The 259737-nt window shown below is 40.2% G+C and overlaps 3 protein-coding genes and 2 non-coding genes across 21 annotated transcripts in view; 2 read left to right on the top strand and 3 right to left on the bottom strand.

Annotated features, from left to right (window-relative positions):
- The first annotated feature begins 43750 nt into the window (after positions 1 to 43750).
- On the top strand, positions 43751 to 161937 carry HERC3 (HECT and RLD domain containing E3 ubiquitin protein ligase 3). 8 transcript variants are annotated; one of them, XM_034671522.1, is made up of 26 exons: positions 43751 to 43886; positions 46292 to 46353; positions 56090 to 56357; positions 98477 to 98636; positions 102346 to 102422; positions 103262 to 103483; positions 104471 to 104562; positions 105312 to 105442; positions 106174 to 106334; positions 108328 to 108404; positions 112440 to 112564; positions 114362 to 114421; positions 116741 to 116852; positions 117245 to 117434; positions 119456 to 119619; positions 119751 to 119864; positions 126215 to 126238; positions 126334 to 126423; positions 127496 to 127666; positions 129589 to 129732; positions 130648 to 130814; positions 133269 to 133335; positions 133830 to 133912; positions 157798 to 157981; positions 158197 to 158299; positions 160269 to 161937. In XM_034671522.1, the coding sequence occupies exons 3-26, from the start codon at positions 56132 to 56134 to the stop codon at positions 160475 to 160477; spliced, it is 3153 nt and encodes a 1050-aa protein (XP_034527413.1). In that variant the 5' UTR covers positions 43751 to 43886; positions 46292 to 46353; positions 56090 to 56131; the 3' UTR covers positions 160478 to 161937. The 8 variants fall into 8 exon arrangements, with proteins under 8 accessions (XP_034527413.1, XP_034527417.1, XP_034527418.1 ...); XM_034671523.1 differs by lacking the exon at positions 43751 to 43886 and adding an exon at positions 44222 to 44363; XM_019806061.2 differs by lacking the exon at positions 43751 to 43886 and adding an exon at positions 44625 to 44814.
- NAP1L5 (nucleosome assembly protein 1 like 5) lies at positions 140916 to 142718 on the bottom strand. The gene has a single exon (XM_011232117.3). It carries the CDS (start codon positions 142623 to 142625, stop codon positions 142038 to 142040), a length of 588 nt encoding a protein of 195 aa, XP_011230419.1. The 5' UTR covers positions 142626 to 142718; the 3' UTR covers positions 140916 to 142037.
- Positions 150683 to 150790, bottom strand: LOC117804542. Its single transcript, XR_004629018.1, has one exon. It is a non-coding gene; the product is annotated as a U6 spliceosomal RNA (small nuclear RNA).
- On the top strand, positions 156640 to 156735 carry LOC117804504. Its single transcript, XR_004628988.1, has one exon. It is a non-coding gene; the product is annotated as a small nucleolar RNA SNORD21 (small nucleolar RNA).
- Positions 161938 to 186152: 24215 nt separating the features above from the next.
- Positions 186153 to 259737, bottom strand: part of FAM13A (family with sequence similarity 13 member A) — a 339281-nt gene continuing 265696 nt past the window's right edge. For 5 of the 10 annotated variants that reach the window (XM_034671515.1, XM_034671516.1, XM_034671511.1 and 2 more), the window contains 15 exons: positions 253103 to 253282; positions 246326 to 246512; positions 232039 to 232115; positions 231604 to 231646; positions 221426 to 221573; positions 212950 to 213160; positions 212332 to 212470; positions 211350 to 211431; positions 210313 to 210533; positions 209575 to 209658; positions 201545 to 201640; positions 199581 to 199664; positions 193776 to 193972; positions 193091 to 193192; positions 186153 to 190776 (listed from right to left, as the gene is read on the bottom strand). In XM_034671515.1, coding sequence (XP_034527406.1) covers positions 190650 to 190776; positions 193091 to 193192; positions 193776 to 193972; positions 199581 to 199664; positions 201545 to 201640; positions 209575 to 209658; positions 210313 to 210533; positions 211350 to 211431; positions 212332 to 212470; positions 212950 to 213160; positions 221426 to 221573; positions 231604 to 231646; positions 232039 to 232115; positions 246326 to 246512; positions 253103 to 253282 — 1978 coding nt within the window. In that variant the 3' untranslated portion in view covers positions 186153 to 190649. Of the gene's footprint in view, positions 190777 to 193090; positions 193193 to 193775; positions 193973 to 199580; positions 199665 to 201544; positions 201641 to 209574; positions 209659 to 210312; positions 210534 to 211349; positions 211432 to 212331; positions 212471 to 212949; positions 213161 to 221425; positions 221574 to 231603; positions 231647 to 232038; positions 232116 to 246325; positions 246513 to 253102; positions 253283 to 254801; positions 255259 to 259737 lie in introns of those variants that run through there. The other 5 variants (XM_034671519.1, XM_034671520.1, XM_034671514.1 and 2 more) reach the window with 5 other exon arrangements.

Below are 259737 nucleotides of genomic sequence, written 5' to 3'. Positions count from 1 at the left end.
TTTTTTTTTAAAGATTTTATTTATTTATTCAACAGAGATAGAGACAGCCAGCAAGAGAGGGAACACAAGCAGGGGGGAGTGGGAGAGGAAGAAGCAGGCTCATAGCGGAGGAGCCTGATGTGGGGCTCGATCCCATAACGCCGGGATCAGGCCCTGGGCCGAAGGCAGACGCTTAACCGCTGTGCCACCCAGGCGCCCCTCATTGATCTTTTTTTAAAAAGATTTTTATTATTTATTTATTTGAGAGAGCGCTCAAGTGAGCGAGCATGAGGAGGAACAGAGAGAAAGGGAGAGGCAGACTCTGGGCTGAGCACGGAGCCCGATGCGGGGCTCAATCTCCACTACCCTGAGGTCACGACCTGAGTCAAAACCAAGAGCCAGTGGCCAACTGACTGAGCCACCCAGGTGCCCCTCACTGATCTTTTCTATTGTGTCCCTATTTCATTATTTCTGCTTTGATCTTTATTACTTTCTTCCTTCTCTTAACTTTGGGCTTAGTTTGTACTTTTTCTAGTTCCTTGAGATATAAAGTTAGGTTGTTTATTTGATTTTTTTTTTAATTTATTTTATTTTTTATTATTTTTATTTTTTTTAAAGTAGGCTCCATGCTTGGCATGGAGCCCAGTGTGGGGCTTGAACTCAAGACCCTGAGATTGAGACCTGAGCTGAGATCAAGAGTCAGACAATTAACTGACTGAGCCACCCAGAGCCCTTCTTTTTTTTAGATGTAGGCATTTAGCACTATAAATGTCCCCTTTAGGCATAACTTTTGTGGCAGACTGTAAGTTTTGGTATGTTTTGTGCTTGTTTTTGTTTGTCTCAAGATACTTTTGATCACCCTTTTGATGTCTTCTTTGACCCGTTGGTTATTCAGGAGTGTGTTGTTTAATTTCTACATATTTATGAATTTACAATTTTCCTTTTGTTACAGACTTCTAGTTTAATACCGTTGTGTTCAAAAAAGATACCTCATATGGTATTTTTTGATACTTAAATTTGTTAAGATTTGTATCATAACCTAATATGTGGTCAGTTTTGGATAGTGATCTATGTACGTTTGAAAAGAATGTGCATTCTGCTACTGTTAGATGGAATGTTCCGCATATGGCTGTTAGGTCCTTTTGTTCTATAGTGTTGTTCAAGTTTGCTGTTTCCTTATTAATCAGCTGTCTTGATGATCTATCCACTGATGAAAATGGGATACTGAAGTCCCCTCCTATTACTATTTCTTCCTTCAATTCCGGTTATATTTGCTTTATATATATTGGTGCTCCAATGTTAGATGCATCCCCTTGATGAATTGACCCCTTTATTATTATATGATGACCTTTGTCTCTTGTGACAGTTTTTGACAATTTTGTTTGATAGCCATCTTCCTCCATCTCTTCACATGGTCTTTCCTGTGTATCTATTTCCTAATTTCTGCTTCTTATAATAACATCAGTCATATTGGATCAGGGCCCACCTATATGACCTCATGTTACTTTGGTTACCTCTTTAAAGGCTCCATCTCCAAATATATAGTCACTTTCCAAGGTCCTAGGGGCTAGGATCTCAACATATTAATTTGGAGAGACACAATTCAAGCCCTAACACTGCTCTTCCTTTCTTCCAGTTCCACTGGCTTGGTACAAAAACTTCAACTCTATAGGATTTAAAAGAAGGTGATCAAACATCTTAAAGTCCCTTAATAGACTTTATAATACATATTTAAATATGTTTAATTTTTAAAAGGAAGCCATTTGCAGAATTCTCAATTATGAGGGAATAATGTATGAGAAACATTCATTTTTAAAGTAATGATGGCTCCAAGGAAAATATCGTTTTCTCTTTTATATACTTGAAGATAACTTGACCATAAAGAATTTTTATAGTCTGAACTAAAAAAAAAATTTTTTTTCAGGAAAAATTCTAAACTAAAGCCTAATGAAGAGTTCTCCTCATGTAAAGATGTAGTATTTCAAGTACTTTCCATACCTCATTTTTCCCTAACAGTGGTATAAATCTGAATAATGACCAAATATTTTAGAAGGGACTTTCTTGCCCTTTGGGAAACAATCAGTTAGGATATGCTTAATTATAGTAGAGTGAAAACAACTCTCAAATATCAGTGGCTTGAAATAATGAGTTTATTTTGTGTTCATGCTGTTAGGTTAAATCACATGCGAGTAGCAGTATTTTAGTCACTTTTAAACGAGGGATACTGCAAGTTTGTGTAGATAAACCTAATCCGTATCAGTCACAGATTGATTGGAGTCTCTACTCCTTGTTGTCCTTACTGCTCTCTTTTCTCCAGCTAAGATGTTGCTGGTTACTCTGAGACAAGGAAAGGAACCTAAGAAAGTACACATTCCACTTATATTAAAATATTATTGGCCAAAAAAAGTCACAAGGCTATGTCTAACTTCAGTGGGGTTGGGGAGTGCTATGTAAATGTTAGGAAGAAAGAGAACTGGAAATATTGTGACTACCAGATCTGGTAATATTTATGTCAATGTCAGTCAGTAATAAGGATTCTTTTATAAGTTTTCTAGTCCTCCCATGTGTCATAGAACCTCGTTTTGAAAAATCACAAGATTTGATTATTCAGATAATTGTTGGCTTTGTGTGTTGTAAAAATGGAAACACCCTGACATTGTTAATCCCAGATGAGTTTGATGTTATTTACATAGACTTTGTCACAGGGTTTCACAAATAGTTTTTGGGCCTTGCTGTTGTTGAAATAGTAATTCTTCAATAATATGTCATGTTCCTTCATAATATGTAATGTAATTCCTATGCTAGGGATAGTTTTTCAAGCTTTTTGTGGATCTAGAATTGGAATTCCACAACAGACATTGAAGAAACCATGTTTCAATAGTTTCTTTACTTTTTTGTCTTTCTTATTCTAAACTTGTCATATAATATGATGTAATATAAATAATATAAAATATAATATTTCAGATGATGTCTATATTTAATAATGAAATAGATGACATATTTATTAAACTGGCTGGTCTTATTAATCAGAAAGAAGTTGCTGGTCTAGTGAAAATTCTAGTTCTAATTTTGCATTCTTGGTTAGAATAGTGGTATAAGAATTGCATTATAATTTTTTGGTTGAAAAGTACAACAAGTATCTAGTTATTGTATTGTATGAACCAATATCAAAGGAATGTATACTTGTAACTTTCGGTAATGGCTTTCTTTATTTTTATTAAATTTTAGTTAGTTAACATACAGTGCAATATTGGTTTCTGGGGTACAATTCAGTGATTCGTCACTTACATACAACACCCAGTGCTCATCACAAAAGTGCCGTCTTTAATACCCATCACACATCTAGCCCATCCCCCACCACTTCCCTACATCAACCCTCTGTTTGTTTTCTATCCTTAAGAGTGTCGTATGGTTTGTTTCCCTCTCTCCTTTTTTCCTCTCTTCCCATATGTTCGTCTGTGTTCTTTCTTAAATGATTTTTTTTTAAAGATTTTATTTATTTATTTGACAGAGATAGAGACAGCCAGCAAGAGAGGGAACACAAGCAGGGAGTGGGAGAGGAAGAAGCAGGCTCCCAGCAGAAGAGCCTGATGTGGGGCTCGATCCCATAACGCCAGGATCACGCTCTGAGCCGAAGGCAGACGCTTAACCGCTGTGTCACCCAGGTGCCCCGTCTTTCTTAAATTCCACATGTGAGTAAGATCGTTTGGTATTTGTCTTTCTCTGACTGACTTATTTCACTTAGCATAATACACTCTAGCTCTGTCCATATCATTGCACATGGCAAGATTTCATTCTTCTTTTTTTTAAAGACTTTATTTATTTATCTGAGAGAGAGACAGAGCATGAGTGGGGTGAGGGACAGAGAGAGAGGGAAAGGGACAAGCAGACTCCCCACTGAGCACAGAGCCGCACATGGGACTTGATCCCAGGGCCCTGAGATCATGACCTGAGCTGAAGTTAGATGCTTAACTGACTGAGCCAGCCAGGTGCCCCAAGATTTCATTCTTTTTGATGGCCGTGTAATATTTGTGTGTGTGTGTGTGTGTGTGTGTGTGTGTGTGTGTGTGTATACACCACTTCTTCTTTATTTTACTTATTTATTTTTAAGATTTTTATTTATTTATTTGAGAGAGAGAGACAGAGATAGCGAGAGAGAGCACAAATTGGGAGGAGAGGGAGAAGCAAGCTCTCCGCTGAGCAGGGAACCTGACGTGGGGCTTGATCCCAGGATCCTGGGATCGTGACCTGAGCCAAAGGCAGCCACTTAACCGACTGAGCCACCCAGGCGCCCCACCACTTCTTCTTTATCCATTTATCAATCGATGGACATTTGGGCTCTCTCCATAGTTTGACTACTGTTGATAATGCTGCTATAAAAATCAGGGTGCATGTACCCCTTCAAATCTGTATTTTTGTATCCTTTGGGTAAATACCCAGTAGTGCAATTGCTGGATCAGGGTAGTTCCTTTTCTTAACTTTCTGAGGAGCCTCTGTGCTGTTCTCCAGAGTGGTTGCACCAATTTGCATTCCCACCAACTGTACAAGAGGGTTCCCCTTTCTCCACATCCTTGTCAACACTTGTTTCTTGTGTTGTTAATTTTAGCCATTTTGACAGGTGTGAGACTAGCAGCTTTATTGAGATACAATCATGTATATACAATTTACACATTTAAAGTGTACAATTCAGTGTTTTTTAGTATATTCACAGAGTTGTACAGCCATCACCAAGATCAATTTTAGAACATTTTCATCATTCTGAGAAGAAACCCTGTATCTATTAGCAGTTATTCTCCGTTTCCCCAATCACATCCTACCCCTGGCCCTAGGCAACCACTAACATACTTTCTGTCTCTACAGATTTGCCTATTCTGGATATTTCCTATAAATGGATTCATACAATAGATAGTTTTTGTGCCTGGTTTCTTTAATTTAGCATAATGTTTTCTAGGTCCATCCATGTGGTAGCATATATCAGTACTTCAGTCCTTTTTATTGCCAAATATTCAATTGTATGGATATACCACTTTTATTTATCCATTCACTGGTTGATAGACATTTGGGGTTTTTCCCAGTTTGTGCTATGAATAATGCTGTTACAAACATTTGTGTTAAAATTTTCGTATACTTGTACATATGTTCTTATTTTGCATATGTATAGATCTAGGAGTAGAATTGTTAGGTCATATGATAACTCTATGTTTGACTTTTAGAGGAACTTTCAGATTGTTTCAAAACAGCTGTACCATTTTATGTTCCTTTTTAAAAAGTTTAAAAAAAATTTTTACATAATCTCTAAACACAGACAGATTAAGAGTTGCACACTCTACAGACTGAGCCATCTGGATGCCCTGCCCTATTTTAGATCCCTACCAGTAATGTGTGAGAGTTTCAATTTTCTACATCCTTGCTAGGACTTGTTATCATATGTCTTTCTGATTATAGTCATTTTAGTGGGTGTGGTGTAGTATTTCCATGTGGTTTTGATTTGCATTTCTCTAATAGCTAATGATATTGAGCATCTTTTTTTGTTTATGGCCATTTATGTGTATGTTTATTGGCCATTTGTGCATCTTCTTTGGAGAAATGCCTATTCAGATCCTTTAGACTTTTTTCAATTGTGTTCTTTGTCTTTTTATTGTTGAGTTGTAAGAGTTAGATAATCTGGGTACATATAGGTATATACAATCTATGAGATATATGGTTTGCAAATATTTTCTCTCAATCTTTTGGTTGTCTTTTCAATTTTTGGTGGTGTCCTTTGAAGCACAAAATTTTTCTATTTTTCTTTGTTTGCTTGTGCTTTTCTGTTTTGCTCTAAGAAACTATCCTAATCCAAATTCACAGAGATTTATACCTATGTTTTCTTCTATGACTTTCATAGTTTCAGGTCTTACCTTTAAGCCTTAGAACAATTTTGTTAAATTTTTTATATGGTGTGAGGTAGAGTCTACTTTTATTCTTTTATTCTTTATTCTTTTTATCCCAGCACCATTTTTTGAAAAGACTATTCTTTACCCTTATTGAATTGTCTTTAGACCCTAGTTGAAAATCAACTGACTGTAAATGTGAGGGTTTACTTCTGGACTCTCAATTCTATTCCATTGATTGATATGTATGTACATATGCCAGTACCCCACTGTCTTGATTACTGTAGCTTTGTAGTAACTTTTAAAATTGGGGAGTATGAGTCCTCCAGTTGTGTTCTTCATTTTCAAGACATTATTTTGGCTACTCTGAATCCCTTGAAATTCCATATCAATTTTAGTATTAACTTGTCAATTTCTACAAAGAAGCCAGTTGGATTTTTGCTAAGGAGTATTGCTGTCTTTATAACATAAAGTCTTTTGATCCATGAACATGGGATGTCATTCCATTTATTTAGTTTTTTAAAAAAACTTTTTAAATGACTTGTGGATCTCAGAGTATGAGTTTCACATTTTTGTTAAATTTACTCCTAAGTATTTTATTTCTTTTGATGCTATTACAGGTGAACTTTTTCCTTAATTTTCAGTTTGTTATGGAACCATAATACTACTATATGGAAATATAATTGATTTTATTTATTTTATGTTATTTTTAAAAAGATTTTATTTATTCATTTGACAGAGAGAGAGAGAGCACAAGCAGTGGGAGCAGCAGGCAGAGGAAGAGGGAGAAGCAGGCTCCCTGTGGAGCAGAGAGATGGTTGTGGGGATGGATCCCAGGACCCTGAGATCATGACTTGAGCCAAAGGCAGATGCTTAACTGACTGAGCTACCCAGGTACCCTTATAATTGATTTTTATATGACTCTTGTATCCTGCAACCTTGCAGAACTTACTTATAATTTTGGTAGTTTGTTTTTCACTTGATTCCTTGGGATTTTCTATATATAAGATTATAATATCTGCAAATAGAGATACTTATACTACTTCATTTCTAATCTGAATCCCTTTTACTTTATTTTATTGCCTAATTGCCCTTTCCAGGACCTCTAGCACAATGTTGAATACAAGTGGCAGGAGCAGATATACTTGTCTTGTTCCTGATCTTAGGAGGGAAAATTCAGTCTTTTGCCGTTAAGTATTATGTTTGCTATGGGTTTTTTGTAGGTGCTGTAAACAGTCTTTCATTTTTTAAAGATGTTATTTATTTATTTGAGAGAGAGAGAGAGAGAGAGCAAGAGAGAGCACAAGTAGGGAGGAGAGGGAGAAGCAGGTTCTCTATGAGCAGGGAGCCTGATGTGGGGCTGATCCCAGGGCCCTGGGATCACGACCCAAGCCGAAGCAGATGCTTAATCGACTGAGCCACCCAGGCACCCTATAAACATCTTTTAAAGAATTTATAATAATTGCATTCTTCTCTTACACAGTTGCATTACCTAAATACAAGAGTAGAATAGAACTTGGTAAAATTGAGAGAAACATTAAGCAAAGAATAGGGTTACTTCTTGTCGTCTACTATGTATCTATTGAGCATATTCATCTTTGTTCCTGCCCTGTCTATAATCTCTACCAAGGAAAGTGACCCACCACTGGACCCCACTGTCTCAGCAGCCATATTTGATATTGTGCTATCTTCCTTCTTTTCCCACCTTCCAATCCCCTTTTTTGGACTGGAATAACCAATTAATCTAAAAACAGCTAATCCTTAGGTAAGCTCTGAGGCCAGATTCAAAAACATTATTTTCATCAAGTGAATACTCTTTCTCATGACTGGACTTAAGGAACAAAGGAAAGAATTTTGTCAGTTACTGGTGCAAGTTCTAACTGAAAATTTATGTGAGAGCAGAATCAGGTTGGTGGGCCATAATGGATCATGTATAAGCTAAAATTATTTTTTAAAAAGTAGAAATTATAAATAAGCAGAAATAGATATTAAAGCAGGATAGAAAGAAATAGATACGTAGACTAGAACTAAGTAACACAAGTAGCTGAATAGTAGAGAAAAAAATCTTGAACTCTTCCATCTCAGGTTTCTAGAATGAACTTAAATTCAAAACCAGTCTTCTCTGGCCCTAGTTCTTGGAATTCCATGAAGTCCTAGTCTTCTTATTCCTCCACATGAGCTAAATTGAAAGAGTCCTGTTTGCTAGTAAATAAATGAAATAACTAAAAGACTCAGGATAAACTCTTTACCTTTGACAATTTTTTTTTTCTCAAGTGAACTGAACTCTAAAGAGAAATACCTGGGAAAAGAGAATGGAATTATTTTCCCGGCATAGTATAGTATGAAATGCATGAAAATAATGAAGAAGGAAAATAGAAGAACCTTAGGGTCCTTGCCCATAAGCAACCCATGTTGCCTAATGTTGTTGCCGTTAGTTGTTAGAAATGTGATTAGTATTGACTAAATAATTCGTATTTAGTAGAAATATTTGGTAAGGTGGTAATGATGAAATTGTTGGAATGACAATATTGTGCTTGATAAATTCTTCAAGGATGAGGCATTTGGGAAGAAACCTTGTTAATGGCAAACATCCCTTAAGGGTTTAAAATGCTATGGTGGCAATATGGATTATAGATGATATAAATAGCAAGAGGCTTTGTCTTGGCAGTTGGCACATGGTTTTAGATGAAGAATAAAGTAAATGTGAAGATGAGGTAAATAAAATAATTGAGTTTAATTACAATTGGGCTTCAAACACTAATGACTGCTATTTAGTTTTTGTGAATAATTGAGGTGTAGGCTATAATTTTTCCCAGCTGAATTTGATTATTTCTTCTCAGTTGCCAAATAAAGTTAAAGGAGTTTGCTAATTAAAGATAGGAAGAGCTAATGATGGGAAGAATTTGTATGTAATTGAGATTGGGGCAACTTTTGACATGTTAGAGGAGTGTATGAGAAGTTAATAAGATATCCTGGCATGTAGTTGGGAAAAAGATAAGGCCTAGCTTCAAGGGTAGCATCAGAATTATGGTGATTGAGGTATGGGGCTTACATTCCATTTATTGGCCCAGTAATCATGCCTTGTTAATTATAGCAAATATACTAAAATGTACTGCTTTTGGGTGGTGATTTTTGTCTAGAATGTTAGTTTCCAGGCTTCTTCAAGCTAATATTCACAGAAAGCTGAACATAGGATCTAGAATTGAACTAAATAAAACAATTACCACACAGGTGAATTTTAGTATGGAAATAGTATGCTATAAACCAACATTTTCAGAGTATGGATTCAGCCATTTAATTAATTGAGTTCATTAAATTGTAGTGGAGTATCAGAACATGGAAGTTTTGCATTCTCCTGCAGGTGTGAGTCCTAAAGTTTCTTTCTTCAAAATAACTCTTGTCATTCATATTTATGATTGCATATTATATTAATGAGTGTTCTCCACAGAAACAGAACCAATAAGATACAGATATAGATATAAAAGAGATTTATTATATGAATTGGTTCATGCAAATATGGAGGCAAGAAGTCCCACAATCTTCCATCTACAAGCTGAGAACCAGGAAGCTGGTGGGATAATTCAATCCAAGTCTAAAGGCTAAGAACCAGGAGCATTGATGTCCTAGTTTAAGCAAAGAGAAAATTCTCCCTTCCTCTGCGTTTGTGTTCTATTCAGGTCCTCAAAGGGAATGGGGTAATTTTTACTCGTGTTGGTGACTCTTTACTCAGTCTACCAATTCAAATGCAAGTATCTTCCAGAAACATCCTTACAGGCACACCAGAAATAACATTTAGCTATCTGGGCATCAATTAGCCCTATCAAGTTCACATGTAAAACTGACCACACATATGCAAGTTATTATGAGGCAGTTTGAGACATGTTAAAACACATGATTTTTTAAGATGGAGGAAGTTTGTTTTCAAGTGGCCATTGGGTGTGTCAAGTAGGGATTTGATTAAATTCATGGAATTACGGTGTTATGTTTTTATATGCTAATTTATTGATAATTGTAATAGAGTGTGACATAAAATGCTCTTGAAAAAAAGAGTGATATTTAGTATATTTATTGGGAATGATATTGTCATATTCTACTAGCAAAACATTTCAAGTGGACAGGAAGAATTTTTCATATAGCCCAAAATAAATTTAAATTTACTTATAGTGCTGGTGTGATTGTGGTTGCTTAAGTAAGGATGCAGATAAATCCTATCATTATCAGAGATTGAAGAGGAATATTATATTCCTTAGTTAAGTTTGATGTGATGAGAAAAAGAAGAAAGAAAGAGTATAGTAAGTATTACTCTACAAGAAATTAGTGGCTTGTTAAGGTCCAATGAGAAGCTTCTTAGTTTGGTAAGCTTATCTAGGTAGGAAAATAGAGTAGCCTGACAAATTAGATGTAGTGCATATGAATAGAAGCTTCCAATTTATATTTATAATTGGATCGAATTTGGGGAGTTGGGTCAGAACAAGAATTCAGAGTCAGACTCAAGTAGGGGTTAGGAGCTTTGAAACTGATGCTATTGGAAGTTGTAAAAGTATGGAAAAGAATCATTGTTATTCTTTTGCTGATGCTAACTTTCCACACAAGTCCTTGGCATGATGTATAATATCCTTCTTTTTTAAAAAAAATATTTTATTTATTTATTTATTTATTTGAGAAGGTGAGGTGTGGGAGGAGAAGAAGCAGGAGAGGGACAAGCAGACTCTGTGCTGAGCTCAGAGCCTGGCACAGAGCTCCACGTGGAGCTCCATCTCACGACCCTGAGTTCATGACCAAGCTAAAATCAAGAGTCAGATGCTCAACTGACTGAGCCACCGAGGTGCCCTGATACATAATATCTTTCTAGACTTACCAAACATCTTACCATTCTCTGATATTCTTTTTTTTTTTCAAAGATTTTGTTTATTTTAGAGAGAGCGAGCATGAGCAAGGGGAGGGGTAGAGGGAGAAACAGACTCCCCGATGGGCACAGAGCCCCAAGTGGGGCTTGATCCCAAGACCCTGAGATCATGACCTAAGCGAAAATCAAGAGTTGGACGCTTAACCGACTGAGTCACCCAGGCGCCCCTCCGATATTATTTATTGGAAAATGAAGCAATCCAGGTAGCAGTAATTGTATTACATAGGAGGTGCTCTAGAATTTCTAAACCACAAGCATCATTGTGAAAAGCAGTAATTTTGAATTTAACACCCTAAGCTGTCCAAAAGTTTGTGTAAACATTTGCAAGTATGGATTAAAACATGAGTAAAATGATAGTAAACCCTGATAGCTCTAAATCACACTTGTTTTTGCAGCTTTGATTGCAAATACACTAGTTTTGGAAGAACTGGTTGGTTGAGACAAACACTTTCAAAGGAGATAAGCAATTTGGTTACATGAGATCAACATTTCTGAGTGCCTGTTCTGTGAGAATAATCACTGCGGTAAGAGCTGTAGAACAGGCATTCTTCAGCCACTTCCTTTTTTGCAAATCTTTGGCTCAGATCAGTCACAAATCCTGTAAATTCCACTTCTTTATCCTGGCCTTGATTTAGACCCTCACTTGCACTCAGTTCCAACCTCATTACTGATCTTACTTGCTCATCCTTCTGTAATCCATCGTCCATCCTGCTACCACAACTATCTTTGTAAAACACCAATTAGGTCATGTTGAATGCCTGCCTAAATGTCTTCAGTGGTGCCCTGCAGCCTTCAGAGTTAATTTCCCACTCCTCTGTATGGCACAAGCCCTTTTTATTCTCCTTTTGGTTTCTCTAGCCTTATTTCTCACCACATGTTCTTGTGTACCTTCTGTTGACACACAAGCTATTTGCAGTTTTGCAGAATGACCTTACATCACTCTTTTCCCTCTATGTATCTTTTCCAGGTTCCTTTCTTTCCCCTCCCCTCCTTACCCTTCTGCTTCCTTCTCTTTCTTTCCCCAGTCTGAGTTAATCATATCTTCGCTGGGCAACCAGAGAACGCACTCATACTGATACCATAACACTTTCCGTACTGACCTGTAATTTCTTAAACTGTTTGCATCTGTCACTGGACAAGCAGTTACTTAAATAAAAGGGTTACTTATTTCTTTTCTATTTACTTAGTGTTGGCGCAGTGCCTGGCTCATAGCGTGGACTCATTAAGCGCTCAAATGTGCAGTCAAACCTGCCTCCTCAATATCTTTCATCCAAGTCCTCTCTTCAGTCTCCACTGCCATTGTCTTAACTTAGGTCCTCATTGCTCACTTGGAATCCTAAAACAACCTCTGTCACCACTGTTTCTAGTCTTTCCCAGTGACGATTCACTCTTCATACTGTCACTACTTAATATATTTTTAAAATCCATAGACTGATCATTTCACTGAACGACTTAAAATCGTCTCTGCCTCTTCATTATATTAAGAACAAAGCCTTAAAAAGCCAAATGGATAGAAACAGAGAGTAGAATGGTGGTTACCAGGGCCTGGGGATGGGGGTGGGGGCGGCGGTGTACGATAACGAGATGTTGGTCAAAGAGTACAAACTCCCAGTTTGGTGATGAACAAGTTCTGAGGACCTAACATGCAGCAATGCGATTATCGATAACAATGCTGTATTATACACTTGAAAGCTTACTAAGAGTAAGTCTTAAATGTCCTCACCACAAAAATAGAAATGATAATTACGATGGAGGTATTAGGTAATGCTATGGTGGTAGCCATTTTGTAATATATAAATGTATCAAGTCAATACATTGTACACCTTAAAGTTACACAGTGTTATATGTCAATTATATCTCAATAAAGTTGGGAAAAAAAGAATAAAATCCAACTCTTTAGCAAATACCTAAAGGCTTTCAGAATAGAGATCTTGTCACTCTTTCTAGTCTCATCATCCACCATGACTCATACTCAGTGCAGCCCACGTGTGGCACTCCGAAAGTGCTTGATCTCCAGCTTCCATGCCTTTGCATGTTTGGCTATCTCTGCTAGTGCTCTTGTCCCCACACCCACTGTATTGTGATGGTTTCCTTTCTATTCTTTCTCCTGGATAACTGTCTATGGACAGGGATTTTGTCCTGTTCATTTATCCAGTTGCTGATCAGTCAACATTTGAACATGCAAATGAAAGACATATTTAATACAACTAGATATATTAAACTGGAATTTTATTTACTCAATGATAATTGCTTTGTCAATATAAGAACTCCTAATGGCTTTCAGTTAAACAGCCGGCTCAGAACAGAAGTGTCATATTCATATTCATTCCAAGAGACATTTTTGCGTCCTGGCTATGTTTCAGCTAATATGCTATATTGCTACTTGATTTTTGTTTTCCTTAGCTGTATAGTCTTGAAATAAATCCTGTTAGACTTCTTCTGGCTATCTATTTATCAAAGTCAGTTTGAATTTTCTTTATTCAAAACATTAGGAACCCTTTTCAACTGAGTGTTCAACTACAAACCAAATAAGCATGCTTGCTATTCCACTATTTTAGATCAAGCATAAAAATATTAAGTGACATTAGCAAAACAATGACTTTCAGTTACTGCCTTTTGATCCCTCTGCCAGGGTGATAGGATGTCAGTGACAATTACGGCGCTTTAATTTCTAATCTGCTGTGTTTCTACTTGGTAATATTGCTAAAGTGGTTTTGTTTTAATTTCTCAATAATGATCACGGAAATTCCTCACCAACTTCAAACAGAAAGTTTTCTTTGCTGGGATTTGCCAGTCTCTATCAGAAGACAAAACTTGGGGGTCCTCAGGTGGCTCAGTGGGTTGAGCAACTGACCCCAGATTGCAGCTGGGTCATGATTAGGGTTGTGGGATTGAGCCCTGCATCAGGCTCATGCTCAGTGGGGAGTCTGCCTGAGATTCTCTCTCCCTCTCTCCCTCCACCTGCTCATACGCTTTCTTCATCTCTCTCTAAGATAAATAGATAAATCTTAAAAAAAAAGATGATGCTTGTTCAGAAGTTTAATAGCAATATTTCAAAGTAAATATTTTTCTTTTGAAATGTAAACTGCTATTTACTTTGGCTGACTTTTTGGTAATAATAGGATAAAAAGATATGAATTCTTGTTCAACTAAAACAAAGTGGTATTGATTTTCATCTTATTAAATATAATGGCCTAGTGTCTATATTTTTATGTTCCTGGTTATTTTTTATTCATTAATATGAGACCTATATTGGGGCGCCTGGGTGGCACGATTAAGCAACCAACTCTTTTTTTTTTTTTAAAGATTTTATTTATTTATTTGACAGAGATAGAGACAGCCAGCGAGAGAGGGAACACAAGCAGGGGGAGTGGGAGAGGAAGAAGCAGGCTCACAGCAGAAGAGCCTGATGTGGGGCTCGATCCCAAAACGCCGGGATCACGCCCTGAGCCGAAGGCAGACGCTTAACCGCTGTGCCACCCAGGCGCCCCAAGCAACCAACTCTTGGTTTCAGCTCTGCTTGGGATTCTCTCTCCCTCTGCCCCTCCCCCCTGCACATTCACATTTTCTATCTCCCTCTCTCTGTCTCTCAAATAAATAAATAAATAAATAAATAAATAAATCTTTTTAAAAATATATGAAACCTGTATTTTGGACAGGGGTCTACAAGCAATTTATTAAATTGTCCAATTGCTTCATGGTTCTATAAAATATTTATATCGTAAATATAGTATTTATATAGTAATAAATATAGTATTTATTTATTACTGACTCAGTAGCATCATAGAATAAATGGCTTTTTGACTAGAGTGCTTGTTTTCATTTCCTAGGGCTGCCATAATAAGGTACCACATAGTGGTACCTTAAACAATAGAAATTTATCGTCTCATAGTTCCAGAGACTGGAAGTCTGAGATCGAGGTGTTTGCAGGCTTTGTTCCTTCTGAAGGTTGTAGAGTAGAACCTGTTCTATGCCTCTCACCTAATTTCTAGTAGTCTTATGCATTCCTTGGCTCGTGGATGGCATTCTCCCTGAGTCCTCATATCGTCTTCCCTTTGGACGTGTCTCTGTATCCAAATTGTCTCTTTTTTAAGTACACGGTCATATTGGATTAGGACCCCCACTAATGACTTCATCTTAACTTGATCATCTACAAGGACCCTATTTCTGAATGAGGTCACATTCGCAGGTACTGAGGGGTTAGGAGTTCAACATATATTTTAAAATACATTTTAAAGATGATTATTATTTTAAAAATCAAAATTACATAGAAGATAGCTCTTCCCTTACATTTCCTAGGTTTTACGAATGGTAACTTCTGAATCCCAGTCACTTTAGCTCTTTGACTGTTTCCACAGTTCTAAACATTGAGGTCTGAGAATGGATGAAGACTACCTTCCTGAAAATATAATGTCCACTCCTAGATTGCAAGTGATATGGTTTGGAAAACTCCAGTAATTCTTTCAGGATACCAACATATTCCTGTTTTTTTTTTTTAAGTACCATATCTCTCTTTAATAATAACATTGAGGAGCACCCAGGTGGCTCAGTCAGTTAAGCTTCCAACTCTTAATCTCACCCGAGGTCTTGATCTCAGGGTCGTGAGCTCAAGCCCCACGCTGGGGTCCACACTGGGTATGGAGGCTACTTAAAAGATAAAAATAAAAATAAATAAATAACATTGACATTTAAGGAGGTGCAATTCATGTTTAAGGTACAACTCACAACCTTGCTATGGTAGTCTAGCATCATGTCATGTGGTTTGTTGAGTGAGTTTATTGGTAGCTAGTACAGTTTCAAGAGTAAGGTAGCAAGTTATGCTCCATGGAGCCCAGCTGGTTTTGCTTTTCTCATGGTTACAGTCTGCTTATGCCAACTCGCCATCTTGAAATGTAGGCCATGGGAAGGGACAAGGAAAATGGCAAAAAGGAGTCCAGCTGGTTTAGCACCAGCCTGTTACCACTGGAAGGAACAAACTTCTGTCTTTGCTCTACTTCTCCAATGCCATTTACCTTTAAAGAACTATTGTAATGTTCTCATAATAATATTCTGAAATAATATAGCTTCAGTGCCCCTAATTTACTATCTTGGAGTGATTTAAGTATTGGAAGACTGGTTCTTATCACCTAATCAAACAATCATAGAATCCAAGAACTTTGACCTAGAAGTAACTTTACCCATCAGTGGGTTCAAAGTTCCAGCCTAGTGCACAGAACCTGCCACAGCATCCTGCAAATGTTATTTTGTGCTATTTTAAAATATGAAGAAATAAACTATAACTAACATTTTATGATAAAATATTAAATAGTAAATACTAAGTATAACGACAATAATGTAATGACTTTCACTCTAGAATTTATGTTTATGCATGCCACTGTTAAAAAAAGTATTGAAGGCTTAGATGTATCCAGGTACTTGGATACAACATTAAGCAAGACAGACACCAACTTGGGTCTCTAGGCATTTATAGCCCCTCAGAGAATGAACATTTTATTTCAGTAAAGTGTGGAAAGTTACAAATGAGGAAGTTAAGAGTGTAGCAAGACCTTTAAATTATTCTGGGGTAAGGCAAGGAAAGCTTCCATGATGAAGGAACAGTGTAAGGATGAAGAGTTAAGCATTGAGAGGAAGAGGAGAAAAGTGTCGCAAACAAAATGTACAGTGTGCACAAAGGCCTGGAGGTCAGAAAGAGCAGGTTATTGATTATTCTTGCAAAGAATATAGCAAGTTATTCCATATTATATTTATCTTACTTATTCAATTACAGTGTGGCTAATAGTCATGAACAGAGATATGTAGATACAGAATACTTTCTTTCCTTTTCTTTTTTTTTGAAGATTTTATTTATTTTTATTTGAGAGAGAGCGAGAGAGCCAGCAGGGGGAGGTGCAGAGGGAGAGAATCTCAAGCCGACCTCATGCCTAGCACGGATCCCGGTGAGGGGCTGGATCTCACGACCCTGAAATCGTGACGTGAGCCGAAATCAAGAGTTGGGCGCTTAACTGACTGAGCCACCCAGGTGCCCCTAGAAAACTTTCTTTTCAATGAACTTAATTGGAAGTCATCCTCTACTCTTTTCACTTTTTATAGCTTTCTCCCTCCATCATCTCAGTGAAATTTCTCAGTGATAGTCAGTGGTTCAAGGTCCCTCAGTTCAGATTTTATTGAAATTTTTATGTATTTCTTGAATATAATAAGCTATGTCTATTATCATGAGTTATCTCATAATTCTAATAACAACCTTGCCAGAAAGTATTGTTATCTCCAACTTATAAATGGGGATACTGAATCTCAAAGAAGTTAAATAACACATCCAAGGTCACACATGGTCAGATGCCAACTCCTGCCTGTCTGCTTCCCTAGTCCATTCTCTTTATGTTCTACTTTACTACCTATAAATTACACAGTGGATTGTGAGAGGCCAGGTTTCCAAGCACATGAGTTAAGCTTTTTGGAATTGAAAGTCTCAGTCACAAGACTCCTCTTTTCTATTCTCCTCTCATTCCAGTGAGTCTTCACTCCATTCTCCCATGTGTGTCACTGCCTCTGAAAAACTCACCTCCATTGAAGAAAACTAGTGATTCTTTAAGCCCCAAGTGCTTGATTTACCTGTTTTAATATTAAAAATGTACAGCATCTGGACATTTGTTCCTTTAGATAAATCCATTCTTTCATGCATCAATTTATTTATTTTTATTTTTATTTTTTTAAATATTTTATTTATTTATTTGACAGAGATAGAGACAGCCAGCGAGAGAGGGAACACAAGCAGGGGGAGTGGGAGAGGAAGAAGCAGGCTCATAGCAGAGGAGCCTGATGTGGGGCTCGAACCCATAACGCCGGGATCATGCCCTGAGCCGAAGGCAGATGCCCAACCGCTGTGCCACCCAGGCACCCCTCATGCATCAATTTAAATCAAATGTCTCATTGAGGGAGTCAATGGCAGGAAAAGAAAAGAGAGGAAAGGGAACTAATAATTCAGAGCCCCTATGCTAGGCCCTTTATGTTAGACCCTTTAAAAGACAGTAGCTCATTTCATCCTTAGCATTAATGTAGGGTCAATATTATAATTCCCATGTAATCAGTAAGGAAATGTCAGCACAGCTGCCTTAGTTGCAGAGCTGGGATTTGACCTCTTATCTGTAAGTATCCAGTGTCCATGATTTTTCTACTGTGCTGTGCTGATCATTCATTTATTTCTTTCAACATTTTAATTGAGAGATTCTATGTGATAAAGACTATTGAGATGAGAACTGAACTCAGTATTTTACCTTTATGTTCTAACTGGCCCTGTATTGGTGATTGGTAATTTGTGGCATTAGTGCCCTGCACATATTTGATGTGTGGAATACTTATTTAATTTTCACCCTAGAATTTGGCCACTTGTTACCATGTGTACATGCAGTTTATATCAATTAACTTTTCTCCTTAAGGATACTGTTTGGACTTATTGTTAATTTGCCCCCATTGGATGCAGTCATATATACAATGGACCCATGAAAGTCATTGTATGTGTGCCCTGAACATGGATCCTTTGCTCTCCAGACCATACACATCTGTTCTTCCAGGCCTTTGCATTTGGCCAGGAGAAGGATCTTGAAGTGTATGGACCTGGTGGCATTCCCCAGCACCCCAGTTGCTTGTGTTTGGGAATTGGACAGCTTCTGCTCACGTAGGACCGCGCATGTATCTGTCGAGGACCTCTACTTCAGTTCCCCTTTGGTTTGTCTGTTGGTTATCATGCTGCCCCCCTAATTTAATTCTGAGTGGGTGGGAACATGTCTATGTACAGTATACTGTCCGCTTCTCTCTACTTCATTATTTTTTTTTAACACTCCCATTTCTACACCACACCTTTCCAAAGTGGTGTGCAAACTGGAGGTTTTATGTACAGAGTCTCCAGTATATCTAGCCAAAGCCTCTACACATGTAAGAATTTAATTTCCATTATCCCTGGGACTCCATTATTCCTAATAGGGCTTTGATATCCTCAAGCTTGTGAGATTTGTTGGTCCACAATTCTGCCATCTTTAACGATAAGCATTTCGGAGTCTCCAAGCACACTATGCTTGTGCTGTAACCTGACTCCAGTTTGAATATCATTTAGATGTAATTTTTCTGATAGGAACAGTTATCTGAAACTACTTTATTCCACCTCAAACAAATGAAAAATATAAGAAGTCTGAATTGGTGAGTTAAAATTAAATATGAAATGGAGACTGGACTTTCAAATTCTCTGGGTGATAAAACCATGTAAGCTATGTAAGGAAAAGAAAATCTAACTTATAGAGAGATTATTAACAAGTAATAACTAACTTAGGTAATTTCTTGCAAAGGCCTCTGATATCATAAATAAGAAACTTGTCATCTTCCTAAAAATGGTGTAAGGTAATCACTTTTAACCAATCCCCTACCATGTGGAAACCCCCACTGTAATACAAGCCAATCATTGTAAAGGTTAAACCACTTCCTTATTTTCACTTTATAAGCCATCCTGTAACAACCTGTAACCTGCACTTGAAAGCTCCCAGTACTAGAACTGTTCTTATATGCACAATAAACTCTTACTAAATACTATTTGTTGATCTGGTGGTTTTAATTTTGCTATTTCTCAATTTTTTGACCGTGTTATGTACTCAGCATTGTCCCTCCAAAATTCTTATGTTGAGGCCCTAATCCCTAGTGCCTCAGAATGTGACTATGTTGGAAGATAGGATCTTTACTGAGGTAATTAGTTAAAGTGAGGTTGAGTGGGCCTGAATCCATTATTATTAGTGTTTTCATAAGAAGAGGAATTTAGGACAGGGACATACAGAGGGAAGACCATGTGAAGACACGGAGAAGGTAGTCATCTACAAGACAAGGAGAGAGACCTCAGAAGAAACCAACCTAGCTGATGCCTTATCTTGGACTTCTGAGCTCCAGATTTGTGAGAAAACAAAGTTCTATTGTTTAATTCACCCAACCTGTAGTACTTTGTTATGGAAGCCCTAGCAAACTAATAAAACTGGCTTTCAAACGCGGGCCGAAAGTGGTGTGAATTTTCAATTAGATACACTCAATTTAGGTAATATAGTACAGTAGCAAAAAAATAAATCCTCCAAAATAATCAGCTCTGACAATGTAGTTTTCCTGATAATGTTAATTATACTATACTAAGGAATAAGCACTCAGAAATTCAGGATGATGGCCCTCGTTCATTTGGTGGCAATGAAGTGTATGTGGCCTTAAGCCATTATCTAACTAAAATTTTTTTTCAAGATTTTATTTTTAAGTAATCTCTACACCCAAAGTGGGGTTCCAACTCACAACCCTGAGATCAAGAGTCTCATGCCCCACTGACTGAGCCAGCCAGGCGCCCCTAAAAACTTATTTATCAGTATGTAAAATTGATATAAGTGCAGTTTTTTTTTTCCCTTCATGAAGCCTATAAAGTTACATAAATGGGGAAATTTGAATCATAGATTCTAGATTCAAAATAACGTTAGTAATTTGACTCTGTTATCTAAAAATTATTCTCTGGAGATACTTTCTCTTGATACTTTCTCAGTTGCAAAAAGTATGGGGCAAGACTGTACAGGGAGGAAAAGAACAGGAAAAGCATTCACTGGATTTTAATCAAAACATTATTTGTTGAGTATTTACTAGAATGAAAGATATGTATATGTTCTAAAAACTAAGACTGCTTTTTGGTCACAAAGAGAAGCAGCTGGGTTTTCGCATTTGTGTGTATTCAAGATCAGTGTTCACTAGAAAAAGAAAATCCATGGCCATTTTAGAAGGAAAATAAAAATGTAGCTTACTCATCAGTCATTAAAAACATTCTTTATGTGCACATGCAGCATAAAGCTCATTAGGTTTATAATCCAGCTACTTCCAGTTTTTATAAAGCTTGATCTCTTGATTAGATGCCATTTTTAGTTGAATGGTTTAAACCTGAAATTAGAAATTTGTACAATATAACCATCTATTCTCACTGCCACCAGGCAGTATCACCAGCAACCCTTGAACCATGGAATCCTGACTTCTGGAATTCTGGGATAGGATGACAGGATGGTGACCCAAAGAATTCAGGGCTTCCTTTTACCCCCACATCTTTGCTTGATTTGAAATCTAATTCTCACAACTCTGAGCATGTTGGGAAAGGGAAAATCCTCACGACAGATTCACAGATAGCCCTAAAGGAGATTCTTGTGCCGTAATCTGCCCTTTCCAAAATAAATCAGCAGGAATAAAGAGAAAGTAATGATTTTAAAGGCCACCTGACCTACAGCTGTTACAGCCTTCTCTAGCTGTCAATAACAAACCTGTGATGTTCCAGAAAAGATGAAAACTTCAAGCTACCCCTCCAAAAATGGTAGGATTTCAGAGTCCAATGCCAGGGTCTAAAAAGAATTTCCACTATCCTTGAAGCAACACAACAAAATTGGAAAATGAAAAGAGTTGATGGACCATATGCCTTATACTGCCAGAAACGGAATGATCCTTCCTATTTGAAAGCAGATATAGAGACCCCTCCCTCGTCTTCTCTTCCTATCACGCTGAATGTGCAAGCACTACCTTCTGAGGCAGTCAGATTTCAGGTTTCCCTATCCCCACCTACCTCCACCCCCTGAATCAGTCAGTATTCATCTGAGAATTGTAGCTCCCCGAAAACAGGGGCTAGGAAGGAACCAGAGTGGCCTATTGCATTCTGGAATGTATAAATCCCACCACACCCCCAACTCCAGAGCACTGGAGGGACAAGGATGAGAAGAGCCCTTGTGACAGTGCCCACTGAGGGTTGCAGCTTCATGTACATTCCATCTTTTCAGAGTATTTAGGGCTCTGGAAAGTGAAGGGAAGTGAATATGCTGTCTTACTCCTTCAGAGTCGCGGTAGATGAAATTCCGCTGGTTACGAGGAATGAATCTCGGTCAGGATTTCTCAACAATTTCTTTGTTGTGGGGTGCTGGCATGTGTATGCTTAGCACCATCTCTGGATCCCTGAGATCTTTCTCTTCTACTTTATTAGATGCCAGTGGGCCTCCTTCCCCCAAGTTATGACAACCAACAATGTCTCCAGACAGTGGTGAATATCCTTTAGGGCAAAATCCCTCCTGAATGGAACCTTCAGAAAAAGACAATCAAAGACATAATTAATTGAAGAATAAAATGTTGGGCAGAAAAAAATGACCCAGGTATAGAGATCAAAATGGATCAAGGAGCTCTAGGCAAAATCTATAATTGCTGATATTTATTGAGAGCTCATTATATGCCTGATACTGTCTTTTTAAAAAGATTTTATTTATTTATTTATTTGAGAGAGAGCGAGCATGAGTGGGGGGAGGGGTGGAAAGAGAAGGAGAAGCAGACTCCCCACTGAGCAGGGAGCCCAACGTGGGGCTCGATCCCAGGACCCTGAGACCATGACCTGGGCTGAAGGCAGACACTTATACTATTCTAAGTGGTTCACCACATTATCTCATTTAACCTGGGACCACCCTATGAGGTAGGTACTATTACCATCTCCATTTTACAATTGTAGAAATGGAGACACCTAAAGGTAACGTAGGGGTCCATTTTAAGTTGAATTGAATCAACTCTGATTCAGTCCCCCACAATTGGCCCCCAGAGTCAGTTTCTAATCACTAAGCTGTAAACATGTACACCTGTATAGCCCTTTGTACCCCAGGGCAGTTTTCCAGTTTAGTCCTGTCTCTCCCCCGATACATCTGTCTGCCATGATGGTTTCTTCCTGCAGGTTGAACCTCAGGCAGGTGAAGAGTCTATTTTGATCATGGCAGGCAGTAGAGTTGCAGCACCAGACCCAACAGCTGGGGCCTGGTATTCATCTTAATGCTTTAAGGCTCGAGTTTTAAATGTAGTTGAACCTTGAGCGACTCGGGTTTGAACTATGCTGGTCCAGTTATACATGGAATTTTTTTTTGGTAAATACAGTACAGTAACTGTAAATATATTTTCTCTTCCTTAAGATTATTTTTAAGATTTATTTATTTATTTGAGAAAGAGAGTGCGCACAGAGGGAGGGTAAAAAGGAGAAGCAGACTCCCTGCTGAGCAGGGAGCCCAACTTGGGGCTCCATCCCAGGACCCTGAGATCATGACCTGAGTCAAAGACAGACACCCAAATGACTGAACACCCAGGTGCCCTGCTTCTTTATGATTTTCTTAATAACATTTTTATTTAGCTAATGTTAATATAAGTATGTAATAAATATATGTCATACAAAATATATGTTAATCTACTGTATATGTTATCGATAAGTCTTCCAGTCAACAATAGGCTATTAGTGTTTAAGTTTTGGGGGACTCAGAAGTTTTATGTGGATTTTTGGCTCTGTGGGGGATCGGTGCCCCCAACCTGCTCATTGTTCAAAGGTCAGTTGTACCTAGGTTGAGCCAGACTTAACTCTACTTCCCTCCACGATGGCCTGTACCCCTGGATTTCGCTGCTGCTGCTAAAGTATTTTGAATAACCTGAATCCCATTCGCTTGGCTGAGACCTTGGTCAAAAACAACCCGTGGTTGTTTTCTATTCCCCACGCCCCCATGGCAATATATGAAAATGTAGTCTTGATTTTGTTTTTAAGTAATCTCTAAAGCCAATGTGGTGGTGAACTCATGACCCTGAGATCAAGAGCTGCGTGCTCTTCCGACTGAGCTAGCCAGGCGCCCCTATGAGAATTACTCTTAAGGCATCGCTTCCTTTGTGGGATTGACTTGCAATAGGCAGAACTGTGACCCTCATCAAGCCTGAAATTATTATGTCCCTTGGTACACAGTGTTTGGGGTTAAACCTGTATTATCCTCAGGGGCAAACCCTGTAATACAGCCAGTTCCTCTGGTCCTCATCCCTCATAGCTCAGACTTCCACTCACCTCCCTGAGGGCTTTCTCTTCAAGTTCATGCACGACTTCTTGCTAGTTAAGGTAGGGACACAGTTAGACTTCTTGTTTTGTTTCTGGTGCTTTGTTTTAATATGTTATTTTGATCCTCCACAGAATTTATGCTACAAGTAAAGTATTTGCTATAGTGCCATTTGAGCAAAGCAGCTAAGTGATTTTACCTTTGCTAAGTGGAAAAGCCAGGACTTAAACCTAGATCATGAAACCATAGATCTTCAGGGTTTGAAAGGCTTTTAAAAGTCATCTAATCCAATGAAGTAAACGAAACTCAGATATATTCTGTAACATCTCTGCCAGATAGTTAGTGAGTCTGCGTTTGAATCTCTCCTTTCCAGGGCAGCTCAGTTCCATCTTTGGCTACTCTGGCAGTCATTTGCTTAATCATTCTCACACTCTTTAGTTCATTCAACAAGTATTTCAGGGTCTAATATGTGTACCAGCAGGTGCTATGTGGATATTGAGGTAATTTCTGGAAGTAACTTTAATTAAAGATAGAAGATGGAAAGTTCTATAAGAGGGGTACCAATAAAGTGCTATGGAAACTGTCAGGCAGTTCTTCCTTCTACTGATCCAAAACTACCTGTCTCACTGTGTGGCTTCCAAAATTTGGACTTAATGCTCTTCTTCCTAGGCATAAAAAAACCACATTATTCCTTTTCATTACAGCTAGTGTGACATCCTTAATTTATTTATCATAAACTGTTTTTCAGATCCCCCTTTTCTCCTGATTACTCCTCCCTGAACCCATTTCAGTTTCTCCTATGTTTTTCTGAAAGGAGGTCCCAGTAGCTGAACGGAACTCCATACGGACTTGTCAGAAGAGAAGAGAGGCAGACTACCTTTTTTTCATTCTAGAGAATTCTTATAGGGCACATTAAAACTATATTTGCTTCTAGGTAACCATACTCATCACACTATTGTCTCAAAGTGATCCTACTATTAACTAAAACCCACTGTGCCAGACATTTGGGAGATAGCGTGAGTAGGATCCCACCCTTAAATGTCTTATCCTGTCAGACAAGATAAAATTGCTCATATGACAGAGCATTTACTACTTAAGGTAGTCATCTCAATTGTTATATTCATTGTGATAACATACACATACAATAAAATTTATCATTTTAGCCATTTAAAAATGTACAGTGCAGTAGCAGGAAATATATTCACGTTGGTGTGCAACTGTCACCACTACTCATCTTTAGAACGTTTTTGTCTTCCCAAATTGAAACTCTATTTCCATTAAATAGTAACTGACTCCCCATTTCTCCCTGGCAACGACCATTCCACTTTCTGCCTCCATGAATTTGACCACTGTAGGTTCCTCATAAAATGGAATCATCAAATATTCGCCTTTTTTTGTGGCTGGCTTATTTCACTTAACATAATGTGTTCAAAGTTCATCCATGTTATAGCATGTGTCAGAATTTCCTTCAGTTTTAAGGCTGAATCATATTCCATTGTACATATATAACACATTTTGTTTATCCAGTCATCCCTTGATGGACACTTGGTTTACTCTTACCTTTTAATTGTAAGTAGTGCTGCTATGAACATGGTGTACAAATATATTTTGAGACCTTGATTTCAACTCTTTTGGGTGTATACCCACAAGTGGAATTGCTGGATCATATGGAATTAATAATTGTTTTTAATACTTCCAGAATTTTTTAAAAGTTATTTATTTATTTGAGAGAGAGAGAGAGAGAGAGAGAAAGCAGGTGAGCACAGGGAGGGGTTGAGAGAGAAAAGGAGAGGGAGAGAATCCCAAGCAGACTCCCCACTGAGAACTACTCTAAGTGCTTCACCACATTATCTCATTTAACCTGGGACCACCCTATGAGGTAGGTACTATTACCATCTCCATTTTATAACTGAAGAGATGGAGACACCAACAGGTAAGGCAAGGGTCCACTTTTAAGCCAAATTGAATCAAATCTCACAACCCTGAGATCATGACCTGAGCTGAAATCAAGAGTTGGATGCAAAAACAACTGAGCCACGTTTAGGTGCCCCAGCTTCCATAATGTTTTAAAAAATGTTTTGCTTGGCTGTCCTAGAGAATTTTTGTTTGTTTTTTTTTTTCCTCATCTTCCTTAGACAAGATACAAAACTTCAGATCTGGATAAATTTAACTCAGTTTGGAGTCTCTCTGATCAAATTTGATTTTCAACAACAGCTGGTGCCAATTTTTGAAAAGCCTTTATTGGAATAGTAAGGGCACTAGATGCCAATTACCTGTTGAAAGTATTGAAGTCTAGATACCTTTTGGCAGAACACCAATGAAGATCCTTCTGTATAGGATTTCTCCTTTTCACACAATGCATAATCTGTATTCTAGAGAGTTGGGACATGCAAATAGCATGTCAATGTGATTATGCTAAACGCCATGTTGCCCTCAGAGTTTAAAAGCTGAATACTTATTTGGTCTCAATGTCATCGGAGGGCCCCTCTTTAGCCTGTCTAATCTGACAAGCACCAACAGATGACACAAAGGTGATGTCACTTGCTCTCCTGTTTGCTCCCCTGTCTACTAAAAGCTGGCAGTGGGAGACTGCAGTGCCTTAAGAGTCAAGTCTCTAAAATAGTAGAATTTAAGAACTTCAAATAATAAACAGCCCTCATCTACATTGAAATTCTTGTGACTTTTTCTTCCCAAAGTACCAATTCACAGCATCAGACATTCTTTACATAAAATATTCTGTGAAAAAGTCCCTTGCTTTACATAAGGCTCATTTATGTGGAAAGCATTAACTTATCACTGTCACTTTATTCATTAATTTGAAATGTGAACCTTCTAATTTTTTTAAAGATTTATTTATTTATTTTAGAGAGACAGAGAGTTCGAGTGGGGGGAGGGGCAGAGGGAGAGGGAGAGAATCCCAAGGAGACTTGTTGCTGACCGTGGAGCCCAACTTGGGGCTCCATCTCAGGACTCGGAGATCATGACCTGAACCAAAACCAAGAGGAGGTCGCTCAACTGACTGAGCCACCCAGGCGCCCCAAAATGTGAATCTTTTGACTATGTATATCCCATATCCATTTAACATTTCAGTTACATTTACCGAATCCCCTCTTATAATAAGTGGTGAATTGTCAGGATGTCACAGGATCGCCATCAAACCCAATTCGAGTGGTATTCATTGTGTCAGCCAGTGTGCTGGGTGTACACTGGTAAGCAAAGCTGAAACACAGATGCCCCCTCAAGGATCTTATCCTCCTGATTTACATTCTAAAACCCGTACCTCTTTCAGTCTGCCTCACCTTAGTAAAGGGCATTGATGTTCAATCAGCTGCTCTAGCCAGAATCTAGGACTTTTCTTTGTTTTCCTCTCTCTCAAACCCCCAATCCCACTCCCTTCTCTTCTTCCTCCAAGGTAGATTTCGGCAACATTTACTTCTTTCATCTCTACTGCCATCATCTGAACACATGCCACCATGATTTATAGCCTGGATTACTCTAATAGCCGTGATAACTTCCTAACTGGTCTTTCTAGGTCTGCTATTGTTCCCCTTCCATCCCTTTCCATCTCTCCAGGAACCAGTGATCTGTTTAGCACCTGCCCCTCCCCCTCCCAGGGGCTTCTCACTGCACTTCCAATAGAACCAAAACCCCTATAACACTCTGCATGGTATGTCCCTGACTTTCTCTCCAAGCTTCTCTCCTGCCACTCTCCGCTCTGCCCACTCTCCTCTTGCCACACTGGCGAGCTGGCAGTCCTTTCAGTGCTTTAACAATGACAAGCTCTTCTCAGCCTCAGAACTTTGACACATGCTGTTCCTTCTGCTGGGGATGCTCTTTCCCTGCCTGGCAACTCCTCACATCCTTAAGATTTAAGCTTAAATGTTTTCTCTTCAGGGAAGGATTCCCTGAAAATGCTGGATAGGTCTCCCCATTAATGTGTGTGTGCGTTTTACTTCATCAAGACTTCTGCTATTTCTTAAGAGTATTTTTTTCTTATTTATTGTAAAAGCCTTTGTTATATGTAGTACAGATATTTTCCCAGTAAACTGTTGCCTTTTAACTTTTTTTCAGGTTTAATTTTCTGCTTAAGTTTCAAGTAATAAAGCCCATTAATCTTTTCTATTTTGTTTCATGATACCATGCTTAGGGTCTTTCTTCTCCACAAAATTTTGTAAAGCAATCCCTTATTATTTTTTTCTGAAGTTTTTGTTATTTCTTAAACTTTTCTGAAATTTATTTTGCTATATGGTGTAAAGGAGGAATTGATGTTTTATTCCTTGAGTTGTGGCCATGGCATTTTCTTCTCTCCTAGGAGGAGGAATTGCTAGAGATTGGTAAAGTTTTTGTTTGTTTTGGATTGGTAAAGTTAAAGGACATTAATTGGGTCATGCCTTCTCAGAGTAGAGTCTTATGGTAGATATATAAATAAGATTGTAGTGGGTATTAGAATAGGAAGATCTAAGATTTGGATTTGAGTGGTGGGGCAGAAATGGAGGAAATAGGAAATAATGAGCTTAGGCAAAGGCACTTGTTCTTCAAGTTTCAGACTATTCCCTAAAGTTCTGCCTTGAAGTCTGGCATTAAACCTTATCTAATAGCAAATGTGTTTGTTGTTGCTCTTTTTTTTTTTTTAATTTTAACAAAGTGCTTATTTTTATTTACATCTTTTTTTTTTTTTTTAAAAATTTTATTTATTTATTTGACAGAGATAGAGACAGCCAGCGAGAGAGGGAACACAAGCAGGGGGAGTGGGAGAGGAAGAAGCAGGCTCACAGCAGAGGAGCCTGATGTGGGGCTCGATCCCATAACGCCGGGATCACGCCCTGAGCCGAAGGCAGACGCTTAACCGCTGTGCCACCCAGGCGCCCCTATTTACATCTTTCTTTGTGCATGTATTTCCCTTGTGGACCGTAAGGGAAGAGGTTGTTGACCTAGAGTAGGGTTCAGATGTTTCTGGCCAAAGATCATATTAATTACATCTTCCCGTTTTCAACTCTAATCACACATTTGTTTCTAAAAGTATATTTTATTATATTACCTTCAATCAAATGAACATTTATGTGAGTGCTACAGATATATGTTGATTTAAAAATTTTTGCCTTGTAACAAAAGATACTTTATGTCTATGCATATATAAAATAGAGTTATAATACTGAAGATAGTTTCAAGTAATAGCTATTTAAGTAATAGCTGTTGACTTAATCATCTAGCAGTAAGTGGAAAAGACTTTTCTGTCTCCATAAACAGACATGTTATCATAAATTGGCACCATAGAATGGTGATACCAAATGAAAGCAGTGTTTGAGGAAATGATTTAAAGATAAGAAAGGCCCTAGCCTCAGCAATCAGACAACAAAAAGAAATAAAAGGCATCCAAATCATCAAGGAAGAAGACAAATTTTCACACTTTGCAGACAACATGATACTCTATGTAGAAAACCCAAAAAAGCCCACCAAAAAACTTCCAGAACCAATACATGAATTTGGCAAAGTCACAGGGTATAAAATCAATGTACAGAAACATGTTACATTTCTGTATACCAATAATGAAGCAGCAGAAAGAGAAATCAAAGAATCGATCCCATTTACAGTTGCTCCAAAACCAATAAGATGCCTAGGAATAAACCTACCCAAAGAGGTAAAAGATCTGTACTCTGAAAACTATAGAACACTTATGAAATTGAAGATGACACAAAAAAATGGAAAAAATTCCATGCTCATGGCTTGGAAGAACAAATATTGTAAAAACGTCTATACTACCTGAAACAAACTACACGTTCAATGCAATCCCTATCAAAATAACATCCACTTTCTATAGAGCTAGAACAATCAATTCTAAAATTTGTATGGAATCGGAAAGTACCCTGAATAGCCAAAGAAATGTTGAAAAAGAAAACCAATTAGCATCACAATTCCATACTTCAAACTGTATTACAAAGCTGTAATCATCCGACACTATGATACTGACACAAAAACAAACACACAGATCAGTGAAACAGAATAGAAAACCCAATGATGGATCCACAACAATGATGGACCCACAACAATCAATGGAACAGAATACAGAACCTAATGATGGTCAACTAATCTTCAACAAAGCAGGAAAGAATATCCAGTGGAAAAAAGACAGTCTCTTCAACAAATGGTGTTGGAAAAATTGGACAGCCACACGCAGAAGAATGAAACTGGACCACTTTCTCATGTCATACACTCACAAAAAACTTCAAAATGGATGAAAGACCTGAATGTGAGATAGGAATCCACCAAAATCTTGGAGGAGAACACAGGCAGCAACCCCTTTGACCTTGGCCGTAGCAACTTCTTACTAGACACATCTCCAGAAGCAAGGGAAACAAAAGGAAAAGTGAAGTATTGGGACTTCCTCAAGATAAAAATTTCTGCACAGTGAAGGAAACAATCAACAAAACTAAAAGGCGACCTACAGAATAGGAGAAGATATTTGCAAATGACATATCTGATAAAGAATTAATATCCAAAATCTATAAAGAACTTATGAACTTCAACACCCCAAAACCAAATAATCTGGTTAAGAAATGGGCAGAAGAAAGGAATAGACATTTTCCCAAAGAAGACATCCAGATGGCTAACAGGCACATGAAAAGATGCTCAGCATCCCTCAGCATCAGGGAAATGCAAATCAAAACCATGATGAGATACCACCTCACACCTGTCAGAATGGCTAAAATTAACAAGTCAGGAAACAACTGATGTTGGTGAGGATGCAGAGAAAGGGGAACCCTCTCACACAGTTGGTGGGAAGGCAAACTGTGCAGCCACTCTGGAGAACAGTATGAAGATTCCTCAAAAAGTTAAAAAGAAAACTACCTTATGATCCAGCAATTGCACTACGAGGTATTTATCCAAAGGATACAAATATACTGATTCGAAGGGGCACATGCACCCCCATGTTTATAGCAGCATTACCAACAATAGCTGAACCATGGAGAGACCCTGAATGTCCATCAACTGATGAATGGATAAAGATGTGGTTAATAGGGACGCCTAGGTGGCTCAGTCGTTAAGCGTCTGCCTTCGGCTCAGGGCGTGATCCCAGGGTCCTGGGACCGAGCCCCAGATCAGGCTCCCTGCTCTGGTGGGGGCCTGCTTCTTCCTCTCCCATTCCCCCTGCTTGTGTTCTCTCTCTTGCTGGCTGTTTCTCTCTCTGTCAAATAAATAAATAAAATCTTTAAAAAAAAAAGATGTGGTTTATATATATACAATGCAATATTACTCAGCCATCAAAAAGAATGAAATCTTGGCATTTGCAATGACTTGGATGGAACTACAGTGTATTATGCCAAGCGAAATAAGTCAGTCAGAGAAAGACAAATACCGTATGATTTCAGTCATACGCAGAATTTAAGAAACAAAACAGATAAACATAGGGTAAGGGAAGGAAAAATAAAATAAGATAAAAACAGAGAGGGAGGCAAACCATAAGAGACTCTTAATGATAGAGAACGAACTGAGGGTTGCCAGAGGGGAAGTGGGTGGGAATGGGCTAAATGGGTGGTGGTTATATGTAAGTGATGAATCACTAAATTCTACTCCTGAAACTAATACTATGCTATATGTTGATTAACTTGAATTTAAATAAAATCCTGGGGAGAAAAAATAAACATAAGAAGAAAGGGTCATTTCTTGGTCAAAGTAGTTTCTTACTCTATTCACAGAATTAAAGGAATAGTGACTTTTAGAGATTCAAAGGGCTTTGCAGTTAATCAACTACAACCTTTTCCTTTTTCAAATGATAACTTAGAAGTAAAGAAAGCAATGCAACAGGCAGATTCTTGAACAAAGGTTAATTCTCTGTCCAATACTTGATAAAGACCATCTATTTGCCAACCATTGCCCTTAGGTGTTTCCACAGTGAATCAAGCACAAGTATTCTCTAAATATTTTAATAGAAATGTAAATAGTTGGATGGAAGAGTAGGTGTTCACTTGTATAGCCAGAATGAGAAATAGAAAGTGGGAAGGACCAGATTGGAGTTCTGAAATATTATTAGAATGATCTCTTATATGATAATTATTGTCATCAACAATAGTAGTGATAAAAGATGTACCTATTATCTTACAATTTATATGGTATATAATGCATAAAAAATAGTCCCTTCCCTGAAGGAATTTTTAATATGGCTCATATGCTAAAGAAGGTAAATAGAAGAAAAAGGAAGAGGAGTTCACATTTATTAAGTGTTGTATGCTGAGCATTTTAAGTGCATTGTTAATGCATTGAATAATCAGAACATTCCTATGATGAGAGTATAAATATTATCAGTTTTATAGACGGGGAAACAGAGGCACAGGAAGGGAAAATGACTTCTCTAAGATCATATAGTGGGAAAGTGGTGGAGACACACACACAAATAGCATGTAATAAGTGCTAGGGGCATCGTCTTCACAAAAAGTGCTATAGGAAGTTGAATTGTGAGTTGGACCTGTTGAGATGGTTTCATGGAAGAGGTGGGACTTATGTCAGACTCCAGTACAATGGGAGAACTTTAGAGGTGAGAGGAGGAGTGATATGAACAAATACAGGAATATTCTTGGTTTGTGTAGATAGGAGGACGTTATGATCAGTTTGACAGGAGTGAACAATGCTGGGCCAAGGTATGCTAGGGTCAGGTTTTGGCCGTTTGAGACATGACAAATACTCATTAAAACTTAGTTCATATCTAGAATGGCCAAGGAATTGGGAGAGAGGCTGAGGTCAAGAAAGCCAGTTAGGGGAATGTTGAAGTAGTCCAGGGGTACAGATAAGGACCAAAACTAGGGTTGAGGAAGAGGTGATGTAGAATGTGCTAAGCTGAATAATGGTCCCCCAAAGATGTCTGCATCCTAATCTCTGGAACCTGTAAATATGTTCTCTTATATGATAAAAGGGACTTTGCAGATGTGATCAAGGATCTTGAGATGGGGGAGATTATCCTGGATTATCCAGGCATGCCCAGTGTAATCATAAGGATTTTGTAAGAGGGAGGCAGGAGGGTCAAAGTTAGGAGAAGGTAATGCTAGTTTGGAAGTAGAGATAGGAGTGATGTAGCCATAAGCTAAGTAATGTGAGCAGCTTCTAGAAGCTGGGAGAGGTAAGGAACTCATTTTCCTCTGGAGCTTCCAGAAGTAATCAGCCTTGCCAACAACTTGATTTTATCTCCATAAGACTCACTTGGGACTTCTGGCCTCCAAAAGTGTAAAAGAATAAATTTGCTTTGTTTTAAGCCACTAAATTTTTGTTAATTTGTTACAGCAGAAATAGGAAACTAAAATGATAGCATTTGATGATTGATTGAATAAGGGGAGAAGAATTGAGGATCAAAGTAATTCTAAGATTCTGAAGATTATGAAGGCAATGGAAGGAGAATGTATTTCTGGGGGAAAGATGAGTTCAATTTTATATATTTTATTTGGGTTCTAGGGAAGGCATCCCTAGAATCGAGTTTACCTTATATGAGGTTTTGATGTAGGGGTTTCAGGAAGGGGCCCTTTAAGGGAGGCAAAATGCAGCTTTCCCATTGCACAACAATACTTCTATCATTTTGATCAGTTATATCAGTTAGAGATGAAGCCACCTCATTTAAAATTCCCTTCTATGAGAGAATAGCCAAATATTAAGCCTTATTGCATTTTAAGACAGACCAATTTATTTGATTCTTAGATTTGGTAAGCAGTTAAGGCAAAGGTTCATAATGAAAAGGAAGAGGAGTACATATGTCCATCCCTAGATGCAAAGAGTCCATAAAGACTCTTAGGATGGTATTCATAATTACGTGAGCAAATGCACCACTTTTTGAAGACAATGTGTAATGCCATCAGATTCTCAAAAGGGTAGAAGATCGAAAACAGAAGTTTAGAATCATGTGCTAATGGTGTGGGGTACCAGAGGGTGCAGGAAGAAAGGTGAAGGGGAAGAGGACTCAGAAAGGGCAACACACGGAAACTCTACAGCTATTCATTTGCTGTAGCTTGGTACCACTAATTCCTGTTCCTCTTGCCCCATACTAGACCCATATATTAGGACTTTTTGTGTCTCTAGACCCAGTTTGCAAAGAGGCTTCAGAGTTCATTCTGTTAAGAGTCCTTTTATTTGCTGACAATGTGTTCTTTAAAAAATTCTGTTTTACCAAATATTTCATCTACATTCCTCAATATTTTTCTCAATATTACAAATACTATTATCTCCACAAAGTGGATATTAAAATAACTTAATGTAGCATTATCATTGGCAATCTCTTCAAAAAGAGATGGGGTATAGAAAGCTTAGGGAGCTTCTAATTAACAGCAACTCTTTTTTTTTTCCAGTGATATAAATCATTGAGTTGCTTAGTTGATCTCCTAAGTAAAATGTTTCTGTGGTTAAATTTGATGTCTGTCCCAGATACTAAGAGATCCTTCTCAATGTAGCTTAGATTCAGCATAGCCAAGTCCACTGAATGCTTTAGAGGCTGACTGGCAGTCAGATTCTCTTCCCTAAACAATTTATTTAGGTAACTGGTTTTCCACCTCTGGATGGACCAAAACAGTTTCCATTTTGTTTTACAATGTAATGTTGACTTGGGGCCTGGGTGGCTCAGTTGGTTAAGTGTCTGCCTTTGGCTCAGGTCATGATCCCAAGGTGCTGGGATGGAGCCCCGCATTAGGCTCCCTGCTCAGCAGGGAGCCCACTTCTTCCTCTCCCTCTGCTGCTACCCCGCTTGTGCGCGCTCCCTCTCTCTGTGTCAGATGAATAAATAAAATCTTTAAAAAATCCCAAACAATATAATGTTGACTTTTTAAAAGTAAAAATGATTAATGTCAAGATTTCCTTTAAAAATACTATGAAAAATCATAAAAAAGTACTGTAAAGGAATGGACAAGGTTTGTACCTGATGGAGTTTCCTATGGATATGACTGATTTTCTTGGGTCCTCTCCACAGACATTAAGTTTCACTTTAACACCCAAAGTCTGACTTTGTGGGATAAATACAATAAATTTAAATATTTTCCAGCTTCTACATTATACTCATTCATAAACGGTACCTGTTCTGTTGTAAGATCAAGGAAAATATGATTTGTCTTTGAAATGACTAGAATTTCAAGGTCAAGTCTTGTATACATGCAATCTTACATAATTTATATGTTTTCTGAATGAAATTAATATGGAACTCTCGTTTTACTGATACTATAATAAAATATCATGTGGAGAGAGATACTTTGTAAAACAGATTTGGCTAACCTACATTTACTTGCAAAATGATGTCAATGCTTGTTGGAAAGATCTAGCCAGGGAGTATAACTCCCCGTATATCTTGACTAAGAATAGACTTTGTCAGTTTGTAAATGTCATTCTTTTTGATTAAGTTGACACTTTTGGAAGAACACACATGGAGCTCTCAGAGAAAGAGAACTCTGGGCTAAGATGCCAGATCAATAAGTCAGTCCTGGCATCAACCTGGTAACAGATGCCATAGCTAGACTGCATTAAAATCCTATTGTAGATGCTTTTTGTAGCAATGTACTTACCTCTGTACCACAAACCAGTTGGCTTAAAACAACAGAAATGTATTATCTCACAATTCTGGAGACTGAAGTCCAAAATCAATGTGTTGGCAGTTTGATGCCTTCAGGAGGCTGTCAGGGAGAATCTACTCTCTATGCCTCTCTCCTTCTTTCAGTGGTTATTTGGCATTCCTCGGTTGGTAGACTCCTGTCACACCTATCTCTATTTTCACATGGCATTTTCCCTGTGTGTCTCTGTGTGTTCACATGGCCATCTTACAAACACATCAGTTATTGGATTTAGGACCTCTTCATCCTCACTTTATGGCCTATGACCTCATTTTAATGAAACTAATTACATCTGTAAAGATCCTATTCCAAATAATTCACATTCTGAAGTTCCAGGTAGTCATGGATTTTGGGGGAAGCTATTTAATTCACTACACCTTCCAAACCATTAACCCTCAGTACAGGGTACATCAGTACAATCCATCAGAACATAATATTAATAAGGCCCAGGGTACATGTTTCATTCCAGGTACTGGGCAGGTTGTTCTAACTGGTTCTAGGCTGATAGTTATATATCTACATTGAAATTTTATCCAGTTAATCAAAAAGGAAACCAGGCAAGAACTTGAATGGAATAGTATAAATCCACTCCTGAAGGCTACAAAAGAACTCAAAGTACATGCTTATTTGATGGTTGGTCAGTAAGGTCATTTTCTTCTATAAAGCCTGGGACACACTGGTACACATAATAAGGTGATTGATGCCAAAGATGATTGGACCACAATGGATTATTACAAGTCATGACACTACATTTTCTTTCTCTTTCTTTCTTTTCTTCTTTCTTCTTTCTTTCTTTCTTTCTTTCTTTCTTTCTTTCTTTCTTTCTTTCTTTTTCTTTCTTTCAAGATTTTATTTATTTATTTGACAGAGAGAGACAGCGAGAGAGGGAACACAAGCAAGGGGAGTGTGAGAGGGAGAAGCAGGCTTCCCGCTGAGCAGGGACCCTGATGCGATGCGGGCCTCGTTCCTAGGACCCTGGGATCATGACCTGAGCTGAAGGCAGACGGTTAACTAACGGCTGAGTCACCCAGGCGCCCCTACATTTTCTTTTTGAGAAGTGCGCAATAAAATGCATTCTATGGCTGCCATTCTATTGATGGATGAAATAAATTCTGACACTTCGTCTGTTGTTTTTTTTTAAGATTTATTTATTTATTAGTGGGAAGGGGCAGATGGAGAGGGAGAGAGAGAATCTCAAGCAGGCTCCATGCTCCAGCATGGCTCCAGCATGAGGCTGACAGAGAGTTCAATCTCAATCTCAGGACCCTAAGATCATGACCCGATCTGAAATAAAGAGTCCGCTGCTTAACTGACTGAGCCACCCACGTGCCTCACTTTGTCTGCTTTTTATTTTGCCATGGAACCTGGTGAACCATCGATTGTTATTGGTACGTGCATGTGTGTGGATAAGAATATGATTAATAACAGTCTGAGTTTGTACAGAACTTTCTTCTTGGAACCTTTTATTTTTGGCAGGTGTGTGGGAAGATTGAGAAGTCACATGACACCAAACAATTTCAGCAAGAACCAACAAACCTACCATACATTTTTATGCATTTAGGTAATTTTTGATATGAATGTTTCGAAACATCTTACCTAAGCTGATTTTCAGATGTGTGCCGCATGGCTTTTTATTTTACTAGAGTATTTTTTGTTTTATTTTTAATTGTTTATATCCCACATATTCTAGTCAAGACATAAGGTGACTTATAAAATTTGTACGGTAAAAACAATAACATGAAAACCAAACCGAAACAACCCCAATATTGGTAAGGGGGTTAGACAAGGGCTACTTAGACATCGTGTGTGTATTTAGCTGGTGCGATCTTTTGTTAGGGAATATTGGCAACACACTACAAAGCCTTAAGACTCTGCATTCTGCCTGACCTAGCAACTATTCTCTTAGGAATTTATCTTAAGGAAATAAGGAAATAATCAAAGGTGAGGGCAAATAATTAGTTATATTCACTACGTGTAGCTATGTTGCACTATTGTTTATAATGGCAAAGAATGGAAAATGAATACATGATAAGAAATTGGTTAAAATACAGTATATCCATTTTGTAGGTAAATATAATTTACATGCAATTTAAAATGATGTTGTAGAATAGTATTTAATTCTATTGAAGATGTTAAATGTATTGTTAAATTCAGAAAGCATTGTGTGAAATGTATAAAATGAGCCACTTTTAGAAACGCATATACATGCATGGGAAAGGTACAAAATATTAGGAACTAAAAATGGGTGGTGAATGGACTGATCATTTTTATTTTCTTCTTTTTTCGTATATATATTTTACGTATCTTATGTAGCAAATATTTATTACCTTTGTGAAGAGAAAAGCAAGTTTGTTTTTCTTTAAGTAGGTGAGAAAATGAATACAATGGGAAAATGTCATAGGAAAGTTAAAATGAACCTTGAAATGAGGTTACTTCTCAAAATGTATGCAGTAAGATTCTGTACAGATGGGACATACATTTTGTTCCAGGCTTTCAAAAGCCAATGGAAAGAGGGAAACAGAAATAGCCATAGTATCTTTAAGATGATACTACAGTATCTAAAATAGCTATAAGGTAAGAACAATTTATTAGTCAACAATTTAAAAGTGAATATAATGACTGATTTCACTGGGCTGTTACCTACATGTAGGATGAAGACAAATGCTGGAGACCAATGGAAAGTTAAGTACCAGTTATCAGTTCCGTTTTATATAAACGGTAGCCATAAAGTTTGGAAACATGATACCATTTTATTTTATTTTTTTACAGATTCATATTAAGTTATTTTGTGTTATATTTTATATCAATTTTACAGACAGAACCCCTCTGATTACTTGCTTCTTTTGGAGTATGTTGAAGATAAAGCTTTAATGCGTGTGTGTGTGTGTGTTTTAAGATTTTTATTTATTTGAGAGAGAGAGAGAGCGCAAGCACAAGCAGGGGGGAGGCAGAGGGAGAACCAGACTCCCTGCTGAGCAGGGAGCCCGATGCGGGGCTTGACCTCAAGACCCTGGGATCATGACCTGAGCTGAAGGCAGACTCTTAACCAACTGAGCCACCCAGGCATCCCTTAAAGATATGTTTATTTATTTTTATTGACTTATTTTTTTCTATTACTCAGAATTATTGCATTTATGAAATATTTCACAATCCAATTCCCAGTGTAGTAAGAAACCTTATGAAGCCAGTAAAGCCAAGGTCTACACCAGCAGTCATTAGTACAACTGTCAGACCAAAAAAAAAAAAAAAAAGGAAAAGTTTTTCAATAATTTAGCATTTTTCACTTTAACAACTTTTTTTGTTTATTCATTTTTTTATAATGATTTTTTTATTATGTTATCTTAGTCACCATACAGTATATCCTTAGTTTTTGATGTAATGTTCCATGATTCATTATTTGCGCATAACACCCAGTGCACCATGCAATATGTGCCCTCCTTAATACCCATTACTGGCCTATCCCAGTCCCCCACCCCCTTCCCCTCTGAAACCCTCAGTTTGTTTCCCAGAGTCCATACTCTCTCATGGTTCATTCCCCCTTCTATTTACCCCCCTTCATTCTTCCCTTCCTTCTCCTACCGATCTTCCTGCTATTTCTTATGTTCCATAAATGAGTGAAACCATATGATAATTGTCTTTCTCTGCTTGACTTATTTCACTTAGCATAATCTCCTCCAGTCCCGTCCATGTTGCTGCAAATTTTGGGTAATCGTTCTTTCTGATGGCTGAGTAATATTCCATTGTATATACGGACCACATCTTCTTAATCCAGTCATCTGTTGAAGGGCATCTCGGCTCCTTCCACAATTTAGCTATTGTGGACAATGCTGCTATGAACATTGGGGTGCATATGGCCCTTCTCTTCACTACGTCTGTATCTTTGGAGTAAACACCCAGTAGTGCAATGGCTGGATCATAGGGTAGCTCTATTTTTAACTTTTTAAGGGACCTCCACACTGTTTTCCAAAGTGGCTGTACCAACTTGCATTCCCACCAACAGTGTAAGAGGGATCCCCTTTCTCCACATCCTCTCCAACATTTATTGTTTCTTGCCTTGTCAATTTTTGCCATTCTAACTGGCGTAAGGTGGTATCCCAATGTGGTTTTGATTTGAATTTCCCTGATGGCTAATGATTTTGAACATATTTATTTATTTTTAAAGATCTTATTTACTTGAGAGAGAACTAGTACTAGTGGGGGTAGTGGCAGGCAGAAGGAGAGGGGAAGCAGACTCCCCGCTGAGCAGGGAGCCCAACATGGGGCTCAATCCGAGGACCCTGGGATCACCCCCTGAGCTGAAGGCAGACACTTAACTGACTAAGCCACCCAGGCACCCCAAGGTTTATTTGGTAAAAATGAGAGAAGTCAACTGAGACAGGACATCAAATATGCTTCTGCTATGATCGAGGAAAATGTGTTACTGCACCACATTCATTGCAACAGGAACTATGCCTCGCCACAAGGAATAACACACTTAGCGTATCAGGTAATGCTATGGAACATAACGTATGACGGTAAAGCAAGAAACCATTCATCATGCATATTCACCTGCATTTCCTGAATTTATGGCCAAGTTTTAAAGCTGCCTAATACTGTTTTATGCATGCCCCTTTGTAATTCCATAGGGTCACTTTAGTTTTTCTAGGATATAATAAAATTCCTGAAATTTCATTTGACCCAGATTTAATCTTTAACTGGAAAGAAAAGGGGTTTTTCATTTTGATGATTTTATTTTGATTTGACACAAGTCAACTTCTGGAGAATTAGTTTTTGTTTGTTTGTTTTTTTTGTTATTGTTTTCCATCCAGAAAGGTAAAACAGTTGCCTGATTTTTGGTTAAAATCTGTGCACACTGTGCAGCTACACAGCAATAGACACGCTTTTTGCTGTATTCCCCCAAGGACTTGTTTTGTCAGCGCGGTCCTAGTCGTAGGTTGGATGCCACTTCCAAGGGTACAAGTTTTGGGACCTGTAAGAGGAGAATTTTCATGAAAGATGTCACTTCCTAAAGACTTTATTGCATGCATCTTCAGGGAAAAACCAAAGCCCACCCTAAAGGCTTTCTTAGGAAATGCTCAACCATCCAGTCTTTTTAAAATATTAATTCATATTAACCTATATGATATTACTGAGTTTCTTACACTTAAGGTAAGGTGGTTGTGCTTCACCCAAATGGATTGATTTTTAAAAAATGCAAAATAAAACTATGAATAGTTTCAAGAAACACAGAGGAATAGTCATAAAGGCTATAAGCTCTTCGTAGTCAGGAATAATGCTTCTTATCCAAGAATACATATAGAAGACATTGACTAAATATTTAACAATTATTCGACCGATGGCAGTATTGATTAACCATGATATTTTTTTTTCCAAGTTATTTTTCACATTAATAAATCAATGCTGGGTATTATAGGACAGTTTTCAATAAGCTTAGATAATTTAGCCTGGGCATATATAGGCTTCTTGGGTAAACTGTATTAAACAACAAAAAACAGTGAAAACATGTAAAAAATATTTTACAACCAATTTTTCCTTCGAATACTGACTACATGGACAAAATGAGTATCTTGGCGGGGGAGACCAAGCAACACCTTTGTCATTATGTAGCTTTACAGGGTGTGCACATATTCCCTATCAAATAATCAGTGTTTCCCTTTCCCAGAGGTGAAGACACTTATTCTTCAAAAGTATACCTGAAAGACAGAATGTTGTGGCCAACCTGTTTTTTCCCCACAAGTTTGATCTGTCTCTAAGTTTACCAAGTTCATGTATGTCCGCCAGGTAAGGAAGTTAAACACAGAAAACAATAATCATTAAACAGTATTCCTACTGTGCTGGGAATTTCTTTCAATTCAAAATAGGCACATGCATTTCAAAAAGTGAGCTGTAAAAAATGGGGCAAATGTGTATCTGTTCAGGTAGAAGTGTAGCAGCACTGGGTATCATCCCCTTGTCACTGGGGATTCCTCATCTGTCCAATGCTAGAGCTGGACCACATGATCTCTTCTGCCTGTCAAAGGTTATAGTTACAATTTATCACACCTCTTATTATTTATTTTTTGCTTTCCAATATTTTTTAATGTAAAATTTTAAAACATACAGAGAAGTTGGAAGTAATATACAATGAACACCCATCTACCTACCATGTAGAGTCTATAATTAACATCTTGGGATACTGGGTTTGTTACATGTATATCCAGCGATCCATCTCTCTATCCATCCTTCAATCCATCTTTTAAAATTTTTCAAAATAAGTTGCAGATATCAGAATACTTCCTCCTAAATATGTCAGTGTGCATAGCATTAGCTGGAAGTCAGTTTTGTTTACAGTTGTTTTTTAGGTTAAATCATTATTTTTAACATGAATGTTTTTCTTTCATAACATTTATCATGGTTAGCAACTATGTACTCCTTGGTATATTTATTTGTTAATGTTTGCCTCCCCCTTGAAGGCAACAGGGACTGTGCCATTTTGCTCAACAAGATATTCACAGGGGCTTGTATTACAATAGATGCTCAATATACAGTATATTTGTTAGGGAACATAGGGGAAGACAGAAAGAAATGGATGGAAGACAGAGCTATAGAAAAGCAAAGGAACCAGTTTAAATATCTGTTGTTAAGGTTATTGTTGGTGCTGAGGCCATTTAAAGCCATTTTGGTAAATGGAGCAGGACATGCTCGCTAAGGAAATTGGCATTTTATGTTGGTTCAATTAAGAAAATAAAATGAAGTACTCTGAGTATCTTCACTGATTGTTCTGCATTTAAGTAAGTTCCTAGGGTTCAGCCCACCTCCAGGCTTGAGTCTTTCATAACCTTTTTTCCTCAAGATGAAATTTCATATGAAAACACTTAAGCCATGGGGCAAATATATTGACCTAAATGCTGATTGATTACAAACCTCATATTTGGCACATGAAAATAGAATCTTGTGCTCTCCTTCTCAACCATGGGGAACCTCCCTCCCTACCATGACTCCTCTCTGGTTGTTTCCCCAGCTCCTTTTCTGATACCATTTCTAAACTGGGATTATTTCTTTGTGAGATATCTAGACTTCTGTGATACTGCATAAGGGAATCTTGTTACTCTTGTCCCCAGTGTTTGCTTGTTTCTTTTTTTTAAAGATTTTTATTTATTTACTTGTCAGAGAGAGAGAGAGTACAAGCAGGGGGAGTGGCAGGCAGAGGGAGAAGCAGGCTCCCGACCGAGGAAGGAGCCAGATGCTCATGACCTGAGCTGAAGGCAGACACTTAACTGACTGAGCCACCCAGGCGTCCCATTCCCAGTGTTTCTAAAGGTGTCCAGTGTGATTCAAACTTCAAAGGCTGCAATTTTCTTAGATGACCTTAGCTACCTGATAATTTGAGATTTTGCTTTTCTTATCTTTCTTGTCCCAGGAGCATTTGACAACTTGCTTTATTTCATTGAGAGTTTGTAAGTTAGCCAACAATGACCCCTCTCCAGAACATACCACTCCTCAAAACTTTATTTTATTTTTTTTTTTGGCTTGGTCAATCTATTAGATTTTCAGAACAGCTAACTGCAGGCTTGACCTGATTTGAACGTCCTTGGGAAGAATCTGGTCTCGAAGGACCTTTCCAGTTCAAATGACAGGTTACAGAAATTCATCCACTAGGAAAGCCAATCTTTTGGGTTAGAGTGGTACTTTCCCAGTGTGTTCTGCTTCTGTGCTTCAAATTTAAGGGGGGAGTGGGGGGGGGACAACAGACACATGAACTCATCTCTGTGAGAATGTTTTCTTCAAAAGGACAAGGACCAAGGGAACTCTGAAAGCGCTGTGACCTTGGGGAGAAGAAAGCTCTGAAATTCAGTGCCAGGGAAAGTAGGGGAGGACCAACTTCTATCCATTAAAGAAGCCACATGGTGTCTTTCAGATGGTAAGATTTAAGATCTACTCAGTGACTTCTTTTCATGCTCCCGCAGCCCCCACTTCCAGTCTCCCAAGCTCTCCTTGCTTCTGCAGCACCGCATCTCCTCTTCGACCCCCAACTCTCCAGGAGGGCCCAGGCAGTGCGGGCCTCTGCATTCCGACTTCCTTCCCGCCTCTCCCACCGCGCAGCCCCGCGTTTCGGCTCCCCTCTTCCTCCAGTCCTCCCAAGAGGCAGGAGACAGAAGACTGTCCACTGCGAAATAAAACGCTTGATAACTCACCCTCAGTTGCCACCCTCTAGATTTTCCTCCCATGCTCAAGGCTTTTGGTCACCTCTGCATAAATATTAAGACCCAGAACCCAGAACCTGAAAAACCCACCGCTGATAGTCCCGCTCGCTTCCCCTCAGTGAAAAGCAATCCAACTCCGGCGCGAACGCTCTGTGCCGAGCAGCCGGTTCCCGGCCGACACACGTCCGCGCCGCTGTCCCCTCGCGGGGCCCGCGGGTCCTGTCACCTCGGGCTGCCCCCGCCTCCCTCCCGGGCCTGGGCCTCTCCCCGCCTCCAGCCCGCGGACCTCGCCGCCCCGCCTCCGGCTCCGCCGCGGCCGCCATTGGTGCCAGTCCGCCCCAGAAGGGCGCCCATTGGCCGGGTGGGAAGTCATTCGCCCAGCGCATTCCGCCGCCCGCAGGCTTGCGGGGAAACTTCCTTATTATTGTGACGCCGAAAACGGAGAAACCCCGAGCCTGGCCCGCGGGGCTGTCACAGTCGGAATCCCGAGCGGCGGCTCGGCGGCCGCCAAGGTACGCGGGTCGGGGGCCGGGGTTCCGGGGAAGAAGGCACCGCGGCGCTGCAGCCGCGCGACCGCCGCGTTCCGCGGGGCACGGCTGACAGCGCGCGGCTCCCGGAGGGGCTGCTGCGGCTGCAGGGCGCTCCCCGCGACGACCTGGAGCCGGACGCACGGGGAGGTCGGGGCGCGGCGGCTGCAGCGCTTGCGGGGCGCTGGAGGCAGGCGGCGGGGCTGCGCCGGGGCCGGGCGCGCTAGGTGCCCTTCGGCTTCGCGCGCGCCTCCCTGGCGTTCTCCGGGCTTGCCCTCTGACCGAAAGAGCCCCCGCGCCCGGAAAGGCCGGAAGCAGCCTTAAAAATGGGAGCGCCCCCCACCCCAACTCGGCTGCGTGCAGACCAGGAGGAATTGCGACGCAGAAAGTCAAAAAGAGGATCCTCCCCTTCCTCCTCGCCTGGCCCTGTTTGAATTCCGGGGCTCCGATGACACCGTCGCGGTGAGCAACGCGGACGCTTCCCCGCGTAATGGGAGCCGGCGAGGCCTCCGCGTTTTGGGGGAACCCCGGCGACCGCGAGGAGTTTGCACTAAGGACGCGAGGCTCGGCGTCTGGGCTGACAGCGCCGGCGGGGCCGCGGCGCCCGGCACCACCCACCCCGCGGAGGCTGTACCCGGCTCGCCGAGCCCGAGTCCGCCTGCGGGGCGGAGCCGGGGCGAGGGTGTGTGTGGACACGTGTGTGTGCGTGTGTGTGTGCGGACACGTAAGTGCGTGGACGGGCGCGGGGGTGTCAGGAGCTGGGACGTTGGGGGCAGGTGGCACTTTGAGTCATTTGTAAACGCGTGGAGTGGGCAAACAGGACAAGTGACAGAGAAGAGCCTGTGTAACCTAAAACAGATGAGCCAGGGAGCGCGGTAGAACAGCACCTGAAGCAGCTGTGCAGAGATTCTGGGTATGCACCGCGGACCCCGGGGAATGTGTATTTGAACTTTGCTTTTGGTCTGTCATGGATTTGGGCTGTGTTCCGGTTACATTGTTCTTTAGCTTTTAAATCAGCCCCACTAGGAAGTACCTTGAATTCATAGCTAAGCAAGCCTTTCAGGATTTTGCTTGCATTCGTTACACACGGAATGCTTTAGCAAAGACGATTCGAGAGCTCTCTTCCATTTTTGTATGTCTTCTGGCTCCTTCCACAAATAGGAAGCTATTTCTAGAACCTTTCATTTGATGATTTGATAACATCAAGTGAGCTGATTTTTAACTCCAGACTGAGAAGAAAGAAAAGTGAAATAAAATGAGGATTGGCAGCCTTTTTAAATGCAGTGACTCTGGAGAGAGATGTCTTGTTTTAGTAGGCAGATTATTCTGAAGCTCTTTCGTCTTATACTTTATTTTACCCTGGGAGAAAGGGGAATGGCATTATACATCAGAAAAGGGAAGTAATATATTTGACCTCCTTTAAAACAAAATAGATGAATTACACATTATTGTTTGACCACACTAAGGCTAGGAACCTTCTGGAGAAAGTATGCAGGAATCAAGGAGGAAGGCTCTCAGCCTCTTTGGCAGAACTCCTCCTTTGGCGTATAAAAAAGAAACGGTTGATTAGCATACAGTTTTACTTGTTCTGTAAGTTGGGTTTTTATTTTTGAAAAAAGAAACAGCGATTCTAAAATGTTCCAAATGGTGTGGGGAGTCATTGGTGATAGCATTTCATTCTGAGTAACAAATTTAAATTTCTTAAGATGTGCATAAGGATTAAAACGATTTTTAAAAACATGAGAGTTGCTCTTGTCCTGGAGATACAAGATAGTTTTGCTGCAGTTTCAGAAGTAAGAGTAATATTCTCCAAATTGAATGAGATTTTCTACATAAAAAGATAGAAATAAAGTTATAACGATAATACATTAAAATTATGGAGGACTTTTTCTTTTGAGAGACTTAAGGTGCCTCTCAGTCTCATCTTGTTTTGCATGAAAGAGGATGTGGTGATGACAGGAATGAAAGAGAAAGTGTTCAAAACAGTTCTGGCAAAATAAGCTGTAATGTATGTGGCACATGGAAAAAATGGAGGAAAATAGACAAAATTGAATTATTTTTCAAAATTTTCTTTTTTTTAACCTAAATGGGAGATTTAAAAATAGTTTTATTTTTCCTTTGTATTTACTACAGATGCCAATAGTTTTTTAAGGTGCTATCTGTGTCTCAAGTTCCCTTTTAGAGGCGACATCTTTGTAGTTGGTTAGAGGTTATCTTATTGGTATTTAACCAAACTCCAGTCTTCAGGTGCAGTTACTGGGGATCATTTAAGCTTGCATAATATAAAGATGTATTTATTTTTAGAAGTTTACTTCTCATTTTCTTTTCAGTAATGTGAAAGTACTTTGTAGCACTGGGCTAATGTTAATTATGATTTCTTTAACCTGCAGGTCTTCAAGGTGAGGGAAAACAATTCTGGCTTCTAGTCCAAATGCCAAGGGTGTGACCTGTGGTGAGTTACCTAATTTCTCTGAATCCAGTGTCCTCATCTTCTACATGAAGATAATATCTAACTCATAGAATTGACAATTAAATAAGATAAACTATGTAAAGGACTCATGTTAGTATAGCTGCATAGAAAGGGACCTTAACAAATCCTTAATGACTTCCCTCTGCTGTGATGTAGTGAAGAGAACAAGGTGAGCCCAGGAAGTAGGAGACCTAGTTTCTGGTCTCTGCTTCAACCACTTCTCAGAGGACCAAAGTTACTTGGCCTCGGAAGGCTTCAGCTGCCATTAAAATGAGGTTAGGAATGTAAGTCTCTTGCCTAGAGGTTGGATCAAATGGACTTTTACGGTCTTTTTAATAAGATGATCCCTTTGATGCTATAACTCTGTTCTCTTTAGACATTTACTGCATTTGGAAATAGTACTTATTGGTGTCGGGGGTATGTGTTTCTGTGTGTGAACCAGTAACTGGATTAATATTATTATAAGTCAGGGTGAATATGGAGGAAAGTCTGGCTATCTGTGAGATTGTTTCATTTACCTCTCCCCCGTCTCTGGCTAACATAGGTTCTGTTTGCCTATAAACATGGCCGGTGATTCAGCTAATATAAGCTCAGCAACTGTAGGCAGTTTCTTTAAACATTTATTTGCAAGATTGGTGAAGGAGTGGAACTTGGCTTCATTTTGTTTGCGAGATGGTATCACATCATGTTTAAGAACATGGACTTTGGAGTCTCGACGAGATTTGAATCCTGCCTTTGCCACTTACTAAGTTTCTATTTTAACTGCTTATTTACATGTAGCGTCTTGGGCACTTAACCTTGCTAAGCCTTGAAGTTATTGTAAAGGGCAAACTAAATAATCCATGTAAAGTTTTTAATAAGACTCAGACACATAGGAGGCTTGCAGTGATAGTGACTATTTTTCTTTATTTAGCAAGTATTTATTGAGCCCCTACTGTGTGGCAGACTCTTTTCTAAGGATTGGGAAATGAACAAAAGAGGCTCAGTCCCTCCTTCACAGAGCTTACTTTCCTGAACTCTAGCATGCCAGTGATACTGAGAAACACCACCCTTTAATGACTGCTTCAATTGTAGAAGGCATTCTACTTCCAGATCTGCTAAAACGTGGTGAGAGGAGGGCACATTTTAGAATGGAGGAAATACGATATTATTTTTTGTCACTGCATAGGGAATGTTTCTGTAGTAGTACCTGGAAAACAAAACTGTTAACAAACTTAAGTTGTGGGAGTGCTGGATTTCCCTGATTTGGGTTCAGGTCACTAGGGCACTTACCAAGCAGCTGCTGGGCTCCCGCACTTTGCTGAGAACTGGAGACACAGAGATGAAACCTATCCCCGCCATGGAGAAGCTCCCAGTCTGTGCAGGGGTGGAGAATTGGTGGACGAGATGCAAGAAGCAGCAACACCACCTCAGTAGTACTTTTCAGTTTCTTTTATTGTGAAGTACTTGTAGGCATGAGACGATATACATAATATGTAGGCTGAGAAGCAACAGTAAAAGGACAGAAGCAGAACATGAGCCATGCTGTCGAAGCCCCCATTGTGCTCCTTACACATCGTACCCTCCAATTCTCTTGGCTCCATAATCATTACCTTGTATTTTGTATTTATCTTTTTTTTTTTTTTTTTTTTTTTTTTTTTTTTTTTTTTGCTTTTCTTCATAGCTTTGCCACCACTAATGTTTTTATCTACAAATACTTGTTATACTTGTGTTTGGACTTGGTAAGAATTCATCGTTCTCTAAATTCTTCTGTAACATTTTTCCCCCTCAACATTGCTTTCAAGGTTTACTTTCACTGGTGCTTGTAGAGTGCATTTATTTTTGACTGCTGTGCCAGAGTTTATCTATTTTCTTATTGATGGACATTTGGGTTATCTTTGTTTTACCGATTTCAAACAGTGCTGACGTGGACATCCTTGTGCATATATCTTAAGGTACATGTCCATGGGGTTCTTGCTTCATTGTACAATAAGGTAGCCACTAGTCATATATGACTTGCATTAAAATTAAAAATAATTTCAATCCCTAAGTTGCATTAGCCACATTTCAAGTGTTCAATAACTACGTGTGGCTAGTGGCTACCATACTGGACAGTGTAGATATGTAACATTTCCATCTTTGCAGAAAGTTCAGTTTCCAGGTTTCATTCCTCTTTGTATCTCCAGTTCTCAGCATGGTGGAGGAGCCCCGTAGGTGCTTGGTACCTTGGATTGCATTGGTCGGTCGTCTGTGTAGGAGTGAAATTGCCGTGCTGTGGGCTAGTCACATCTTCACCTTCACTGGGTAATGCCAGCTTGTTTCCCAAAGTGGTTATGTCCGTTTACACTCCCACCAGCTGTGTGTAAGAGTCCTGGTTGCTCCATATTTTTGACTTGGCGCCGTCGGGCTTTTCAGTTCTTGCCAGGCTGGTCAAGTGTCTTTTGAAGGCAGCCCACGGTTTACACACACAGCCGAGAGATCATTCTAGCTTCACAGGGCCCAGCACCAGGTAGTGAAGAACGTACCACCCGTAATGGGACCATCTGGGGAGGAATAGAAATGGTTCCTGCGCTGGCTAACAGAGAGAACCAAAATCCCGCGGAAGTGAAGGAGAGAGAGAAAGCCGCAAGGAGCGGATTCTTATGATTGAAAACTTTGCTTTCTGTGCCATTTCTGTCTGGTAGTAACATTTTTAACAATAGAGCATGTCATCCGAATGAATCTTCTTTGTTACTGGAGTTAATTCTGCATTCGAATTTTGGCTCCAGATTTATTTCAAGCTTGGATTTGGGGAGGGCCTGCAGAGCCCTGAAGTCTTGCACATTGTCTTTTCCCGGTGTTGAACAAGATCCTCCTTCCCCCCATACACCGTGCAGGTAATGGCTTCTAAGCTTATTTGAAAGGACGCTTATCCCTAGTATAAGTGAGATTAGAAGTCCTGCCCAAGTGTTATTTAGGTTTCAGTGACTTTCAGACAAGGAGTAAGAATCATTCGTTAGGCTGCTGTGTGCATAGTCTGATTAATAAGACAAAGTTTAGGAATTACAGCTTATCGTTTAGCATTCAACTTACTAGGACTGATCAAGAGAGCTTTGTCTGCCCCCCACACAGAATTTAAAAGAAAAGACATGCAGGAAAACTTTCTCCTCGGAACCTCGAATCCCCTTCATGAAAGTTACGACAGATGGTGGTAGTGCTGCTTTGCTGTGGCACCGAATGGGCGGAACATAGCTAATGCTAACCGCGGGGAGGAAGAAAGGAGTCAGACCCCCAGCCTCCTTTGGAGGCTGTCCTGTTTGCTGAGGGTCTCGGGGAAGAGCGCTGGGACTAGGGAGTATCAGTGATACAGCAGTTGACATTTATTGGTCACTTAGTACTGTATGTTGGCCATCGTGCTAAGCACTCTTCTCCCCATTTTAGAGAAGCAGGAAACAGTGGCTAAATATCTTCCCCACGGGTTCGCAGCTAGCATGTGGTTAATTCAGGCTTGAACTTTAGTTCTTTTGACCCTTAAACCCTGCTGAGATTGTCCTGAATCTCTGACCAAAAACAGATGAGGAGAAGGGCTGGGAAAAGTACCAGGTGTGACATGGAGGGAACAGAATGTCTTCCTTCCTTTTGCTTTGTGATGGGGAAATAAGGCAGGAAAAGGAGGGGCTGGGACTGCAGTGGCTGGCATAGGTGCAGAGCCAGGGTGCGGTCCCGTGTTCTTCTGCAGCACTGTTCATGACTGTGCTGTGCAAGGGAGGGAAAGATTCCACTCCTCTAGGAGCAAGGGAGAGACGGCGAGTGAGGAAGAATGGGGGGGAGGACCTGGGAGAGCAAAATGCCAGGTGATGAAGAACATTGCTGAAGCTAGACCTTAAGTTCATGGATGCCAGTCGCTTCCAGATTTGGGGGTTCTTCTAGAGTGTACTTTTAAGTGAAAGCTGCCTTAACGGCTGCTTCTCTGTGCTGCACTGGACTTCTCTCCTGAAAGCTGGAGGGTTTCAGTGCCTCCTGCTATGGTTTTGGCAGAGCATCGTGATGACCTAGATCACATTTCTAATTAGGGTTTTTAATCCGTTCATGGGAATACATTTTATTTGTGGTTCCTCTTTCGTTACTTCTCCCAGTAAGTAGTTGTTATTTGACTACTTGAAAATTCCATGACTATAACTCAGGTGGGAAGGATTTTTGAAATTTTCTTGAACAATAGTTCTATTTGTCTTTTTTGAAGTAAATGGTAGTTAAATCAGGATGAGGCCATACATCAGGCTGCTTACTCAGGCTTGCAGTTGGCCACAGCACCCAGAGTTCGGCTGACTCTCAAGGACTGACTCATGCTAGACAGACTTACAAGAAGCTAATACATCCAGGATGCCAAATTAATAACGAGAAGTAGAAATGCCAAGAAGGCTGGGACATTTGGGTCAGCTGGTCACGGTGTTCTTTCCCTATAGTAGAAGCTGCCTTGGAAACCAAGTTATTTAAGGTTGCTTGTTAATCATGGAATCTAAGTGAGGAAAGTGGCTGGTTGAATTTAATGACTAATGTGATGGAGTCTGATCTACCCACCTCCACTATTGGGCAGTGATTACCTAGCATTTCTCATAGGTTGACTGGTAACGGTACCCTTTCTCTCTGGACAGTGCTGGAGACATTGGGAAGTTCTGACCCTTTGGCTGTCCATTTTCTACGTTCCTTATTAGATGGCGTAATGGTCATGAGCACAGACCCTGAGCTTAAATCCTAACTCTGCCATTGCCTAATTGTGTGATTTAGTCAAGTCCCTTCATTCTCTGTTGTATTCTCTTTTTCTTTATCCTTTTTTTTTTGGTTCCACTTTTTTTCATTTATGAGTTAGACATGATAATAGCAGCACCTACCTCATAGAAGATGAAATGAGTTACTGTCTGTGAAGCACACAGAAAAAGTGCCAGACTCAGAATAAGCTCAAATTAAGTCTTACCTGCTGTGATTATTAATAATGTAATTATTAACATTATCAGTCAGGAATTTTTTTTAATTTCAAGTGACAAATCCAATTTGAACAATCTTAAACAAAAAAGGGAGATTCAGCCTATATGCAGTTGATTTTTGTTATTTGTGATTGTAATGTCCTCCAAAGCCGCTGCAAACACTGAATTAGTGAATACTGAGCTACGGCCCCTTTAGAAATACAGGGTTAGTTAGGTTCCCGCTGAGAGTCTCTGCTCTGCCAATCCGTATAGAACCTTGTTTTGTGTGTGTTTTGTGTGTATTTCTGTTTAGACACCTAGTTATAATATATATATATTTTTTACAAATGATTAGTTGCATACAGTATTTCTTTATGACAAAACACTAGCCAAGAGGGATTTTAACATTTTTCCGATCCTCGGTCATGCGACAGTACGTGTCTTTGGCTTTCAGGCTGCCAGCAGTGCTGTCCGCCACACACCATAATCATCTTGTGAATGCACAGATCCAGCTACTTTTCCGTCTTTTCTGTGGCTGCATCATGCACTGTTGATGTTACTTCAGCACTTGCACAGCCACCACATGTACAGATCAGTGAATTTCTTCTTCCTTTTCTTCGCTCTATCCCACGATTGATTCATTAACGTTGAACTCACAGCCAGCAGCACTATACCTCATGTGTGAGTGAAGCTCACCTAAGTGAACGTATTTTCTCTGTGAGGCACAGCACGCCTTGTACTTAGGAACATGAGGCAGCACCAGCGCTGTGCTTGGGGGCACTTTAAATAGCAAAGTCACCAACAAAAACTATCAGGATCTGAAAAGTGTGGCACTAAGTAGATGGCAGAAAGACCACTTATTTACAGTGTGAGCGTTGAAACGAGAAGGCAGAGCTTCCTCTTGTTCGACTTTGGCTGGGAACGTGCATGTAGGGTGACTCAGATTTTTCACCTCTCTGCCCCTATCTGAGAATGACTGCAGAGACGCTCCAAGTATTGCTCTTGGGGTACGAATAAATTTGAGTGAGGAGGTAAATTCACATGCATGGAGTCCACAAATAATGAGGAACAGCTGCAGTTAGAAGAGTGAAGGTGGTGGTGCTGGCCCCAGGCAAGAGGGGGTCCCCTGCTAAGCAACGTTACCGGGACTCGTTCTGTCTCTTGTCTTTGAAACTTTATGGCTGGGAAAGTCATAATGTCTTACAGGTATCCCCGTGTGGCAGGGAACAGAGCTTCCAGCAGCCTCAGTTATCCTTCAGGTGCAAGAGGCAGTCTTCCTTTAGAGCTCCAGTGAGCTTCACGGGGAGGGGCTCTGGCTCCCTTGGGAGTGTGAACCTAACCCTGAACTAATCACAATGGCTTAGGGGGCATTCTCTGATGGGTTTGCTGTCTCATGTCTTGTGGCTTAGGGCTCTGGCATGGTGGGTGTCATGTGTATGGCTTGTGGGTTGTTTTTATTTTTTTTTAAAGATTTTATTTATTAATTTATTTTACAGAGAGAGAGAGAATATGAACAAACAGGGGGAGCAGCAGAGGTGGTGGGAGAAGCAGACTCCCCGCTGAGGAGGGAGCCTGATGCTGGGCTCTATCCCAGGACCCTGAGATCATGACCTGAGCTGAAGGCAGACACTTAACTGACTGAGCCACCCAGGCACCCACGGAGGGGTGTTCTTTGATTGGCTTGGCCAGGGTCATGCTTACCCTTGTGCAAGAGAGTGGCATGTTTGTTACTAGATGAAGAGGGACTTCGGGACATCAATTAAAAAAAGCAGTTGATAACACCCTTGAGGAATTTTTTTAAACTAACCTTTATTATTCAGAAAGATTGTGTCACACTGAGTTGCAGCTTTCTTTTATGTTAAGTGGGTTTCAGCCATGCCCCCTCCCCCTGTCTTATTGATGAGTAGTGTTCCTTGTATGAATATACTGCAGTCTGTTTCTCCAGCTTCCTGTTGATGGACATTTGGGTTGTTGCTGTTTTTGTTTAGCATGAATAAAGCTGCTGTGAGCATTGTTTCTAGATCCTTTTTGCAGACACACAATCATAGCTTCGTGATGTCATATTTTTAGATGCACTGTTTGTACTTGACTGGTTAAGGGGATGGCTTAATGCTACAGCTGCCTAATCTCAGCCATTATCTCTTAATTCTGACTAGTTTCACTCTCAGAGGGCAACTTTATTTTCAACTTCGCAGGGCATTCTGTATTGTGTCCCGACTACAGTTAGTCATTCTGCAAGTAATTTTTGGTTCTTGCTCCTGTAGGTGACCTGCTTGGGTGATAGTGTAGCCCAGTGGATAAGACTGTGGACATTGGCATCAGGCCTAGATTCGTAGCCTGGTTCTGATGCTTCTAGCTTTGTGACCTTGGGCATGCTTCTCAGTATCTCTGAGGCTTGCTTTATCTGAAAATGAAGCTAAAAATAGTACTTACGGCACAAGGTTGTTGTGAAGATGAAATAACGATGTAAAATGCTTATTAGCACAGCAACGTTGTATAGTAAGCTCTATGATGCTGCTTACATGATTATTGGTAGGCGGGATAAGACAAATTCATGGAACATTAAAAATGACAAAGGAAGTTGCTTGGGGAAATTAAATTACGAAAAGATTATGTGATTTTGCTGGTCTTTGAAATATATATATCCTACCCCCCTGCATCCGTTTGTGTTTTATCTCACCTCCCTTTGTAATTAACTTAAAGAATAACAGTTAAGCTTAATGTCCTTTTAGTTCGAGAGTCTAGACAAGGAATAAAAATCTTTGGAAGAAACAACTTTTTGGTTAAGAAAGCATCTTGAGATTCAGTTTTTTTTTTTTTTAAAGATTTTATTTATTTATTTGACAGAGAGAGAGAGAGCCAGAGAAAGAGGGAGCACAAGCAGGGGGAGTGGGAGAGGAAGAAGCAGGCTCCCAGCGGAGGAGCCTGATGTGGGGCTCCATCCTGTAATGCCAGGATCACGCCCTGAGCCGAAGGCAGACGCCCAATGACTGAGCCACCCAGGTGCCCCGAGATTCAGTTTTATATTTTATTTTGGGTTTTCCATGCCTTTCCTAAAAGCCTTAAGAGCTCAAAGAATAAGTCAGATAACATTACCATAGGTAGTGAAATAATATTCTGTGGTATGGAAGTACCCCATTTCGTTTATCCATTCATCAATTGATAGGTATTTGGGTTTATTTCTGCCTTTTGATACTACGAGTAGTGCTGCTATGAACATTCATGTACAAGTTTGTTTTGTTTTGTTTTGTTTTTAAGATTTATTTGAGAGAGAGAGACAGCATACTTGCACACAAGCACCAGGCGTGAGGAGGGGCAGAGGGACAAGCAGACTCCCTGCTCAGCAGGGAGCCTGACAGGGGGCTTCATCTCAAGAACTTGAGGTCATGACCTGAGCCAAAGTCAGACGCTTTACCGACTGAGCCACCCAGGCACCCCTTGAAATATATGTCCCTTTTGTGTGGACATGTATTTGCAAATCTCTTGGATATCTACCTCAAAGTGAAATTGCCAGATCACATGATAGCTATATATTTAGGCTTTTGACAAAGTGCCAGAATGTTTCCCAAAGGACCTGCACATTTTTACGTTCCCCCCAGCAGCATAGAAGGCTCCAGTTTCTCCACATCCTCACCAACATTTGTCATTATCTGTCCTTTCTCCTTATAGCCATCCTAGTGAGTGTGAATTGGTGGAACGTGATGAGATTTTGTTTTTGTTTGTATGAGAGGGAAGCATAAATTTCTAAAAAGTAGTGAAACTTTGGGTTGGAGTCAGCAGTGATCAGCCAAAAGTTGATTGAGTAGGTGCTAAATCAAAGAGGTATGTTATACTGTGGTCTCTATTTAAGGGTGTTAAGATCTGGCTGAGGAGTTAAGTTATAAGATACAGAGAAAGTCTCCAATCAAGGCAATATAGATGTGTCAGAGGGATGCAGGCTAACTGTGGCTGGAATGATCCCTAGAGGCTTTTAGGTAGGAAGTGAAGCTTGACTCTGAGATGTAAGGATATGTAAGAAGAAATGGCAGAGAAGATAACATTTTCCCCCAATTTTCATTTTTTTAATTTAATTTTTATTTTTATTGTTATGTTTTGTTTCAAGAGGTGAATTATTACTATCCAAGCTAATAGTGGGTTACCTAAAGGAGTTAATTAGTTCAAAAAATTTTAAAACATGAAATAAGCAGAAAACTCAAAAGGATCAAGAAGAAGGGACAAGATGAAGTTAGGAGGGTAATTTCCAGACTGTTATTGCCGTAATGGTTTGCAAAGATTGTTTCAGCGAATCTCCTGTACTCGGAGTTCCTTATTGGTGATCTAAAAGTCACATTCTGTCTATGTTCACTATTCGTTTATACAAACAAAATTTGTTTAGAAATGTTTTTTTTTAAACTCCTACTGAAACAAAAATAGCGTCATTACTATAAATATTTTCAATGATATTAATACGTATTATTTTGAGATGCAAGGTACCTGAAGAATATTAGGGGGAGTGTTCTTTTTAAAATTGATTATATTTAGGGGCGCCTGGGTGGCACAGCGGTTAAGCGTCTGCCTTCGGCTCAGGGCGTGATCCCGGCGTTATGGGATCGAGCCCCACATCAGGCTCCTCCACTATGAGCCTGCTTCTTCCTCTCCCACTCCCCCTGCTTGTGTTCCCTCTCTCGCTGGCTGTCTCTATCTCTGTCAAATAAATAAATAAAATTTAAAAAAAAATAAAATAAAATAAAATAAAATTGATTATATTTATTACTTAAAAGTGATTTTCTCTGACCTCTTTTTTCTAATCTTTTTTACAGAACTCTCTTCTAGGCTACATGACTCCCTGAAGGATCAGAACAATGTTATGTTGGGGATATTGGTCTCTGGGCCAACCTGGGATCAGCACCAACCTGCAGGGGATTGTGGCCGAGCCACAGGTGTGTGGATTCATATCTGACAGAAGCGTCAAGGAAGTGGCCTGTGGAGGAAACCACTCCGTGTTCCTGCTGGAGGATGGGGAAGTTTACACCTGCGGTTTGAACACCAAGGGGCAGCTGGGCCACGAGAGGGAAGGAAATAAGCCAGGTGAGCACACCTAGTCCTCCTCCGTGATTGGTGAGAAAGGCTGAGGAAAGGGGAGAGCGAGTTGAAGATTACCTCACTGAGTGTTTATCTTTCAAGAGGCTCTGACCTGGTGCAGGGACCCCTTATTGTTTGGAACTTTTGTGTTCAAGTCTTTTTGTCAGAAAACCAGACTTTTCCTTTTTTGTCTTACTAGATAATATATCTAATATCATTGGCCAGGGGAGGGAGGTTGATGATTTAGTTCAGAGTTAGAGAGATTTTCTCCGGTAATCGAATGCTAAGACAATGTGATTGTTTTGTGGATTTGTAAACCACACAGTCAGTATCAGAGGCATTTTCACCTAATTTTTCCTCCTAATTGCGTGTTCATTCACCAATTTTGGCAACATGCTTTCGTTTGGTGTTTTGGGCTAAGCACTGTGCTGGGTGTGAAGAGATAAGTGAATGGGAGGTAGTGATGATGTGGCACCAGGGACCCCCTGCGGAAGGATGTGTGAAGTAAGTTGAAAAATATGCTGGAGGGAGCTGGGGAGCAGGATCCATTCTGCCTTTGGGGGTCAAGGAAGAAGCATAGTAGGACTTCAGCAAGTGTGTGTGTATGCATGGGGCAGGAACACTCAGCTTATTGCACACACCTGAGTGTCCCCTATGATTTTTTTTTTTTTTTTTTAAGGCATGGCTGTCAAGGTGCTATCCTCGTACAGGGCATGTTGAATAGTGGGGCAAGACTGGTGATGGGGGGTGAAAGGTTCTGTATATATATTTAAAGTCCATTGATTTCAATTTATTTTCTTCCCACTTTTTCTGTGTGAATTTGACCTTGGGTATATATGTAGTATGAATCTATGAGGCACTTTCTCAGTCTTGGATTTTGGAGTAGTAGTGATGATGTTTAAATGGGTCTCCTTTTGGTGAGACGTGATAAGGTAGGGTCTTCAGTTGTGACCATGTTGTGTTTTTCACACTAACATGGATGTGTGTCATTTTGTTTGTTACTTGTTATCGTTTTTATTCAATCCAAATCAAGCGAAGACATGGAAGCTTCATTAAAGGACAGCCTTGCTGTTTTTTTTCTAGATAATTTTACTCTTTTGTGTTTATCTAGGAAGGTCAGTTTGGCACCAGGATGAGCTAAAATTTTCCCATGACACACTGTCTCCCTCCTTTCTCATATCTGTTCCCTCCCATAGCAGGTGGTTGTGTTTCATAGTTCCCCTGCCCAAATGTCACTATGAATTTATAACTGATTTGACCATTGGATAAAGGGCCATAGGGTTGGTCTTAAGCAAAATTATGAAGTATGTGAAGTATAATTTGTGGGCTCCTTCCCCATTCTTCTCCTTCAGGTTCCCTCGTTGGAACCCTCTCTAAGACACCCCATCAGGCCTGCTCACCCAAAGCAAATCCCAATGTTCTGCCAGGGCTTTCCTAACATGTGGGCCCTGGACTCTTGGGATTTCAAGGAAGGCATTTGTAGCATGGCCGTATGTATGCACACTTTTATATGTACAATGCATCTGATACTACAGGTTTTCAACTGTTACTAGACTCTGTTATTCATTAAAATAAAAATTCAGGAGTGGTGCTACCAATTCATAATTGATTTAGTAAATCCTATCCATTATGTGTTTTACCAATTAATATAGAAGTATAATATGTAGGAAGGTTTTTGATTTCTAAAAATGGTTTGGGGTTTTTTTGGAGAAGAGTAAAAACCAAGGTCTTCTTTCCCTTCCTTCTATTAAAACTCACTTGTATCTTACATGAAACTCTTGTTCTGTTTCCACAAGTGAAAGCCAGTATCTAACAATTAATGCCTAGAGAGGGATTCATGGCAAGTCACAGTCCAACAGCTCGCTCCTTCCTGTGGGAATGCATATGTTCAGCCAGGACTTAGAGACATTTAAGGCCCACTTCGTACCAATGATCCTTGAAGTATTTGTCCTCCCCCTAGCCAGCCTTTGAAGGGAGGATTTTGGGGACCAGGAGGAGATCTTCCCAGAACTGCAGAGAACACAGGGTGAGCTCTGGAGTCAGACAGGCCTGGTGTAGGTGTTACCTGTCTCTGACCCTGTTTCTGAGCTCAGTTCCCTTTCCTGTGAAAGGGGACTTCCTCTTGTAGTGTATGTAGCTCAGCGTGCGGTAGATTCAGATGGTAAGGACGACTGGGCAAAGCTACCTGTGGCCTGTGAAGGCTGCCCTGCCCTTCCCCTCCTGTCTGTCTGCTCTGTGACACTGCCCTTTGTCTTAGAACCTGGGCTGAGAGCATTCAACCTGGGGTGGCAGGTGAGAAAGGAAACAAAAAGCTTGCAGTCCAATGGATAGCAAAGACCTGTGGGAGGCACCGTGGTGAGCGCATCTCAGTGCAATGTGACATCGTTCCAGCAGAGCCTCCCAACAGCTGCAACAGCTGCGTGGCGCTAGTGGTGGGTGGTTTGTGGGCTCTGGGAGTGAGTGAGCAGGAGCAGTCAGTGCTTCCGTGTGCACAACGGGTCAGGCCAACACCTCAGCCTGCAGCCGCTCCCCATAGGCAAGGCTAAGGGATTGCAAGAGACTTGAGCGAGAGGCGCGTCAAGAAGGCTCTTGGATTCAACCACAGACTCCATGCTTATAATCTAAATTTGTAATAAGCAAGGCTCTCGTGTAAATTACCATAGATTCCAGAAACTTCTGTTGTTGGTTAAGCTTGTCTGTTAGTTATAAACTCCATAGCAGCTGTGAAATAGTGCCTCTTTGAATGGAAAGATTATGTGGGTGGGCTCCTCCCTTTCTTTTAACTTTTTTTCATTGGTAGGTGTGTTCTAAATTGGGGACCATTTGAGTTTATTTTTAATGACTGGGAAAAAGAGAATGAGCTTGTTTTCTCCATGTGTTTATTGAGAACTGTGACCTGGAGCGCTGCTAGGTGGGGAGGGAGGGGGGATGTCAGTGACAGACAGACCCTGTTTCAGGTAACCTGTGCTGGCCCTGGCCTGCAGGCATGCTACTCCCAAGTAACCCCCGTGCTGTCTAGGGAGGGAACTTGATAAAAGACCACTTTCTCAGGGTGCTTCTGGGGGCAGTGGGCAGGTTTGTGATTTCAGTTTGACATCATTGTCCAGACCAAAGGACTTTGTAGTGTGAAGGATTAAAAAGAGTAGTGAGGTGAAGGAAAGGTGGAAGAAGATGGGGTAGGGATGCATGGGGATGAGACTCTGCTGTCAGGACACGTGCCTTGAGTCTGTCTGCCAGCTGATCAGTTTATACACATTGTCTCTCATTGGCAAGGTGCACAAACTCATTTTTTTTTTTTTTTTGGAGGAATCCTATACCTGTGACATAGCAGTGGTATAAAGCATTCCACGATGATTTTAAAGGGCGGCTTTTTTTCCCCCTTGAGAACATCTAATAGTTACTTATTGCTTTTGCTGTTCCTGAGGCTACTGTGCTTTTCTTGTACTCTCATTTCTCTTCTTAGTACTGATCTTATGTGACCAACTTCGTGCGTGTCTCTGTGTGTGATGGGGCGAGGGCATTTCAAGGACACATCAAATACTGAAACTGCTAGTTATAAAGGTCTGATATTTTCCCAGTGTATTGGGCAGCCTGGGGTTCTAGGTTAGGTGTCTCTGTGACTCATTTATTTGTGCTTTGGCCAAAGGCAAAGAGCACTGTGATTCCCAGAAGCATTTTTTATGGGCAGAATATCAAAGTCCCATCTAAACTCAACGTCCGGCTTATAAAAAAACAAAAAAAAAAAACCAGTTGGATTATAACTGTTTTGTATATTCCTTTCCCATATGACTTTTCTCTTCTTCATTCTCCCCATCACATTGTGATTATCAGCCTTACCTCTCCTCCAAAATCAGGGATAGTTTCAGAGAGGAGAGCATTGTAGGATTATTACTAACGAATTCTCTCATGTTTTTGCCCATGAATTCATCTCATAATTTCTGAAGACATAGAGTTACAGAAGTACATTATAGGAAGACTTGTGTGCCTCCCCTCCTTTTTTAACTTTTTAATTTTTAGTTTTTTTCCTTTTTTAATAAAGTAAGCAAAACATGAGTTTTTTCCCCCAAATTGTGATTTTTTTGTAAGTGACTAAACTATTACTGAATATTAAGCACGTCTTGAAATGTTTTGTTCACCTAAAATAGAAACTGGTTGGCCATAGAAAAAAATTCCAGAATTTTACCTTAGTTTATTCTGCTTCCCTTATTCCCACTCCACCCAGCCACGTTGTTAGCACTGTATTCTTCAGCCAAAACCACCGGTCTCCTCTCCCCATGCATACTCTGATTTTTCATATTGGGATTTTAGCATTAGCTAATCCTTCTGTTATTAGGCACGTCTGAATTTATGTAAACCTCTTCTAACCTTTCTATTTTGAGTAGGCAAGAACTGTGGTAGGTGCAATTATTTAACTTCACTATGTTAAATTTTTAAAATTCTGCGTTGACATTCCGGGAAACCTTTTCACAGGAAACCTCAAGGGTAACCATTTATAAGCAGACTCTAACATTTCTGTGCAATCCTGTTTGATTCATATCTATGATTGGTTCCTTTTTCTTCCTCCTGAGTTAGTTTCTCACTTTCTTGCAGGTGATTTAATCCAATTCACATTCACATTTTGTATTCAACCTAAGCATTTCCATAATGCCCATCACCATATGTAACAGCTCTCCCGCTGTTTGATAAATGAGGTTTATAAAGCAGAATATCTCAAAAGCATCAATTCCCAGAGCTGTGGTTGCTGCTAACCCTGGTAGAAGTAACACTTTCAACTAGCTTATCAAGTTCCTCTCCGGCATCTGATGGACGAGGTAACTCTGTCATGTTAATCAGCTTTTGCCGAAAAGCAAAAAAAGACATTCTATAATGACTTCCTATTACTGAAGTGCATGTTTCTATGGCTTTACTCTGATATAAAAAGCAGAAGGTACCATGGGAAATGTTCAGATCTCAACATTGCACTGTTAGGAGCTCCATCCCTTCCTCATTAGGGGTGGCAGGTGGTCCAGGAGGCCGCACAACCCTTTCTGATGATGATGACCATCAAACCCTATGGGATGTGGTGACTCTTCTTAGCCGAGTGGACAGCTTTCTAGTTCAGAGGCCTGGAGCTCCGGAGCCAATGTCATTTAATAATTTTATTTTCTGGGGTGGGTCATCAAAAGTTATTTTTCCTGTCTGTACTCAGCCTCCTTTCTTTAAAGATACTTGAAAGTTTTAGAAAATATGTACTTATTAATGAGCCTATTCTTTATTTTTAAAATTTTTTTAAGATTTTAAAAATTTTATTATTTATCTGACAGAGAGAACGCACAAGCAGGGGGAGCTGCAGGCAGAGGGAGAAGCAGGCTCCCCGCTGGGCAGGGAGTCCCATGAGGGGCTTGATCCCAGGTCCCTGGGATCCTGACCTGAGCCGAATGCAGATGCTTAACCGACTGAGCCACCCAGGCACCTGTGCATATTCTTTAACATGAAGTGTTATTTGTGACTTTTAAAAATTTGCAGTGTTAAAAAAATTTGCAGTGTTCCTTCTAAGTAACTAACAGTGGTTTGCATTGTGATACAAGAGACTCAGTTCATTTGTTAATTGTAGAAGTGGTTAACTGTAGGTATTATAATCTCTCTTACTCTGGATGTGCTTGACATTTTTAAGCTGATTAATCCTCATGATAGTTCTATAAAGTAGGTCAGTATTATCATCCCAGGTATATGTAAAGGAGAACAGGAAAGGGAGTTGAGTGTCAATTTTCCTTGAGTGCTGACAGTTTGGTTTTAGTAATCCTAGAATTTTGTCGATGGACATCTTTTTAACCTCAGGCTGCTTGGAAAAGCACAACAGAATTTTATTCTTAAACTGTTTTTTTTCTTTATTCCTTACAAAAGAAACAAAAGGATATAAACTTGGCCACCAAGAAGCTTGTATTCTTTTATTTAGTGGTTAAATGCCAGATATACTCAAGGTGTTTTGATTAAAGGTATGAAGAAACAATTCCCTTTTCATCTTTAAAACATCAGGTGACTGCCAACCTGGTCTCTTATGCTCTTTTGACTGCCAGATAATCTGGGGGGAAAAACACACATGGTAATTCATATCTCAGGCTGATATATTTTGTTTTGCCTTGCAATTTGCCTCTTGTTCTTTGTTCCTTTATTTCCTTGAATTATTTACTTCTTATTCAGTCATTGATTCAGCAGATGTTTACTGAGTGACTAGACTACTAGGTTCCTCATTTGTTGCAGTTACCATCAGAACGCAATGCAGTTAGTGCAGATCCTACCCTTTGGGAGCTTACAGGCTAGGTGGGCATGTAAGATGTGTTCCTGTGGTTCCTGTAAAGATTACATAATCCAGTTCACTGTGTGTTCGGCAAGTGACCAGGGTCCTAAGTGTGTCAAAATAAGAGTTGTAGTGAAGAGTCAGGTCTAAGTCAGGTTACCCACAGTGCTACATTCACACTTCTCACAGATGTCATCTTTTACAACCACACACATACAAAGTTCAAGTTTATCTTAGGTTTGTGAGCTTGTGGGAGGAGTGAAATCTAGCAGTTCGGAGAAGGGGCAGCTTTGGAAATGGTGTAATTCTCCAGGGATTTTCCATGATGTTAGTGGGTAAGTCCACTCTCCTGAATTTTTGTGTTGCAGTAATAGTTTTGTCATTTTGATGATCTCTGGTATACCTTGGTGATCTGTGATCTTGATGGATCTAGAATAGGTAGAATGTTTTTAGGAAATGTATCAGTTTGGATGGTATAGTCTATTCAGCTGGTATTTTACAGTTCTTCAAGCTGCCGGAACCTGAGTGAATACCCCTTCATAGCGTGTAATGTTGAAATCTTTGGTAACTCTCCAGCAGATACACTGTCTCCTATCCTTGTGGATTTTGGATTAGTTTTTGACTCATTTTAAGACATAGATTGCAATTTCTATTACAAGTATTAAATGACTCATAACAGTTGAAATTGTTATTGTGAGTGATTTTAATTTGGAGTGTTAGCTAATTATGGAGGCAGTATAATGAATAAGAGCGTGGACTCTGGAGCCAGACTTCCTGTATTGTAATCCTGGCTTTGCCACTCACTGGTTGTGTGATTCTGGGCAAGTTGCTTAACATCTCTGTATCCTGGTTTTCTTAGTTGTAAAACGTGGATAATAATATCTACATATTAGGTTTTTGTGAGGATTTAATAAGTTTATCTCAGGTGTTTGGAATAACGCCTGGCCCAAAGTAAGGACTCAATTAGGTGCTCTCAGTAGTAGTAGTAATATGTGGTAACATCTTCCATTATAATTTTTTTGATCTTACTATTCTAGCATATTAAATTAATAAATTCATTACACGTATATACATAAAAATAAGTACTTTGATCATTTTTATAGGTTCCCTTAACACTATAGGATTTGATGAATGGTCTGTGCATACAGGGGAGGAAGATGCTATTAAGAGAAGCTACACACATTAGGCTAATTTTTATATTTTGAGTTTTAAAGGATAGTCTTTATTTTCAACTTTTTGGGGTCTTTTACCGTATTAGTCCCAAGAAAAACACCTTGCATATGTATTGGGCACTCTCTAAAAATGGGTTATCTATTTACAGACACACATACGTATGTGTTCTCTTTATGCCATGGTTAACATTGCCTCCAGTATTCTGGTCCAAATTGCAGAGGGAAGTGAAATGAATTAGGCCACTGTGGAGATTATAGTACACGAAGGGCTGCTGGGTGATGCTCCTAGAGGACTAGAAGTGGTTTGGCAACAGTTAGCCAGGTGATTTGATCTTGCCATAGGTCTAGAAAATAGGGTACAATCAATTTATGCTGAGCCCACCTGAATTCCATGTGTGATTACTTTAGGCTTCTTGTCAGCTTTGATGGGGGGGTGAATCTCTGAGCAGGGATCTAAATGACCTGAAAGAAAGTAAGTGGTTTTCCTTTCTGCATTCTGGAATTGCCTAAGAAGAAATCACTTTGGAGTCTGAACCTGTCTGATCCCTGTTTTGTTTTTTTGTTTTTTTAAATGGGCCTGCGCGAGTCAGGATGCTTTCAGCGGCAGGTAGCAGAATACTAAGCCAAAGTTCTGCAGGAACAATGAGTAAAACTTAAAATCTCTTTATAGTGAGTTCTAGGATTGGTTAAATCAGCACAAGGACACCATCGGGCACACAGGTCTTGCCATCTTTCTGTTCTGCCATCTTCAGTCTGTTGTCCTTCTTCCTTGGGCTTGTCCCTTCATGGTCACCAGGTGACTGCCACGGTTCTAGGCATCACATTCTTACACAGCTGCATTCAAAGGCAGACAGGAAGGGGAGTTTTCTTTTGTGTCACCTTTCAAAAATGGGGAAAACCTTGCCTAGGAACCCCCTCGCATACATCCTCCTTTGTCTCATTGGCCAGGCCGAGGGTACTTGCCTACCATAGACCAGTCCTTGGTGTGCCTGAGTAAGTGAAATAGGACATACCAGTTTGGCATAGTCAAGGCACATCTCCTAGAACTGGGGAGGGCCCAGCAACCCTAAAGGTTCTAGTGCAAGGAGAAAGTGGGTGATGCCTAATGGGTAAGCAACACACAGCATCTTCCACGAGGCCGATTTCATGCTGTGTGCGGTCTAGGGTCTTTGACATCTTAAAGTAGAATCATGGCATCTTATTTTTGCTCATATTATAATCTGTAGTTCCTTTTATGAAATCAACAACACCTTAACACTGGCCTCGAAAAAAACTGATGGCTATCATTATGAGGCAATGACTTCGTAGTGTTTATTATATATGATATGGAATTGTATATTTCATGAGTTAGTATCTTACCTTTGTATTTAAGTGCTAAGCACAGCGTGGTAGGCACATAGGGTAGGAAATGTGTTAAATAAATACACGTCTCATAGGTTTTACTATTTTGTTACTTTGCCGTGTTCTGTATGGGTTCTGGGAGATTTCTGGGGTTAGGTCAATAAAGATCAGAATGATCTTTGTTTAAAGAAGATCACAGAATTTTAAGGATGGAGGATAAAAGAGTGACTTGAATTGTCAATATTTCCATTTATGAGGCTTCACAGAACTAACATTGGATTTAGTATCACACAGTGGAACTTCTCTAAAGGGAGCTGCAGTAGGCTCGGCCACTTCAGCTCACTAAGCTTTATTAGTTTAACCCATTTTTTTTTTTTTTTTAAAGATTGTATTTATTTGAGAGAGAAAGCGTAAGCAGGGGAAAGGGCAGAGGGAGAAGCAGGCTTCCTGTAGGGAGCCTGATGTCATGATGCCGGCCTCAATCCCAGGACCCTGGGGTCGTGACCTGAGCCAAAGGCAGAAGCTTAACCATCTGAGCCACCCAGGCGCCCCCACTTTAACTCATTTTTAGAAAGACTGCAAAGATCATGAGCGTCCTGAGAACAGTGCGTTTAGCAAGTATTATCACCTGGGCCATGAATCAGGCATTCGTTTATTATTGATCCTTCCACATTTAACTGTCAAACTAATTTAAAATCATGAAATGAAGCAAACACTAAAGTATACCCTTTCCAATACTACTTTCAGCAATAAGTAAATTTCCAGGTGACTATGAATATCCATTTGTTGATATGATTGTTACAAATACCTTCCAGTGATAGGAGGCTTTTTTTAAATTTTTTTTAAACAGAATGTGTGGGTTTGAGTTTATGTATAAGGCGGTGGTGGATGGATGGGAGTGGAATTTTGTAGTGATGCAGAGTTATGCTCCTTGCCAATTCTCTAACTCACTGATGTGGTTGTAAGATTTTTTGGGCCTGATTTAGACCCTGCATTTATCCCCAAGTGCTTTACCAGCAAGGGTCTGCTTTGCCAGTATGCTGGTTTTTTTTGATGCCATAATTAGCCTGTTACATTGAAAGTTTAATTTTCTTTCTTGTGATATTTTTCTCCTTTGATACTGTATCAGCTACTGAAATGAAAACATTTGCAATGGACTCAGACTTTCAAAGGAATATGATTTACTTCATTAAAATTTGAGAGTGAGAACTTTCTAGGAGGTCTAGTCACAATAGCATCTCAGCTGTCAACTATATGGGGAGTTATTCATGTTGCTAGGAAGAGAGTTTTAAGGCTCTCCCCCCCCCCCCTTAATACGACTACACTAACAGTGACTATATTTCCTGTGCTGTATTTTCCATCCCTGTGACTTACTCATTCTGTAACTGGAAGCCTATACCTCCTGCTCCCCTTCATCCAGTTTGCCCACCACATCCATCCCCCTTCCCTCTGGCAACCATCAGTTCTCTGTATTTATGGGTCTGTTTCTGCTTTTTTTGCTTGTTTATTCATTTGTTTCTTAGATTCCTCATATAAATGAAATCATATGGTATTTGTCTTTCTCTGATTTATTTCACTTAGTGTAGTACCCTCTAGGTCCATCCATGTTGTCATAAATGGCAAGATCTCATTCTTATGGCTGAGTAATATTTTGCTATATGCATATAACCCACATCTTCTTTATCCACTTGTCTATCAGTGGACACTTGGGTTGCTTCCATATCTCGGCTATTGTAAATAATGCTACAGTACACATAGGGGTGCATATAGCTTTTCTAATTAGTGTTCTTGCTTTCTTTGGGTTAATACCCACCAGTGAAATGTATGAAATTTCTGTTTTTAAGTTTTTGAGGTGCCTCCATACTATTTTCCATAGTGGCTGCACCAATTTAGGGCTTTTTTTAAACCTCTTTTCAAAGTCATAATAATGAGAGCTTGCAGAGTCCTTAACAATTTAAAGAACCTGTTTCCCACTTTCCATAGATTTGTGGTCAATGTACTTTATCGCATGAAAAGAATTTTTCATTGATTGGTTTGGAATCAGCCCAGTGCTGTATGAATAGTGCTGATCATGGTGAAATAGATTGTGCTGAAGGAGACAGCAAGTTCTCCATCCTGCCTGTACTCAGAGGCTGTGGGGCACAAAATCCAAGTAGCGCAGGAACGTGGGGCTCATTATGCCCTTAGACGCAACTTCCGTGGTTTCCTTTAAGGAGCTGAAGGCTGCTGATAGGCCACGGTGGGTCTCCGCCCAGCCCACCTGGAAATAAGAGTAGTGGCAACCAGGAGAAGAGAAAGGAAAAATAGGAAAAGTGGAGATAGCAGTCATGCTGGGCTTACCAGGAGGCACAAGCTAAATGCCCCTTTTTCCTTCATATGGAGGAAAGAAGGCTGAGGTAATTATGGAATGTTTTTTATTTACTCTAAGGTGGCACATGATAGAGATACCCCAAACCAGCTAGTCACGCATGAGAAATTGGAAGTTTTTCGTGATGTCTTTATGAGTGTTAGCCCATGCTTTACCCAGTTTCTGTTTTCTGTTCTTCACTGAAGGTAGTTTCTGAGGCACAGAAGTTTTGGGGAATGCATTTAGTATTTGCACTGTGGAGACGTTAGTGGCGAACGGTGTATGAGTATACATCTTCTGGCTCTTTTATGCTCTCCTTTTGGTCACTGCATGTAATTCAGATCATCTGGATGCCTGTCTCCTTTCTTTACCATTCTAGCTTGTCATTGAGTATTGGCTATCCTCTTCTATGGAAGAGGGCTCATCTACAGGCTTTGTACAGCTTTTGTAAAGAGCTACTTTTTATATTTCTAAACTGATACAATGTGGTTAGGAATGGGAAGGGGTGGGCCAGGCCCCAGAGAGTAATGAGGGATATTTCTCTCTCTGCTCACTTTTCTGTCTCTGTCTCTCTCTTTCTCTCTCTCTGTCTCTCTCTCTCTGTCTGTCTCTCTCTCTCTCTCTCTCTCACACACACACATACACACACACACACACACGTGTATCAGCAGCCTAGGTTGAATGGGGGGGAGGGTGCCAGTACACTTCACCCAGGATTGGGCAGGACCGCTGGACCCATGGAATTTCTTTCCCTTGTCATTTTAGGAGCTCAAGAAAAAACCAGACTCTTAATCCATATCCTCATTGCCCATCCCTTTGTTAAATCACTTTATGAATTACCACTTAACTGCCTTGATTTAAATATTTTGGGTCAGAAAAACACTATTTTAAGTTTGTCCACAGTTTAAATGCACCATTGACATTGGCAGTGTTCCAGACGAACAGAGCTGTCTAGAGACCTTCTTAGGACTGACCCTCAAGTGTCTGGGGTGGGGTGGGGGTGGGGGGGCTTCAGTGCATGTGGATGAAACCAACCAGTGAATGCTCTGTGGCAGGAAAGACTGGAGGGGGCCTAAGACATAAGCGAATTCTTCTCTGTTGTAGTTTAAGTGCCTCCTATCTGTCCCTTGCACTGGACTGGTTGTCGTCATGACCAGGCCAGAGCCACAAATCAAGAAGAAGTCATCGTTTGTCCTTTACTTCTGTCGTTCCTCTTCCCTTATGGAGTTCTTGACTCTGAATTTTGTATGTCTCAGTTTTGTGTAGTTTGCATGTTTATATTAAGGGCTAGGGCACTTTGACTTTCTTTACACTTTTATGCAGAATTTATTTCTGGTTGAGACTGCATGGCTGTCCCGGTGAGTCGGACGTATGATACCTGAACATTTCAGTGGGAAAGGATGGTTTACTTAATAAGCGGAATTGATATAGTTGGCTGTTTATATGCAAATGGACGCAGACTCCCTAGCTGCCTGCATATTCAAAAGTAACTTCTGGATGTGTGAACGACATAAATGTAAAAAGTAAAACAAAAAAAATAAGAGGAAAAAAATTAGGGGAATGTGTTTAGAATCTTGGGGGGTTCTAAAGTAAGCCCGGTGGTCCAGGAGCCATAAAGGAAATGATTAATTGGCAGATTTGCATGAAATTAAATTTTTTTCTGTGATATAAGGCATTCATGTGAGCAAAACCAAAAGATGAGTCTAGGCTGGAAGAAATAGTGCCATGAATTACCAGATAAAGGTTTCATATCTCACATGTAGCAGAGCATCTTCAACTTGAGAAGAAAAAGATTAGCAACCCTGTAATAAAATGGACATTTTACAGAGGAGCACTTACAAATAGCCGATGGATATATGCAAATATGTTTAGGGAAATGAAGATTAAAATGAGATGCCATTTGTTTCATCCATTTGATTGGCAAAAAATTTTGGAGAGTAATATCCAGTGCTGACTGATAGTGGAAAATGGGCGCTGTCATGTGGTAATTGAGGAAGTGTGTGCTGCTGCAGTCCTTTTGTAAGTCAACTGGCTGTATTGGATAAAATTGAAAATGGTTATACCTTTTGAATAAGCAGTTCTATTTTTAAGCTTCCTTACACAAATAAAAATGTTAATCTATAGCAGAAGGAACTATTTCTAAGGATGCTTACTGCAGCAGTGTTTTCAATGGCAAAGTAATGGAAGCAGCTTGCTCCTACTCTAGGGAAGAGGTTGAATAAATACAACGGACAGTCAGAAGTTCAAGCTGTAGCTACCATCTTTATACTGTTGACTCAGAGATTATTTCCAGCCTACTTTCACCGAATTCCAGACTTGGTGTCCATTTACAGTCTCCACATGGATGCGTAATTGGCATCTTAAATTTAACAGATCCCAAGCCAAACCCGATTTTTCCCTCAAACCCGTTCCCCACCTTGTTTTCTCAATTTGTGTAAATGGCAGTTTCAATTGTCGGGTCAAAAACCTTGAAGCCATCCCTGAACCCACCTCCCTCACTTCAGTACCCTGTGAATTTCTCCCCCTACCCGGCCCCAGCACCTACTGTTTCCCTTCCCCACTTTGTTTTTCTTCATAGTTTAGGCCTATCTCATGTGCTGCTTTCTCTCTGTCTAGTCTTGCTCTTTTATTTGTTTAAGCTCCATGAGGATTGGGACTGTTTTGTGTCTCCCAACACCTAGAATAGTGTCTGGCATGTGTTAAGTGCTGCCTTCAGTAATTATTTTTTGAATAAATGAGTGATTATATTGTAGAAAGAAACAAACTTACTAATTAAGGAGCATAGAATCCCTTTTTGTACAAATAAAATCAAGCCAAATAAGTCAGAGAAAGATAAATGCCATATTGGCTCTCATATGTGGAGCCAAAAAAAGAAAAAGAAGCACAGACTCATAAGTACAGAGAACAGATTAGTGGTTGCCAGAGGCAGGGGTGGGGAGGGGTGAGTGAAATGAGAGAAGGTGGTCAAAAGGTGCAAACTTCCACTTATAAAATAAGTCTTGAGGATATGATATATACTGTAGTGACTTTAGCAGACGATATTGCATATATGAAAGTTGCTAAGAGAGTAAATCTTAAAAGCTCTCATAACAAGAAAAAAATTATAATTAGGTATGGTGGTGGATATTACCTGAATTTATTGTGGTGAGCATCTCACAGTATAAACAAATATCAAATCATTATGTTGTACATAATATATTGTTGTATGTCAGTTATTCCTCAAATCAAAAAAGTTCATTGCAGCTCCCTGAAAAAAAAAAAAAAGTCAAGCCCAAACTTTATTGGAAAAAAAAAAAAAGATGTCCTTTTGATCTTTCCTTCCTGTGACTCTAGTGTGGAATTTATTTCTGGACAGGCTTACACAGCTTCAGCCATCGGCATTTGCTTGTTGGCCTGTAGTGATCTCCATGTGTACAGGTGTGACGCTCTGAGAAAGAGGGGTACTCTTAGAAAGACTGCGTGCACTCCTGCAGCAGATGGGCCTGATTTGCTTTTGGGGAAGTACTTATGAAATCAGTTGGAAGTACATTAGACTCTTGAACAACACAGGGGTCGGGGGTACTGATCCCTATGCTGTCGAAAATCCGCGTATAACTTTTGCCTTCCCCAAAACTTAACTACTAATAGCCTACTATTGACTGGAAGCCTGGCTGATAACATAAACAGTCGATCAACATGTGTTTTGTATGTTACATGTATTATGTACTGTATTCTTAGAATAAAGTAAACTAGAGAAAGGAAAATGTCATTAAGAAAATCATAAGGGAGAGAAAAGATATTTATAGTACCATACTGTATTTGTCAAAAAAATCCACGCGGACAAATGCAGTTCAAACCTATGGTATTCAGGGGTCAATTGTATATTGTTGGTGTGGGGGACCCAAATATATTGAGTATTGACATCCTACAGTGCCTTAGTTCCCTTACCCAAATATATATTGAGTTTTTTTCGTATCTTAAAACTGTAAGTATTCCAGAATGAGAAATCATATGGTTACCTCTGTGGTAGATAATTACACTTGCATTGCAATGAGAGACTGCTGACTTAGGCTTGTACCCATCCTCCACCTTGGAGACATCTTTGTTTTTAATAATAGCTTTATTGGAATATAATTCACATACCATACAATTTACCCAGTTAAGGTATACAATTCAGTGGTTTTAGTATATTCACAGAGTTGTGCAACCATTACCACGATCAATTTTAGAATATTTTCATCACCCCAAAAGAGACCTCATACCATTAGCAGTCGTCCAGCTTTTCTCCATTCCTCAGCCACTGGCATTGGGCAACCGCTAATCTACTTTGGGCCTTCACAGATTTGCCTATTCTGGACATTTTGTATAAATGAGATCATGCAATATGTGGTTGGTCTTCTGTGACTGGCTGATTTTAATTTGGCATGTTTTTAAGATTTATAGCATATATTTAATTTCTTTTTGTTGACAAATAATATTTCATTGTATAGATATACCCCATTTTTTTGTACATGGTCCATTGATGGCTTTTAGGATGTTATTAATAATGCTTAATAATTATTAATATAATATTACTATATTATATTGCTATATAATATTATTAATTAAAATGCTATGGACATTTGTGTACAAGTTTTTGTGTGGATATATGTTTTCATTTCTCTTAGGTATATACCTAGGAATGGAATTGTTGGGTCATAGGGTAACTAGCTTTAACTTTTTTGAGGAACTACCAACTACTTTCCAAAGTGGTTGTACCATTTTACATTCTTCTTAGCAGAGTATGAGGGTCTGAGAGATTTTTAAAAAATCAGATCTGTCCATAAGAGCGCCTACCTCAAGAGTCTCTGGTACATAGAAAGCAGGGAATAAGTGCTAGAAATTTTAGTGTTATTGATACAGTGGGTGCTCATGTGTATAACAAGTTCAGAATCAATGCAGTGTTTTGTGTGGCAAAATGCATATAACGTAAAATTCACTTTCCTAACCATTTTTAAATGTACAGTTCAGTGGTATTAAATACATTTATAACGTTGTGCTACCATTACCACCATCTGTTTCTAAAACTCTTTGCATCTTGTAAAACTGAAACAGTCACGCTCCACGTCCCTCTTCCCTCAGGCCTCTGGCAGCCACCATTCTGTGTTCTGATTTTGACTAAACTACTTCATATAAGTGGAACCACACAGGGTTTGTCTTTTTGTGATAGTCTTATTTCATTTAGCATACTTGCCTCAAGTTTTATCCATATTGTAGTATGCGTCAGAAGTCCCTTCCTTTTTAAGGCTGAATAATATTCCATACATGATATATTGCATTTTGTCATCCATTCATCTGTCAGTGGACATTTTGGTTGCTTCCATGTTTAAGCTATTGTGAATAATACTTCTGAGAACAGGGGTCTACAAATATCTTTTTGAGACCTTGCTTTCAGTTCTTTTGGGCACATACCCAGGAGTGGAATTGCTGTATCATCTGGTAATTCTATTTTTAATCTTTCAAGGAACCCCTGTCCTCCTGTTTTCTGCAGGAGCTGCACCATTTTACATTCCCACCCGCAGCACACAGGGCTTCCAATTTCTCCCCATCCTCATCAACACTTTTTTTTTTTCCTGATAGTAGCCATCCTAATGGGTGTGAGGTGGTATCTCATTATAGTTTTGATGTGCATTTCCCTTGATTAGTGATGTTGAGCATCTTTTCATGTGCTTATGGGCCATTCAGGTATCTTCTTTGGAGAAATGTGTGTTCAAGTCCTTTCTGCTTTTTGAATTGGGCTGTTTGTCTTTTTGTTGGTAAGTCTTAGGGGTTTTCTATATATTCTGGCTATTATTCTCTTATCAGATATGCAAGTTGCAAAGATTTTCTGCCATTCTGTGGGTTGCCTTTTTATTCTGTTGAAAATGTCTTTTGATGCATAAATTTTTTTTTAATTCTCATGAAGTTCAGTTCATCTTTTTGTTTTCTTTTTTTGCCTGTGTCTTTGGTGTCATAGCCAAGAAATCCAAATGCCAAATCCAGTGTCATGAAGCTTTTCAATGCAATATTTCTTAATTCTAGAATCGTTAGGACAATAAAAAAAAACCACACAAAACATACGGTCTTCCTAAATTTGCTGATTCAACTGACTAGGATGGACCCAGGTGTATGTATTCAGAAAAAAGTCTCCCTTCTGAGTATTGACTTGGAGAAAGCTGTTCTGGGCCCTCTCAGGCTGGTATGATTACTCATCGTTTGCCCTCATAATATGCTGTACACAATTTTGTCATTGGATTTACCTCACTATAATATAATCTTTAAGTCTGTCTTCTGTTGGAGATTTTGGGTCATGATGGATGAATGCATGGATGGGCAGGTGAATTACTAACCAGCTATTTATCACTCAGAGCACATCTTCTATGTTCCCTCTTCCAAGAAGCCTCTCTGGGGCACGTGGGTGGCTCAGTTGGTTAAACATCTGCCTGACTCAGGTTATGATCTCAGGACCTTGGGATCGAGCCCTGCGTCAGGCTCCCTGCTCAGCGGGGAGCCTGCTTATCCCTCTCCCTCTGCCTCTCCGCCTGCTTGTGCTCTCTTGCTCTCTCTCTCTCTCTGTCAAATAAATAAAATCTTTAAAAGAAAACAAAAAAAGTCTCTCCTCTCTCTCCTTCATGCACAGTCTGGATTAGATGCCTGTCATATGGGCTGCCTTTAGCAGCCTGCACAAGGTGCTTTCATTATGGTGTGCTGTGACATTGTAACAGGAGTTCGGATGCCTTGCTTGCCTCTTCAGTTAGAGGGAATTTGAGTGCAGAGCTGTATCTTACTTGACGATCTCTTCAAATGGTGCTGGAAAACTGGACAGCAACATGCAGAAGAACGAAACTGGACCACTTTCTTACATCATACACAAAAATAAATTGAAAATGGATGAAAGACCTAAATGTGAGACAGGAATCCATCGAAATCCCAGAGGAGAACACAGCAGCCTCTCTGACCTCGACTATAGCAACTTTTTTTTTTTTTTTTTAAGATTTTGTTTATTTGACACAGAGAGAGCAAGCGAGCATAAACAGGGAGAGGGAGAAGCAGACTGAGCAGGGAGCCTGACATGGGGCTTGATCCTAGGACCCTGGGATGATGACCTGAGCCGAAGGCAGACGCCAGACCGACTGAGCCACCCAGGTGCGCCAGCTGTAGCAACTTCTTACTAAACATGTCACTGGAGGCAAGGGAAAACAAAGCAAAAATATGTTATTGAGAGTTCATCAAGTTAAAAAGTTTCTGCACAGGAGCGCCTGGGTGGTTCATATGGTTAAGCATCTGCCTTTGGTTCAGGTCATGATCTCAGGGTCCTGGGATTAAGCCCCACATCAGGTTCCCTGCTCAGCCGGGGAGTCTGCTTCTCTCTCTGCTTCTCCCTCTGCCTCCCTCCCCACCTCAAGCCCCTCGTGCTGTCTCTCTCTCTCAAATAAATAAAATCTTAAAAAAAAAAAAACAAAAAAGCTTCTGCACAGCGAAGGAAACAATCAACAAAACTAAAAGGCAACCTTTGGAATGAGTGAAGATATTTGCAAATGGCATATCTAATAAGGGGTTAGTTTCTAAAATCTATAAAGAACTTATCGCACTCAACAGCCAAGAACCAAATGACCCAGTTAAGAAATGGGCAGAAGACATGAATAGACATTTTTCCAAAGAAGACATCTGGATGGCCAATAGACATATGAAAAGATGCTCAGCATCCCTCAGCATCAGGGAAATACAAATCAAAGCCATGATGAGATACCACTCACACCTGTCAGAATGGCTAAAATTAACAACACAGGCAACAACTGATGTTGGTGAGGATGTGGAGAAAGGGGAACCCTCTCACACTATTGGTGGGAAGGCAGCTGGTGCAGCCACTCCGTAAAACAGTATGGAGGTTCCTCAAAAAGTTAAAAAGAGAACTACCAGCAATTGCACTGCTAGGTATTTACCCAAAGGATACAAAAATACAGATTTGAGGGGATACCTGTACCCCCATGTTTATAGCAGCATTATCAACAATAGCCAAACTATGGAGAGAGCCCAAATGTCCATCAACTGATGAATGGATAAAGAAGAAGTGGTATATATACACAAGGGGGTATTACTCAGCCATCAAAAAGAATGGAATCTTGTCATTTGCCCTCATAATATGCTGTACACAATTTTGTGTACTATACTATAGCTCCTGGGTAGAGCTAGTGTATAATGCTAAGTGAAATAGTTAGAGAAAGACAAATACCGTATGATTTCACTCATGTGGATTTAAGAAACAGTTCAACATATGGGAGGGGGGAGAAAAGAGGGAAACAAACCATAAAGACTTTTTTTTTTTTTGGCTTGATCAAAACCAAATACATATGTATTTACAAATTTTTAGGTTTAAACAGATCATTAAGTAACTGAATAATTTTCTTTTTTTTCCCCTTCTTAAAAAATTTAACATAACGTATTATTTGTTTCAGGGGTACAGGTCTGTGATTCATCAGTCTTACACAACAACCTACCACAACACATACCCTCCCTAATGTCCAGCCACCCCATCGGCTCCCCTCCAGCAAGCATCAGTTTGTTTCCTAAGATTAAGAGTCTCTTAACCATAAAAGACTCTTTTTTTTTTTTTTAAAGATTTTATTTATTTATTCGACAGAGATAGAGACAGCCAGCAAGAGAGGGAACACAAGCAGGGGGAGTGGGAGAGGAAGAAGCAGGCTCACAGCAGAGGAGCCTGATGTGGGGCTCGATCCCACAACACTGGGATCACGCCCTGAGCCGAAGGCAGACGCTTAACCGCTGTGCCACCCAGGCGCCCCAAAAGACTCTTTTTTTTTTAAATGTGATTTTAAAAAAAAAGATTTTTATTTATTTATTTGACAGAGAGACACAGCCAGCGAGAGAGGGAACACAAGCAGGGGGAGTGGGAGAGGAAGAAGCAGGCTCGCTGATGCAGGGCTTGATGTGGGGCTCGATGTGGGGCTCAACGTGGGGCTTCCGGGACCCTGGGATCACGCCCTGAGCTGAAGGCAGACGCTTAAGGACTGAGCCACCCAAACGCCCCAACCATAAAAGACTCTTAGAGAGAACAAACAGAGGGATGATGGAGGGAGGAGGGTGGGGGATGGGCTAGATGGTTGATGGGTATTAAAGAGGGCACTTGTTATTATGAGCACCGGGTGTTGTACGTAAGTGATGAATCACTGAATTCTACTCCTGAAACCAATATTGCACTGTATGTTAACTAGAATTTAAATAAAAATTTAGGAAAAACACCCCCATATCTTGTCTTTTGATCTCTAATGTATATAGAATCTTGTATATAATAAACTCATGCTTTATTTTGCGTTTTAAATGCATTTTAAAATCTGCTTTATTGAGATGTAATTTACATGCAGTAGGATTCACCAAGTCTAAGTGTGTAATTTAATGGATTTTAACAGTCATAGAGAAAAAGGTGGACATCACAATCATGATAGAGAACATTTCTTTTATCCTCAAATATTCCTTTGCTTCCGTTTTTTCCCAACATCTGCTTTTTGTTGTTATAGTTTTGACTTTTCTAGGATTGCATATAAATGGAATCATGTATAATCTTTTGTGTCTGGCTTTTTATTTTTTTTTTTTATTTTTAAAGATTTTATTTATTTATTCGACAGAGATAGAGACAGCCAGCGAGAGAGGGAACACAAGCAGGGGGAGTGGGAGAGGAAGAAGCAGGCTCATAGAGGAAGAGCCCAGTGTGGGGCTTGATCCCATAACGCCGGGATCATGCCCTGAGCTGAAGGCAGATACTTAACCACTGTGCCACCCAGGCGCCCCATGTGTCTGGCTTTTTAGAATAATGCTTTTGAGATTCATATATTGTTGCATATGTTAGTAGTTTGTAGTGTTTTGCTGAACAGTATTCCATTTTATTTTATTTTATTTATTTTTTTTTTTTTAAAGATTTTATTTATTTATTTGACAGAGACAGCCAGAGAGAGAGGGAACACAAGCAGGGGGAGTGGGAGAGGAAGAAGCAGGCCCATAGCAGAGGAGCCTGATGTGGGGCTCGATCCCATAACGCTGGGATCACGCCCTGAGCCGAAGGCAGACGCTTAACCGCTGTGCCACCCAGGCGCCCCTTGTATTCCATTTTATTGATATATCACATTGTTTACCCATTTATCAGTTAATGGACATTTCTTCCCCCTGAATTTGGTCTGGTTTGAGTAAAGCTGCTAAAAGTACAATTTTTTGGGTAGACATTTTAATTTTTCTTGGGTAAATTCCTAGGAGCTGGGTTATATGGTAACTTTATAAGACACTGCAGATTTCCGCAGTGACAGCACTATTTTAAATTTCTAACAGCAGTTCATCAGAGTTCTAGTTGCTCCCCATCCTCAGCATCACTTGGTATTGTCCATCTTTTTAATTTTAGCCATTCAGATTGGTGTGCAGTAGAATCTCATTGTGGTTTTAATATGCATTTCACTAATGACTAATGATCGTGAGCAACTTTTCATACACTTATTTTAGCACATGAAATAATATATCTTATTTTGGCAAAATGTATGTTCAAGTATGTTGCCCATTTAAAAAAAATAAAAATGCTTGCCTTAATCTTTTTTTTTTTTTTAAGATTTCATTTTTAAGAATCTCTACACCCAATGTGGGGCTCAAACTCACAATCCTGAGATCGAGTCATTTGCTCTTCTGACTGAGCCAGCCAGACATTCTATTGCTTTTTTTAAAAATTCTTGAGATATAATAGTTATCTGTATATTCAGGGAGTAAGACTTTTATCAAATATTTTGCAAATATCCCAATCTGTGGTTTTCCTTTTCATTTTTTTTGATAGTGCCTTTGATGAGCCAAAAAAAAAAATTTTCGAAGAACAAAAATTTTTATTTTGAAGAAATTCAAAGATCAGTTTTTATTTTTAGGATTCATGTTTTTTGTGTTTTAAGAATTTTATGTAACCCAAGATTACAGTGATTTTTCTCCTAAATTTTCATCAAATTTTATAGCTTGACACTTATATTTATGTCTATGATCTGTTTCAATTTAACATTTTGTATGTTTGTGAGATAATGGTCAAAGTTCATTTTTTTTTTTTTGCATGTGGATATCCAGTTTTTAGCACCATTGTTGAAAAAAAGACTTTAGCTCCCACTGAATTACCCTGGCACCTTTGAAAATTAGTTGGTCATGTGTGTACTGGTCTATCTCTACACATTCTATTCTGTTAATCTACAGATCCTTAATCAATACTACACTGTGTTGATTCCTGTAGCTTTATAGTAAATCTTGAAAGTATGTAGTGGAGATAGTCTAAATCTTCTGACTTTGTTTTTCTTTTTCAGAATAGTTGGGCTATTCTAGAAAGAAGTCAGTCAGAGAAAGACTAATATCCTATGATTTCACTCATCTGTGGAATTTTTTTTTTTAAAGATTTTATTTGTCAGAGAGAGAGAGAGAGAGAGAGAGAAAGCACAAACAAGGGGTGTGGCAGGCAGAGGGAGAAGCAGGCTCCCTGTTGAGCCAGGAGCCCTATGTAGGACTTGATTCCAGGACCGTGGGATCATGATCTGAGCCAAAGGCAGATGCTCAACCGACTGAGCCACCCTGGCATCCCTTGAATGTGGAATTTAAGAAACAAAACAGATGAACAGAGAGGGAGGAAAGGAATAATAAGACAAAAATAGGGAGGCAAACTGTAAGGGACTCTTAACTATAGGGAACAAACTGAGGGTTGCTGGAGGGGAGGTGGGTGGGGGGATGGTGTAACTAGTGATGGGCATTAAGGAGGGCACGTGATGTAATGAGCACTGGTGTTATATGCAACTGATGAATCATTGAATTCTACCTCTGAAACTAATAATACACTATATGTTACTTAAATTGAATTCAAATAAAAATTTAAAAAAATATTTTGGCTATTCTAGGTCCTTGGCTTTGCATATAAGGGAAGCAGCATTTCAGTTTTTATCAAAAAGCCTGCTGGGATTTTCATTGGGATTAATTTTGAATCTCTAGACCAGTTTGGAGAGATTGCCATTTTAACAATATTGAATCTGTGATTCATGAACATAGTATATCCATTTTCTGGGTCGTCTTTCATTTCCTTAGCAATATTTTGTACTTCCCAGTGAACAGGCCTTGCACATATTTTGTTCCTAAGTACTAAATATATTTGATTTGGTTATACATGGTGTTTTAAAAACAATTTAATTTTTAATTTCTTTGGTATGATATAGAAATATGGTTAATTTTTTGTATATTGATCTTGAATCACCTTGTTAAACTCTCTTAATAGTTCTAGTAGCATTTTGTGTGTGTGTGTGTGTGTGTGTGTGTACTCCTTACAAATTTCTACATAAATGATAGTGTTGTCTACAAGTCAGTTTTTTTTTTTTTTAAGATTTTATTTATTTATTTGACAGAGAGAGACAGCGAGAGAGGAAACACAAGCAGGGGGAGTGGGAGAGGAAGAAGCAGTTTCCTGATGAGCAGGGAGCCTGATGTGGGGCTCCATCCCAGGACTCGGGGATCATGACCTGAGCCACCCAGGTGCCCCTACAAGTCAGTTTTATTCCTTCCTTCCATCCTTCCTTCCTTTTATTTCTTCCTTCCTATGTGTTTTATTTCATCTTTTTTCCTTATTTTACTTAGTTAACTCTAGTACAGTGATGATAGAAGTGATCAAAGTTGGTATGCTTGCCTTGTTCCTGATCTTAGAGGGAAAGCATTCATTTTCACCATTAAGTGTTTTGTTAGCAGTGGGTTTTTCTTGGATTCCTTTTATCAAGTTGTGAAAGATCCCTGGTACTTATTGATTTTTTTAAAACTATGAGTGTTGAATTTTGTGAAATGCTTTTCTCAGCCTATTGAAGTGATTGTATGGGTTTTCATTTTTAGTCTGCTGAGTGGTAAATTATATGAATTGTTTTTGTATGTTAAATTGAACTTGCATTCCTGGGATAAATATCACTTGGTGATTTTTACATATTCTTTGATTTCTAAAAATTTGGCAAGGTTTGTGTATCAGCATTCATGAGGATTGTTGATTTTCTTTTCTTTTAATGTCTTTGGTTTTGTTCTATGGTTAATGCCAGCCTGATTCAATGAGTTGGGAAGTGTTCCCTTTAATTTTCTGGAAGAATTTGTCTACATTTTATATAGGCTTATTACAGGTTATTATTTCTTCTTTAAATGCTTGGTAGAATCACCACTGAAGCCATCTGAGCCTAGAGAGTTCTTTGGGGGCATTTTCAGGTACAATTTAAATTTTTAAAAAAGATACGGGGTGATTAGATTACCTATTTTGTCTTAGGTGACTTTTCATAGCTTGTGTCTTTCAAGGAATTTGTCTACTTAAGTTGTCACATTTTGGGGCATAAAATTTTTCATAATGTCCCCTTGTTATACTTTTCATGTCTGTAAGGTCTGTTTTTCTGATAGAGATAATTTGTGTATTCTCTCTTTGTTTCCTGATTAGACTGGGTAGAGGTTAATCAATTTTACTGATAATTTCAAAGAAAAAGTTTTTGGATTCATCGGTTTTTCTTTTTTTGTTGTTTTCTATTTTATTGGTTTGTGCTGTTACTATTTTCTTTCTTCTACTTACTTTGTGCTTAATGTACTGTTTTTTCCAGTTTCTTAATGTGGGAATTTAAATCACTGATTTGTCGCTTTTATTCTTTTCTAATAAGCATTTCACGCTAAAAATTTCCTTTTAAGCTTCACTTTATTTAGCAATGTTCTCCAAATTCTCACTGGATCTGTTCTTACTTAGTACTTCTCACTGGATCTGTTCTTAGTACTCAAAATACTTTGTAATAATTTCCCTTATGATTTCTTTTTTGCCTATGGATTATTTAGAGTATGTAGTTTAATATCCAAATACATGGAGATTTTACTGACATTTTCATTTAATGGTATCTAGTTTAATACTCTGTGGTCAGAGTACATATTTTGTATGATTTCAGGCCTTTTAAAATTATTTAGTTTTGTATTATAGCCCAAAATATTGTCTATTTTGGTGAATGTTCTGTGTGCAGTTGGAAAGAATGTATATTTTGCTGTTGATGTGTAGAGTGTTTTATAAATATCATTAGGTCAAGTTGGCTGACAGTGTTACTCAGTGTTCTGTATACTTACTGATTTTGTGTCTGCTTGGTCTATGCATTTGTGAGAGTGTAGTGTTTAAATCTTTGTCCTTGTTGATTTGCTTATTTCTTCTTTTGGCTAAGTTTTGTTACAGATATTCTGAAACTGTATTATTAGGTATATACATATTTAAGATTATTAGGTCTTCTTGATGAATTCTTCTTTTCAATGTCATGAAATGTCATTCTTTATCCCTGATAATATTCACTGCTTTGAAGTCCGCCTTACCTGCTATGAATATAGTTGCTTCAGTTTTCTTTTGATTAGTGTTAGTATGATATATTTTTTCCCATCCATTTACTTTTCATTTTTCTGTGTCTTTATATTTGAAGTGGGTGTTTTGAAGGCAGCATGTAGTTGGGTCTTGCACATCAATACCGTCTACCTTTGATTGGAGTTTTTACAACACATATGTTTTTAAGAAAAAAATGGACAGAAGACTGCCAATCTAAAAATAAAGCAGACAGATCTCAATACAGAGATGTTTTGCCTGCTGTGATAAAATTTTATCCACGTCTGTAAAAATCAGTGGGATTAAGTATCTTTAGGAAGCCCCTCCAGAAGCATTTGATCTTGCATTATGATTGTACATTTTTACATTTATTGTTTATAATGTAGCACACAGTGTAAAATTGGAAAAATAACCCGCAAGCTTGGAAATGGTCTCTTGTTAAATCCCATTAAATGAAAAGGATTTGAATTGTTGAAAAAAAAATATGAATAGGACAGGGAAGTGGTAAGGAGTCTTTGAAAAACTTTAAATCTTAAAAAAACTTTAAACTTTTTTCATGTTACATAAGTAGTGCATGTATATTGCTCACAATTTAAATGTCTATAAAAAATCAAATAAAAAATACTCTTTAATTCTACCACCCTGAACAAAAAACAGTTATTGCTCTGAAATATATCCTTCCAGTATTTAAAACATCAATGTAATTAAAAAAAATGTAGTCATATCATATTACTTCTTTGTAACCTTCTTTTCCACTGAATGCCTCACGAATATTTTTATGATGATTGTTTATACTGATCTATATCAGCCTTTTTAATGACTGCATATTTCTGTTCATAACATATAATCCCAATTTATTTCTAAGTTTTTTCTGTTAATGCAGTGTACGCTATTCCTTCAGGATTTGTAGAAACACAAAACCTTTTATCCCCATGACTTATTCATTCTATAACTGGAAGCCTGTTATCTCCCACTCCCCTTCACCCATTTTCCATCCTTCTACCCCTCCCCTCTGGCAACCACCAGTTTGTTCTCTGTATTTATTGATTGGTTTCTGTTTTTAGTTTAGTTTTGTTTTTTAGATTCCACATATAAAGGAAATCATACAGTATTTATGTTTGACTTATTTCACTTAGCATTGTGCCCTCTAGGTCCATCAGTGTTGTCACAAGTGGCAGGATCTCACCCTTTTTGATGGCTGAGTAATATTCCCTAGTACCTATATACCACATCTTCTTTATCCATTCATCTGTTGATGGATACTTGGATTGCTTCCATATCTTGGATATTGTAAATAATGCTGTAAGGAACATAGGATGCATATATCTTATCAGTGTTTTTATTTTCTTTGGGTAGATACCCAGTAGCAGAATGATAAGATCATATAGAATTTCTGTTTTTAATTTTTTGAGGAACCCATATACTGTTTACCACAACAGCTGCACCAGTTTACATTCCCACCAATAGTGCACAAGGGTTCTTTTTTTACCACATCCTCACCAATGTTTGTTCTTCTTTTCTTTTTGATTCTGGCCATTCTGAGGTGTAGTGATATCTTATTGTGGTTTTGGTTTGCATTTTCCTGATATTTAGTGGTGTTGAGCAGGGGGAGCAGGAGAGGAAGAAGCAGGCTCCTAGCGGAGGAGCCTGATGTGGGGCTCGATCCCATAACGCCGGGATCACGCCCTGAGCCGAAGGCAGACGCCTAACCGCTGTGCCACCCAGCCACCCCCCTCTGACCATTTTTAATCAGATTATTTATGGGGTTTTTTTTGGTGTCGAGTTGTATAAGTTCTCTCTCTCTCTCTCTCTCTCTCTCTCTATATTATATATATATATATATAATTTTACCATACAGTACATCATTAGTTTTTGATATAGTGTTCCATCTTTATATATTTTGGATATTAACACCTTACTGGATATATCACTTGCAAATATCTTCTTTCAGTCAGTGGATTGCTTGTTGTCGTTTCATTGATGGTTTCCTTTGCTGTGCAAAAGCTTTTTATTTTGGTGTAGTCCCAATAGTTTATTTTTGCTTTTGTTTCCCTTATCTTTAGGAGACATATGTAGAAAAGTGCTACTAAAGCCAATGTCAAAGAAATTATGTTTTCTATTAGGAGTTTTATGGTTTCAGGTCTCATGTTCAGGTTCTTAATCCATTTTGAGTTTCTTTTTGTGTATGGTGTAAGAAAGTGGTCTGTTTTCATTCTTTGAATGTTGTTGTCCAGTTTTCCCAGCACCATTTATTGAAGAGACTGTGTTTTCCCCATCGTATATCCTTGCCTCCTTTGATTAAATTGATTGCATATAAGCATGGGTTTATTTCTGGGTTCTCTATTCTGTTCTTTTGACCCATGTGTCTGTTTTTTGGGCCAGTACCATGTTGTTTTGATTATTACTACAGCTTTATAGTTTTTCTTGAAATTTGGGATTGTGATACCTTTAACTTTGTTCTTCTTTCTCAAGATTGCTTTGGCTATGTGGGGTCTTTTGTGGTTCCATTAAAATTCTTGTTCTGTGAAAAATGCTGTTGGTATTTTGATAGGAATTGCATCGAATCTGTAGATTGCTTTGTGTAGTTATGGACATTTTAACAATATTGTTCCAATTCATGAACCTGGAGTATCTTCCCAGTTGTTTGTGTCATTTTCAGTTTCTTTCATCAGTGTTTTATAGTTTTCAGAATACAGGTCTTTCCCCTCCTTGTTTAAATTTATTCTTAGATGTTTTATTCTTTTTGGTGCAATTTTAAATGGAATTGTTCTAATTTCTCTTTCTGTTACCTTTGTTATTATTGTATAGAAATGCAACCAGTTTCTGTATATTAATTTTGTATCCCACAGCTTTACTGAATTTATTTATTATTTTGAAGGGAGTCTTTATGGTTGTCTATGTATTAGTATCATGTCATCTACAAGTAGTGACAGTTTAACTTCTTCTTACCAATTTGGATGTCTTTAATTTCTTTTTCTTGTCTGATTACTGTGGCTAGGACTGCCAGTATTATGTTGAATAAAAGTGGCAAGGGTTGGCATCCTTGTCTTGTTCCTGATCTTACAGGAAAAGCTCTCAGTTTTTCACCATTGAGTATGTTAGTTGTGGTTTTGTCATATATGGCCTTTATTATGTTGAGGTATGTGCTGTGGAAACCCATTTTGTTGAGAGTTTTTATCATGAGCAGATGTTGAATTTTATCAAATGCATTTTCTCCATCTATTGAGATGATCATTATGATTTTTTTTGAAGATTTTATTCATTTATTTGACAGAGAATGCAGGCAGGGGGAGCAGCAGGCAGAGGGAGAGGGAGAAGCAGATTCCCCACTGAGCAAGGAGCCCAGTGAGGGGCTCGATCCTAGGACCTTGGGATCATGATCTGAGCCAAAGGCAGATGCTTAACCGACAGAGCCACTCAGGTGCCCCGATGATCATAGGATTTTTATCCCTCACTTTTTTTTTTTAAAGATTTTATTTATTTAATTGACAGAGAGACAGCCAGCGAGAGAGGGAACGCAAGCAGGGGGAGTGGGAGAGGAAGAAGCAGGCTCCCAGCGGAGGAGCCTGATGCAGGGCTCAATCCCAGAATGCTGGGATCACGCCCTGAGCTGAAGGCAAACGCTTAACGACTGAGCCACCCAGGCACCCCATCCCTCACTTTGTTGATGTGGTGTATCACATTGATTGATTTGTGCATATTGAACTCTCCTTGCATCCCTAGAATAAATTCCACTTGATCGAGATGAATGATCCTTTTAATATGTTGTTGAATGCACTTTGCTTATGTTTTGTTGAGGATTTTTGCATCTGTTTTTTATCAGGGATATTGTCCTGTAGTTTTCTTCTTTTCTGTAGTATCCATATGGTTTTGGTATCAAGGTGATGCTGGCCCCTTAGAATGAGTTTGGGAGCTTTCCTTCCCCTTCTGTTTTTTTGGAATATATTGAGGAGAAGAGGTATTAACTCTTCAAATGTTTTGTGGAATTCACCTGTGAATCTAGCTAGTCTTGGCCTTGCCCTGGCAGATTTTGGGGAGTTTTTTTTTTTTTTAAGATTTTATTTATTTATTCGACAGAGATAGAGACAGCCAGAGAGAGAGAGGGAACACAAGCAGGGGGAGTGGGAGAGGAAGAAGCAGGCTTATAGCTGAAGAGCCTGATGTGGGGCTCGATCCCATAACGCCGGGATCACGCCCTGAGCCGAAGGCAGACGCTTAACCGCTGTGCCACCCAGGCACCCCTGGGGAGTTTTTTTTTTTTTTTTTAATTACCAAACAGATTTTGTTGCCTATAACTAGTGTATTCAGATTTTCTATTTCTTCCTGATTTGTCTTTGGAAGATTGTGTATTTCTAGGAATTCATCTCTTCTAGGTTGTCCAATTTCTTGATATATAATGTTTCATAGTAGTCTCATATAATGTTTTGTGTATCTGTAGTGTCTCTTTTTACTTGTTTTTCATTTCTGATTTTATTTAGTTGAGTCCTCTCTCTTTTTTTTCTTGATGAGTGGCTAAAGATATATCTTTATTTTTTTAAAGAACCAGCTCTTGATTTCATTGATCTTTTCTATTTTTTTTATTAGTCTCTATTTCATTTCTTTCTTTTTTTTTTTAAAAGATTTTATTTATTTTATTTGTTTGTTTGACAGAGAGAGAGACAGAGAGAGCACAATCAGGGGAAACAGCAGAGGGAGAGGGAGAAGCAGTCTCCCCGCCGAGCAGGGAGCCCGATGTGGGGATCGATCCCAGGACCCTGGGATCATGACCTCGGCTGAAGGCAGAAGCTTAACTGTCTGAGCCACCCAGGCGCCCCTATTTCATTTATTTCTGCTCTTTATTATTTTCTTCTTTCTCCTCCCCTTGGGTTTTGTTTATTTTTTTTTCTAGTTGCTTTGGGTGTAGTGTTACATTGTTTATTTGAGATTTTTTTGTTTCTTGAAGTAATCCTTCACTGCTGTAAATTTCCCTCTTAGAGTTGTTTTCAGGGTATCCCAAAGATTTTGGACCATTGTGTTTTCATTTTCATTTGTTTCCATGTATTTTTTAAATTCTTCTTTAACCTATCCTCATTTATTATTTTTTTGAAGTACAGTTTTATTGTATATGAATACAGAGAGACCAAACTTGGTTAATGGTGATGGTGTTCATTACTTTTTTTCCCCTGCAGCTAATGATAGGCTCAGAGGAGTTGTTATAATGAGCAAATAGTGTGTTAGTAGAACATCAGCTGCATTAAGTAGCCACTTTTTTAAAAGTAAATTCTACACCCAGTGTGGGGCTCAAACTCACAACCCCACTATCAAGATTCATATACTCTACCAACTAAGCAAGCTAGGCACATCCCCCCACTCTGCGTTTTTTAAAAATTCTTTTTGTTGTTGTTGTTCCACTTGGGTGCTTTCCATTTCTTTGTCTTCCGGGTCATTGCTCTGTTCTTCTCCATCTGCTAATCTGTTGATTCCCTTTAGTGTACTTTCTATTTCAGTTATTGTATTCTTCAGCTCTCATTGTTTCTTTTTTATATTTTTTATCTCTTGGTTGAAGTTCTCAGTGAGTTCATACATTCTCCTCTCCAGTCCAGTGAGCATCTTTATGACCATTACTTTAAACTCTTTATCAGGCATATTGCTTATCTCCATTTTGTTCTTTCTCTAAAGTTTTGTCTTGTTCTTTCATTTGGAGCATATTCCTCTATCTCCTCATTTTGCTTGACTTTTGTGTTTGTTTCTATGGATTAGGCAGAACAGCTACTTCTCCTGAACTTGAAGGAATGACCTTGTGTATGGTCATCCCCTGTGTAGACTGTGTATGCCTGGTGACTTTGCCTGTCCGGCTGAAACTGTGGCTGGCATGGGCTTGCAGTCCAAGGGCGCTCTGTGCTGGGGCTGCCCTGGTGGGATGGTCAGAGCTGAATTGGGTGTGGTTATGTTGTCCTGGGTTTCTCTGTATAGAGGTTGCCCTGGCAGGACTTGCTAGAGCTGAAGTGGGTGTAAGCTGGGGGATTCTGGGGTGCTCAGCATAAGGGGGTGCCCTGGTGGAGCCAAGGTTAATGTGGGCCAGGATGTCGCAGGGCACTCTACACAGGGGACATCTTGGTGGGGTGGGTGGAGACAAGGTGGGGTATGGGCTGTGGGTTCCTGGGTCATTCCATGTAGAGGGTGCCCCGGTAGGGCAGCTGGAACTGAGGCAGGCATGGACTGGGGTTCTGGGGTGTTCAATGTGGTGGGTGTGCTGTTGGGGTGGCCAGAGCCAAAGCTAGCATGTGTCGGAGCACTCTGTATCAGGGGAACCTTAGCCACACCATCTGAAGCCAAAGTGGTGCAGGCCTGGAGTGTTCTAGGGTGCTTTGTGCCTGTGTCACCTTGGTGCGATGGCTGGAGGTGTAGTGAGCACTGACCAGGGGTGTGATGGTGTTGTATGCTGGGGCCACCTAAGTGGGATGGCTGGGGCTGGTGTGGGCTAGAGGCCTGGGGCTCACGAGGCATTAGGCCACTTAAGGTGCCTGGACCGTATTCTCATCCATGCTTTCAAGGTGGAAAGGGAATGTAAACCATGGTGTTCTCCAGTCCCTCAGACCTGGAGAGAGTTCCAGCAGTTCCTCCACCATTTGGTGGAGTTCTAGAGCTGGATCTTTTATGTACTAGTTGCTCTAGCAAACTGCGGTTTTCTTCCTGTGCCCCATGATAGACAGATCTGCCCATGGTCCCTCAGTACTATCCCCTCCACTGTAGTTTGCAGTGTTGGGATGGGGGTTCCCTTTGTTACCATCTGTCCTCTCTTCTTGCTGTTCTCTTTGTGGTCTGTCTTTTGATGTGCTGAAGCTGTCGGGTCAGCCCTCAGTTCTTCCTCAGGAGGAATTGCTCTATAAATAGGTGTGGATTTGGTGTGTTCTATGGAGGAAGTGAGTTCAGGGTCTTCCTACCTTGCTATCTTGGACCAGAACTATGCCTCTCTATTCAAGTCCTTTTAAAGCATCAGATTATGCCATGATTGACAAATCTGAGTTCCTGAAAGTAACTGAGTCACTGCAGCTGGTCTTATTCTGACTGGTGTATTGCCAGTGACTCACAAACACCATCTTCTCCGCTTCCATTGCCTGTGACAGGCCTCCATATGTTCCAACTGCCTTAGTGTATCCGGTTTATTGCATCTGAAAACATACATGGTAATTTGAAATTTATGGCTTTGAGAAGAAAATATTCTCAGAAACATTCTTTATAGACTGTAAGTGGTTTTGTTGTCATCATTGTTGTTGTTATTGTTATTGTTTTGGTGGATAGGGTTGTATACGAACTCTAAAGCCCAAGATAAAGTTACCCGTCTCTGAACTGAGAAATACTACTTTGAACTCTATTATAACTGATGTTTTTTTCTCATTCTTTAGTTGAAAAGATTTGGTTTAATGATTGTTTAAACTAGGGGGTCATACATAGAATTAAACGAGTAAGTGTTTGATGTTCCTGGATAATTTAAATGAAGTATCAGCTGCTCAAAGATGCTGCCTGTCTCCAGGAATCCAGCCATTCACTGGAGGAAGGTTAAATATAATTTTAGTTGGAGCATTTGTGGGAGAGCTGAGCTTTTTTTTTTTTTTTTTTTAATTTAGCCAGGTTGAACAAAGACAGTTTGTGGACTTTCTCTGATTAGCCAAAACATAAAACAAACAGAAACAAAATGAAAAGCCCATATATACAGAAAAAAACATTATTTTAAAATTCTGGCTCTGGGTTTCCAGTTTCAGGCAGGATGGGGTAAGTACATTCTTTTCTATCTCTCCTGCTGAATGCAACTCTAAAACCTGGACAGAATGCATGGAGTAGCTATTTGAGGGCTCTGAAAAGCAAATGATGGCAAGTGGATTGGGAAAGAAGACCAGAATTCAAAGTACCACTGGATTGCCATTGAGTTCACCATTTACCTCCTCTGGTCCTCCTGCCATTTGGCCCCAGAGGCAGGTACAGCTGTGGAAGTACAGTGTGTAGGCTAGAGATTAGGAAAGGAGCCCCAGGAAACCTGAAAGTGTCATGCATATTTCACAGATTTCAGGGAAAGGTGGAGCTTGAGAAAGCAACTGCATGTAGTCATCTATGAACTCCTGGGCTCATCTCTGAGCTGTTTGTGTGTGGATCTTACCCTACTTAGCATATAAATGACGCTAAGAACCAAACTAACACATAGACCACCACCTATGTTCCAGACTGGCCACTATGTGGTGCATGCAGGGCACAAATTTGAATGGCATTGCAGAAGCTTTGAAAACTACAATGCAATTGTCAACATGCTCCAGAAGATTTAAATAAGACCCAGAGTTTTATAATACTCAAAATGTTTATGGTACTATCCAGAATCACTCAGCATATGAAAACCGAGGAAAGGGGTGCCTGGGTGGCTCAGTCGGTTAAGCATCTGCCTTCAGCTCAGTTCATGATCCCATGGTTTGGGATTGAGCCCCGCATCAGGCTCCCTGCTCAGCAGAGAGCCTGCTCTTCCTCCTCCCTCTGCCGCTTCTCCCATTCCTGTGTGTGCACAGGCGCACACACTCTCTCTCTTTCTCTCTTGCTCTCCCTCTCAAATAAGTAAAAATAAAATCTTAAAAAAACCCAGGAAAACTCAACTAGTATAATAAGGAAAAATCAGAAGATGCAATGCTGGAATGACATCAGTACTGGGATTATCTGATGAAACTTTAAAGCAGCTATTATACAAATGTTACACCCAGCTGGCTCAAACTCTTGTGAACTAAATGGAAAAATGAAATTCTCTGCAAAGGAATAGATGATATAAAGAAGAACCAATAAGATAGCCAAAATAAAAAAGTCATTGGATGGCCTCAGTAGCAGAATGGAGAGGACAGAGGAAAGAATCGGTGAAGTTGAAGATAGGCCAGTAGAAATTCCCCGGTCTGAATAACAGCAGATTGAGGGGAAAAATTAAACAGGATTCTGAGGACCTGTGGGACAAGGGCAAAAGGTCTGATGTTCATGTCATGGGAATCCAAGCAGGAGAGGAGAAAGATGTGGTGCTAAAAATGATAATGGCTGACAAATTTATAAATTTGGCAAAAGACATAAACAGATTTAATAAGTGCAGTAAACCCAAGATTGACCGAAAGAAATCCATACCCAGAAGATCATAATCAAACTTCTGAAAATTAAAGGCGATGAAAATACTTAAAGCAGCCAGGGGAAAAGCACATATTACCTGTAGGGGAATCTTCACTGAAATCATTATGGATTTTACCCCAGAAACTATGGAGGCCTTAAGTGGCACAGCACTTTTAAAGTGCTGCAAGAAAAGAAGTCAACACAGAATTCTGTATCCAGCAAAAAATACTCTCCACAAATGAATGTGAAACAAAGGCATTTTTATTTATTTTTTATTTTTTTTAAAAGATTTTGTTTATTTATTTGACAGAGATAGAGACAGCCAGCGAGAGAGGGAACACAAGCAGGGGGAGTGGGAGAGGAAGAAGCAGGCTCATAGCAGAGGAGCCTGATGTGGGGCTCGATCCCATAACGCCGGGATCACGCCCTGAGCCGAAGGCGGACGCTTAACCGCTGTGCCACCCAGGCGCCCCAACAAAGGCATTTTTAGATGAAGGAAAAGTCAGAAAAATTCATAGCCAGCAAACCTGTACTGAACAATTGCTAAAGGAAGTTATTTTGACAGAAGGGAAATGATACCAGAAGGAATGTTGGAACATCAGGAATGAATAAAGAGCAACAGAAATAGTAGATATATGGGTAAATATAATAAACTATTCTCTTCTTGAGTTCCTTAAAATATTCTGATTGACAGCAAAAATTATAACCTTGTGATAGAGTTTTCAAAGTGTTGCAGATGTGCTATTGAAGACTGCTGTAGCTTGGGTGGGGAGAATAAAGGAACCTGTATAGTGGTAAAGTTTCTGCATTTTACTTGAAATGATATTGATTCTAAGTAGACTCTGAAAAGATAATTATTTATATTGTAATCCCTAGAGCAATCACTTAGGTAATTATACAAAGAGATATGGTGAAAAGACCACAATGAATTAAAATAGAATACTAGAAAGTATTTCAATAATGCAAATGAAGGCAGGAATGAAGAAAAAGAGCAATGAAAAACAGAGGGAACGAACAGAAAACAAATAATAAAAAGGTAGATCAAAAATCCAAATATATCAATGATTTTATTAAATGTAGTCTAAATAAAACAATCAAAATATAGATCTTATATTAGGTTTAAAAAATAACCCACCATGTGCTGTATATAAGAGATTGACTTCAAAAATAATAATCTAAGAAGTTTAAAATACCTACTCTGGGCATGTATTTCAGAGAAAGGAAAACTTATTCTCACCATGTAACCTGTACAGAAATGTTTATTGCATTTCTGTAATTTCTAAAAGCTGGGAACAGTGCTTTGTGGTACATCCATAATACAGTGGAGTAGTACCCACTAGTAAAAAGGAACACACTATGAAATACGTGCAACAACCTGGATGAGTCTTCCAGGCATTATATTGAGTGAAAGAATCCAGTCTTGAAAGGTTAGAAATTATAGGATTCCATTATGTGATAGTATTGAAAATACAAAACTATAGTGCTAGAAAACAGATTAGTGGTTGCCAGGAGTTAGGGATGAGGAGAGGGTGTGACCAAGGGACTTTTTTTTGGAGTGATAGAACTGTTCCATATCTTCTTTGTGACATGTGCTTAAATTCATAGACTTGTATATAAGAAAAGATCAGTTTTACTGTACAATAAATAAAAATTTTGTTTTTGAAAAACTGACTCTGGTTTGAGTGTCTTGGCTCAGAAACAAGATATAATTCCTTTTGTGAGAGATCTTTTTTATGGGGGGATCACTTTAAACTGTGAATTGTATTATGGAGTTGAGACTGTCCTGAGCATAGCCCAGACTCCCCCTCCCCCAAATGTTTAGATGAGAATAATTAAGAAAATAGTTGGAATATGGCTTAGGACAAGGCAGATACAGAAGCAAACAATGGAGAGAGAGCCTAGTTATGTTGGGAAGACAGGGGACTCCAGGAGGGGAGTCAGGCACTAGGAAATCCTTTTTTGGGATCTGCAGGAGAATTTGGATTATATTTTGTTTCGAGTAACGGTTTGCTGAGATAACGTTTATTTCCTTCATCCCAAATCTTCAGTAGACGTCAGCTGCACCCTTCAAAATGGGTTGATAGTACCGGGGGAACACTGTCGGGGGGGCAGAATGTAGCAGAAAGAGGCAGCATGTGCACTAGGGTGAGTTCAGTGGGAAACAGGAATGAGGGTTGGGTGAATGTGAGGACTTAGAACCCACAGGATGACAGGGCAAAGCACAAAGTTTCTCACAGGATGGCCCCGTCTTTTGTTTTCTACTATTAAAGACAAGTGCAATCTTAGAGCAGACAATTTGGGGACACTCAGAAAGGAGACACTTAAGTAATGAGAGTTTAATCCCTTTTGTCATACCAACTGCTGACATTGAATTTTTTATGATTTTATTAGTTAAAAATTTAGTAGCAAATATTGAGCACTAATTTTGTATATTCTCTGTGCTTTCCATCTAACTGCAAACAATTGAATATATTTCTTATCTGAACAATGAGGAAAAAGAGTCCATTTCCCATTTTTCATATCGAGGCTAATCACCTCGTTGCTTTTACCAGTTTCATATCTGTCTAATCTTTTTCCATGACAGAATAATACAGCTTAGTGGGTATAATGGGCTCTGAAGTCAGAAGGACCTGGGATCCAATTCTAGTTCCTCCACTCATTAGTTGTGAATCTTGGCCAAATTACGTATGTTTTCTGAGCTGGGGCTTATTATAACCCTGCTTCACAGTGTTGTCGCAGGATTAAGTAAGTGTTGGCATCATGCATCTACTCTTTAGGCTCGTTTCAGCCTTCTCTATTGTCACCCTTTGATGATTTAATGCCCAATTTTCTATTAACCTGAAAATACATGAAAAATTACAGTGGGCTCAAAAACCAAGTAGAAATAATCGTAATGACGTAAGTCCAGTTGAATTGCTGACTTGCTGTAAGCAGCACTCCACATTTGCCACTGTTCTGCCCTATTACCTTGGCTCATTCAGAGTTGAGAACATTGCTAAAGACTTTAAAGGGTTGCTATGAGAGGATCAGAGAGAAAATACACTTTTATCCTCAGAAAAATGCCAAATATTTCTTCAGTGTGTTTAATTATTTTAATGTGTGGGTTGAGGTTCTGTCATGATCTGCAAAATATAGCATGGAGTCTTGACAGAATGAACCGGAGAGACTGCATGTGAAAATGTGCACTGCAAGCCTGAACGTTCCCAACTGGAGCAGGGGAGTGTTCAGGGAGAGGTGTGAATGAAGCATTCATTCCCACGTTGGCCTGACCTAGGGAGTAGATTCTAGAAGAGGGATTATAATTTCACTGTAACAGATCCCCAGTCTGAATCAGATGAGCTTAGTTTTCTGGCTGGAAGAGATAAAATAAGTTGGACTTAGTACAGTCACTGGTTTGATTCTTCACAAATTTTTGCATTACCGAACATTGCCTTTTGGGCTACACGTTTTGTAGTAGTGGCAGTGGTGTTTTGATGTCTGTTTTGATGGCTAATACATGATGGGACAGGAATTGGTTTGTCTTAGGTTTGACCAGATCAGGAGTAAATGGTACTTGGAATCTGGACATACCCTTTTGAGGCTGTTCAGCTGTGGTAAACAAGATCAAGAGGGATGCTATTGACAGGTTCTGAGGCAAGAAGATAGTGGCAGATCAGGTAGAGAGTGTCCTGTCAGACAGTGGAGAAACTTATTAGTGTCACGTTAGGCTGAATGCTAACGTCCAGGAAAGAAAGGCTAATGGTTGGCATAGGAAGTCAGGTAGTAGGGGCCAGGCCTAAGTCATGGCTGAGGTGTCAGGTCAGGTACCCAGGCCCAGGAGGACATAAAAGCTGCCCAAATCCTGGAACTCTGGTACAAGGTAGATATTTGGTCAGAGGAGTAGAGTTTGAATCCCCCGAGGTACTTCAGTAGAAGTTTCTTACCTTATTCCAAAACAAAGACAGGACTGTTCCTAGTGTGTGAGGCAGAGCTGAGTTGGGATATAGGGTCTAATAGTGAATAGAGGTCAAAGAAGTTGGGCAATGGGAACTACAGGAGTTAAAGCATCTTTTAGGAGATTTCTCTGACATGAGCATATTTTCAGTTGCTTAGTTTTAAAAAAAGCTTTTGTTTCCAAGTAATATATTTATATAAACTATCTTTAGGTCAAACAGAAGCTTCCTGCCTCCCCTCTCTCCACGCTGCAGTCTCACTAGCAGAGACCATTTCTATCAATAGTTTTAGCTCTTTCTTTTAATATTTTCCTTTTCTAAATGACATGCTTATAATGCTATTTTTTATTTTATTTTATTTTTTTTTTAGCATTGGACATAGTAGAGACCCTGGGGAAGACTAGTATTCCTTTATATTCTCCATCTACTCTTTCTTCTTCCTCACCCCTAGATACTCATCCTTTCCCAAATAGTTGATTCCTTAAATCAATTGACAATTAAATCTTTGATTATGTAAATTATATTTGTTTGGTTATTATGGTTCTGTGTTCAATGATTGCTTTTATTTCCTATAAAACATTTTATGTGTTTTCTGGAGTTAATTATATCTTTTTGTTTGTTTTTTTCTCTTGCATTGTAACCTCTGTATTCTCTGACAGAACTGTAAAACTCATAACAATATAAAACTCATCAGATTGTATTTTACTTTTCGCCTTGGAGACATTCCTTCAACTTTGTTTCATGGGCCTGCTACATAATAGCTGTTTTGGAAATGTTCATCACCACTTGTTACGTAAGATTTCTGTTTCCTGGATCATGAATCTTCCTGTGTTTATGAAGCTTTATCTTATGGTAACTTTCTGAGGAGAGGCAGCATTGGAGATAAAATATTTTGAGAGCCTTACATGTCGGAAAATTAATCCTTTTTCCCTCTCTTCTCACATTTGATTCATAGTTAGTTAGGTATAGAATTCTCAGTTGGAAAACCGTTCTCCATCAGAATTGTGAAGGCATTTCTCCATTGTCTTCTAGTTTTCAGTATTGCTTCTTAGAAATCTGATGCCATTCTGGTTCCTGTTCTATTATATATAAAGTGTTTCCCTTTCTAGAAACTTCTAGAGTCTCTTTTGGTGTTCTAATATTTCAAGATGAAGTGTTCTGAAGCGGGTCTTTCATCAGTCATTATTCTGAGTCCTTCATAGGTCCTGTCAATGTGAAATTTAAGTCCTTAGGAGAACTTTTCTTGTGTCTTCTTTGAAATGTTTTACCTTGTATTTTCCCCATTTTCTTTTTGGAGTTCTTATTTTTCCATTATTGGACCTCTTGAAATAATCCCATTTCTTTCTTTTTTACCCCCTCTGTTTTGCTCTTTGACTTTTTGTTCTATTTCTAGAAAATTTTCTTCAATTCTTTTTTTTTTAATTTATATTTTAGTTAACATACAGTGCAATATTCGTTCCTGGAGTAGAATTCAGTGATTTATCATTTATATACAACATCCAGTGCTCATAACAACAAGTGCCCTCTTTAATATCCATTCCCCACCCACCTCCCTCCATCAACCCTTTTGTTCTTTATCGTTAAGAGTCTCTTAGGGTTTGTTTCCCTTTCTCCTTTTTCCCCCCTTCCCATATCTTTCTTAAACTCCACAAATGGTGAGATCATATGGTATTTGTCTGACTGACTTCACTTAGCATATACAATTTAGTTCTAGCCACATCATTGCAAATGGCAAGATTTTCATTATACAAACTCCATTATGTATATATACCACTTCTTCTTTATCCATTCATCAGTTGTTGGACATTTGGGCTCTCTCCATAGTTTGGCTATTGTGGACATTGCTGCTGTAAACATCAGGGAGTATGTAAACCCTTCAAATCTGTATTTTTGTATCCTTTGAGTAAATACCTAGTAGTACAACTGCTGGATCATAGGGTGGCCTTATATTTAACTTTTTGAGGAACCTCCGTACTGTTTTCCAGAGTAGCTGCACCAGTTTGCATTCCCACCAACAGTGGAAGAGGGTTCCCCTTTCTCTGCCTCCTTGCCAACATCAGTTGTTTCCTGTGTTGTTAATTTTAGCCATTCTGACAGGTGTGAGGTGGTATCTCTATCATGGTTTGGATTTGCATGTCCCTGATGCTGAGGGATGCTGAGCATCTTTTCATGTGTGTCTTAGCCATGTGGATGTCTTCTTTGGAAAAATGTCTATTCATTTCTTCTGCCCATTTCTTAACTGGATTGTTTGGTTTTGGGTGTTGAGTTTGATAAGTTCTTTATAGATTTTGGATACTGACCCTTTATGTCATTTGCAAATATCTTCTCCCATTCTGTAGGTTGCCTTTTAGTTTTGTTGACTGTTTCCTTTGTTGTGCAGAAGCTTTTTATTTTGATGAAGTCCGAATAGTTCATTTTTGCTTTTGTTTCCCTTGCCTCTGGAGACGGGTCTAGTAAGAAGTTGCTCTGGCCAAGGTCAAAGAGGTTGCTGCCTGTGTTCTCCTCTAAGATTTTGATGGTTTCCTGTCTCACATTTAGGTCTTTCATCCATTTTGAATTTATTTTTGTGTATGGTGTAGGAAAATGGTCCGGTTTCATCCTTCTGCATGTTGCTGTTCCGTTTTCCCAACACTGTTTGTTGAAGAGACTGTCTTTTTTCCATTGGATATTCTTTCCTGTTTTATTGAAGATTAGTTGACCATATAGTTGTGGGAATTTCTTCAGTTCTAATTTCCCATTCTGCTTTTGAAAGGTTTTTTTCTTTAAATTTATGCAGCCATATTTTCATTTTCTAAGATGATTTTGTTCCTCAAACATTTGAATGGTTCTTATCTTCTTCTATTTCTCTAACAACTTAATTTTTTTTTTCTGCTCCCAGCATGATCCTTATCTTCTGAGTTCATTTTCTGTTTGTTTTGCTCTTTTTCTTTCATGTTAGCATTTTCCTCATATGTGATAATCCTTGGCCAGCCTTTTACATTTCAGAGTGTGGCTCTAAAATGTGAGTGGGGCTGTGTGAGGGCAAGGCGTGTTAACTCACACGAAGCTGGACATTTCATCGGGGGACCCACAGATGTCCGTATCTGTGGATCTTCTCTTTTGGGCCTTTTTTCTCAGAGAAATCCTCCTTTTTCTTGGCTAGATATGTGTGAGGCTGTGTTTTGGAACCTCGGGGAGAAAGGTATTTTCTGGATTAGGGAGGGAGGGCTCTGGGAAAGGAGTCTTATTGTTGCCAGGCAGAATTTTACTCAGTCCCGCTGCTTTAAGTAATATGCCTCATTCTCACTCACATTTGGGCATCTCTGGTTCAATATTTCCAAATAGTAAACCTTCAGGCTTCTCCCTGGAGAGAAGCACCAGTACCATGGGGGAACATCTGGGATGTATGTGCTGCTACAGGCATATATGCTCCCCAGGGTAGCTGGGATCTAAACTGATAACTTGTAAAAATGTGCAAAATATATATTCTCTGTAAATATACAGATTTAGTGGTTCTTTTTGAAAACCAAAACTGCCTAGGAAGCAGCTGTGTGATTCCTGTTTCCGGGCTGTACATTTTCCTCCTCGGTTTGGTCTCTTTCAGAGCAAATTGGAGCTTTGGCAGATCAGCACATTGTCCATGTGGCATGTGGCGAGTCACACAGTCTGGCCCTCAGTGACCGGGGCCAGCTGTTTTCTTGGGGTGCAGGGAGTGACGGTCAACTAGGACTCATGACTACTGAGGACTCAGTGGCAGTGCCCAGGTAAGAATGTCACAGACAGGAGTCTGAGTTTTTAGATGTCAGTTTTATAAATACTTTTTCCTGCTGTTGCTTCGTTAGACTCTTTGTTTTGGCTCTGCGTTCTTTATTTAATTGCTGTTCTTTTTGGTGCCACTGCTGTGCCTTATACTGTATAGCACTTGTCACAAAAGTTGTAATTATTTATAGAAGCGTCTGTCTCCAGTTAAAAAATGTGAGTTGTTCAGTAATTGTACTTTATTTATTCTAGTAACCTAGTTGTTAGCATAGTGGTTGGAATTCAATAAATGTTTGAATTAAAAAAACCCCATCTTTTCCCTTGCTGGACTTATTAACTTTTAACTTAAAATTGTAAGCCTCAATCAATTACTCAATTAAGGACTCTAAACTAGAATCAAAACGTTGGCCTGTTTTCTAATAATAGCCATTATAAGCATTATGAACAGCTAAAATGCCAAATATACAAATGTGTTTTTTAACACAAAAATTCTAATAAAGTGGTTTTGAGACTCTTAAATATTTACTTAATTTCTGAATCTTAGATGATTTAATAAAGTACCTAACAGATGCTTCACCACTATGTAAACATCCAAAACACTGAAGTTACTTCCAGGTGCCCTTTTTGGGGGGTGGAGTCTCCGTTTGTGGAGGGTTCTTGGTGATCAAAGAGGCCACTAGTTTATCGCCATCACTTAATTCTTGTTCTTTTATATTACAAACATAGAGCACACCCCTACTGTTGTCCTTGTCACATTCTCTGTAACTGTTTATTTAATGACTGTTTGTCATACTAAGCTGGGAACTTTGGATGACCTGAGACCTGGATTATTCATTTTTGCATCACTGTTGTTGAGGGTGTCCAGCACGTTTATTGCTGTTACAAGGCTGTTTAAGAAATGGCCTCTCCTCCCCTGCCCAATTATTGTCCCCTTTAAAGGACAAAATACTCTTCTTCCTCTTCCTTTTTTGCCCTTCGTAGATTTTTGTCACTTTAATCAAAAGCTGTTTTAAGAAAAAGTGGAACATGGAGGTAAGAGTGATTTGATTCATTTCCTGATTTAGAACAGGTAATATTTTGGATTCATTTTTCCAAAAATTAGTTGAATTTTGGGTAAGAGAGGGAGTGGCAATAAAAAAAGGGTACTATATATATATATTAATGAAATTATGTGAATATTAAGGAGAAGATTTTTAACATAACTGACAAAAATATTTTACTTGTTGATCAGAGACTCAAAAATTTTTAGTGGCATTTCATTTCTAAAAATGAAGTAACCTGTGTTGTAGCAACAATTTAATTTTCATTAGTCATGTCTAAATTAGGGATGACTTCCGAGGCTTTGGTTTGTGTATAATTTTATGTTACAGCTTACTTGAAATAAATTTCTTAATTCATACCCTAGTATTGTGGAAAGTAACATAGCTTTGAAGTCAAACAGCCCTCACATTCTAATACTGGTACTATTATTAGTGAGTGACCTTGGGCAAATTGTTTAACTTATCTAAGCCTTGATTTCTTAACTTAAAAGTGGAGTTATGTATTGTGTATCTTTACGAAATTCCTGGGAGGAGAGAATGAGATGCATAAGTAAAACACATTATATGCTTGCACTCTTTGTATATCCCTCCTCTCCACCTCGAGGCTATAATTTTCCTATTGTTTCTTTGTTCTTTTGACCTGCTTCCTTTCTGTAACTGTGGTTATGAAGGTTGTGACAAGGGTAACAGTTGACCCATAAAGGGAGAATCGTGGGGAATTTGAGTGGAAACTGGCCAGGAAAAAAAGGACTCTTACTGCATAAAATTTCTGAAACATTGGTTCCCCCTAGGCAGTAATGCATTATCCAATTTTAAAAAATAGTGGGGTTCTACAAACTAGTGATACCTGTACAACTTGGATGAATATCCAGGGAATTATTCTGAGAGGCAAAAAAGCCAGTCCCAAAAGGTCACCTACTATATGATTTTATTTCTATAACATTCTTGACATGACAGAATTTTAGAAATGGAGGGCAGGTTAGTGGTTGTCAGGGACTAGAGATGGGGGAGGGGAGCAGCTGATACAAAATACGGCGTGAGGAATCCTTATGGTGCTCGAACTGCTCTGTATCTTGGCTATGGTGGTGGGTACATGAACCTGCACAGGTGGTAAAATAAATACACAGAATTGAGTACAAATAACACTGGGGAAGTATGAATAAGGTTTTGTAGATTGTATTGTTAGTATCCTGGTTATGACTTTATACTATAGTTTCACAAAATATCACCACGGCGGGGGGAGCTGGACAAAGTATACGAGGGCTCTCTGTAATTATTTCTTACAACTGCATGTGAATCTGCAGCTATCTCAATAAAAAATAGTTGGGTTCTATTTGGTACTAAATGCACATGTGAACTCTGTTTTGTAAGCTTTCCGTATCTGAGAAAATAAAACCTTAACGAAAGTAGTATCTACTTGTCACTCGAAATAATCTCCTGCTCCCCCACGGGGCATCTGTCTTCTAAGGTGCCCCTCTCCTGAGAGTGTGTCCATCTGACTCCTCTGTTCCCACGGCATAGACTGAATGAAGAGGATCGTGGCAGCTTGCAAGCTGTTCCAGGAGAGAGCAGGAGATATTCCCAGGTGCCCAATTCTGTTGGGCAGCACCAAGCACATTACATGGATTTTTTCTCGTTTATTTATTTATTTTTTTACCACAGCCTGTGAAATAAGTACTCTTCCTGTTCCTGTCTTTCACATGAGCAAGCAGAGGAGCAGGATTTGAAAAGTACTCCTACGATCTTCCTCTGTACCGTCCTAGGGAATCTGGGTTTTGTCCTTGTTTTTAAAAATTGTGATTAAAAAAAATTGTAAAATATACCTCACATAAAATTTTGCATCTTAACCATTTTTAAGTGTATAGTTCAGTAGAATATATTTACATAGTTGTGTAAACAATCTCCAGAAATTACCAAAAATTTATCTTGCAAAAATTAGTTTGTACCCACTAAATAACAGTTCCCATTTCTTCTCTCCCAGCCACTGGCGAGCAGCATCAGACTTGATTTGTATTAATTTTACTACTCTGGGTATCTCTCATAATGCATTCATAAAGTTTTATTTCACTTAGCATAATATCCTCAAGTTTCACCCATATCGTGGCATATGTCAGAATTTCCATTCTTTCAAAGGCTGATTTAATATTGCCTTGTATGAATACACCACATTTTGTTTTTCCATTCATCTGTTGATGGACACTTGAGTTGCTTCTGCCTTTTGGGCATTGTGAATAATGCTGTTCTGAACATGTACAGCTATCTCTTTGGGACCCTGCTTTCAGTTCTTTTAGATATATCCCCAGAAGTGGGATTGGTGGATCATTGCATTGCCCTCATTTTGAAAACCATATAGACAGCAACCACATTCCTAGGGATCTCTCTTCTGTAGCTTATTCCATTTGTCCCTCGACTGGAGATGACAAGGTGGGGATTAACAGAGTGTGGTAATGGGTTTAGGCGCAGACATGGTTTTTGTTTTATTTTGCTTTGTTTTTTAACAGTAACTGCCTAAGAGGTAGGAAGTTAGTGAAAGGCCTAATAGAATTAGATCATGTAGGATTATGTATTTGATTTGAAAAAGTCTTTTAGGAAAGATGTTATTTATTACAACTGTTGGGAATTTTTCTGCTCACTGTTTGTGAATGCCTTCTTAAGAAAGCCTTTTCTGTTTCAGGTTAATACAAAAGCTGAACCAGCAGACGATATTGCAAGTTTCCTGTGGCAACTGGCATTGCTTGGCTCTTGCCGCTGGTAATGTAACATTGAAATGTATGCTAATATTATGTTAATTTGGTAACCCTTTCTCTTCGCATTTCGTCATCTACCCGGGCACCTTTTAACTCACTGGTTAGGGTCTGTGCAGTCCTGTTGGACAGTGGCATTTCTCAGCCTTTGTGCAGCTCATACGTTTTTCAGGGTGTGGACAGTGAAGAAGGTGGTCATCATTGCTCTCTTGGGGAGGATGAGAACGAGGCTGGACTGAACCTCAGTGCTCTTGAACATATGGAAGATTGGTTTTTCTTAGGTATAGTCGCTCTCAAGTGACATTCCACTATCAAGCTCCCAAATAAGTGAAAAGAAGGGAGTTAGGGAAACCTAAGCTGGCAAATAATACCTTATTCCATGTTGGAATAAATTTGAGGGGAAATCTGGACCAGCACGTCGTGCTTGACGCTCCTTGAGATCATCCAAGTCGAAGCCGGACCTCCTGAGCCCTGGGTTTCATGATCTTGGTGTGGTTAGAACTAGTTCAGCTCCCTTACTGGATATAAGCCTGGTAATTGGCCTATTCACCACTGAATTGACTTAAACATTTAATTTTTTCTTTTCTTTGTATAAATGTTAGTAACCTTTGAAGGGCAGTAAGACTCAGTTTACCTCTCTGTTGTAATGGCAAATGGAGTTTTGGTTTTGGCAGTCTTCATAGCATGAAGTGTCTCTGTCCCTTGCCCTCAGGAGGGTTTGATAGGTTGAGGGGGAGTAACTAACAAATTTTTCTACTGGGTAACTAGATTGTTCTAATGAGGTTATTTTTGTGAATGGAATTTGTATCATGTCTGGTAATACCAGTTATCCTGTTTTTATTTTAGACGGTCAGTTCTTCACATGGGGAAAGAACAGCCATGGGCAGCTGGGCCTGGGGAAGGAGTTCCCCTCCCAAGCCAGCCCACAGAGGGTGAGGTCCCTGGAGGGCATCCCCCTGGCTCAGGTGGCTGCAGGAGGAGCTCACAGCTTTGCCCTGTCTCTCTCAGGAGCAGTTTTTGGCTGGGGGATGAATAATGCAGGGCAGCTAGGGCTCAGTGATGAGGAAGGTAAGTAAACTCTTCATATGTACCTCTTTAGTTCAAAAGCACATTCATTTGTTTACCACATGCTTCTTGAACATCTGCTGTGTGCTGGCCCCGTGTTAGGTTCTAAGGGTGCAGCAGTGAACAAAACAGGTAATACTGTTGACTTAATGGAGATTGCATGCTAGTGGGTAGAAGTGGAGTATATCAGTTGGGTGTATGTCAGTATAGTATGTCAGTATGTTGGAGAGGACAGTTTCCTGTTTTATATAAGGTTTCCAGACAGGGCCTTTTTGATAAGATGTTTGAGCAGAGCCCCGTAGGAGGTCAGGTCGGAAAAAAGGGACATGTAGCTATCTGGGCAAAGAATGTTTCTGTCAAAGGGAACAGGGTGTGTAGAGCATCTAACATGGGAAGATAGGTGGTGTATTCAAGAGTGGAATGAGCGAGGGGAAGAGCAGCAGAGCTGGAGGTCAGAGAGGTAGTATAGGTCCAATGATGTGAGGCCATGGAAGGCAAAGGAAAGAGTTTGGCTTCCTTCAGTGAAAGGGGAAGACACTGAATGTTTTGAGGAGAAGCGCGATCCAATTGAACTTTGGCTAGCGCAGGCCCCGGGGAGGCTGAAAGACCAGTTTGGAGGCAGTGGGAATAAAGTTGGGTTTGAATATGCTGTGACGGTGGGGCCACTTGGTTTTGCTCTTTGTTGGGTGTGTGGTTGAAGTAAAGACAGGAAAAGTGGAAGGATGAAGTTGCCATTTATGGAATGAGGGAAACTGTGTGTGTGTTGGGGGTGGTGAGTGGACAGTGTTGGGGAGTGTGGGGAAACCATGAGTTAAGTTTTAGATGTATTAACAATGAGATGTCTGTTAGATATTCAAGTGGATGTGCAGGCAGGAAGCTGAATGTGTGGGTCAGGAATCCAAGGGGACCCAAAATTCCTGCTAAGATAATTGTGTATATTTCATCTCAAAGACAAATAGTAGTGGCATTCTGATTTTTCTCTTATTTTAGATCGAGAGTCTCCTTGCCATGTGAAACTCTTACGAACGCAAAAAGTCGTCTATATTAGTTGTGGAGAAGAACACACGGCAGTCCTCACAAAGGTAGGGGACTCAGAGTGTTTTGGTTTGTTCTGTGATGCCTTGGTGTTAGGTATGGCACAGATGATGGTCATTACTTGATTAGTTTTGATAGTGTCTTTTAGAGTAGTGATGGTGTTTAAAAATAGTTCACTATAACCTTAAAATATAGTATATAGCAACATTCTGTGTTCCTTTAAAACAATTTCAATTTGTGAAAAATACAGAGCAATGACTTAATGTCTTAAAATTATCAACCTCTTTTTTCTAAACTGTCATGTGCAGAGAGAATGGAAATTTATTTTTATGTTGAACAAATAGTTATAGATTCACTTCAATGAAATGCCTTAGCATTCGTTCAAGTACAGCTGTTAAAAGCATAGCTAACTTACCAAGGAGTTTGTGGAGCATAGAATTTCTCATGTATGAGCGATTGTGCAAAATCATCTCCTTTCGCCTAGCTCTGTTTCTCCTCATTTTGTTCTGCTTCTCAGCACATCACTGTGCTTCTAAACAACCTTCAGAATTTACAGATGGTACGTGGTCCCTTGAGCAGTGCTGTCTTTGTTCCATACACTTGTAGTCTTAATTTATTTTTTTATTATTTTTCTACTTACTGAACATTCCAGAGAGGGCATTTTGGTGAAGGATCAAGTGAAGGTCGTGTTCTTGTACAGACTGTGTGATACAGATCTTGCATACAGGGGCTTTTGGAGAAGTGTACTCAAACTCAGAGATACAATGCGGTCATTGCCATGTTTTCTCCTTGTTAGAGTGGAGGTGTGTTTACCTTTGGTGCCGGTTCCTGTGGGCAACTCGGACATGATTCCATGAACGATGAGGTTAATCCAAGAAGAGTTCTGGAGCTGATGGGCAGTGAAGTAACGCAGATTGCTTGTGGCCGGTGAGTGCCCTGGAGAGCCTCCTAGTGTCTGTAAGACCTAGAAATGAAGCTTGTCTTTGTAGTGACAGAGCGTGTGGTTAGACCCAATCACTAGCATTTTTAAAAAAGATTTTATTTAGGAGGGAGGGAGAGAGAGAATGAGCAGGGGAGGGGCAGAGGGAGAAGCAGGCTCCCTGCTGAGCAGGGAGCCCGAGGTGGGGCTCCATTCCAGGACCCCGGGATCACGACCTAAGCTGAAGGCACTAAGTCACCCAGGTGCCCCTCTATCCACCAGCATTTTAAGAGATCTTAACTGCATACACAGGAACGTTTAGAGAAAGTCTGATCTGAGCAGAGTGTGGCAAGGACAGGTTTTTAGATGAGTGGAGCAAGATGGGGACGTGAGACTAGCAGGATGGGAGGAAGACCACGAAGAAAGGAAAGTGAGAGAGCCTCAAAGAACTTTGTGGAAATTTTGCCTGGTCTACCCTGCTTCTTCCCTGTCATCTCAAAGGCCTAATGCAGCAGGCCCTTCAGCCTTTTCCAAGTCTTGCCACCCTCCTTATTGCCTAGAGTCTCAGAGATTATGGAGAGCCAGGTGCTACAAAAACAGTCACAAGTCAGTGTGGGGTGGGACTTCTAGGGGGCACCCGTAGGCATTGCTGTGCTCACATGTGAGGGTTAAAAGTCAGTCTGAATGTATATCCCTAGCAGTAGAAACTATGCTGATAAGGGAATTTATTTTTCCCCAGACAACACACCCTAGCCTTCGTGCCTTCTTCTGGACTCATCTATGCATTTGGTTGTGGAGCAAGAGGTCAATTAGGAACGGGACACACTTGTAATGTTAAGTGCCCATCCCCTGTGAAAGGTTACTGGGCTGCTCATAGTGGCCAGCTTTCAGCCAGAGCCGGTAAGAGTGATTTTCATTGGTATTCACTGTAATGGTATTTTAAATGATAACAAAAAATTGTTTATAGAACACATATCTATATTTTACCTTGGGGTTTTCTGGAGGAAATGAGTATGAGATCTTTTAACATTGATCAACAATTATTTGAGTAGTCACTACGCATGAGGTTCCATAATTGACATCCTAGAGATCTCAATTGAGATTAAGCAAAAAAAAAAAAAAAAAAAAAAGTTATTTTGGCCTTAAGGACCTTGGGAGTGGTGTATAAATTTTATTTGTTATTATTGCTGATAATGGAAGTTAATGTTTATTGAATGCTTAACCAAGCTCCATTACTTGTGCTAAGCACTGAAAACAACCTTAAGAATTAGTGGTTATTATTTCTATGTTGGAAATGAGGAAACTGAGTCTTAAGGAGGTTAAGTAATTTGCCCAACATCGCATAGATTCTGGGGGCAGGAATTAAACCCAAGTCTGCCTCATTCTAGAGCCTGTGCTCTTAATGCTTGTGCTGTGTTACTTTCCCTTTACTTTTGCTATTCTGGTCATAACATGACATGATTTCTTTTTATGCCATTGTTTTCTTCTCTTAAAAAATAGTTAAATAACGTGTCCATTTCGTTGGAAATCAGAATAAGGAAGTCAGTCACTCAGTATAAATGACTTGAAATAATAAATCCAGCTGCTGACAAGAAGCTGGAGAGTCATTAAAAAGAAGTAATTTAATAATAATCTTGATTTTGAAGACTATAAAGTGACTTATGGCTTGAGTAGGATTTTTTTTTAAACAATAACTACCATAAATTTCCTGCTGGATTGTAAGAAACTTAAATGCAGGGACTGAGTCTTCTTTGTAAATCTGGCATACAGCACAAGGCCTGGCACAGACTTCTCAGTCAAGAAAGATTTTTGGAATGAATATATGCGCATCTAAAAATGTAGTGGAACTTAAAATATAAAATAAATAAGGTTTGGTTTTGATGATGTGCAAGAATGGCTAGGTGTCCTCTTCTCTGTAATTTGTGAATTTCTTCTACGCCAAGGCATTACAGACATGCCAGGAATGCACGTATGTGAGAAGTACAGCAATTTCATAAACTCAGGTGTTGTACAGGTTAATTTGAAATCACAAATTTTTGAAGTTTAATTAGAACCTAACTTATGTGATCATAAATTTGTGTTTGGATGTTTGCCAACATGATTCTATAACATAAGTAGGTAAATTTCAATTCATTATGTACATGCTGTGGTTTTAGGACCCTTCCTGGTAATGTGGGAGCACAGAGGAAGACATCAAGGAGTATTACGGTTAGAGGAAGTTTGAGCTGTGTCTGATTTGGAGTTAGCCAGGTAGAGGACTGTGAGGGAGTGGGCAGTGGTGAGTACCACAGAATCACACGATTGCAGGAGCACTGTCGCATCTGTGCTCTAGGAGGCGCCCTTGTGGAAAGTCCAGTGTGCACTGGGGGTGGTGGAAGGAAAAGATGCACAGACAGGGAGTAGTGTGGTATATTCGGAATGAAAGCAATGTGGTGGGATTGGAGGGTCACCGTGGATACAACATGATGGGAGATAATGCAGGGAGTAGGAAACGAGGTCCTTATATGACAAGCTGCATCCTAAGGGGCTACAGCACACTACACTTGGATGTTGAATTATTTCTTAGGCACGTTACCGTTGATATTAGTGACTGTTTTAAATTTCATATCAGTGGCTGGAAAGGTTAAAAAGAAAAATGGAAACTACCTCAGGATTAGCTGGCAGTTGGGGAGGGGGTGGGGGTAGAGTTGGAGGGGAGGATACCATTTTGTACATTTATTTTTAATTGAAGTAGAAACAGTTTTGGGCACAGAGCCAGGAGAGAAGGTTTCTTCTCTGACATAAATAAAATGGATGGGAAACCAGTCTGAAGCATATTTTGGAATATTAGAAAAGGGGATCAAGGAAAAAGCTTAATTATTAAAAAATATGCTGTTGAAATTTTTTTTGACAGATCGCTTTAAATATCATATTGTTAAGCAGATCTTCTCTGGAGGAGACCAAACTTTTGTACTTTGCTCCAAATATGAGGTAAAAAATTCTTTCGACTATTATTTTGGGGGTGGAATAATGATGAATCAGTATTTATTTTAATAAATAATTACATGAGAGCAATATGACTCTTTGTTTCTACCAACTTTATCTTATTAAGGTAAGCCTACTGGGCCTTGAAGATGTTCTCTCCGTTTTGCTTCCTTGAAGTGCCAATAATTTTCCTGGTATATTAATCATAGAGTTCTGATTCATAATTTAAAATTATTTGTTTATGTCTACATTTGTTCCAAAAGATATTTAAGGAGGCCTAGAGAATTTGTACTTACTTTGGCATTATTTGACATTCCCTTTCTTCCTCATTAGGTAGCAACAAATGCTAGGTACTTGAGTACTTACTGCGTTTGTTTGATGTTACAGAGTATATACTAAATATAAAAGAGATGACATAATATTCAAATATCCTTTATTATTTATCATCTGCTCATAGCACCACACTAAAATTTCACATCGTCTCCTGCGTCACTGTAGTGGCTAAGTCAGGAAGAATGATGTTCTGGTATCTTTCAGGGTTGAAAGTAGAGGAGAATATGGTCCAGGTGTTTGTGACAGAGCTGTAATCCCTTCCCTCCTCCTGGACAAGGGAAATCATTCTGAAACCTGGGACACAGAATTGTTTTCTTTTTTTTTTAATAGTAATTTTTTATTATGTTATGTTATTCACCATACAGTATATCCTTAGTTTTTGATGTAATGTTCCATGATTCATTATTTGCGCATAACACCCAGTGCACCATGCAATATGTGCCCTCCTTAATACCCATCACCGGCTTATCCCAGTCCCCCTCCCCCTCCCCTCTGAAACCCTCAGTTTGTTTCCCAGAGTCCATAGTCTCTCATGGTTCGTTCCCTCTTCTGTTTACCCCCCCTTCATTCTTCCCTTCCTTCTCCTACCGATCTTCCTGCTATTTCTTATGTTCCATAAATGAGTGAAACCATATGATAATTGTCTTTCTCTGCTTGACTTATGTCACTTAGCATAATCTCCTCCAGTCCCGCCCTCCACTCCCTTCCTTGCTTTTGTGCTTCCCCTACACCACCCCTCCCCTCCCTGTTCTTCCCCTCCCTTCCCTTTCTCTCCCCATCGCCTTGCCCACTCACTTTTACTCAACCAGCAGGTAGGGAGGACCAACCATATATTGCACATGGGTCCTTACCCTCTTGCGGAAGGGCAGGGAAGGGCTGTTTGTGATGATAGAGGAATCAGAATTGGTTGGGAAGAAAATAGGAGCTATGGGGACAAGGGCCCCCCTGGGTCCTGGAAATTCTCCCCATTCGTCTGATACTCTGCCATCTTTAAATACACAATGTACTTGCCTTCTAGGCAGTGTGATTCTGTGATTTGGTACAAGAGGTTGTGCTGGAGCTGGAGGCTGCAGGCTGGACAGTGGAAACTGACAACTAGATATTTTCCAGGTCAGGAGCCTGGAAAAGGTTCTGTTTAGTGCTGCCATCTGGGGAGATTTGGAACTGCTGCTTGAGACCTATTTTAGGCCCATCTTCAGTGCTTCACAGAGAAATCTTGAGGAAAACCAAGATTATTTTTCATTTCTTCAAAACGCCAGTGAAGTGAGATATAAAAAGCGCTGAATCTCTGCAGGATAGTAACTTTTTGTCCATAAGTAGAGTTTGACGTTTTCATTTCCCTAAGAAGTTGACTTGAATAATATTATCCAATTTTAATTTTTCTGTGAAAGCCAACGTAAAACTCTGTTTTGCTACTTTTATAAATACGGTATCTGATCTAAGCGGTTGGATTCACAATTTATTGTAATCAGCACTGTTGGGACTGGAAAACAAAACATTGATGAAAGGGATATAAAATAACGTCAGATAAATAGGGCAGTTAAACACCTGGTGAGAGTGGCATGCATTAAAAATATAACAAAAAGGAAACTAAAAACAGACCCTCACTTAGGAAGGTATTGCTCTTTCCCTTTAAAACTAAAGCCAGTATGTGTTTATTTACGCCGTTAAGCAGAGATATTTGTTTAGATACAGAGACTGATCAAATCATGTGCTTACCCCGTTACCATAACACTTGAAGAATCACTTAACGACCTAAGAGAAAGCATCTGTATTGTGACAGGCTCCATTTTTATAAATGCGACTCATTCAACTAATGCCAGGTCTGAGGTAGAAGAAAGGAGGAGAGGAGCTGTGTACAGATACGGCGTTGCTACCCTGGATTCCACGTGTTGGCAATTTAGTCAGTGCAAAGCATAGCCCCCCCTTTTCCTTTCATGTTGTTTGCTGGATAGGACTGAAGAGGGAATGTGGTTGTGATGTTAGGTGTGTGTGTGTGTGTGTGTGTGTGTGTGTTTGCATGCACATGCCTGCGAGCCTACTAGGTGACATAATTCTCTTTTTCCCCAACAGTTACTCTCAACCTTGGTTGCCCATTGAAATCACCTAGGGGCTTTAAAAAAAAAAAAACAAAACAAAACCACTGATGTCTCTAGAGATTCCGATTTCATTGGTGAAGATTTTGAAAGCTCTGGTGATCCAAAGTTGGGAAACACTGACCCTAGTTCCAAAAAAAAAAATTGTTTTTGGCCTGTATATAATTAGAAGACATGGAAAATTGGTAGCCTTTTCTTGGATCTTTAAGTGATTCTGAGGTTATACTTCATTCAAGTCACCTGTAGTTTATTGGACATACGATGAAGAATGAGAAAGCAGTTCCATGTTTATATTTTGTTGTAAGTATGTGTTAGAGTCTGTTCAGCTGCCCCGGTGAGTGGAGAGAGTAATGAAAATGTAAAGTAGTTTTAAGACCAGGGTGAAGAGGCAGGCTTGCTTGTATGTGCTCAGGTGTCCGCTTTGTCCTGTGATTTTCCTGTGTCACTCAAGATGACTTTTGTTCTCTCATAAATGTCTGTGGCCATTTTAGTAATGATCAAGGCCCAGAGGATCAAAAACATTGGCAAACATCTCCAATTTGTTATTTGTTACATGCCCCCTTCCTTTCCGCTTATTATGATATCTTAACTCACAACTATGGGGAAGTAACCAAGGAAATTTACTTTGGAAGTTGTGTTTTTGTGTGTCAGTACAAAGGAGGAAAAAACAATCATCTTATGAATTGACGGATGAATGGTTTAATATAATTTTTTCTCTCTTTTCTAGTGACAGTTATAGGGGGTATAAAGCACTTTCAACTTTTTCTTAGTTCTAGATCAAAACAGGATTTGGGAAATATCAGTTGAATAAGATACATTTTAGAAGATAAAAGTGCTTATATTTTTTTAGCTCTCTGAATAAAGAAAGGATGTATAACGCGCAGCTTTGGGAATTTTCAAGGCCATTATTGGTATGTCCTTTCTGCCACCTTTCTTAAAAATGTGTAATTATATACGTGGAACGAGAAATTAAGAGGCATTAAGTTTTCATAGATTGTTTGCAATATACACTATAACTGAACTTTTTTATAATCTGTTTTGTCAGATTTGGGTGAATAGTTAATGGCAAACGATTAATACCTTAAAAGCCTTGATGTTACAGTGATGCAAAGCAGAGGGGGAAGAAGTGTGGAAAAGCCATATTGGGGTTGTTTCTCTGGTGAACAGTCTGCGACTGAGATTTATGTTGAGAAAGTTTTTTGGGGTAGCGTGCTCTAGAAGGACGTCTATTTAGGGATGAAGGAGGCAGGGTTGGGCAGGGGGAAAAACTGTGGGTCAGTGTAACAGAGACCTCAGCCAATGTCCTTGGGAGCTCTGAAGTTGGGACAGCTCTTCACCAGTCCTGCTGGTGAAAAGGGGGCTAGGCCTTTGTACTATACTTCTCCCTGCTACCGGATGTTGAAGGGGTGAACCCATAGTCCCGGAAATTCCAGAGAGCAGCCCAGCTGGGAGCTGTCAGGAGCTGACACTCAGCAGCTGAGGGAGTGAAGAGGGGGATGTGGGCAGTGCACCCCAGCTCCTGTAAAACCCAAAATGGAGAATATGTTAGAAGAAAGAGAAAAGTTCTATCGTACGTAATTTCTCTTTTTTACTGTTCTGTTTAATCCTTCAGAATTCTTCCCCTGCTGTTGACTTCAGGACGATGAACCAAGCACATTACACCAGTTTAATAAATGATGAAACCATAGCAGTTTGGAGACAAAAACTCTCAGAACACAACAATGCAAATACAATCAAGTATGTGGCTGCTTGTTTTCATCTTATTTTTTCCAGAGTGTGTTGGAATATTCTAGCTTAGTGATTTTCCTTACTTCCATATTGAGGTTGTAAATATACACGGAGTGTTTTATTTTAGGGAATCATTTTTTTTTTTTGGTACATATTTCTTGAGGATTTGGTGTCCTTAGCCACAGATAACATAATAGGTTATTCCCCCCATTCTCTCAGAGTGTGTCCCTTAAACTTCCTTGTTCAGATTTAAAAAATCCTACTGATGAAGGTATGAGTTGGCCTTTTTGCTAAAAAAAAAAAAAAAAAAGCTCAGTATTACGGTTGTTTACCCCCAAGAGTTTCTTCATACACATATCCCAAAGTATCCCAAAAGTAAGATGGCTGTTATCTTACCTAATCTTGAAAAATTTCTAGCAGTTTCACATTCAAAATGATAAGCTGAGATGGTAATTTAATGTCAGGTTGAGAAAATAAAGTAAAAAGGATTGAGGCCTTTTATCAAGTTTATTTTAAAGGAGAATTTTGTCCTGCACATTTTTATGCATTTTCATTGACTTCCCTTAGCATTTCCATTTTTCTGCAGAATCTAATATTTGGGAATGAGTGAATCACACTCTGTGTCCTCACTGTTATATACTGAAATGCCTATAACACATCTTGCTTTATGACATAGATTATAGTATGGCAAATGGCCAGGGCCCTAAACTTTGGGGTGCAACAGGGGATCATTGGGAATGCCTTCCAGCAGCTCATGTCCTCAGAATTTCTCTAACCATAGGTGGCTCTAATGGAGAATGCGGGCTGGGAGGATGTAGGGGTGAGAGAAGGGGACTAAGACTCATCGTGGGAGGGATGGGTGGCTTTCCCTTTGCTGGGGCCTTGACAGTTTAATCATTCTCTGTTTTCTTATTTATAAAATGAGGGGATGGAAGAAATGATCTCTAGAGAACTTTTTTTTTTTTTTTAAAGATTTTATTTATTTGACATAGACAGACCCAGTGAGAGAGGGAACACAAGCAGGGGGAGTGGGAGAGGAAGAAGCAGGCTTCCCGCTGAGCAGGGAGCCCGATGTGGCGCTTGATACCAGGATCCTGGGATCATGACCTGAGCCGAAGGCAGACGCTTAACGACTGAGCCACCCAGGCGCCCTTCTAGAGAACTTTCTTGACCCAGATTCTAGCATTACCAGAAGTTACTGCAACCCCCTCCTTAACCACATTTTTGTTGTATTCCTTCCCTTTTCCATATACTAACTGAGAGGGTCCAGGACTGTTCACACACACTTTCTTTCTGGGTCCTCAGAAACTAGCTGTTTTCCCAGAACCTCTGTTATCCAGGTAATAGGAGTAAACACTCATTTCACTTATTTTCAGTTTCTTTCTCAGACAGGAAACACAATAGAAGGAAATGGTTGTTCATTTATTATTTTGCAAAGACAATTTCTGTGTTTGGGACATAATAGCTCAGCTTTTCTTTTGTGATTATATGTTTGGAGATGAGCTGGGGAGTATTTTAGATGGTTGATGGTAGAGGAATGTTCAAGATCATCCTCAGGTGCAAGAGTTGTTCTTTCAGTAGCTTTGGTACTTTTGATTTTAACATGACTTATGGAAAATTTAAGTACTTATCCATTTTGAGACACAGTGTTTCTCCACAGCAAATATATATTTTCTAAGAATTCATCTGGGTAAGAAAGCTGCTATTAATGAAATCCTGGAATAGATGACTAACCTGTTGTTGAGGCTTGAATAGCCATTTCTTTATAATTATTAAAGGCTTGCCTACCTTTTTCTTTCTGAGCAGTGGTGTTGTTCAGATCTTATCTTCTGCAGCCTGTTGGAATGGAAGTTTTCTTGAAAAAAAGTAAGTGATTTAGAATCTTAAAAAAGTACCTACATGTGATGCAAGTACTTAGTCAGCAAAAGCTGTGAAAGACTTCTGTTCTCTTTGATGGTGGTTGGCCTTAATTCAGTGGATAAGCTGATGATTTGTGCAAAAATTGGAATGCCTAATAATGATGAATGGGAGGATGTCAGGAAGGGCAATGCTGATTCATTCCTGGTTGGCAAAGAAGCAGATTAGGTAAGAGAGAGGCCATCCCAGAAAGAGTTTGATGTAATCAATAGTAAGATTTCTTAGGGTATTCTAAAATGTTACCACAACATGTATACTGTATTTGTTTTTAAATTCTTAATTCTTTAAGTAGTCTCCTCAGTTTCATTGGTTTGTTTTCCCATAGGCTTTTCTTTTCTCAAAAAGAGTGAGCTTAGGGGGACATTCCAAGGAAGCTTCAGGAGATCCTTGGACTTAGGTCTAACTCAGCTCACCAGGAAATTACATTTGGGCTGAATTTCCAGGTAGTAAATAGTGTTTCTTTGCTTGGCCTTACCCCTTCTGCAAATATCCCCCCCAGGAACCTCATGCAGCAGAAGGCTCTTGTCGTGGGTTTTGATCTGTGGTGATCCCAAGTCCTGACCATCTCTCATTCCCTTTTTTGCCAGTGATCGGGTGAATGAAATCCCAAGAAGATTTAAATTCAGTTGTGTGTGTGAATCCCACTCCCTCCCCCACCAAAAATTTATGTCCCTAACTGGATTGCAAGAGGTCACTTCGGAAACTCTTCAGTTACAGCTAGAGATTGCCACGTCATTTACTTGTATCATTAGGGTAGCTGAAATGAGCTTATCCAGTTTATTCCAGATTTAATATTTAGCCTTTTTCTCCAGGGAAAAGTATTCTGGATTGTGCTGATGTTGGTCTTTTAGGACAGTGGTTTTCAGCCAAGCTGATTTATCTTCCGAGAGGACATTTAGCAATGACATTTTTTGGTTGTTCCAATGGGGGGCAGGTACCACTGGCATCTAGTGGGTAAAGACCAAGGATGCTGTGAAGCACCTCACAATCCTGACTACCCAACAAAGAATTATTTGGCCCCAAAGTCAATAGCACCAAGGCTGAGAAGCCTTGTTTTAGAAGGATAGGTTTTTATGAAGGTTTGGAATGGCCAGATTTGTTGGGTTATTCATCTTTAGTTTCATAAATTCCGTAGAGATGTGGGTAAAGCTTTTTTTTTTTTTTAAACTGACAACTGTGCTGTTTCAGGACTCCTGCTTATATGTAGCTAATGCAGAATGCCTCACAGGAAACCAGTTAAAGTGAAGACCACTTTTACAAAGCATAAATACATTTAGATAAAATATTTTGTTTTTTCTTAACAGCATGGCAGAAAATACCTCTAAGCATATGGAAGGTTACATAAAGGACACCAGGATTAATTTCTGTGTTTGGGGTAGATTTATTTTTAGAGTAATAACAACAAAAGACCCAACAAACAAAGCCCAGGCATCTCTTTATTTGACCATTTAGGTTTCAATACATATAATTATGATTTTTTTTAATGTTAGAAACTCTACTTATGTTTTTATAAATTACAACATTGCTGTCAGATGGTGTTAAAACTATCTGAGTGTGTCCATTACTCATAAACGGTAGCTTGTTTTGCAAATAGAGAGTTCTTTTGTGATTAATAGATGTGGTAACATTCAAGAGTAGGAATTTAAAAGAGATATTCTCTAAGTCTCTAAAAGGCTAATATTTTATTTAAGGGTAGGAAAAATGATTAGTTGCTAGGAAGTTAAAAACAGTAGCAGTGACATTAGTCCTTGGGTGTATGTAATTGTATCCCTTGTGTAAACTTAGACATTAACTTTGTTGTAGATCTGATTTTTAAAAAAAAGTTATTAAGAAAAGCTTGAAACGAGGTTTGTGCTCCCTGCCATTTGTTGATGAGCGGGCCAGTTTGCACAGAGCACGTGTTCTGCCCCTTGGCACGGCATCTGCTTCTAGGTCAGCGTACTGCAAAAGTACGAGAGTAAATGAGGGAAAGGACGCTCTGCTTATAAGTTTCAGGATAGCCTCAAACTGAAAATGATGATCCTTGTTTGTACTTTGAATTGAAGGAAAAAAACTCTTGAAAAGTTTAAGATCATCTTGAAGAAGGGGTTCTAGAGCTGGATTCTGTTGGGCTTTCTTGAAGTGTCGTGTTTTTATGCAGCTTGTCTGCTAGGTCAACTTTAAACCCGATCAGTAAGACAGACTATTTCGTTTCCCTTTTCTAATTCCTATCAGAGTAGTGTTTGCTTTGCTTTTCTTTTATTATACATTTTTGACATTTTTGTTTAGAATTGATGAACATTTTAAAACAAGTCCCAAAATCCCTGGGATTGACCTGAACTCAACGAGAGTGTTATTTGAGAAGTTGATGAGCTCTCAGCACTCGATGATTCTAGAACAGGTAAGTTCTTTACATTTACAGAGTATATTTTTAAAAATGCATTTTTGCACTGGACTAATTCATCTTTCAAGAGAAACGAGAGTAAGATAAGAAGGCAAAAAATCTTGTATAAATCTTAACTCTAAAATATTCACTTTGGGAATTTGACCTACCTTTAACTTTCTTCTTAGGTTAAGTCTTTCTAAGGAAATGCCCTTCCAGGGTAAGGTCTGCATGCGTGGGGATCTTTGGCTTTTCATTCCACTGATGTATTTCCTGAGCGCCCCCTGGGCCTGGCTCACGGTTGGCTCTCAGTGCATACTGTGTGAATGGGAGTTGAGAGTCTCTCGAATAGCTTATGAATTAGATCTCACACATGTTAGAATTTCACAGTATTGTTTTCTCTCATACAGATCTTGAACAGCTTTGAAAGTTGCCTGATTCCTCAGTTGTCGAGTTCACCACCAGATGTTGAAGCCATGAGAATCTATTTAATACTACCCGAGTTCCCCCTGCTCCAGGATTCCAAGTATTACATAACGTTGACTATTCCCCTGGCCATGGCCATTCTGCGGCTGGATACAAACCCCAGCAAAGTATTAGGTGAATTTGCGAAACTCAGTACCAGTGGTTTTGTACTTTTTATTGGTGTGACCACTGGCTCTCAGTGGGCTGAGAATCTGTTTGATGCCATTTAATCTGTTTGATGCCATTTAATATGCTTAACATTCAAATCTTACCTTTCTTTGCTGCTGTCTTCTAACTGGCCATATTTGCATGATGAGCAAATCAAACCATTATTTAGGTTATTTGAAATGATTCATGCCAGACTAATCTTGATTTTTAAATATTCACAAGGTTAGATTATCCAACTTTACTTTTTTCACCTCCTACATTTGCTAGTAGTTAATAGCGCCTCAAAAATTAGTGTCCATCTGTTGCTCTTTCTCCTATACCTAATTTTAGGGGGTGGGAGTGAAATGAACAGTTTGGTGTGATGCACAGGTCTCCAAAAGAGGAGAGGAAGAAAATGACCTAGTGGAGACTTACCAAATGTTTGTTCTGTTTTTCTTTTTTAGGACAGTTGAGTCCACACTGATTTTTGCAGGCCACGGACACTTTGCTGAGATAAGAACCTTCCGTTCCTCAGTGAATTGGAGAGTGTCTCTCATGGGAGTAGCGCCTGAGATGTTTTTATTAATCAAGTGCAGAAAGTCTGTCACCTGGCTTTTCCCTTTTTTTTTTTCCTGGTAAATTTTTTTTTAGGTGTTCATTGCAACTCAGTAACTTCTGCGTTCCATTTGGACTAGGATGTTACTTGAGTGTGTCTCCCCATGAGTAAAGAGACCTGTGTTCCTGAGGATGGAATCCCGGCTTTTCCATATTGCTTCCACCTTTGCAGAAGATATGAAAACAGAAATAATAATGAACGTACTAGAAATGTGTTAGTCCTTCATTTTGCTTTTTTAAGATCAAAGCCCTTTGGGGCATATTTTTTCAGGTGTTCTAGTAGACTACGAGGTAGAGAGATGGCAGTCTCCGAAGGAGTATTACCTGACATTAAAGTTTTGCATTTTTACTTTAATTTTTTCCAGGTAGGACTTCACAATGAGATCAGAGTTGTTCAGTTTTACACTTTGTTTTTAACTTCTAATTAAAGAAATTTAAATTTAAAAGAATATCCCAAAGTACAGAAAACACTACAGGTACCCATTCACACACAGATTCATGATTATCGATATTTTGCCCTTTCAGTTTTCTATGTTCCCCCTACCACCACCTCTTTATTTTCGCTGAAATATTTTTTAAAAATCATAGACATCGTATCATTTCATCCTTTAAGTATTTCAGTATGGCTGAATTTACTTCTGACAGTGTAGAAACCAATGCTATAGCCTTCTTGTCTGGTTATGAGAAAGCATAGTTTGGGGAGAAACAGAAATAGTAGTTTTCAACTAATGCTGCCTCTTGAAGGGAAGGCCTGGTTGCCCTACTGGTGCTGTTTTCAGGGGCATGTGGTCCTTTGCATCCCTGGTACAGGAAGTAGGTGGGGGCTGAGGCGGGGGCAGCGAGGATGAGGATGTCTGAACGTTCCTGCCCACAGCTGGTGCCTTGGCGTCTTGTCCTTACGGACCTTTGGAATTGAACTTTTAGCTTAGCTTTCTGAATGAGTCCTGGAGAAAAAAAAAATCAGATCAAGCATTACAAAAAAAGCTCTAGGGATCTTGTGCAGCTCCCACTCTCTCCAGAAATGCTTTAATGGATTCTTTTTCAAGTCAGTTTTGGGAAACTGTATTTTAGACTAATGTTCATTTTCTTTTTTTTTTTTTTTTTAAAGATTTTATTTATTTATTTGACAGAGATAGAGACACAGCGAGAGAGGGAACACAAGCAGGGGAATGGGAGAGGAAGAAGCAGGCTCATAGCAGAAGAGCCTGATGTGGGGCTCGATCCCATAACGCCGGGATCACGCCCTGAGCCGAAGGCAGACGCTTAACCGCTGTGCCACCCAGGAGCCCCTAATGTTCATTTTCTAGCCGGAGCAGTTTTTAGCTGGTAGGCAGAAGACATAAATACTTGATCAGGGATACATGTTGAAATAAGTCTTTTCTTTCTTTCTAAAGATAACTGGTGGTCTCAGGTATGCCCAAAATATTTCATGAAGCTCGTAAACCTCTATAAAGGTGCAGTCGTTTATCTACTGAGAGGAAGAAAGACATTCTTAATTCCTGTACTGTTTAACAATTATGTGACAGCAGCTCTCAAGCTCCTGGAGAAGTTATATAAGGTGAGCATAGAGAGGAGCCAGTGGGGAGGGGGTGAATAGATGGTAGGCTCAAATGTCCTACTGAGGTTGTCCATGGGAAGCCCTTTTTCACTTGTCTTGGTTTTAATTTTCCTTATTTTGTTCTTTATCAGGTAAATCTCAAAGTGAAGCATGTGGAATATGATACATTTTACATTCCTGAGATTTCCAATCTTGTGGACATTCAGGAAGACTACCTCATGTGGTTCTTGCATCAAGCAGGCATGGTAAGAATTCACATAAAGCAGACCTTAAAGATTTATTCTTTTCTCAGTGTACAAATAAGGACAAGAAGAGCACATCTGAGCCCCACATTTATCCTTGACTTCGGTGTTAATGTCACAGTGTTTTGGCTGGCTTTGCATTCTTGGACTTTGAAGTGCTCTGAGAAATCATAATGGTCAGTAAGGAGTCATAAACGGGTAGTCAGCCAGAATGGTGCAAATCTTAATTAGTTGCCAACATTTTAAAAATCAAGGTATCTAAAGTCGTCACAGTTGCAGAAGCAGAAAGTAGAGTAGTGGTTGCTGGGGCCTGAGGGAAGGGAAAGGGGGAGTTGTTTAGTAGTTACAGAACTTCAGTTTTGCAAGATGAAAAAGTTCTGGAGATCTGCCATATAAAAATGTAAATACAGTTAACACTACTGAATTGTACACCTAAAAATGGTAAAGATGGCAAACTTTATGTTACATGTCTTTTACCACAAAAAAGGGCAAGATACATAAAATGAATTTTTAGCTTTTCTTGAAACTTGGAATATCTGGCAACATAACCTGTCCTCCCAGATGGTGCCGATTGGCTGGAGTTCAATAGTGTCTCTTTAGATGAGGCTTCTGTGTGCCACAGTCCCCACTGCCACTTGATTTTGACATCAAGGAAAGGATCATTTGCTAATTACCATCTTCTAATAGCTAGCTTACTTCAGTTTCTTATGTTGGCACCTGAACCCTATAGGCCACCTCTGATTTGGGATTATGGGTGTGAAGATGTCACCTCTCCCTGACCTAGCTGTCACCGTATGTTAGATAGGCCATCCAAGGGGATTCGGACTCCTGCCTGCCACCATGACTTGGCAAGAAGTGCTCAGTTTGATTGCAGCCTGGCTTGGGATCTATGCAGGAGTTTTTAGGACCTCCCCTCTGTGGAGTATGTGTCAATTTGAGTTATGTCAGAAAACAGAATGATGATGTGGTTCGTGTATTTAGTGAAGTCATGTGCAGCAGACGCATCTGATGTGAGTCCTTGCCAGTGTAACAGACTTATCACCAACATTGAGGCAGTATTTTCCCTGTAACGTTTTTGGAGGTCAGTAGCAGTCTCTAATAGCAAGGTGTTCAGATAGGTTTATTTAACTTAGAAGGTTATTTGCTTTGTCAAATAGTAGATGATCAGTGCTAGATGTAATAATGTTTTTTTTTTAATTTAAATTCAATTAATTAACAGATAATGTGTGATTTGTCTCAGAGTTAGAGGTCTGTGATTCATCAGTCTTATATAGTACCCAGTGCTCATTACAACACATACCTTCCCCGGTGTCTATCACCCAGTTATGTGTTTTTAATAAGCTTTATGGTAATCTTGAAAAAAACAAAATACTCTTCAATAAAAATGGGTTTGAGTCTTCTAACTGGGTTTACATGGAAAATTTAACATGCAAGCTAGCAATGAACTCTGCTTTCACCTGCTAATTTAGAAATTGGAAAAAGAAGCTTTTCTGTTTTACCAGCTCATGAGTAACTAGTCCTGGGATAATAAAATGTTAAGAGCTGAAGTTAGCTTTATGAATTGTTTAGGCTGTTTTGTTTCTAGGTGAGGAATTGGAGGCCCACAGAAGTTAAATAATTTTTCCAATTATTTAAGCAATTTAGTTAGCTTCATAAAAGCAATTCTTCTGACTTTGAATCTACCCTTTCTGTGACTAGATGCTGAATAAAACACTTCTTTAATGAATCCTAGTTCTTTTTGCCACTGAAAAAGAAGTTGCTGGTTTTAGAAATGTAGTTTATCATGATTGCAGTCTGTGAATGGCGGTACTTAAGTGAGCAACTTTGGCTTTCTTTTAGATTTCACATAGAAGTGATACCATAGAGTATTTGTCTTTCTCTTTTTGGCTCATTTCACTTGGCATAGTGCCCTTCAGGTTCGTGTTGTTGCAAATGGCAGGTTTGCCTTCTTTTTTTTTTTATGGCTGAATAATATTCCTGTGTGCGTGCATGCGTGTGTGTGTGTGTGTGTGTGTTTGTGTGTGGCTTTGCATGTCAAATGTTTTAGCGTCATAGTAGCCAAGGCAGTCTAGCATATAGTTCAGAGCACACACTCTAGTCAAAAAGAAGTGGGTTCAAATCTCAGTGGTGGCCTACTACCTATGTGGCCTTAGGCAAGTTACTTAATATCTATAGTCCTGGTGTCCTTATTTGTAAATGAGTATTATGACAGTATTATGAGAAGTAGATGGGAGAAAGCATGGGAAGTCTTTACTTGGCAGACTACTCAGTGTGTGGCATATAATAAGCCTTCACTAACTAGTTTTCAGTAGGCAGCTCTGGGGCACCTAATGTGTGTCATGAGCCTGCTGGTCACTGGGGATGGAGACCTGTAGCACATGGTGGCTGCCTCTGTGGGGTATTCAGTGCAGAGGCAGCAGTGAAAAAGCATGACAAAGCTTGTGTAACCCTTGTGTGTAAAGGGCTATGGAGCACAGAAGGAACATTTCTAGAGTGGCTGATTTCTGCTCATTTTAAAGATTTGTTTTAATTTATTAATTCCAGGGAGAGAGAGAGCAGAGGGAGGAGCAGAGGGAGAGGGACAAGCAGACTCCGCGCTGAGTGCGGAACCTGATGTGGGGCTCCATTTCAGGCCACTGAGACTTAACCGACCGAGCTGTCCAGGCTCCCTGATTTTCGCTCATTTTAAAGAAGAGGTGGTAGTGCTTTGTTTCTTTCAGTGAATAAACTGCCATCTTCTACACTTGAAAACCAAAGAGCACATAGAATGAGTGGCTCTGTGGGTTCCCATAGAGGGCAGCGTAAGGGAGAAAGTCAGTGACAAAGTAAATGCATCTGAAGTAAACACTCGAATTGACTTGACATCTTGCTGTATGTGTCACATGGGGACAGTGGTTTGGCTCCAGGTGCTGTGTTGTGCACGGGTGAGACAAGGCCACTGTTTTGCCTCAGCACGCAGTGATGCTGGGAAGCCAGACTTATCTGTGGTGGGTAGTCTGTGGTGGGTGCAGGAACACCGGGTGGCAGCCCCTAAGGCAGAGTTAGCTGTGTTTTCTCCTCATGCTGCAGGTTTTGTACAGTACCTCCTGTCCCCAGACACAGCTATGCTTAGGAAATGCGGACTTGGAATTTAAAAAAGAAGAAAAGGATGTTCCCAATTCCCCACTACAGTACCATGTACTTATTCTGTGTTTCTGTTTAATACACTTTCAGAAATGAAATAAGGTCACAGTCTAACCCCATTTCAAGCAAGAACACTTGCAATATGATCCATCACCAGTACTTTGATAGTTTTGTGTTCGTTAGACTGATTTTGGGGGAGTGGACGGCCCAGGACAAGCAGCCTCCTCCCTGAGAGGATTGCATATCTTACCCGTTCACGCTCATCCTCCTACATTAGGGAGAGCAGCCAGAGAGCAAAATCATAACGCTGCTGTTTGAACATTTATTTCATGTAATACAGAAATGCCAGTGCTAATAACATTTGTAAAATATTTAGCATTTGCAGAATAAAAATCAGTGAAATTAGATGATTATATTTCAAATACAAAACCCCATTGACTTATAAAAAATTATAGACTTTCTATGTATGAATAAACCTTCATAGGGATGCCTGGGTGGCTCAGTCAGTTGGGTGGCTGGCTCTTGATTTTGGCTCAGGTCATGATCTTGGGGTCATGAGTTCAAGCCCTGTGGCTGGCTCTGCGCTCAGCAGGGAGTCTGCTTGGGATTCTCTCTCCCTTTTCCCCTTGCTCACACTCTCTCTCTGTCTCTCTAGAATAAATGGGTAAATCTTAAAAAAAAATTTAAAAATTAGACCTTCATATGGGTCTGTTCCTTCTTTTGACTGAATAACCTTCCTTCCTTTGCCGTCTTTAGAGCTGGCTCCTGGAGGGAGGAGGGTCTTATGGACCATCAACTCTCTGGCCTTGGCTCTGGTTCCTAACTGAGGCAGTTCTAGATTTCTTGGCAACCAACCCCCCCCCGACCTGAGAGCATGGTGACCTTGCCCTCCCTTTAACTCCTCTCCTTCTGCAGGAGAGACATCAGCCTGCTTCCAAAACTGGGCTCTTGCAGGGGTGAAGGGGTCAGGTGAGGGGCAATGGGAGGGACTAGGACTGAGGAGGTAGACGTTGGAGGAGGCCTGGGCCGGCTTGCGGTAGGGGTGGTGGCAAGAGGGCAGCAGGATGGTCCCAGAACTGCAGTGAGCCTGGAGAAAGCCAGGACCTCCAGGCAGACCTGCTGACTGATGTCTGAAATAACTATACTGTCCTAACAGAAATGCCAGTATTTAAGAATACTCGGTACGCCGTGATGCTATAATGCCCGCAACTGTTCTTGTGGTCACTCGGTCACTTCTCTCCCAGTCACTTTTACGTTTGAAGTGTTCGAAACTTTATCTTGCTTTATAGACCCACACACATTAAAGATCTTCCTTGTTCCTTGAGAATAAGCAAATAATGCTTAGTTCTGAATATTGCCATCACTTGTAAGCACTTGTAAACCCACTTCCCTAGGACGCTCCTAACCTTTTCAGGTCCTAGAAGATCACTTTGTGAAGTGCTGTTTTATGGTAAGGTGGGCTTTTTTTTTTTCTTAGTGATTTCAATTCCTAAATTCCAAATAATTAGATATGTAGGTATGAGAATGAGCCAAATGAGCCTGGATTATATATGCATGATTCCATACCTTGTCTCACTGGACTGGAATCATCTCTCCAGTTAGGGTTTCTTAGTCTAGGGAAATGTTCCAGAATCTCTAAAGGAACCTAATTCCAAAGGATTAACAGGATGGATTTTAGTGAAAATTGCTATTAAATGATTTCATCGAAATATACACAAACACCAAAGGAGGTAGTGATACACTTCTTATTCAGTAGCCTTAAACAATTATAGAACCAAACCAAACCTACAAATTAAATGCAGACAAAACTCTAAAATCAATAAAATACAGATTAGCCTTATGATTAAATGTGACAGCAAAAACATCTTTCTGAAACCCACTGACAGAGGAACTGCCTGCTGTCGGGCGTTGGGTGCCTGAGTTCCCCCGGCCTGTTGGCCCTGGGATGACTCAGCTCTCTTCTCTTTTCAGAAGCTATTAAAACTTCCTTCATGCAGCGGGCCGGCCGAGACTATTCTGGCCTTTTCCTGGGCGTAAATGCAGAGGAAGACTGTTTTTCTTCTTTTTCATTACCCTTGGACAATTAAGCACATATAACATGACCAATGCAATCATTAAAATAAATGAAAATCATCATAAGGAGGTTGTTCAGATTGCATTTGCATTAATTTTGTTTAGGATATCATTTTAAAGAACCCACAGAATGTTTAAAAATTCATAGAGCACTCTTAGATCTCTGAGAATAAGTTCTGCAGTCTTCTGTTGGAGAAATACTGCTGCAGATCAACAGAATGTGTATTGTTGATGCTTTTGTTTCTGTTAAATCAGTAAATAATGTTTGTTACATAACCGAACAACTTTCAGAAAAAAAAATTTTTTTCTTGGTAAATGAAATGGTAACAAACCTTGTAGATATGTTTCATTTGTGATTGTTGTTATTTATTGTTATTCCCATCCTCAAGATTTTATTTAGATTTATTCACATATTGATGGGATATCTTCTATAGGCCAAACACTAGTCTAAGTGCTGAGTCAGGGACAGCTTTCTAAATATTTGTTTTCTCCTAATCATAACAATTTGTGTGTGTGTGTGTGTGTGTGTGTGTGGTGTGTAAGAAGGAGATGTAACATGATGACAAATAATATGCAGTCTGCATCATCCATTTTACCCAACAAAATTAATATCTGAAGTCAAGGTTGTAAAGCTCCTGTTTTGCAATTAGATTTCTTATAAAAGAGCATTGTATTAATGCTGTAAATTATGGAGCCAGTGAGATGGTCTTTAAAGGTCCTTTAAATTTTTTTATAATTGTTTTTATATTTTTTTCTCAGTCTGTACCCATCAGAGCATCTGGTCTCTTCCATCAAAAATCCAATCAGCCATTCAGATGGTGTTTGCTCTCTGCATGGGCCAATAGATCGGTTATATGTTTTGTTTTTTTTTTAAGATTTTATTTATTTATTTGACAGAGATAGAGACAGGCAACGAGAGAGGGAACACAAGCAGGGGGACTGGGAGAGGAAGAAACAGGCTCATAGCGGAGGAGCCTGATGTGGGGCTCGATCCCATAACGCCGGGATCACGCCCCGAGCCGAAGGCAGACACTCAACCGCTGTGCCACCCAGGCGCCCCCGGTTATATGTTTCGTTATTTATATTTTATATTTGCAGGGGTAGAAAGTTCAGGTTTTGCAATCCAAGTAAGAGACTTTTTATTTTTCTTTATACAGAAGGCTAGACCATCTATAATACAGGTAAATGATGATCCATTTTTCATTTACTTATATATTTTTCCAGCAGTATTCTCCGTGGAACACTGTAATATTGCCAATAATATGTTTTATTCTAGGATACCGTCACACTTTGTTCCTACCCTTTCATCTTTGATGCCCAAGCCAAGACCAAAATGTTACAGACCGATGCTGAACTACAGATGCAGGTGAGGCCATCATAACTTTTTAGAACTATTATAAGTTTTTTCCAGCAATTTTATGTTGACTATAACACATAAACACGAATGTATGTTTACCTGAATCTGGGGTTGGCAAGCATTTTCATAAAGGGCCATATAGTAAATATTTTAGTCTTTGTGGGCCATGCTCTGTCTTCACTATTCAACTATTTTGTGTTGTAACGTGGAAAGCAGTGATAGACAATAAGTAGATGAATGAGCATGGCATTTTTCCAGTACAATTTTCTGTACACTGAAATTTGAATTTTATATAATTTTCACATGTGAAATATTCTTTTTTTTTTTCATTTTTTCCCCCAGTCATTTAAAAATGAAATAAACATTATTTCAAGAGCTGTACCAAAATAGGCAACAGGCTGGATTTGGTCTGTGGGCCATTGTTTGCTGCCCTGGTAGAGATAGGGCAATAATTAAATGGAGCTTGTAATTCTTTATTGAATAAAAACTGAAGTTACAGAGATTTGTTTAATTTATTTTAAATACACACTTTTATTATAAAATATAATTGGTTTTGATAAGCTTACAAAGACATTTGTGAATTAATAATACAAATCTGCCGGTTCTTATTGTTGGTAGGTCTGTTCCTTCGTTCATCTCTCTCTCTGTCTGTCCGTCTCTTGCTCTCTGTATGTATCTGTACACATGTGTCTGCTTTCATAGTGACCTATCTGTGATATTGTCAGTTTAAAGGCATTCCAGAGAAAGAATGAAAGCTGTTTAACTCTCCATCATGTTTCTTCTACTCTGATGATTACTTCAGTCTTCATTAGCTGGTCTCAGTCATTTTCATGGAACTGGTTTGGGTCCTGTGGTTCATAAACTGTTTAATTTCTTTTTGGTTCAGATGAGAAAGATTTGTGTGTTTTATGAGTAACTTAGAAAATCTGGAAAAGTTAAAGGGAAAAATCGGAAAGAACAAAACGGAGATGCAGTCAGCCTGCTCCCACTCATCCGAGGTCCACAGGCACAGCTGGCCGCTGTCCCATCCCCACTCCCAGGTGCACTGTGTGTAATTGTGTTCTTGGGTGTGCTGTTCCAGGTGGCGGTCAATGGAGCTAACCTGCAGAATGTCTTCATGCTTCTCACCTTGGAGCCTCTGCTGGCCAGAAGCCCCTTCCTGGTCCTTCACGTTCGCAGGAACAATCTCGTTGGAGATGCCCTAAGAGAGCTGAGCATTCATTCTGATATTGATTTGAAAAAGCCTCTCAAAGTGAGCCCTTCATTTTATTCCTCTAAATATCTTCCAGGGTTTCCTTTAAACGGTGTTGATGAAACAGCAAAAGTCTTATTATTAAAATCGTGGAGTGCAGCCATTCATGATTTCTTTCATTCATTTTACAAGAATTTAATCACCTCCATCTGTCAAATCATCAAACAGAACATCTCAGCATTACAACAGATAAGAATGCCAGTGGATTACTTGAGGGGTTATAGGGCTTTCTTTGTCCACTCTCTTGGGCCCATCTGCTCCAGCTCTACCAGAAACAAGCAAGCAAGAGCAAGACTGAAGCTTCAGCTAGATGAAACTACCCAGTCAGCATCTAGGAAGTCTTTGGTTGTCCAACATTGAAGAGAAAGAAGGAAAAAAGTAGAGTGGAAAGCTAGTGAAATTGTGTGGGAAGCTGTTGACCTGTCATGATTGGCACTCTTGGTACCCTGAAATTACTGAATTAAAATTTTTTCTGTCCTCATAGACTATGCATGTTTGTGTTACTACTTATTGTATTCCCAGGGTTTAGCACAATGGTTGGTACCTAGTAGGTATTCAATTAATGTTTAATGAATTATCTGAAGTTGTTTTTTTAAACCCTTTATCATTCCCTTCAGATGATTTCCAGATCTCTGTTGCCATTCCTGTTGTAAACTCTAATTTCCAAAAGGTAGTGTAGGCAAGGACCTGATGGTCTCCATGCTATTGTCACCCTTTCCAGAACATCCCATGAGTGGCATCAGTCTCCTCAGTCGGCCTGGGAGTTCTCCCTGGAACTTCTGGGTTAGATTTTTGAAATTGCAGAGAGAGGGGGGCCTCCCTTTGCCTCCTGTTTTCAATCAGTAATTCAGATGAGACACTTGTTGCCTCATAGCACATCTGAGTTAAGTCTTCTGTGGCATCTGTACAATCGAAGTCCTAGTGTCTGTCCCCACCTTTGCCTCTGTCCTGCTGTCAGCAACCTGGAACTCACTCACAAGGACACACTTTTTCAAATGCTACTTTTAGCTCTGTGTCTGAGCGCTGGCCTGTAAAATGGGGATGATAATAGCAATCCCTACGCATGAGGCTGTTCTGATTAGGTTAATAGAGTTTAGATGCTGGCATGTAACAAACTCGCAATGAATCTCATTTGTTGGTTTGCTGTAGCTATTATTGTGATGATCCTTATGGATCCAGGATGCCCTATATAGATCTGGTTATAGCCCCTCACAGAACCCAAGTCTGTGCCTCCTTAGAACGCCCTCCTTCCTTCGATATGCATCATCTCCTTCAAGATGATCCCCGCTGAGAGAGATTTCTTCCACAAAGCGTTCCTTTACTCAGTTTAATCATTGCTTTTCTCTATGTGCCAGAACATTTACCTCTCAATATATTTGACTCTTTGAAAATAAAATACAGGGGCGCCTGGGTGGCTCAGTTAGTTAAGCATCTGCCTTTGGCTCAGGTCATGATCCTGGGGTCCTGGGATCGAGCCCCTCATCAGGTTCCCTGCTCAGTGGGGAGTCTGCATCTCCCTCTCCCTCTGCCTTTCCCCTGCTCATGCCCTTCCCCTTGCTCATGCCCTCTCTTTCTCTCTCTCAAATAAATAAATAAAATCTTAAAAAAAAAAAAAGAAAAAATATATTCTCCAGTTGATTATTTTATGTTTGCCTTACTGCCCCAGATAAATGGTAAACTTTTCATGGACATATGGTAAACTTCTGACTTCTTTGTATCCCTTGGAGTACCTAGTAGAAATCTTGTGTGTCTGTAAGTGCCTTTTAATAATCAGCACATACACCTTGCAGTTTTCATTGCATCAGTGTATTTTCTCTGTTATATATTTCTTCCCTTGTCCTGACTTTGGAAAGAGTTTGCTAAAAAAAGATGAAACATCAAAGATTTCCCTGAAGTATTAATTTTACTTTCATGATTTTAAGGTAATCTTTGATGGTGAAGAAGCAGTGGATGCTGGTGGTGTCACAAAGGAGTTCTTTCTTTTACTGTTAAAAGAACTTTTGAATCCTATCTACGGAATGTTTACCTACTATCAGGATTCAAATCTCTTGTGGTTTTCAGATACGGTAAGTTAGTGATATTGCAGTTAAACAGATGGATTGCATTAGACTTTCTTTTTGTGGTCAGACCAATCCCCTGACTTCTGACTTTACAAAGGGAAGCATGAAAAAGATAATTTAAACAGTCTAAATAATGTATCTAGTCTTCATTTTTCACTTGTTGCCCAGATCTCATGTATTTTGTCACCCATCAGGCCCATTTCCTTTTCTAGTAGGTAAGATCCAGATTTTGTTATTCTTTGAAGAGTAAAAAGAACACAGTGTGATAAATGAGCTTTATGACACGTGGAAAGCAATAGTCAAGTACGTCTTACTTTAATACTAAGGGTGGTATGTGTGTGAATACTTACACAAATACAGGCACACACGTTATTTTTGAAAATTCAGTAGGAGAGCTAAGCTTTAAATGGCATCTAATTTTAACCAGACTATAATTTAGTTCTTTTTTCTATTGGAGTTTTCTCCCTAGATCTGCACTGTTCTAAAAAGTAGCCATTAGCCACATGACTAAATTTAAATTTTAGTCAGTTAAAATTAAATAATATTCAAGATTTATTTTCTGAAGTTGTGCTAGCCACATTTCAGGTGCTCAGCGGGTGTAGCTCGTGGCTGGGGGATGGCACAGCACAGAATAGACGGTTCCCATCGTTGCAGAAAGTCCTGTGGGGCAGCGTTGCTCTAGGAGATGATATGCTCTTCTCTGTGTTGCTAGATGAGATGTAAATGCTTAACTTTGTCTAGGTTGCAGGTTTTGGTGATGTTGCAGGGTATTTCTCTGCTTCAGAAGGTAACTCAGTATTAATGAGGTCTTTATTCTTTTATACTGAACATATTCTGAGGTAAATGGCAGTGTTTTGAGGGCTGCAAGCAGTGCCTTCCTTTTTTTTTTTTTTTTAACACATTTGCATACATACTGAAAAGTGTTTTGTAGAGCACAACTGGTTTCACTTGATTGGCATAACCTGTGGACTAGCCATCTACAACTCCACTGTGGTTGATCTGCACTTCCCGCTGGCTCTCTACAAGAAGTTACTGAATGTGAAGCCTGGCTTGGAGGACCTGAAGGAGCTGTCACCCACTGAAGGAAGGTACAAAGCTGAAAGACAGGCAGCCCGGGGTGGGGAGCTGCTCTGGCTGCCCGTGGCATGGGGATTAAAGGTTGAAAGTACCGCATGGACAAGCTTGAGTGTGTCAGACCATATGGCTAGACTCTCAAGATGCAGGTGCACCGCCCATATGGCTAGACTCAAGATGCAGGTGCACCACCCGTATGGCTAGACTCTCAAGATGCAGGTGCACCGCCCATATGGCTGGACTCTCAAGATGCAGGTGCACCACCCATATGGCTGGACTCTCAAGATGCAGGTGCACCGCCCATATGGCTGGACTCTCAAGATGCAGGTGTACCGCCCATATGGCTGGACTCTCAAGATGCAGGTGCACAGCTCCTCTCTTGAGGCATTGCCTAGGGCAGGGGGGGCGATGGAGAATGGAGGTCATGGTTGCCCAGGGGTGCCAAATAACCTCACCCTTCCTTATCCTGAACAAAAATAAAGAGTGGAGACTTGTCGTGGTCCAGAAATCTAGAGGGAGAAAGTACTAAAAAGGGAGTGTTTAAAAAATCTTTGATTGAGATATGATTCACAAACAGTCCACCTACTTGAGGTACACAATTCGGTGACTTCAGTATATTCAGAGTTGTGCAGCTGTCACGACAATTTTACAATATTTTTATTGCCCGATTAAGAAACCTGGTACTCTTTAGTTGTCATCCTGTCTCCTCATCCCCCAAGCCCTAGACAGTAACGAAGCTACTTTCTGTCTGTGTAGACTTGCCTAGTCTGAATAGTTCATATAAATGGAATCATACAATACGCGGTCCTTTGTGACCGGCTTCTTTGACGCAGCATGTTTTCAGGGTTCATCGTGTTGAAACACGTGTCAGTATTGAATTTCTTTTTGTCGCCGAATAATAGTCCATTGAATGGATATGTATGACATCCTGTTCATCCATTCATTAGTTGAGAGTTGATGGAAACTGGTGTTGTGCCCACTTTTTGGCTGTCATGGATAATGCTACCCTGGACGTTCTTGTACAAGTTTTTGTGGTGATGTAAGTTTTCATTCCTCTTGGGTGTATACCTAGGAGTGGGATTGCTGGGGCCATATGGTAGCTATGTGTTTAGTCTTTTGAGGAACTGCCAGACTGTTTTCCAGAGTAGTGGAGCCATATTTTTATGTTATTCTGTTTCTGGCTCTTAAAACCCCTTTAATTCTGAGTTTTTTTGCCATAAGAACAGATATATAAAAACACCATATCCTTGGATTTCTGTAAACAGTATAATCCTTTTGGCTTCAACAGGAAGGAACAGCCCTTTTTATGGAGAAAAAGTACCAATTTCAAGGTGGAGATAGAGAAAGGTTCATTTCTAATGTCCCCTCTGGAAGTGAGACTGCCATACCACCTGTGTAGGACACCAATACTGAGAAAACCATAAAGGATGGGAGGGGTGGGGACACAGAGGAGAGAACATTTAGTAGGAGTATTGAAAAATAGAGGAGACCGTAGCAGGGTAATTTTCAGGTAACTGAAGAAGGCTAGAGAGTGGTTGAAGTGTGTGCAATTTACTTTGCCAGCCTGGCTGAGGATATATTTGAAGTAATGATTTTGGGTGGTTAACTGGTAGTGGATTTAAATTCCACACTAAGAATTTTCTTTCTGGGCAACTCTTGATGGAACTAGACTCGGAATTCACTAAAGAAGAAAGTGTGAATGAGGTCTGGTTCTCAGAATGTATTGTCTTGAAAGCTAGGATATGACCATTGTTGGTGTAAACATATTCTTGTTTTAAGAGTATGTGTTTGTATTCTTAGTATGGCAGTTAATAGAGTGTCTTTACCATACAGAACCCCTCGCATTAGCAAGTAAGCCAATTAAGATTACTAAGTGGATGAGGTGACTTTGTGGCTTTCTTATGATGGAAGGATTAAGCATGTGGGTGAAGACATTCTTTCGGGCCACTGTAGTACCGTGTCCTTATATTTTGAATTCCAAGCAATACCACAGTTAAAGGAACACAAGTGTGTCAGATATAAATCTATCTGAATTTCTTAATAAATCTAGTAAGACTTGTTAATGGGAAAAGAGAATAATTAATGAATGTCCTACAGGTCTACTGCCATATTTCTTTTCTTTTTTTTGAAGATTTTATGTATTTATTTTAGAGTGGGGGTGGAGAGAGTAGGGGGAGGAGCAGAAGGAGAGGGACAAGCAGACTGTGCTGAGCGTGGAGCCTGGTATGGGCTGAGATCAGGACCTGAGCCGAAACCAAGAGTTGGATGCTTAACTGACTGAGCCACCCAGGTGCCCCTACCATATTTCTTTTTAAGGTATAAACACAATTTTCTGTCAGTCTGGATTTATGTTTATCCTAGAATCTTCTTTTAGTTTTTCCTTGCAAGGATTCTGGCTACATGACTGAGGTAGAAACACTGTTACAATGTCTAACTTGCCTCTTTTCCTTTCTCTGTTCTATGATTAGGAGTCTTCAAGAGCTGTTAGATTACCCTGGGGAAGATATCGAGGAGACTTTCTGCCTCAATTTCACGGTAAGGATTTCCACAGTTTGCTTCTGATTGTGGCATTCCCTTTTATCATGCTCACAAGTCGTAATGAGCGTATAGTTGTTTTCCAAATCAAAGAATAAATTTAGGGTCTTCTCTGAACAAATTTTAGTTATAGTGTCTTGGTTGTTAAAGGAGTTAAGTAAATATGTTGAATAAATGAGTGAATGATTTATCTGATTTATCTGAACTTAAAATTGCCGAAACATTAGGCCTCTTTACCCTTGATACGTAGATTTCTAGAGTTCATATTGTTTTCTCTTTGATTGCATTTATTGACAATTGCATGTCTTAAAACACAGGATATCTTTTAAGGTGCTGATGTTTTCTGAATCAGGTTCTCTTTTCTCAAGAATTTTCTGTGTAATAAGTAGTGATTAAGCTACATTTGTTCCTGAAGCTTCTCTCAGTCATTTGGATTCTAGAAAGAGAAGTGGTAAACAGAATTGAAGCATCTCTTTTTTCCTCCTTAAATGTAGATTTGTCGAGAAAGCTACGGAGTGATTGAACAGAAGAAGCTGATACCCGGGGGAGACAAAGTAACTGTGCGCAAGGATAACAGGTTAGTCCGGACCTCAGACCCTTGCGGATGTTGCTACTTTATTTCTCTGCACTTTTACTTTTAAGACCAAGATTGAAGTTAAATCTTAATCCCTTCTGCAGAGGAGGCAAGGGTGACAGAGCAAGAATTTGCAGTTTTTAATTAATTTTTAGTATTAGAGGAAGCACCAGGCCTAGATTCAGGAGGTAACTGTTGTAGATTAGAAAAACGGACAGACCTCTTCTTGCATCCTTGCACATTTTTAAAGACAACTAGAAGACTGTGAGGTCTAATGTAACATTCAGTAACCTTCTTTGTTCTGTAAACCTTCCAGACCATCCGGGGAGCCTCAGCTTTGGGGAAAGTTAGTGCCCAACAAAAATGGCCTCAGATGATGAAATTACCTTGATTCTAGGAACCTAATATAGAGGCTAGTCTTGTGTCAAGTAGGTGTTTCAATCAAGACTCAACAAGAAAATCTTGGAGAGGAAAAAAAAAAAAAGAATCCTTGGAGCTAAATGTACTGTCCTTTCTTTATCTGCATAACATTGGTACTTTGTTCACAGCAAATGATCTTTTATTTTTTCAAATAAGGACAGGCTTATAAATTCCCTGTAGCCTGATAATGTTTTTAGAATTGGGAAGTTTATGGCAGATCATAGAGTGGATCTTTTGGCCCAGAAGATTTCTTTTTTGGTTTTGAAGATGGCTTTATCATGTAGACGTATCTGCCTTTAGTTTTCAAAGGATGTCTGGGTTTTTGCCTCAAGTTTCAGACAGGATAACGTGTGGATTGTTTTGTAGGAGCTAACAAGGGGCTAGGCCTGTGGCCCAAGGAAGGGAACATTGAGAATGTCTTTATACTATGGTGAGCTCTGTGTGTTTGGTGCACTGGGTTGGACAGTGATCCGGTGTAGGCCTCGGCCATTTGTGGTGTCGTCTGCACTTGAGGCAGTTGTGGGGACTTACAACTCTTTCAGATCTTTATAAAAGTATTTCTCTTAGAGCACTTTTGGTCTCTGTTTTTTTCCTCTCTCTTTCTGGATCTGAGTTTTTCTCTCTTCCTGTCTCTGCGTCTCCTTCCCTATCACGCTCACGGTCTCTCCTTATTCAGTAGATATTTCTTTGGCTCAACAATTGAATTGACGGAATAGTTGAGAAAGTGTTCAGGAATACTGAAATATAACAGTCTCTTGAGGATGTAAGCTATTCTCAGGTACAACCGTATTTCAGAGGTGAAATAGACGAAATCGGGTGGTTTGAATCTGAAGAGTTCAGAGATACCAGCTTGGGTACAGACACCTGGGAGGTCCGATACGGCATAGAGCTAGGTTGCAAAACCTACCTACCTATTGGGTAACAGAAAGTAGAGACAAAGACCACAGTAAAAAGTGATGGGTAGATCTTAGTTGTTACTTCAGGGAGAGAACAGTGAGTGGGTATGTGTGGGGTATGGGTACTGGTTGGCGGGCCTTGCTGGGGGGAAGCTTCATTTGGAGGACCCGCACTAGTTTAGCCTTGGGGGTTAGGCTGTAGAAGTCTTTGGAAATTAGAGAATTTTAGACTCCATTCAGCAGGTAATAAGAAGACACTGTTGGTTTGTGAGCAAAGGAGTTACATGACAGAAGTAGGTTCCTGGCAGACTTTTTCCTTCTCCACTGTTTATATCTGCTGCTGACACGTTCACACTCATGGACAGTGCTTAACCCCAAGAGTGGTGCTCACAATCAGTGTGGGAGAGCGTGCCGATGTTTAAAGGGCATGGGGGGTGGTGCGGCAGTGCTTGGGTGGCAGTCAGTTGAGTGTCTGACTGACTCTTGGTTTTGGCTGGGGTTGTGATCTCAGAGTCACAAGATCGAGCCCTGCATTGGGCTCTGCGTTCAACATGGAGTCTGCTCAAGTTTCTCTCTCCCTCTCCTCCTCTCCCCTGTTCATGTGTGTGCTTTCTCTCTCTCTTTCTCCAATAAATAAATAAATCTTTAAAAAACCCGTGGGTTCCTTTTCTCTTACTTTGCAGTTGTTTGACAGTAGTTGACTTCAGGGCTGCTTCTACAGGACATTTCCAAGAAGGATGTTTTGATGACACCTAGTTTCCTTAAAAGAAAGACAATGTTTAAATTCAAGAGAGTAAAGAGAAGGGAGCCCGCGTCATTCTTTTACTTGTATTACGAAGCTCCATTATTCTATTACCATGACTTCTAAAAAGTAGCTTCAAAGTTTTCAGGTCTTTGTACACGAGAGAGTGCTGTAGTTTAAAGATTGCCAGGCAGAGCATGGTGGACTCCTGTTTTAATTGCCAGCACACTGTGTTTGAGACTAGTGTGTGGAGCAGCTTCTGTTTTCGGGGAGGTTTATGTTTTGACTTTTCTGGGTCACTAGCGCTCGTTGAGCACACAGTAAACTCATCCATGCTGTCTTAGGCACTGTTGTACGTGCCTTTGTGCTTGTGACAGGAGGCAGACCTTATTTCTGTCACGCAGTTACCTATTGGAGAAGCTTCTGAGAACATAGTTTGGCTACTGCACATTGCTTAGGATCACTGTCACGGTGAAGGACAGTTAGAAAGACATGTGTGATGTCTCTTTTTATTTTATGCTGCAAAAGCAGAAATCTTATCAGCAAGCATACTGAGATCCTGGTAAGAAATGTTGGATACCACTGTGAAAGATTAATCATTGCAGCTCCTTTCCCCTTTTGTCTAGTATATGTCATAATCTCATCACTGGGGGTTGGGGTCCTTTTTGGGTATTTCTTAGATGGGTCTAAGAAAACTAGATGAAAGGATGATAAGAATAATGCTTGCTGGTTTTTAACTTGTAGGCAGTCGAATACACAGAGACTGATTCATAGTAAGCAGTATCTTAACAGTAAGGTATTTGCTGTCACTGCTGCCCTGGAAGAAAATGCCAGAAAGATACCAATTCTTTATCCGTAATTTATTATATTTCATTTGGTTGTAAGATTGCCTTCTATCCTTGGACAAGAGCTGCAGATAGTCGAGCGAGTTACAAGCATCCAAGTAAAGGAATATCCGTGGGTGATTGCTGGTGGCTACATAATAGCCAAATCTTGCCGCAGCTGGTAATCACATCTGGATAACGACTATTCATGGTTAAGTATTTCTCATACTCTGTAACATGGTGTTATTACCATTAATGAAAAATCCACACGTCATTCTAGATTCCCCCAAATTGGTCTTAATTTAATATAGTCAAATTAAATACAATTGATGTCTTCTCCCATTTCTACCATATTAAGAAAGGGATGGGGAAAACAGTAAAAAAGACCACCCTGTGAGGAATGTGAGGCTTACAGTAGGTGCTCCAAAGGGCACCCAGAGTCCATAGCGAGAACCTGAGGGGAAAATCCTACGTGACAGACACTTCTAGCCCCTGAAGATCTACTGAAGTAAGGGCTGCTGACAGACTTGAGTCAATCTCTTGAGATAATCTATAGGTATAATCTTTAAGATCTACCTTGTATTTGCATTGGGCTGTTGTGGGAATAGCAGATGATTAAAATACCAGTAACATTTCTTGAATGCTTACATTTGTCCAAGTACTTCACATGTAATCTTCCCCACTTTACAGATGCAGAAACTGGGGCACACAGAGGCATAAGTTACTTGTTCAGGGTGACACAGCTAGAAATCTAGGATTCAAAGCCAGGCATTGTGAGTGAGATGAGAGCGTGTGCTCCGTGAACGTCCACACATTTCCCCTTCAAGGCCAAGAACAGGACTTGAGTTTCTGTCCACCCCCCCATTTCCCCAACCCTGGAAGAAAAATGACTTAGAAGTTTGCTGTTTTCCTTTCAGGCACGCTATGGAGTTTTTAAAAAACAAAGTTGGCCTAGTTAAAAATATACTATATATGTATAAAATTATATGTCTGAAATTTTAAACTTCACTTGAGACAGTGCTTATATTTACCGTGTTATTACAAAGCCCTCACGCACACCCTTACTAATGACTGCACGGTCTGCCATGTGAATGTGTATGTTCTTCTGCTCTCTTGCTTTGGGGTATTTGGTTTCTAAGTTCTTTTTTATTTCTCTCCCCTCTGCCTTCATTTTTAATTGTACTTATCAAAGCATCTTTTGTGTCTAAAGCTTTGTTTGCCTTTAAAATTGCTTTTTAATAAGACCCCAAGGGTGAAATTGAATTAGTGTATATCATTTTGAATTGGTTGATAGATGTTTTTGCTAAATTGATTTCACTAATGAATTATATATCAACTTGCATATTATCATCAGTGTATGAGAGTACTCATTTTACCTAATCCATATAAGCACTGAGTATTCTCTTAAAAAGAAAACAAGTAATAAATTCTATTGCATTTGTAAAATTTTGCATATCTTGCACACCTAGGTTACTTTTCATATTCTGCACAGCTTTGCTGCATTTTCCTGTGAATTAGATTAGAAACGGACGATATTGTGAATGTACTAAATGCCACTGAATTGTTCATTTAAATGGTTAATTTTTATGTTATGTGAATTTCTTCTCAATAAAAAGTGTTTGTGTACATGTGTATGCACGTGCAAATGTGTCTCTGTGTCTGCCTTCAGTGTAAACTCTCAGGCAGGGAGAACTGCTGTGTCATGCTTTGTCAGTAGGCATCGGGATGCGACACTTTCCTGCGTAATGCTCTGAAAGACTGAATCGAATGTGTACTGCGTGCTGCTTTTCTTCCTGCCAGTTATTTTGTGCATTGCTGGCAAATTTGAGCGTCTAATGGATTAACACTGAGTGATAGTGTTTGACCCACCTTAAAGGCAGGGCATCCTGCTAGATGTTAACATGCAAGTTCTGCGGGCTGCCTGAGGAAAAATCATATAAGCAGTGCAGGAAACAGAGGGTAAAGATCAACCCGGTTAGGGAACATTGGAAGCTGCCTGACATTGTGAAGGGCATCGTAAGCATCCCTGTGTCCTGGGAAATGTGGCCAGCAGTGGTATGACTGGTAGCTAGAAAACCCTACAGCTAAAGTCTTGCCCTAAGTGGAAGGAAGACCGCTGGTCAGAGCACTCAGCTGGGAACGCATGTGTTCCAGAACTCGCTGGAGCCCTGGTCAACTTGGTGCAGCCCTCTCAGGACATGTCTTTCTGCCCCAGACAGGGCTGTAGTATTTCTTCTTTTTCAAGTAGTCTGCTGACGTCCTTTATGTATTTCTGTATTGGGACTAAATGATTTTCATATGATTTGTGGGAACTCTTTATTAAGACTACTTAAACCCTTTGCCATTCATATTTATTGTAAATTGTATTCCTGGTGGTTTGCTTTTGAAAATGTGGCGTGCTCGTATTTAAATCTCTATAATGTATTCATTTCTGTGTTGTCATGTCTGTTGATTATTTCTTTTGGTCTTACGTCACCAATCTCACCCCTCCCCTCTCCAGTAATTGATAAATACATAAAGTATTCTCTTCACTTAAAAAAATTTCGAGTAGGGGGGGTCTGTAGTCTAAGGTAAAGATCTGAATTATTCCCATATTCTAGTTTCCTTAGCTATTCTTACAGGTGAACATTAGATTAATTATATCCAGTTTGAGTTTTGATTTGAAGTGTGATAAATTAGAAGTTAATTTGGGAAGAATTGACACTTTTGTGGTATTCAGTCTTACCTCTAAAGGCCTGTTTTACATTTCTTTCTGGTTTTGTTTTTCCTTTTCATGTAGGTTTACACATTTTTTATTAGAGGTTTTTATAAATGTTTTGATTTCTTCTATTGTGAAAGTCTTTCCATGTTTTGATAATTATTGGTACCTAGAAATAGTTAATGGTTTTTGTATATTTATCTGGCAACTGGTCAGTTGCTCGAATTTATTCAGTGTTAATAATTTTCAGTTGATTCTCTTGGGTTTTCTATATATAATTATATGCCTGCAAAAAAATTTTCCTCCAATAATTATACTCCTTATTTGTTTTTCATTTTTGCTTTTTTTACTACGTGGACCTAGCAGAATGTTAAAGGAATCTTTTATTCCTAGAGATAAGAAATAAATATTGAATTTTATCAGTTTTTGCTTCTATTAAGATAATCATATGATTAAGATAATCACTGACTTCTTACATAATATGCTATTTTGATTTTCTTTCTGTTGCCTGGCCCTAAGGATGATTAATATTACATTGAGGTTTAGCTCTACCATTGTCATTAGCAACAGGTTAGAGCTGCCTTAAGTCCTTAAGGTAAAGCAGCATAATTTCACTTCTGTGTAATTTTAACCCTTAAGAGAAATGAAAGAAAATGCATGAGGTTTTAATTTTTAAGGGGGGGGGGGTTCTTTAATTTTTAAATTATTTTGCTTCATTCAGGATGCCCAGTTGCAAAGTTGAAGTAGCCTTTTTTTGCATATGCATAATATCACATTAAAAGTCTTTTATCTCTTCTGGGAGGAAATCAAAACCTGATTTTATATTGAGGAAACCAAAATGAGATAGTTATTGAAATTCTTGTTTCTAAATTAAAGGCCACATTCTTCTCTGATGAGGAGTCATCAACTTAAGAATATAAGGATGTCTATTTTTTCCCTCTTTTGTACCTGGGGAGGGAAGGAGGACTAAATTTCCAATCAGTGTCTTTATCTTTCATGTAATAATAAAAAAATAATAAAATAATAATAGCTGAAATTTATTGAGCACTGAGTGTGTGTCAGACACCATCCTACAGACTTGGTATTAACTGACTTGTTCTCCATAATTATGAGGAAGGGGCTGTTACTACCCCTTTTATAGAGGGAGAAACTGAAACAGACCAACGGAATTGCCTAAGGTTCATTGCTTAGAGGAGGCAGAGCTGGGATTTGACTGCAGGCAGGCAGAGTATTCGAGTCCTTTCGTTTTTTTGAAAATACTGTTTTATTAACACTACAGTGGTAAACAACTTTATGCTTAGGTTTCTTTATAGATCACTGAATCACACAAAATTCAAAACCCACAAAGAAGCTAAGAGTCTTTACGTTTAATGTGTCCTTCCTGAAAATCCTTAACTGTATACCAGTCTGTCCTCAAGCAGTAAAATTTGAATATGCACCATTTTTTATTTAATGTGTCACATTTACATAGCAAAATAATGAAGGCACAGCTAATACAAGCAAACTTAAACCCTTCTACTTCTGAGCTGGGGGTGGGGACACACACTTGGATTGGTTCTTCAAGTATTTATTTTTTCCAAACATTAGCTTCATTGAAGAGTTCTGATAATTTTCACAGCTACATTCTGAAAGCTACATGACAAAAAAGACTTCACAAGGATCAAACTACATAACACTGAATACACATGCTTTACAGGATTTGCTACATTCTACTTCTTTTCAAGTAAATTAATATTTCTAGAATGCTAGTTAAAGGGATTTAATACTTAAACATTTGGGGTTTTTGTGGTTTTTTTACACCTTTGTAAATAGACACTACCAAGAAAACACATAAACATGAGACAGTAAATAACAAACACATATGTTGACAATATTTTACAGGTTTTACACCCTCCTTCTCAGAACCATGTTGCTTGTCTAAATTCAGATATTCAGAACATTCTTTAGAATTTGAAATGGCAGTTTTCCAGGCCTCATTAAACAGTACTGTCATGATCTCCATCACAGGCTTTCCACGATTCCATCACTCTTCTCTGAAGTGTAAAGCTGATGTGTTACAAAAGCACAGTCTTAAAGATGAGATCCTTCTGGGTTCTGCCTTTTCTGCCCTGGAATGTCCGGACTAAAGAAACTGAAGAATTAAGCATTGAGAACATGTTCAGTCTTGGTCTGGGTGTTCCGTGTGTAGTGTGATGACAGTGGAATGAATAGGTTTCAAAGTGACATTCTTTACTTCACATCTACTTGACACCCTTACTTAATAAGCCTCAATTGCAGTCCGTGCAGAAGAGATCATGAAAAAATCATTTTAAATTTGTTTTCTTCAACACCTTTTGATATATTTATTGTGTTCAAAATGAAAAATTTGAAACGGGCTGGCCAGGATCCGATTGCTTCAATTTAATATAATTTTAGGTAGGACTGTCAGAATTGATTCACATTGTATTTTGGTCCCAAACCTGAGCCTTATGTTTAAGTCCACCAATATTGAAAAAAAAGTAGGGATTTTGTTTTCGTCGTCATTCTCCTCTTCAATCTCTGCCCCCGCTTATTTCTTGGCGTCATCAGACACTGCAGAGTGGGGACCCTCATCTTTGGCAGCCGCCGCCTCCGCGGCAGCCTCTGCCGCAGCTTCCTCCTCCTCCTCCTCCTCCTCTTCCCCCTCCTCCTCATCCTCGTACTCTTCCTCGTCGTCCTCCTCCTCCTCCCCCTCTAAGGTCCATGCACACCCCTCCATCTCACCGGTGAGCTCTTGGATCTTGGCAAGTAGAGGCTTATAGATGTCGTTATACTTTTTTTCCAGAGCCTGAAATTCCTTATCAAATTTGGCTTCTATCTTATCGCATCGCTTCTGCAGCTTTTTGAGGGCCAGGACTCGGCATTTCACTGAATTAGGCAGGCTCTCGATAAAGTCATTTTTAGGCTTTGGTGCATTCTCCGCGGGGGTCTGGGGCTCCTCAGCCGTCTGACCAGCCGCGCTGTCGGAGTCACCAGCCGCGCTGTCAGAGTCTCCCCCCTGCGCACCGCCTTCCGCCATTACCTCCTCGGCCGCCGCGGCCGCCTCTGCTGCCGCCGCCGCTGCCGCCGCCGCCGCCTGGCTTGGCTCCGCAGGCCCCTGGTTTTCCGAGTCAGCCATGTTACAGAAGGAGCTGCAGAGGTCTAGGGTGGCTCCCGCAGAGACCTGCACCCGAGCTGCACCAGAGAGATCTTGCGGATGCGGCAAGTGGCAGTGACGTCGGCCGCGGCAGTGACGTCGGCCGCGGCCCCGCCCTCTTCTCGCCAGCCCTTGACTGGCTCCCTACAATCAGCTGACGGTCTTGCCCCCCATACTGCGCCAGCTTCCCCCTGTTGCTACCTGCCATCTACCCACTGGCACTGCAGCTGACGTCAAAACCCGTTTCTTAAATACCCTGCGCCCCATCTGCCCACATACCTGCCCCCCTCTAACGCTGGGCTGGGAATGGCAGCAGGTGCCCGAGGCCCCTTTTTAGGAACTGCTTGGATGGCCTCAGCCTTGTGCAGTTTGCTCCTCTGTCCCACTCAGGTCCTTCTACACAACTGTCAGTATGTCTGTCTTGGTCTTTGTCTGCATGGCCCACAGCTGGCGTTGGTCTGGTGTCACTGGCTTACTCTTGTGGAGTCGGCTTTGATTACCTCTCGGATTCCTGCGAATTCCTTTCCAGAAAGCAAAGGGACGGGAGAGCTGACTCTCTTCTACGCTTTTGGGGACCTGGGTGCATGTGTGTAGAGAGGGCAGCTTGTACGTCCGTGTGCCCACGCGACAGCCCTACTTGGTCATTCCTCAGCTTAGCGGCATCTATATTGGTGGCAAGGTCTCTTAGCAAGAAGGGCCTTGGGAGCAGTTTTGGAACCATTTGGATAGGTAATCTCAGGACCCTTGGTATTCCGGAGTGTGTTCTAGAAGTTCCCTCAGAGTCTTAGCCTGCGGGCAGGAATAAAGCTGGAGAACGGCCAAAGAAAAGCAAGGCCTTCTAACGCCTGGGGCCCAGGGCAGGGACCGCGTCTTATTCACGTTAAAGCATGTGTTAAGTACCACTGTTCATTGGGGTCTCACAGACACGCCTGTGCGCTCACAGACATTGTCTCCCAAGGCACTCCACAGTTCAGCATCTGCTTTGTGGTTTTGCTGGTGATTTGTATCTGAGAACGTTAAAAAAAATATATCAAAAAAGAGAAATCTCCTCCTCTAATAGCAAAGTGAGTAGTCATTTTATTTACTTCCTTACCTTGCTTATAAGACCAAATGATAGCTTCTGAATAAGGATGAGGGCACATATTTTAGATATGGAAGAATTCAAATGATCCTTCCAGGGATTCCTTACGAATCAGCGTTATTGATTTAAATGTTTTTCTTTCACTATATTGGGACTTGCTGAGGCTCTTCTATCAATATGAAATTACTTCCCAAAGTACATTTGGTGTTATCTTATGGTTTTTATGAATATTAAGTTAATTAATAATATGTAAGGCACTTAGTGCTGACACTTGGCAAGCACTTGATGTGTTTTAGTGGTTTTTTTTTTTTTTACAAAATAATTGCATCATTAATATGCAAAGATAACCTGCAATAATATTCCCCTTTAAAAGGATATTTTTGAGCCCTTACCCAAAGAAAGGAACCACTTATGAAAAGCCCAATATATTCCCATTAACAAACGTTCTAGGTTTTTTTGTTTATGCATTTGTGATTCTTGTTGTCTATTTTACTTTCTTAATTCTCCAGATAATTTACTTTCCTCTTTTCTGTTACCATTTGTAGTGGGTTTTATTATTAAGGCTGATATTTCAGTTTTAGCTCTGATGGAATTTAATGTGATAATACATCTGTATTTAGTTGGCTGACACTATACATATTCTATGTATGACCCATTGTTAGAAAGTGGAGAGACAGTAGAGTATCCCCCAAACTGAGAAGGCACTTTGAGATCAGAATATGAAGAGGCTACTCCAAACAGTTGACAGAGTTTTATTCAGGGTAACTTACTGATGGGGAGTTCAGGCAGAGGACAAGCCGTGGTGGTTGCATAGTTACTCTCCGCAAAATCCAGACCTTAGTGCCCAGATTTTATAGAGTGAGGAGACACACAGAAGGGCACTGTGGTGAGATGGAAGGGTTTGCATACACCTCAAAGGGCTTGCGTGCACTTAAGTGATAGCTAACCTTTAATTCGATCTTGTGATACCACCTGTGCATCAGGATGGGGAAAAACCATGTTATCTCTGACAGATTCATGGGAGGCCAAAACGGGCCTCCCCTATCCTGGCCTTGGTGGGAAATTCTAGAGTATGTATATTTAATTTCCAAGGGACCTGAAACGTGTAGCCCCAAAGGTGGTCACTGAGCAAACATGAATAAGATGGAGGACCAAAGATGGAGTCCATGTTGTTAGCACTCCTAGTCCATATATTCCATTTTTTATCTCTTGATGGTTACAGGTACCTGGAGGTTAGGAATGCTTTTTCACATTTTAAAGATGAGGAACTTAGAAGCAGAAAAATAAAGTGAAATAAATATTTTGTTACTATATATATATTACTTGATTGGCAGAATCAGAGGGAGAAACGGCTTTCTAATGCCTATATTATAGAAGTTGTGACAGCCCAAATTTTAATAAAATCTATTTGACCTACTGGACTTGCTTGAAACAAATAGGATGTGTTCATCTTTCAGGATTTTTATGTTGCTGTCTTAAAAAATCTTAAAATTTAGTGTTAAGCTAGGTTACTTTTTTCAAAAAGGTCTGTTCTATTGAGATGTAATTCACATATAATAAGTAAATATATTTTATGTATAATAAAATATAATTTGATTGATGCATAATAAAATTCATTCTTTGCTTTGGCAAATACTGTCATATAAACACTACATTAATTCAGGTGTAGAACAGTAACATCATCCCAAAAAACCCCTTCACAGTCCTTCCCTTACTGTCAGCCCTGGTGATCACTGATCATCCCTAAAATTGTTCTTTTCCAGAATGCCCTATAAATGGAAGCATCTGTGTGTGGACTTTTGAGTCTGGCCTTTTTCACTCAGCATATTCATACATGATATTGTGTGCATGAGTAGTTTGTTCCTTTTTGTTGCTGAGGGATATTCCCACTTGGGTTGTTTCTAATTTTTTGTGATTACAAACAATGCTGCAGTGAACCTAAGTTTTTATTTCTCTTGGATACATACCTGAAGTAGTTCCGTTCGGTCATATGGTAGATGTATATTTAACTTTTTAAGAAAGTTCCACAGTTTTCCAAGGTGACTACACCATTTTGCTTTCACACCAGCAATGTATGAGTTACAGTTACTCTGCACTTCAACAGCATTTGGTGTCCTTGTGCTTTTCCCCCCAGTCTGATAGCTGTGTGTGTGGTATCCTTAATGGCTAATGATGTAGAGTATCTTCTATGTATGTATGTGTCATTCATAGATCTTCTTTGATGACATGTCAGCTTATATATTTTGCTCATTTTCTGAGTTTTTATTTTCTTCTTTTTAAATGATTTTATATATTCTAGATATGAGTCCTTGTGAAATACTTTCTTCCAGTCCATGGCTTGTCTTTTTCTTCAAAAACCAGAAATTTAAAATTTTGATAATTTTTTTTTTCTTTTATGGGTTGGGCTTTTGGTGTCATGTCTAAGAGACCTTTGCCAAATCCAAGGCCATAAAAATTTGTTCCTGTGTTTTCTTTTTTTCTTTATTTTCTTTTTTAATTTAAATTCAATTAATTAACATATATTATCAGTTTCAGAGGTAGAGTTCAGTGATTCATCAGTTGCATATAACACCTAGTGCTCATTACATCACATGCCCTCCTTAATGCCCATCACCCAGTTACCCCATCCTCCCCTCCCCTCCTATGTTTGTTTGTTTCCTATGATTAAGAGTCTCATATGGTTTGTCTCCCTCTCTGATTACATCTTGTTTTATTTTTCCCTCTCTTACCTATGCTCCTCTGTTTTGTTTCTTAAATTCCACATATGAATGAAATCATATGATAATTCTTCCTCTGATTGACTTATTTCACCCTCCAGTTCCATCCACATCATTGCAAATAGCAAGATTTTCAATGGCTGAGTAATATTCCATCTTATATAGGTCTACCACATCTTCTTTATCCATCCATCTGTCGATCGACACCTGGGCTCTTCCCACAGTTTGGCTATTGTGGACATTGCTGCTATAAACATTGGAGTGTAGGTGTCCTTTCTGATAACTACATTTGTATCTTTGGGGTAAATAACTTGTACTGCAATTACAGGGTCATCGGGTAGTTCTATTTTCAACTTTTTGAGGAACCTCCATGCTGTTTTCCAGAGTTGCTGTACCAGCTTGCATTCCCACCAACAGTGTAAGAGGGTTCCACTTTCTCCACATCCTCACCAACATTTGTTGTTTCCTGACTTTTTTTTTTTTTTTAAAGATTTTATTTATTTATTTGACAGAGACAGAGACAGCCAGCGAGAGAGGGAACACAAGCAGGGGGAGTGGGAGAGGAAGAAACAGGCTCATAGCGAAGGAGCCTGATGTGGGGCTCAATCCCATAACGCCGGGATCACGCCCTGAGCCGAAGGCAGACGCTTAACCGCTGTGCCACCCAGGCGCCCCTGTTTCCTGACTTTTAATTTTAGCCATTCTCACTGGTGTGAGGTGGTATCTCATTGTGGTTTTGATTTGTATTTCCGTGATGCTGAGTGGTATAGAGCATTTTTCATGTGTCATTTTTCATGTTGGCTATTTGTATGTCTTCTTTGGAGAAATGTCTGTTCATGTCTTCTGCCCATTTCTTGATTGGATTATTTGTTCTTTGGGTGTTGAGTTTGATAAATTCTTTATAGATTTTAGATATTAACCCTTTATCTGATAAAACATTTGCAAAAATCTTCTCCCATTCTGTTGATTGTCTTTTTTTTTTTTTATAAAGATTTTATTTATTTATTCGACAGAGATAGAGACAGCCAGTGAGAGAGGGAACACAAGCAGGGGGAGTGGGAGAGGAAGAAGCAGGCTCATAGCAGAGGAGCCTGATGTGGGGCTTGATCCCATAACGCCGGGATCACGCCCTGAGCCGAAGGCTGACGCTTAACCGCTGTGCCACCCAGGCGCCCCTGTCGATTGTTTTCGTTTTGTCAGCTGTTTCCTTTGCTATGCAAAAGCTTTTTATCTTGATGAAGTCCCAATAGCTCATTTTTGCCTTTGTTTCCCTTGGCCTTTGGAGACATGTCTAGCCAGAAGTTGCTGTGCCTGAGGTCAAAGAGGTTGCTGTCTGTGTTCTCTTCTAGGATTTTGTTGCTGTTCTGTCTCAGATTTAGGTCTTTCATCCACTTTGAATTTAATTTTGTGTACGGTGTAAGAAAATAGTCCAGTTTCATTTTTCTGCATGTGGCTGTCCAATTTTCCCAACATCATTTGTTGAAGAGACTTTTTCCCCATTGGATATTCACCATTTGTTGAAGATAAGTGGACCACAGAGTAGAGGGTCCATTTCTGGGTTTTCTTTTCTGTTCCATTGATCTATGTGTCTGTTTTTGTGCCAGTACCATACCATCTTGATAATTACAGCTTTGTAATAGAGTTTGAAGTCAGGCATTGTGATGCCAGCAGCTTTTTTTTTTTTTTTCTTTTCTTTTTTCAACATTTCTTTGGCTATTAGGGGTCTTTTCTGGTTCCATACAACTTTTAAGATTATTTGTTTCAGCTCTAAGAAAAATGTTGATGGTATTTTGATAGAGATTGCATTGAATGTATAGATTGTTCTGGGAAGCATAGACATTTTAATGATATTTGATCTTTCAATCCATGAACATGGAACATTTTTCCATTTCTTTGTGTCTTTCTCAATTTCTTTCATGGGTGTTTTATAGCTTTCAGAGTCCAGATCCTTTGCTTCTTTGGTTAGGTTTATTTCTAGGTATCTTATGGTTTTTGGTGTAATTGTAAATGGGATCAATTCCTTAATTTCTTTCTTCTGTCTCACTGTTAGTGTATAGAAATGCAACTGATTTCTGTGCATTGATTTTGTATCCTGCCACTTTACTGAATTCCTGTATGAGTTCTAGCAATTTTGGGGTGGAATCTTTTGGGTTTTCCACGTAGAGTATCATGTCATCTGTGAAGAGTGAGAGTTTGACTTTTTCCTTGCCAATTTGAATGCTTTTTATTTCTTTTTGTTGTCTGATTGCTGAGGCTAGGACTTCTAGTACTGTGTTGAACAACAGTTTTAAGAGTGGGCATCCCTGCCGTGTTCCTGACCTTAGGTGAAAAGCTCTCAGTTTTTCCCTATTGAGAATGATGTTTGCTGTGGGCTTTTCATATATGGCTTTTATGATATTGAGGTATGTTTCTTCTATCCCTACACTGTACAGAGTTTTAATCAAGAAAAGGTGCTGTACTTTGTCAAATGCCTTATCTGCATCTATTGAGAGGATCATATGTTTCTTGTCCTTTTTTTATTAATATATTGTGTCATGTTTGATTTTTGGGTGTTGAACCACCCTTGCAGCCCAGGAATAAATCCCACTTGGTCGTGGTGAATAATCCTTTTTAATGTACTGTTAGATCCTATCGGCTAGTATCTTGGTGAGAATTTTTGCATCCATGTTCATCAGGGATATTGGTCTGTAATTCTCCTTTTTGGTGGCATCTTTGTCTGGTTTTGGGATGAAGGTAAAGCTGGCCTCACAGAAAGAGTTTGGAAGTTCTCCTTCCATTTCTGTTTTTTGAAACAGCTTCAGATAATAGGTATTATTCTTCTTTAAATGTTTGGTAGAATTCCCCTGGGAAGCCATCTTGATATTCTGGACTCTTGTTTCTTGGGAGATTTTTGATTACTGTTTAAATTTCTTTGCTGGTTATGTGTTTGTTCAGGTTTTCTATTTCTGCCTGTTTCAGTTTTGGTAGTTTATATGTCTCTAGGAGTGCATCCTTTTCTTCCAGATTGCCTAATTTTTTGGCATATAGTTGCTCATATGTTCTTATAATTGTATTTCTTTGGTGTTGGTTTTGATCTCTTTAATTCATGGTTTTAATAATTTGGGTCCTTTCTCTTTTCTTTTGGATAACTCTGGCCAGGGGTTTCTTGATCTTATTAGTTCTTTCAAAGATCCAGCACCTAGTTTCATTGATCTGTTCTGCTGTTCTTTTAGTTTCTGTTTCATTGATTTCTGTTCTAATCTTTATTCCTGTCTCCTGCATGGTTTAGGCTTTATTTGCTGTTCTTTCTCCAGCTCCTTTAGGTGTAGGGGTGGGTTGTGTATTTGAGACTTTTCTTGTTTCTTGAGAAAGCCTTGTATTGCTATGGATTTCCCTCTTTGGACTGCCTTTGCTGCATCCCAAAGGTTTTGAACAGTTTTGTTTTCATTTTCATTTGTTTCCATGAATTTTTTTTTGATTCTTCTTTAATTTTCTGGTTGACCCATTCATTCTTTAGTAGGATGCTCTTTAACCTCCAAGTATTTGAGTTCCTTCCAAATTTCCTCTTGTGATTGAGTTCAAGTTTCAAAGCACTGTGGACTGAAGATATGCAGGGAATGATCCCAGTCTCTTGGTACTGGTTGAGACCTGATTTGTTACCCAGTATGTGAACTATTCTGGAGAATGTCCATGTGTACTCGAGAAGAGTGTGTATTCTGTTGCTTTAGGATGGAATGCTCTGAATATATCTGTAAAGTCCATCTGGTGCAGTGTGTCATTCAAAGCCCTTGTTTCCTTGTTGATCTTCTGCTTAGATGCTCTGTCCATTGCAGTGAGTGGGGTGTTAAAGTCCCCTACTATTATTGTATTATTATCAATGTGTTTCTTTAATTTTGTTATTAGTTGGTTTATATAATTGGCTGCTCCCATGTTAGAGGCATAAATATTTATAATTCTTAGAACTTCTTGTTGGATAGACCCTTTAATTATGACATAGTGTCCTTCCTCATCTCTTATTACAGTCTTTGGTTTAAAATCTAATTTGTCTGATATAAGGATTACTACTCCAGCTTTCTTTTGATGTCCATTAGCATGAAAAATGGTTCTCCACCCCCTCACTTTCAATCTGGAGGTGTCTTAGGGTCTAAATGGAGTCTCTTGTAGACAGAATATCAATGGGCCTTGCTTTTTATCCAGTCTGATACCCTGTGTCTTTTGATTGGAGCATTTAGCACATTTACAATCAGAGTAACTATTGAAAGAAAAATATGGAATGCTTCACGAATTTGCGTGTCATCCTTAGTGACGGGGCCATACTAATCTTCTCTGTATCATTCCAGTTGTAGTATATGTGCTGCCGAATTGAGCACCCTATGTTTTCTTTTAGAAGTTTTATAACTTTAATTTTTACATTTAGACTGTGATCCTTATTGAGTTAGCTTTTATAATGGTGTGAGGTATATGGATATATACCTTTTGCATATGGTATCGTGTTGATCCAACACCATTTATTGACAACACTATCTGCTGAATTGCTTCTGCAAAGTTTTTGAGAATTAATTGACCATATTTGTGTGGGTTTATTTCTGGGCTTTCTGATTCTGTTGCATTGACTTATAGGCCTGTCCTTTCACCAACACTACACTTGACAGCTGTAACTTTATAGTAAGTCATGAAATTAGGTAATGTTCAGTTCTCTGACTTTGTTCTTTTTCAAAATTGTTTTGGCTCTTCTAGTTACTTTACCTTTCTATATTAATTTCAGAATCAGCTTAGCAAACATTTTCAAAGACCCTTACTATAGTTTGAATTCAGACTTTTAAAAACCATTGGCAATGGATATAGTACTTGCTCTTTTAAATTTAAGTGTTTTAAAATGTCACCTCATTTAAAATGTTGTCTCATTTTGTGGGCTTTAGGGACTCTAGTATATAATCGGGGCTGCAGTAGCACAGAACTGTGAATGATGTAGATGAGCTATCATGTTGTGAAACCCTGATCTCAACGTATTGTAATTCCTCATGTAGCTGTCACATTGGAAATGAAAGAATCAAGGCAGGGCAAAGGGAGGACGCGTAGGTGAGATGGTTGGGAGTACAGGTCTGTATTCAGACATCTGGCTTCAGGTTCTGTCCCTGTCCATGTACTACTTATTTGTCTTGGATTCAGTTCTGAAATTGGAATAATGAGAATTTACTTGAAAATTTTTGAAAATGGAAAATAATCGAAAATTTATCTCTGCAATCTCAGAAAGCTGTTGTTTTAAAATTTGCGTGTATTTATTTTTATTGGGACATAATTCTCATACTGTCACTCAAAGGATAGGTTTGAATATTCACCAAGATGGTGTGTATCTAAGAATCTTTTGCTGTGACTAGCTCCTAATACACTCTATAACTGTTAATGATCATTATAAAAGAAAAGACTGTGTTGAGGGGCGCCTGGGTGGCATAGCGGTTAAGTGTCTGCCTTCGGCTCAGGGCGTGATCCCGGTGTTATGGGATTGAGCCCCACATCAGGCTCCTCCGCTATGAGCCTGCTTCTTCCTCTCCCGCTCCGCCTGCTTGTGTTCCCTTTCTCGCTGGCTGTCTCTATCTCTGTCAAATAAATAAATAAAATCTTAAAAAAAAAAAAAGACTGTTGAGAGCAATACTAATTGACATATAGACATATAGAGATTAGAGTCTCTGTATGAGTTTGCTAGGGCTGCTATAATAATGTAAACCACTAAGTGGTTTAACGATTTACTATCTCATTTCAAGAACAACGTGTTGGCAAGGTTGATTCCTTCTGAGGCTTCTCTCCTTGGCTTGCAGATGGCCATCTTCTCCTTTTGTTTCTTCCCATTGTCTTCCCTCTGTGCATGTTTCTGTGTCCAAATTTTCCCTTCTTATAAAGACACTGGTCCTGTTTGATAGGGCTCAGCCTGATGACCTGATTTTAACTTGATTACCTCTGTAAAGATCCTATATCTAAATAAGGCTACCTTCTGAGGTACTGAGGGTTAGAACTTCAAAATATGAATTTTAGGGGGACACAGTCCAACTCATAACACTGCATCCTCCAGTCCCCAAAAGTTATGTCCTTCTCAGCTACAAAATACATTCACCGTATTCTAACATCCCCCAAAGTCTTTACCCATTCCAGCATCAACTCTAAGTCCAAAGTCTCATTCATGATGGTTAATTTTAGGTGTCAACTTGGCTGGGTTATGGGGTACCCAGATAATTGGTCAGATATTACTCTGGGTATGTCTGTTAGGGTGTCTCTGGGTGAGGTTAACATCTGAATGGGAAATTGAGTAAAACAGATTGCTGTCCCTGATGTGCATGGGTCTCATCAGTTGAAGGCCTGAACAGAACAAAAAGACTGAGTAAGAGGTACTCCTGCCTGACTGCCTTTGAGCTGGGACATCAGTGTTTTCCTGCCCACAGATTAACAGAAGCATCAGCCCCTCCTGAGTCTCAAGCCTGCCTGCCTTTGGACTAGTAGAGCTACAACCACTGCTCTCCTGGGTGTGCAGCTTGCTGACTGCCAATCTTGAGGCTTGTCTGCCTACATTGATATACATGTATATATGTGTGCACACACACCCCTACTAGTTCTGTTTCTCTGGAGAACCTTGGATAATATATCATGTAAATATCATCTGAATAAGTTTGATTAATCCTGAGGTAATTTCTTCCACAGCTGTGAAGCCAGACAAGTTATCTGTTTCCAGATATGATCGTGGGCATGGGTGTAGGATGGACATTCCCATTATAAAAGGGAGACATCAGGAGGAAAGAGGTCATAGGTCCCAAGCAAGTCTTGAACCTAGCAGGGAAAATTTCACTAGATTTTGAGGCTTGGAAAATAATCCTCTTTGGGTCTAGGCTGTGTCCTCTGGCCCTCAGGGGTGGTGTTCCTACTCTGAGTTACTGGTCCTGGTTTCTCAACCTATACCCATGGTGGCAGTGATAGGCTCACTGGACTCTGATTTGCCTTTGGGGCCATTTTTCCCTTTTCTTAAAAGATAACACCTATTTGCAGTCAATTGGTTCTGTAGGCTCATTTCATACCAGTAGAATCCCAGAAGCCCAACAGCCGTCCTTCATTTTGTCCAGCTCTGCCTCTTTGGTGTAAACTCGCAGTGCTTCTATTCTTAAATTAAAAACAAAAACAAAAAGGGGTGCCTGGGTGGCTCAGTCATTAAGCGTCTGCCTTCGGCTCAGGGCGTGATCCCGGCATTCTGGGATCGAGCCCCACATCAGGCTCCTCCGCTGGGAGCCTGCTTTTTCCTCTCCCACTCCCCCCGCTTGTGTTCCCTCTCTCGCTGGCTGTCTCTCTCTCTGTCAAATAAATAAACAAAATCTTTAAAAAAGCAAAACAAAAACAAAAAACTTTGTTGGCTTCCCAGGCAATTCATGGGGGCCCAAGTCATCTGACAAGGGGGTTCTTCACAGATCTTTCCTGGATAACCACCTTTCTATTCCTAGCTTCTGCTGAGATGATTGATAGGATTCATGAATCCACATGCTTGATCTCTTCAGCAAACCATTTTTCAGCTGTACTGTTGGCCCTGTTTCCAGAAGGTGTTTTCTGGATAGGCTAAGAATTTTCCAAACGTTGAAGTTCTAGTTCCTTTCTGCTTAACAGTTCCTCCTTCAGTTTATCCCTTTCTTCCTTCATTTTACTATGAGCAGTATGAAGAAACCGGACCACACCTTCAGTACTTTGCTAGGAAATCTCCTAAGTTGAATATCCAAGTTTATCACTGACAAGTTCTCCAAAACACTAGAACACAATTTGGCCAAGTTCTTTGCCACTTTATAACAAGATTGCCTTTCCTCTAATTTCCGGTAAATAACATGTTCCCCATTTCTGTCTGCGACTTCACCAGAAGCATTTTAATATTCATACTTCTTGCCAAATTCTGTTAGTGATGTATGTTTATTTTCTGAGAACAAAAGCTTTCTCTACAGCTCTCCTCTTTCTTTCTGAGCTTCACCGGGATCTCCTTCACTGTGTCTATCAACTGTCTCTTCAAAGCAGTATAGGCTTTTATCAGCTGCCTCAAAACTCGGACAGCCTCTACCTGTTACCCCCAGTCAGTCTACATTTATAGATAGCTGCTCTTACAGTACCTCACTTCCCGGTACCGAAATCTGTATTAGGCTTCTCCAGACAGAGCCAGTAGGAGATGTATATACCTACATATATACTTATACCCGTGTACACACACACACACACACACACACACCCCTATCTATGCAAGTTCCCAGCTGTTGAAGAATTTTACCTCAGGATTAATCAAACTCCGAGTCTCACCCATATCTAATTTAGATGATATTTACATGATATAGTAGTCAGGGTTCTCCGGAGAAACAGAACCAACAGGGAGTGGGGGTGTGCGTGTGCACACACGTGTTCACGTATGTAAATGCAAGCAGATGAGGCCCAGGATCTGCCGTCAGCAAGCTGCAGGCCCAGGAGAGCAGTGGTTGTAGCTCTACTAGTCCAAAGGCAGGCAGGCTTGAGACTCAGGAGGGGCTGATGCTTCTGTTACAGTCTGTGGGCAGGAAGACACTGATGTCCCAGCTCAAAGGCAACATACACGTGTGCATGTGCATACATGTACAGAGAAAGACAAAAAGAGATACTGATCCCCGGGTGTCTACTTACATGATGGTGAGGCTGGCAAGTTGGAAATCTTCAGAGCAGGCTGGCAGGCTGAAAATTCTGGCAGGAATGGATATGGCAGTGTGGAGGCCAAATTCCTTCCTCTTTGGAGGTTGTGGAGGACCTCAGTCTTTTAAGGCTTTCAGCTGATTGGATGAGGGCCACCCACATTATGAAGAATAATCAGCTTTACTTAGAGGCTACTGATTCAGGTGTTAATTCTACTAAAAAATACCTTCCCGGCAGCATCTTGACTGGTGTGTGACTAAGTAACTGGCTACTGTAGCTCAGCCAAGTGGACACATAAAATTAGCCATCACCGTCTAGAATAAGGAATCACGTTGATGGTGATTCTCTGAGGCAGTTGTACCAGGAAGATCCTCTTCGTTTTATCTAATGGGCTTTAGGAAGGTAGTACTGTGGGTGCAGTGTAAGAAACTTTTAGCATCTGTGGTTAAGGTGTATGATAATCTTTCCGTATTAGTGGCTTTTATTTTAAAAATGGAACATTTACCCTATTTTATTTTATTTTATTTTATTTTTTTAAGATTTTTTTTTTTTTAATGTATTTGACAGAGAGACAGCCAGCGAGAGAGGGAACACAGGCAGGGGGAGTGGGAGAGGAAGAAGCAGTCCCAGCGGAGGAGCCTGATGTGGGGCTTGATCCCAGGACTCTGGGATCACGCCCTGAGCCGAAGGCAGATGCTTAACGACTGTGCCACCCAGGCGCCCCCATTTGCCCCATTTTAAAGATGAGAAAAGAGAGGCTTAGTATGAGCACCGAGGACATGGCAGGGCCTGGATGTGAATCCCTCTCTGCTTTACTTCTCAGCTATAGGACACTGCCTTTTGGTTAGTTCGGGGTGGGGATGGTGGCCGTGGAAGAAGTGTTTGCTTGAAGGAAACCCAGATAAGGGTAGTTTTATGAAGTAGTATATTACAGTGAAGGAAAAGTAGAAAGGGTCTGTCTTCATAATGTCAGATTTTTTTAATTAGAAAAAAATTTACATACAGAAAAGTAGACTAAAATGACAGACATCTTTGTATCTATGAACCAGAGTAAACAGTATTTGCTTCAGATTTTGTAATAAAACAGTGACCGAGATTCCTGTGTATCCTCTTACTCCCTTCCTCTCTTCCACCCTCCTTTCTCACTCAGGTAAAACACTGATAAAGTCGATGCCTCTTCTTTCATGTTTTTATACTTTTATAATATGTATATTAAGACCCATTAATTAATTCTATTATTTTAAAAAATTACCCATTTTTTACCTACACCATATATACAATTTCACACTCATAATAAAATCTTATAGCCATAAGCCATATAATAATAAGTGCTAGTATTTACAAAGCAGCCTTGGTTCTAAGAACTTTTACATGTATTAACTCATTTAATTTTTGTGACAGTCCCATGGGTTATATACTCTTATTTTTCCCATTTTACAGATGAAGGGATTGAGGCACAGAGAGATTAAATAACTTATCCAAGGGTCACAAGATGTAAGTAGCAGAGCCACTGCCTCTTATAGTGTTATAAATGTTAAAAAAAAAAACAACAAACTGATGATGGCCCGCTAACTGAGCAGTCAGTAGTTGGTCCTTTGTTTGCATATGATGCAGTTAATTGATTCAAGATGGGACTGATGGCAGGGAAAGAAAAAATGTTAAAAAAAAAAACCCAACTTATATAAATGCTGTCATAGTACTTAATCAAAAACATTGTTCTTGAGATTCTGTTCATTTCGATAAATATGGGCCTACTTAATTCCATTAAAATGCTGTGCTTTATGGTTTCTGTCTTACGACCGTACCATCTTTTTTTGGTCCATTCTCATATTAATGGATGTTTAGTTTTGTGTCTTCCAGTTCTCTATATTACAAGAAAATGCTGCGGTGACCATCTGTGTACGGGTCTTGTGCACTCATGCGAGCGTCTCTCGGCCACTCCCCTGGTAGTGGAGTAGCTCAGTTAAAGGGTATTTACATTGTCAGCTTTTCTAGATATTGGCAACTTATTCTCCCAGATGCTTGTGTCTCAGTTCAGAGTTGACATTCCCACTAGGGAGAGACTGAGTGCATACAGACGATGATGGCCAGACCATATATAAAAATAGAACTCTGACCTGCAACGTGTGGACACCTGCCCAGGAAAGCAGCCCCTTATACACTAAACAGCCCAGGAAGCCAGCTCGCTGTGAGTCCCACTTGCAGGAAGTCACTGTCCTAGTTTGCATTTGACTGATTATTGATGAGATGGAACCCATCATATAAGACAGTCCTTTCCAGAAAGGAGTTATGAAATTACCTTTTAGAAGAGGCGAGGATTCCAATAGCAGATGGTTTTAACTTCACTCATTTCTGAAGAGAAGGGACGAAGCCTAGAATCATGATCTTAGACTTTTTCTTTGAGCAGAAAAAGTGTATTTTTTTCCAAACTAAATTTTAAGGAGGAGAGTAAGGATGAAAACTGGAGCTCCTTGGGTGAAATGAAGTCAGTCGTACGGTTCCACCTACTTGGCCTCCTCCCCTTCCTCTCTGTCTCCCCTGCCCCTAGATCACCTGAAATGCCAGTGGAGTCCTCGGGCTGGCTGGTCATCTCCGGGATGCTTCCTGGCGTGAGAATTCGACGAGATCCCATTTTTCATCTCTCTCCACCTCAGGGCCTCCACAAGACTTGGGCTAACTGTATTCTATTTCTTTGGTCTTCTGGCAGGCAGGAGTTTGTGGATGCTTACGTGAATTATGTCTTCCAAATCTCAGTTCACGAATGGTACACAGCCTTCTCCAGTGGCTTCCTAAAGGTGTGTGGTGGCAAGGTGCTTGAGCTCTTCCAGCCTTCCGAGCTGCGGGCTATGATGGTGGGGAACAGCAACTACAACTGGCAGGAGCTAGAAGAGGTAAGTAGAGACGGCGCTGTCTTTACTTCTGAGGAAGCAGCCGTGGCCTGGCCAGGTGGGCCCAGAGCCTGGTCTCTTTCCAAGCGGTCTGGGGTTGAGGAGGAATTGGAGGCCTCCTTATCTCAGAAACTGCAAATGGTACACAAATATATGTCCTCCATAAAACTACTCTTCTTTAAGATAGGGTTTTTTTTCTTTTTGTCGTTTTTGGGCAGACTGCCGTCTACAAGGGTGATTATTCAGCCACACATCCCACTGTGAAACTATTTTGGGAAACATTTCATGAGTTTCCACTGGAAAAGAAGAAGAAGTTTCTCCGTAAGTATCAGTCATGTTCATGTGGTGTTTGTCCACACTGTGGTGTTGCAGATGGTGTGGGAGGATACAGCCCGTAGGCTAAGGCCAGCTCTTTTAAATGAAAAAGAGTAAGTGAGGGAAATATTTTTCCACTTCTTGTCTTAATGAGATCTCAGGCCAACATAGGTGGTTCTTCTGTATTTGCTGCCTAACAGGATGTGTTGCATGAAAGAAAAAACATTTTTTCAGTTGCTTTAGAAATATTATTTTCTATGTGAGTATGATGAAATATTACATTGATAACATCTAAGAGGATTAACTTCCCTTATCTCCCAGGGCTTTGAAAATTTTACAGTGTCTGCTACAGATATAACTGGGGAGATAGGATTTAGAATAGCTTTATTGAGATATGATCCACAAAGCATACAATTCACCCAAAGTGTATATAATTCAGTGGTTTTTAGTATATTCCAGAGATGTGAAACTATCAGTAATTTTTAGAACATGTTCATTACCTCAAGAAGAAACCTTGAACTCATTAGCAGTCATTCCCCATTTCCTCCCAACCTTTCACCTCACCCGACCACTCTTACCAATCTGCTTTCTGGCTCTGTGGATGTGCCTATTTTGGACATTTCACATAAATGGAATCATACACTATTTGGTCCTTTGTGACTGGCTAGGTGACACTTGAGAAGGGTAATACATTTGGAAAGAAGAATGAAGCCTAGTTTACGTGAACAAATTTAGCCTTTCAAAAAGAGTTTTAATCTTTGTGTCTGTATATAATCAGGGTCAGAAATTTGCCAGTGAATAGCATAAAATTTTTATCTGTATAAAATGAAACAACAGGATTTGAAAGGCAGTCCTTTTTGCTTTGTAAGCATGAGCATATATTAATGTCAGTGGAAGACATACCCCCAGATTCTACTGCTCCCAAGGAGTAAGGATGAGAGGAAGTGGAGGGAGGGGGCGGGCTCACACAAGAATGCTTTAAAAAAAAAAAAAAAAAGCCCTGCCTCTCCTCTGCCTCGTTAAGTTGGCTCTTGAGAATCAGTGGCATGTAAGTCAAATGACAGGTGAAGGTTTGTCAAGGGAGCTCGTAGGGCTGTAACAACCAAGAGGAACGCAGTCATGGAGATTTCCTTAAAAGAAATTTTTCTGTTCAGAAATCGTTAGACTTGTGAAAATTTTTAGTAACTACAGATATTGGCAAGAATGTTTATATACCACAGCCTCAGGTAATAGGCTTTTTGAAAGTGCCCCTGAACCAATGATTTGTTTGTAGTAATTTCCAGCAATTTAACTCTGAGGTTACGTATTGCTAGAAAACATGGAAAGACAGCTGCGTTGGGCTCTCTCTTTTTTTGCCAGGTCACAATGTGTTACAAGAGTGAAGTGTCTAACATAACATCATGGTCCGCTCTTTTGGTTTAAGAAAATTAGGGAAAGGAGCAAACAGATCCCAAATGGATATTCATGAGCTCAGGAGGGGAATACACACTAAACCCTTGGCCAGAGGAGACTTTGAGGTCCCATAGATGATGGTCTTCCTCCTGGCTTCCCCCTGAGGTCGACTCTTCTTTTCCTATATCAGGAATTCCTTTCCTCTCTGGTTTTGTGAGAGCTCATAATATTTATGAGGACATCCATTTGATTGAGGCCATTTTTATTTGAGGGCATTTTAGGGCATCTTTCATTTGGATGGATGATTTGTGTCTGTGTATAATCAGGGTCTGAAATGAACCAGTGAAAAACAGAATTTTTGTCCATATAAAACCAAAAAAACCACCCCCGGATTTGCAATGCAGTCTCTTTTGCTTTATAAGAACACACGTAGATGAATATTCATGCCGTATGTATTGGCACATCACAGTGTACTTCTCAGGCGAGCCACAGGGTGTCATGCCTTCCTCTCCTTTCCGCAGAGGGCTGCGGAGAGCGGCTGAGGAGCTGCGTAGCTGGTAATGCCCTTTCCCTTTCTCCTCAGTGTTCCTGACGGGCAGCGATCGGATTCCCATCTATGGCATGGCGAGCCTGCAGATCGTCATCCAGTCCACAGCCAGCGGGGAGGAGTACCTGCCCGTGGCCCACACTTGCTACAACCTTCTTGATCTCCCCAAATACAGCAGCAAAGAGATCCTGAGTGCACGGCTGACCCAGGCCCTTGACAACTATGAAGGGTTTAGTTTGGCTTGAGGCTCCCCAGTGTGCCCCAGATTTCCCTCCCTTCCTCAGTGTCCACATGGAGGCCCATACAGAAAACCATGGGGAAGGGAGTTCTATTTTTTTATTGTCTATGTGGGTTGGGACTTTTGAATCCTGAACCTGGTTGATGTGTTTCTGGGCTTGTGAGTAGCAGTAAACAACCTTTTTGAAAAATCAGGGGTTGGGGATGGGGTGAAAATTTGGCATTTTTGTTTTTAAACCAAATTACCTAGTAGTGTTCCTTGCACTTGTGAATATGTTGCACTCTGCTGGAGAAAATGGCAGTGGGTTTTTAACCTCTCATTTCCCAAATGTCTCTCTCAGCCCTGCTGTTTCCTCACAGTGCTTCCTGTCCTTCTCATTCCTCTGCAAGAATGATTTGACTGATATGTCCTTTCTCACCTGCACGTGTGGAACGGCTCCTCTCTCTGCAGACTTGGACATGCTCCTGGCTTGTTGCAGCCCTACTCTAAGGACTAAGGAGGCAAGGACTACTTCAGAAAGTCCCAAGTCCAGCAAGCTGAATCTGGGTCCATTATTTTGGCTGAACTCTTGAGAATTAATGGGAGCCTTTATGCACACATCTTGCTTTAAAAAGAAGTTATTGAGGGACTAGCAATCTCCCCCTGACTCTGCCTGTTCCTGGACCTACTTAAAGATGTGCAGGGCAGCTTAGCGTTGCTCCCTTTGACAATAAGGTGAGGTGATAGACCACCCCTCCTTCGGTTATCTCGCTTTTGGAGCAAGTTGCATTAATTTTTTTTAAGAGTATCTTCTCCAAGGAAAGTAGAAATAATAAATTTCTTGTCCTCTTTCCCTGTCAATTTATGCCCTCTTTCTCTTTCCTTCCTCTCCTTCCCTTTCTCTCTTACTTCATCCCATTGTTACCTGACTTAATGCTCCCTTCCTCTCCTTCTAGTGGATGCATGCAGTCTATTTTTTTAATTTCTATTTAAACTGCAAAATTTCTATTTTTTTTTCCTTTTCCCTAATTGCTAACACGTAAGGACATTCTTTACTATGGGACTTTTGTTTATTGCATTTGAAATGTTTGTTTACAGTGGGATTTCAGGGGGGATTGTGTTTAGAGCAAATATATGTATCAAAAATAACGACATGCTCAACCTTCTTCATCATGGGATAAGAAAATTCTACATGATCAAAGAATCCATGTCAGCCTAATTTTAAATTCCTAGTCACTAGAGGAAAGACTTATTTATATAAAATGAAGTATTTATGAACCGTGATATAGCATCAGATCTCAATGAAGGATGTAGATTTTTGCTTTTTTGTTTTGTTTTTAAAACTTATTTCAATTGCTAAATTGGTAGTTTTTTCAGTCTTTATAATACAAGATTAAAAAAGATATACAGTTATATGAAATGTTTATTTTCTATGTGTGTGCATATAGTTCAATATTATGCAATAAATTTGGTGTTTTAACTTAAAACTATTTCTTATTGTATCGCAGAATAGATAGCTTGCTTTCAGTAGAAGAATGATCTACTCAAGTAATATAATGTCAAATTTGGTTCCAGTCATAAGAAAGTAAGACCAAGCACTAGGGACCCAAGGTAGGGGGAGCAGGTAGCGTGACGGATGGATGGGATTTCTGAAGGCTGTGATGGGAGAAAAGGCATTTCACATGGAAGGGAAGGGCCAGGAGCAATTTGAAGAGAAAACAGAATAATGGTAAGTAAGACTTGGGGGTAAAGAAGGTAGCTTTGGGGCTGAGGAGCCAGGCTAAGCAATGGAACTTGAGTCGGTAGCCAGGCAGGACTTGTCAAAGTCCTACATTTGAAGGAATTAGTCCTTCCCATTCTGAGAGCAGTGGGAGTGGCAGCAGAAGTAGAAGAGAAGAGTGCGTGGAAGGAGGGTCCAAAATGGTGGCATAGGAAGACCCTCAAGTCACCCCTCCATGGACACACCAAGTCTATACTGGTCTGTAGAGCAGTTCCTCCTGAAGAACAACTGAGGGGTGACTGAACAAATCCTCCACAAGGGTTAGAGGGGCCGCACAGACAACGGCAGGAGACACGGTAACAAGAGCCTCCATCCCGATGCTGTGCACTGCAGTGGGGAGGGAGACTGCTAAGGGATTGTAAGCAGATTTGTCTGGCCTGGGGGACAGAAAAAAGTTGTGGCTTAAATGGGTAACTAGAATACAAAGGAACTAACCCTCCACCAAACAGCGGGATGTTGGAGAAGCTGGCAAGTGCCACTGTTTATGTTCCCCCTCCACCTTGATAGCACAGAGAGAGTCTGGGAACCCTAGCCAGCCCACTACCCTCGGCAAGCCCTGGGCACCTAGACCACAGAAAACAAAACAAAACATGGTTTAAAATTAGAGTATAAAGGAACCAGCCCTAGAGCTCTACCAAACAAACAAACAGTGGGGGAGCTGCAGAATACACTCTGGGGTCTGAGAGGCAGGTGAGTACCACAGTTTACATCTCCCCTCCACCTCGATAGTGCCGATGGAGGCAGGATCTGGGCCATCCCTTAAAGGTGACTACACCAGGTGGCCCCAGTATGGCATATGCTGGGACACCCCTGAACATCACCCACTACAGCTACAGCTGTCTCACTGCTGTCTCACCAAGGTGCAAAGCATCCCAGAACATTCCAGGCCTGAATCTGCTTTGGCTCAAGTTGTCTCGCCAAAACCCCGGGAAGGAGTGCCGCAAGACCTCCCAGCTGGGCACACCTCTGCTCCAGTTATTACACCTAGGTACTTCTAGTGTGAAGTACCCTGGGAGCCCTTTGCACAGGCCTTCACCAACTCTGGCTCTGGTTGTGCCCTGTGCCCATTTCAGCTCTAGCCATCCCACCAGGACTGTCCCAGTGCTGAGTGCCTTAGGGCCCCCAGCCCGTACCTGCTATAGCTCTAGCCAGCTAACCAAAGTCAGCAGGCATGGGATGACCATACACAAGGCCATTCCTTCCAGTTTTGGAGAAGCTGCTATTCTGCCTAATTCATAGAAATACAGAAGGTCAAACAAATGAGGAGACAGGAATATTCTCCAAATGAAAGAACAAGACAACTCTCAGGAAAAAAAAATGGAGATAAGCAACCTACCTCATACAGTGTTCAAAGTAATGGTCATAACAATGGTACTTGGACTTCAGAGAAGAATGGATGAGTGGGCTTTCAACAAAGAGATGGAAATTATACAAGAGAACCAATCATAATTGAAGAATACAATAACCGAAGTGAAAAATACACTAGAGGGAATCAACAGTAGATTGGAGGATGCAAAGAATGGATCAGCAATCTGAAAGGGTAATGGAAAGCATGCAAGCTGAACATCAAAAAGAAAACAAAAGGAAAGTGGATAGGTTAAGGGATCTCTATGATAGTGTGAAGTGTACTACCTTGCACATTAAAGAAGTCCCAGAAAGAGAAGGACAAGGGGAAGAAAAAGGCAGAAAACTTACTTGAGTAATAGCTGAAAACTTCTCTCGGGAAGGAAGTAGACATCTAGGTCCAGGAAACACAGAGAACCCCAAACAAGATGAACCTAAGGAGATCCACACCAAGACACACAATAATTAAAATGTCAAAGATTAAAGATAAAGACACAGGGTGCCTGGGTAGCGCAGTCGTTAAGCGTCTGCCTTCGGCTCAGGGCGTGATCCCGGCGTTCCGGGATCGAGTCCCACATCAGGCTCCTCTGCTGGGAGCCTGCTTCTTCCTCTCCCGCTCCCCTGCTGTGTTCCCTCTCTCGCTGGCTATCTCTCTGTCAAATAAATAAAAAAAAATCTTAAAAAAAAAAAAAAGATAAAGACACACTCTTAAAAGCAGCAAGAGAGAAACGACTAGTTATGTACAAGGGAAACTCCATAAGGCTATCAGCTGGTTCTCAGTGGAAACTGCAAGCTAGAAGGAAGTGGCATGATACATTCAAAGTGCTGAAAGGAAAAAAAACAACTACAACCCAGAATATTCTATTTGGTAAGGTGATCATTCAGAATTGGAGGAGGGATAAGGAGTTTCTCAGGAGTTCATCACCACTAAACCAGTCTTCTAGAAATGTTCAAGGGATTAAGTGAAAAAGAAAAGGTCATAATTAGAAGAAAACTATGAAAAAAATTGAGTAAAAGCAAACATACAGTAAAGGTAGTATATCAATCACTTATAAAACTTGTGTGAAGGTTAAAAAACAAAAGTAGTGAAATCAATGATACTTAAAAATTAGGGACTCACAAAAAGATGTAAAATATAAATAAAATGTGGACATGAGGAGTAAAAATCTAGTTCTTTGAGAATTTGTTTAAATTTAAGTGACCATCAACTTAATATAGACTGCTGTATACTTAGGATGTTATATATAACCTCATGGTAACAATATACCAGCAAACTCTAATAGATACACCAAAAAATAAAGAGAAAGGAATCCGAGCATAATATTAAAGTCATCAATTACAAGGGAAGAAGGAAGGAACAGAGAAGAACTACAAAAATGAGAAAACAAAATGTCAATAAGTACATACCTATCAATAATTAAGTGGCTTAGATGCTCTGATCAAAAGACATAGGGTAACTGAATGGATTTAAAAAAAAAAACCCATCTATATGCTGCCTACAAAAGACTTGTTTCAGACTTAATGACACATACAGACTAAAAGTAAAGGGATGGAAAAAGATATTCAGAGCAAAGGAAGGTGAAGAAAAGCTGGGATAAGCAATATTTGTATCAGACAAAAGAGACCTTAAAACAAAGACTAACAAGAGACAAAGAAGGGCATTACATGAGAATATATAACAGTTATGAATATCTATGCACTCAACATTGGAGCCCCTAAGTGCATAAAGCAAATATTAACAGACATAAAGGGAGAAATTGTCTGTAATACAATAATAGTAGGGGACTTTCACACCTGATTTACATCAATAGATAGATCATCCAGACAGAAAATCAATGAAGAAGTAGTGGCTTTGAATGACAGACTAGATGCAGTTAATAGTGGAATAGAATATTCCATCCCAAATGCAGCAGAATACACATTCTTTATAAGTGCACATGGAACATTCTCCAGGAAAGATCACGTTAGGCTACAAAACAAGTCTCAATAAATTTAAGAATACTGAAATCACATCAAGCATCTTTTCTGACTTCAACAGTATTAAACTAGAAATCAGTTACAAGGGAAAAAAAACTTAGAAAAAACCCCACAAATATGTGGAAGCTGAATAACAAGCTACTAAGCAACCAAAGGGTCAAGAGAGAAAGAGGAAGTTAAAAAAAATACATGGAAACAAATGAAAATGAAAACACAACTGTCCAAAATCTTTGGGACACAGGGAAAACAGTTCTAAGAGGGAAGTTTACAGTTGTACAGACCTATTTCAGATTTCAAAAAACGAGGAAAATCTCTATCCAACTTTACACTAAAAGAAACAAGAAAAATAATAAAACCCAGAGTTAGTAGGAAGAAGGAAATAATAGTATTGAGGGAGTTAAGATGGCGGAGGAGTAGGGGACCCCTTTTTCAGCCGGTCCCCTGAGTCGAGCTGGATAGGTACCAGACCAGCAGGAACATCCACGGAATCAGCCTGAGACGCAGGAAGATACATCTGGATCTCTACAAATGAACATCTCCAGCGCTGAGTATTGAGGTACGAAGCGGGGAGCCGTGAAACCGCGCACAGATATCGGAAGATAAACGGAAGGAGGAGGGAGCCTCCGCGTTCGGGCGCCGGGAAGCGGTAGCCACCTACACGGGGGAGCGGGCGGACCTGCTGACGGCACCCGTGAGACAGCAGACTGAGAACGTAAGCTGGGATTGCACGCCACCAGACTTCTCACGGAACTCCGGTGTGCTCACTGGATCCAGACTGAGACCGGGAGCTCCGGGAGCACGTGGGGCGGCTGGCAGTGTTAGAAAGGACAGAGACGCGCCGGCCCTGGAAGTGAGGGCTGGGACGCCGGGTGTGGGGCGCACAGCCCGGGATGCTGCAGGGTTGAGCAGCACCAACAGAAACAGAGTTAAAGTAGCCAGAACATCAGTGGAGAACGGGCCACAATCCCTCCGTTCTGTGACAGAGGCTGAATTTCGGCCGCTACTGCTCTCTCAGAAGAGGCACAGCAGACCGCCAGGGAAAGCCGCCAGAGAACAAAAGCCTGGAAAGACCAGCTCACAGCATGCCCATCCCCATCCCCCCTCGCAGGGGACACGGAGACTCTACCCAAACAGGGTTGCCTGAGTATCAGCGTGGCAGGCCCCTCCCCCAAAAGGCAGGCTGAAAAATCAAGAAGCCCACATCCCTAAGGTCCCTATAAAACAAGTGTGTACTGCCTGGGTCCTGGTCAATAATTTGGGCTCTGGACAACCCCACAATCTCTCCTCATCAGAATGACGAGAAGGAGAAATCCCCCTCCCAGCAAAGAAAAGACAATGAGTCTGTGGCCTCTGCCACAGAACTAATGGATATGGATATAACCAAATTACCAGAAATGGAGTTCAGAGTAACAATGGTCAAGAGGATGTGTAGACTTGAAAAAAGTATTAACGAAAATGTTAATGAGAATATAGAATCTCTAAGGGCGGAAATGAGAGCGAATCTGGCAGAAATTAAAAATTCTGTGAACCAAATGCAGTCAAAACTAGATGCTCTGACAGCCAGGGTGAATGAGGCAGAAGAACGTACCAGTGAATTGGAGGATGGGTTAGAAGAGAAAGCTAAAATAGAAACTTGGCTCAAAAAAATCCAACCTTAAGAATGTAGGTTACAGGAGATTACTGACTCAATGAAACATTCCAATGTCAAAATCATCAGCATCCCCGAGGGGATGGAGAAAAACAGAGGTCTAGAAGAGATATTTGAACAAATTGTAGCTGAAAACTTCCCTAATCTAGCAAAGGAAACAAGCATTCGTGTCCAAGAGGCAGAGAGGACCCCATCCAAGCTCAACCAGGACAAACCTACGCCACGGCATGTCATAGTGCAATTCGCAAATATTAGATCCAAGGATACAGTATTGAAAGCGGCCAGGGCAAAGAAATTTCTCACGTACCAAGGCAAAGGTATCAGGATTACGTCAGACCTGTCTACAGAGACCTGGAATGAGAGAAAGGCTTGGGGGGGCATTTTTAAAGCTCTTTCAGAGAAAAACATGCAGCCAAGGATCCTTTATCCAGCAAAGCTGTCATTCAGAATTGATGGAGAAATAAAGACGTTCCAAAATCGCCAATCATTAACCAATTTCGTAACCACGAAACCAGCCCTACAGGAGATATTAAGGGGGGCTCTATAAAGGTAAAAAGGCCCCAAGAGTGATACAGAACAGAAAGTCACAATCTATAGAAACAAAGACTCTACAGGCAACATGGCATCATTAAAATCATATCTCTCAATACTCAGTTTCAATGTAAATGGCCTAAATGCTCCCATAAAACGCCACAGGGTTGCAGATTGGATAAAAAGACATGACCCATCCATTTGCTGTCTACAAGAGACTCATTTTGAACCCAAAGATGCATTCAGACTTAGAGTAAGGGGATGGAGTACCATCTTCCACGCAAATGGACCTCAAAAGAAAGCTGGAGTAGCAATTCTCATATCAGATAGACTGGATTTTAAACTAGAGGCCATAGAGAGAGATACAGAAGGGCACTATATTATTCTTAAAGGAAGTATTCAACAAGTGGATATGACAATTATTAATATATATGCCCCCAACAGGGGAGCAGCAAGATACACAAGCCAACTCTTAACCAGAATAAAGGGACATATAGATAAAAATACATTAATAGTAGGGGACCTCAACACTCCACTATCAGCAATAGAGCACCGGAGCAGAAAATTAACAAACAAACAAGAGCTTTGAATGCCATACTTGACGAGTTGGACCTCATAAATATATATACAGAACACTACACCTGAGAACCAAAGAATACTCAATCTATTCTAATGCCCATGGAACATTCTCAAGAATAGATCATGCTCTGGGACACAAAACAGGTCTCAGCCAATACCAAAAGATTGAAATTATCCCCTGCATATTCTCAGACCACAACGCTCTGAAATTGGAACTCAACCACAAGGAAAAATTTGGAAGAAACTCAAACACTTGGAGACTAAGAACCATTCTGCTCAGGAATGATTTGATACACCAGGAAATAAAAATCAATTTAAACAATTTATGGAGACGCAACGAGAATGAATACACAACGGTCCAAAACCTATGGGATACTGCAAAGGCAGTCCTAAGGGGGAAATACATAGCCATCCAAGCCTCACTCAAAAGAATAGAAAAATCTAAAATGCAGTTTCTATATTCTCACCTCAAGAAACTGGAACAGCAACAGAGGGACAGGCCTAACCCACTGACAAGGAAGGAGTTGACCAAGATTAGNAGTTGACCAAAATTAGAGCAGAAATCAATCAATTAGAAACCAGAAGTACAGTAGAGCAGATCAACAGAACTAGAAGCTGGTTCTTTGAAAGAGTAAATAAAATTGACAAACCACTGGCAAGACTTTTCCAAAAGAATAGAGAAAGGACCCAAATTATTAAAATTATGACTGAAAAGGGAGAGGTCACGACCAGCACCATTGAAATTGCAAGGATTATTAGAAACTTTTATCAACAGCTATATGCCAAAAAACTAAACAATCTGGAAGAGATGGAGGCCTTCCTGGAAACCTATAAACTACCAAGACTGAAACAGGAAGAAATAGATTTCTTAAATAGGCCAATTAACTATGAAGAAATTGAGTCAGTGATAAACAACCTTCCAAATAATAAAACTCCAGGCCCAGACGGTTTTCCTGGGGAATTCTACCAAACATTCAAAGAAGAAATAATACCTATTCTCCTAAAGCTATTTCAAAAAATAGAAACAGAAGGAAAGCTACCAAACTCATTCTATGAGGCTAATATTACCTTGATCCCCAAACCAGGCAAAGACCCCCTCAAAAAGGAGAATTACAGACCGATTTCTCTAATGAATATGGATGCCAAAATCCTCAACAAGATCCTTGCTAATAGAATCNCTTCCTGGAAACCTTATAAACTACCAAGACTGAAACAGGAAGAAATTGATTTTTAAACAGGCCAATTAATTATGAAGAGATTGAAAGAGTGATAAAAAATCTTCCAAAAAAATAAAACTCCAGGCCCAGACGGTTTTCCTGGGGAATTCTACCAAACATTCAAAGAAGAAATAATACCTATTCTCCTAAAGCTATTTCAAAAAATAGAAACAGAAGGAAAGCTACCAAACTCATTCTATGAGGCTAATATTACCTTGATCCCCAAACCAGGCAAAGACCCCCTCAAAAAGGAGAATTACAGACCGATTTCTCTAATGAATATGGATGCCAAAATCCTCAACAAGATCCTTGCTAATAGAATCCAACAGTACATTAAAAGGATTATCCATCATGACCAAGTGGGATTCATCCCTGGGATCCAAGGGTGGTTCAACATTTGCAAATCTATCAGTGTCGTAGATTTTATCCAGAAGGAAAAAGCCAAAAATCATATGATACTCTCAATACATGCAGAAAAAGCATTTGACAAAATACAGCATCCTTTCCTGATTAAAACCCTTCAGAGTGTAGGAATAGAGGGTACATTTCTCAATCTCATAAAAGCCATCTATGAAAAGCCTACTGCAAGCATTATTCTCAATGGGGAAAAGCTGGAAGCCTTTCCCTTAAGATCAGGAACACGACAAGGATGCCCACTCTCGCCACTATTATTCAACATAGTACTAGAAGTCCTTGCAACAGCAATCAGAAGACNAAAAAGCATTTGACAAAATACAGCATCCTTTCCTGATTAAAACCCTTCAGAGTGTAGGGATAGAGGGTACATTCCTCAATCTCGTAAAAAACAATCTATGAAAAGATACTGCAAGCATTATTCTCAATGGGGAAAAGCTGGAAGCCTTTCCCTTAAGATCAGGAACACGACAAGGATGCCCACTCTCGCCACTATTATTCAACATAGTACTAGAAGTCCTTGCAACAGCAATCAGAAGACAAAAAGGGATCAAAGGTATCCAAATCGGCAAAGAAGAAGTCAAACTGTCTCTCTTTGCAGATGACATGATACTCTATATGGAAAACCCAAAGGAATCCACTCCCAAACTATTAGAAGTTATAGAACAATTCAGTAAGGTGGCAGGATACAAAATCAATGCCCAGAAATCAGTTGCATTTCTATACACGAATAACGAGACTGAAGAAAGAGAAATTAGGGAATCCATCCCATTTACAATAACACCAAAAACCATACGTTACCTTGGAATTAACTTAACCAGAGACGTAAAGGACCTATATCCTAGAAACTATAGATCACTTTTGAAAGATATTGAGGAAGACATAAAAAGATGGAAAAATATTCCATGCTCATGGATTGGAAGAATTAACATAGTTAAAATGTCCATACTACCCAGAGCAATCTACACTTTCAATGCTATCCCGATCAAAATACCGAGGACATTTTTCAAAGAACTGGAACAAATAGTCCTTAAATTTGTATGGAACCAGAAAAGGCCCCGAATCTCCAAGGAACTGTTGAAAAGGAAAAACAAAGCTGGGGGCATCACAATGCCGGATTTCGAGCTGTACTACAAAGCTGTGATCACAAAGACAGCATGGTACTGGCACAAAAACAGACACATCGACCAATGGAACAGAATAGAGAACCCAGAAATGGACCCTCGGCTCTTTGGGCAACTAATCTTTGATAAAGCAGGAAAAAACATCCGGTGGAAAAAAGACAGTCTCTTCAATAAATGGTGCTGGGAAAATTGGACAGCTACATGCAAAAGAATGAAACTTGACCACTCTCTCACACCATACACAAAAATAAACTCCAAATGGATGAAAGACCTCAATGTGAGACAGGAATCCATCAAAATTCTAGAGGAGAACATAGGCAACAACTTCTATGACATCGGCCAGAGCAACCTTTTTCACGACACATCTCCAAAGGCAAGAGAAATAAAAGATAAAATGAACTTATGGGACTTTATCAGGATAAAGAGCTTCTGCACAGCCAAGGAAACAGTCAAAAAAACTAAGAGACAGCCCACGGAATGGGAGAATATATTTGCAAAGGACACCACAGATAAAGGACTGGTATCCAAGATCTACAAAGAACTTCTCAAACTCAATACACGAGAAACAAATAAACAAATCATAAAATGGGCAGAAGATATGAACAGACACTTTTCCAATGAAGACATACAAATGGCTAACAGACACATGAAAAAATGTTCAAAATCATTAGCCATCAGGGAAATTCAAATCAAAACCACACTGAGATACCACCTTACGCCAGTTAGAATGGCAAAGATAGACAAGGCAAGAAACAACAATTGTTGGAGAGGATGTGGAGAAAGGGGATCCCTCCTACATTGTTGGTGGGAATGCAAGTTGGTACAGCCACTCTGGAAAACAGTGTGGAGGTCCCTTAAAAAGTTAAAAATTGAACTACCCTATGACCCAGCCATTGCACTACTGGGTGTTTACCCCAAAGATACAGACGTAGTAAAGAGAAGGGCCATATGCACCCCAATGTTCATAGCTGCATTGTCCACAATAGCCAAATCATGGAAGGAGCCGAGATGCCCTTCAACAGATGACTGGATTAAGAAGCTGTGGTCCATATATACAATGGAATATTACTCAGCTATCAGAAAGAACGAATTCTCAACATTTGCTGCAACATGGACGGCACTGGAGGAGATAATGCTAAGTGAAATAAGTCAAGCAGAGAAAGACAATTATCATATGGTTTCTGTCACCTATGGAACATAAGAACTAGTAAGATTGGTAGGAGAAGAAAGGAATAAAGAAAGGGGGGGTAATCAGAAGGGGGAATGAAGCATGAGAGACTATGGACTCTGAAAAACAAACTGAGGGTTTCAGAGGGGAGGGGGTGGGGGAATGGGATAGGCTGTTGATGGGTGGTGGGGAGGGCATGTATTGCATGGTGCACTGGGTGTTATATGCAACTAATGAATCATGGAACTTTACATCATAAACCGGAGATGTACTGTATGGTGACTAACGTAATATAATAAAAAAAAAAAACATTAAAAAAAAGAGAAGGAAATAAAGATGACAGGAGAAATAAATGAAATGGGGCAAAAAAAAAAAAAAAGAAAAAAAGAAAAGAAAAAGAAGAAAGATCAGTGAAACCAAGAGCTAGTTCTTTAGAAAAATTGATAAACCTTTAGCCAGACCCATCAAGAAAAAGAGGACTTGAATAAAACCAGAAATGAAGGAGAAGTTACACCTGACACCACAGAAATACAAAGTATAATAAGAGATTACTATGAAAAAGTATATACACCAAAAATTGGACAACCAAGAAGAAACAGATGAATTCTTAGAAACATACAATTTTCCAAAACTGAATCAGAAATAGAAAATCTGAAGAGATCAACTACTAGTAATGAAATTGAATTAGAAAAAAAAAAAACAACAACAACAGCAAGTCCAGGACCAGATTTCTTCACATGTGAATTCTACCAAACTTTTGGAGAAGAGCTAATACCTATTCTTCTCAAACTAGTCCAAAAAATAAAAGAGGAAGGAAAGCTTCCAAATTTATTCTAAGAGGCCAGCATTACCCTGATACCAAAACAAAACAAAGACACTCAAAACAAACAAAAAAACATACTTGGTGAACATAGGTGCAAAAAAATAAAAATGTTAGCAAACCACATTCAACAATATATTAAAAGGATCATTCACCATGAACAAATGGGATTTATTCCAGGGATGCAAGGATGGTTCAATATCTGCAAATCAGTCAACATGATACATCACGTTAACAAAATGAAGGATAAAAATCATATTTCAGATGCAGAAAAAGCATTTGACAAAATTCAACATCCGTTTATGATAAAAACTCTCTACAAAGTGTGTTTGAAGGGAACATAATAAAGCCGCATATGACAAGCCCATAGTTAACATCATACTCAATGGTGAAAACTAAGTTTTTCCTCTAAGATCAGGGACAAGACAAGGGTGGATATCCACTCTTACCACTTTTATTCAGTATAGTACTAGAAGTCCTAGCCACAGCAATCAGACAACAAGAAGAAATAAACAGCATCCAATTGGTAAGGAAGAAGTAAAACTATCAGTATATGCAGATGACATGATACTATATATAGAAAACCCTAAATACTCTATTAAAAAACTATCAGAATAAGTGAATTCAGTAAACTTGCATGATACCAAATTAATATACTGAAATATTTTGCTGTTTCTATATACTTAATAACCAAGTAGCAGAAAGTGAAATTAACGTAACAATCCCATTTACGGTTGTACCAGAAAAAATAAAATACCTAGGAATAAACTGAACCAAAGAGAGGAAAGACTTGTACACTGAAAACTACAAAACATTGAAATTAAAGATGACACAAACAAATGGAAAGATATACCATGCTCATGGGTTGGAATAATATTGTTAAAATGTCCATATTACCCTAAAGTGATCTACAGACTCTATGCAATCCCTATCAAAATACCAATAGTACTTTTCATAGAAGTAAAACAAATGAATTGTTAGAACAAATTAATATGAAACCACAAAAGACCCCAAATAGCCAAAGCAATCTTGAGAAAGGACAAAGTTGGAGGTATAACAATCCCAGATTTTAAGATATACCACAAAGCTATTACAATCAAAACAGCATGGCACTGTTACAAAAATAGACACATAAATAATGGAACAGAATAAAGAGCCCAGAAATAAACCCATGCTTATATAGCATGATGTAGAGAAACTGAATCACTATGTTGTCCACCTGAAACTAATGTAACACTGTGTGTCAACTATACTCAAAACAAACACAATTCTTTGAGAACAAGATCAGCTAGTTGTGGTCCCTCTGAAGCCAAGGATCAGGTCCTACACTGGAAATCAAGGCTGTCATCTTCAAGACCCTCATGATCAGGGAAAGTGGGTGAATCCAGGACAAGTAAAATACCACAAAGCTCTCCTACTTTAAGTTGCTATTTTCTTGATTCAGCATTTACTGGGCTGTTGTAAATCCTTAGCTATTTTCTAGAGTTCCAATGAGTTGGTTCTGACAGTTAAAAAAAATAAACCCATACTTACATGGTCAACCTACAAAAAGGTTGCAAGAATATATAATGGGGAAAAGACCGTCTCTTTAATAAATGGTGTTGGGAAAACTGGACAGCTACATACAACAGAATTAAACTGGACTACTTTCTTAAATCATATACAAACATAAAATGAATTAAAGACCTAAATGTGAGACATGAAATCAGAAAACTCCTAAAAGAAAACACAGGCAGTAATCTCTTGCACATCAGCCTTAGCAACATTTTTCTAGATATGACTCTTCAGGCAAGGGAAAGAGAAGCAAAAATAAACTATCAGGACTATACCCAAATAAAAAGCTTTTACACAGGAAAGGAACCATGAAGAAAATGAAAGGGCAGCATACTGAATAAAAGAAGATATTTGCAAATGATATATCTGAAAAGGGGTTAATTTCCAAAATATGTAAAGAGCTAATATAACTCAACTCAAAAAATAAAAGAAAAAAAAAAGACTGATACAATTGAAAAATGGGCAGATGACCTGAATAGGCATTTTCTATAAGAAGATATATGGCTAACGGACACATGAAAAGACACTCATTATCACTAATCATCAGGGAATACAAACCAAAACCACAAAGAAATATGACTTTACACCTGTCAGAATGGTTAGTATCAAAAAGACAAAAAATAAATCTTGGTGAGGATGTGGAGAAAAGGGAACCCTTGTGCACTGTTGGTAGGAATATAAATTGGTACAACCACTGTGGGAAACAGTATGGAGGATCCTCAAAAAATAATAAATAGAAATACCATATCATCCAGTAATTCCACTACTGGGTATTTACCCAAAGAAAATGAAAATGCCAATTCAAAAAGATATATGCCCCCCCATGTTTACTGAAGCATTATCCACAATAGTTAAGTTAGAGAAGCAATCTAAGTGTCCATCAATGGATGGATGGATAAAGAAGATATGGGTGTGTTTGTATGTGTATGGAATATTAATCAGATATAAAAAAAATAAGATCTTGCCATTTGCAACAACATGGCTGGATCTAGAGGGTATTATGCTAAGTGAAATAAGATAAACACCATATGATTTCAGGTATATATTAAATCTAAAAAAACAAATGAACAAACAAAAACAAATAGAATCAAAAATACAGAGAAAAAACTGGTTCCTGCCTGAGGGGAAGGGGTTGGGGTGATGGTGAAATTGATGAAGGGGACCAAGAGGTTCAAATTTCCAACAATAAAGTCATAATAAATAAGTCAAAATAAATACAATCTTACAAAATAAGTCAAAATAAAATCTTTTAAAAATATGAGACTTATTAAGCTAATGAATGATGCTATGTAGCCCACTTACATACATCAAAAGCGTGTGAAATGCAACAAAAAGTATTTTCAATAAATTTTTAAAAACAATTACATTGTATTGTTGTACCAGACTTAATAAATGGCTTAAAGGTGGTAAGGGGAACAGTAAATTTCCATTAATAAGTTCAACAAATATTCAATAGCTTATATAAGTGCTAAGTTTGAGGGACAAAAAAAAGCCTGCCACATTTAATTTTGAATGGAAATAGTCAAATTATTTTAAATGCCTGGGCCTTGGGGTCCCCATTCACAAAGGAAGAGATTGGGCCAGATTTATTTATTTATTTATTCTAACATAAATTCTAAAATTTCTCACAGTAACCATAGAGTAAAAACCTACAGTAGATTCACAAAAGATAAAGGGGACCAAAGCATACCACTATGAAAAAGTCATCAATTTACAAAGGAAGGTAGCAAGAGAGAAGAAAGGAAGAACTTCAAACCAGCCAGAAAACAGTAAGATGGCATTAGTAAATTCTTACCTGTCAATAATTACTCTAAATGTAAATGGACTGAATTCTCAAAAGGCATACAGTGGCTAGATGGATGAAAAAACAAGCACACAAGCAAACAAACAAAAACAAGACCCAACTACATGCTGCTTACAAGAGACTCACTTCAGCTTTAAGGACATACATGGGCTCAGAGTGAAGGGATGGAAAAAGTAACACAAGTGAAAACCAAAAAAGCAGGAGTAGGAGTAGTTATACTTATATCAGTCAAAATAGATTTTAGGCCCAAAATATATTTTTTTAAAGATTTTATTTATTTATGTGACAGAGAGACAGCCAGCGAGAGAGGGAACACAGCAGGGGAAGTGGGAGAGGAAGAAGCAGGCTCCCAACGGAGGAGCCCGATGTGGGACTCGATCCCGGAACGCCGGGATCACGCCCTGAGCCGAAGGCGGACGCTTAACGACTGCGCTACCCAGGCGCCCCTAGGCCCAAAATATTAACAAGAATCAAAGAAGGTCACTGTACAAGGACAAAGAGGTCAATTCACCAAGAAAACCTAACAATCATAATTATATATGCACTCAACATCAGAGCACCTAAATATATTGAAAACATAGTAATAGATCTAAAGGGAGAAATAGAACACAGTATAATAATGGTAGGGGACTTCAATATTCCACTTTTAACAATTGATCATTCAGACAGGAAATCAAGAAAATTTGGACTTGAACTAGACTTTAGATTAAATGGGCCAATATATACAGAGCATTCTTTCCAACAACAAAATACACATTCTTCTCAAATGCATACAAAACATTCTCCAAGATATATCATATGATAGATCACAAAAGAAGTCTTAGTAAGCTTAAAAAGACTGAAATCGTACCAAGTATCTTTTCCAATCACAATGGTTTGAAACTAGAAATCAGTAACAGGTAGGAAGCTGGAAAAATTTTAAAATATGTGGAAATTAAACAACATATCCTGAACAATGGGTTAAAGATATCAAGAGGGAAATTAACACAAAAACAAAAACAAAAACTTTGAATCGAAGAACAATGGGAACACAACATACCAAAATCTATGGAATGCAGCAAAAGTGGTTTTAAGAGAAGTTTACAGCAATAAATATCTATGTTAAGAAAAAGGAAGGAGTGTTGGGTGGCTCTGTCAGTTAAGCATTAGACTCTTGATTTTGGCTCAGGTCATGATTTCAGGGTCCTGAGATCAAGCCCTGCATTGGGCTCCATGCTAGGCATGTGGAGCCTGCTTGAGATTCTCTCCCTCTCTCTCCATGTGCTCCTCTCCCCATGTGGTCTCCCTCTCTCTCACTCTCATTCTCTCTATAATAAATAAATCAATCTTGGGGTGCCTGGGTGGCTCAGTCAGTTAAGTGCCTGCCTTCAGCTCAAGTCATGATCTCAGGGTCCTGGGATTGAGCCCTGTGTTGGGCTCCCTGTTCAGCAGGGAGCCTGCTTCTCCCTCTGCCTCTCCCCTCAGCCTGTGCTCTCTCTCAAGTAAATAAATAAAATCTTAAAAAAATTAATAAATCTTAAGAAAAAAGATAAAGGAAGGATCTCAACCTAATTTTATACCTCAGAAACTAGAAAAAGAAGAAACTAAGCCCAAAGTTAGCAGAAGGAAGGAAATAACAAAGATTAGAGTAGAAATAAATGCAATACAGACCAGGAAAACTATAGAAAAGATCAATGAAATTAAGAGCTGGTTTTTTTGAAAGATAAAATCGACAAACCTCTAGCTAGACTAAGGAAAAAAGAAGACTCAAATAACTATGTAAATGACAGAGGAGACATTACAACTGATACCACAAAAGTACAAAGGATCATATGAGACTATTATGAACAATTATACAACAAATTGGATAACCTAGAAGAAATTCATAAATTCCTAGAAACATACAACCTACCAAGAATGAATCATGAAGAAATAGAAAATTTGAACAGACCAGTAACAAGGAAGGAGATTGAATCAGTAGTGAAAAACCTCCCGGGGCGCCTGGGTGGCACAGCGGTTGAGCCTCTGCCTTCGGCTCAGGGCGTGATCCCGGCGTTGTGGGATCGAGCCCCACGTCAGGCTCTCCTGCTGTGAGCCTGCTTCTTCCTCTCCCACTCCCCCTGCTTGTGTTCCCTCTCTCGCTGGCTGTCTCTCTCTCTGTTGAATAAATAAAAATAAAATCTTTAAAAAAAAAAAAAAAACCTCCCAATAAGAAAAGCCCAAGACCAGATGGTTTCACTGGTGAATTCTGCCAAACATTTAAAGAAAAATTATTGCCAATACTTCTCAAATTCTTCCAAAAAATGGAAGAGAAGGGAACACTCCCAAACTCACTTTTTGAGGCTAGGATTACCCTCTACCCAAAGCCAAAAAAGGACACTATAAGGGAAGTAAACTATAGACCAATATCTATAGTGAATATCAATATAAAAATCCCCCCCAAAGATATTAGCAAACCAAATTTAATAGCACATTAAAATGATCATACACCACGATCAAGAGGCTCTATCCCTGGAATGCAAGGATGGTTTAATGTATGCACGCCAATAAATGTGATACATCAAATTATTAGACTGAAAGATAAAAATAATAGGATCATCTCAATAGATAGAGGAAAAGAATATGACAAAATACAACATCATTCATGATAAGAACTGTCAACAAATTGGGAATAGAAGGAACATACCTCAACATAATAAAGGCCATATGATAAGCCCGCAGCTATCATTACACTCAATGTTGAAAGGTTTAAGATTGAAAGCTTTTCTTCTAAGATCAGGAACAGGTCAAGGGTGTCAACTCTCACCTGTCTTATTCAACATAGTACTGGCCACAGCAGTCAGGCAGGAAGAAGGAATAAAAGGCATCTAAATTGAAAGGAAATAAAATTATCTTTCTTTGCAGATGATATGATCTTACAGATAGAAAATTTTAATGATCCTACCAAAAAAAGTTAGAATCAATAGATTAAGTTACAGGATACAAAATCAATAAACATAAATGAGTTGTTTCATACACTAACAATGAAATATCTGAAAAAGAAATAAAATAATCCCATTCATAATGGCATGAAAAACAACACTTAGGAATAAAGGAGGTGAAAGATCTGTACATTGTACACTGAAACCACAAAACTGTGATGAGAAAAATTTAAGAAGACACAAATAAATGGAAAGAGATTCTATGTTCATGGATCAGGAGAGTTAATATTGTTAAAATGTCCATACTACCTAAGCCATCTATAGATTCAATGCAATTCCTATCAAAATTTCAATGACATTTTCCCCAGACATAGAAAAAACAATCCTAAAATTTGAGTGGAACCACAAAAGACCCAGAATGGCCAAAGCAATCTTGACAAAGAAGAATAAATTGGAGGCATCACATTTCCTGTTTTAAACTATATTAAAAAGCTATTGTAATTAACACAGTATGGTTCTGGCATAAAGAACACACACACAGACTAATGGAATATAATCAAGAGCCCAGAAGTAAGCCTTTGCATATACAGTTTACTACTGTTTGACAGGGAGCCAAGAATACTCAGTGAGGGGAAGGACAGTCTCTTTAATAAATGATGTTGGGAAAACTGGATGACCACATGCAGAATGAAATTGGACCCCTATCTTACACCACTCATGAGAATTAATTATATATAGCTTAAAGACTTAATCCTAAAACCTGAAACTGTAGGACCCCTAAAAGAAAACATAGGAAAAAAGCTCCTTGACGTTGGCCTTAGCAATTATTTTTTGGATATGACACCAAAAGTCTGACAACAAAAGCAAAAATTAGTAAGTGATTATATGAAATTAAAAAGCTTCTGCACAGCAAAGGAAACCATCAACAAAATAGAAAGGAAACCTACAGAATCGGAGAAAATATTTGCAAATCATTTGTCTGAGAAGGGATTAATATCCAAAATACAGAAAGAACTCATACAACTCAGGCACAAAAACTTCAAACAATCTGATTAAAAAATGGGCAGAGGAACTGAATAGACACTTTCAAATAAGACATACAAAAGGCCAACAGATACATAAAAACATACCTGACATCACTAAATATCAGGGAAATGCAAATAAAAGCCACAAGGAGATAACATCTCAGATCTGTTAGAATGGCTATCATCAAAAAGACAAGAGATAAGTGTTGGTGAGAATGTGGAGAAGAGGGAAACATTGTGCACTGTTGGTGGGAATGTAAATTAGTATAGCCATTATGGAAAACAATATGGTAGTTCCTCAAAGAATTAAAAATAGACCTATGACACAAATCAGCAATCCCACTTCAGGGTATATATCCAAAGGAAATAAAAACAGGAAGAGATACCTGAGCTCCCACGTTCATTCTGGCATTACTTATAATAGCCAAGATATGGAAACAACATAAGTATCTGTCAATGGACAAATGGATAAAGAAGATGTGGTATATAGATGCAATGGATTATTCAGCCATGAAAAAGAAGAAAATCCAGCCACTTCAACAATGTGGAAGGACCTCGACAGTATTATGCTAAGTGAAATAAATCAGATAAAGACAAATGCTACATGGTATCATCTATATGTTTAATCTAAAAAGCCAAACTTGGGGCACCTGGGAAGCTTAATCAGTTGAACATCTGACTCTTGATTTCTGCTCAGGTCATGATCTCAGGGTCATGGGACTGAGCCCCACAACGGGCTCCATGTTGGGTGTGGAGCTTGCTGGGCCTTCTCTCTCTCCCTCTGCCCCTCCCCATTCATGCATGTGCTCTCTCTAAATATAAATTAATTAATGATTAAAAAAAAAGCCCAACCCATAAAAACAGAGAGAAGAATTGTGGTTACCAAGGACTGGGGGGCAGAGGAAATGGGGAGATGTTGCTCAAAGGATACAAACTTCCAGTTATAATGAACAGCACGGTGATTATTGTTAATAATACTGTATTATATACCTGAAAGTTGCTAAGTGTATAGATCTTGAATATTTAAACTACAAATAAGAAATAATTATGTGGCATGATGGAGGCATTAAAGCTATGGTGGTAATTATTTTACAAATAAATCAATACGCTGTACACCTTAAACTTATGTTATACGTCAATCATATCTCAATAAAACTGGAAATAGGTAAATAAGAGAAAAAAACAGTCAAATCATAATTAACCAGATTATGGGGGTAAAGGTGGAATATAGAGAGGGCATATGACTGAATACCAAAATAGATTTGAGGTGAAACTCAATGAATAGAATATTTTATGTTAGAGTCAAGCATAGGAGAAAAAGGTAAAGTAAAATCAAAGCTAACCTGCATAATTTTATCATTCCCTCTTGAAAAGAAGTGTAGGTGTTGGCTGTCTCCAGTTTTCTTTGGCTCTTAAAATGGAACCAAGCAGGTTTGAAGCCAGTTGTTAAGTCTCTAAACTATCCGAGAACATGATGACCACGTTGCCTTTGATAACCTTAGTTTTGTTGGTACACAAGGTTGCTTGAGTTAGGAATCTTCTGGTTTGTGAATATCTCCATTTTTTAAGTAATGCCTTTGAGGAGCAGTGGTAGGAGCCATTGGTGGGCTCTGTGTAGAGCCTTATCTTCAGGATCAGGAGCTTGTGGTAAGGCAGAACAGGAAGAGAATGGGTGCTCACATCTTCAGAAAAGGTGAAAATTCTCTTGTGGATCAGATCAAGGGAGTTTTCCAGTTAGAAGTGGCATAGAAGCTACCACCATGCCTTTCTCTAATCAAAACCCTTTTGGTGAAAAAGGATTAGTTAACCTCATAGATCAGAGCCCTGTGAAGAGTGTGGAAATGTTGGTCTCTAACCATGACTCTCTCTGTTAGGTTGCTAACTCAGCCTGGCTCAAAGGCAGGTGGGGCTGCTTGCCCACCCTGCGGCAGGTGTGGGTTTGGGTTTCTGGAATGCTCTTTACCTGTGCAGTGAGAAACCAGCATATGCAACAGAACAGGTGCCAGAGGCGGTGTCTACCCGACTGTGGGCAGCCTCTCCCATCGATGAACTAATCTAGGCTTTGGTGCTTTGTGTCCTTCCAAAAGTAATGGAGCGTGTACCTCCCGAGTTATGCGTAGCTCGGAGAAAACTAGTTCAGATGTCAGCTTTTTTTTTTTTTCTTCCAAGGGTGGCTGGATGGTTGGCAGGCTGCATAATCACATGGTCTTCAGATCTTTTAAAAGCTGATTTTGCTGGGCCTAATCCCAGGGGAGTTAGATACACTCTGGTAATTACTGATTCAGCTCCCACTGGTGTTGAACTGAGAAATTTAAATAAGAATTACACACACACACACACACACACACACACACACACACATCCCCTCAGATGAGGACAAACATTAAATCAGATTGGTCTGTCACGGTCACCTCTTCTCTAGGATTAGGAGAGAAAGCAAACCCAAGAGCAGATTCGGAAATAACCCCATTCCCCATGGTGTTGTAAAAGGCCAGAGCTATTGAGGGTGAAGGTGAACAGTAAAGCTGGCTCACGGTCCCAGCAGGACCAGCCTACCCCTGCCACAGGCTTCTGGCTTTTAAAAACGGGTCTCCTGACCTTTCGTGGCTGGGCATTCTCAGGAGCTCAGATGTTCGTGCAGCAGGCTCAAGGGCTGTCAAGTTCAAATCCCTGGCAGATTGTTTGGAGTTTCTGAATTTCTGAGGTAATGGGGAGGCAGGGCTTCATGCAATGAGACAGTAAAATCATTTGAACCCTGTCAAATGGCCGAGCAGTGGCCCCTTCCGTTTGCCCCTGTGGGGGGTGATGAGAGTGGGGGACCCCAAGCTTGATGACATTTACTATGCTGGTTGAGAGCAGGCCCGATTCGGAGCAGCCCCCCTCCCCAGGGTGTGCTTCAGTTTTAGTTGTTTAAAAATACACTGTGAGATGGAAATTTCAGGACACCAAGTGACCTAGAATCAGTTCAAAGGTTATTCTGTTCCTTCCCAGAACTCAGGCATTCCCACATCGGTCTCAACTGCCATCTCAGACAGTTATTTCCTTTTATGTGTCTGAGCAGGTTTGGACCTCCCTAAATGTTTTGGGGAACAGAATTAGAGGAATTTGCCCTGCTCTGTGAGGGAAGGAATTTAGCATGCATAGATCTTTCTGAGAAAGCTGCACAGAGGTTTTGATGCAACTTGCTTGAGAAAATTATTAAGTCACACTTTCATTTTCCCTTCAAGAGAATGGGTCCATGTTCCCGTAAAATCTTGCTTCCCACGTTAGCGTGAATTTGTGCTTAACGTGCTGGAGGTGTACTCTGTTTATGACTCAGTACAAACAAGGAATTGGAAGGGGAGGAGGGTGATGTGGGGGAAATATTTCTGCAGTGGTTCAAAATGTCTTGTTGGACTTCAGCATAGAAAGAATCTTTGTGTCAGTAACCTGCCACCATTCCTCAATGAAGATTTATTGTGTGCCTACTTTATATGTTCATCCGAGTAAATTCCCATAATAACTCTGTAAACTACTATGGTTATTCCCATTTTTCAGATAAAGAAACAGAGACAGAGTGAGTCATGTATCCAGATTGTAAAGCTAAGCTGTCTGTCTGCGGTCTGGGCCTTAAGCATCAAGCAGTATTGGCCTCTGCTGCTATTGTCCAGTGTGCCAGGCTCTGTTTACCTAAGAATTTTGGAGTTGCTCATTTCCACAAATGCCCAGGATGCAGTCAGCACCCGCTACTCAGAGTGGGGCCCCTGGATCAGCAGCACAGCAGCCTCCGGAAGCCTATCAGAAATGCAGAATGTCAGTGCACCTTCCGCCCCTTGCACCCGGGGCTACTGTACCCCAAGACCCCTACACATTCCCATGCACGTGGAGTTTGAGAAGCACGGTTCTCTGCCACCAGAGAGCAGTATGTCCTTCATACTCTCCCTCCCTGCCCCCCACTCCCCTCCCCTCCATCTAATCTGGTCGAGTAATTTTAAGTTCTTTAAGAATAACAATTACAGAAAAATCACAATGTCTCAAAATATCTTACCAAGAAGTACTCAAAACTGTATAACTGGAAACATGATGAGGATTTCTGAGCCTCTCTGAATTGCTTTTGAGACCTTCAAGAAAAATCCAAACATCTAAAAGACGACAAATTTCAAAACGCACAGTAACATACACTTTATACACACGTGGGCCCAACGGAGACCCGGAGGTCCGAGGGATCTCAGACGCCGTTCTTGGTGGGGTTTGCACTGGGCCCCGTTCCCTGAGCAGACGCCGCACAACAGGGAGCCGCCCTGTGGGAGAAGCCTTGTTGATGGAGAGGAAAAGTGAGAACCAAGCTGTCAACCACCCCATTCCTGCCAAACCTCATTTTCCTGCCTGCCAGCCAGGATTCTGAAAATGCATTTGGGAATTTTGACTTTTGGCTTTTACTGAATGTGAAATTCTACTGCATATATAGAGAGAAGCTTGATAAGCTGACCCAGCTCAGGGATAACTATATCATAGCCTTAGACGATTCAGAATCGATTTCTAGAAGAGGTAATAATGAGGCCATTGAAAGAACTGAAAGGGACTGCCTCTCTCCCCCACATGTAGGTCCGCATTCCGAAATTCCCAGTCAGGTAGTCCCAATAGAGCAAACAGTTCCAGGAATGGAGTGAGAACATTCACTCTGGGGCTGGGGGGCGGGGCGGGCTCCGGAGGACCACGGCGCTTTGCCAACAGGCTGTAGACCCTGGCGTGCTTGCGGCTAGCATCGCTTTCTGGTCCTTCACAGGGCCAACATCAGAATATGATTTAAAAACACGGAGGGTCACTAAACGCTGCCTGCCACTTGTGCTTTCATTTTACTACTCTGGACCCTGAGCTTCAGAAGTTAAATGATCAAGGTGAGCCTGTTTTAGCATCATGGCATTACGTTGCACCATCATTGGCAGTCTGGGTCTTTGTTCTCCAGAAGACAGATCTCCGTTTGAATGCTGGTGTCAGCACTAGGATTACTTAAAGTGCTTTTTTTTTTTTTTTTTTAAATTTCAGGTTTTATATTTTTAATGTTCGCTTTTGTCACTTAGAGCCTATACAACATGGGCAGTTTAAAGAGCACCTGCCTGACCATCACGGGGGTGTGTTCCCAGCTGCGAGCTGGGCCAGCGGCCCCCTCCCCCTGGAGGCTGTGCGCGCCAGGGCCTGGCCTGCAGCAGGGGACGCAGACGGCGAGATGCTCCCTTCAAACTGAAATACGCCTTTTCTGCCGAGTCAGTTTCTGCTGGCCTGCCTAGCTTCGGAGTCGTAAATGGCTAATGTACTTACTATAATGGCCTCAGAGACTTTGGAAATAAAGTTTTTTTTTTTGGGGGGAGGGCTTAATGCCTTTGTTTCTGCACCCCTTCAGTCCCTTCTATGAATCCCTTTATTTTTACTTTTTTAAGTGTTTAGTTTTCACACATGTATACATCCATGAACCCATCACCCCATTAAAATAGTCAATGTATGCATCCGCTCTCCTTGTGGCTTTTTCCAACCCTTCCATCCCGAAGCCATCAATCTACTTTCTGTCACATGGATTACTTTTTTTTTTTTTTTTTAAAGGCAGCTGAGCCTAGAGCACAAGTCCATTTTTCTACCTGGAACCACAGGCATGCCTAGTTTGTAATGAGTTTGCTTTACCTTCCAGTGACCTCTCTGGAGACAGAACAACAAAAAAAATCCTCGTGAGGCTGCTGGGAGCTCAGGGAACAGCAGGGATTCTTTACATAAAGCAGAGATCAGACCCCACAGGTGGCCCAACCACACGTTTTGACTCTGTCAAAAATGTCAGATCATCCACAGTTAAAAATATTTTATTTAAGTTTATACAAAATACAGTCATGTACAAAAATGTACACATTTTCCATTCAGTTTACATTTTAAAAAAGGACAACTGTAATTTCAAATACGTTCTGCTTACATGTCGTGTAAACATTGTTCTGGGCCCATATTATTAACTAAAATTGTATCTACTCTTGGAGATTTTCAGGACCGTATGTGTAGGTGTTTCAGACTGGGAATCACATCTGCCAGACCGACTTCTGGAGCCACACGCATGAGCACAACGGGGCGGACGTCAGGCAGAGCGAGTCTCTGGAGACGTAACGGCAATGTCACAGCCACAGGAACCTGGAGATGTACATATTTCATTTTACATACACACCCGTGTAGATCTCTGATCTCAGCCGATGTCCACACTTCTATTACGAAGGATCATAGAAGAATGCAGGTGCCCACAGGGTCACAATCTCTACTCTGCAAAGTGGCCAGTGACACCGGGCTGTGCCTGCCACACACATCACTCTTGTTGGGAGCTTGTTGCGTTGACCATGTGAAGGGTTAGGATGCACGATCTGAATAGACATTTGGAAATATTTGTAGCTAGTCTTATGACAAAATGTACTCTTCAGTACATTTTGAGGGTCAAGTGGAGAAAAAATAAAAGGGAATAAAAGGAAAGAAAGCACATTGTGAGTTCTGCCGCACATACAGGCTTCACACTTTAGTATGGTTTTGTCTCTCCCTATTGATGTAACCAAGTGGATACTGAAAAAGAACATAAAGGAGATGCTGGTCTTGGTGCAGAAACCACCTCCCCCCACCTAGTGGTGAAAAACACCATCCAGGAAGGAGTGTGTCAGGACAATCCTTCTTGAGTGCAAGAGAGAATTTAGACTACAGTGAACGTTTTTATAAAGCAGTTGATAGTTCATGGCATTCGACTATAAATATACCACCGAAAGTAGTAAGGTTCAGAAAAGTGGCATCTTCATGATCAGATTAAGAATCCCTTTGAAAAGGTTAATCAACAAACTGAAATCTGATTTTCCTTGTAAATCAGACCAGTTCTGTATACTGGGCCCAATTCTGTCTGTTGAGAAGTAGGAAGTTCCAGAAAGAACCAACGTGATTGGTACCACGGCGGGCCCTTTTATCAGCCTAGATAGTCACCTTATTAGGAATTCCTAGCTCAACCACATTCACAAATGCTCAGCCCTCAGGGGATCCAAGACGGCTCGCCTCAGGACAGCTCAGTGCAATACTTATGATTTATGCACAACATTGTGACATTTGTCCAGGGCTAGAAATGCCACCCCTGGGAGCAGACGCACCCTGAAACAGCCTCTCCTGCCACCATGTAAGCATTGCATCAGAATGAGACGAAGCAAAAATTACACCAACGTTACAAATAGAGATGTGGCTGAGCCCCGCCTAGCAATTAATCATAAACTTCTGACTTCAAACTGGCAACTAGAGGGAAGAAATCTAATTTTTAGCCCCCAATGCATTACAGCTAGTAATTTAAAAAAAAAAAATTAGTTCCCCAGTTTGAAATCTGGTTTGGTCTTCCATGGAAATTTCCCCTGAATTCAGGGAGATCACGGAGGTGGTGTGAACTTACTTCTACCAGTACAAGACAAAGCAGCCATCTGAAAAACTTCTAAGCAGGCCCTTCTCCTAAACCTTGCACATACATGTCGGAAAAGTGAAATTCAAACTGAGCGATTCAGAGATGAAATGCAGTAATGATACCATACCGACCCAACATAAACATCTATTTCAGTGTTTACTCCAGACTGAACACAGAAAGCAAATGCTTGTGGAAATTATAAGCCTCGCTATTTCTAATTCTTACAATCATACAATCAAGTTTATTCATGCTTTACCTTTACTTATCATTGTTATTAAATAACCCCTGACATTTATTTTGTTGGCGTGAGCTAATAAACACACACACACATTCCCAAGAGAGCAAAGGAAAAACTCCAGTCCAGAGTATTCTGTGTGAAGCCAATTAAGACGCAGCCTCTAGGGCCTGGAGACCCTGGGCTGCAGAAATGGTTGCTGTGGAAACAAGTTTGCCTCAGCATTTCTGGCAGGCCCAGAACCTCCAGCCATGTCTTCAGATAGGACCCAGCATAAACAGGGCTCCTCCGCCCTTAATCTGGGTGCCACTCTGTGAAGTTACTATAGATTAGAAATTACAAAGGAGAACATGACATTCCATACACAATTTATTTGACTGTAACTTGGTGTTTTGTTTTATTCAATCACACAAATTGGAATGGGGAGTCCTGGATAAACCTTTTACTTAATTTACCTTTGGCAGAAACAATAGATTTTAAACATTTAAGAGCTCCTCATTTATATAGCATTTTTTCTTTTAAAATTCTGTAGCATATTAGTATTTTCAAAACAACACTCTTATTAAACAGATGTGCTTTAAAGGTTAACTGGTAATGATTTGATTTATATTATAGCTTATTTGAGAGAATAATTACTCAAAAAGGACAGACTAGACATGTATTTCTTTTAAAAAATACAATTTTTGGTCATGTGAATGATTCATGTTCAGATTTCAAAAATAGAAAACGTCCTAAAGTGCTTAATTTTATTCATAATATAACTCCTTGAAATTATAGTGATCTGCAATGTAAACAGTAGAGCAAAGAATACCAAACTATATATTCATGTACATTTAAATTTGTAGGATTATGTACCGTCTTTAAATGTGTGGATTAGCACAGGGCACCTCCAACACATAGCTCATGCTTCTATATGATTATTTGTAAGAGCAAACTTACGGTACTCTTTTCCCCCTACTCCCGACTTAGAACAGCTGAGCTTCTATATGATTATTTGTAAGAGCAAACTTAAGGTATTCTTTTCCTCCTACTCCCGACTTAGAACAGCCTTCAGCCGACAGCTTCTGCCTCACTTCAGCAATGGAAAACACTGCTATAGATCCCATCTGACCAGCTCCTCAAGAACCCATCTCGAAGCTGACAACTGGTCAGTAGAGTTTTACGCTCTCTTCATTTTCTTCTTCTTATCAAACCAAACGAAATGGTTCCCTTTAAGAAGGCAACGCTCAAACCCGAGAGGAGGGCAGCCTTGCTTTCCTGCTCATCCAGTGACGTTGTCTTCGAGAGGCCATACTGCCGAGATGCCTTCTCTTGGCCACCGGTGGCTGGTGTGCAGACACTTGAGCCCTACCTCACAAAGCGCGAACCTAGGCCTTGGAAGGACGGGCAGAGACAGAATTCACTTTCCTCGGTGCGGACACAGAAGGTGAAAAAGTAACAACATATCACAAGGTGACATCAGCACAGTGAAGAGATGAATGATTTGGTGTTTTAAATTCCCTGGTCTTCCCAAAATGTCTAATATAGACAGCTCTGTGACACAGTCTCTGAAAAAATTATAATCATAAGTGACCACACACCATTATTTTTCTCTTTATACACGATCTTGAAAAGTGTGATTTCGATTCTGCCTTGGGCTGAGTTCTGAGGGCTACATTTCTACCTCAGCAGTGGGATTTTAGTGCAGGTTACTTCTAAAAAAAACTTTAAACTCTGGTAAGTACTCAGAAGGCTTAGAACGCAGGCTCTCTCTCTCTCTCTCTCTCATGATCAACACTTAAGCTAAGATTTAAGCAAGATCCTTTATGTTTGGCTGGAGCCAAAATGAAACCAACTCCAAACAGTTTCCCATAGCACGCTGGCCTTGCTTAGTGTTCGATGTGAAAATCTGAGACTAAGTGCAAACCATGTTCAGGAAGGAATTTTGCAGGCTCTTCACCCTGTTGCCGGATTGAAAAATCAGCATGAATACAGCTGTAGTCCCTCTGTCCTCTGCAGATGATCCAGTCCTAGTCAGGAATCACAATTCTTCGTCAGCGGAGGAAGTCTTGAAGCAACACACCATCCAACAGCTGACTGGGCCGCCGCGCTGGGCAGGTGCGGCTGCCGTCTACCTGAGAACCGAGGGTGCAGCTCTGTGGCCCAGTCACGAGCGTGGCCGAGGCAGCAAACAGGGCTCCGACGCACGTTCCCACTTTACTGGGTGCAAAGAGAACGTGGACCTGCATAGCAAGTTCGCTCTCCAGACTGAAGTCCTGAGCTGGGTTTTAATCACAGTTAGACATGTTTCTCAGTTATCCGGGGAAGGACAGTGTATATTCTCTGTAGATGAGTGTGTCTCCATGTAGTGACTCACCACTGCCAGCGTTACTAAAGCTTCCCCTAGTGTCTACGTGCACCTGAGGGATCTTGACTTTTCCTTACAAAACCCTTAAATCAAGGCAGGTTGCCCTCTTCCCTCTAGGCAGTTCTGAGGCCGGCACCGGACACTGGAGCCGATCCCAAAGGCCCAGAGGTGGGAGGGCTACATGCTTTGCAGGTCCAGCTCCAGGGCTCCCTTCCAGTTTTTGCAGAGCTGCTATTTACTAGGGGAGGCGGGTGGCAAGCTCAGCCTGCACCTTCAGCCCCCAGTGCTCAGGCTGGGGCTGTCCCCCTCACATGGACTTGGAATCAGTGTCTCTCTTGCTGATAAGCACCTCCAAGAGCCTGAGTTTCGCCTTTATGTGCTTATATTCGTTGTATTCTTCAGCCATGGGAGTGCGGTCTTCTTTCTGGACATTTCTAATGGAAACAAAGGGAAAGGGGGCTGAGGATCATTTGCTGCCTCTCCTAGATGATACCGTTCATGATACCATCATGTAGAAACCTTGCAGTGTATCAACCTGTAGAATCGGTGTTCCCAAGTGTCCCTTGGTATCAAGACTGAAGCTGGGTTTAGACAAGCAGTGAAAGATAGCTTCCCCCGGAAGGCACCATGCAACTGAATTTTTAGAGTTAATTTGGCATCCTGTAGAATGGTATGAAGGACTAAAAACTGTAGAAATTTTTTCTCTGCTGCTGGTATGTATGAATGCATATTACGAGTCTCCATAGAAATCCTTTATTTATACTTGATGCCTTTTACTTTTATATATTTCTTCTAATGAACCATTAAGTTTCTCGTGAGCAATCGGCATACCCGTAATTTATAGGTTTAAAAAAACAGAGTTAATATCCTACTTATTATAAAATTAGTCTTGGAATTCAGCAATTGGATCACATAATACTAATAAGCCTTTATAGTTTACTGAGTAATTTTAAATGCATACTTTTTATGTGAGCAAGTATTAATCGAGGGCTTATTATAGGTCAAGCACTGTGCTAAGTGCTCTGTCCCCATGGTCTGGTTTAACCCCCACGAGAACGTGATGAAATGGTGCTACTGTCTACATTCTCAACCACCACACTGCAGTCCTGCTTCTCATTTCTCTTTGAAACGCACATGTCAAACGTGCAAATACCAGGCTTCCTTTCCTTCTTATTAAAGAGAAAATATAGGAGAGGAGATCGCATGGGGCTTATTTAATTCTGTTCAATGAACTAAAAAACAAACTGGTTTTATTCATGCCCTGCCTTGTTCAAGTAAAGGGTTCTAGATGGCTTCTCAGTGGTGGGCAGTGAAGGGAACAGCACTCTGACAGTTATCCTCACCCTGCTCTTTGAGAGACTTCACTCTCCTCAGATATGAAATAATGGGACCAGATTTAATGACGTTTGAAGTTAGAGTTTTTTAAACTTGTATGATGGTACACTTGGCTGGCTCAGTCGGAGGGTGTGATTCTTGATCTCAGGGTCATGAGTTTGAGCCCCATGTTGGGTGCAGAGATTACTTAAATAAATGAAAACTTAAAAAAAAAAACACCCAACCTTTCATGATGATTGTAAATTCCCATCAGCTATCCTTTCTTAAAACTTGTGAAGTTTACATCATTTTATATAGTTCCTCATGTACAAGATATCTGTGAATAAAGTGACTATAATTGTATGGAAAAAAATAAACCAAGAATATGTTTAGGAAGAGTGGAATGGAACAAACATTAATCCTGATTTGTCTTTGGTTATTATTCTTATTTTGCATATTATTTCTTTTGTCTGCCTAATGATATTTTCTAAATAGCCTACAATGGATGGAGAAAGAAAAGCAAATATGTAGGTATAAAAATTCATAAATCTTAAGAAAGTCACTGTAAGATAGATCCAAATCAGGGATGCTAAAAAATAAATTTATATAGTAATTGAAATAAACTGGAATACAACACATTTTAAATGCCAAAGTTAATGTTTATGGTGCTTTTATATCCCAATACTTTGAAGTATGAAAGGGGACCTTTTAAAGACAAACTATATTTATACAGTTAAAATAATATGGATTAAAATAAAATCATTTTCGAGTGTTAAAACTTCACTCCAACATAAGAGATGCAAATCTCTTCCCTGTCCTGCCCTCGTCTTGCGCTGTGAACTGGTAAGAGCTGTGCGGTCACCTGTAAACCGGGGATGCTATTCCTTAGCACAACGTTCTATGAGGTTGACTGTCTATGTCTTGAAACTCACTCGAGAAAGGCACCCTGTCAATCTTGTGGACTTATTGCTTCTTGCGTATTTTTCATTCAAACCTGACAACGATCACCTTTGCTTTTAAAATAAGCCTAAAAATACCACGATTTAGAGTTGTCCTTTCTTTATTTCTCCTTCTAGTCTATTAAGACAACCCCCCTCCACCCCCACCCCCCCGGCACACCAAAACCAAAAAGCAGTGCTATCAACTGGAAATGTAGCTTCAAGCTGCTCATTTGAGATTAGAGTTTGATGCGACAGGTTTGCTGTATAAGTGTTAGCTGAATTTACATCATTTTGGAGACTGTCCCAGGAGCATTTCTTGCTGAAGGACCACACAAACTTCCCCATCCCACAGTGACCCTCCAAGGGACCAGGCCACAGGCAGGATGCGGAGGGCTTCCCATTTGCAAGGCACTGCAGAGATCTGACAGGAAAAAAAGAGGGGTGTGTGTGCAGACGGGCAGGAAGGAGTTAGGGGAGAGAAAACAGGCTCTACCTTCCATTTTGTCTGAAAAAATTGTCTTCAAAATCACGAAGTTTCTTTCGAATCCTTTTCTTTTCTTCTCTCATTTCCTGAAGGTGTTCCAAGAGTTCCGGTCTAAGAAGGGTAGAAAAATTTTAAGAAAATTGGGTTAAATCTGAATTGTTACAAATACAATGAATGTGCAACTCAACAGGGTTGTGGAGACAGGAAGAAGCGTGTACATGCAAGACTATTGGGGGAGCTGAGGGACAGCAGAAATGGAGGTTTTCCATCCTCTGAATGCCAAACGTCCTGACGACAGGCACAGCTCTGGGGGCTCCTGCAAAGCCCCTGCTACTTATGAACCCTTAGGGCTTGTGGAATCCCATGGCACTTAATCGTAGTTTGCTTTGAAAGAAAGAAGACATCAGCGTTTGGACATGTTAACTGATGAGTTATGAGGTCCAGAACCACACAGTGCCGTTGTAAAGAGCTGGCAGTCCAGCGAGATCTCACATGCTCCCTCCAGCACCACGGGATAGAACAAGATAGAGCACTGGGCCAGAAGCTGAACCATATTCACTGTTCTATCCACACGGATGTCCCCCAGGTAAGTCACTTGTGTTCTGCCAGACAACTTATTTAAATAGGAAGGCTAAAATATTTAAGAACGGCATTTTTACCCAAACATTTCAACACCACAGTTGAAATGACCTACATTGAAGCAGCATGGAGGGTGGAGAGCCCGGTGTCCTGGCTGTATTTTGACGGGATTTTATCATCCATCGGGGAAATAAACCCATCGGCATCATCTTCAAATTGGTCCAGGAAGCAGCGTGCACTGAAATCGGTCTTCAGAGTGACTGTGAAGTCCGGCTTTGTGCTGCTATCGTCCTCCGAACACTCGTCTTCTTCCTGGAGGCGCACAGCAAACCCGATAAAAACCCGGTTACTTTTCCTGGTGCTCTTGCATTGTAAATAGCATGTAACGGTCACTTAATTATCCAGACACCATATGGCTTCTTCTGCATCTACATTTAGCAACACAGACGTACATTATGTCGATATATAATTGAATATCTATCTACATGGACACAGTAAATAGCACAAACACTAAACACGACCACTCAGTAGGGGAAAAAACTATGAAACTATAAAAAAAAAATTAGTGTACAGCACAATGAACAGTTGTCGAGACTGAGGGTATGAAGGAACCACCAGTATAATTTATACTCTAAATCAACTGAAGCAAAAGAATCTCAAAGTTCCCAGCTCTGGGATAATACATAACAAAATCCACCAGCCATCAGAGCTTTAGGGATTCCCTTAGCTGAGGACCTTGGAAAATACTTTTTATTAAGTTACCAACCTCTTCAGAAATTGAACAATACAGCCTTTCTATTTAAAAGAGTTGAGATTATACCCATCACCAGGGTGGTGATGGGTAGTAAGGAGGGCACATATTGCATGGTGCACTGGGTGTTACACGCAAGTAATGAATCATGGAACTTTACATCAAAAACCAGGGATGTACTGTATGGTGACTAACATGATAAAAAATATTATTAGAGAAAAAAGAGTTGAGATTATAAAATATTTTGTGGTTGCCCGATGCACAGAATTTTAGGAAAGTTTTGAGAAGATCAAAACATTTATGTTCCCATGATTGGAATCCTAACACTCAACGTTTTTTTCAAGGAACTTCCAAGGGCCATGGCTGTAGTTTTCAGCATCCAAGATTCTTAAAAAAAGCAGGATATTCTCTGTCTTGGCAGTGCAATTAGAAAAACAATGAAGTCAAATGAGAGTTTCTTCGTGCCTATTTAAGTCTAAGGATGAAATCATATCAGTCTGAATGGAAGATTTTAAAAGAAGTCATTTACTGCCAAGATGTACAGTCAGACCAGACGAGAACATCCTAATACCCGAAAAATTTCAAAAGTGGTTAGGAGCACAGCTACAGAACACCAGCAAGAATAATGTCAGTTGTTCGGTGAAACCAGGCGGCTCCAGAGCCAGCGCAGTGGCTTCATGGCAGGAGGCCGAGCAGTCACCACCAGCGGCCAAGGCGCATGGACGCAAACGGCCTGTTGGGGGCGGGTTTCCTACCATAAGTTCGCTGTGCGTGTAACGGTGCCTCTGACGAGAAATAAGGTGAATAAACAAGTGAACAAGCAGGCAAAACAAAACAAAACAAGCAGCATTACAAAACTATGATGAAAGGACTGCTCTGAAGGCACGAAGATAAAACTGGCAAAAACTATGTGGCTTTTCCAGATTCTCTCTGCTGTGACTTCAGATCTTCCGTCTCTTTGCTTGGAGTAAATGCCTCATTGTTAATTTTTAAAAATTGAAATTATTAAAGACATTTTTAAATTTATAGAGGAAAAATGACTTTTAAATTAGTAATTTATAAGTTTCTTTTTTTTTTCTTTTTTTTTTTTTTGTAAAAGAAAGTAACAAGTCCCACCGCCTGTAGTTTCTAGGACTGCTTGAGGTAAGGTATGTACCTGACAAGGGACACCTGGGCACAGAGGCTCCAGCTCAACCTTTACCTCCCCCCCACCACTCTGGTTCCACTCCCATCCCCCGGATGAGGAAGACCAGGTGGAACCACTGGACCGTAAACTCTGTGAAGACAGGGATTTGGGCCTGTCTGTTCACTGCTGTTCCCAGAGCTTAGCCAATGCCTGCATATAGCAGGTGCTTAATTAATGTCTGTCAAACAGTCCAGTAATCCAGTTTTAAGAGAAAAACGAATTATTAGATGAGAGTATGACAGCCCAAGACAGATAAGAAATAAAGTCAGGTGTCTAGGCCTAATCAGTTATATCCCAAGGTCTTAAGAGAACTTAAAAATGTGAGAATGTGTCTTGCCCACAGTGAGAGATCAATGTATTTAAAGATGAGGCTAAACAAAACTATTCTCAGCAAGATCTAAAAAATCATAGGAAAAAAAAGAAGTGACGAACTATATCTTCAAATTATACGACCATGAAGTTGTTGTAGACATTGGATAGACTCTAGAAGGAATGAACACATAATATATGAACAACTGAAAAAGAGTCCGCGATCGACACTGACTAGCAATAGCTCCCTTAAAACAAATGATGAAAACTAATCATTTTTCCTTTTTTGATAGGATTGGCATAATATCTGGATTTCAATAATGAATGAGGTGAGCTGATCTATGAAAGGAAGCTGATGGGGTGCCTGGCTGGCTTGGTTGGTGGACCATGTGACTCTTGGTCTCGGAGTTGTGAGTTCAAGCTCCATGTTCCATGCAGAGATTACTTAAAAAATAAAATCTTTAAACAAACAAACAAAAAAAGAAAGCTGACTGTAAAATTTGTGCAGAGTGATGATGCAATGGTGATGGGAATCTGAAGGGAAGTCTATAGCAGGTTCTTTACCTGACCCAGCCTTACTCACTATTTATCAATCATTCGGATAAAAGACACAACAGGCATATTCACAAAACGCACAGAAAATACTAAGTAGGCAGGGATATCTGGTATATTGGAATACAAAATCTAGATTCATCAATTTCATGAGGTTGGAATAGAAGTGTGACAAAAAATTCCAGGTCCTACAATTTAGGCTAGAAACAAAAGTTGGACTTTGATGACAAGCCCTCCACGGAAAGGGACGCAAGGGAGCACATTAATGAGCAGTGAGACGGGGTCCCGGGCAGTGGTTCTCACCTGGGGGTACTTTGACCCTAATGGACCTTTGGCAAAGTCTGCAGACAGTTTTGGTCACCACAACTGGGAAGGGGGTGGTTGCTGGGCACTGCTGGCATCTAGTGGCCAGAAGCCAGCCCCCAATGACAGCAAGCCATCTGGCCCCAAATGTCTACAGTGTAGACTGTACACTGAACGCACGCTGCCCCAGAAAGAGAACAATGAACTCACAACACTCAGACAGTCACGTAGGCACAGACTTGTCGAACAAAGGGCCCTGGCTGTCCAGATAAAGATCAGGACTGGTCCATGGTCCACTATCCATCTTGTTGGTGAAGTCCTCTCTAAAACAGTGTTCAGTTCTGGGTATCAGTGTATCAAAGGGATACAGATAAACTGGTGTGATTAGAGCAGAACCACGAGGTTGCTGGAAGGTCTGGGACCAATATCGCATGAGGAATAGTATGAAGAACATGGAGAAAAAAAACTTCCACAGGCTGTGGGTAAGAGTGGACAGGTCAGGTGACTGGAAAGGTGTGAAGGGCTCTCAAGGAAGCAGCAGTTACGCTCATTCCATGTTGTTCCAGAAGGCAACATTAAGCCTATTACATAGAAAGCAATATATTAATAATAACTATGAATACTGTAATTTCATTTTTATACTTATCAAACTTACACATTCTGAAATTGCATATTACATAATTATTGTCTCTTAGTATTCTAATAATGATAATACCAATGAAATAAGTTTTTAGTTACTATTAATGCCTAGCCCATGGAATGAGTGACCTTCTCCATTGCTGTAAACTTTTCAAGCTTGAGAACAGAATTACTTCTTAGGGATAGTGTCTCTACTCGGTCAGGCGAGTTTTAAAGGAAATTCTTATGTTGGATGGAGAACTGACTAGACTATCTCTAGGCTTTGGGGGCTGGAAGATCTAGGGCTTCAGAACCTGAGCTGGCTCTCCTTCACACACAGCTGCTTTCCTACCATAAGCATTTAAAACCAGGGGTGGTTTTTAAGGAAACCGCCTCGATACAATCTTCTGATCTGCACCCACATCAAATTCTAAATTGTATCAGAATTGCCAAGAATTAGTACAGTCCAAACACATGCTAATAAGCCTGGCCAGTTGGAACAAAATGAACTAAAAGACAACACTATTTACAAAAGCAATGTAAGCATTGCAAAATTATCTGAAATTCTGACCACGTGGGTCAGAAGAAGAGCCATGGCCAAAATATACTTGTGAAAAAAATAAACTGAGCCGAACAAGATTTGGAAGAATGCCCTCTTTTAAAAGGTGCATCATTAATATATCTTCCATTTGTTTAATGAGGCAATTAAGTGTCATATTTTGGATGTGTTAAAGAACACATTTTTATCTAGTAACGGTTCTATTGCATGCTTCTAAGAGAAGTGCTAATTTTCAATACACACAATTGCCCAAATTTCTTCAATTATGGTGACTTCATTCTTGTGTGAAATTGCCAGCCAGACAAAAGTTGTCTTCTCTCATCAACATCAAGTCTTACTGTAAGAAAATAGCTCCAGTTTTTAAAATACAATGTAGCATATTTGCCTAAATGTTATGTTTACAGCATTTTCATTAAACAAGTTCTAAGTAAAAAAAATATGAATAGTGAGCGTAATCACTAATAGTGAGTGTAATTCACTAATCACTGAAAATTAGTATGTGAAATATCGAAGGCCCCTGAGAACTAAGAAAAGGAAAAGAATAAATAAGATTGGAGACCGTGTGGCTTCTGGCACCTTACCTCAGTCATAATGAGGACCAGGCAGGGCAATGGAGTGGTTCTCAACTGGTGTCCCTGGTGGGAATGGGGCCCTTGTGTTCTGCGATTTACCATTCCTAACTACAGGAGATAAACGACTGCCCCAGGCTTAGGGCTTTCCTGGAAATATGACAAGTGAAACTCCAATTGCTAACAATCACTGATTTAAAAAAAAAAACAAACCCCACAAATCTGCCTTTTCATCTCTAGAACCTTGTAGAAGGCAGTCCAGTTTGTTCAGTCATCTAGACACAGAACTGTGAAAGGGGCTGATCATGGTCCAGGCCAGGTAGGTCCCTACGGAGACACACTGACCTGGGGGCACAGAGTCTATGTCCCATTCTAGCAGAAGTGGCCACCGAGAACAAGGATTACCTGTATAAAAACCACAATTACCCGGGGGTGAACACCAGAGCACAGATTCCCGTGGCTGCTGGTGAGGGCACTACATTCACGGATCAGGAGCAGATTATTAACTTCGTCCTGAGGACTAAATGTGCCAGGGGAAAGGCAAAGACAGGAGGAGTGGGTGAGACTGCACCAGCAGACTGGGCAAAGACAAGGACAATACCGGTCTGCGAGATGATAGTTTTTTTGTTGTGTGCTATCTGCGTTGCCTTTGTTAATTTTGGGTTTTCTAGAAATTCAATAAATAAGATTTTTGGGAAAGTTACCCAATGAGTTCATTGAAAAAGATTTTGGAATACAGAAAATCCATCCCAAATAGAGGAAAACAAAACAGAAAGTATTGTGAAAAAAAAAAAAACCCCTAAATCCCTGAAAGCAAAATGAAAACAAAACAAACGACAAGCCACAAAGAAGCAGGGGAACGAGATGAAACTAAGGAAATGGGCTCAGCCCTCTTATCAGTAAGAGGGGACGGCTGGGAGTTGGTTACATGCAGCTGGTGATTTTAAGGGCACAGCACCAGAAACCATCACTGCGGGCCCCAGCGCCTCCTACCCCCTGCATCCACAGGAGGAGGGGAGGCAGGGAGAGGACGGAAGCCAATTTGGGAGAGGTTAGTGGCGGGAGGTCTTCACCTTTATCTCCTTGAAGAAGGAAGCCGTTTCGCCCTCGATAATTGGCTGCAGCAAAGGGCTTCTCCGCTTGCTGGAGGGGGATCCCTGCGACAGGTGTGGACAAGGTGGTTACATTGCGAACCCCTCTCCCTTGCCCTCCAGGCCTCTGCCTCCTCTGATTCACTAGGATTCATCACTGACTTTGAACGATACGCCCTAACCTGTCCCCGCCAAATAGTCCCAGGAAAACCAGAGACAACCAAAGCTCTCGTCCGAGGTGGTGCTTCATTTCAGAGCCCACAGCCCCAAACCAAGGAGGCCACAGGAGAGCAAGAATAGCCCACGAGCAGGCTAACCGATCGCAGGCCGAGCCCGAGGAGAGACGCCGGCCTGCTTCTCCTCCTTTCTCCTCCCCGATGACGGCAAGAACGAGAACCCGGGAACCGTCACGGGCTTCAAGCACAACAGCATCAGCTCCTCAGGTGATTCAAAGGTTATGTGGCTTCCCTGCTGTACAATCTCCTTTTTCAGGAACACTTGCTGAGGGGCACTCAGGGCTCCTAACTGGAGAAGGAAAGGATTCCTTAGATTGAATCCTTTCATTGGTCAGTTTACTAATTTGTTCTGTGAGAAATTTCTAGAGAAGTCACTTTCTTCTAACACACCTGCCTGAAGTCTGGGACCTCCCTCATTCTTAAGGACAGGTACACTGTTAAAAGAAATACAAAGAGTGTATCTTAGAAATAAACAAGGAGGGGCACCTGGCGGGCCCGGTCGGTGGAGCAAGTGGCTCCTGATGTCGGGGTTGTGACTGTGGGCCCCACGTTACGTGCAGAGATTGCTTAAAAAGAAAAAAATGTATATATTTTTAAAGATTTTATTTATTTATTGGACAGAGAGAGAGCGCATAAGCAGGGGGAGCAGCAGAGGGAGAGGGAGAAGCAGACTCCCCACTGAGCAGGGAGTCCAATGTGGGACTCGATCCCAGGACCCTGAGATCATGACCTGAGCTGAAGGCAGACGCTTAATGGACTGAGCCACCCAGGTGCCGCAGAAAGAAAATCTTAAAAAAAAAAAAAAAAAAAAAAAAGAAAGGAAGGAAGGAAGGAAGGAAGGAAGGAGATTTAAAGAGGGAACCAAAGAGCAGCAAGTAGATGACATGTATTTTAATAAAACATAAAAGCAAGGCTGTGTCTGCTTATTAGAAAGTTTAGATGTCAGCATTCCTGGAGAGGAGAGCACTGGACCAGAGGCAAAGGCTCCCCCAGGAGATGAACAGGGCAGTAAGGTTCACTCCCAGCCAGGTGGAAATCTAGGAGGAAATACCAGAATCCGGGAGGAGGGCAAGCTGGCCACTGCCTGAAGGCAAATTGCTGGTCCCTCCTCTGGACACAATCAAACTTCAGAGGCCAGAAACAGCTCATTGTCAGTCAGAGGACGGTGGCCACTGACGGGGGGCCGCACAGTAACTAGCCTCGCACCCTTTTCTTCCACCTCTACTTTCTATAGCCACCATAAAGAGGCGGCTCTCCGGAGTTCCTTAGAGGATTTCTCCCTGGATATGACTCCCACTGGGGTTATCCCTCTCTTGGAGGGGGAGAGAAGACTGTTAACAGCAGGCCCTGGGGACCAGAGAGGCCTCTGGACCGGAGGGGCCTAGAGAAAGCAGGGCCCTGTCCTGCTGGTGCTCTGTCTCTGAGGAAAGGCTGGGGCAGTCAGCCCAGCACAAGTCAGATGGACGTATACGTCAAAGCACGTTGCCCAAAAGAAAAAATTCTAGCAGCTTCAGATTTGCTCATTTTGGGCAAATGTAGTCTCAGAAGTCTTTGATACAATCTCCATTCCCCCAGCTAAGGAGTCATAAATATTCATGACAGGTTCAACTATTAAAGACTACTCTGTAATGAGAAGGCAGGGTGGGGCTCTCTTAATACAGCCAGGGCCAGTCCCACAGGTAACTGACCACAGAAAGGTGTCGTACTCACAATGATGGGTATGGTGTTGGCTCGGGACAGGATCTGCTTGACCAGCCGGTATCTGTCATACAGTGGCTTCATTACCTGGCGTTCATTCTTGGTTACCTGAAAACAAGAGCATCAGAGCTAAGAAGCGGCCTCTGGACGCCAGGCTGTCAGCTGCTCAAGCATGCTCTGGGCCTGGAGAAAACACAGATGACTCAACTCCACTCTTGCCATTCTTGCAAAACTTATGTAAGCTGATAATAGTATTAGTCAGTGAATGTTTAAAATATCTACTTCAGTGGCAGATCTTAGGAAATCATTCCATCAGCTGTACTGCTTTTCCCAAATCAAAGCTATGACCATTACTGGTTGCCTGTTTAGAACTATTCAAAGTGATTTACTATTTTCCAGATCTAGGGAAGAAGCAAGCATGTATTTTTATGATAATACTTACTGTGCATTGCTGTAATCAGTTTTTTTTTTTTTTTAAGAGGTCTTTCCCCGCCATGAAATTGTCTTGTTTTGAAGGACAAGATTCTGGCAAATATCTTCAAGAAACATCTGCTGATAGACTGCATGGCCGGACTCATCGCTAGGGCCCTGAAATCTGGCAGAGTGCTCATGGACGTGTAAAGGATTGCCTCTACCACAGCAGGGAGGAATCAGGCCCAACTCCCTGGTACTGCACTCGAAGCCCTTCGTCATCCACCGCCTCTTCCCCTTCCTGTCACACCTCAAGCTCCAGAGGTCATTCAGGTTGTCTCATAGCTCTTTGCCTCGTTCCGTATGCCCTGGAATGGCCTCCTCTCTGCTCCTTGGTTTGGCAGATTCCAGATCACGAGCCACCTCCCCCCATGCAACCTTCTTCCAACATCCCCCACTGAGGGACCTGCTCACACATCTCTGCGTCGCCTACGGCAATCTGCGTATACTGTGTCACTTCGCACACGCTTTGCTAGCCGCTGAATGCGTGTGTCCCCTCCACCCTAGTCCCCCATGTGATGGTATCAGGCGGTCCGGGCTTTGGGAGGTGATTAGGTCATGAAGGGGGAGCCCTCATGAACAGGAGTAGTGCCCTTATAAAAGAGACCCCACGGAGCTCCCTGGTCCCTTCTGCCATGTGAGGACAGTAAGAAAATGGCTGTCTGTGAACCAGGAAAGGGCTCTCACCAAACACTGAATCTATCAGCGCCTTGATCTTGGACTTCCCAGCCTCCAGAGCTGTGACAAACAAATTTCTGTTGTTTATAAGGCTCTTGTGTAAGGTATTTTATAATAGCTGCCCCAGTAGATGATACATTTTATACTCCATAGTAACTGCTTGTTGGCACATCTGTCTCCTCTTTAAGACTATAAACCCTCTGAGAGCAGGAGTGTGTGTTTTTGTATCCCTGGAAACTATTTCAGTGCCTGACATAATGGAAATATTCCATAAGAATCTGCGAAGTGAGAGAATAGTTCAAACATAAATATGTATGCAAAGTTTATAGGTATGCATGCATTTCCCTTCTTTACTTAAATGTTGAAAGAGATGAAGTATCTTTGTTTCAAGTTTGCGGTTTGTCTTCTGCACTTTATTTCTACTGGGCACATAAGGCAAGAGTTACAGAGGTAAGGAAGGGCAAATGGTATTATGGACCTATTGGGCCTTCAACTCTGAAGACAACTGTGGGTTATGCATGAATGGATTATTCCTTTGTAACCTTTTATGTTTGCCTTTCTCAAAATGGTCAATAATGAGTGATCTTTGGACCAACTTCACGTGCCAGGATAGGATACTGCCATTATGCAGAAATATCTTGTGGACTTATTTGCTATGGACAGCAGTAATAATAATCTTTTCTATTTCTTCCTAATATCACAATACTGAAAGGCAGATGGCATTTTCCTATTGCTAGCTACCATATCAAAAGGAGTTTTAAAACTGGCATTTCATAGAAGATGACCGTCCAAAATGAAAGGGAACACAGAAATTATTTTACGTAAGAAAGACTGAGGATCAAACCATAGGTGTTACTACTGGACACGCCGACTGCAGTGGTTAACATGAGAAAACAGATCATGTCAAGTGTCCCAGCAAGAATGCTGAAGAACTGGAACTCTCTTTCACTGCTGCTTAGAGTGGAACAATCTGGACGACTATTTGGCAGTGTCTACTAAAGCTGAATATGTGACTCCTCAGTTCTGCTCTTAAGTATTAAAAAAACCCCAAAAACAAAAACCAAGTGTGGCCTTAAGCTCACTAAAAGACACACAGAATAATGTTCACAGCAGCACTACTTATAATATAACTGCAAACTGGAAACCATCCATACACCCAGCAACAGAATGGATATGTTCCCCAAACTGAATACTGCACAGCAATGAGGACGAATGGGCCACAGCTGTAGGCAACATCATAAGTTAATCTCACAAAAAGACAGCCAAGTAAAATAAGCCAGGTACGAAAGAATATGTACTGTAAGATTCTACTTACGTAAGTTCAGAAATGAGCAAACAGAATTTACAGCTTTAGAAGTCAAGATAATGGTTTTCCTTCATGGAGTGGAGGTCATGGTATTGACTGGAAGGGGACAAGGAGTGGGGTTTCTGGAGGACTGGAAACATCTGTTTCGTGGTCTGCATGCTGCTTACCTGGACTTGTTTACTTTGTGAAAATGCATCAAGACACATATTTATAATTTGGGCTTCTTTCTGTATTTACGTCATACTTCAACAAGAGTTCAACAACGGCCACAGATAAGTCTGAGGAGTGGGAGTGGGAGTGACTTGTACAACCTTCTCACGTGTGAAACGACAAAATTTAGGCCTGGAACACATGGACTAACTTTAAATACAAGACGAATCCCTTAAACATGCTGCAGATGAGGTTAAGGAACATTCTAAGTGCCGACACGCGACACGTGCTGGAATACTGGGTAAGACAAACACTCAATAGTTTAGGGACCAAAAGACGTATGAAAATAAAAATAACAAGGAGCTAGCTAGCATTTCCCCATTGTGGACTCGCATCCTATTTACTTGTTGCTTGGCAGAAACAGTTTTGGATTGAGGGAGAGTCTGGATTTTAGAAGGAGACTTTGCTGGTAAAACCGGCCAGATGTGGCAAATTTGATAGAAACCAGTTTCCTCTCTAATTCTTTGTTCAAATTTTCTAGTTGGAGCAAATGAAGAGAATCACTGGCTTAATTCTTCGTCTTAGGACACTGATATTTAGGTTTTCTATGAATTGCTCAGGTTTGAAATTGATGACCCTCAGGAACTAACCACCTGTGAGTGATCTGAGGAAGTCCAGTTTCTGACTCTGGAGAGTCAAACCCATTATATTTCCACCAAAGTTAACGCTGGCATTTGACAGAAGTGTCTAAACACTGGAAATACTAAAGATCTTTGTCCGAGGGGTAGAAAGAATTAATACTACTTGGTTTACACCAGAATTATTTTCATGATATATACCTGAAGCCAAAGTCTTGGTGATACTAAAAGTTAACACAACTTTCACTCAACATAAAACCACATCACATGCAATTATCAGAACTGGACTTGTTAGTTGAGCCAAAATCTAGCCAATAGTTCCATAAACAAAGCAGGGCCTTGGCTGAACTGTTAAAAAAAAAAGGGTCAGCTGATATTAAATGGACCATGGGAAAACTGTTTGGAAGTCGATGTCTCTTATTCTTGAGTCATCAGCTGCTCGGAGATTCTGTTATTGATGGAAAACAGGCCTTTGAATGAGCCAGTAAAATCCTCTGAGCCTTGATTTCCTGATTGGTAAACTGCAGAATTCAGATTAGAAAATCTTTACGATCTATAGTTGCTTGGAAATGACTTCAGGCCAAGCATGTAATACATCGTATTTTCTATTACACTTTCACTCCTCTTGCCTCAAACCTTTATTAAATTTTCATTTAGGTGGTAGTTCTGAATGGCTTTCCAGTGTGTGGGAATTGGGTTATTACTAAGATGTATTTTTGCACACAAATCGAACAACCTAGGCGCAAATATCTAATGGGTGAAGTCAGCACCTCCCATTCTGTGCTTTTTTTTTTTTTTAAAGATTTTATCTATCTATCTATCTATCTATCTATCTATCTATCTATCTATCTAGTACACACGAGTGGGGTGGGGAGGAGGTGAGGGAGAGACAGACTCTCAAGCAGACCCCATGCTAAGCATGGAGCCCAACGTGGGGCTCAAAGCCAGGACCCTGGGATCACGACCTGACTCGAAATCAAGAGTTGCACACTTAACTGACTGAGCCACCCAGGTGTCCTGGTCTTTGTTTTTGATTAAAGAAATTTTCCATGACTGATCTCTTACAACTCTATTTGGTTGCTCTATACAGTCTCAGATAATATTTCCAGGTACCAAGGGAACACCAGCCAATAATTAATCCACATTTAAATGGAGGAAAATCTTGGACACAAATTATAAAGTCCTGATTAGAAAACCACATTTGCCTTTCTTTATCTTTTGTGATGGTTTTTGTCTTAGCCTCAAATAAAACTTCTTCACAGAAACACCCATTCGGGCTTTGTTACCCGCACAGTGCCACACAGGTGATGACTGATGCTTTTAATGTGAAGAAAAAGACGGAATTAGAACCCTGGAATACCAGAGCTAGAAGAGCCTTATTTTTTCATATAATGAAACTAAGCCCTGGAGAGGGCAATGATTTGCCCAAGGCAATAGATTCGGGTCAAGAACCCAGGTTCATGCACTCCCAGTTCAGTTTTCTTTCCATTCACGAATAAGACATGAAGAAAAGTAGGATCTTAACACAGTGAAGACATACTAAAAATGTCACAACGAAGCATTTTCCTCTAATACGGTTTGACCAAGTTGTCTCCTTAATATAAAGAATTCTGCCTTCCAAGCTCAGAGCTCTGCCTGAGTTCACAAGACCTCTAGCAATAAATAGCAGCATGGAAGCCCCACCTTGTGAGAAATTATGCCACAGACAGACAAGACACTACGCAGCGTCCAAATCTTAGTGTAACAAGTGGTTTGAGTTTGTGTGTGGAGGGGTACCGCTGAGTCATAAAACTCCTAGCAGGAGAAGACAAATGAGACGGATTCTTTTAACTACTGCATTTTGGCCCATCGACTTAGAAAGAGGCAATTCTCTACCTTTATTATCAGGTAAAAATAGACTGGGCAAAGAGCAGATTATCCCAAGGGCAGTATTTATATAAGCTGCAGAGTTTGCATTTAAATTTGAACAGAGTGTGTTCAGTGTCACGTTAGTTCCCAAGGTATTAAAACATCATATGAAAACATACTGATGAGGAAGAGACTCAAGAAGAAAGCAGCAGCTCTCAATAAGCAACCCACTCCTTCTACGTTCTCATCAAGGAGGGGTCTGTAATACGGTGACCTGCAGTCGTGTGTTGTACTTTCTGTGACATGGTCTTTTGATGAGATCCTTAAATGCTATCCTAATAATCTGTAGGGATTTATGTGCCCTGTGTAAATGAGTGTGTTTCTGTTTTGCATTCACATGCCAACCTGCGGAATGCACTGTTAAAGCAAACAGCCTTGTTTATAAAATGTATGAGAGCAGCACACAGCGGTTTTGGCCTGTGATTCTGACCGTCACTCACTGTCCTTTCAAATCAGAATCTGTAGACTCAGCAAAAACCCAGGAGCTTTGAGCACCTGCTTTTCTAAAAACAAACAAACAAACAAACAAACAAACAAACAAAAACCAAAAACCCCCCCCTGGGGTTTGGAATGATAGGTTAGCTCTGAAAACACATGTTTTTTTAAGAAGAGTGTTGCCCAAATGGTATTTACAGTTCAAGGTCCATGGCAACACCACAGACCTAAGAATGAAAAGTTTACTCTTTGATTTTCACACTGGCCAGATATCAAATGAACTCTGCTTTTCCTGAGGAGGTTGGAGCATCATGTTCCAGAGAGAGGCAGAGAGTCTGACCAGGAACCAGCAACAAATCAAATGCCATTCAAAGTTCTAGAGCACTTGTTCCCTGCCTGATGAGGTGCTAGAATCCAGACCCAAAACGGTGTTCTTCCAACATCTAAAAGCACGATGAGAGGAAAGGGAATAATACAGCAGGGCCAAGAACTAAGATTTCATATTCCTAATGATAAGAGAGCTGAGACAATGTGCGTTCTCTCTCCTGAGTCCATCACTTAATAAGAAGCAAGCTGCAGATAGCAGAACATTTACTTGTAGCAGAATTGAAAACAACATTTAAAAAAAAGAGTGACAACATCATTGACTGGGCACCCCCCCAGCCACCTGCCAAGCCACCCAGCCCACTTCCTCAGTGCCGGACAGCCTACAGGTAAATGGGTGTGCGCATGTCTGAACTGTCCGTTGGTCTCCATGACAACCGATAACGGACAGCTACGGTATAGATAAAGCATTCGAGTCCTACCTCAGTAGCCCAAAGCTCCAGGGCTGGACTCAGTAGGGCTGGGATCTGAATCTGGGTCTGTGGATCCCAGTCCCCACACATCACTTCAGGCCAGACAGGATGAGAGGATCTGTGTCCAACTCTGAGCAACACATACCTGGCACACAAGCCCCCGGAACTGGCTGTAAAGGTTGGGACTAGAGAGCAGGTGAGAAATCACTTGGCCTCAAGCAAAGAAGTCCGTAAAGGGGTCCATCAGTGTGGATACCCACATGAGGAAAACAAGAAATGCTGGAGAAGGAAAGCACACAAGTCCCCCCTCCTTCCCCACCTGCCTGGTGGCCATGAGGAGATCTTTACTTAAAAGGCTCTCAGCCAACTGTGGAGAAGGGGCTTCTCTCTGCTAGAAGGAGTTCAGTTCTACTTCTCCAAGTTCTGAATCCTCCAGGAGAAAAGGACAAGTTTCAGAATATATCTGCACTTCAGTGCATTTACTATTTGGTTCAATGCCTTTAAAAAAATCCAAAACAAAACTTGGCCTGAAACATGACCATTATCCCAGAGTGCCAGTATTTTTCCACTGTAGGGAAGAGGCCAGTAAAATCAATCATCAGCAGCTCCAGCTTTTTTTTTTTTTTTTTTAATTTAAACCTGATAAATTCAGAACCAAAAATACCAGGAGGATGCATTCTACAGACAGTTTACTGGGCACATGGTATGTGTCGGGTCTTTGTGCTGGATGCTGAAGGTCAGGACCCTTGTCAGGCGAACAAAACCCAGAGCTCCTGCCCTCACAGATCTCAGAGTCTAGTGCATTATTCTGGAAGCTTCTTTATTCAAAAGAGTATATTTTACATGAAGTACTATCTCCATTATACAGCCATGGCTGTGATTGGAAGAGACCCCTGCACTTTGGCTGTATACAAACCCTTGTATGAATACTAACTTCACGCTCCTTCACAGCTGCTCTTAAGAACTTGTTTTGTTGTGTTCTTGACAACACTCCCCACAGAAGGTCACTGAGAGTAACTGACAAGGGTATCTGATGATGAGTCTCTTAAGGAATCGAGCAGAAGTCTACGGTGCCACTGTCTCCACCAGGACTAACGACAAACACGCAATAACCGCGCTCTGCTGAGTAACGAATCGCTTTCAACGCCTCCTGTTGCTATGGAAAGGCAAAGGCGTATTCTGGATTCCTCGCACTTTTGGTTCAGGATGGTGGCTGGGACTTCTCTACAGATGAACCCTGGCCGTGGCTACGTTGAAGAGAGATCGAACTTTAGGGCAAATCACACTAGCTTAACACCTTCATTTTAAGGACAAGAATGCCTGGAGCCAGTGACAGCTTATGCGGGCAGACTTAGGGAAGTCTCTAGGGCTTTGCGCACTCATGTATAATCTATGCCCCCCCCCTCCCGCCACTGTCCCCCTGAAGCGGAACACTAGCGACTAAATGTGAGCTGCAAACTCATGTTTCTTTGGAACTCAAATTCAGCATCCTCTCCACAGCGGAAGTCTCTGCTCAGTTTAGCCTTCAGAGAGCTTAGGTCTGCTGAAAATATGGAGTCATCTCCTAAACGTCAGGAAAACTCACGTGTCAAAGACTGAACATTCGTTTCTAAAGCCCAACAGTCGACCGCAGTCGGATATCTCCGTTCAGTCACGTACCGGCCGTCCATGAATGCTCTCGTAATAGAGCAGAGCCTTCTGCAGAGCCACTTTCTCGTTGGCAATCTGGTCTTTGGTCATATCCTGAATAAACACAAGGAGAGAGAAATGAGAGGGGGAACATTTACGAACACTCCTACTTCTTTCTGTAAACCAATTTCCTCAGGCAAGGTTAAAAAGCTTCCTCCCACAACCGTTGCTCCGAGCTCTGTGCAAAGCTCGCTCAGGAACTGGCTTGTCCGGACTTTTGCTGGGACAATGTGCGTCCACAGAGAGCACGGAAGAGTCGTCATCAACTCCGTGCATCTCCCACGTGGCAGCGAAGGCACGTGGAGGGAAGCGAGCCTGCGAAGCACATGGGGCTTAGCCTAATGGCCCAAGCGATGACTACAGTCACAAGTTACACGGTCCCAAGGGTTCGCCTACAATCCTTCTACTCTAGAGTCATCAAACCGTCTGTTAACCTGAACGAGTCCTTTCTGTGATCTCTACACGAGAGTGTGCTGCTCTCAACGGGTCGTCATAAAGCAAAAGACTAGCACTGAAAACACTCAAGCTGTTCCACCTGCTTCTCTAGACATCTAAGAGTGTGGGAGAGAGGGCGTGGGAGGTCTGAGAGGGCGTCGCTGCATCCCTCTTCCCACAGGGACCCATGCGTCGGGCCCTATGTTTCCACCACGCTGACTGGAGTGGTTTAGGACTAGCAGCTGGCTTAGGGCCTCCACCGAATCTCCACACCTTAATGTCCTCAGGACGGCTGCTCTCTGCCCGCTTCTCCAGGAGCTTCCTCTGGATGGATTCCAGGGTGGCTTCGACACTAGGCTTTACGGCTTTATCGACGAGCTCCTGCTTCTTCTCGTCTTCTTTCTCAAGCTGGGAACCGAAACTCTTGGGAAGCGTGTTGCTTCGCTGCCTCATCCTGGGGGCTAGGTCCTCTTCAGATATCTTTAGTTTGGACTCTGGTGTGAAAACATTTGGGGAGGTGATGCGTGAGAACTGATGTCTGTTGAACCCCAGTTGTTTTTCTCTGGTGTTAATAACTGTTTAGCCCCATCTTTTTTCAGAAAGTATCTAATTATAACAGTAGTTGAAATCCCTGGGTTATTATGTAATACCGAAGAAAATGCTAACATCTTCTTGGATTATTTGGAATGTTCCCCTAATGCAAATTCCCGAGAAAGCTTTAGCTATGTAACATCCATGCTTTAGTCACACCAACAGGTTTGCTGTTCTCAGAATGTGGCAGATGCTTCCTATACTCACTCCCTTACTGTTTGCTGGCATCGACTGATCCAGCACCCAACTGCTGGCCAACTTTTTCCAGATAACCTACGTACCTCACTTTGGAATTATTTTCCCTTTGTATTCCATTTGGTCGTTTATATGACTATCTCCTAAAGACAGCATGCTTTTTGAGGGACAAGGACCCAATCCTTTTTATACTCCTCCGTGCTCACAGGTCTCCTGATACCGCCGCAAATAAAATCCTGGTACTTAGTATTGAACTGAAACCATCACCCTTAAATTCATGATTTAGGGAAATGCGGAAATGCTGCAGAATTTGCATCTTAGCTGATCAGGGTTGTCCTGTGATGGAGACCATGGTGAGACACGGGGAAGGTGTCCTCTGAACAGCAGGAGCACTGGGGGGCAGCGTCAAGGAACTTGTGTTTTCTCAACTATTTCAGCAGTGGCACTCAGGGTGTGGTGAGATGGCGAATTCTGCAGGTGGCTTGTCTTACAGAAACCATGCAGAGGTCTAAAACTTTACCTACCTTTAAGCTGTTTCCGGAATTTGGCAAGGTCATTTGTCCATTTTAGAACCTCTGGATTGGCTGCTTTGTCACTGTGGGAAGGCTGAGAAAAGCAGAATCTAATGTAAATATTTTCAAACTGGGGCAGGAAAAAGAAGAGTTTGATGATCACTTTATTTTATTTTTTCTTTTTAAAGATTTTCTTTATTTGAGAGAGAGAGAAAACACACAAGGGCAGAGGGAGAAGCAGACTCCTGTGGTGCTTGATCCCGGAACCCTGGGATCATGACCTGAGTCGAAGGCAGATGCTTAACCAACTGAGCCACCCAGGCGCCCCATGATCAGTTTGTTTTAAAGAGCAAGAGAAAGTTGAATCCCACTGGAAAAAGAAATTCATCATAAATAATCAGAGCAAACGTCATAGGTGTAATTCCATTATCCTTCTTTACATCTGGTTATTTTTGATGCTTTCAAAGAATTCCTCACAGGCAAAATGCTGGACTTCTGTGAAGTTCATGGCCCCATTTCATGAGTTGTAGGGTTTAAGCTATCAGGCTAACAGAATGGAAAGCAGAGGGGGGTACGTTTTACACTGGAAACACCATGCAAAATGCCTTTCTGCCACTCTTGTGGGCAATGCTAAGATAGAGCTGAGAGTAGAATGAGGTCAATACTAATGAAATTTTAGAAGATAATCTTGAATTAAGTTTTAGCCAAAATAAAGAATCATTTAATGGTTTTCCCCATTCCCTCACATGGATAAGTTTATAAGAGATCAACGAAAACTTTCAATTATTTGTAAGAATACCCTGTGCAAGGAAAATGCTGATACATGATGTCGGGGGCTTCTCGGGGTTTACTATCCAATTGTTATTGTCTGTTTTGAGTCTCCACAGAAATCTCCCTTAACTTCTGATCACTTCTCCGAGTTGCTGATGTGCCATCATGTCAGCATGTCTGGGGACACGAGGGGACAGGGACAACCCTGTGAGGAGACACTTACTCTGTACTTCCTCTCCTCTTCAAATCTATCTTCGAACTTTCGGATCTTCTTTTTAAGGCTCTGAATCCTTCGAGTGAGCTGGGCAGGTGTCAGGTCCTCCCGCTCGTCGTCGCAGGACCCGAGAGAGGAGCTCCGGCGCCTGCGAGGGGCACAGGGTGGGGCACTCACTGCCTGCTGAGGGGCTCGGGGACGGGGATGCGGCACGGAGGCAGAGGGTCCAGACAGTCTCCATCCTCTCGAATAAAAGAAAGTGGACTACCAATTCATTTTGTGACCCTGAGCTCTCTGTGTCCCACCTATCAGACAGGTCTAACTTTCTCTCGCTCACATTAACAATTAGCAAAGGCAGGACTGAAATATATGCTGCAGACCTGAAAGTTAAATTTTAGATAGCTCTGGAAAGGATGTGCTAATGGAAATTCAGTATGTGGTGATGCAATTGGGCCAACTGAAACATTACAACAGAGCCTGTGTACCAGGATGGAGTATTCCTGATAAGTTCTTCCACAGACTTACAACGTAATAAAAAAAAAAATAATTTACCGGCCATCAACCCCATTCCTATTCTTTCTAAGGTTATGGCGATGATATATTTGCTTATCAGCAACACAAACATACCTCATGAAAGAATGGGAATTTGGGGGAGAAGGAGGCACTTCCGTGTCATCCAGGTATTGCCTACTCTGCCCGTAAGCATAGAACCGAGGAGAGAGCATGGGGTCACTGTCCTCATCCAGAAGCTGGCGAATCAGGCGCCCGGCCTGCGGGGAGAGGCGTGCTTCATCAGAGCCCACGTTCTCCTGCTGCCATGAGAAGGTAGGGATAGGCTCTGGAAAATAAGGAAGGGAAGAAGTCAAAATTGCTCATGAAAGCATAATTGTTTCCTAAGTTTTCTGAATGGTGTAGGAGGCACTGAATTTAGGAGGCATTGAACAACCTCACATTTCAGATATAAGGTTCTGATGGAGGATGCAATGCCCCCACTGGAATCATCCATATATCTGCCAGCCATCACCTACCTCCTAGCTCTGTCCTCATTTGCTTTCACAAGAGAATTTACTCGGGCTGCCTGGAGGAATGGCCTTAAAGACGGAGAGCAAATAGTGTATGCTTCCAACCTCCCCTGCAGGTCAGGGACAAGAACTTTGCCAGGTGAGGGCATCATGGAGAAGAAAAGCACGTGTGCCAGGGAGAGAGCTATTTGGCTTCGTGGCTACACGTCCTTCACTGAAACAGCCAGGGAGTCATATTCATCTTGTGAGAACCCATTGACCTAGGAGTTTGCACCTTCTGTCTGGGGCCTTCAGTAAGCTGTTCACATGCTTCTGCTTAGTGCTGGGATTAGCATGTGTAAGATGCACGTTTTACACTTGAAATTTCAGAAGCTGCCCAAGACTACGGTTAACATAAGATGCTTACATAAATTAGTCAAAAACAAAAAGAAAAAGAAGGATGCCTTACAAAGGGTAAATCTGTACAAATTATTTTAGATAGTCTTTTAAGAAAAAACACACTCCACACAACATCCTGATTTGTCATTGTTGGAAGGAATAGGGGGATATATATTTCTCTTTCCTTTGAGACCCATATCAGTATATTCCTTTCTGCATTAAAAAAAATCCTATCAGATTTTAAAGGTAGATCTCAGATATGTAGGGTATTTCATCTGTAGCAGTCCCTGCATTAAAAAAAAAAAAGGTACGTTTTAAGTATAGTTATGAATTACTGTGACTTACGCAAGGCTGGGATCTGGCCATGCTCTGAAATTCTGGGATTCCTAGAGCAACATTTGTTCCTTCAGCTATTAAAGTGTTTTATCAAATCTAAAAAATTATCTTAAACAAGTGCTTGTTCAGTATTTTATTCAGGAAGATTACATCATAATCATAGAACATCAGAACTGGATGAAACTTCACACATCATCTAATTTAGTGATTCCTCAATCCCAGCTGCACGTTAGCATGACGAAGGGAAAGACGCATAACTTCTAATGCACAGGTTCTCACACCACCTAACTAAACGGAATATTTAGGTGAGGGCCCAGACACCCGGCTCCCTCTGACACGTGAACTTTAAAAGCTGCCCAAGTGAATGTAAATGCATTCAGGTTTGAGAACCACGGATTCAATCCAACACATTACAGACAAGGACATTGAAACCCAAAGAATTTAAGAGCAAATATCTTATCAACGACAAGAGTTGGGACTAAAATGAAATCTCCTGACTTGAAGGACAGTGCTTCAATTTAGTACGTGCCAGACGCTCCAACCACAAGAATGACCACCTGAAATTTTTGAAGACCCCAAAGTAGGAGAGATAAACACATTGTTAGAAAAAATAACCTCATGTGGAATAAGGTCCATAGGTTCTCAAAATTTAAAGAGAATAAAGTCATATGGGAACTTAGATGGTAATATATATTATTTTTTAAAAAAACGAAAGCAGGGTTACAGACAGATTTTTATCTGCTAGTCTCAGAAAGTGGCAGGGAACACTCTGGCCGGAGGTGACCAGGATTCCCCCCACCCCGTCCCATTTGCACTGAAGCTTGCAGAAGGCTCCTCCTAAGTGTCCAGGCTCAGATATGATCAGCTCCAAACTGCTGCATAAAAGAGCAAAATACCGATGAGAAGTGAGGGAAGGAGAGGGTAAGAGGAAAGTAATCCCTAGAGAAGTAAGAAGAGTCTAGTGTTAAGTTACAGAAAATGGAACTATGAAACTGGCCATGCTGTATCTTTTATTTCATGATAAGACAGCAGTGGTGTTCTGTAAGGACGAATATCAACAGAGTCAGGCAGGGAAAGGGTTAAGATGAGCCGGTAATAACGTCACTGGCAGAGTGGCAAAGCAGCAAAACAAGGTGGGGGGAAGGCCAAGGTGGTGTGCGGGGTACAGAGGGCACAGGCAAAGCAATGTCTGATGTTGATATTGGCATGTGGGTGTGCTGGCCAGTTTGACATTTCTACTCATCACAGTTTAGTTTGAAAAGGTGTTACCTTAGATCCTGAAATCCTTTAATTTGTCTGAACCTAGCAGAATATCTCTTGAGAAATATCACAACTCATCTTTCAGTTTTCAATGATGTGGCCTCTGTGTACGAAACAAGAGTGTCTGTGACCGTTATCCAAGCAGGTCTCCAGTAAAAAATGTATTGTGATCCTGAATTAACGATACAACACTAATCATGGAACTGAGTTATGCTTATTTGATGCTTTGTGGAGCCATTCGTCAGATTTCCTTTGTGTTAACACAGACCCATTCCTGACCGCTCACTTGACTAAGAAGACCCAATGTGCCCTTTTCTTAGCGTCACCATTGGTATATATGAAACACACAGCTGAAGCAATTCTAGCTTATGGGTGACATTTTCTCTTAAAGGATATAGTTAGCGTAAATGAATTCACTAAAAAATGACAAATGTAAAACCATTATGAATTTCAATTAACAAAATAAAGTTATGTTGCATCATCAGTATGCATGTAGAAGAGAAGTTTCTCACCTATCCAACATGAAATGCTTGCATTTCTCTCTCCTTTCTCTGTTTCCGTGGATATATTCATTTACTTTTTTTATTGAAATATCATGAACATACAGTGTTATATTAGTTTCAGGTATATAACATTCAACAATTCCCTGCATTACTCAGTGCTCATCAAGATAAGTGCACTCTTACTCCCTTTTATCTATTTCACCCTTCCCCCCACCCACTTCCCTCTGGCAACCACCGAGTCTGGTTTTTGTCTCTTTTTTTTTCCCTTGTTCATTTGTTTTGTTTCTTAAATTCCACATGAGTAAAATCATATGGTACATGTCTTTTTCAGTCTGATTTATTTCAGTTAGCATAATACTCTCTAGACCCATCTGTGTCATTGCAAAGGGCAAGATCTCACTCTTTCCTTTTTTCTACAGAATTATAATTTAAGGCTCTTATAATTTATAAAATTACATATAATATGCAGTTCAATATAACTAAATCAAGAAAACCAACTATTTTTCTGTTTTAGTTTGTAATGATCTAAAAATATAAGGCCTACTCATGTTTTCATAGTTGACACTCAACTAGACGAAGAAGAAAGAACCGAGTAAGAACAGTGCATAGAGGACAGGATGCCCAATTGCATTCCCTGCCTAGAGATTCAGTTTTGAGGGTGTATTCATTGACCATTCCCAGTGCCTAGTCTGAGAAATAGTTTATACTTTAATCAGTAATTCTAGAGCAATGAAATGGACAAAGATATTGCAAGAAAAATATTCAAAGGGAAAACAGAAAAGATTTGAGGCTTCGAATTAGATTTTCACCTTAAAGCACCACATGAAAGAAATGCGCTTTTATATCCAGACCAGAATTCCTTAAGTTCCGTGATTTTAGCCATGTGTCTTGTCACAAAGAACTCTGGACATAAATATGGCATGTCTCTCTATGAAAAATTAATCCACCAGGACAGCTGACATCAAAGCAGGTCAGAAGTAACAGAGATAAAAGCTGTATTCACGCTACCTAAGTAACAGAAGAGAATAGGTCCTGGGGGAGTTCCAATTCAGACACTACAGTACACACGGAAATAAAGGAAATTCGCTGCAGGAAGAAGAAACACGGTTCTGAGTAATATTAATGTGGTCATTGGGATATAGCTACTCTCTGCTTAGCCAGCCAGATCCATTTGCTAGACAAAAGAAAATTAGCTACTAAGATGATTTATTGCAGAAATCTGCCAGAATTAAGGGAGCTGATGTTTTCCACTTCTCACTTCCAACTACATGCTATTTAGTCATTACTCCCTGGCACGGCTCCTCGGTGGTGTGACAAGGTATGTGCACATCCCAGACACCAGAAGATGCAAACCCCCCTGGGGAGGAAAATCCTATTATAAAAATTTCCTTAGTGTTCCACAACTTAACCTTGGAACAATGGTAGTCCTATTAAATTGTTCAAAAAATCTTGCAAACTATCAGAGTTAGAAGGAACCTTAGTAGTCAGCTTTGTCAATCCCAATTTAATCCTTGCATTTCATATATCTGCCTTGTCTCTATTTGCAAATTTAATAAGTAGGCCCTTAATTGCTCCATTCAAGTCATAATAAAATGTGTGGAACAGGCTAGAGCTGGGGACTTTCCTAATGAGAATACCCCCATTTGTGTCAACTTTGATCAGTGTATCTGCAAATTTAAGTACTGTTGCTTAATCAGTTACTAATTCATTCTGCTACCTGACTGCTATTCCTTCCACATCTGACAGGGCACTGGAGTCCCCATTAACGGCCCAGCTGAGGTCTTTTCAAATGCGACATTTCCTAATCCAGAGTCACACACACATACACAAGGAGGTTGGTTTGGTAAAATCTGTCCTTGGCCAACAGTGCTAGGACCCAGTAATTATGAACTCCTTCTCTGTGTTCAGAGTCACCCACTGTCATTAGGCAGAACTGGGCTCTGGTTTCAAAGATGTCCAACTTAGGCTGGTTTTTCCTGAAACTATACTTGGAAACATTTGTGGAAGACAGTAACAACATCAACTAACACGTAGTGCCTGTTAGGTACTTGTACTGTGTCAAGCACTTTGCAAATATTAGCCCACTTAATCCTTGCAACAAACTTGCTAAGTGAATACTACAATATCTGTTTGCTCATTATTAATCTGTTGTTATGCTTATTTATTTATTTATATTTAAAAAAAATATTTGCGGGAGAGAGAGACATAGCACAAGCAGGTGGAACAGGAGAGGGAGAAGCAGACTCCCCATTGAGAAGGGAGACCAACGTGGGGCTCAATCCCAGGACCCTGAGACCATGACCTGAGCCAAAGGCAGATGCTTCACCGACTGAGCCACCCGGGTGCCCCTCTTACACCTATTTAAAGATGGAGAAAACGAGGCCGAAACTGTAACACATTTACTAACTTGTCCACACAGCTGCTGAAGTAGTAGGGCCAGGGTCTGAACCCCGGACGTGCCTGGTCTTAGCCATTATGGCCCACTGCTTGCCAGGACACGTAACTGGCATTGCTGAGAAAGAGGCATCAGAGAGGAAGTCAGGAGACTTCGTTATCTTGAATCATTTTCCTTCTTTTGGCCTCAGCTTTCCTAGCTGTATAATGGCAGAGTCCAGTCAAAAAAGTTTTAAGATCCCCTGCTTCTTCATCATTCTTTCAGAATTTCCACAGTTATTTTTGACAGGTAGTAAGCAATAAATAAGAAATATAAAGAATTTAAGCCCTTTAAAAATGTTCTTTTAAGCTTAACTTCACCAGGACAACATTAATAGAGAAAGCTGAGTATTTAAACCTTAATACTTCCACAAATGGTACCCCCAAATCAACATGAACTGGCTGATTAGGAACATTCTAATTATGCAGTTCTGAAGGGCTTTACATAACAAATAATAATACATTTGATTTGTATACTCATTTAATTTTGGAGAGTGGAAGTAATAAAATAATAATACGATGTGGATAGGTAAAAAATGGGCCTGAATACATAGCTACATACAGAGAGAGAGAAAAAAAGAAAAAAGCATGTGTTATATATCTGCCAACAAGCACGATTAGACTCTGATCCTACGTTCACTCTGAGAGGGTTCTACTCTATGTAGGCTATGGAATCTAATGACTAGGTTCATTTCCTTTTTTGTTGCCCTGATAAGTACGCCCCAGAAGCCAGAGAACGTCACTGCCATATGGGAGCACCCACCGCTGAGGCTAGCGCCAACAGTCTGCTCACTGAGTATCGTCTCACCCAGCATTCTACGATCTGTATGAATAAGAGAGTGTGAACTAAGTGTGGGGATGGGGAACAGACCAGCAAACCAAAAACAGCAGGTTACACTACATCGTGGCTTGGAGACTGGCAAGGGAGACTTACAGACACATTCTGGCTCAGAAGGTTTGAGTAACTATTACTTCCATGTATATATTTTGTTGCCCTGGTTTCACTTTCACACTTTAAATTAGTGCAAAGTGGATTCCTTACCGCAAAGCTATCATTTTGTTGGTTTATTGTTGAGGCAATAAAGGAAAGGTAATATTTTAGTGCTTGGAGACTGATGGCGCTCATCTGAACTATCCCTTATGCAAGAATTCCTTTATTTTGACTATACTTACTGTTACAATATAACATGAAAATTTAAAATAAATATATGATAAAAAATGGCCTTGAAATGAATCCGTGTAGATTTTTAAGATACGCAAGTTCAGTAACTAATGCAGTTAACTGGCAGAAGTTAACACAAGTCCTTTCATAAATTACATAGATAACACAACAAGCATTTCCAAGCCTACTCTATTTTTCCCCCAATAAGCTTTTTAAAATTCCATCTAGTTTCCAATATAACAAAATGTTTGTTCCTTCATATTATTATTATTATTATTATTATTATTATTACTGTTGTTATTATCTAGAAGAGAGTTCTTTACATTAAGTAATAAAACAGTTTTAAGGAAAGTTAGCTTCCAACCCCGCTGGAGGGAATTTTCATACTGGCCTCTTAACATTTGCTTGAAGAGATCACAAATTTATGACTGACCAAAATAAAAATCACCAAACTGAGTCCATTTCAGGGGGGATTAGAAGAATCTCCCTGCCCCTTTACTGAATACACCAAGATAATGTACCTAATCTGAATTCTGTCCAAAAATCCTCGTTTTTGTCTAGAATTCTGTGCTACTGATGTGAGGAGACCGTACTTCTGAAACCTAAATACAGCAGTTGTTTTGGCTATTGCTTTTTTCTTTTATTTGGGCAACAGTGGCTACTATGAGACTTTTTTGGGGGGGGGGAGATTTGTTTTTAATGAATTTAAAACACACCGGAATATTCCAAAGTACACAAAACAAAAGAAGAACAATAAAACACTACCCAGGAATGTATCACTGAAATTAAAAGGAAAACAAAACAAAACACCCTGCAATTTTTTCTAGTGACCGTACCATGAGCTGGGAAGGTCTGAGAAAATCTCCCACCCAACTGCCTCATTACATGGTAAAAGGCTAGGACATGTTTCTTGGATTGCAAACTGGGAGTACGAGAACAAAAAAACAAACAGTTCGCTTTTGCTTCACCAAGCCCTGGATGCAAGGAGCATAAAGGGATTGCTATTTTTCACCCGGTGGTCTGTTTAGATCGCGTTTTGCTCCTTCATCTAAACTCATTATCCTAATGAGTACTTTTTTGGTTTAAAAAGGGGTGGGGAAAAGACAAGGAAATCCAGGTGCTTCAGAAAAGGACGGATTCCTTGTAGCTGTGATTCTCTCTGTCACTGTGTTAGGTCGTGCTGCTGTTCTGAAACCAGGCACACAATTTCTCCCCCTTTGCAGCCTCCAAACACACGCAGCGTACAGAGGCAGCTCGACACGCATTTTGGACACACACTGATACAGGTCTGGATGCAGACACATGGATAAGGAGAGCAGAGCCGCTTGAGGGCACTGTCGCCACCGCCTTCCTGAAATGCAGTTTTGACAAGACGAGGACACCCTCTTCTTCCTCACAAGTACATTTCTACTGTTTTGCCAAAATCTCTAGAAAAACCAACCTTCCACACTGGATCATTGCAGGCTTTCCATTGGAAGCACTTTTTATTCAGTGTTCTCTTTGATAAGCAAATCCCTTATGCTGGCTGACCTGGCTTTTAAAAAATTCTATCCATATAAACAATCACAGAAGCAAAGCTTCTGTTTTCTCGAACACATGGGACAGAGATTTAATGAAGGAGGTGGCCGGCTGGTGTGCAGCAGCCGAAGAGCAGCTGCGCCCAGATGAAGTCCTAAATGTGGGAGGCTTCCTCAGTACTCTGCTCGGGACTACTAGACGGGGAACACATACGCGGACCGGCACTCCAGGTGAGTTAGGAAATAAAGAAGGCTGCAAGGTGACGCTACGATAGAGGGCAAGCACGTTTTCTTTCTTAGATTGCAATCCCTCCTGGCAACACGTAACGTGACACATTCCTATGCCAGGGAGAGGATTTGCAGTCATTTCGGAAATGCAGTTACTCCTACACCCATCGCTTTCATACATCCATGTGGTGACGCGCCTCTCATTTGGGCTACTTTATATATGCTTTTCCAATAATAAATCATCCAAATAGCAGCCGATCCTACCTTCCCAGCTCTTCTCGTCACACAATGCAGTCAGGTCGAGCTCAGGCACTTCGGAGACAAAGCTCTCCTGCTGGTCCTCGGCATCTTGAGTCCTCTGCAGTTTGGTGTCAGGTATGCTGGGACGCTCCTGAATCTTCATTGCGGGGCTCTGTAATAACAGCACAACGTCTCCAAAGAGCTCCTGCTCACCAAAACCCACACATGTCTGCAGCGGTACCACTCCTTCTGGATGAAGCCGCGCAAGCCCTAGCGGCAGACGCACCCAGCACAGAAATCACAATCATAGCTTGATGCCCCCTGGATACTCGCTGGCTGCTTGCATGCAAAAAGCAACCGTCCATCTGTGCTCCTAGAACTTTTCTTCTGTGAGAAAGACAAGAGGATTTCCAAGAGCTGCTGCTCCTGATAACTGCAGGCAGCTGACAGTCTTGATGGTTACTGATTGGGGCCGGGAAGGAGGGAAAGGAGTTTGTGTTTCCTTAAAGGAGTAGGGCTCTACAGACTGAAAACAGCAAAAATCCTGCCACTGCTGTTGCTAAGGCTGGAGAAGCAACATGGTGTCTCCTGCATGCAGACTTCTTTGCTCCTTAGGTAAACAGTCCTGCAAGGCCAGGAGCAGAGGCTGTGAACATGAACGCTCTCCTGCTGGCCCCGGCAGAAGCTTAGATCAATTCAGCGGGCGAGCTGCACATTCCCAGATTTCCTGTGGTTGTTTTCGCCCCAAGTGTGGGGAGGACAGACTATTTATGGAGGAGCTCTGGGTATTAAAGCATTGTTGCGCAAATTCAAACAGCACAGAGGTTTGGCGGCTCATCTGGGCTAGCAGTAAGGAATACGGACTCTGGAAATGAGCCAAAATCACACAGACAGCAGGACTTTTTTTTTTTTTTTTGGTAGTAAAAAGCCAAGAACTGGAAAGGCAGCAATGCATCATTTATATCTTACAAATACCCAACTGTCACTTGTTTTCCTATTATTCATCTTCTCTGAATATTAAAAACTCAGCTACACTTGGTTTTGCTTGTTGGGGGCACCCACACCCAGGCTGGGATATCTGGGGGATGAGAAAACCCTCTCCCAAAGGCTGCTATTTCAGCTAAGTGATTTTATGTTAACAAGATTCGCATTGAAATTCATTCTTTTTTTCCTTGCTCTTTTGGCATCTTGTAAACCCAACCACTGTTACTTTCCCTTCTCTCCTAAGATTATAAACACAAGTGTTTAATCACAAATATTCTTCTCAAGTAGCACAGATCTGTACAAAAGATTTTCTTGGAGAATAACTGGAAATTTATTTTAGCAGATATAATAAAAGAAAAAAACCCCAAACATCTGGAAATCATAAATGATTCCATTAATGCATGAGAAATGTTCTCCTGCTTAAAATAAGCACTATTAAGACTTCCAGCTATTTTTAATAGCTATTCAACCCACTTTGATATCGCCAGGGAATAGACGGGGCTTTTACTATTGTATTTCCACAAAATGATGCCCAAGGACCGCTATTTTCTTCACCACATTGGGAATAAAATGAAATATCATCAGTTAGTTCACAATGAGCTACTAAAGTCAGATGTAAACGCCAGGTAAATCTGGGGCTCTCTGACACTTTCAAAATGCTGCTTGTCTATTGGGGAAAAAACCAGATTATGCATTTATGCCATAAAAGTTATTTGTTCCTTGAACTGAATCCTAAGTGGACCAGGGCTGAATGACCAAGTCTGGCCCTCCGCTCATTGAGAGCTACAGGGTCAGTCACCAGCCGTGTGTGTGTGCGTGTGTGCACGTGTATATGTGTGTGTGTGTGCGTGTAAGAATCTGCATACAGCAAATAAACATTTTCTCAATAAAGATTTTTAACACTTGTTCCACTTAGAGACATACAAAAAGGAAGAATATAAGAAACGTGATTCCACATTGTAAGCACGGCATCCGGTCCACGAGGAGCCCGTGCCGGCCCCTGGTGCTGTACTACACTGGGACGGACGTGGCTTCTGCTGATAAGCAGGGCCGGGTGCCTGATATTTACTGTGCCTGGTGCTCTGGCTGAGCCGCTTCACTTCTCTGAACCTCCATTTCTTAATCTGTGAAATGGCATGAACAATTCCAATCTAGCAAGGTTCCTTTGATGATCTGGGAAAAGGTCTGAAAGGCCATTAGCATAGTGCCTGGAGCATAAGATACACACAGATGAGGCCATCAGTCTTTCCTCATTTCAAGGCACCATGGGAAGAAGAGAAAAACACTACCACACCTCAGAATGCCAGAGAGAGGTGCTGGAGATGAGCCGTGTTCAACAGCAATTCAAGGCAAACTGTGCTACCTTGAAGAGGGGGGTTCTAGATGCATGATGAACAAACAGAGGAAAGAGCCACTCGGGGTCCCGTCATGAGTCAGCAACAGCAATTTTGTTTTGGGGGCAGTGTGAGTGAGAGGGGTTGAGAAAGAGGAACAGGTGCAGAGGCAGGCACCCTGGGGGTTCGCCGGTCACAGCAGGGGAGGACAAGACAGAGGGAAAGGAGGTATTGAGGGTGTCGGGTGAGCGGACGCCAGATTGAGAAAGGCCGTGTATGCTCAGCTAAATTTGGACTTTAGCCTGTAGTTGACAATGTAAAGCCATGGAAGGATTTTAGAAACAGAGTAACAATGGTGAAATGTGTTTCCCAGGCTGAGGTCTTGCGGATGGGAATGAATGCTGGTGGGAAGACCTGCAGGCCTAAGCACTGGGTTCTGTAGGCAGCCTGTGTCCCTTCCCAACGCCAGATACTGGCTTTGCTTCCTGCCATGTCTGCGTCCCCTCAGGGCACTCAGAGTCCTGCAGCGCTTGACATGACACATGTAAAATGCTGAAACACACACACCCACACAAATGTAAAAATGCATACTTTTCACGATTGCTCAATCTGTATTAGCACCTATTTCAAAGGAAATTGAGCTTACTTTTTTTTCCTGCATCTGAATTAGTATCCATTTTAAAGAAAACTAAAATTAGAAAATTAATTTTTTTTTCTTTCCAAAATGCACAAATTTCTTCATTCCTTCGACGGCAGGGTTTGGCACATCCCCTCCGTGCTGGGCTAGTGAGCCATGAAGCTCCCTACACTGAGAGCGCTGACATTTTGTGGAAGAGGCTCAAGAGTGCTCAGTGGGGCTCTGAGGACAGTTGATCTGGGTGCAATACAACAATGGACCACCTTGTGAATTAGGGAGCTGCCCTTCACAGTGTTCAGATGAAGTCTGGGAGTCAGGCATGTGGGAGAGGCAGAATTACCGCCCTGGGTAGGAGGCTGGAATGGACAACCCTTAAGATCCTATTATTCTAACGAAGAGAACAGTTCAAGACTTTATTAGTTTTTTCAATAATAATATATATCACACGATATATACTTAAAATGGCCATTGTGTGCTAGAGATACAAAGATAATATTTACTCATTTACTCAACTAATAATTTTTGTGTACCTACTACCTGCTAGACAGTTTTCTAAACACTGGGGATACTTCAGAGGACAAAATTAAGTTTGTCCTAATGAATCTTACAGGAAGTAACAGTAAACAAAGAAAAAAATGTCAGGTAGTGACACGGACTATGGAGAAAAATAAAGCAGGGTAAGAGAGATGATGGAGGTAGGGGCCACGGTCTGCTATTTTCTATTTGGTGGTCAGGAAAGGCCTTTCTTACAGGGTGACATATAAGCAGAGATATGAAAGAAATGCGGGAGTGAGCCTATGGGAAGAGCATTCCAGAAAGAAGGAAAGCAAATGCAAAGGCCCTGAGGCACGGTCATTGTGTTTAAGGTAAGGAACAGCAAGGAGATCACTGCATCTGGAGTCACCATGTAAGGGTGTTTAGAATGTGCCACATATAACAGGGGATCACTCACACTACAGACCTGTGTTACACAAGCTTCTGGACTTTCTGGCTGATTTCCTACACAGCAGGGGCAGGGTCTCTCCTACATAAACCATACCAGCTTGCAGAGCATGGACACGCTTGGCACAGCGCTAGCCAGCACAGCCACGCGCTTGGCTCTTTCCTGCTATGACCAGTCCCTGAGGTCGCTCTTCACCCGCCTGCTGCTCCTGGAGGCCTGCTTCCCAGTTTCTGGCCTCATCTGTCTCACCAGAACCTGTCTCGGCTGCGGTGCCTGGGGATGCAGAGCGGGCTGCTGGTGTGGGCCCAGGGCTTATGTGCATATGGGAGCTGGGGCTGCCGCTCCGTGGCCACCCACGGGGAAGCAGATCGGGCTCTGCAGCAACACGCCAGCATCAAAACCACTCATCCTTCAACTACTCGTCAGCCTGGGCTGGGTGAGGCACCTCTCCAGATTGTTCCACACTCTCTCCCATGCTCATCCTGGGCACTGCACTGGTCTACTCGCTTGTCCGCTGCCTCTCCCAGATCATTCACGTTCAAACGTCAAGGACATTCTCAAGTACCAAAATATTTTTGGTTTCAACTTTTGTTGTTTACCTGTCTTATGTCTTCAGTTCAACCACAGAGTAAATGAATTACAGCAGTCCCCCTTATCTGGGGGGATGCATTCCAAGACTCCCAGTAGATGCCTGAAACTGGGGATAGTGCTGAGCCCTACAGACACTCTGCCTTTTCCTATACATACACAACTATGATAAAGTTTAATCGATAAATTAGGCACAGGATTAATAGTAACTAATAAATAGAACAATTATAACATACTCTAATAGAGGTTATGTGAATGTGGTCTCTCAAAACATCTTTACTCACCTTTCTTCTTCTTGTGATGATGTGAGATGATAAAATGCTTATGTGGTGAGATGAAGTGAGGGGAATGACATAGACATTGTGATGCAGTGTTGGACTACCATTGACCTTCGGATGATACGTCAGAAGGACAATAATCTGCTCCTAGACCAGGGCTAAATATGGGTAACTGAGACCAGAGAAAGTGAAACCACAGATAATGGGGGACTACCGCAATTTCACAATTTTCAACTCAGAGATCCTTGTGCTACGAGGTCACACATGAAACCCACGTCAAAAATGTTGTAGCATATGAAAACACATTACATATTCATGGCTCATAGGAGAGACAATATGGTAGGGCAGATAGGGGATGGGTTTTAAAGTCAGAGATCTGAGCTTCAATACCAGCTGCTCAGCTGCAAGATCTTCAATGAAAACCTTGTAAGACTTCATAGAGTTGTTATGAAGATTAAATGAAAAACATGTATCAAAATGGCTAGCCCATAGTAGCTGGGAAAAAAATGCTATTTCCAATTATTTATTACCTCCCTTTCACATTCATTCATCTGCAAGTGTTTAGTGAACACATACAGTGTCCTAGGCATTGGGATTACAGGAATTAACAAGGTATGGAATTCAGTGCGGAAGAAAGACATTGAACGTATAAGTGCCTATGTCACACATGTTATAACAGAAAAAAACAGGCTGCTAGGGAGCAAATACTCAGAGAGCTCACCTTGCCTGTGGCCTCGGGTAACAGTCCATATTCAGGAACCATTAAGGAACCATTGACTATTAGTCTATTCACCTGATCTTTGTCAAGACGTGCCCCTGTCTAACTGGACCTGGCTTTTTCAGTCCTCAGACTTCACTGATCTTGCTCCTACCCTGACTTCAAATAGTTGGTGAATTTTTGTTCATCCCTTCTCCCTCCCTGCGACAGGATATAAATAAGTAGCCTAAGAGCTTCCCAGAGCCAGGAGTGATGCTATCAGAGAGTGCACTGTGTAATGCAGTTTGCACAGGAAGGAACCACACAGCGGCAACACAAGAACCAGATGGAACCATAAACATTTACTGTTTGGCCTGACAATAAAGGAAAATGGACATAACACAGTTCCAAAATTCATGTGAATTGCAAAGCTTCAGTAGCCTTTAGAGACTGGATGAAATGGGAAGTGAATCTAAATAAACAGAGCTTTTAAATTATTCTGGTTTTAACATTAAAACCAGTAACAAAATCCTAACGCTTCCGTGGAGTACAGTGAAGTTGAAATAACACAGTGATTCATTTCATAAATACTTGTTGACAGGATATTTCAGAATTTAGCTCAAACCTGCTCAGGGCAAATAAAAGCCTACACTTAAGAAGTTTGATAATATTAATGCTCAGTCTTGATTGGAAAGCCTTGTCTTCTTTCTCTCTCTCCCTTCTTTTTACTTTTGTTTTAATGCTAGATAAAAAAGGGAAATGGCCTTTTGTTTATTATGAATGTCTTATTTGTTATAAAGGTATGCTTCTAAGCTCTTCTAAGCAGTAGGCTTAGAAAGCATAAAGAATGTAAAAATTTTGCGAAAGAATTTAACACTTCATTAACCTTGTACTTCTGACATAAAATGACCTCTCCCAGATAAGGTAATACCCTTCTATGCACTCAATAATTCTTAAAGGTTTTGCTTTCTTGATAAACAGATTAATATAAGGTTACAGTTTTAATATTCTGGATTTCATACAGAAGCATGAAATATTTCCACAACAAAAAATAACTTATCAGAAGGAATCAAACTGAAGGATAAGTGTTAAGCTCTATTGTAAACAGGACGTTGACAATCTGTATTTTCAGTGATATCTTTTGGAATCTAGAAGTTGCTAGTTTTAGGGATGACCTTTCTTCTGGGTACTGCCAGACGTTCACTGAGTTTAAAAAGAAACAAAAGGACAAAGACTCTGGACTCCAACATATTCAAGGAATAGTACCCTAGGCTCTTCCTTACATTAGCTCATTTCATAGAGCCCAAAAGGGATATTTTATTAAGATGCCAACCTTTCGAAAACCTACCCATAGAAATCATACTTTAATTTTTGGCATTTCGAATGGACTGTTAACTTTTTTTTTTTACTGACCATCTGAGGTCTCGAGCAGATTCTTTTTGTGGGTAAGATTAGTTGATTAAAAAAATTAAAAAGACGTACAACGAAGGGGACCCATGTTCACTTTTCAGCACATGCATTCACACGGAAACAAATTTAGGGCTGCAAAATGCTTACTTTAAAAATAAAGTCACAGTTGTGCCTGCATTTGCGTTTGAACCGCAGATTCTAAGGATAGCCTCTCTCTGCTTATGTGTCCCTCTGAGGAGCATCTCTGAGACTGGGTTTAATGTCCCACGTTCTCATGGAAATGCTAGTCAAAACAGGAAAGACCATGCTTCCTCAATGGCTGGCATCTGTTGTCTTAATCTTACATGAATCAAAGAACTTATAAGGAAAATTTTATTTTTTTTATTTTTTAAGATTTTATTTATTTATTTGACAGAGAGAGAGAGAGAGAGAGAAACAGCAAAAGAGGGAACACAAGCAGGGGGAGTGGGAGAGGGCGAAGGAGACTCCCAGCTGAGCAGGGAGCCTGATGCGGGACTCGATCCCAGGACCCTGGGATCATGACCTGAGCTGAGGGCAGACGCTTAACGAGTGAGCCACCTAGGTGCCCCATAAGGAAAATTTTAAAGGACGGTATTAGTGAGGACCAACTGTCTACATGAAAAATGAAACTGGAAACCTTATCGGAGCCATCCACAGTGGGCACATAAACGCTGGCTTCTCAACCTGATGGTACAGGAGACGTGACATAAAACACTGCTTAGGCAGAATTCTAGGAGGGGTAACCAAAGTCTAGACTTATTTTTCATCTCTGAAATTCAGGAATTATTGTGATATTACCAGAACACCAGATTAACTGTTTAGGTTGTTGAGTAAGCTCTAGAAAGTGCTACACACATTAAACAGTACAATGATACCACACTATAAAGAAGGGAAAAGGCTTTAAAAAGGGAAAATAGATCTTTTCATGGTCCGTCACTAATAATTAAATATATATATATATCCTTCAGTGAAAGAAGCACATGCCTTCCCGAGTAGAAGTATCATCCCAATCTTGTGGAGTGATGCCTTGTTTTTCTCCTTTGGGGCAGTTGTAAAAGAAAGGTGACACGGAGAGCTTAGGCTGCCTGTTAACTCACTGCTTAATTTTATCTCCTAGCTGAATGTATGATGATGACCATGATTATTAATAGCGAATGCTTAAGGGGTGCCAGAGGTGGGGTGGGTGCTGACTGGCACTTGCACATGGCTGATACATGTAAGAATAGGACCTGGCACATGGACGCAGGATTTGAGATTTTTTCCCCGTGATTCATCCACTGCCATGGGAGCTGTCCACAAACATACCAAGGCAAGCTGAGTTCAGCACGGATTTAGGNTGTAAAAGAAAGGTGACACGGAGAGCTTAGGCTGCCTGTTAACTCACTGCTTAATTTTATCTCCTAGCTGAACGTATGATGATGACCATGATTATTAATAGCAAATGCTTAAGGGGCCAGAGGTGGGGTGGGTGCTGACTGGCACTTGCACATGGCTGATACATGTAAGAATAGGACCTGGCACATGGACGCAGGATTTGAGATTTTTTTCCCCATGATTCATCCACTGCCATGGGAGCTGTCCACAAACATACCAAGGCAAGCTGAGTTCAGCACGGATTTAGGTTGGGTGCCACCTGGAATTTATGAGTTAATGTTATGAAGTCCACCCACAAAGGTTGCTCTATACCCTTTTATCGCGTAAAGGAGAACAGACATAAAAGGGAGGAACTGACAAGACCTCTCTAGGAGGCTGGCAAAGCAATCTTCTTTAAAGTCACGTTCAATGGCATGATGAGGAAGGGCTTGCTGTGAGCAGAGGAAAAAAGCAGACAGAGGATGAAACAAGAAGGAAAATAAAGAGACGCTATCATGGGGAACCTGTGCTTTGGAAAAAAGGTACCTGGTGTCAGGGGAAAATGTCCGCTGGTTGCCTGGGTCCCAAAGAAGGAAGCTTAAAGGAAGGGGGGGAAAAGAGATGGAAGAAGAGGCTTCGCAGCTGCAAAGTCAGAAAGAGGAAGCATTCCCCTCCCATTACCTGGCTGCGCTGAGGAAGCAGACATGACAAGAACTGAAGAGAGGGAACAGGAGGAGTCCACAGCACTGGCAGGGATTAGCAGGGAGGTGGTGGCTCATTTCTACCAATTTCATGCCAAATGGTTACATGAGTGTGTGTTTTTCTAAGAAGGGGGTCCACAGCTTTTAGATCCTAACCTCCTAGATTGTAGAATTCCAAGGTGGGTAGGGACTGCAGCTGTTCCTGACTCGTAGTTCCCAGCACAGTACACGTACGTGGCGGGACTTAACAGATGCTACGGAGTGACCCCGTCGGGAAATCAGGACAATGTCCAACGAAGATTAGGAATCACTGGAAAGTTTTCTTCTTCTTCTTCTTCTTTTTTTTTTTTAAGATTTTATTTATTTGAGAGAGAGAGAGAGATCACCAGCAGAGGGGAGGGACAGAGGGAGAAGCAGGCACCCCGCTGAGCACGGAGCCTGATACGGGGCTCAATCCCACGACCTGAGCCGAAGATAGTTGCTTAACTGACTGAGCCACCCAGGAGCCCGAGAGTTCTGATATAATTAATATTTTAAGGGTCAGAATTCAAGAACAGGCTGAAAAAAAGCTTTAAATCTTGCCCAAGGGAAAAACTGATAAAAATATTGAAAGTGGAGCTGGAAGCATTTGGGAGTAGATTACATACACATAGGTGAGTGCAAAATGGGGTTGAGCACGCTGAATGGAAGCCAGAGTTGGGAGCAAGGGAAATCACGTGGGTCAGCATGGTGATGCCCTCAGAGAATGAGGAAGACAGGAAATAACTGGAACTTTAAGATATAGACAATGTAAGGGAATTAGATATTTTTTCTCCATGGTTTACTTAAAATGAGACAAAATTCAGAAAACAAACTGCATTTAACAACTCACACTGAGTTTGGCTTAATGTGAACATTAATGAGATAAATCTAAGTGACAGATCCACTAAATTCATTACCTATTTATTTCCATCACTTAAAAATGCATAAGAACATGGAAAATCAAACCAGTGGCTTTGGCTTTTTGTTTTGTTTTATGGAAAATCTAAGGGGAAATCTCCATGTTACTGAAGTTTCTCTTTGCAAGCAAAATAAAAGAATTTAAAAGCAAAAGAATATGATTTCTCAAGGAATCTTTGTTTCAGTATTTGCCTTTCTGACGAAGCACAGTCCTGTCAATCTCATTATCCCTTACTGACAGGCTAAGGATGCTTCACGTGTGTTCTCAGGAATGTATGGATAGCCCCGTTACAATCACAATTTTGTTAGCTACTCACCTCAAAATGCTGGGTATGTCTGCCATCTTTTCCATTTTCTTTGCTATAAAAAACAGCAGCAACAACAAAATATAAAATGTCAGTTTTAGAACAATGCTTTTCATCCAGTGAAATTATGATTTCATTTATTTTAAAAGTAGGTTGAGTGGCTCTAAATTAAATTCTCGTGAAATTCAAAAACAAAACAGAACAAAAAATCAAAAAAAAACAAAACTAGAAACACAACCATGAATAGGGTTATTTGTCTTTAATAGCACCACAGCAGATTTTCTATTCTAAGCATGTTCCTTGCTACAAAATACTACTGGAAAACATACAGACCTTTAATTCTATTCTTTCTAGTTCTTGTAATGCACATTGTATTAAGTTAAAAAAAAAAAAAGCAAGCTATTCATGATCTTAGTAAGCAAGGTGAGGAAAAAATGCTAAAATTACCTTTCATCGGATATCAGTTCAACATCATCAGGTCCAGCCCTCTCATGAGATGGTGTGGAACTGAGGCTTTCCATATTCTGCAACAAAACAAATCGTGGTTGCCCAGTAGGAATGGTGAGAAATATGTTAACAGCAGGTCCTTCTTTATTTAAAATAGAAAAATCAGATAATACACAGATACAAATTCTAGTCCTCATATTTTTATCTTTAATAAAACTAGTAAAATTATGGAAATTTAGTATATGCTGCTTGCATAAAATTGGATACTGAATTTTATCATCCCTTTAGTGAGGATATCTGACACCATCACAGAAATGATCATTTTATCCTATAACATCCTTGTTAGGAATCATCCATATCTTACAGCTTAACATAGCAAAACCCAGACTGTCAGAACATTATGGTAAAATCAGAACTAGAACCAAGGAATCTGACTTTGAATCTTACCAGAAACCAACGGAACATTCATTGCTCATTTAACATATTTTCAGGATAAATTGCCAATATCATGTGGGATAACAAATAGCTTGTACCCAAACTGTAAACTATCCATGAATAGAAATGGTGTTAACTTAAGAACCTTTCTTTCTGTGATATTTAATATTAGTCTTTATACTAGTTAAGATGGAAAAAACTTACTCTGAACAGCATGTATTTCAGGCTGACCAAGAGGGCTTAATACTTATCAGGAGGCATACCTGTAATGTTTTTGTGACATGGCCAATGTTTTCTAAATATAATTCAGGTGACTGAGCACATCGTAAGTAAGCCATCCCCATGAAGAAAGATTACAAAAAAGCAAACAAGAGCACATTTATATTCAGTAAACTGAAAAAAAAAAAAAAAAGCTGCCGTAGAGATCTGAACCTGAATGTCACTGAACTCAAAGATTCCTATTTGCCTTAAAAGGACATCAAGCACAATCCACCTATTCTATGTCATCAGAATAACATGTACCGAAGCAACATGTGTTCATTCACGTATGTGTAACCTCCCATCGTGAAAAACCCTTTACAAAGGAAATCTGATTAAGGTTCACAATAATCCCACGAAATTGACATATATAGAAATCCTCACAAAACAAACATAATTAGAGTGGAAAACTAATCTTTGGCTTGGTAGGTGAATGAATTGTTTTCCATTTACGTTGGCTTGGCCAACTTATCTGGAATTCTGAAAGTATAAAACCCTGGGCTGCATCAAACAATAGAGACAAAGGAAGACACAGCATAACCTAATAGAATGGTGACTCTGGAGTCAGAATGCTTGGGTTTGAATACTAGCTCTATCATTTACCAACTGTATGACCCTACGTGACCTTCAATGCCCACATCTGGAAAATGGAGATGACAATATTAACACATTAACATAGGTGACCTTGAAGATTAAAGGAAATAATGCACGTAAAGAATGTGAATAATACCTGGTACATTTAAAAGATATTAGCTATTGTTGTTGATGTTGTTATTATTATTTCTAAAATGATGAAATCCACCTCCCCCCAAATATTTTACTACTATTTCTCCAGTTAAGGTGATACTCCAGGTACTGGAAAGAGTGGTTGTGTCTGCCATTACTAAACATCAATTTACATGCTTAGATAATCTACACAGTTCATTTTAGAATGAACCTGAGAAATAAAAACCATGACAACATTCAATTATATATACATTTTTATAACTCTAAAGTTTGAGTTAGAAGAGGCCTCTCTAAAACGGCACTCCTTAAACCAAAGCATAATTGCTCTTATTACCTGAGTGTGATCTTCCTGATAAAGGGGGTTGTATCTGTGACAAAGAATCTTTGTTCTCATTGGTAATCTTCAATAGATTATTGAAATCTTTAGTGTAAGACCTAGTCCAATAGCATTAGGTTTTCTAAAGCTCTGAAACCTGAATTCCTAGGGAAAGCACAATCCTCTACCCTCAGATCATTTTAAAACAGTGTCAATGAAATGTTTTAAATTATATGCAAATGACTGTTTCAGAATAAATAAAAATCTTCACATTAAGGCTAGGAAATATTCAGAAAGAGAGAAGAGAAAGTAAACCATAGTCATATTATATAAATTTACATATTTCAATAAGATTTTTTTCCCCTATACAAAAAGAACCAAGATACAATTGCTTATAGGTTTTGAGAATTATAGAAAAAAGACAGCTATGTTATACAATGGAAAACTTTGCAAAAAGCAGTTGTAAAATGTGAGAAAGTCTGGCTGATCTCAAGGGTTAAAACTAGTAAGCAGTAACTTGGACTCCCTCCCCCACCCGCTTTTAAAAAAATGTTTGACTCCTATGTTTAAGAACTCCCCAAGGATCTGTTTTTTTACGGATGTAATCGACAAAGGGTGACTTTCAATATTGTTCCATATTCGTCTCTAAGGCTTTATAATAATTCCAACTTTCATGTTGTCCACACATTGGAGAATGTTGAATATTCATGAGCTGCTTTCACTAAGGCAGCAGGCAAGCACACAGTGTCCCTTTGCTAAGGCGGTTGCCCCTATACCTTTTGGACACAGGAACATGTGAAGAATGTGCTACAACTGGCAACCTATCTCAATTTTTTTCAGAATGGAACAAACAAGGGTAGTAAAGCTCTCTGAATACAGTAACAGAAGTACCTTCTTCCACGGGTGCAAAACAAGTGATAAATTCTAACTTCCATTCTTTGCCTAAGTTTTAGGGAGAGAAGATTAAGATAAAGAAAAAGATCAGCAATTCCCCTCAATTCACTGAGATGGGAGAAGGAGAAAATGGAATGCACAGGCCAAAAGAAGAGCTTGAACATAGAGNCGAACGTAGAGGCTTCCACTGTATAGGAAATATGCTACCAGACTCTCAAATGTTCTGCGGCTGTAATAGTACTTGTCTTAGGGGAAAATACAGACTCGATGCCCAAAGGTTTTGAACTGTTTTACGTCCCAAACACTTCTCTAGGTGTGGTAAAAGAGTAGTTCATTAATGTTTGCATTTATGAAAGCCTGAAGTAATAAAAATCTTATAAAAATGTGTTATTGCATTAATTTTTACTTTAATTGGTCTTCTAAACTTAGGATCTTTTAAATAGGTAATTTTAAGAAATAGCAAAGTACAGATTATGACTTTAAGAGTAATACAATGAGGGGCGCCTGCGTGGCTCAGTCAGTTAAACATCTGACTTTGGCTCAGATCATGATCCCGGGGTTCTGGGNGCAACTGATTTTGGCTCAGATCATGATCCCGGGGTTCTGGGATTGAGCCCCTTGTCGGGCTCCCTGCTCTTTGGGGAGCCTGCTTCTCCCTCTCTCCCCTGCTCGTGCTCTATCTCTTGCTATCTCTCTCTCTTTCAAAGAAATAAAATCTTTGAGAAAAAAAAAAAAAGAATAATGAAACTACTTCTTGAATTGCATGAAAAAAAAGCAGATGAAGCTTAGTTTATAATCCATAAAATTCTGCTTCATTTAAGTCTTACCAGTGACTTTCAAAACACACGGATGTGCTATGATAGAATTTCTTTGGACAGTTTTTGGGTGTCAGAAGGAACTTAATTTTAAGAACCACCCTCCTCAATTATAAAAATAACCTCAAATCCAAAAAGAGCAAAATCCTTGAAAAACTTAGCTTTAGACTGGAATTTATTTTCAATTCTTCCCCTTGGCCCCCCTCACTGTTGTGGCATTGAAAGCTGGGCTCAAAACCTGTTTGACCACTGAAGCACTTGAAAACACTTGGAGTAAAAACAAATTTGTCTTCTAAAACTGTAAAATGCTGACAAACCCTTTATAGAGGACACTGGAAAAAAAAAATGTTTTCCCTCCATATACAAACAGCTCAGTCTGAAGGCTGCCGAGAACAATGCTAGTCAAAACAGGTTCATTATTCTAACCTTGAGCTCTAAGAGAAGGAGAATATCTGATATATTCTCATTAACAAAGGTTCAATGCACATTTGAGTTTCTTTTTGTACCCTTTCGTACATTTTATGTTTCACTCCTTAAAACAACTGTATAACTTAATTCATATTTATTTATTTATTTATTTTTTCTAAAGATTTCATTTATTTATTTGACAGAGAGAGACAGCCAGCGAGAGAGGGAACACAAGCAGGGGGAGTGGGAGAGGAAGAAGCAGGCTCCCAGCGGAGGAGCCTGATGTGGGGCTCGATCCCAGAACGCCGGGATCACGCCCTGAGCCGAAGGCAGACGCTTACCGACCGCCACCCAGGCGCCCCAACTTAATTCATATTTAAATAGAACTACTGATATGATACAAGGATGCTGATAGCAGGGCTTGCTAGCTATCCACTCCAGTACACGCCACCTTCCTTCCACAGAAATGAAGTAGCCACATGCCCAGCAACAATGCAGTCCCCAGTCTCTCCGGCAATGAGATATGGCCATGTGACTAACTCCCCTCCAACAGGAGGCGCAATGCAGTGCGTGTGGCTTCTAGGCCTGGCCAATAAACTATGCCAGCAGACACATTCCTCAACGCTCCTGCTCTCCCTCTGCGAGCTGGACAGGAGATGCAAACCACCATAGTTCACTGGAAGCTACTTGAAGACGACAGAGAGGAACTTGGCCTGGGTCCCTGAAAAGCTGCACAGAGCAAGTCCTCTACTCCTCTCCCTGGCCCTCAACTCCTACTTTAGGTTGTTATGGGAGAAGGAACATTTATTGTGTTCAAGACATTGTGTTTTGGGTCTTCTTGTTACACAAGTTACCCTAAAAAATACAGCAACCATTCATGCACTCCTTTTTTTCAACACATTTTTTTGATGAGCGCTGAACTCTGCTGGGTATTGGGGTACGAGGGTGAAAGGTGAACCAGACAGACACTGGTCCTTGTCATCATGACTTCTGCATTTTGGTTACTGCTCCAACTGTAGTTTGCTACACTGTTAATATTATCTTTATTTCTAAGGTAGGTTCTTTCTGAATGATAATGGTAAACATTAATTGGCAAAACATAACATTCAAAGTGGCCAGCACATTCTTTCCCTATTCAATAGTAAGCAAAGGAAAGAAATTCTAGATGTATGTATAAATGTGGTGAGCTTAAAAAGTTAGAAGAGTATTTATTTTTCTTAGATGAAGGGTAGGTTGTGGTTAGAAAGTAGGGACAGACCTTTGGCCTAAGGTGAAGGAGGGTGGGGCAAACCATTCAAGTTTCTGATGGAACAGTTTTTAGATCAAAGGGAGTTACAATCTAACCCCTTCACCCACCCTCTAGGCTCCATCCCCTATCCATTACTCAAGAACACTGATCCTGCAATGGATCCCCTTCTCTTGCACATCATTCCCTCCCTCTTTTGGTCTATCTTATACAAATACTCTACCATATCACTGTCTTTTTTAAAAAAAAATTTATTTATTTGAGAGACAGAACATGAATGGGGGGGTGGGGAGCAGAGGGAGAGGGAGAAGCAGACTCCTGCTGAGCAGGGAGCCTTACACCGGGCTCGATCCCAGGAACTGAGATCATGACCTGAGCTAAAGGCAGATGCTTAACCACTGAGCTACCCAGGCACCCCCAGGTCACTGTCTTTTAAAATGGCACTGGAAGAGATAATGCTAAGTGAAGTAAGTCAAGCAGAGAAAGACAATTATCATATGGTTTCACTCATCTATGGAACATAAGAAGTAGGAAGATCGGTAGGAGAAGAAAGGGATAAAGAAAGGGGGGGTAATCAGAAGGGGGAATGAAGCATGAGAGACTATGGACTCTGGGAAACAAACTGAGGGCTTCAGAGGGGAGGGGCTGGGGGAATGGGATAGACCGGTGATGGGTAGTGAGGAGGGCACGTATTGCATGGTGCACTGGGTGTTATACGCAACTAATGAATCATGGAACTTTACATTCAAAAACCAGGGATGTACTGTATGGTGACTAACATAATAAAAAAATTATTATTAAAAAAATAAATAAAACTCCTCTCTTGATCTTGCATTGTCTCCAGCTGCTGCTTCATTTTTCTTCACCCCTGAAGGGCCAAACCTGTTCAAAGACTTTCTGTACCTGTAGTACCCCATTCATTTCCTCTGATTCTTTCTTGAACCCATCTAACTAGATGTTTTCCCCTCCCTTCCCCCCAAATCTACCATCAAGGTAGAGGTGGGTGAGCTTTATACATGTGAAATTACTATTCACTCACTGTTCCAATTTTTTTCTTCTGATTTGCTCTTAACTAAAATCTCATAAGGCTCTTGCCCCCATTTTGCACTGAAAATGGCTAGTTGCTTCTCNGCTATATACATGTGAAATTACTATTCACTCACTGTTCCAATTTTTGTCTTCTGATTTGCTCTTAACTAAAATCTTAATCTTTTTTGCTTATACCTTCCCACCTGCCTACCCACTAAATGTGGTATGTCCCAACACACTATCATTGGATCCCTTCTTTTTGCTTATTCACTAGATGTCAGCTCAGACCATCCCAAGGCTTTACATGCCAACTGGTGCCAAAGACTTGCAAACCTATTTCATCTCTCTTATGAACTCCAGATTCACATCTCTAAGTGCCTACTTGATTCTTTACTAATAAACATCTTAAGCTCAACATAACCAAATGGAACTTTTGACTTTTCCCCTGAATCTGCCCCTCCAGTTTTCTCCATCCTGCCAGCTAGCTATTCCAAAGGTCTCAGAGTCATCCTACACCCCTTCTATCTTCACATACACATCCAATCTATTAGAAAATTCTCTTGTTTCTAACTTAAAATACATTCATAGTCTGACCCGACCACCTCTATGGCTATCATCCTGGCCTAAATCGATATCATCCCTTGCTTAGATTATGTGAATTATTTTGCTTTAGTGTTTGCTCATACCTTACCATCTCTGGGCTCTTCTCCCCTCTCCAGTTGCTAGAGTGAGTCTTTCAAAAGGTACATCAGAAAATGATTTTCTTCTCTTTGATCCTCTAATGGCTCCTCATCTCACTCAAGGTAAATCCCAAAGACCTAAAAATGGCTACAAAGGCTTAAGTGATCAGTACCTTTGCCACATCTCTGACCTCATCTCTTAACATCCTCCTTAACTCTGCTCCAAGCACAGCAGCCTCTTGCCTATCCTTAGCGGGCTACGCCTGCTGTCCCGTCTGGCTAGACAGCTTCTCCCTGAAGTTCCTGATGGCTCACTCCCTCACCTCTTTCAGGTCCCTGCCCAGATCTTCAGTGAGGCCTGACCCGAGTATCCTCTGTACAACATCAGTCCTACACCTCCCGCCACTTTGTCTCCTCTGCCCACTTCATTTCTCTCCACAGCATGGATCACCATCTATTTTCTTGTTTCTTACTTGATCCTATATAGAATGTAAACTTCATGATGACTGAGAGTGTGTCCGTTTTGATAACCATTGTGTCTTTAGTTCCTAAAAGAGGGTTGTCATGTAGTTAGTGGTATAATTGAAAGAATGAATCATTTTAAATCAGTGGCTCACAATGTTGGGTTTTTTTACATTATATGGATACCAGCCAGTCACTGTCATGCAGTTTGTGGCAGCAGTTCGTGCTGAGTTGTAGTGCACTGAAAACAAAGGCCGAGAAGTGCTGCATTAGCTAGAAGACTGTTTTGCAGAGGTAAGGCAGCGTGGGGTTGGGAGTGGGTGCAGGTGTGCAGGCATGCTGGGTGGCTGTTTTGATGTTCCAGGGCAGTTATAACAAGGGCCTCCGTGATGCAATGACAATACAAAGGGACAAGGGGAATCTTCATAACATTTTAAAAGAAGAGTCAACTAAATTTGACAACTGATTGAAAAGCTGGAGGAGGGACTGGGGGCAAGTCCAGGAAATGACTTAGAAAAGGGCTGAGAAGATGACGCTGTGATAAGATCAGATGGCTCTCCTGGTGAAAACGAGATCAACAAAGGACAATGAGTTGGGTTTTAGCAAGCTTACTTACTCACTTTCTCTTTCTCTCTCTTTCTCTTTCTTTCTTTCTTTCTTTCTTTCTTTCTTTCTTTCTTTCTTTCTTTCTCTCTCTCTCTCTCTCTTTCTTTCTTTCTTTCTCTCTTTCTTTTCTTTTCTTTTTTTTTCTTTCAGTGGGGAGGGGCAGAGGGAGAGAGAGAAAACCTCCAGCAGACTACCCACTGAAAACAGAATCAGACACAGGGCTTGATCTCACGACCCCAAGATCATAACTTTAGTTAAAACCGAGAGTCAGACGCTTCACCAACTGAGCCACCCAGGCACCCCCAACACATTGACTTTCTAAGGTGAACTGGGGAGAGCTTCATTCAAATGTTGACTTGTGAGTCATTTATAGAGAGGTGATGTCTGACACCACGCAAGTGGAAAAGCTCTCAAGTAATGTGCTGATGCAACGAGAAATGAGACAAAACTTGGGGAACATCTCCATCCATGTATGCTTTTTGGAAGATGAGCCAATGAAAGAGATGACACGGAAGAAAGTCATAGTGATAAAAGGACACGGAGAGGTCAGCATCACAGAGGCTGAGGGAGACAGTTCTGAGAAAAAGGGACGAAGTATCAAGCCCCACGAGGACTTGAGGAGTCAAGGACCAAGCAGACATCAGACTACAGGTGTCTTCAAATTGAGGCCATTTCCAACTCCATGTCCAAACAGTGACATGGAGAAAGCAGTTTCCACAAAGAAGTGAGCAACCCCGGGCTACTGGGGTTGATGAGTAAGTGCAGACTGTTCAGAATGTCTGACGGCAAGTGAAGGAAACAGGCTGGACATCAGAACAGAGGGGGCAGAAAGGGACTTATGCATGAACTGTGTTCAGTCTTCTCTATTCTTTAGCATACGAGTTGCTTTTAAATCTCACAAAAAAACACAATGAGGTATTAATATTCCCACTTTATGGATGAAGTAACTGAGGATACAAAATATGCCTACTTACCATAGATATTAAGTGATAAGGTTGACACGGAAACTGAGGTCTGACTGCAAGAGCTATGCTCTTAAGCCTTGAACCCTGCCTGTGATTTCAGAGGGTGTACAAGACATTAAATAGATATTGTTTATTTATTATTATTTTTAAAAAATTTATTTATTTGAGAAAGAGAGAGAGTGAGAGCATGTAGTGGGGTGGGGAGGAGCAGAGGGAGGGAAAGAATCTCAGGCAGACTCTTTGCTGAGTGTGGAGTCCAATGTGGGGCTCAATCTCAGGACCCTGAAATCATGACCTGAGCTGAAATCAAGAGCTGAACACTTAACTGACTGAGCCACCCAGGCGCTCCTAAATAGAGGATGTTTATAAATAAGAGAGCTACTAGACTACGTTTTTGTTTTTTATATAGTGAACGTAATGCTTATTATAGAATTGGTGTCATATGGAGAGCATTTGAAGAACAGAGGACGGAGCAACAGTTGCTCCTAATAGCACTACTACTACCATCCTGCAGTCCCTTTAGGCACATTGCCTTGCAGTCTGTTGTCCTGGGAACGAACAATTTCACATACAATTTATATACATATATAATACATACACACATGTATGTATACATGTACGAATGCACACGCTGTGTATATTGCTTCATAACCTACTTTTAATATTGAGGGAGGATATAGGGGAGTCCCAGCTCCACCACTAATGTGTGACCTTAGACAAGTGTTTACTCTCCTCTGCTTCATTCTCCTCATGTTTAGAATGAGAATTATAATAATAATAATAAATCCACTTTCTGGGTTATTGGGAGGATTAAAATGGATAATTTTATACAGAGCACTTAAAACATAACCTGTCAATGGTTTTTATTACACGGTCTTCACAATCCTAATATTGTTGAATTGACATACAAATGTTGCTTATCTGATCTTGCACTTTTGAACATTTAAATTGCTCCTAATTTTCTATGATTATAGAAAGCCTTGTGGTGAGCAAATTAATACCATGGTCTTTTGCATTTTTAAGTAGAACTGAGTGGCAGAAGTACGATTACTGGATAAAATCCACGACTGACTTATGACTTTTGATTCAAGCTGTTAAATTGTGCCCAGGAGAGAAAGCTTTTAGAGATGGAGACTTTTTCTAGGCCAACAGAAATGAGTCAATGAAGAGGAAGCCATGAAAAGTGTGTGAGTGAGTGTATGTATATGTTTGTACATGTACATGGGTGTGGGGTGGGGAGATGGATATAGAAGACAGAATTTATAAACATACTTCTTGATTTTAGAGGTTAACCTTAGAAATTAGAAAAACCATGCCATCATTTGAGCAGGTGAGAAAAGAAAGTGAGTAGGGTTCTAGAGACGTTTTGAAGCAGGAGTGAGGGAAGTTGTTGAAACACAGGCTGTGCGTCAGTTCTTCAAAGTAAACCAGGAGACAAGGTTCTCCTCTGAGGGCGACTGAGGGGCACGGGCATGAGCTAGGAGTTTTAAAGGGAAAGAAAAGTTTGTGACTGTGGCAATAATTAGAGATAAGGTAGAACACTCTAATGTCACTTATTACCCCTAAGTTTTAAGCTCTGAACTGTCTGTAGTCTCTTGGTCTCTGCTGGTCATGACAGTCTTGAGAGGTGAAAGCACAATNGACAGTCTCGAGAGGTGAAAGCACAACGGGGAACATGCCCAGACAGTTCCCACTTCAGAGATTCCAAATCTCCAAGATGCTTTTTTTGGGTCTACAGCATATTCTCCTCAGTTATATTGCGGGCTGGTGTAATCAGTGCGAAATTATTAGTCACTCTTCTCACTTTCTCTGGAAAATGGCTTTTGTTCCCATCTCTTCTCCCCAACTGCTTTTATTAAGTGATCTCCAGCTTGCTAATCCCAAAGGTCAAACTCTCAGTCTTCTGCTTGATCCATCATCTGACCTTTTCTCCTCCTTGAGACATTCTGTTCACTTGCCTGCCAAAGCACTAAACTCACCTTGTCTGTCTTCCACTTGCTAGTCTTGTAAGTCTCCTTCCCTGGTAACTTCTCATTTCCCCATCCTCTAAATGTTGGTGTGTCTCAGGGCTCAGAGTCCCTGAGGCGGCTTCTCTTTCCTGTCCACATTCACTGCCTCGGTCATCTTGCCCGGTATACTGCTTTAAATATCCTCTATCTGCTGATGACTCCCACATTGTATCTGCAGCCAGGATTTCTTCCCTAAACTCTTGGCCCAGAAATCCACTTGCTTCCTTGATATGCCCTCTTAGATATCCAATGGGCAGCTCAATCTTATGTCCAAAACTGAACCCAAACTTCTATCTGTCTTCTCTCAGTTAAACCGGCAACACAAATCTAGTTGCTCAGGGCAAAATCCTTGGAGTCATCTTTGACTTCTTGATTATTTTCACACCACACAGGTGATGTCAGGAAATTCTGTCAATTCTACTTTCAAAACACATGCAGAATCTGTTCACTGTGTCATGACTATTGCAATGTACCACTCCAGAAGGAGTTTAGTCAATGTGAACAGTGTCCCCTAGAGTAGTGCATTGTGCAGCCTGCGAAGAAGTAACTACTGGCTCTGGTATCACCTTAGCTCAAACCATCATCATCTCAAGTCTAGATTATTCCAATAGCTTCTTAACTGGGTTCCTTGTTTCTGCCCCTGCCTGCTTACTGTCTAATTCTCAACATAGTTGTCAAACAAATTTCAGTAAACCAGATCACTGTTCTACCTAGAACCGTCAAATGGATTCTCATCTCACCCAGAATGAAGGCAGAGTCCTCACAATGATCTATGAGGCCCTCTTTCATCTGCCCAACCTCTCCTACTACCTCTTTAACTTTGCTCACTCTCTTCCAATCACATAGTGTCTTTGTTTTTTGAAAATTCCAGATAAATGACTGTCTCAGGGCCCTTGCACCTACTATCATAGTCTGGCTTGCTTCCTTACTTTCTCTAAGTCCTTACACTCAAACATCAAATTCTTGGAAGGTCTTCCCAGACCACTCTATTTAAAATTGCATCCCTTGTCCCCTCACAATTCCTATTCCCATTTTCTGCTTTATGTTTCTTCCCAGGAGTTATCACTATCTAATTTATTTTTTGTTTTACTTACTTATCTTGATTATTGTCTGTTTCCCCTATTAGGATGTAAGCTCCATGAGGACAGCTACCTTTGCCCATTTTTATCACTGCTTTATCCCCAGGATCTGAAATATTTCCTGGCACATAAAGCATATAATTACGTATAATTCCCATTGCCTCTCCGCCCGCTGCCCTGACCCAGCTATACAAATATATGTTTAGTCAGGGTGTAAAGAACTTGAAATGGAGTAGGAAAAGGTATTGGGGGGGAGTTGGGAATGGTAAAATTAGGAGGCTAAAAATAAGGGACAAGTAAAGACGCACAATTTAACTTTTAAGATAGAGTCTAAATACTTGCTATGTTCCCTGGCTCTTTGCTTTGTGGTTACCTGTGAAGATTAGATTAAAACATTTATGGAATATGACAGTTAGAAAAGCTCTTAGAAAACACTCTCACTTTAGATGAGGAAGTTTTTCTTCTGAGTTGTGCTGGCAGGTTTTTCAATTATTCACTGCGACAAAGACATGGTCCACTTGGCTCATTTATGTTAATAGGTGACATTCACAGTCCTGGAATGAGGAAACTGGCAACTAAGGTGGGGGCAAATCCTTTCATATAAAAAAGACTGGATAGCATTAGGCTCTCCCATCCAAACACTTTTAAACAAAGAATATGTCCATAGTTTTATCAAATACATATTCTAAGGAATAAATGCACTTTTTCGCTTTTATTAGCTATTACCACCTAGCTAATTTAAGACACTATTCCTGGTGGAAAAAAAATATTAATGGGTTAAGTTCATATAAAAAGGGATTGAAATAGAGAAAAATATCTTTCCAAAGAAGTCAATTGTTGGACTTTGTCATTATAATCTCTTTGGCAGAAAAGCAAACTGTGAGCCAAATAAAGCGCTACTGAAATTAGCACCATTTATTTTATTTAAAAATTTACTTCCCCCAAATAAGAATTAAGTTAATGTTAAAAACATGAATGTATGTGATGGTTCCAAAGCTTAAATTCTTTATTTGGAGTGTATCAGACATGGGCCTGAGGTGGGTGATTGCTTCTGATCCTTCTAGCTAGTTACTTTACTTTTAGAAAGAGAGTATCAAGATATTTGGAGGGAAAGGAGCTCCTGGGTGACTTGGTTAAGCGTCTGCCTTCGGCTCAGGTCATGATCCTAAAGTCCTGGGATCAAGCCCCACGTCAGGCTCCTTGCTCAGCGGGGAGTCTGCTTCTTCCTCTCCCTCTGCCTGCTGCTCACCCTGCTTGCTCTCTCTCTCTTTCAAATACATAAATACTTAAAAATCTTAAAAAAAAAAAAGACATCTGGAGGGAAAAAAATAAATTAACATGTTTCCCTGGATTTGCATTTACATATATTTTATTTAGGGCAAAACTGGGGATCTTCTCTGAGCACATGCAGAAATTGATAATGGAAAATAGGTGGCCTATAAGTTTACTAAACGTATAGCAAACCCAGCATGGAGCTAAAAGCTGGTCAGAGATAAAACAAATCAGAGTATTTACACACTTAACAGTAGGAACAGACATTACCCTTTTTTTATTATGGGGACTCCAGCTCATGTTATGTAATAAATTTTATCTTTAGTTTTTGCTATTGTTAAATTTTTTAAAACTAGAGGGACTAAGAAGAAAGACTTTCGTTCTCACTTCTCGAGAAAGTGAAGCATACATGGAAAAGGATGATGTATACTAATAAACTGAATAAACATAGTTATTGAAGGAAACCAGTTATAATAATTTATATATCAAATCAATGATCCAACAATTTATATATCAAATCAATGATCAAATACAAAGGAAACTCTGTAAGAGGTTGATCTTTTTTGTTTTTGTTTCTGATTAATTAGGAAGAAAATACTTTATAGAGTATAGATTTGAACTAAATTTCTTAATACAGAGATTTCTGTATACAAAGACAGCTGATCCTCTTTCCCTACATAGTTTTCTTTCACCTGGCTTTAAGTTCATTAATTTTTTTTTACATAATCATGTATATATGAGATGAACAGAATGGAGGAAAATAAAAAATGCTTTAATGACAATATTCCAAAAATAAAATTTAAAAATACTCAAAAGAATGAGATAAAAATCATTTGAATAACATGGAAATCAAAGCGTGCTGTCTCTGTTTCTTTTGGCAGAATATAATCTTTCTCAGCTTTGATTTTTATATTTATTAAAAAGAAATACGAGCGTGTATACCTAGTAGCTCTGAGATCTTCACAACTCATATCCTATAGTTCTATGAAGCTCATGATTGAAATTATTATTTTTTACAAAGCAAGGAAGAGAAATGTGATATTTCTTAATTGGCTACAAGTAAAAATTTTATAGAATTTTCACTTACCACAAGACCATCTTGATTTTCATTGAGTTCAGAAAGTTTGGAATTGGATTTCTGACGTTTAGGTTTGCCCCTTTCTCCAATATAACCAGAAGAATTTTCATATAATTTTTCCACTTCCTGAGCATTCAAAATACAATCTTCAAGGCTGGTGAACCCAGAAGGAATATTTTCTTTGTTGATAAGTCCCCTTGAATTAAAAAAAAAAGTTTAATTTTAAAAGGTAAAAGGAACATTTTAATGACACTGTCACTGCATCACATGGGAAATCAGGAGAGTGCCCAGAAATTCCAGTTTGCCTCTTTGATCAAAATCTGAGCACAGTGCTACTCCTGAGACCACTTGGTGCCAAATAAATCACATTACAAGAGAAATTATTCCTAGAGGCAAACTGGCAAGGACTGTGTTTCTACCAATGAACAACTTTTGAGGTTGTACTGAAAGTAATTTGTATTCAAATAGGGAAAACAGTGCAATCTTACAAAACAATTTCCCATTATTAACAGATTACACACACACACACACTTTATTTTAAAGATTTATTTATTTGAGACAGAGAGAGAGAGAGAGAGAGAGTGTGTGTGTGTGTGTGTGTGTGTGTGTGTGTATGCGCACGCGCGTGCCTGGGGGCAGAGGGAGAGAGAGAATCTTAAGCGGACTCCCTGCGATCTCAACCAGATCATGACCTGGGCTGAAATCAAAGTTGGACGCTTAATCGACTGAGCCACCCAGGTGCCCCTGCTACACACACATTTTATAATACAATGTGTGGAGGAAAATCTGAAAAGGAAGTATGATATCTTTTTCTCTAGAATGGGACAAACTGATTTTCCCAATTGATAAAGACATTTTAGCACAGTAGAAAAGCATTAATAACAAACTCTGACTGCATTTGATAATCTTGGTAGAAATAGTGTCAGTTAATAAAAACTGTGGAATACAAAGCATTTTAACTGAAGTATGGATTTGTTACTTCCCAGTACAAGGAGTTTCAGGATGTAAACTTATAACTGGATGTCCTTCATGGCTTAGTCTTTTTTTTTTAAGATTTTATTAATTTATTTGACACAGAGAGAGGGGATTGGGGTAGAGCGAGCAAGCACAGGGAGCAGCAGGCAGAGGAAGAAGCAGGCTCTCCGCTGAGCAGGGAGCCCAATGTAGGACTCGACCCCAAGGACCCTGGGATCATGACCTGAGCTGAGGCAGACACTTAACCAACTGAGCCACCCAGGCGCCCTGTTCATGGCTTAGTTTTAGAAGTAGGTATGAATGTTTTAACTACAGAATTTAATATTCTTGAAATTGTTCTGAGTATTTTAATATTTCCTTAAGGAGTTTTCATAAAATTAAATTACTTAGCCTTTGTTTTTTTACTACATCACAGGACAAATTAAGCCATCAGGGTAGTGTCAGGGCATACCAAGGTACAAAGGAATGAAATCTCTCCTTTATGGTATGACTGAGTTAAGGTAAGTCCCTAAACACTTACAACTAGTATTTTGAAATAAATGAGCTCTAAAGAGCAAAGCAGATGACTACATTTTACCATCAGTTCAATCATATCCAAAAATGAAAGATAACTGTTAAATATTTATTCTGCCTTCTAAATTCACATCCCGTCTTAGACGGGCTTAACATAGAGGCAAAATTATGAACTAGGGCCGCCTGGGTGGTGCTGTCGTTAAGCGCCTGCCTTCGGCTCAGGGCGTGATCCCGGCATTCTGGGATCGAGTCCCACATCAGGCTCCTCCACTGGAAGCCTGCTTCTTCCTCTCCCACTCCCCCTGCTTGTGTTCCTTCTCTCGCTGGCTGTCTCTCTCTGTCAAATACATAAATAAAATCTTTAAAAAATTATGAACTAAATATTATCCTAATATTTTCAAAGTTATACTATCTTTGGTGATTTTTAGCACCCCATATTTAATTTAATCTTATTTTACACAACTTTTAATGGAAAAAATATACTTAGCAAAATTACAGAAAAGATTTATGCAGGGGCGCCTGAATGGCTCAGTCGTTGAGCATCTGCCTTCGGCTCAGGGCGTGATCCTGGCATTCCGGGATCCAGCCCCGCATCGGGCTCCTCCGCTGGGAGCCTGCTTCTTCCTCTCCCACTCCCCCTGCTTGTGTTCCCTCTCTCGCTGGCTGTCTCTCTGTCAAATAAATAAATATTTAAAAAAAAAAAAAGAAAAGATTTATGCAACAAATACTAGAAATATCCTACATCTAAAATCACAGAATGTGGAGGAAGAGTGGACAGGGACTCACATGCCTGCACATGTCCTTGTGCAGACGCTCTTCAATCTCCCCTCCACACACTGAGGGTGGTGCCTTTCTATGGATGGCTGGATGAGTCTGGTCTCGACTTCAAAATTAATTGCTTTACTATATAAATTCTGTCTACCACTCTTCATACTTCCCTTAACTCCTGGGGTATACATCCTATTATAATCTCTTTCGTGGAGGGGTTTTATGTTTGAAAGCTGTTATGACAGAATTGTGTTCCCCCCAAATTCCTATGTTGAAGCCCTCACCATCTGTTAATGTGACTGTTTTTGGAGACAGGGTAATTAAGGCTCAATGAGGCCATAAGGGTCGGTACTCTAATCCAACAGAAATGGTGTTCTAACAAGAAGAGGAGGAGGGATGCCTCGGTAGCTCAGTCGGTTGGCTGCCTTTGGCTCAGGTCATGATCCCAGGGTCCTGGGTTCAAGTTCCACATCGGGCTCCTTGTGAAGGGGGGTCTATCTTTCTTTCTGCCTGCAGCTCCCCCTCTTTCTCTCTCTGACAAATAAATAAATAAAATCTTAAAAAAAAAAAAAAAGAAGAAGAAGAAGAGGAGGAGACACCAGGAGAGCAAGCACTCGGAGGAAAAGCCATGGGAGGACATGGTGAGATGGTACCATCTGCAAGTCCAAGAAAGAGGTCTCATCAGACACCAATCCTGTCCGTACCTTGATCTTGGACTTCCAGCCTCCAGAGCTATGAGGAAATAAATTCCTGTTGTTTAAGCCGCCCAGACTGTGGTATTTTGTTATGGCAGCCCTAGTACACTAATACAAAAGCTAAAAAGTTTTAGAAATTAAAAGACAAAGTTTATTTTATAATCTTTTTGAATAGTGAATGAAAGACTGGAATAAATGCTGTCAAAATAAATAATGGAAATCTGTTTGGCATGCTCATGTGGCAATCTTGTTCTCTTAAAAAAAAAAAATTCTCTGCTTTTGCACGAGTCAACACCTTTCAGCCATGGTACATATGTGACTGTGAGGAGCACTGGTATATAATTTCTGCCCGCAACATTCCAACAGGGTTCAATCAGGCTTGACATCACTGAAATCTNACAGGGTTCAATCAGGCTTGACATCACTGAAATCTGACATGAACTCAGATCTCTGGGGCCTCTCACTTTATCTAGAGTTTCTTCCTCATCCCTACAGACACCTTAATGTTCTGGCAATACTCAATTATTTATCATTCCCCTAATACAACATTGGGTTTTTTGTTTGTCTTTTTTGTTTACTTTGCAGTAGGAATTTAATATAGTATTTATATAACAAATATGTACAATTCCAGTTTATTGTGTTTTGGACAGCTGAAATCACTTTCACCTAAATTACCCTTTGCTTTTAAGAAAATATTATAAAATTTTCACACATATAAAGGAGACACTATCACAATGAACTTCCATATACCCATCACCAAGAGTCATCATTTCCATGCACCTGGCAGATGGCAGATTTTTTAAATAAATGAATTAAACTGAACCCCTTCACATAACGAATATATTCCTTAAACTTTGATATTTTTATGGTAGCAAATAATAACATAAGCCTGATAAAGTTTTCTTATAAATTTAGACAAAATAAGAAATCATTTACGCTAAAATGACATATTTATAGTCTTAGCCTATCTTCTGTATTTATTTCAAAAATCTGCCATGATGACTTTAGTACAGACTTTACTGACACTAATCTCATCCTGAAATATGGCTACCATTGACTTCAAGGATATATTTTTTTACTTGGTTGCAGCTTTCAGTTGTTAGGAGGCAAAATAATAGACAAAAATACAATGAATTTCTAATTTTTAAACTCTATAGAATAAAGTCTAGCTTAACCTTTATTTTTTTAAGCAAAGCCTGATGAAAATCTTTGATAAATCAATTATGCATAGGTATATACTAAGAAAAACATACTCACCACGGGCTACGATAATGATTCTCAACCTCTGCACACTCAGTGATTTGTCAGCTATCCCCTGGGGACACACTGGAGAGGACCCTCATGGGGACAAAAGTAGTAGGTCTGGGGCCCTGAGGGAGAAAGGCCTTGCTCCTCCACACACCAGGTAAGCTCAGAGAGGCAGTGCAGCTTGGACTGGGAGTTGAAGACAAAGGACTATCAAGACATGTTAATTACCCAGCATGTCAGGTTAGGAAGAGGCCATATGCCTAGGAGGCTGAGGCCAACAGGGGGCGTAGGAAGGGGACCTCGTGCCCAGACCATGCACCAAGGAGAAAGAATAATGTGAGACTGTCTCTAAGTTACCATGGACACACAGTTTGTAGCCTGAGATTTACTCACTCAGTGTCCAACTCTAGTCCGACCACAATGAGCGACCAGCATGAGCAGTGAAGGAAATACCAGAGAAGAAAAATTAAGGGGAAGGCTAGAGTTTCACAGGTTGTAGATTAGTTGGTTTCTACAGTTCTTCATCTCCTTTTGTTCTCCTGATATTGATAGTAAAATATGATCAAGAGAACTTAGAATAGAAACATGCTTGGACGTGGCTCCTTTTGTTCTCCTGATATTGATAGTGAAATATGATCAAGAGAATTTAGAATAGAAACATACTTGGACGTGACAAACTCTAAATTCTGCAGGAAAGGCTACTCTGTTTCATATTTTTCTATCACCTGTTCCTTTGGACCTTATCCCACTGTGCTGTCCCTTGCCTGACACCATGCACCCACCATCAACACTACCACCGTCTGCTCTGTTATTTCCCTTGTGCTTACTACCACTTCCAACCTCTGCTTGCTATCCCTCTGTCCAAACAAGGAGGGTGGAAAGCATGATGTCGTGACACACCAAGGATATTTTAAAAATGCAATGTGTTGCTACATACTATTTGGCAAAAAATGAGGCAGAGGGTAAGAACAGTATTAAATAATTTGTACTTGCTGTGTAACACAGTCTACGCAGTACACAAGCTAATTATACTCCTAAACATTTTCTATAAAGCTTAGTCAGGAGCTAATTTTAAATGTAAATACCTCCTATATTATAATTTTTCTGTTTTCTAAAGGTAATATTATAGCACTCCCTCCTATCCACCAGCCCCAAGATAATTTTTTTTTAAAGTTCTGCTTATATCACTTAAAAAGTCAATAGTCTATACCACTGTTTTATTTCTAAAATTACATTTGCTAGTATGGCTCTTAAACATCTTCATGACATGCAGCATGGTATCTATTTATACTATTTACCTTTTGGGTCTGTAAGCAAAAAGAAGTTTCCTTTTTTTTTCCCTAAAATTTTGATGTGCATTATGAATCCAGGTGAAAAGGAATGAGGGGGACTAAGGTCTGATTTAGTCTTTGACATTTATTTATTTTTATTTATTTATTTTTAAAAATTTTATTTATCTATTTGACAGAGAGAGAGAACACAAGCAGGGGGAGTGGGAGAGGAAGAAGCAGGCTCCCAGCGGAGGAGCCTGACGTGGGGCTCAATTCCAGAACGCCAGGACCATGCCCTGAGCCAAAGGCAGACGCCTAACGACTGAGCCACCCAGGCGCCCCTAGTCTTTGACATTTACTAAGGAGTTCAAAACAATAACTTTATAGAGACCAAATGCTATAGTAGATAAAAATAAAACTTTCAAGGAAAAATATATGAATATAACTTTATTTTCCTTGACATTTAAATGATGATTACTGAAAAATATAGATAATTTTTTATCTGTATTTTATCAAATCCTCTAACAGAGAATAAAGTTCCTTACGATACTAGTCTTGAAACTCATGCTGTGGGAAAGCTTAAAATTAGTCATTATGATAATAAAGAACTTAAGCATTTCCTCTTCTGATGAGACATAAGCTCAATCCTTCTGAAACTAAAATGCAGTCAACTGTTAGAGTATTACGGTGATATTCTAGAATTGCACCAGGCCAATACAGTAGGGAAATCGGTTGGTGTCATAAGTTAGTCTAACAACCAAATGAATGTTGTCTAATAAGAAAAAAACCACATCTGCGGTGCCTGGGTGGAGAGCTGGTTGGGTGCCCGACTCTCGGTTTCTGCTCAGGTCGGGATCTCTGCTCAGCATAGAGTCTGCTTGGGATTCTCTCTCCCTCTACCCCCACCTTACCCCCAACGCGCACACATGCATGTTCTCCCTCTCTCAAATAAATAAATCCTAAAAACCAAAAACAGAACACCTCTGGACAGACATATGGCAATTTTCTCCTCCAGTGGTTCAGCATCCCTCTAAAGAAGATACTCATGAGGAAAGGTATTCAATCAGAGGTGGCTTCCTACAATACACATGGAGACAACATAAAACATCCAGACAAAACAGACCTATTCACTTAGTCACCTACAAATTTCCAAATGTTAGCTACGTTTAGAATAAACGTAATAAATAAAAAAGAAATTTTTGAAGTTTTAACCTGAATACTGAAATGGGAATGGCTACAAGACAGTGACTAATTCAGCTGTATGTTTTTAAAAGGAGAGGAGAACACGCAAATAAGAAGCAGCAAGGCCAACTCACACGTCTCTGCCACGTCGAGCTTCGTCCTGCTCTTTGGACTGGCGGCGGCACTGTCTGGCAGATGTGGCCGAAGATGCTGATGATGTCCCAGACTCCGAGTCCTCTGAACTTTGGCCTCCAGAGCCGTTAACATCAAAAAGATGCTGTTCTACTGCCGACCGGATGGTTCTTTCTAAGAGTCTAATAAAAGCAGAACACAGAGGCCATCAGGCAATCAAATTTTTCAATGATTGCCTTTAAAAATTTACATCCATCATTTTGGAAATATCAGCATTTCCAATGGTAGATCTACCACAGCTTCCTGAGCAAAGACAGCATATGAGCCATCTCGAAATATCTGCATCGTGTGTTAAAAATAAAACCAAACCTGACAAATTCTACCAATTTGATCACTGTGTTTCTCATCTCTGTAGGTCCTGGATGACTGAAATGTCACAGCAAGCCCAGCAACAATTATCAGAGGCATTCCGGAAATAAGGGTCATTTAATATAAGGCAGAATGAGGAAATATTTTTTTCCTCATAGAATAATAATAGACCTATTCTTACAAAGGCGAGTTCCTTCAGATTTCATACCAGCTCTGCAGAGGAAGACAGTATGGTTTACAAAGCAAACTGGCACAAATGATTTTATGACGCCTACTATCTATTTAGAATCCCTTCAAGATAAAATTGTGCAGGAAATAATGCTACTAAAAAGGAACACCTCACCAGAACAATTACTACTGAGAACAGCAAAATCTTTCTGAACCTGTCTGCAATGAAACTGTGCTGTGTATCATTGGAGCTGCATTCATGCAAACATCCCAATGTGTGTTACTGAAGATGGCGGGATAGATTTACTTCATTCAGCCTGAGGAAATACTTAAGCACACGGGCTGAAAAGAGTGCATGATAAGATAGATAAGGTATCCTTTTTAAAGCCATATAATTTTTTAATGTGTCTAAGCCTTCTTTTATCACCACATTATTTAATTCTGAATAAGCTGGCATGAAAAATTCTAAACGCCTCGAAGCATGTTTTCCTGCACTTGAAAAACGAATCACACCCAAACTCATCAAACTGTACACATTAAGTATGTGTAGTTCTTTGTACATTAATTATACTTCAAAAAGGTATCAAAAATTTTAAAAAGAATCACATATTTTTAAACTGTTCAGATTAAGAAATACACTCAAATAAGATGGGTTTTGAAAAATTTAAGAACTTCAGATTTTCCAAATGTAGTTTTATAAGAGACACATGGTAATCTCATAAAACTATCTGAAGACAATGAACAGGTATAGTCTAACTTGGCCATTAGAACTTTTACATTTCAGGGCGCCTGGGGGGTGCGGTTGGTTGAGCGTCCAACTCTTGGTACCGGCTCACGTTGTGATCTTGGGGTCGTGAGATCGAGGTCTAACTCAGGCTCTGTGCTCAGCAGATGGTCTGCTAAGACGCTCTCTCCCTATCCCTCTGCCCCCCCACCCCCATGAATGAATGAATGAATGAATCCTTAAAAAAAAGAGTTTTTATATCTAGAACTCCACNACCCACACAGAAGCTCAAACAGGAACACTTCTTATTTAGCCCTCTTCTCTCAGTGATTTTAAAAATCATCATAGGTTGCTTACTGTATTAATCTTCCAATGCAATACACCATTAGAGTAGCTTTTTTCTGTTCGATAAATGGGAAAGGGAAACCCAAATAACTTACTCTCCAGTTGTCGAAACATTGCTGACTTGGGATACATGCATGCTGTGGAAAAGAAGCACAAAGAAAGAAAGTCAGAGTAGACACAGCATCAGAGACCGAGAGCCAAACACCTGAAGGGGATTCCAGAGGCCCTGGGTGTTTACTCCTGAACAGTGTTTTTCCCCCCTCCTCCATTTTAAAGATGTCCATGATAGACCTTTTCAAAGTGACCTTTAAAAACCATCTCTACTCCCCCTACTACCCTGGCCCTCGCCCTCCTTCAGGGTCTTTTCATTTACCCAAAATATTAGTACAATGTCACTGACTGCCTTCCTGCTACCAATTCTACCCGTTCCCTGCTTTCCCCAGCCCAAATCTGTTCCCTCCTCATCCACTCCCTCCAGACCTGCAGACAGAAGTGACTTTCTAAAACTGCTCAGAATAGGCAGGAAGCAGCAGGAACCAGAGGGGACAGAGAACAAGGAAGCAACACTGGTTTCTACACAACTATTTCTTTCTTTTTTTAAATGTGTTTAAAAAAAAAAAAGGATTTTATTTGAGAGAGAGAGAGCCTAAGCAGTGGGAAGGGTGGAAGGAGAAGCAGGCTCCCCACTGAGCAGGGAGCCCTACGCAGGGCTCGATTCCAGACCCTGATATCGTGACGTGAGCTGAAGGCAGGTGCTTAACTGACTGAGCCACCCAGGCACTCCTACACAACTATTTCTAAGCCGCCTTTCTTCCAGACTTCCTCAAGATGGAGAATCCTTCGAGCTCTATGTTTCATCTCAACACCTAATTTATGGCCCCTTTATTAAGTATTTATACACTTCCTCTCGTTTTCTATTTCCTCCAAAGCCTGAATTCCTTTGAAAGCATAACATAGGAGTCAACCTAAAGTGGAACGGTGAAATTACAGACCACCATATGAGCACCCTCGGGACTTCGCCCCTCTTGCCTGCCCCCTATGTTCGTAAAACCACTTTGAGGTTGAGGCTGGCAGCAATTTCAGCAGCATCGGTATCAAGACTTTCTCACAGTCCGCCCTCCAGGGCTTAGTCAGCTTCTAAATCAAGAGTCAAGTCTGTTGGGGCGCCTGGGTGGCACAGCGGTTAAGCGTCTGCCTTTGGCTCAGGGCGTGATCCCGGCGTTATGGGATCGAGCCCCACATCAGGCTCTTCTGCTATGAGCCTGCTTCTTCCTCTCCCACTCCCCCTGCTTGTGTTCCCTCTCTCGCTGGCTGTCTCTATCTCTGTCAAATAAATAAAATCTTTAAAAAAAAAAAAAAAGAGTCAAGTCTGTTGAAATGAAAATCTTCCCTGCTCCTCACACTACAGTTTTACCTAATAATACAACAGTTCCCCTTTCTCCTCCTTCTTTGTAGAAAACACCTGAAGAAAATGATAGGTGTTAATGACCAATCCTGATGGCTGCCTTTCAGTCATCCCAACATCCTCATATATGCTCTGAAATTTTCAACATAGTAACATGATTTTTGAAAAAAATCATCTGTTGGGTTTTTCTTCCACGTAAGTGGCTATCTCATCTTTTTCCATTGAGAATCTAAGTGCCTCGCGGGATTGTATGATATTTCTCTTTTTCTTTCATTACACTCTGTACCACTATCACCACCATCAGCCTCAGCCTAGCACTCATTATCCCAGAGGTGATCAACAGACACTCACTCTTCAGCCCAGAGAATTTCCTTAAAAAGAGCTACAGCTGTTTGTCATGGCCACAAACCACAGCCAAATCCCAGAAGAGACACAGAAAATAATGCTGTTGTTCACAAGGGAAACTGATGAGAAAAACCTTAATAAATGAGTAAATAAGCAAACAAACAAACACTCTAATGCCTACTGAGTACTTACTATGGTTTCCGACACTGTGTCAAGTATTTTGTACATAGATTATCTTGTTTGCTGTTTACAATAACCCATGAGGTAGGTACTATTGTCGTCTCAATTTTCAGACGAAGAGGTTACAGGTTAAGTAACTTGCCCACAGTGACAGAGCCAAAAAGTAGATGAGCTGGAATTTGAACCAAGAAAGTTTTAGCTCAGAGTCTAAGCTCTTAATCACTACACTAGACATTCAATCCATCACTTAAACTGGAAGAAAAACTCACTGGAATCATCTTTGTAGATGGAGGCTTGGACTTAGGTATTTTACTTCGCTTTTAACCACAACCATTTTTCTCATCTGCCTCACAATGCCTGGTATTCACAGTGGTTCCCAGAGTACATAACCAATAATATATCCTTTGCTGTTCTCTGTCCTTAACTGGAACAGTCAGTCCCTGCTTTTGATGCTTTGTGGCTCACCCTCTGTAATGTCAACACTGTGTAATTAACTCCTGTATTTCACTTCTCAATGCAGTTACACAGCCTCAGTTTTGGGGGCCGGGCCCAATGTGAATGATGGCTCTGGCGGGACACAGAAGAGGGGGAAAACGTTGATCTGCTAGATGCTGAAGATATTCCAAGACACAGAAGTATAATTAGTCAACTACTCCTCCATACCATCTCAGAATGAGCAGATGTACAACCTTTCCTCCCTTCTACACACTTTTGACCCAAACTTCTGCTTGCTTATTAAAGCACACACTGATATATTTACGTTTCTTTTTGGGGGGTTGGGGGCAGGACACAAAAAGAAAGGTGAGCAAGAAAGAGACAAGAAAATGACATCAAGTAGAAACAGGTTCTGGGATTACTCTCTACACTGGTGCTTCTCAAATCCTAAGGTGTATGTGAATCATCCAGGATCTTGTTCGCACACAGACTCGGATTCAGTAGGTCTAGGTCTCAGGAGGGGGAAGCTGAGATTCTGTCTTTTTAACAAATTCTACAGTAATTCTGATGCTGTTGATTTGTGGAAGACACTGATTAGCAAAGCTGTAATTCCCTGCAACTAAAATTCTTCAAGACTTTAATTACTTAGATATCACAATAGCTATTTTTAAACATTCTAATCTAAGTAATGAGGGTATGCCTTGGAAAACTTATGCTAGCATAAGTGAATAAAAGGCAACACAAAAATTTACCTCATAGCTTAAAGAAAAATGACCTAATCCATCTAAATCAGTCTTTTTTTTTTAATGTTTTATTTATTTATTTTGAGGAAGAGAGAGAGAGAGCCCAAGTGGGAAGGAGGGGCAGAGAGAGAGGGAGAAGCAGACACCCTGCTGATCAGGGAGCCTGATATGGGGCTCGCTCCTAAGACCCTGGGATTATTATCCCCTCAGAATCCTGGGATCATGACCTGAGCTAAATGCAGAGGCTTAACTGAGCCATTTTCAGAATGCAAAATAAATGAATGTATCAATGACAAAAGCAAGGAATTAGATCATATTCAATTTTGCTAATATATTGATCTTATGTCAAATTTATGATAATTTATACTTTTAGGTTTCTTTAATAGTCCTTTAGAATTTTTGGTATATTTAACGTGTCCATATTTTCATGTTTTTTAAGTAGAATTTCTCTAAAGAAAGTATTCTGAGAAGAGAACATGCTCCATTGGGAATCAGAAAAGAGAAGTTCTGGTCTTGGCTCTGCAGTGAAATCGCAGATTGCTGGTTAGCCTGGCTGCTTTGGACAGGTCTCTTCATACAGAAAATGAAAGGCTTGGCTAGTGATCCCTGTGGTTTTCTTTAGCTCTAAAAAGTTTACTGCCCTAAAGTTTAAATCATTACAAAAGGTTATAGCTACATAATATATTATGTCAGTTTTGGTCATAGGTATGGTTTATTAAATACCAATATGGCTCTGGTCAGGTGTTCAACCACCAGTATAGTTCCCGTGGGATGTGCTTCATAATTCACCAATAAGAAGATTTCTAAGAATATTTAATGACAGAAATAGGGGCTATTTCCATAGCTATAATTCACTTGGGAATATAATTCTAAGAAAATGACAGAAGGGCAATAAGCAAATAAACTAAAGCAAAAGAACGACTTCCTTCGTCTACATGGAACTTGCTTTTCAGAGCCCTTGACTGATTTGCTAACAAAGTTTCTTACTTATGCAGCATAAACACTTGAATATGGAGGAGATCACTTCCTAATGTTGATAAAGCAAGTATTCAAAACTGAAAAAAATAAGCCTCTATGCAGACTCCAGCACTACGGTCAATTTCACTACCCGGGCCTACTGTGAGTGATGATGCAACCACATTCACTATTGGTACAGTCATTAAAACAGATTCTAAGCCCACTCTGCAATATATTCTATGACATCCTTAAATATATTTAGTCTGTTTCTCTATTAACAAAACCCAAACTACATTTCTGGAAGCTGAATATGCTCAACAATATTAGTCTATAAATTTGCATGTGATTAGATGCACAGAATGCCTGTTGACAAGTGGTTCTTTAATTAGATCTCTTGATTTGAAATAAAGAAATCTACACATAAAAAGAAACAAGTTTCAAATCTACTAAAATCCGACATCTTGAAAAAAGCATGGGTTCTCTATTTTTATACATTCTTGTACTTCAGTATGTTCTCTTCTGTGGTATATAAATATTACTGTGGTGAAGTATTATTGTTTCAATAGGAACTGTGAGGTCGAACAGAATTATCCTTTTCTTCCTGTAGAATATTTACATTTAGTCAGTTTTTTTTTTTTTTAATGAGAAAGGATTTAAAAGACAATTATGCGATGTTTAATTCAGCCTACGGATGAAGATCATGTAACTAATCATCAAAATAGCATGAAACTCCTAATTTGTCTATTTAACAGAATACAATATTTTTAGTATTAGTTTAAAATACTAAAAGTTGATATGCAGCATTAAGATTTATAAGATGAATCTAACGTTATTTCTTACAATTGTATAACAGATTTCTAATTAAAACTTTTTCATTAAAACCATGTCTTCCGTAGACAACATCATACATTAAAAGAAATACATCTGATCTTCAATATTTACTTTGCTTTAACTTTTAGTTATGAT

The sequence above is a fragment of the Ailuropoda melanoleuca genome, chromosome 11, assembly GCF_002007445.2.
Source record: "Ailuropoda melanoleuca isolate Jingjing chromosome 11, ASM200744v2, whole genome shotgun sequence".
Lineage (NCBI taxonomy): Eukaryota > Metazoa > Chordata > Mammalia > Carnivora > Ursidae > Ailuropoda > Ailuropoda melanoleuca.
This window is presented reverse-complemented; position numbering and strand designations above follow the sequence as displayed.

Excerpts from the sequence above, each read along its gene's own strand:
- HERC3 (XM_034671522.1), top strand. The coding sequence starts at position 56,132 with ATGTTATGTTGGGGATATTGGTCTCTGGGCCAACCTGGGATCAGCACC. Across the intron at positions 133,913-157,797 it reads ACTGTGCGCAAGGATAACAG|GCAGGAGTTTGTGGATGCTT; the intron begins GTTAGTCCGGAC and ends GTCTTCTGGCAG. Across the intron at positions 158,300-160,268 it reads AAAGAAGAAGAAGTTTCTCC|TGTTCCTGACGGGCAGCGAT; the intron begins GTAAGTATCAGT and ends CTTTCTCCTCAG.
- NAP1L5 (XM_011232117.3), bottom strand. The coding sequence starts at position 142,625 with ATGGCTGACTCGGAAAACCAGGGGCCTGCGGAGCCAAGCCAGGCGGCG.